The 248,276-nt window shown below is 32.1% G+C and overlaps 5 protein-coding genes and 7 long non-coding RNA genes across 17 annotated transcripts; 5 read left to right on the top strand and 7 right to left on the bottom strand.

The window, feature by feature from the left end:
* The first annotated feature begins 7,319 nt into the window (after nt 1-7,319).
* On the top strand, nt 7,320-9,300 carry LOC136271805 (uncharacterized). Its single transcript, XR_010709799.1, has 3 exons — nt 7,320-8,290; nt 8,485-8,635; nt 9,165-9,300. It is a non-coding gene; the product is annotated as an uncharacterized lncRNA (long non-coding RNA).
* Nucleotides 9,301-12,599: 3,299 nt separating this feature from the next.
* LOC105335919 (uncharacterized) lies at nt 12,600-15,134 on the top strand. Its single transcript, XM_066070518.1, has 6 exons — nt 12,600-12,739; nt 12,820-12,957; nt 13,255-13,356; nt 13,587-13,652; nt 14,669-14,780; nt 14,910-15,134. The coding sequence occupies exons 1-6, from the start codon at nt 12,682-12,684 to the stop codon at nt 15,013-15,015; spliced, it is 582 nt and encodes a 193-aa protein (XP_065926590.1). The 5' UTR covers nt 12,600-12,681; the 3' UTR covers nt 15,016-15,134.
* A 46,393-nt stretch (nt 15,135-61,527) lies between these two features.
* Nucleotides 61,528-64,537, top strand: LOC105324149 (uncharacterized). Its single transcript, XM_034479229.2, has 5 exons — nt 61,528-61,660; nt 61,926-62,027; nt 62,258-62,323; nt 63,337-63,448; nt 63,576-64,537. Exons 1-5 carry the CDS (start codon nt 61,645-61,647, stop codon nt 63,679-63,681), a joined length of 402 nt encoding a protein of 133 aa, XP_034335120.2. The 5' UTR covers nt 61,528-61,644; the 3' UTR covers nt 63,682-64,537.
* A 2,289-nt stretch (nt 64,538-66,826) lies between these two features.
* On the bottom strand, nt 66,827-75,451 carry LOC117692144 (uncharacterized). The gene is made up of 4 exons (XR_010709430.1): nt 75,322-75,451; nt 69,907-70,036; nt 69,448-69,637; nt 66,827-67,519 (listed from the first exon to the last, which is right to left on the bottom strand). It is a non-coding gene; the product is annotated as an uncharacterized lncRNA (long non-coding RNA).
* A 21,250-nt stretch (nt 75,452-96,701) lies between these two features.
* LOC136271528 (uncharacterized) lies at nt 96,702-99,186 on the top strand. 3 transcript variants are annotated; one of them, XM_066071701.1, is made up of 6 exons: nt 96,702-96,866; nt 96,947-97,084; nt 97,271-97,372; nt 97,601-97,681; nt 98,711-98,799; nt 98,953-99,186. In XM_066071701.1, exons 1-6 carry the CDS (start codon nt 96,809-96,811, stop codon nt 98,968-98,970), a joined length of 486 nt encoding a protein of 161 aa, XP_065927773.1. In that variant the 5' UTR covers nt 96,702-96,808; the 3' UTR covers nt 98,971-99,186. The 3 variants fall into 3 exon arrangements, with proteins under 3 accessions (XP_065927773.1, XP_065927772.1, XP_065927770.1); XM_066071700.1 differs by having other exon boundaries at nt 96,953-97,084; nt 98,711-98,822; nt 98,953-99,181; XM_066071698.1 differs by having other exon boundaries at nt 96,705-96,866; nt 98,711-98,822; nt 98,953-99,177.
* A 5,396-nt stretch (nt 99,187-104,582) lies between these two features.
* On the bottom strand, nt 104,583-186,909 carry LOC105335934 (tubby-related protein 4). 3 transcript variants are annotated; one of them, XM_034479219.2, is made up of 16 exons: nt 186,834-186,909; nt 185,770-185,868; nt 184,872-185,192; nt 173,279-173,613; nt 169,046-169,174; nt 167,201-167,365; nt 162,883-163,057; nt 154,980-155,096; nt 151,402-151,547; nt 117,118-117,345; nt 113,815-114,052; nt 113,038-113,231; nt 111,069-111,309; nt 107,460-108,586; nt 107,006-107,197; nt 104,583-105,401 (listed from the first exon to the last, which is right to left on the bottom strand). In XM_034479219.2, the coding sequence occupies exons 4-16, from the start codon at nt 173,534-173,536 to the stop codon at nt 105,285-105,287; spliced, it is 3,327 nt and encodes a 1,108-aa protein (XP_034335110.2). In that variant the 5' UTR covers nt 173,537-173,613; nt 184,872-185,192; nt 185,770-185,868; nt 186,834-186,909; the 3' UTR covers nt 104,583-105,284. The 3 variants fall into 3 exon arrangements, with proteins under 3 accessions (XP_034335110.2, XP_034335114.2, XP_065926560.1); XM_034479223.2 differs by having other exon boundaries at nt 185,770-185,857; nt 186,834-186,893; XM_066070488.1 differs by lacking the exons at nt 184,872-185,192; nt 185,770-185,868; nt 186,834-186,909 and adding an exon at nt 174,093-174,111.
* On the top strand, nt 121,752-124,508 carry LOC136271138 (uncharacterized). The gene is made up of 3 exons (XR_010708985.1): nt 121,752-122,898; nt 123,290-123,389; nt 123,796-124,508. It is a non-coding gene; the product is annotated as an uncharacterized lncRNA (long non-coding RNA).
* Nucleotides 140,860-145,379, bottom strand: LOC136271137 (uncharacterized). The gene is made up of 2 exons (XR_010708984.1): nt 144,104-145,379; nt 140,860-141,161 (listed from the first exon to the last, which is right to left on the bottom strand). It is a non-coding gene; the product is annotated as an uncharacterized lncRNA (long non-coding RNA).
* On the bottom strand, nt 156,249-160,532 carry LOC117686609 (uncharacterized). The gene is made up of 3 exons (XR_004599734.2): nt 159,319-160,532; nt 158,944-159,092; nt 156,249-156,620 (listed from the first exon to the last, which is right to left on the bottom strand). It is a non-coding gene; the product is annotated as an uncharacterized lncRNA (long non-coding RNA).
* A 3,926-nt stretch (nt 186,910-190,835) lies between the features above and the next one.
* On the bottom strand, nt 190,836-201,880 carry LOC105318560 (RNA-binding protein 28). 2 transcript variants are annotated; one of them, XM_066071209.1, is made up of 20 exons: nt 201,710-201,880; nt 201,259-201,304; nt 199,821-200,020; nt 199,394-199,502; nt 199,036-199,166; nt 198,603-198,721; nt 198,254-198,329; nt 198,044-198,136; nt 197,556-197,768; nt 196,983-197,144; nt 196,717-196,768; nt 196,491-196,600; nt 195,638-195,708; nt 194,881-195,013; nt 194,417-194,481; nt 193,281-193,436; nt 192,641-192,790; nt 192,144-192,218; nt 191,732-192,025; nt 190,836-191,283 (listed from the first exon to the last, which is right to left on the bottom strand). In XM_066071209.1, exons 1-20 carry the CDS (start codon nt 201,858-201,860, stop codon nt 191,161-191,163), a joined length of 2,529 nt encoding a protein of 842 aa, XP_065927281.1. In that variant the 5' UTR covers nt 201,861-201,880; the 3' UTR covers nt 190,836-191,160. The 2 variants fall into 2 exon arrangements, with proteins under 2 accessions (XP_065927281.1, XP_065927282.1); XM_066071210.1 differs by having other exon boundaries at nt 196,983-197,141.
* Nucleotides 201,881-206,456: 4,576 nt separating this feature from the next.
* LOC117691787 (uncharacterized) lies at nt 206,457-209,015 on the bottom strand. Its single transcript, XR_010709040.1, has 3 exons — nt 208,882-209,015; nt 207,443-207,504; nt 206,457-206,620 (listed from the first exon to the last, which is right to left on the bottom strand). It is a non-coding gene; the product is annotated as an uncharacterized lncRNA (long non-coding RNA).
* Nucleotides 209,016-209,207: 192 nt separating this feature from the next.
* Nucleotides 209,208-238,617, bottom strand: LOC117691271 (uncharacterized). Its single transcript, XR_010709301.1, has 6 exons — nt 238,486-238,617; nt 222,093-222,172; nt 219,627-219,840; nt 219,285-219,392; nt 210,329-210,593; nt 209,208-209,876 (listed from the first exon to the last, which is right to left on the bottom strand). It is a non-coding gene; the product is annotated as an uncharacterized lncRNA (long non-coding RNA).
* Nucleotides 238,618-248,276: the final 9,659 nt, after the last annotated feature.

The following is a 248,276-nucleotide window of genomic DNA, read 5'->3' as shown; positions in this document are numbered from 1 at the left end:
TTTATATTTTATAGCTATGAAATTAAGAATTTACTTGTATTCTAAGTAGTATGATATAAATATCATTGTAAAACTTATAATATGGTTATCAGACGTTTTAATAAACCAAGATGTAATACATTTTATCTTTTATTTAATTTAATAATAGAGAAATGAATACTTTGAGAAATTACGGTTAATTACAATTGTTTATGCCTTATCAGTTTTGATTTTTTTAAAGAGGCAAGTGTTCATGATATCTAGGAGAGGTCAAGGTCTTGGGTCGAAACTGAAGGTAAAGATTGTTATATTGTTCTTAACTATTGAAAAGTTTGATGGAAATCGGCAATCCCAACGGCAAGACAAACTAATATTTTTATTTCATAATATCAATGCATTACATTGGGGGAACAGTTAAAATCTATATTCATCTTTATCATTAGCATAATTATGAATATCAAATAACAGCGCTAGCATTATTTATTATGACTGATGGAAAGTGTTGATCTTTTTTTATCAAGTTTATTCAGTTAGATCAAACATAAAATATCCGAATCAAAAACTCTTGTGTTCTTTTGTTCCGTTGTCTTCCTCGCATGGATCTACACTCTACTGCAATTTGAAATTCCAAATGCTTGCATTACCATTTCTTTCTTCCAATATGCATGTAGTGTTGTTGCTTTATAGTCATGTTAATCTTTATTTTATTTGTCAATGATCAAGTAATATTAGCATACGAAATCACCGAGTCTAAAGGATTTAAGACATTCTATAGCCCCCTTATTGATATAAAGAAAATACCTTTTAAAAATACCCCATAGTGTTCCCAAGATATTCTTTTACAACTGATCCCGGAACCAAGTATTAGGTCAAGAAGTAGTTATTACATGTAAATATTATCAGTGTGTGTGTCACCTCGTAAAAATGCATACTTGAAAAAAAATTGGAGCATTTTTAAAAAATTTGGTACATCTCTTCTAATAAAGTGATATAAATAAAAACAAATACTTCGAAACAATATCACTAAAAATATGATAATTGGATTTCAAAACCATATATGGTATGCGGGATCATAATAACCCCATACTTACAATGAAAAAAAGACAATAACAAACTGTCAACTATCTCAAAAATCCATAAAACGAAATACAAATTCAAAGCAAAGCAGAGCAAAACGAAGCTCTAAATAGATAGAGGTATGATCAGGTACCATGGAGGAGTAAGCATCCTCTATTGACCGGTCAGACCCGCCGTGTGATCTTTATCGTATTCGGGAACAAACGGAAAAGCGCGTAGACAATTAGGTGATTAATTATGGTTTAACAATTAGTATACAAAACTTCAGTCAGCAGCGACCCATTGGAAGATAGTTTTTGACAAGGTCGTTGTATCGACCATAGAACTTATGAAAAGATGACTTCAAATGAGACTTTTGATAGTCCTGTTTTATCAACTATTTTGTCAGTAGCTTGTCTCGCCTTAGAAACTGTTCATACAAAAGCACACAAGTACATATATATTAAGAAATTAGGTGGTGTAATCTTATTAAAAATTTCTACATTTATTTTTAAAAATTATCACATGTATTTAATTAACATTCGGACATAACAAAATTGATTGAAATTGTATTTACTATTGTTTTTCCGTTATGTTTAAATTCATTAAATAAATATTTTTAAAGCTAACCTTTCGTCAACGGAGAAGTACATTGATCTAAAAAAAAAAAAAAACGCGGGGGTGTTAAGGAAGCATATGGAATCTGAGTTGCATGTAATTCCATGAAATCACAAATCTTAATTATTATGTACATATTCAAATATCTAAGCAACGAAACGTAGATCAAAAACAAATGAAAAATACTGAAGACAATTTTTTTCCAGAAATTAGTTTGTATTACGTAGATTTACACATTGATGACGTCATGACTAAAAGTTGAATGTCGTGTGAATTTGATCGGAAAGCATTGTAAACATATTCAAAATATAACTAATCTAAGAACTCTGATAAAGTATTGTGGTGTGATTTATTGAGAATTGAACATAAGAATACTGGGGGAGATGTTAGTTTTATCAATCATTCTTTAAAAGGTATGTAAATTTGCTTTTCTTTCTCGGCCAGGCTTTCCTCTGTCGTTGTTTACGATATAAAAATCCGACTAGAACAACACTACCCCGTATATATTGAACTTGAAATTTTATACGTATCGTTAGTTTGATCAATGCTTAAATTGAAAAGTGCTGCTAGAATCCCATGTTGTGTGTTGTTTTGATGCAATTTGCCGTTTTTCGTGCAAACTATATAAAAGATGGGAAGGTTTTACAAGAACCGGATGAATAACTTTTTAATAATGAAAAACATAGGATTCTAGCAGCGGTTTTGATTAAACTGAGATGTTTTGCTTTCGCTTGGTATGTTTATTTTATTTTGGAAACTGCGGGGTAGTGTTGTTCTATCTCATTTTATGTTAAGGAATATACGTAAGCTATTTATAGTTGTCACGTGATAATGCACTAATGTGGCAGTAATGTACTACCCGATTTTATTGCACTGACATCTATTTTAAAGGACAATATTAAGTTTTTGACCTTATTCAAAATAATTATTTTATTCCACGATTTTGAATATAACAGTCAAAATAAGACGCTAAATTGCCCATATGCTTCCTTAACACCCCCGCGAAGCTGAAAAACACAAACACATTTTTACAAATAATCTTCGTTTTGTAAACTAAATTACATGATTATGTGTTTGGTGTTCATCATCATATTTATAAGTTAAACATTTTGCTAGATGGTTAATAATTTCATATTTGCACACAACGCAATGTGTTACCATAGTATCGTATATTTGCACACAATGCATATACTACAGAGCATTATTTCAATTATTACAATATTTGTAACGCGTGTATAGATCACTAATATTTTAGGTGGCACCCATTGAAATTCCAAATGCTTGCATTACCATTTCTTTCTTCCAATATGCATGTAGTGTTGTTGCTTTATAGTCATGTTAATCTTTATTTTATTTGTCAATGATCAAGTAATATTAGCATACGAAATCACCGAGTCTAAAGGATTTAAGACATTCTATAGCCCCCTTATTGATTTAAAGAAAATTCCTTTTAAAAATATCCCATAGTGTTCCCAAGATATTCTTTTACAACTGATCCCGGAACCAAGTATTAGGTCAAGAAGTAGTTATTACATGTACATATTATCAGTGTGTGTGTCACCTCGTAAAAATGCATACTTGAAAAAAAATTGGAGCATTTTTAAAAAATTTGGTACATCTCTTCTAATAAAGTGATATAAATAAAAACAAATACTTCGAAACAATATCACTAAAAATATGATAATTGGATTTCAAAACCATATATGGTATGCGGGATCATAATAACCCCATACTTACAATGAAAAAAAGACAATAACAAACTGTCAACTATCTCAAAAATCCATAAAACGAAATACAAATTCAAAGCAAAGCAGAGCAAAACGAAGCCCTAAATAGATAGAGGTATGATCAGGTACCATGGAGGAGTAAGCATCCTCTATTGACCGGTCAGACCCGCCGTGTGATCTTTATCGTATTCGGGAACAAACGGAAAAGCGCGTAGACAATTAGGTGATTAATTATGGTTTAACAATTAGTATACAAAACTTCAGTCAGCAGCGACCCATTGGAAGATAGTTTTTGACAAGGTCGTTGTATCGACCATAGAACTTATGAAAAGATGACTTCAAATGAGACTTTTGATAGTCCTGTTTTATCAACTATTTTGTCAGTAGCTTGTCTCGCCTTAGAAACTGTTCATACAAAAGCACACAAGTACATATATATTAAGAAATTAGGTGGTGTAATCTTATTAAAAATTTCTACATTTATTTTTAAAAATTATCACATGTATTTAATTAACATTCGGACATAACAAAATTGATTGAAATTGTATTTACTATTGTTTTTCCGTTATGTTTAAATTCATTAAAAAAATATTTTTAAAGCTAACCTTTCGTCAACGGAGAAGTACATTGATCTAAAAAAAAAAAAAGCTGAAAAACACAAACACATTTTTACAAATAATCTTCGTTTTGTAAACTAAATTACATGATTATGTGTTTGGTGTTCATCATCATATTTATAAGTTAAACATTTTGCTAGATGGTTAATAATTGCATATTTGCACACAACGCAATGTGTTACCATAGTATCGTATATTTGCACACAATGCATATACTACAGAGCATTATTTCAATTATTACAATATTTGTAACGCGTGTATAGATCACTTATATTTTAGGTGGCACCCATTTGCATTAAAAATTAAAAATTTAAAAAAAATCATTGACCAAAGGAACACACAAAACAAAACAAAACGTAGCTTGAATGGGAAGTTTAACAAGTTCGCCATGTATTTTTAATTTTTTTTTAAAATTTTCTAAGACATTCAAAATGGTATAAGATATTCTCACGGTCTTAATAAGGTAATTTTACACAGCTCTTTTGCACCTGCATGTCTTACTTCTTCTTTAACCTATTTACTAAACTTTTAAGTGTAACTGGAAATACCAACATGGGGAGTTCCAGTGCATCATAGAAGGCTATTTACGTCACACGTTGAGTCATTCATATTGAAAATAAAAGTTTCTAGCTCACGGTCTTTCAAAAAGTTAAGTCTAGAAAATCTGCGTATCTTCAAAATGTCCAATAAATTACCTAAATTCCTCTTTTACAAGCTACAAAATGTATTTTGGGTTTTGACCCTGAATTCCCCCTTCTGATTCAATGCATTTAATAAACATTCAAACGGGCAATTGGTATATGGCGCCATGAATGACTCAATCAACTTGGTTGTTGCTGTAAGGTGATAAATTCAAATTGTCGATGGACATTACTCACCCTTATGACTAATCAGATTAACCATAACAAAGTTACCGTAGATCAGAAAAGAGGCAATATTTATCACAGGGAAGCAACGCGATGTGTCTAAACAAAGATTAAACAATTTAGTTTACAACGCGCACTCAAATAAAAGTAGGGGGAAATCAGGACCCTATTTTATTCCCTTTAAGTGGTAATAAAACAATTTTATATAATTACTTTAACCTTTTCTTCAATATTTTTCACAATATGTATTTTAAAGTCTTTCCATGCATTTGAAGTCTACATACATGTATCACAAGTATTTGTGGGTAAATAAACATAATAGGAGTTCTGATGGACGTGACCGTTTTAGACAATATGAATTACCTTGAGATGACGAGCTTTTATATAGATAAAAAAATGCTTTTTTTTTGTAATTACAGATAAATACATAGCAAGCGTTAGCGGGTTATGTATTTTTTTTTCTGCTTTGATCTTTATCTTCATTACCCGCATGAATCATAAAAGAATGCAATTGATTGTTTAGATTTACATTTTTTGACTAATAGAAAAATTAAGTTTAGTAAAAAGTAAGTATGGTTAAGTAAATTACTTTTTAAAAAAATAAAAATCAGTACTTTAGCTAAAAGAACCAGCCAAATCGCCATGTATAGGAATTTAAGTCTGACATCCTAATGATTATTTCGTGCAGTCCGTGATTTTTTTCCTAAAGTTGCTGTAGGTTTCGAGCAATCGATAAACGGGGCGCGTAGGTTTCAGTACTGTCAGTTTCTACAGAGCTATGAACTACGATCAAGTTCCGTAAGAAATCGAAGGAACCATAATCTGTGAATGTAATTAAAAATGTAGGGAATGCTATAATTCTTATTCGAAAGCTAAAATGAACTGAACATTTCTTTTTTTTATGATAGTTAATCACTAAACAAATAAATTTTTGAAGAAAGGTAGATCTGATTTTAATTTTCTAACAAACAAACAGGTATCTTTCTTTCTTTCCATCACGAGGTGAAAACATGCATATAAAGTTATACCAGTTATATTTAAAAAATTTGTCGGGCAAAACGAAGCAAGTAAAGCCATTGATGATTAATATTGGTCAATGATAGTAAACTTTATGAAAATAAGAAATAAAAGTGACCGACTTGACAACAATAGAAATTCTCGAACGTTAGATCGTTATTCAACGCTGGGCGAGCGAAGCGATGATGTTGTTAGACTCAGTCAATTCAAATGTAACTAAATGTTTACTGCCAATGTGGTTGAAAGGCAAGGTTATGTTCTTCAGTCAGCTTTTCATTACTTTTGGCAAACATATATTTGTAAAGACTGGGTGACAGAGTTTCATCCGAAGCTAGTGACTCAATACCAAGATTTGATAAAGTTTATATACATAATATTAAGTACAGCCACCCCTGCCTTCAAGAGTAACTCAAGAAAACTGGTGGTCTTTCGAGACAAGTTTTCCTTTTGTGTATTTTGGATTTTAATAGAAAGATGTCACAACACATCAATTCTTATTAAATTTATGCAAACAAAAAATATATTTACAGCAAGCTTACTTAAAGTTGCCTCAATTTAGTGTTTTAAATCAGAACTTACTAACGTAGTTGATATCATTTTCCATACAAGTTTAGGATTAGATTGTGATTGTGTATAAGCAGTGGAAGTGTTCACATATTTTTAATGTAGCACTGAATATGATCACCAGTTCGGGTAACCGTCGATCAACATTAGTCTCTAAAAATAAAAGCAGACTAATAGTCGCTTTACATGGGTGCAACAAAAAATAAGGTGAATTATGTGATTCATATCCTGGTCTTTGAATAACTTGTTCTCGTTTTGTGAAACATAATAGGCATATCTTTTTGTAAATAAATTAAACTATCGTAAAAGATTGTTCTTGCTTTATCTATCAAAGTTTAAATCTAAAACATCTGCCACCGTTTGAGATACATAAACTGAAATGGATAGTTAATACTGCATCTTCTGTTGTGAAGTTGACATAAATATACTTAGTCAGTGTTTTTAGCAATGAAATCTTGAGAATTTAGAAATTAGCATCCCAGTGTAAATTTCTTTAGAATATTAATGTAAAAAAAAAAGTAATCAATATTCAATTTAAAAAATACTGTCATTGAATAACAAGGCAAAAGACGTTACAGATGGCTGATATCACCGGTATATTTTATCTTGATTTTAAACATTTTACCAAATAATTAAACACTAAAATATATCCAACGTTTTTTTTTAGCATTTAGAAAGGTTTTTAACATTCAAAAACTGCGGTTGAAAAAAGAATGTACATGTTTTGATCATTCATGGTAATATATGTACTCACTAACCTGTTTTCATTCATTTATATGAAATCTCTCCTTTTTTTGGGGGGGGGGGGGGCTTAAATTACATGTAAAACTCAATTTCAACTGAATTAAATAAGGAATAAGGAATCATTCTTTGAGTATTATGAGGTGATAATTTCGGTCGGGGCGTGGTCAAATCAAATAAAGCCCGAAGGGCTTTATGATAGATTTGACCACGCTCCGACCGAAATTATCACCTCATAATATTCAAAGAATGATTCCTTATTACTTATATTTATATTATTTCTAATGTGCACGATTAAAGATCTAATAATAATAACATTTTTACCGTTGTTTTAATTCGTATAATTATGCAAACCCCACTGGCGCCCCAGGAATACGTCATTTGACACTTGCATCACACGTGTGTTGTACATGAAAACTCACAGACATGTATTGAAGAGTCAAATTTGCAAATTTATTAAGTCGATACAACAAAATATCAAATCAAATATCATTTGATTTTTTAAAAAAATGTGTGTAGTTGCAAAATAGTAAATAACTAGAGTGTTTATTTCGTGATAGCGGAAGGTACTTTCCTCCTGCGCGGTAAGGCGGTCGATCTACACCTCAGTCGAGATTGTACTTGATGGTAATGGAACAGTTCTCAAAGCGGGAGTTATTCAAAACTCCAGATTTAATGCTCGAGTCGGACATGGTGGAACAATTTAGTTCATTTTTGACAGGTAAGTTGGAATTTTCAGAATTATAGGGAACGATTTGAAGATTCTGTGATTGTTGGCCGGAAATTACACATGAATCTTCAGATGGATCATTTATTTTGACACTTGCGGTGGTTATTGTAGATAAAGTTGCACTCGCACTTTTTTTGGGGTAGAAGACAGTTCACGATAATAGCTACGTATGGAAGCTTCGTTGCGATGCCCGGAGAAGTACATGATGTGTCTTGCTTCAAATCCAGCGTCGTTCATGGCCTGAATTGCTGTCGCTCTTAGACAGTGAGCTGTGTAACGTTTGCACCCGGCGGCCTTGCAAATATCCGGAAGGAAATTAACTTATGATCGCTTTTTCATGGGATCGGCTGTGTACCATATGTTGCAATCTTTCGGGTAAGAAATGGCATCTTTAACGCATTTATTGAAAAGATGAGACGCATTTGGGTCCGTTTTAGACAAGAAGAACTTCAACATCTTCACAGGACAAGTTTCGTTTCCAGTTTCATACATTCTTTTGTTGTTCAGTGCTCCAAGTTTGTGAATGCCACCTTGATAGTTTTTTGGTTTTGTTTCATGCTTTAAACAAGCATATATGGAGCCTTCTTCGTCAACTTTGAAATCGAAGGAATCTACCCGAAGCTGATGATGGAATTCAAGACCACGAGACACAAAATGTATCGCGATGATGTACCACATTGCAAGTCGCAGATTGACTGGAGAAGAATATGCACTCTCCAGGTAAGCAGAAATTTTCTGTAAATCTGATTTGTGAATGATCTCCTTATGAGTTGTAGGGCGAGAAGTTTCAGTGACCATTCTATGCTTCATGAGACCGGTCAAACTTTTATTTGCAGTTTTGAATGCTTTATCGTTTACAATGTCTATATTTCGACCGATGTCGGATAAATGCCTGTTTATGGCGGCTCTGATTGCTTTCATGGTATTTTTATGATATTCGAGAGGTATGCTCCTTTTTCGGGTTTTGGGGTTTTGCTTCACAGTAAAAGCGACTGAGTTTTTTCGCCAGATCCTCCTCGCAAATCTCAGCCAGATCTAGAGGGACTCCAAACGTTTCAATATGCCAATCTGTAATAGAAAACGCACAATGATATCCATGTTTTGACAGTTATTTGAGAAAAAACTGTAACTGCATAATATGGGCTGTTTTTGTTTGCGTTTAATTGCTGCTTACTAATATTCACTTTTTTAAAAAAAAGAAGCGTACGTGTAAGAATCTTTAAACCCCATTTGGTGCTTTGTTTTGTAGCCTTTGATTGTGTGAGTTCCTGAAATCCTTTAATTTCGTCGTCGGAAAGCTTGGCAAAACGAGTACTTGTTGGCGTTTCTGGGGCTGGCAACCCGGGATCATCGGATTTTTTCAAATCGGCAAATGCCTGTTGGGTGTTATATCGAAGTCCGAAACGACCATTTCGGATAGAAAATTGTCAAAATCAGAATCAAAACCTTCTAATTTTAATTCTGGCAGGAGGGCTTCATAATTATCCCCACTAAATACTTCAAAATCGCCATATTTTACCGCATCTGATATATCGTCGTTCATGGTGGCTGCATTCGATCGAAATAAAAAATGAAGTGATCAGCAGACGATCATTATAAGAAATCTATTCATCAGCAGACGAGCCGTTTATATAAAATATTTAAATTGCATATTAAGATATTTTTCTATAAATTTTATTGTAATGGTAACCTTTACATGCTCATTTTAATTTTCATTCATTTTGTGTGCGAAAAGAAAACATTTCAAAACCACTACTTTTTTTATTTAGCACATGCAATGTATTACTACGCGCGCCGTGCAGCCAATACCGTTTTTCGGTTTTGCTATAAGACACGCCCATTTTGTGTCACTCATATTTTTTGATGTTATTCGGTTTTAGGGTTTTAGGGTTCAAAATTGATTTGTAATGTTATCACAAAGACAGTTGAAAATGTAAATATAGGCAGATAGATAGTCTGACACTGCTGAGTCATATTTACAAACAATGTATTTAAATCCCAAAATGTGCAAAAAATATGTATTCCTATCGAAGGATGCATTAAAACAGAGAAGCAATGCCTGGTCAGCTGGTTTACAACTATGTAGAAGATATATAAATTTCTATGTGTGAAACGTTTGCCATTATTTCTTATGCATACATATAAATTATATATTTAATTTAATCACAGCTATAGCTAAATTGTAATGTATAAAAACCTGGTTACGTCTGTAGCTACATCAGATATTTGTAGGTCTTAGCTAGATAACAGCTCTTTATGGTATTGTTGATGTTGTTGATAATATTTCTGTGTTTCAATAAAGATAGGAGATGACATGATTGTTATTTTTACCAAGTCTTTGCATGATTTAATTCACCTTTATTTTGCTTCTGACGAACACGTTGATAAAACAGGACTATCAACTGTCTCGCCGCTTGAAGTCATCTTTCCGTAAGTTCTATGGTCGATCGCGCGCGATACAACGACCTTGTCAGTAAATACAATTTTCCACTTGGTCGCATGCTTTCTGACGTTTTTCATACTAATTGTTAGACCATAATTAATCACCTTATTGTCTACGGACTTTTTCGATTTTTCCCCCGATTACGACAAAGAGCACACGACGGGTGTGACCTGTCAGCAGAGGATGTTCACTCCTCCTAGGCACCTAATCCTACCTCTGTCAAATTGGAGGTTCGTGCTGCTCTGCTTTGAATTTTATTTTGTTTACTGGATTTTTGAGATGGTTCACGGTTTATTATCATTTTTTCATTCAAAAGGACACAATTCTCCTTGATAATTCTTTTCTTCTTTACTTGCATTTAAACATGTTCATTCCCAATTACTCAAGGTGTACCGCCCGGCTGTTTTTGAATGAGAATACTTTGAATTTTTCTTTTAACAGCATATATGCAATGGTATACTTATTGATTAAGTAGTAGTATATTTTCTTAAATGAAAATATGGAATACAAAAAGAAAAATATCATAAAACATGAAAATATAATTTTGAAAATACGTAGCGGAAATATTCACATTGTAAAAATAGGAAAAAATCAACAATAATGTCAGATAGGTCGCGTCTGACCTTTTTACACCTGAGTTTAAAATACTGTATGGATGGATGGATTACATATACGTTTAAATGTAACTGAATTCCAAAAGAATAGTTTAAAGAATGAAAATGCAGAAAAATGAGTATAAGATGCAAAAGTATGTTTACTAAATTCCTATCATTCTTCAGACTAAAGCAATTCTAGTGCTTTTATTGTATCAAGGGACACAAAAACAATCATTTTCTCGGTTGTTACCGTACAAGAAGCAAAATAGTGCACCGAAAAAAAGGTATGCATTATGCATCGAACAAAAACACCAAACAGTTGTGGAAAATGATGCAACATAATACATTGTCTACATTGTGAATTACAGACAAGACAGACTACCTTTCCGCTTCCTCTAAGTAGTAAACCTTTGGCTGCTCTTTAGGATAATATATAAGAACACAAAGGAATAAAAACCTTGCTTGTCTATTAACTTGGTCTTTTTACCGTTCCTTTGGACAAGAATTAAACTAGGCACGTTACTGACACCTAATTTTTAAAGCAATATGAGCTGCATTTTTTATGTTGAATTGTTTTTTTACTAACATGTTCTTTTCTACTAAAATGACAAAAAATCATGGTTTTTAAATTTCTGTTAGCCATATTTTTGTGGAAAAGGTCGCTAAGAAGCCTTATTTGGTGCAAAAGTGAATTACTGTCGTCCTGTACAAAAATTGATTTGCAATATATTCCTTAGAAGAGAAGTATTTCCTTTGAAAAAAATTAATGATTTTTTCAAACCTTATTTATCGTGAAAGTTTAAGTTATATGCAGACTTATCATACTAGCAGGTTTTTGCAGCAAAATAAAATTCTAAACAATACAGCTCATATTGCTTTAAATTACCGAAATGTTAAAGAAATACTTCAATTTTACAATCAAATCATTCCATATGAATTCTTTTAAATGTATTTGATTCTATTAATGTTGCTTTTCTATATTTAAAAAAATCATAAATTATTTTGCGATACTAATACATGCAGTAGATTGAAAAGTAAAGACATAACGCATTTTGAAAACAATAAAGTGAAACTTGTTTTAATTAATAGAAAAATCATTCAAAAAAGACTAGAACGCCACGTTTATATTAGAAACAGGTAAATCATTCTTCGCCAAATAAAATAGGTTGAAACGGCGATTTTTTCAATAAAGGAACACCACATCTTTGTGATTTTAATTGTGTCCGTGGCAAACTCGCATACAAATATTGTAACTGTTTTCAAAAGCAGCAATCCTACTTTTGTTAAATCCCAAATATTTGTTGTAAGTGGATATTGTTTTTAATTTTATCGAAATATACGTTGGTTTACGTTTGTTTGTACTTTTAAAGAATATGTGTTTCGACCTCTTTGAAATAATATCTACTCTTCTGTTTGCTGGATTTTTTTTTAAAACAACCACTCTGTCAGGAATCGTAATTATCAGTTTTAACTAAATTTACTTAAAGATTGACAAAAACATAGTTACATATGTTGCATAGAAAGAATAACACAAGGTTAAAGATCTGATGCAATTTGAAACAAAATTAAAAATAAATCTGGGGATTTCACGATGACACCCTAGTGACACTTCAATGAAGCTTGTAGCTTATAAAGGCATGTTGGACTGAAATGAGACCATAGTGAATTTCTAAGGGCCTTGGCACCATTTGCTTGAAGTAATACTTGATAGGTCAACACTCCTCAAGATGGTCATTTTTCATTTGATGATTGTTGCATTTTTTTGCAAAACGGCTGTTGCTAAAGGTGGTTAAAGAATTCGAAGAAGGGATAAAATTTCAAGTAAGAACTACTTGTAAACATACGATAACTTTATAACCTTTTAGTTGTAGATTGCAAGTGTGTATATGAAAAAAATGGTAAAATCACAAACGCAGTGTTTAACCTAGCAACACAGATCTGCTGCCCAAAAGCAGGGGTTCGAGACAGATTTGAGCTAGGCCTGGAAATGGACTGCTGTGGGGGTAAGAAACGAAATGCACGGCTTTTACAATTATTTGCCGTAAACGAAATGAGATGTTTTTAAGCTGAAAAAAATAACGGTAAAATGATTATTGAAAGCATAGCACTTATATATATATATATATATATATATATATATATATATATATATATATATATATATATATATATATATATATATATATATATATATATATATATATATATATATATATATATATATATATATATATATCTAGTTACACAGTGTGTTTTTTTCATTTAAAGCAATGTATATATATCGTTTGTTATCACATTAGAAATTGCCAAAAAGACTATGCGTAACAGAACACATATTTGCTGCAAAAGTTCAGGTGTTCACGAAAGATATCAAGAGAATGAGGAAGTTGACTGTTGTGCAGGTATGTATTGAGTCAGACATATAATTCTTGAATTTAAAAAAAGCCATCTTAACGATAAAAGGAAGGGGAATGCATGGTCGTATTTAGATTTTTCAATTCGTTAAAAGTTACTTATCCCAAGTATTAAGTGTAACTGTATAGTCAAATGAATTAGTCATAAATGTTATCATTAAACATATATGCATCTGCACGATTTCCATAGATTACAATGTTATTTGTTTGTTGTTTAGACGGAGTTTACAAACGGCATACAGGACAATGTACACAAAAGGACGTGAAAACAGCATGTGGAAATAGTAAGTTTTAAAACGTTATATCAATTCATTGTTCATCGCATCCTAGATATAGCAATTCGTTAAATAGTTGCAAACCCGTGTTTATAGCATTAAAAATAACTTTAATTTGTGCAAAACCATTGTCTTTTAGCTTTATGGTCGCTTATATGTTAATTATTATGTAGTATATCCATGGTATACAACTCGTCCTTGTATCAGAACAACAAAACGTTAAATGTAGCAAAGTATACAGATTAAAACTGTTTACTTTAAAGTACACAGTCACGACTTTAGTCAAAAATCATGTTTCCGATTTGCATGTTTCCAATGGTTCAGTAAGGAATTTCTAATATTCCCCCAAAATTTTGAGGGTAATTCGTCGTGTTACAAGCGAGATATAGAGCTCATAATATTTTGTAATGTGAACAAGGTTTTTGTTCACGTTTTGAAATTCGAAGCAAAACTTTTTGTTTTAGATCTAAAGTGAATAGGATTATTTATTTCTGCTTAAAATGAATTAGAGGAGAGAGAGAGAGAGAGAGAGAGAGAGAGAGAGAGAGAGAGAGAGAGAGAGAGAGAGAGAGAGAGAGAGAGAGAGAGACTTGAAAATAACTTTAACGATTTATTGAAACAATGATAACAAAACAAGGGCATGAGTCTTGTTTATATGACAACGAATTTTGGGCTCTTTATTTTGCTTCTAGTTTTACGATACTCAAAGTTTTGTTGATAATTAGAAACACTTTTCTTAAGCATTTTAAACAATAAAAATAGAAAAATAAGGTTTAACCAAAATTGTGATCATGCCCTTTTAGAATAAAAGCACACCGACAACAGAAGTTCTATATTTCATTGTGGTTTTTTAAAACTCTAAGTGTATCGAAACATATGTAGTTTTGTTTATCGCTAGCTGAAAAAACTCTTCAAGTAAAAAATAACGTGAAGAGTAAAAAGTTCCATGCGTAAATGCAATTTTTATTGGAGATATAATATTAGAGGTCTACAACGATATGGTGCTTTGTAACTTTTTAATACAGATTCGGAGATATCCCAACGACGAAAAGACAGTACCAAATCGTCCAGAAGCAGAATCTTTTTGCCATTGAACCCGCAATGCCGTAATGAGGTTGTTACACTTTTTACTGAAAGGTAGATAATATATTTACGTTTAACGGTCTTTTATTCTTTTTAATAGGGGAGGATGTATTTTGCATCTTATAAAGACAGAAACGTTTAATGTCATTGCGCATTTCCAAAATTTCTTTCTAATTCTTGCAGATTCGGCAAAAACGGTAAAAAGATCCAAAAAGCTATCGGTCGCCTTGGGAAAGCATTAGGAGGGAAATCAAACCCCAAAAAGCCATTGATAATTATTTACCTGTAAAAACGAAAACATCTTGCACTCAATGGCTTGATCAATCATCTTTGTTATTTGTGTTTTTTCTTTTTATATAAAAATAAATATTCTGTATGTGGGCAAGTAATAATATCTGTTTTGGTATTTGCCACAAGATATATTTTTTGTTAAATGACGTAGAAGCGATTTAAGCTCTGAGTTTTAAAATATTGTTTTTCCATTTTTAATGTTTAGAATAGTAAATAGTAAAATATAGGTATTTTCGATGCTTTGCCAAAATATAATATTCTCTGTTTGGGAAACATACATTGGATGCGTTTTATAAGTATAAGTTTCAATCAAATGTTGCTTTCTTCGGTTGATAATATTTTTTTTGAACACTTAGAATCAGTTTACCTTGTTTGCCACGAGTCATTTTGTCCAAAAAATGGTAAATCCATATCTAAAGTATTTGTAAACAAATGTAAGACTCCAGGTTTGTTCACATAACAATGAATTATTTCCTCTGTATCTCTCGTACTACTTGACTTCCAACATTCAAATCGTGACCAATTATTCAAAATGCGCAAATGAACCATTTGAAACATTAAAAAAAAATTAATTTAATTGGTTAAAGTCTTTTTAACATCTGAATTAAACCATTTTATCTTTGTCAATAATTCATGTAAGTTTCAACAAAAATGATTTGAAATAAAGAATATGCATATTATATATGGCTTTTAATTACTTAGTATCTGGTAAAATCACCAATAAGGGAGCAATTACACTATGATAATATAATGTAAATCCCCGCATCAATGCTCTACTGAGCTAAATGCTTAAATAATACAAGGTCTCGATTTTGTTGAAGAAATTTTACTTTTCAAAGTAAAAAAGGGCACAAGCCTAAAATGTTTACACTTTAGTCAACAAAGAATTATGACCTATGTATCTCGCTTATAATTCAACAAATGGCGCAAAAAATGTTTTTGAGCATTGAAAATATCTAACTTTAGGTGGAATGCTAACTACTTTATACGAATTTTGAATATTTTTAAGAGAAAGTGAGAATTGTGTTTTGGTTGCAAGTAACACTGCACTGTAGTAAAGTTAAAAATTTGGTGTTTATAAATTCATGATTTTAATATCTTATAAATCGTAACCATTAATGTCAATAAATCGTTTTGATTTTTTTAAGGTTGTATGGGAAATCTGCTGATAATATTGTAATAATATAAATACTTTAGAATTCTTATATTTTACAAAATCTAACCCAAAAAATAACTTTTGAAAATATTTAGAGAGGTAAAATGTAAAAAAAACAAAAAAAACACAAAAAACAAAACCCCTACTTACAGATTGGTAGTAGGGCTAACCCACTGCGCTACTCTATAAGGTGACAATGATTTACTTATATATATTACTTAAAATATAATTACACTTCATTTTTTATTTCGATAAACAATACTTCACAACATGGAGGTGTCCAATACCACTTTAAATAAAAGAAACTATTTACATTAATCAAAAAACACCTTTTTTTATATATTTTTTCAAACCTATGAATAAAATCTTTTTATAAACGTGTTTTACAGAGAGTATCTGTAAGACAATCATTTTACATAAAAAAAACTGAAACTGGCAAAATTTAAGAAACATTGCTAATAAAAAGTAAAAAAAGGATATGATTAATCACATCTTACAAATTGAGCAAAAGCGCTATTAAAGTATTTTTTAAATTTGACTTGAAGTGCGGAAAACAACAATTTCCTTTATATTACTTTAGTAATTGTTCCTGTGTCTGTCCCTAAAACGAACCAGATAGAAGTAGATGTTCTTGAAACTTCGCAAATATAAAAATGTTTTTCTATTGCAGTTTCTTACGCAAAAAAAAAATGAAATCGGTCTCTTTAAACCAATATTTCCTCGTATAATTGTAATAATATCATGGTGAGAAAAAAATAATCCCAATTTAGAATTTCCAGAATTATATTCCCTTCTTCCGTCTTGCTGACGAATTCAATACAATGAAATGTGACGAGAGTGCTCTTTAATAGACCGTTTGGCATATCTGAAACATTATTTAAATATTAACTACCTACTTGGATTGCAGCTATGATTAATCATTTGACAAATTGTTAAAGTTTTCTCGGTTATGTATTATCCAATTTCACGTTTTTATAACCATTCCGAGTTCAAATTGCAGGTCGACGAGTAAAATAAAACATATAAAAATACCTTCAACTTGGTCGATACCCCCCCCCCCCCCACCAAAAAAAAAATTACTTGGCAAGATAAGATATATGATACGCTATATAGAAAATTCAAATTATAAAAAGAGAGTGTGTAAACAATGTCGATATCCCCTGCAAACAAAGACGCTTCAGGGTCCCGTCATTGTGTACGTTTGGTTAACAAGTAATTATATAATATATGACAAGTGATTTAATTTTGTCAGTGTTATGACTTTTTTACTTTGTGATTGTCATGTCTTAAAAATACCTAATCGGAAACTATTGTAAGCACATAAAGAAATGAATAGCATCACAACGGAAACAGTACTAGTAAAGTTTTCCTTATGGCATAGTAATATAATGCCAGCGTGCAATTATCAAATCGAGTTGGCAATTTGGTTCAACAACAGCGAATTTCGACGCAAGCATCGATATCATTATAATGACTTTGCTACTTAATTAAAACTGATGGATGATTAAAACAACATTCTTACAGAATATGTGTATATATAAAGGACTTTCGTTCGATAGTGCTAAAATATTTGAGCCATGCCGACAGGGAAACACTGCCTACTGCAAGGATCGGTATTAACATCCTCTTGTTTTCTGTAAAAAGAGCTTAGAGGTGGCAAATGTTATCGATGGAGCCATCTTAGCCATAAAATGTATCTTTAACAGATCCACGATCGCAACTTTTTAACCAACAGCAGTCGAACAAACGGGGTGCTAGAAGTTTTGATGACACGGAGTGGAATCAATATCATCATATTACATGTATATTATAAGTATAATTCCTCATTATTTTCATGGTACATAAAGTAAAGATGATATTTTTTCAAGAAGACTTGCTCATCATTATAAACGTCAATAAATACGTAAACATGATGGAAGCATTTTGCATTGGTTTCTTTGTTGCTTATTATTATCACGATAAGCAGACACTAAAAAATTACTATGCTCGCTTTATGTGTGAATAACAAAACATAAAAAACTATTGAACTATCATCAATTAATATGTATTCAGTTTTTATTTAACTCATAAATCCATCATCTTTTACAAACGCAATAATATTGATTCAGCATTTTTAAATTCTTATTCATTACACAATATTAGTAGAAATAACTTTTTAATTTTTAATCAAATCTCTTTAGGCATTTGCTTTTTTCATTAATTACTTATATATTATGTATACTTTTTTCACAATAACAACGCACAACTTAAAATTCTCTTCGTTAAAGTCATTCAATTAGAGAATATAGAGACAAGAAAAGCATTAAAATGTACAGGATTAATGAAGTCTTTTCATTGGCTCTTGTATTTCATTCGCAAAAACTATTGATTTCTGCATTGAAAGAAAATATTGCTAGCAATAAAGATTACAGCGTCAGCCTGCTGAGAAAAATGATTTTAAAACTTAACATTTTGTCAAAGTTTATAACCTTCTCTGACAAGACAAAATAGGTGACAATGATTCATCGGTTTTGATAAGTCCCACTTATTAGGTTACGCTTGCACTTGTTATGCCCAACTGTTTTTTTTTAAATCTGGTCTCTTTTAAGTGCATGCGAAAAAAAAAATTTGCACTAAAGTCGTCTGTTCGTCTACCTCGTAGTCGAGCCATACTTTAGTGCATTTTAGGCTATTTCAGGCGCTGAGTCACATTTGCTAGAGCTACAGCAAAAGCCTGCAGGGTAGTAAATGGGTACTGGGAGTCCAATGTGTACGCATTGCTTCCGATTCTACCAAACTGCATCACCTGTGATACAAAATGTCAAACTTATTCCCTCAATGATTATTGGTTTAATCTATTGTCTAAACGAAGATTGTAACTAAACTCAAGCAAATGTTATCCTAATTACAATTAATGTGTCTAATTAATTGCAATTAATAATTACTTTCATTAGTGCAATATAGTGGGAATGCATTGGAAACCACCAAGAGAATCATTGATGTTAAGATACTTTCCTCTTTGGGAAACTAATTCTATAAAATCTCATACATGTGCCTTAAAAAGATATTCAGTCTTTATCAAACTTTTTTGATTCCCTTCCTTCTTGGAAATATACTTTAAAACTAGTTTAAGTTGAAATCTGCACATGTTGTAGAAATGTTTACAGCAGGGATGAAGCTGTACAAGTAATTTGAAAACCTTAGAGAAGATTACAGCTCTAATTAAAATCCAAGTCAATCGTTTTAAATGAGCATTCTGTGTAATATTCACCAAATAAAGCTTTGAATTCGATTTCGGTTTTATTTATGAAAAATAAATCAAATTAGGAGTGCTTTCAATAATTGTTAATATCTCTGATTTGTTTGGTTTTTTTTTTTTTTTTTTAGAAATATATACAGTAGGGTCCAATAAGATCCTGGTGTAAATTCTGTATTTCCTTGGTTGCCAATTTATGTGAAAGCTATTTTAAACGTATAGGTAACCGTGTCTTTTCTAAATTTTGTTAAATTTATACTTAACATACACACTTTTATACATAAAACGTCTGTATTAATTGATAAGAAACCCATACATTTTATTTAAAAAAAAACTTTCATAAATATAAAACTTTTTATTTTACAAAATTTGGTAAAAATTGTATTAAACTGAGTGAAATTGTATTAAACTGAATTGTTTAAAAAAAACCGAACTACGCAGTTTAACAAAATTAGTCAACAAAACTTTCCAAGAGTTACCCCAATTTTTCTTTGTCGAAATCATTTTGTACAGGTGAAGGACAATATAAATGCATTATAAAAATGTCAAGAGCACACCCTGACAGTGTAGAATGTAATCTACATGATTCAGGTAGTTGAAGATAAATGTTTATTTAGGTGAGGTGGGCATTTAAAGCACCGATTAACAATACAGTGCATGTATATGCGTCTTTGTCATGATCTAACGATTTAATCTATTTTCTATTTATCTTTAAGTGTCCTTTTTCCCCAAAGTCTGCGACTTATCGTATTTGTTTCCGGGATCAAATATAAAGTTCAGATACATCTTTTGATAACACAACGACAGAAAAAAGCGACTTTGATCATGCGACATACTTGTAACACCGATTCAAATCGTTAAATTGTGTCAACAAAACATGGCTTGCAAAAAAATAAGTTATCAAGTTCTTTCAGCTACTTCGATAATATTTCGTTAATGATAAATGCATTAGTCATTGAATCAATTCTCATCTTCTACAGATAAACTTTGCTTAGACTGCTTTTCTTTAATTTATAGCAATACAAGTTAAAAAATATCTTTTGAACCACTTTTGATATACTTGTATGTGTCTCATTAATGAAAACAAAACTTTCGTTATTTACCTTGAAAATCTAAATACAATATGTATGCATAAAAATGAAAACGTTTTCTTTAAGGAAAATAACCGTCATGTTTTTTTTCCAGAAAGAATAAAGTAATGGGGGGTTTTTCACATCATAATGGGTCTTGAATCAATGAAATGTATTGTATTGTAACACAATGTAATCTGTTTTTAATTTCAATAAAAACCTTTTAGAACTTTTTTGTAGCATTGTTCTTGATACAAGCAAACAATGACTAATTAGAATACAAAAAAGACATCAAATTACAACATTAAATAAATTTGATTGTAAATGAAACCCCAAATTTCCGTGAGCAATTAGGTATGGACAAACCTGATGACTTTGGAACTCTATTTCGAAGTTTTTTGCAGACTCCTGGCTGACCGTCACCCCAAAGTCTAGCTGATACACCTGGCTGGTCTCGTTCCAGCTCACTTTTGCAGCTTTACATAAAATTTGAAGAAAAAAAATTATCTAAAGATTCCCATTACACCATTTCAGTTAACTATCTGAGTGAAGCTTAAAATATTATCAAATACTTACACATATAAATGTTAGAAGCATATCAAACATATATATAATTAATCAGATGTTGAATACATAGATCACAAAAGAAAGTATTTAACTATGATCCAGATATTACAAATAACGGAAGGTATGAAAGAAAGTTATCTCTCTTTGGTTTGACAGAGATTTACAAAATGCAAAAGATACGTTCTGTTTAAGTTGTGATTTCTGGAAAGTTTCCAGGTTTTTAAAACATAGGTAATACTTTCCATCTTTTATCGTCCGTTCTTCATCCCCGTTATGGTAATTGCTTGGATTAAAATGTCAAGACTTTTTCTTGAATATCGGACTATACAAAATAAATATAAACAAATTAACCATAAGTTCAAGTTAACTTATAAGTCAATTGTTAAAATGCATTTTCATTATATTTTTTAATACAAGTAAATCATTATTTACCATACATATTTTCAGAAAATGATTTTTTAAAGTTTTCCTTAAGGGCAGACAACTCTAAAAAAAGTTTTAAGTGCAAAAATGTTATTTTAAGTGACTTCATACATATTCCAGAATTTGAAATTGGTTTATGTCACCCCCATAATAACTTTAAAATATGAATTTAATGTAGTATAGATCAATGCAAATTGTTAATTTGCCTTAGTTATGGATAGACTACGTTAAAGGCGATATTATGAGCCACGGATTTGGAGGCAGATGAAAGAGATCTGTTTTTCATGCTGGGTGACCAGTGCAGTCGTTCACCATTGAACACATTATTATTACTACTTAAATTACTATTTATGTCACAAAGAACCTTCTCCTCATTTTGATTAGATGACTTTGAAAATTTTTTAATGTCAATGAAGACATGGCTTGTGCATCGATTCACATTCTCACCACTATACGTTTCTGACACTAATATTCCGTCCTCTTGGCCCATGTCTTCCAAGTCAACAGGCAAATCTTCGTCTGAAACAACATTGAATTCATGAAAACATTTCACCTTACAAACAACGTTACTGGATAACTCCTTTTCAATAACCGGCGAATAAACACTTTTTTAAAAAAGGTAGTTTTTATGTTTGGTAAAACTGCATCATTTGCGGTATTACTATAATGTGCTTTCTTTTCCTGAAATCAAGCAAGAAAGTCTGCTGCAAAACAATTATGGTTAACACAAAATAATCCTTGTGGATATCGTGCCAAATACCATTGATAATTTCGTTTGATTTCCTTTTCATATCAAATATTGAGTTTTACCCTAGGGAATTACCAACAAAAAATATATAGCTAAATAATGTTAATAATATCCTTATTTATATATGTCATGAAAACATATTTTTCCTTTGAAAAAAAATGGTTAACGTAAAAAAAAAATTATTTTCGAGATTATCCTGTTTAGGGTGGCTCACTACACCATGAGATAGTTTCTTAAATCAGAAGAACATTACTTGATTATGATTGATTGCATGACGTATAAGATGCATAGAAGTCAAATAGGCAAAAATGTATTTGTAATTTTGAAAACAAAATGATTTTCAAGAGTTTCTCTCAGTAAAGATAAACAAAGCCCAAGGCGGATTCATACCCATGATCTGTGATTAACAAGCCCGATACTTTAACCACTTAGCTATGATTATATTCAACGAAATCAACTCATTGTAAGCCAATAAGACAAGTCAAACGTCTTTTCCAATAGTTTATTTGGTACAGGTCCAGATCGTATGGAGGATCGTATAGTTGCTCCCTCGCAAGAGTGCCGTCGAGTATATTTTACATGATTACATACATAACAGTCATTTACGTACAAAATAAACAAATTAATATTCAAGTAAACAAATTCCATAATCATTTGTACTATTAAGTTCTATAATAGATCATGATAAAATCCTGAAAACTCACAAAATAATTTATAATATAATATAAATTTCTGCTGTCTTTAATTTAACGTCACAGTCTTATTTAAAAATTAATATAATGTTAACATAAATTTTAGTAATGTTCAATTATTGTTCCTTTATCGGCTCCTCTAAATAGATGTACATCCTGGTTTTGTTTACACTGTCCTTAATCCGATTAACAGTTTGTTTACTACTTCGGAAATGTCTCGGAAAAGTCTTGCACTTTCACATCCTGACCAGATTCCAGGTCAATGTACTTTATAGTAAGTACATTGTAAAAGGTCAATATATTATATCGTAAATATATTATAAAAAATAATCAATATGTTTATTATTATTAAATTAAAATAATTGTCTCAAACCCTATAGTTTACATTCGTCCCCATGTAATAAGAAATTTCGAAAAGAAATTTCTGAATGAAAATAAGACAATTATATTATTATAAAATACACTAATAGGAAGCAATTATATTAATCCTTCCTACATAGGAAATCACTAAAACACGGTTCACTGAAATAATCGCATTATGTTCATAACGGTAATCGGTTGTAACTAGCGTTTCTGTGTTTTCCTCTTCTTAGTAGTAAATTTTCAGTGTGCTTACTGATGAGAAGGAATAAAATTCACTTTTGGATTACACAGTTATAATAATACATTCAAATACGGATATACACTGTTTCACTTTCTTCATGTCCCATGGATGTATCGTAGGAAATATTGTCTTATTCCATCATGTAGGTGTTGTTTCCGGGCCAGATATTCACGTAAGATATGTATATCTTTGTAAATTGTTCACATTGAAAGTTATTTCTTCAATTCCTGAAATGAGATTTTGTCGATGACGGAGTATATTTGTCGTCACTCCAAGCGGTAGTATCGCCCTTCAGAGTAGAAGCCATCAATTGATCCTGTGTTCTTGAATTCCGATCCGACCCACAATATTGTCCTAAATTGTTTATAAAGTCCTTTTTCTCTTGGATATACTGTTGTACCAGTTTAACTTCTGGTCCCAGTGTAGACACATCTCTCCAGTCCTTGGCGTAATGTTCTGTATCCTCGTCTATGGAAGCTGACTCAGAAGGTGGTTTAGACACAGAATTCTCTCTACCCTTAAACTTAACTGACCACTTATTTTTAGTTGTTTTGCATCGTTTACTTATTTGTTTTCGAAATTTAATAGTAATACAAATCAAACAGAAAAGCGCCAAACATATTGCTAAATAGAACCAAAGCGATTGTAACCATTCTTCGTGAGGCATAGACTTAATTTTTTGAAGTGACATTTCATTCATCAAATTTTGAATAGGAATTTCCTTAATAGGTTTCAATTTCTCAGGTAATGATACCTTTTGAACTTTTGGAAAATGTTCATTAAAAGAGTTCCACAAATCAATTCTTTTAAAATGAAAGTTTCTTTTACAAATTTATCAAATGAAGGTGAGAGATCAAACGTACTTTCCTTATTATAAAATGGAGGTAATACCAATGAACCATGGAACGCAGTGCATCCCTGTCTTAACGTTAAAATATCAACTGGAGATTTAATGCTATATTGTTTAACTTTTCTATTACACTTAATGACAAACGATATTACTTTTGATGAGATAATTAACAATTTTCCATCACTTAAATAAGTTATTCTTGGACCATTTTGATTAGGTTCAATGAGGATTTTACAGTGTTTGTTAATATCTTGTTTTTTTCCTGAAAATAATTGTATGATACATGCTTTATTAGCGGTAATAGGATAAAATGGACTATTTAATGGTCAGAAATCATCTTCTTGTTTGATACATTGTTCCAATTCATTATTATTTAAAATAGCAAAAGTGGTGCGAATATCATCTACTGCAATTGCGTTACCTCTCGTCTCATATTTGGCCAATAAATTAGTTTAATTATTATTTTGGTTTGGTATGGGAAGAGTATGCATTTTATATTATTGAAAAGTTTTTCCCCAATCTAATAACGGAATTGACAATACAATGACAAGACGATCGTATTCCAACAAGGTTGTACAAGGTAAAACTTTATAAAAAAAAAAACACAACAAAATTTGTTCTACAATTTAAAAAAATGCTTATACTTGTAACATTTTCCCCATCATCTTAATCAATTGTTTAACAGAAAGTTTATCACTTGTATCACCATTACACACTTTATGTTTCTGAGACTTTCTTAATTTTACTTCTGGCTTAAACCTTTGTTTCATGTTTTCCATACATCCCTTATTTAATTTATTAATACTTGTTCTTGGTGTTATAGGTGGTTTTACTTTATTATTAAAGCCTATTTTCAAAATGTGGTTATCATTAACATCCTTTACTTCATCAATTTCCATTTCCTGTTTTATTTCCAATTGTTCTGTTGAATCACTTATTTCAACATTTACATCTAACCTATTTTGCTCGTCTTTGGAGGCAGAAGCAGTCGACTGTCGGTCTTTATCAATAGAAGAGTCAGAATAATATTCCATTTCGGATTGTAAATCTCGATCATTTATTTTAGGTAACGTTAAAGTTTCATTATTATTTAGATTTTCTTGTAAATCTCGATCATTTATTTTAGGTAACGTTAAAGTTTCATTATTATTTAGATTTTCTTGTAAATCTCGATCATTTATTTTAGGTGACGTTAAAGTTTCATTATTATTTAGATTATCTAGTGTATTTTCATTATCCGCATCGTTGTTTAAAGCACGAGCGCGAATTCTTCTAAGTTCTTGCAACAGAATATCGTCTTCATCTGAAGAATTATCACGTTCAACTCTCTTTTGACTTACCAGTCTCTGCAATGCCGTTTCTCCTTCCTCGTCCGAATTTTCTTCTTCGGACACATTTTCCGGTGGAACTACATACTGTGTTTGTCTTAAAACTCGTCCCCCCATATTTTGTGGTATTTCCCATTCGTCTAATTTAGCATGATGAAGGTGCCTAGCATGTGCTTTAGTTGTGGTACCATTAAGTTGGTTTTTAACTATAAAACTTACCGGTCCTGTTTGTTCAATTATGCGGTAATATGGTACCCATCGTTTATCAAGCTTACCTGTTCTGCGATGATTTTTCAAATAGACAGAATCACCAACATGAACAATTTCTTCCTTACTTCCTTTATCAGCTTGTATTTTCTGCTTACGCTTAGCTTCTTTCAGATTTCTATGAACTTGAACAAATGATTTATGTTGTTGTTGTAATGCAACCTGATTCTGATCTTCCCCCATGTACCTTCTCCGTGGTTTTAATATAGTATCTAAAGGTAAAACTACATCTCTATTGTACAACAGGAAAAATGGAGAGTATTTAGTGGACTCATTTACATGAAACCTGATTGCAGCCAAAGTTTGATTTAGATAAAGATCCCAAGTTTGTACGTCTTCTTGTACCTTTTTAGCCATAACATCATGAAGAGTTCTGTGAAACCTTTCTACCTTACCATTACCCTGTGGATTGTAATAAGAGGTAGTAATATGATGAATGTTTAATTCCCGAAGAGTGTCTTTCATTTTTTATTAACATTTTCTGTACCATTATCTGTCAAAAGTTGTAAAGGACATCCATAACGAGGAAATATCTCATCCAAAATTATGTGATCTATATTATCTGCTGATTTGTCGGCTACACAAAATGCTTCCGGCCAACCTGAGTAAATATCTATCAGGGATACAATGTATTTATTTCCGGAGAGAGTAGTTGGGTAAGGCCCTGACAGGTCAAATGCAATCTTAGCAAAATGATAAGGAGGAATTTCCGTTTCTTGTACCGGTGGATGACTTTTTCTGGAACTTCTAGTTTGACAAATTATACATTGTTCAATGTAACGAATTAACTTTTTGTATAAATTCGGAATATAATACTTTTGTCTTATAGCATCATAAGTTTTGTCTTCTGCCATTTGTCCTAAGTTGTCATGATATTGTTTTAAAGTAATTTCCTCTAATTCTTGAGGAACATATAACCGTAGTCTTGGAGATTCGGAATCTCCATATGCCAAATAATATAAGAGTCCTTCAATCTATAAAAACTTTGGTTCTTCAAATCGAGTAGCTTTTCCTTTTTCAATTCTTTCTTTTAATTTAACAATTTGTTCATCTGATTTTTGTAATTCTTGAACATTGATATGTTCTGGTAAATCTTAAAATGGCTTAATCAAATCATCATGTACTTTGAAATCAGAGTTAACAAATAACTTAGATTCAATACGGTTGGAATTTATTGCACTGACTTCAAATGTGTTATCATTAACATCCAGTTCATTTTCATCCTTACCCTCTTTATTATCCTGTGTATTAGATGGAAGTCTCGAAAAAAAGTCTGCACAACAGTTATACCTACCTTCAATATACTCAACCTTACAATTGTATCCAGCAAGACTTAATGCCCAGAGTTGTATTTTCTTGTTTTGCATAGGAGCATCCAATATATATTTCAAGGGTTTGTGGTCAGTTTTAATAATAAAAGTGGCATTATGCAAATAATGATCAAGTTTTTGTAGTGCATAGTGTATTGCATATGCTTCGCGTTCTATTGTGGACCATTTTTCTTGTGTCTTACTAAGTTTGTGAGAAAGATAATAAATGGGGTTTTCCTCTCCCTCATCTGTTTTCTGTGTTTAGCAAGGCCCAATACAATTGTCACTAGCATCAGTATACAATACATACGGTTTGTTGACATCTGGGTATGCGAGTAAAGGTACTACTTTTAAACTTTCTTTAAGAAAATCAAAAGCAAGTTGACATTGCTCTGTCCATTTGAATCGGGAATACTTACGTGTAAGATCTATCAGTGATTCGGCAATCTTAGAAAAGTTTGGTATAAAACGACGATAATAACTACACATACCAATAAAACCTCTAACCTCTCTCACTGTACTTGGTGCTGGTAGTGTTTGAATAGCTTGTACCTTCTTTTGATCTGGTTTAACACCTTCTGAGCTTATTACAAAACCTAAATATTCTGTTTTCTGTTGGAAAAACTTACATTTCTTTAATTTTAACTTGAGACCATGTTCACGAATTTGACGAAATATCTCCTGAATGTGCTTTTGATGTTCTCTGGCGGTTTTTGAAAATATAAGAACATCATCAAGATACGCGGTCGCAAATTTCTCACATCCCTGTAAAACAATGTTCATTAATTCCTGAAATACTGCTGGCGCATTACTTAAACCAAAAGGCATTCTATTAAACTGAAACAAGCCTTTATGACACGCAAAAGCCGTCTTTTCTTTACTTTCTTCATCTAACTGAACTTGCCAATACCCACTCTTTAAATCAAGTGTTGTAAAATATTTAGATTTATCTAATAAACTTAAAATATCATCAATGAGGGGTAACGGATATGACGCAGGTGTAACAATTTTATTTAATGACCGGAAGTCTACACACATTCTCTGAGTTCCATCTTTCTTTCCCACAACTACTAACGGAAATGACCATGGTGACTGCGGTCTGGTGATTATTTTTGCAGCCAACATTTCATCAATAGCTTTATCAATAGTCTGTCTTTTATTCAACGGAGTGCGATACGGTCTATTTTTAATAGGAGGATGATTTCCCGTTTCAATTTTCATTTTAGCAGTTTCAGTATGCCCCAACTCAACGTCATGCTTCGCAAAGAAATCTTTATTGGCTTGAACTATGTCCAAAACGCAAGATTTATATTCTTCCGGCACGTCAATCTCTTTAAAATCTTCCGAATGGCTGGAATTATTGTTGGATAATTCAAAATTATTTATCTCGCTTTTGTTCGCAGATTTTGCTTTTCCTAAAACAAATCCTCGTTTCAACGCGTATGCTTTGTTAGAGCGATTAACAACTAAGATTGAATCTTTACGCGTTTTCCTTACTCTATCTACTGATCTTTTTATAAATAACCCTGGTTCATCATTAATGCATTCATCAATGTTTTGAATCTCGATTATATCACCATATTTTCTTTGAAAACCTGAGCTTAATTTTGCATGACAGACCACTGCTGTTTGTGGTTTAATTACAAGTTTTTTATTTATTCTCACCAAAGATGAAATATGAATATCTTCTTGTAATTTAACATATGTTTTTCCTATTCTTAAACACCCCAAATCAAAGTATATCCTGACTCCATTCATTCTTAACCAATCTCTTCCTAAAATGACACATCTATTAAGCCCTTCCGTTACATAAAAATTGTGAGACAGTGGAAGCCCATTCATTTTAAAGGAAAGATTAACTCTACCTACAACTGAAAGTGATTCACCATTTGCCGCTTGTAAATAAGGTTTTTGATTTTTATTTACTTTATGTGGAAAGCTTAAACTGTTGTACATTTTTCTACTAATTAGTGATACTTCAGCCCCAGTATCAATTAAAGCCCTAAATTTATTTTCCCCAAATTTAACAAGGCAAGAACTTGGATTCCCAGTTAAACTAATTTTATATACAATTTTATTATCACATTTATTTATTCTCTCTTCATCGGCTTCATTATGAAGAGAGACCCTTAGTTTTCCTAATGTTTAGAATGTCGCCAAGAATTGTACGGAGTTTTGCATGAATTTTGATAACTAAAAGGCCTCCTCCTTTGATACATTTCAGGACAATTTCTACGAACATGACCGTATTTTTCACTATGCCAACACTGTAAATGACACCTTCCCCGTTCTAAATCATTTGAAATTTCACTTACATGTACCCTGGATCTTTGTTGATTAGGATTTGATTTGTTTGCTGAAACTTGAAAAGGACAAAATTTTGCTCTGTGCCCAATTTTTCTACACCTGTGACATCGTTGATTTCGAAAATGATCAATTTCCATTGGTTCTTCTCTTCGAAAATTGTTTGATTTAATTTCAGGAATTTTAAATAAAAAATTATTTCCTACTGTACTGGTGGAATTTTGATTAAAGGACATGTCACCCCCGTTATCTTGAGATCTTAAAGCGAAATGTTTGCGCAAATGTTGCTCTCTCATTGCCACTTGTACCGCATTTTCTAATGTTTTAGGATTTCCTCTAAAAACTTTCATTCTCAAAAAATCAAATGATAACCCATCAGTAAAAATGTCAACCAACTGTTTTTTAATAATATTATGTTCTAAATTTTCAGACGTGTATGCATCGTCCGCAACTTGTAAAATTCTTTCAGCAAATATTTGTACATTCTCATTGGAATTTTGTCTCATTTTTCTCATGATTGCCAATGCATGCTGTGAATCTGTTATTTCAGCAAATCTATTTTTTAAAAACTGTTTTAAATCATTCCAGCTAGGTAATTCACCCGAAGCTTCTATTTCTGTCAAATATCTTTTAATAAAATCTCCCACAGACCCTTTACAAGTTACATACGCTATTTTTGGAATATCTTCATTATTCATATCAGACATTTTTGCGTATTTTTATATATCTTTTATCCATTGTTTCAATTGTCCTGGATCCCCCTCAAATATTGTATTAACTTGATTGATAGGAACAGCAATTGCAGCAGTTAGTGATTTAACCTGATTTGAAATAGAATTCATCCATTCTTTAATATCTGTATCCTCATCATCATTCCTTACATTTCCTTTTCCACTTGTAGACGGAAAGCAATTTGAACTCATTCCCCCATTACACTGATCATCCAAAATTTCAGTTTCTGACGTTTGATTAGTTAAATCATCTATTGCTTTTGATAACTCATCCCCAAAAGATGGTACTTTCGCCATTTAAATTTTGACTTTAAAATTCAATTGTAAAAAAGAATTAGAATTTCAATTAAAGTGGTCAGCTAAAATAAACTAGGTAGAACAGAATACAGTATCTCACCGTTTTGCTTCTACAAGGTCTGTCTAAAGGCACTTCGCCAATCCTGGTCAGTCACGGCACCAAATTGACTTAGTAGATGTAAGCCAATAAGACAAGTCAAACGTCTTTTCCAATAGTTTATTTGGTACAGGTCCAGATCGTATGGAGGATCGTATAGTGGCTCTCTCGCAAGAGTGCCGTCGAGTATATTTTATATGATTACATACATAACAGTTATTTACATACAAAATAAACAAATTAATATTCAAGTAAACAAATTCCATAATTATTTGTACTATTAAGTTCTATAATAGATCATGATAAAATCCTGAAAACTCACAAAATAATTTATAATATAATATAAATTTCTGCTGTCTTTAATTTAACGTCACAGTCTTATTTAAAAATTAATATAATGTTAACATAAATTTTAGTAATGTTCAATTATTGTTCCATTATCGGCTCCTCTAAATAGATGTACATCCTGGTTTTGTTTACACTGTCCTTAATCCGATTAATAGTTTGTTTACTATTTCGGAAATGTCTCGAAAAAGTCTTGCACTTTCACATCCTGATTAGATCCCAGGTCAATGTACTTTATAGTAAGTACATTGTTAAAGGTCAATATATTATATCGTAAATATATTATAAAAAATAATCAATATGTTTATTATTATTAAATTAAAACAATTGTCTCAAACCCTATAGGTTTACATCATACTAAATGTTAATTTAAAACAATATATTTAAAGCGCCATCTTGTGATGTAGTGTCTTCAAAAGTATTCCTTGACAGGTATATTCTACAACTCAATATTAAATAATATGAATAATGTGCTCAGAAAACCTTTCGCGTAAATTTTTAATAATAATTAAATTACATGATAAACATATGCATACTTTCACTGAAGGGCAAATGGCTCATATTCTGACCAGTCTCACATATAAACCCCTTCCAAAAGGTTATGTGCCCCCTCTGCATCTTATTTTATTCATAATTTTAGTTTAAATTTCAAATTTAAAACAAATACTGTAATTTAAGTTAGCTCATAAGGTAAACAGAAAAGGACTTCCATTTGCTGAAGTCGCTCTTGGCAGTCATAGGCTTCTTATGCTCTGAAAAAAAAACCATCCAAATGTCATTATAGAACCAAAGTCTGCATATAAAACAGAGGTTAATTGTAAGAAAAAAGTTCAGATTTATCAACTGCCATTGAGCAGAAATCATAAAAATGGGGCTAATTGAGATGATCACATGGATTATATGAAAGTTGCTTAATAGCAGTGTAATGTATTACTTTTCCAGTTCTTTCTAAACCTTACCAAATTGGAAGATTACGCAATGTCCCAATACACCATTAAACTTATCAGATCACTGTTCTGGAAAATGAGTTTATTTCTTATCTCATTTCATTGGATATTATTCTGATATACCTCTCACTCCTTTTGTCAGTTTTAACATTGTCAGTCTCTATAACGATGATAACTATAGTTTATTTATTTACATAAATTTCCCATTGAATTCATGCATTACACTAACATGTCTCACTTTTTTATTTGTCAAAAATATTATCTAATGATCTCAGATCTGTGTAGTGAAATATGAAAGACTTGTATGAACAAAGTGTTATTGTTGTTACTTATATATGGATGAAGATTATATTTAAAGAAAATGTCTGTACTTTGCTCTTACAAAAATAACCTCTCCATCTTTCCCAAAATGACCCACTGGGGTAAAATTAAAAAATCGAAAAGAACTTACTTATCTTCTTCATAATGGTTTGCTTGGGTAAAATATAAAATGTTAAAAGAAATTTTCTGCAAAAGTATCAATACATTCATTCAGTACTTTAATAGTTGCACGTTCTAGACCTATAATATCTCTGTTGCCGGCTGACCGATATACTTCATAACACGTCCAGAATTAATAAACAAAGACACAAAAGTAACGTTTCCACAATTAATGTAGCCAGAATTTCAGAACAAGTTCATAGGTTGATAATCGTCAAAGGAGACACTGGTAGGTAGCTAGGGAAGACACCAAAATTTTACAACTCATTCCTGTACACTATTCACTATTCGGGACCTCAGAAGCTGTGTCTGTATTTAAAGTTAGACGATAATTAAACTACAGTTACTGTAACTTATAAGCTGCAGGAAGATCGTACAGGAAGGTTTTAGCCGGTCCAAAGATAGCCAAAACCTCGGATGGATTTATACAGGTATCTAGGGGTACCGAAAAGGGTAATTGAATCAGAGACCCAGTACAGGATAACTAAAAATAACAGATAAATTAAACCAACATCGTAAATGTAACAATACCTTCCCCTTTACAAGAAGTATACTTTTACTTCCGATCATACATTTACGAACACCTTAAACATGCAGTTCATACGTCCTTCTCGATTGTTGAATACCTGCATTCATCTTTTAGTACCCTGCTGGCATATGCTACCAAAAGTTTCAATCCGCTTTCATTGTCAAACTGCATCAGGACAGCACCAATTCTTCTTTCAAAAGCATCTGTCTAAAGAATAAACTGCTTTGATAAAATATTTAAATAAATTTTGATAAAATATTTAAATATATTTTCTGGAAGTTTGAGAATAGGTAACTGTAAAAGCATGAATTCAAATGATTGAAAAGATTTCTCCTGATGCTGATTCCAAAGGCTTGTTTGGCGACCCTTTCTTTGTTAAATCTGTAAGGGGTAACGCAATGAATGAAAAGTTTGGAATAAACTTCCTGTAAAAACTGAGAAGCCTAAGAAAAGATTTTACATGACGTATTGTGCTAGGTGCCACCGCTTCTTGGATTGCCTTTACCTTGTCTGGGATGTGATCCAGACATTCTATGCATTTGTACCTTATTGTATATTTTCCTGGCTTTGTTGTCAGGTTTGCGTTTCTTAATCGCGTGAAGAGCACACGAAGTACTGTTATATGCTAATCTACGTCTGTTGTAAATTAATGATGTCATCAATGAAATTGCCAATGTTTGTCATTTCATACAACAACATAAGCATCAATCTAGAAAACGTAGCTGGAGCTGTCAACAATCCAAACGGCAGCGACCAGAATTGGAAGAGTCCTATGGAAGTCTGATATGCTGTTTTAGGTTTAGACGATATTGTCATCAGTTGAGCCTGCCAGTATCCCTTGGATAGGTCTATTCTATAGAGAAACTTATAATTCGCAAAGTTTGTGAAAATATTATCTGCATTAGGCATTGGTTCTGCATCAAATTGAGACATAAATTTATGGCTCTAAATTTCACACAGAATCGGTAGGAATCATCTTTTTTCTTCACAAGTACTACTGGCGAGCTATAGGGACTATCTGACGGTTTGATTACATTCAGATCTAGCATTTTCTCAACTTCCCTATCTACTATGTCTCTCATCGAAAAGGGGAGTGCATATGCTTTTACTCTGATAGGTTGATTTGAGTTTGTTTAATATCATGTTCAATCACATGAATATATCACGGATAGTCAGATAACACATCATCAAACTAGTTCAAAAGAGAAGTTAGATTTCTGCCTATCTTTAGGGCTCAGCTCTTAGTTGATATTAACACCTGATAACTCTTCGTTGTCCCCGACACCTGGAAATCGATATTCTTCGACGTCTTCATCTTCAGGGAAGTCATATTGCCCCACCCCCTCCTATATATACACTAGTATTGTAGTATTGACAGTATTGATAAGATTAAATTCATTGTAAAAAAAACTAACTGTATACATATGTAGTCACTAAAACATTGATATTGATATAGATATAAATATTATTCCCCTTTTAATTGAATGCATGTCATTTGTTATTTTGAATGAGTACAGTAGCTCTGTACCGTAGATATACAGTGAATTTACACTAGGGTACAATGATTAAACAGTAGGTGTCCCGACAGACGACAATGTCAGTCGATTTTCGGGAATAGCAGTGGATTTTGAATTCAATAGTGCAGTTAATCTGGTTCTCAAAAGCTTTACTTTGATTTTCGCGATTACGTAAGGACGCCATTTGCAATGCTAGGAATTGCATTGTGGGTCACAATTTACTAACGCAGAAAAATTCTGTTGATGTAAAAGGATTTTTACGAGGCTTTCGAACACTGTCATCATTCACATTGTATTCAACGTAACCCTTTTCCGTATTAACAGCTGCATCCTTTGTATAAGGGGGCCTACATGTACCTGATTCCGCGATGGAAAGGGGACGAAAAACTCTAACTGACCCATCCCCTTTTTTACGAATCTATAAACCTTCCTGCTGCATTTTTGGCATAAAATGCCAACAATGCTTACGTTCAATTTGCAAAGACGAACTGTATCTTCTTTGCAGTACTTCTCCTGTACTTCAATTATAAATTTCCTATAGATGTTCTGGAAAGGCAAGCGCATCAGTTTTTCTCGGCATAATTTTTATGCGTAGACCTGTCTCGGGTAACACTGAGTAAATGACTATTGTCCTCAAACAAAGCGTGTTTAAAATAAGGTATAGCTCCGGTTGATTGCCTTTACATGTAGGTAAATATATACTTTTCCATCGATATATTTTATTCAAAAAACAAATGTGCATTTAAGGAAGAGGATCACAGTTACATAAACCAAATTCCAATTGTGCATTAAAAATAAAGAAAAAGTATGCCCACATATGGAATCGAACAAGGACACAAAAACACTACTACTGAGCTATACAGAACTTAAACACCTTGATGTATATATAGACCATTATGATTTGTATCGTTTTGTATGGGCAAGACGGTCCTAAAAGTTATCTTGGCCAAAAACCATGCAGATATATACATGTACCATTTTACTGAGAAAATGCTGTTTTAGCCAACTTTGAAGATTAATCATCAAAATTGCATGAGCAATATGATAGGTTCAAAATGCAAATTCTGATAAAAATAGAAATGTTCATTCATACAACAGTTGATGAATGTCTGTTGAAATCACAATAAAAGTCATATTGTAGGTTGTTTAATTTCATTTTTTTTATAAAGATGATAAAATAGATATCAAAATTATACGGGATGCACATGCGATTCACGTGCAATGAACAAAATCTTTCGGATAGCATTGCCGTGCAATATATATAATGACTGACCTGGTTTACCCTCATACACTGAGCATTACGTTTTTGAATATCAATGTTTAAGAAATATGACCAAAAAATAAATAAAATAAAAAAAATAATTGTCAAAAATGAAAAAAAAAATACTGAATTAAATTTTAAGGTATGTCAAATAGATGCGAAAAGTGAAACATGTAACTACTGAAAGGCATCTCAAGTGTGTCAACATAATGTAAAAATAGTTTCGTAGATAAAATATTTTTTAGTATATTTCCAACACTAAAGAAGTAAGGTATCATTTTTGGATGTATATCAGGATACATGTATAAATGGTTGGTCACGTAGTCCAATCCCGTAAAGCCCAAAGGGCGTTATGGAAAATTTGATCACGTACCAACTCGTACTTATATCACAATATACATAAAACAAGAGGCCCATGGGGCCACATCGCACATCTGAGCAACAATGACTTTATATGGGCGTTCAGAGGACATTGTACTCTCGGTAGAAGAACAAAAAATAGATATTGTAAAGTATTCGAATTTTACACTTGTTTTTGCATACACTTAATCTTTGACATTGTACCATTTATACCATCGTCCATGTTTCTATCATATAACCTATATTAATTTTTCAACCAGAGTTTACACTGCTCTGTTTTTTGCCAATTTGAAAGACAATATAAACAACATGTTGAATTGAAAAGAGCATTTTATTACAAATGCCAATGTAAATGTAGCGGTATTGTCCGCTATCAAACTGTACGTTACACCTGTCACAATGAAAAATAAAACAACCAAAAAGAGACAGTATCATGAATATAAAAATTGTACATACACAATAAAAAACACATGACTAAGGAATGGCAAAAAAGATGGGACTACTATATCTATATGAAAAACATGACTACATGCCAACCTTGGAAACATATGAGACTAGCTTCATAAAAAATGTTTTGACTAGTTCAAATAAGAATTAAAAAGGACATATAACAAAATTCAAATAAATATTGATTTATAACACAGATTAAGCATTGGTGGAAGAAGGGGCGGAGGAGGGTCAAAATCTCCCTTCTAAAATTGTGGTAAACAAAGATCACGTGATCAAAATAATGGAGTCTGTAATATTAGAATCCAAAACGGTACACATGCCTAATCCGGAAAATTTACAAAAATAACAATTTATGATGGAGATGGTATAAATTACTTTATGCTTCACATAAATACAATTATGTCATACCATTTTGACCAAAAATAAGAAAATCCTATGCAAGATGTGGAATTCATATGATTCTGAATCATCGTATAAAGAGTGGCCCCAGAAAGTAGTCACAGCATATCATTTCTTGTACAAGTATTAAACGTTTAGCGAGACTTGCCTAATGTATGATCAACCAAAATTTCAGCGTCAATCATAGCAATATAAGCGAGATACAGAGCTCACAATTTTGCAACATTTTTAACTTGGTACTTCATATTATGTATCTGAAATGTAAACAAAAGAATGGCTTCATATCTGTGTACAAAGCTCTGTATCTTGCTTATAATTTGAAGCATAACACTCAAATATGGTTAGTAAATAGAAATTATGAACAATTAAACAGAAGAGACATGCACTAAAAGAAAGAGCACAATGTTTTTTTTTCAAAATGAATCATATGTATACCTACTACATATTTCCGTCAGCGACATTAAATTCTGTTTAAATTGAATAAACTCGAGAAAATACTGAGCATCTCAACAAAACACATTACATTAATCAATCAGTACGCAAAAGATCATACCGAATTACAAATAGAACCGTATTTTAGTACTTTGTTAATACATCAGATTTTCCTTAGTTGCGCTGCTAAACAGTCAACTCTCTAATTCGCGGAAGTCTATGTTTGATTTGATACGTAAAAATTACAAAATACAGGCGATAGTTCCCCAGGTAACATTGCATAAATAATATGAAAATGAACGAAAATCAAAACAAGGTAACATAACGCAACCGTCAAACGTGAAAACTGTCAACGCATTGAAATATTTAACCTCAATTTTCTTCACTTCTTACTTAAGAGACGGACAAACAGACAGACGGACGGACGGGTAGACGGACAACAGACAAAATGTGATCAGAATAGCTCACTTGAGCTTCAGCTCAGCTGAGCTAAAAATAGTACAACAATGATGCAAGTATCATGATAAATAAAAATGACACTACTTTTGACAAGACAACACTTTTTTATTTAAATAAAGTGAAACAGAAAAGAAAATTCACTTGTATATTTGAAAAAAGACGATTGAAGCTTGGCAGAAAAGTTCCACTTCTTTTGAGGTCGCAGAGCGGTTGGAAATTTGAAAACAAAGCGATTGAAAGTTGATTTAGAGTCTACTGAGCCATTTTCAGGGGAAATTCTATCGCAGAATCCGATTCAAAGCAATAATGAGGTTCCTCCCACATTTTACAGGTAAGTAATTTTAACTTCTAAGATCTTTTTATCAAACAAAATTATCTATCCCCTACAATTAATATTATATTTAAAAAGAAAATGAATGAATAAAACCTCGTATAACACAATACAGACACGTATATTATTTATGCCTAAATAATGTTTTCATTACGATATCTAATAGGTCTGTTTAAGCACAAGTCGGTTAGTTTGAGCAGCTATAAAAGCAGTGACCTAGATTATTCATGCGCTTCCTTGACCTCTTGACCTATAACCATAATGATGTTATGTAGGAATAACATCTGATTGCGCTAACAGTGTTATATAAGGGAAACATTTGCAAATGTAAATATCATGGTTTAGAAACACTGAATATTCTTTTGAATAAAATAAACTTGGATAAGTCCGTGGAAGTCACCTATCCACAGTGTGGATTTATACAGAGACAAAGATAATGGGTTTGATACATCGTTGTCGGTCAATAGGTACTTCATAAATTTTCCTTTTTGATTTAAAAGATGGATTGCATTGTAAAAGAAGTCACTTACGATGATGTTGCAGTGTGCATCGCACACTACATCAGATAGTAAACATTTCTCTATTGGTTTCTCTCCGCGGTAGACAGATTTCAACTTTCCAGAGAAGGATAGAACTACTAGTTCGCTAGTGTCATCACTTGTTCTGTTTATAACGCATATATCAGCATTGCCATTCTGTTTGACTTTATATGGTTGAATAAACAGCCTGGTCTGACTGTACTCTTGGTATTCGTACTCACGGATTACATCACCAGTCAGTGTCACGTGTCTGACTAGACGTCTGCTATGCGAGTCTGGTAGGTATTTTTCTGTCTCAACATCACATAGCGTTACTAACAATTCACCTTCGTTTGATTGACATATCCCAACTGGTGTGAGAGGATCTGTACTAATTGTTAACGGTGTTGATATAGAGACTGATTCTGACGTAGACACACTGTCAATGCAATTGTTTTCAGGATCAGTTATATACAATTCACCATTGTCAGTTATGCATGCATCATTCACTCTTGTGTGTATAAGGTTTTCTATTTTATTCATTTTGGTAACTAGTTCGATGTTCCCTACATTACATTTTCTAGCAAAACATCTATCCTCATTGACTGCCTCTACTACATCAATTGGTTTATCTCCATACTGAAATGAATATGCCTCTGTATAACAGATATCATCTAAATCAAAAGTTTGACCCATCAAAGACTCCAACAATTCCTCACTGATGTCCCCACTGCCATATCTGATAGAATAATCATTCTTCTTTCGGCCTATATCACTGTCTTCGTCGGGCATGAGTTTTGGGAGGTCTCTGAGGTTGTCCAATAGACTATAGTCTGACATAGTGCTGTGTTTTTCCCCCAGAAACTTCACAAGTTTCATTGCTTGTTCTTTCTTGTTTTCTAAGTCTAATGTTTTCTCACGTACCTCGGCATTTTTTCTTTTGAGATTATCTCTTAATATACTTTCACGATTCTTTTTTATTTCATTTAGTCTCGAAACAATCTCTTTATAATGTTTCTGAAGGTTTGAAATCTCAATATCACAACGTTTCTGGTTGTCTTCAATTTGTTTCGCTGTCATCTCTATCTTCTTGTTTATTTCTTGCAATTCATTTTCCTTCATTTTCTTAAGAGACATCTTCAAATCTCTTCTCCTTATGCTTGCAGCTGTAGATATGGTGTTCCAGTCGTGATCCCTATGGTTTGTTTTGGCACATTGTTTACATATAAACTCATCACAGTCATCACATGTTATGTCTGTTCTTAAATAATGTTTTTTACACATTTGAATGTGCTCTTGAGCTGATTCCGGTGGGTTTGAGTTGGCATTTGAATCCATTTTTCCGTTTCAGTTGATGCCCTAGGAGTAAATACTACTTTCGTTTTAACGCACATTAAGATAATGGATAAGCTGGTCCGCTGTCATTGATTTGAGAGCGTCTCCTTGCGGCTTTATTTTGAATCAAGGGCAGCCAATATATGAAGGATCATTTGCTCAAATACATGTTCAATAAATAAACGTTTTGTGCGGTATTGGGTCTTTTTAAATATGGCGGTAATGCAATGTGTGTTTGGGGTGGCGATGGCACGAATATTCATATATATATATATATATATATATATATATATATATATATATATATATATATATATATATATATATATATATATATATATAAACAAAAACTGCATGTTTATTTTACCAAACATGAGATCAAAGCAAGAATCTTTAAATATAGAGAATCCTTTACCTTTACATCTCGTTTAAGTACATCTAATATGTTTAACAATGCGACCGGTTAGGCAAGCGCAGCTTATGATTAAATATTTATTTAGGTATCACTACAATAAATTAATTAAAAAATAGTTTTGTTTTACAAATGATGCAAAAAAGTAAATAAATTTGAATGTAAATGTAATACAATATAGTATAGCTTCTTTTTATTATTCATTTGTTGTACGCTACAGTATATAAGCAATACTTCAAGTTTTTATTGATTGATGATTTTTGGAGTTATGTAGAACAATTTTAAACCTAAAAATGTCCTTGAATAATTAAAATTTTAATTAACAAATTGTTCAATGCAGAACGGACTATACTTGGTATGGTTACATTTTTGCCCCAATTTTTACATTTTTTTTAAAAAAGTGTCGTATAAAAATCAAATCTCCATAAATCATTGTACTGAGGATGCCTATCACTTTAATCTTGATTTTAGTCATCATTACTCATTTGCTGTTTATCTATGACGTCATCTAAATGACCCAACTCACGCAATTTTGCAAAAAAATCATAACCTTCTACACACTTGTTATCAATATGATTTTAATTATCTGCCACCTTATTTTCAAAGCACTTTGAAAAACTTAAATTTTGGGGGCGAAAAAAGCATACTACCGCACATAGTCCTTTTTCCTTTTAAAAAGTGATTTTAACGTCAGTTCACTTTGGCATTTTAGGTTTATACTGTTGTTGTGTAGACTTGATTTAAAAAAAATCGAGAATCAAGGGACAATTTTCACAAATCAATTTTTTCAATTTCAGAACGTTGTACTGGAAAAATTTTTGTCGATAACTTTTTTGGCTCTTTTTAGACAATACATTAAGATGTTCACTACAACATTTATATTATTTTCATGACTACTTTCTTACTTTGCAAGGGAAATATTTTGACAGGAATTACCCCCCATTTCTGGCATTATGATTTTTTTTTAACAATTTCCATTTTCTGCAAAAATTATTTTATTTGATGGAATGTATTTGCAAATTATATTCATTAACTTTGAGAATGGAAACAAAATTTAAAATTATTTAGAATATTGGCTTTTTTACATAGCAATATAATAATTTTATCAAAATATTGTTTAAATCAGCACTTTTTTCTATAATCAACTTTCCTTACTTATGTAGCAATTTACCTTTATCACCTATATATGGTGTTTTTGTCTCTCCGTTAATTCGATACGCAAGGGCATGCTCTTTGAATGAACAGTTAGCTGGGATCTTTCATGCTTTTCCAAGGAAAACGTTAAGTAATCTTTCAACTTGTACTCGTTAGTATTTGATATTTTACTGTAAAAACGAAGTTTTCCTGAGTTAGAGACTGAGATTTTTTTTCAATTGCTCAAAGCTCATATATTTATATATGTTGGTTCATTGTCATCATAAACATTACGCAAATTAAGAAATACGTATTTGTGCAATGTGATTATATGATTACACACATTGCATGCACTACAATTACACTGTTTTACTATAATTAACATTTGCAACTTGTGTTTTATTAACATTTTAGATTATATTCATGTGCTTTACATATTCAAATAAAGATGATTAACTCGATTTACTAACAAAAATCAACATCCGTGGAAAAAAAATGACATTGCTTTACTTTGAATCATTTTGAAACTTATGTTTCATTGATATTTTAGATTATATTTATATTCTTTACATATATAAAGAAAGATGATAAAAATCATTCGAAATGATAAACTCGTTTTACTAATAAAATAAAAAATCAACATCCATAAGAAAACCATATACAATTATATTCCATATGGTTACCAAAGTTCTTATAATTTTCTAAGACACTAAAAAACATACAGTATATTCTCACGATCAAGATTAGGCAATTTTACACAGCTATGTATGCATCTATTTGTCTCATTGCTTGTTTTAAATTCTTAACTGGTTTTGGTGTAATTTGAAAAACCAAAATTAAAAGGTAATTTAAATGCCTAAAAGATTATTTATTTCACCTGCTTGATAATTCATGTGAAAATAAGAAAAATACACGTTTTTACAAAAAGTTAAGTCTGAAAAATTTGCACCTAAATGTCAAAATAACAAATAAATTACCCAAATGTATGCTTGATGAAATACAAAATGCGAATTAAATTCCATGAATTTCCCACTCCCACTCTGATCCATATTAGTAAATAACAAAAAGGACGATATATGTAATAGAATAAAATCGCTTATTCTGTTCAAGTTCTTTATTTCAATTAAATATTAAATTTATTGGCAATGAGCTATTATACAAACAAAATAACTCATATTACAAATAGACACATACAGAAACACTAAAATATTCATAATACACAATTTGCATTTAATTCAAAATATGACATCAACGAACCTCCAATATATGGCGGCGGTGCCACACACAGTCAATTAGTAGACTAGCGCACTCACTTGCAACAGGTATGACTGTATATAATAAAAAAACACCATATATATTTATGCTTAAATCTAGAAATGCTGCAGACAAAGTTATCTCAAAATCTAAACAGTCTGTATATAAAACAATTTTATTATTCTCATGATAATGTGTACAAATTATGACCAAAAGCAGTATTAGGGTTTTAATGAAAAACAATTTCTAGAACATATAAGTTTACTTTGCAAAGCCTTCCCGAGATAAAGTTTGTCTCAGTCAATTGAAAAGTGACTGAATGATTACAAAGATGTAATTTGACTGGTCGGCATAACTACAAATACACGTGGTATCTTTAGAGTTCATGGGGGCTCAGTATTCGTGGTATTCGTTGGAACCCTTCCCCATGAATTTACATCGTCGCCGAAATTGTAATGACTTGATGATAGAGTTTCAATCTGTGTTTAATTACAGGGATTCGATATAATATATCTGTGTTTTAGTACAGTCAATCATATCTGGTGGTCTTTCAATAATTTTGTTTCAAATACAACTGGTTGTTTTCTTTCAATTAAACAATGAAGTTTTGTCCTAACGCTTGACTTCTTATCCAATTTACGCAAACAAAAGAAATCTTTACAATACCTTCACTTCTTTATATAATTTGTATTATTGTCAATACCAGTTGAGGACTTTATTGTGAGTATTTAGGCAGAAGAAACCGTCGTATTTTTTTAATGTTTAGACGGCGTTAACAAGTGATTAGGGAATAATCAACACGATATAAATTAATGAATAAAATCAATAGATACCATATATATATATATATATATATATATATATATATATATATATATATATATATATATATATATATATATATATATATATATATATATATATATATTATATATATATATTGACGTAAAGAGAGTATTGAAGGGTTTCGGCAGCTTTTATCATAAACTACTACCATTTATAGAGTAGAATAATCAGACATGTACATGTATATAGCTGAAGCGAGAGCATAAAAAATGCCCTCTCTTTGTAAAACGGGGGTTTTTTGTTCACAAAGAAAATATTTAACCTATGGCGATGAAATCGGTTCTTCATTTACATTTGCACTGGAGTTGTATTTTTGTCTTTTGAAATATGACTGGGTTTAAATGCCCGGAAATCTCTAGTGTATACGTATAAAGTGACATAAAAGAGCAAAAGTGTAAATAAATTATAGTATTGAAGTGAATCAAATTCCAAAGGTTAATTAGTTAAATGTTAATTATAAACACAAACAAGAAACCCATACATTGGACAAACTGCTCAACTCAGCGACGACAGCCAAGACAAAATCAGCTTTATGAAGTCATTTACAAAATATATGAACAATATAGTAAAATAGATCTTGTGTAACATGCATATGAATTTCAAAATTTTCCCCATATATGCTTATGCTAAATCCCCTTTTGTACCTGGTTGATTCATTGTCATATAGTATATTGTGCATTGCAGTTCTCAATAAGATCAAGATCAAGAACATTGACTATTCTTATCAGTATGAACAATTTAGAATCAACAAATGTCAAAAGTCGTGCATGTAAGTACAAAACTATATACTATACTATATGAGAATAATGAAATTTATTTCTATTTAAAAATGCAACCCCCTCCCTCGAATCTATTATACCCTAGGAACGGATGACTTGAACAAACTTGAATGTACACTACCTAAAGATCCTTTTACACAAGTAGCAGTTTGTCTAGACGTTTGGTTTTAGGAAGAAGATTTTTAACAGGTTTTTTAAACTATTTTTTCCGATGTAAAAACAAATCGACCCCTCATTGTGCCCCATCCTACCCCCGGGGACCATAATCTAAACAATCTTGAATCTACACTTCCTGAGGATGCCTTTTCACAAATTAAAAGTTTTCTAGTCAATTGGTTTTGAGAGGAATTTCAAAGATTTCTCTATAAATTATGTAGAAACTCGATTCCCATTGTTGCCCCACCCTAACCCCGGGGATCATGATTTGCATTTGAACTTTGAATCTACACTATGCGAGGATGCTTCCACTCAAATTACAGCTTGTCTGGCTATGTCATCAAGTACAGACTCTTTAAATGCGTTAAATATTTTAAAATTGGTTAAAAAATTCTACTTATTTAATAAAAAGAATTATTGTTATTACAAATTTCTTGGAAAAGAGGAAACACATTGTTAAGGTGTGCCAAGACAACACTGTGGTGGCATCATATGATTATTATTTTCTAAAATGTATATTTTTTATTAATCTCTGCAGATGCAACTAGAGACGAATGGAGATTCAGAGTTTTGTTCAAATTGAGATCTTTGTTCAGAAAGTTCAAACACTGTTGATGATAATTTTACTGTAAAAAATCATCAAATGATTAAAAAACTCAAATCCATTTGTTTATTTACTATTACTTAGTTTATAAATTTTATAAATTATAAGACTTAAAATACTATTTAAAGGCAAACCTTGTTTTTTAATACCAAAATAAACTGTGTTCATACACAAACAAAATTAGAGTTATAAAATTATTTTAGTTATTTATACAAAAAAAAATATTTTTCTGTAAGGTATCAACATGTGAAAATGCAGAAAACTCTTTTAAATCCTGCTGTTAATATATACATTTAACGATATTTTGATATCATTGCGTACGTCTATGGCGATTATTTTCTCATACAAGAACACATGTGAAATGAACAACCATGTTGTGTGCATAAAAAAATTGATGTTAAATGATTCATTTTAATCTTCATTGATACATGATATGCATTACACTGTTGTACCAAATACGCGGGTAATGTTTTTATCAGGACGTTTAAATGGTCTGTATATGTACAAAGACGGTATTTAAACACATTCGAGAAGATAATTGAATGTATAAAGCTGACCTGGTTCACACGAACAGATGATATCAATATGAATCACAGTAAACTATTTGGATATTCAACTTAAATAAAATCAGACACTTTGAACGACGACTCAACATTGAAAGAAAAATAAAAAGCACTGAATGTCTCAGCGACAACATGAATTGCGAATTTTAAAAAGAGAAGCAACATAAAAAATACTTTGCATGTATATGATAATTGTGTACATGTTACTTGTAAATGGAGCATGTTTAAATGTATTATTTTGATACTTGCTGGAATTTTCTTTTCGTTAGATACTCTTATACATTATAAGGGCAGTATAAATCACATGGTTATATATAAATAACTTATCAAATATTCCCCCCTTCTTCACAATGACATGAAACAAAATATTGTTTTTAATATTAATATAATACACATATTGTTCAAATTATTATTGATTGTTTAATAATTTATGGTTTTTGTACATGCAATTTTAAATTTTTCCAAAGCTATTGTCTAACTACGTACGGCAACTTATCAAAATAATTATGCACCTTTTTTAGCTACAATGTATGATACAGTGATTACGGACTGACACCAACCGAGATTGAAAATTGATTTGACGTAATGTCAGTGCAAACGGATAGCTTTGGAAAATCCAGCCGCATTTTTCGAAATCCACATACATTTCCTACATATCTTTTGCATTAACAGCCATGTGTCATCAAATCACCATATGGTATTCAAGAAATAAACTCCGAAATGAAATATATTTTTTAATTAACAGCTCTATTTTCATTTTCAAATTTATCAGCAGAATTAATTGATCTTCATCCATCAGAACTGTATTCTCAGATAAACGAAAATTAGCAATCATCTTCATTCATAATTATCTGCAATTACTTGATAAACGATCAAGTTTCTATTTGCTTGTTTGTTTGTTTGGTTGTTTTTTGAGAGGGGTTTGGAATGGGGTATGGTATCCTTTTATTCCGTTTTGACAATTACTGACGGTATAAAACTAAGCAAGATCGCTTACATCTGTAATTTAAAATCATGAATAAAGTGTTAAAAACGTAAAGGTCCATTTTTATTTTATCGCGTATATTTACATCAGACAAAAAATGATGCAGATTTTAATGTTATGTAAAAATGGTTGTGAATTGAGTTTCAATGTTTATTGAAAATGCATCTAAAAATGACGAAAACGAAAATAAACTGAACTTGATGACTTGGGGATGTCCTGACCTACTTTTTTATATTCATGAAACGTTAAACCCTGACGTCAAAATTGTTTGCATATATTAGTTACATTCTTTTTGATAAAGTTATCTCGAACGAATTCGATCCATGGGCTTCAACCAAGACATTTATTTATATCTAAAAGCGGCTTTTTCAATATTAAAGTTTAAATTCATTGTAGAAAAACACATAAAAAATCACAAAATCTTTCGAGCTGATTATCTTATCTTACTGAAAGTTTTGATTTTATGAAAATGTTTTGAAAGGAAACCTCCATGTGTGATGTACCTTTGGTTTGCAATGCTTCAAGGTTCGTAATGCGTATTGGAAAAAATAACTTGTTTTGATTTCACTTTTTATTTAATATTAGAACTTTGATTATATTTAAACGTATCTTAACGTCAACTAATTTTCATTCCATTTAGATTTCAAATTTGATACCCCATTAATTTTTTTTTCTAAAATTGGATCTTTTGATTTCGCATCCACAGTCCCTTGTAGCTAGACACGCGGGTATGATATGGCAACTCTTAGCGATCAAATTTCTCTGATCGATATGACGTCACAATAAGAAGCATGATGTCATATTTTACTTAGAAACTTGTCGATTTTAACTTTATCTCTGGTTTGAATTATAAAAACTGCAGGCATAAAATATCACTAGAAACTCTTCTAACTGAATATATCTTCGATTTCTCTCTATTACGTATAATTATCATTGATGACGTCACAAGCATGTTTTATAGAGAAGATCATGTCGGGAGACAAATCATCGGAATGCAGTGTAAACAATGCCGAAATAAGACTTATTCAATACCGATACCTAAGATTAAGATCAGTGTCAGCTAGGATATAACCAGGATAATACAGACATGGATATTTTGTTTAATCAGCGAGTTTTATAAGGTAAGCAGATCGACATTTATATGGCTTGACCCGCCTTTCCTCTGTCAGTGTGTACAAAGAAAGGCAAAAGTGTAACACTACACCGGATATTATGAAAGATGACTTTGGTAAATATCAACGGTATATGACCTAAACTACTTGAAAAGTGCTGCTAGAATCCTGTGGTTCGTTGTTTTAAATGAAAAATACGAAGTATTTTCAATGAAATTATAGAAATTGAGAGAGTTTCCGATAAATGTTTACAATATTTATTTTATGCGAATAACAATAAGATTCTAGCAGTAATACTAATAAACATGAACTTATTGCCAATCGAATTATTGTAGCAAACAGACAAATGAACTTCGGGGTAGTGTTACACTTTTTGATTTTTTGTTAAGGTAAAAAAAGTGATCTATTTTTAACTGTCACGTGATACCATGGTACGGCAGCTTCAAAGATCGAGTCGATTCCGAAGTAGAAGAATAAAATCTTGGTGAACACATTCACTTGGTATTAATATTCCGCACTGTTTTCATAAAAATAAACAGTTTTTAAATTGATCATAATTTTGACGGTCATTAATTTAGGAGTTGCCTTAACCTACCCGCGCATTAGAGGACTTTTCACATTAAATATGCAAATGCAGTTTTGTATTGGTATACTTAGCGTGCAAGTAACGTTAAAACTGTCCTTTAAATAGAATACTTGTCTCTGAAGCAAGTATAATTCTATATTTTATAGCTATAAAATTAAGAATTTACTTGTATTCTAAGTAGTATGATATAAATATCATTGTAAAAATTATAATATGCTTATCAGACGTTTTAATAAACCAAGATGTAATACATTTTATCTTTTATTTAATTCAATAATAGCGAAATGAATGCTTTGAGAAATTACGGTTAATTACAATTGTTTATGCCTTATCAGTTTTGATTTTCTTAAAGAGGCAAGTGTTCATGATATCTAGGAGAGGTCAAGGTCTTGGGTCGAAACTGAAGGTGAAGATTGTTATATCGTTCTTAACTATTGTTAAGTTTGATGGAAATCGGCAATCCCAACGGCAAGACAAACTAATATGTTTATTTCATAATATCAATGCATTACATTGGGGGAACAGTTAAAATCTATATTCATCTTTATCATTAGCATAATTATGAATATCAAATAACAGCGCTAGCATTATTTATTATGACTGATGGAAAGTGTTGATTTTTTTTATTAAGTTTATTCAGTTAGATCAAACATAAAATATCCGAATCAAAAACTCATCACATGTATTCAATTAACATTAGGAGATAACAAAATTGATTGAAATTGTAATTACTATTGTTATTCCGTTATGTTAAAATTCTTTAAATAAATAATTTTAAAGCTAACCCTTCATTAACGAAAAAGTACATTGATCTAAAAAAAATCTGAAAAAGTATGGGTGGGCAAACACATTTTTTCAAATAATCTTCGTTTTGTAAACTAAATTACATGGTTATGTGTTAAGTTTTCATCATCATATTCATGAGTAAAAAAATATTGCAAAATGGTTGATAATTGCATATTTGCACACAACGCAATGTGTTACCATAATATTGTATATTTGCACACAATTACGAAAGCCGAGAAGGATCATTCGAGATTCGAGATTCGAAATACGAGATTCGAAATACGAGATTCGAGATTCGAAATTCGAGATTCAATATCTAAATTAACCAATCAAATCAAGGATCTGAAAAGATGTATCCTAGCGACATCAAACTGTTCTAAATAAAAATCATACGTACATGCTCTTAAATACAAATAAATGCTATGTTCACTTCTCCCTACCTAACTAAATAATTATTTGTATTTACTTTTACACAGAATATCTAAGTAGACTAGTAATAATGCAGTGTGCTTCGCGGATCTAAGTGATTTTGTTTGCCCTGGTGCATTTCTACCTGATGCGTTTGAACCCTAAGGTATTTCACCACCAGTAATAGTTTAAAACCCGGGTTTATTCACCCCTTTTGTTTAAAAATGCGGTTATGGTAGAGAACTTCATAAGCGTAGCTAATTTTTTTCTGTAGGGGGTCCTAGGCCAATTTTAAAAAATTTTACTATGTAAATTTAATAAGCTCCAATTTTCCCGAGGAGGGGGTCCAGATCCCCTGACCCCCTCCTTTCTAGATCCCCGCATGAAGATTAGAACATGTATTTAAATAATCTAAATATAAATAATCTGTCCTGTTTCACTAATAAATATAAGCATTATTTATCGTCTTTATGTATGCATACAGTGATACACTAGTACTATGATTATAAACAAATCATTGAGATATTATCACATCATACGGAATTATTAATAAATACAATTTTTTTCCTTTTCCTCAGTAAACAACTTATTATGAGTCTTACTTTTGGAATCGTTTTCAATATAGAAGGATACCTACTCTCTACAATTAAAGGTAGGGATGATAGGGTGCCAATTTGTTCACATTGCCGATTTCTTGTGCAGAGAAGAGTAAAACCTTTTATTTGATTGTGCATGAATATTTCAAAATTAACTGTTGTACATATATTTTGTTATAATTCATTCATTGATATATCAACAAGAAAGAATAAAAGCATATGTTTCACAGCCAAGTTAAGTTTCTCTGTAGTTTCCTACCCCCTACCCCCACCGCACCAAAATTGACAATAATTACATATAAGTCACACAAATGTTTACTTTTTTTGTAAGTTAATCTCTAAAGATGTAAATAAGCACTGCAAACAAAGATGTGTGTATTTAATATACTACTACATTACACTTAGCCAGATAAAATGTAATCAGGATGAAGCTACAAGGGGTGAGTGGTGCAAATTTACCAATTTGTCGCCATACACACAGAACACCAAATAAAGAAACTGTGAGTGGTGTGTGGAATGCATAAAAGATGGCGGCAAATTATCTCAAATAATCAGTGCAAAAACCCACAAATAGGCTGTTATTTGTTACATATCCTGCAAAAACATTGATAAAATATGTTATCGTCCCATAACATAGCCGATTAAGTTAATGTGTACATATGGTCAACGTACATGTAATTCTAATATACAAGAAGGCGGACGTATCAGGCGGGGATCCAGAAAATTAAATTTCAAAAATGATCGGTTGAATTACATTAAATGCTTTGAAAATTGTTTTAAACTATCGTACGGGTCAAAATGCGTGATAGAAGCTATGTACAGTGTAATTGGAAACTTTTATTTTATATCAATATGTAGTATTACCTATTATAACAAATGAGAGTATAGCACAACTGCCACAAGCAATACATGTCCTTTACCGGCACCACCTCCCTCCCCTTAAAAAATGAAACAATTGCCGTTTTATTTGCTACAATGTGTGTGGTTCAAGATTTTTCTAAAGGACATACCCGATTAGAATTGAAAAAGAGTCGTACGTTTAAAACTAATTTTGTCAAAATTTTTAGATTCATTTGGTTATATTTTGGTCCATTTGGGTAAATATATGCACCAGCGCAGCTCTAATTTATATATAATCAGGCCATAGATTCAAAATATTTTCAAAAATTAATAGCTTTATATCCAGTGGATGAAAGAAAAGGAAAGCAAGTCGAACTCGATGAGTGCTTATACCTGTGTTGAATGAATGGTACAGTAGGATATGCGCAAAAAAGTCCCGTCTACTCTTTCCTACCCTATAATTATTGGAATATGAAAACCGATTATAAGAGTCAAATTAAAAATCAAGTACGGATATGTACCTGTTTATCAAAAGTAAAACTACTCATAATTTATCTACAGTGCATCGTTATGGAGCTACACAGAAAGTTTTATATTAATTTGCCGAGCCAAATAAAAAAAAAACCTGGAAAACGAAGAGAAAACAAAGTGGGGACAGAATAACTGACAAATTAATTAGGACTATATAGCCCCCCCCCCTCTTGAAATGTATATACTGAAAACAGATTATTGGCGTACAACATCCGCACACAATTTAAAGAAAATTTCATGTTTTTTTTATCATTTTCGCTAGCTAATGTAAGACATCACAAATACCCCAAACCCCCTCACGGAAAAGGAAATGCTAGGTGATGAGAGAGAGAGAGAGAGAGAGAGAGAGAGAGAGAGAGAGAGAGAGAGAGAGAGAGAGAGAGAGAGAGAGAGAGAGAGAGAGAGAGAGTCGATGTAAATCACAGGTGCGCTAACACCGTTAAAATTAAAGCTTGCTAGTTGGTCTGCCCTACCCTAGCTACCTCCTCTCTTTTCTCGTTTTAGAGGCTTAATTATTGTCTATATATGCTTGTAACAAATCAAATCAATTTCAAATTCTAAATCAAACAGAATTTGACACTACAAAACTCTCTCTGTGTCTGTCTGTCTGTCTCTCTTCTCTCTCTCTCTCTCTCTCTCTCTCTCTCTCTCTCTCTCTCTCTCTCTCTCTCTCTCTCTCTCTCATATCGACAATGGCATTGCCATACCCTACAATACACTATTCTTATCTGGATTTTTGTGTTTGAGGTTGTAAATCATTATATCTTCTATGGTTTTAAACTTTATCATAACCTATATTTTGACATGTCGATTATTTCATTGAGTTTCGTTTCATAGCTAAAACATTTAGATTAAACAGATCTTTCTTCGCGAGCCGATTTTTACACAGTTGGGGCGAATACACTTCGGGTTAAAATTGTTCGGGGGGAAATACATACAGGGCAAACAAAACCACTTAGATTCGCAAAGCCAACAGTGTTATTTCTAATTTAATGGTTTATACTGTGTGGGGTTAATTCATCAATGTTAATTTAACCATTTTATAACCACTATATAAGAGCTATTAAGACATTTATTTGTAGGAAAGAGCATGTACGAATGATCTTTATTTAGAACAGTTTGATGTTGCTAGGATACAGGTTTCAGATCAATGATTTGATTGGTTAATTTAGATATTGAATCTCGAATTTCGAATCTCGAATCTCGTATTTCGAATCTCGTATTTCGAATCTCGAATCTCGAATGATCCTTCTCGGCTTTCGTACACAATGCATGGACTACAGAAGCATTATTTCAATTATGACAATATTTGTAACGCGTGTTTTGATCACTTACATATTAGGTTGCATCCATTTGCATTAAAAAAATCATTGAGCAAAGAAACTTTCAGAACAACACAAAACATTGCTTGCTTGGGAAGTTTAACAAGTTCGTCATGTATTTTTTTAAAAAGAATTCTCAATTTTCTAAGACATTCAAAATGGTATAAGCTATTCTCACGGTCTTGATAAGGTATTTTTACACAGCTTTTCTGCACCTGCATGTCTTACTATTTCTTTAACTTCTTTACTGAGCTTTTAGGTGTAACTGGAAATACCAACTAAGGGAGATCCAGTGCATCACATAAGGCTATTTACGTCACGCGTTGAGTCACGCATATTGAAAATAAAAGTTTCTAGATCACAGTCTTTCAAAAAGTGAAGTCTAGAAAATCTGCGTATTTTTACTTCAAAATGTCCAATAAATTACCCCAATTCCTCTTTTACAAACTACAAAATGCATTTTTAGTTTCGACCCTGAATTCCCCCTTCTGACTCAATGCATTTAATAAAAATTCAAACGGGCAATTGGTATATGGAGCCATGAATGACTCAATCAACTTGGTTGTTGCTTAAAGATGATAAATTCAAATTGTCGATGGACATTACTTACATGTACCCTTATGACTAATCATATTAATCATAACAAAGTAACCGTGGATCAGAAAAGAGGCCATATTTTTCACAGGGAAGCAATGCGATGTGTCTAATCAAAGATTAAACAATTTAGTTTACAACGCACACTCAAATAAAAGTAGGGGAATTCAGGAAACTATTTTATTCCCTTATGCTTACTTTAACCTTTTTGTTCAATATGTTTCACAATATGTATTTTAAAGTCTGTTCATGCATTTCAAGACTATAAACATGTATCACAAGTATTTGCGGGAAAATAAACATACTAGGAAGTTATGATGGACGTGACCATATAGACTATATGAATTACCTTGAGATTACGAGCTTTTATAAATAAGGAAATAAAATTTTTATTTTTTGTGATTAATACAGAAAAATACATAGCCTGCGATAGCGGGTTATGATTTTTTTTCTGCTTTGATCTTTATCTTCATTATCCGCATGAATCGTCAAAGAATGCAATTTATTGTTTAGATTTACATTTTTTTGAGTAATATAAAAATTATTGTAAAAAGTAAGTAAGGTTATATAAATAACTTTAAAAAAAATAAAAATCGGTACTTTAGCTAAAAGAACCAGCCAAATCGCCATGTATAGGAATTTAAGTCTGACATCCTAATGATTATTTCGTGCAGTCCGTGATTTTTTTCCCTAAAGTTGCTGTAAGTTTCGAGCAATCGATAAACAGGGTGCGTAGGTTTCAGTCCTGTCAGTTTCTACAGAGCTATGAACTATGATAAAGTTCCGTAAGAAATCGAAGGAAACATAATTTGTGAATGTAATTAAAAATGAAGTGAATATTATAATTCCAATTCGAAAGCTAAAATGCTAAAAAAGAAGCTAAAAAAGCAAAAAAAAAAAAAACTTAACTTTATGATAGTTACTGACTAAACAAATTAAATTTTGAAGAAAGGTAGATCTAAGTTTAATTTCTAACAAACAAACAGGCATCTTTCTCTCTTTCCATCGCGAGGTGAAAACATGCATATAAAGTTATACCAGTTATATTTAAAAATTTTGTCGGGCAAAACAAAGCAAGTAAAGCCATTGATGATTAATATTGGTCAATGATAGTAAACTTTTTGAAAATAAGAAATCAAAGTGACCGACTTGACAAAAATAGAAATTCTCGAACGTTAGATCGTTATTCAACGCTGGGCGAGCGAAGCGATGATGTTGTTAGACTCAGTCAATTCAAATGTAACTAAATGTTTACTGCCAATGTGGTTGAAAGGCAAGGTTATGTTCTTCAGTCAGCTTTTCATTACTTTTGGCAAACATATATTTGTAAAGACTGGGTGACAGAGTTTCATCCTAAGCTAGTGACTCAATACCAAGATTTGATAAAGTCTATATACATAATATTAAGTACAGCCACCCCTGCCTTCAAGAGTAACTCAAGAAAACTGGTGGTCTTTCGAGACAAGTTTTCATTTTGTGTATTTTGAATTTAATAGAAAGATGTCACAACACATCAATTCTTATTAAATTTATGCAAACAAAAAATATATTTACAGCAAGCTTACTTAAAGTTGCCTCAATTTAGTATTTTAAATCAGAACTTACTAACGTAGTTGATATCATTTTCCATACAAGTTTAGGATTAGATTGTGATTGTGTATAAGCAGTGGAAGTGTTCACATATTTTTAATGTAGCACTGAATATGATCACCAGTTCGGGTTACCGTCGATCAACATTAGTCTCTAAAAATAAAAGCAGACTAATAGTCGCTTTACATGGGTGCAACAAAAACTAAGGTGAATTATGTGATTCATATCCTGGTCTTTAAATAACTTGTTCTCGTTTTGTGAAACATAATCGGCATATCTTTTTGTAAATAAATTAAACTATCGTAAAAGGTTGTTCTTGCTTTATCTATCAAAGTTTAAATCTAAAACATCTGCCACCGTTTGAGATACATAAACTGAAATGGATAGTTAATACTGTATTTTCTGTTGTGAAGTTGACATAAATATACTTAGTCAGTGTTTTTAGCAATGAAATCTTGAGAATTTAGAAATTAGCATCCCAGTGTAAATTTCTTTAGAATATTAATGTAAAAAAAAAAAGTAATCAATATTCAATTTAAAAAATACTGTCATTGAATAACAAGGCAAAAGACGTTACAGATGGCTGATATCACCGGTATATTTTATCTTGATTTTAAACATTTTACCAAATGATTAAACACTAAAATATATCCAACGTTTTTTTTAGCATTTAGAAAGGTTTTTAACATTCAAAAACTGCGGTTGAAAAAAGAATGTACATGTTTTGATCATTCATGGTAATGTATGTACTCACTAACCTGTTTTCATTCATTTATATGAAATCTCTCCTTTTTTGGGGGGGGGGGGCTTAAATTACATGTAAAACTCAATTTCAACTGAATTAAATAAGGAATAAGGAATCATTCTTTGAGTATTATGAGGTGATAATTTCGGTCGGGGCGTGGTCAAATCAAATAAAGCCCGAAGGGCTTTATGATAGATTTGACCACGCTCCGACCGAAATTATCACCTCATAATATTCAAAGAATGATTCCTTATTACTTATATTTATATTATTTCTAATGTGCACGATTAAAGATCTAATAATTATAACATTTTTACCGTTGTTTTAATTCGTATAATTATGCAAACCCCACTGGCGCCCCAGGAATACGTCATTTGACACTTGCATCACACGTGTGTTGTACATGAAAACTCACAGACATGTATTGAAGAGTGAAATTTGCAAATTTATTAAGTCGATACAACAAAATATCAAATCAAATATCATTTGATTTTTAAAAAAAATGTGTGTAGTTGCAAAATAGTAAATAACTAGAGTGTTTATTTCGTGATAGCGGAAGGTACTTTCCTCCTGCGCGGTAAGGCGGTCGATCTACACCTCAGTCGAGATTGTACTTGATGGTAATGGAACAGTTCTCAAAGCGGGAGTTATTCAAAACTCCAGATTTAATGCCCGAGTCGGACATGGTGGAACAATTAAGTTCATTTTTGACAGGTAAGTTGGAATTTTCAGAATTATAGGGAACGATTTGAAGATTCTGTGATTGTTGGCCGGAAATTACACATGAATCTTCAGATGGATCATTTATTTTGACACTTGCGGTGGTTATTGTAGATAAAGTTGCACTCGCACTTTTTTTTTGGGTAGAAGACAGTTCACGATTATAGCTACGTATGGAAGCTTCGTTGCGATGCCCGGAGAAGTACATGATGTGTCTTGCTTCAAAACCAGCGTCGTTCATGGCCTGAATTGCTGTCGCTCTTAGACAGTGAGCTGTGTAACGTTTGCACCCGGCGGCCTTGCAAATATCCGGAAGGAAATTAACATATGATCGCTTTTTCATGGGATCGGCTGTGTACCATATGTTGCAATCTTTCGGGTAAGAAATGGCATCTTTAACGCATTTATTGAAAAGATGAGACGCATTTGGGTCCGTTTTAGACAAGAAGAACTTCAACATCTTCACAGGACAAGTTTCGTTTCCAGTTTCATACATTCTTTTGTCGTTCAGTGCTTCAAGTTTGTGAATGCCACCTTGATAGTTTTTTTGTTTTGTTTCATGCTTCAAACAAGCATATATGGAGCCTTCTTCGTCAACTTTGAAATCGAAGGAATCTACCCGAAGCTGATGATGGAATTCAAGACCACGAGACACAAAATGTATCGCGATGATGTACCACATTGCAAGTCGCAGATTGACTGGAGAAGAATATGCACTCTCCAGGTAAGCAGAAATTTTCTGTAAATCTGATTCGTGAATGATCTCCTTATGAGTTGTAGGGCGAGAAGTTTCAGTGACCATTCTATGCTTCATGAGACCGGTCAAACTTTTATTTGCAGTTTTGAATGCTTTATCGTTTACAATGTCTATATTTCGACCGATGTCGGATAAATGCCTGTTTTTGGCGGCTCTGATTGCTTTCATGGTATTTTTATGATATTCGAGAGGTATGCTCCTTTTTCGGGTTTTGGGGTTTTGCTTCACAGTAAAAGCGACTGAGTTTTTTCGCCAGATCCTCCTCGCAAATCTCAGCCAGATCTAGAGGGACTCCAAACGTTTCAATATGCCAATCTGTAATAGAAAACGCACAATGATATCCATGTTTTGACAGTTATTTGAGAAAAAACTGTAACTGCATAATATTGGCTGTTTTTGTTTGCGTTTAATTGCTGCTTACTAATATTCACTTTTTTAAAAAAAAGAAGCGTACCTGTAAGAATCTTTAAACCCCATTTGGTGCTTTGTTTTGTAGCCTTTGATTGTGTGAGTTCCTGAAATCCTTTAATTTCGTCGTCGGAAAGCTTGGCAAAACGAGTACTTGTTGGCGTTTCTGGGGCTGGCAACCCGGGATCATCGGATTTTTTCAAATCGGCAAATGCCTGTTGGGTGTTATATCGAAGTCCGAAACGACCATTTCGGATAGTAAATTGTCAAAATCAGAATCAAAACCTTCTAATTTTAATTCTGGCAGGAGGGCTTCATAATTATCCCCACTAAATACTTCAAAATCGCCATATTTTACCGCATCTGATATATCGTCGTTCATGGTGGCTGCATTCGATCGAAATAAAAAATGAAGTGATCAGCAGACGATCATTATAAGAAATCTATTCATCAGCAGACGAGCCGTTTATATAAAATATTTAAATTGCATATTAAGATATTTTTCTATAAATTTTATTTTAAATGGTAAACTTTACATGCTCATTTTAATTTTCATTCATTTTGTGTGCGAAAAGAAAACATTTCAAAACCACTACTTTTTTTATTTAGCACATGCAATGTATTACTACGCGCGCCGTGCAGCCAATACCGTTTTTCGGTTTTGCTATAAGACACGCCCATTTTGTGTCACTCATATTTTTTGATGTTATTCGGTTTTAGGGTTCAAAATTGATTTGTAATATTATCACAGACAAAGACAGTTGAAAATGTAAATATAGGCAGATAGATTGTCTGACACTGCTGAGTCATATTTACAAACAATGTATTTAAATCTTAAAATGTGCAAAAAAATATGTATTCCTATCGAAGGATGCATTAAAACAGAGAAGCAATGCCTGGTCAACTGGTTTACAACTATGTAGAAGATATATAAATTTCTATGTGTGAAACGTTTGCCATTATTTCTTATGCATACATATAAATTATATTTTTAATTTAATCACAGCTATAGCTAAATTGTAATGTATAAAAACCTGGTTACGTCTGTAGCTACATCAGATATTTGTAGGTCTTAGCTAGATAACAGCTCTTTATGGTATTGTTGATGTTGTTGATAATATTTCTGTGTTTCAATAAAGATAGGAGATGACATGATTGTTATTTTTACCAAGTCTTTGCATGATTTAATTCACCTTTATTTTGCTTCTGACGAACACGTTGATAAAACAGGACTATCAACTGTCTCGCCGCTTGAAGTCATCTTTCCGTAAGTTCTATGGTCGATCGCGCGCGATACAACGACCTTGTCAGTAAATACAATTTTCCACTTGGTCGCATGCTTTCTGACGTTTTTCATACTAATTGTTAGACCATAATTAATCACCTTATTGTCTACGGACTTTTTCGATTTTTCCCCCGATTACGACAAAGAGCACACGACGGGTGTGACCGGTCAGCAGAGGATGCTCACTCCTCCTAGGCACCTAATCCTACCTCTGTCAAATTGGAGGTTCGTGCTGCTCTGCTTTGAATTTTATTTTGTTTACTGGATTTTTGAGATGGTTCACGGTTTGTTATCATTTTTTCATTCAAAAGGACATAATTCTCCTTGATAATTCTTTTCTTCTTTACTTGCATTTAAACATGTTCATTCCCAATTACTCAAGGTGTACCGCCCGGCTGTTTTTGAATGAAAATACTTTGAATTTTTCTTTTAACAGCATATATGCAATGGTATACTTATTGATTAAGTAGCAGTATATTTTCTTAAATGAAAATATGGAATACAAAAAGAAAAATATCATAAAACATGAAAATATAATTTTGAAAATACGTAGCGGAAATATTCACATTGTAAAAATAGGAAAAAATCAACAATAATGCCAGATAGGTCGCGTCTGACCTTTTTACACCTGAGTTTAAAATACTGTATGGATGGATGGATTACATATACGTTTAAATGTAACTGAACTCCAAAAGAATAGTTTAAAGAATGAAAATGCAGAAAAATGAGTATAAGATGCAAAAGTATGTTTACTAAATTCCTATCATTCTTCAGACTAAAGCAATTCTAGTGCTTTTATTGTATCAAGGGACAAAAAAACAATCATTTTCTCGGTTGTTACCGTACAAGAAGCAAAATAGTGCACCGAAAAAAGGAATGCATTATGCATCGAACAAAAACACCAAACAGTTGTGGAAAATGATGCAACATAATACATTGTCTACATTGTGAATTACAGACAAGACAGACTACCTTTCCGCTTCCTCTAAGTAGTAAACCTTTGGCTGCTCTTTAGGATAATATATAAGAACACAAAGGAATAAAAACCTTGCTTGTCTATTAACTTGGTCTTTTTACCGTTCCTTTGGACAAGAATTAAACTAGGCACGTTACTGACACCTAATTTTTAAAGCAATATGAGCTGCATTTTTCATGTTGAATTGTTTTTTTTACTAAAATGTTCTTTTCTACTAAAATGACAAAAAATCATGGTTTTTAAATTTCTGTTAGCCATATTTTTGTGGAAAAGGTCGCTAAGAAGCCTTATTTGGTGCAAAAGTGAATTACTGTCGTCCTGTACAAAAATTGATTTGCAATATATTCCTTAGAAGAGAAGTATTTCCTTTGAAAAAAATTAATGATTTTTTCAAACCTTATTTATCGTGAAAGTTTAAGTTATATGCAGACTTATCATACTAGCAGGTTTTTGCAGCAAAATAAAATTCTAAACAATACAGCTCATATTCCTTTAAATTACCGAAATGTTAAAGAAATACTTCAATTTTACAATCAAATCATTCCATATGAATTCTTTTAAATGTATTTGATTCTATAAATGTTGCTTTTCTACATTTAAAAAAATCATAAATTATTTTGCGATACTAATACATGCAGTAGATTGAAAAGTAAAGACATAACGCATTTTGAAAACAATAAAGTGAAACTTGTTTAATAGAAAAATCATTCAAAAAAGACTAGAACGCCACGTTTATATTAGAAACAGGTAAATCATTCTTCGCCAAATAAAATAGGTTGAAACGGCGATTTTTTCAATAAAGGAACACCACATCTTTGTGATTTTAATTGTGTCCGTGGCAAACTCGCATACAAATATTGTAACTGTTTTTAAAAGCAGCAATCCTACTTTTGTTAAATCCCAAATATTTGTTGTAAGTGGATATTGTTTTTAATTTTATCGAAATATACGTTGGTTTACGTTTGTTTGTACTTTTAAAGAATATGTGTTTCGACCTCTTTGAAATAATATCTACTCTTCTGTTTGCTGGATTTTTTTTAAAACAACCACTCTGTCAGGAATCGTAATTATCAGTTTTAACTAAATTTACTTAAAGATTGACAAAAACATAGTTACATATGTTGCATAGAAAGAATGACACAAGGTTAAAGATCTGATGCAATTTGAAACAAAATTAAAAATAAATCTGGGAATTTCACGATGACACCCTAGTGACACTTCAATGAAGCTTGTAGCTTATAAAGGCATGTTGGACTGAAATGAGACCATAGTGAATTTCTAAGGGCCTTGGCACCATTTGCTTGAAGTAATACTTGATAGGTCAACACTCCTCAAGATGGTCATTTTTCATTTGATGATTGTTGCATTTTTTTGCAAAATGGCTGTTGCTAAAGGTGGTTAAAGAATTCGAAGAAGGGATAAAATTTCAAGTAAGAACTACTTGTAAACATACGATAACTTTATAACCTTTTAGTTGTAGATTGCAAGTGTGTATATGAAAAAAATGGTAAAATCACAAACGCAGTGTTTAACCTAGCAACACAGATCTGCTGCCCAATAGCAGGGGTTCGAGACAGATTTGAGCTAGGCCTGGAAATGGACTGCTGTGGGGGTAAGAAATGAAATGCACGGCTTTTACAATTATTTGCCGTACACGAAATGAGATGTTTTTAAGCTGAAAAAAATAACGGTAAAATGATTATTAAAAGCATAGCACTTATATATATATATATATATATATATATATATATATATATATATATATATATATATATATATATATATATATATATATATATATATATATATATATATAGTTACACAGTCTGTTTTTTTCATTTAAAGCAATGTATATATATCGTTTGTTATCACATTAGAAATTGCCAAAAAGACTATGCGTAACAGAACACATATTTGCTGCAAAAGTTCAGGTGTTCACGAAAGATATCAAGAGAATGAGGAAGTTGACTGTTGTGCAGGTATGTATTGAGTCAGACATATAATTCTTGAATTTAAAAAAAGCCATCTTAACGATAAAAGGAAGGGGAATGCATGGTCGTATTTAGATTTTTCAATTCGTTAAAAGTTACTTATCCCAAGTATTAAGTGTAACTGTATAGTCAAATGAATTAGTCATAAATGTTATCATTAAACATATATGCATCTGCACGATTTCCAAAGATTACAATGTTATTTGTTTGTTGTTTAGACGGAGTTTACAAACGGCATACAGGACAATGTACACAAAAGGACGTGAAAACAGCATGTGGAAATAGTAAGTTTTAAAACGTTATATCAATTCATTGTTCATCGCATCCTAGATATAGCAATTCGTTAAATAGTTGCAAACCCGTGTTTATAGCATTAAAAATAACTTTAATTTGTGCAAAACCATTGTCTTTTAGCTTTATGGTCGCTTATATGTTAATTATTATGTAGTATATCCATGGTATACAACTCGTCGTTATATCAGAACAAAAAAACGTTAAATGTAGCAAAGTATACAGATTAAAACTGTTTACTTTAAAGTACACAGTCTAGACTTTAGTCAAAAATTATGTTTCCGTTTTGCATGTTTCCAATGGTTCAGTAAGGAATTTCTAATATTCCCCCAAAATTTTGAGGGTAATTCGTCGTGTTACAAGCGAGATATAGAGCTCATAATATTTTGTAATGTGAACAAGGTTTTTGTTCACGTTCTGAAATTTGAAGCAAAACTTTTAACTTTTTGTTTTAGATCTAAAATGAATGTGATTAACGACAAGAACTATTTATTTCTGCTTAAAATGAATTAGGAGAGAGAGAGAGAGAGAGAGAGAGAGAGAGAGAGAGAGAGAGAGAGAGAGAAAACTTGAAAATAACTTTAACGATTTATTGAAACAATGTTAACAAAACAAGGGCATGAGTCTTGTTTATAGGACATCGAAATTTGAGCTCTTTATCTTGCTTCTAGTTCTACGATACTCTAATTTTTGTTGATAATTAGAAACACTTTTCTTAAGCATTTTAAACAATAATAATAGAAAAATAAGATTTAACCAAAATTGTGATCATGACCCTTTAGAATAAAAGCACACTAACAACAGAAGTTCTATATTTCATTATGGTTTTTTTTTTAAACTATATGTGTGTCGCAACATATGTAGTTTTGTTTATCACTAGCTGAAAAAACTCCAAAGAAAAAAATAACGTGAACAGTAAAAAGTTGCATGCGTAAATTCATTTTTTATTAGAGATATAATATGAGAGGTCTACAACGATATGGTGCTTTGCAACTTTTTAATACAGATTCGGAGATATCCCAACCACGAAAAGACAGTACCAAATCGTCCAGAAGCAGAATCTTTTTGCCATTGAACCCGCAATGCCGTAATGAGGTTGTTACACTTTTTACTGAAAGGTAGATATATTTACGTTAAACGGTCTTTTATTCTTTTTAATAGGGGGAGGATGTGTTTTACTTCTTATAAAGACAGAAAAGTTTAATATCATTGCGCATTTCCAAAATTTCTTTCCAATTCTTGCAGATTCGGCAAAAACGGTAAAAAGATCAAGAAAGCCATCGGTCGCCTTGGAAAAGCATTAGGAGGGAAATCAAACCAGAAAAAGCCATTGATAATTATTTACCTGTAAAAAAAAATCTTGAACTCAATGGCTTGATTTATCATCTTTGTTATTTGTGTGTTTTCTTATTATATAAAAAATATTCTGTATGTGTGCAAGTAATAATATCTGTTTTGGCATTTGCCACAAGCTATTTTTTTTAAATGACGTAGAACCGATATAAGCTCTGAGTTTTAAAATATTATTTTTCAACTTTTTATGTTTAGAATAGTAAATATAGGTATTTTCGATGCTTTGCCAAAATTTAAAATTCTCTGTTTGGGAAACATATATTGGATGTGTTTTATAAGTAGAAGTTTCAATCAAATGTTGCTTTATTCTGTTGATAATATTATTTTTCTGGACACATAAAATAAGTTTACCTTGTTTGCCACGAGTCATTTTGTCCGAAAAATGGTAAATCCATATCTAAAGTATTTGTAAACAAATGTAAGACTCCAGGTTTGTTCACATAACAATGAATTCTTTTCTCTTTATCTCTCGTACTACTTGACTTCCAACATTCAAATCGTGACCAATTATTCAAAATGCGCAAATGAACCATTTGAAACATAAAAAAAATTAATCTAAAACCGTGTTAAAGTCTTTTTAACATCTAAATTAAATCATTTTATCTTTGTTTGTCAATAATTCATGTAAGTTTGAACAAAAATGATTTTAAATAAAGAATATGCATATTATATATGGCTTTTAATTACCTAGTATCTGGTAAAATCACCAATAAGGGAGCAATCACACTAAGATAATATAATGTGAATCCCCGCATCAATGCTCCACTGAGCTAAATGCTTATAATTTAACAAATGGCGCTAAAAATGTTTTTGAGCATTGAAAATATCTAACTTAAGGTGGAATGCTAACTACTTTATACGAATTTTGAATATTTTTAAGAGAAAGTGAGAAATGTGTTTTGGTTGCAAGTAACACTGCACTGTAGTATAGTTAAAAATTTGGTGTTTATAAATGCATGATTTTAATATCTTATAAATCGTAACCATTACTGTCAAAAATCGTTTTTATTTTTTTAAGGTTGTATGGGAAATCTGTTGCTAATATTGTAATAATTTAAATACTTTAGAATTCTCATATTTTACAATATCTAACCAAAAAAATAACTTTTGAATCTATCTAGAGAGGTAAAATGTAAAAAAAAAAAAAAAACAAACAAACAAAAAAAGCAAAAAACAAAAAACAAAACCCCTACTTACAGATTTGTAGTAAACCCTCTAACCCACTGCGCTACGCTATAAGGTGACAATGATTGGAAAGAAACTACTTAATATATAATTACACTTCATTTTTTATTTCGATAAACAATACTTCACAACATGGAGGTGTCCAATACCACTTTAAATAAAAAAAAAACTATTTACATAAATCAAAAAACACCTTTTTTTATATTTTTTTTCAAACCTATGAATAAAATCGTTTTATAAACGTGTTTTACAGAGAGTTTCTGTAAGACAATCATTTTACATTAAAAAAACCTGAAACTGGCAAAATTTAAGAAACATTGCTAATAAAAGGTAGAAAAATGATATCATTAATCAAATCTTACAAATTGAGCAAAAGCGCTATAAAAGTATTTTTTTTAATTTGACTTGAAGTGCGGAAAACAACAATTTCCTTTATATTCCTTTAGTAATTGTTCCTGTAACTGTCCCTTAAACGAACCAGATAGAAGTAGATATTCTTGAAACTTTGCAAATATAAAAATGTTTTTCTATTGCAGTTTTTTACGCAAAAAAACTGAAATCGGTCTCTTAAAACCAATATTTCCTCGTATAATTGTAATAATATCATGGTGAGAAAAAAATAATCCCGATTTAGAATTTCCAGAATTATATTCCCTTCTTCCGTCTTGCTGACGAATTCAATACAATGAAAGGTGACGAGAGTGCTCTTTAATAGACCGTTTGGCATATCTTAAACATTATTTAGATATTAACTACCTCCTTGGATTGCAGCTATGATTAATCATTTGACAAATTGTTAAAGTTTTCTCGGCTATGTATTATCCAATTTGCCGTTTTTATAACCATTCCGAGTTCAAATTGCAGGTCGACGAGTAAAATAGAACATATAATAATACCTTCAACTTGGTCGATACCCCCCCCCCCCAAAAAAAAAATACTTGGCAAGATAAGATATCTGATACGCTATATAGAAAATTCAAATGATAAAAAGAGAGTGTGTAAACAATGTCGATATCCCCTGCAAACAAAGACACTTCATGGTCCCGTCATTGTGTACGTTTGGTTAACAAGTAATTATATAATATATGACAAGTGATTTAATTTTCTCAGTGTTATGACTTTTTTACTTTGTGATTGTCATGTCTTAAAAATACCTAATCGGAAACTATTGTAAGCACATTAAGAAATGAATAGCATCACAACGGAAACAGTACTAGTAAAGTTTTCCTTATGGCATAGTAATATAATGCCAGCGTGCAATTATCAAATCGAGTTGGCAATTTGGTTCAACAACAGCGAATTTCGACTCAAGCATCGATATCATTATAATGACTTTGCTACTTAATTAAAACTGCTGGATGATTAAAACAACATTTTTACAGAATATGTGTATATATAAAGGACTTTCGTTTGATAGTGCTAAAATATTTGACCCATGCCGACAGGGAAACACTGCCTCCTGCAAGGATCGGTATTAACATCCTCTTGTTTTCTGTAAAAAGAGCTTAGAGGTAGCAAATGTTATTGATGGAGCCATCTTAGCCATAAAATGTATCTTTAACAGACCCACGATCGCAACTTTTTTAACCAACAGCAGTCGAACAAACGGGGTGCTAGTAGTTTTGATGACACGGAGTGGAATCAATATCATCATATTACATGTATATTATAAGTATAATTCCTCATTATTTACATGTTACATAAAGTAAAGATGATATTTTTTCAAGAAGACTTGCTCATCATTATAAACGTCAATAAATACGTAAACATGATGGAAGCATTTTGTATTGGTTTCTTTGTTGCTTAATATTATCACGATAAGCAGAATTAATTAAAAAATTACTATGTTCGCTTTATGTGTGAATAACAAAACATAAAAGCTATTGAACTATCATCAATTAATATGTATTCAGTTTTTATTTAACTCATAAATCCATCATCCTTTACAAAAGCAATAATATTGATTCAGCATTTTTAAATTCTAATTCATTACACAATATTAGTTGAAATAACTTTTTAATTTTTAATCAAATCCCGTGCATTTTGACATATGCTTTTTTCATTAATTACTTATATCCCATGTATATTTTTTTTCACAATAACAACGCACAACTTAAAATTCTCTTCGTTAAAGTCATTTCATTAGAGAAGATAGAGACAAGAAAATCGTTAAAATGCACGGGATTAATGAAGTCTTATCGTTGGCTCTTGTATTTCATTCGCAAAAACTATTGATATCTGAATTGAAAGAAAATATTGCTAGCGATAAAGATTAGAGCGTCAGCCTGCTGAGAAAAAAAAATTAAAACGTAACATTTTGTCAAAGTTCATAACCTTCTCTGACAAGACAAAATAGTTAACAATGATTCATCAGTTTTGATAAGTCCCACTTATTAGGTTACGCTTGCACTTGTTATGCCCAACTGTTTCTTTTGAAATCTGGTCTCTTTTTAGTTCATACGAAAAAAAACTTTTGCACTAAGGTCCTCAGTTCGTCTACCTCGTAGTCAAGCCAGACTTTAGTGCATTGTAGGCTATTTCAGGCGCTGAGTCACATTTGCCAGAGCTACAGCAAAAGCCTGCAGGGTAGTAAATGGGTACTGGAAGTCCAATGTGTAGGCATTGCTTCCGATTCTACCAAACTGCATCACCTGTGATACAAATGTCAAATTTATTCCCTCAATGATTATTGGTTTAATCTATTGTCTAAACGAAGACTATAACTAAACTCAAGAAAATGCTATCCTAATTACAATTAATGTGTCTAATTAATTACAATTAATACATGTAATTACTCTTATTAGTGCAATATAGTGGAAAAACCACCTAGAGATCCTTTCCTATTTATAAAATCTCATACGTGTACCGTAATGTTGATTCCCTCCTCCTTAGAAGTATAATCCTAGTTTAAGTTTAAATCGGCACACGTTGAAGAAAAGTTTACAGCAGGGATGATGCTGTACAAAAAAGTCATTTGAAAAGCTAACAGAAGATTACAGCTCTAAATAAAATCCAAGTCAATCGTTTTAAATGTGCAATCTGTGTAATAGTCACCAAATAAAGACTTTTATTCTATTCCGATTTTATTAGTGACGAATTATTAGAATAAGTAGAGATTTCAATAATTGTTAATATCTCTGATTTGTTGTTTGTTTTTAGAAATATATACAGTAAGGTCCGATAAGATCATGAACTAAATTCTGTATTTCTATGGTTGCCGTTTTATGTGAATGCTATTTAAAACGTATAGGTAACCGTGCCTTTTCTAAAAAAAAATTAAATTTATACTTAATGTACACACTTCAATACATAAAACGTCTGTATTAATTGATAAAAAAAACCATAAGTTAAAAAAAGGCATGTATAAAACTTTATTTTATAAAATTTGGTAAAAATTTTATAAAACTAAATGAAATTGTTTAAACTGAACTGTTTAAGAAAAAAAAAGCCTGAACTACGCAGTTAAACAAAATTAGTCAGCAAAATTTTCCATGAGTTACCTCAATTTTTCTTTGACGAAATCATTTTGTACAGGTGAAGGACAATATTAATGCATTGTAAAAATGTCCAGAGTAAACCCCGACAGTGAAGAATGTACTCTATATGATTCAAGTAGTTGAGGATAAATGATTATTTAGGTGAGATGGATATTTAAAGCACTGATTACCAATTCAGTGCATATATACACGTCTTTGTAATGATCCTCCGATTTAATCTATTTTTTATTTATCTTTAATTGTCCTTTTTCACCCAAGATCTGCGATTAATATTGGATTCCGGGATCAAAAATAAAGTTCAGATACATCACTCGGTAACACAACGACAGAACGTCTATCTTTAAAAAAAAACGACCTTGATCGGTAGACATGATTGTAACATCCGGTGTGAACATTCAAACTGCTAGATGTACGTGAACAAAACTGACTTGCACAAATAAGTTATCAATTTCTTTCAGCTACTTTGGAAACTTTTCATAAATGATAACGCATTAGTCATTGAATCAACTCTCCTCTTCTAAAGATAAAGTCTGCTTAGACTGCCAGTAGTTCAAATACAAGTTTACTCGTTAAAAAATAAATGTATGCTATCGATCGATGGGACATTTAAAACATTGTTATGAATCATTTGGGGCTTTTTTCTTCAATTTATTGCCATAGAAGTTTAAAAATATAATTTTAACCACTTTTCATATGCTCGCATGTGTCTCATAAATGAGAACAAATTTCGTTGTAACCCTTGAAATCAAATAACAATATGTTTGCTTAAAAATTGTTACGTTTTTCTGTAAGGAAAATTACCGAGTCATTTTTTTTCAGAAAGCATAAAGTAAATGGGTTTATTTCTAAAGCATAATGGATCTTGAATCAATTAAAAGTATTGTATTGTAATGTATTACAATACAATTACAATGTAATCAGTCCTATATTTCAAGTAAAACGTTTTAGAACTTTTTGTAAAATTGTTTTTTTATGAAAGTTAAAAAAATGACTAATTAGAAAACAAAAACGATATCACATAACACAATAATTTTAATTGTAAATAAACGATTAATTGCGGTTAGCAGTTTGAACGGACAAACCTGACGACTTCTGAACTCTATTTAGAAGTTTTTGGCCGACTCCTGACTGACCCTCCCCCCAAAGTCTAGCTGATCCACCTGGCTGTTCTCGTTCCAGAGAGAAGCTTTGTTGTGCGTAGCAAACTGGCGATGTCCAAGATATGGGTATCTCGACCTTCCCCCGTTTCGCTATCTTACGCACTTTCTGCAGCTATACAGAAAATTTGAAGAAAAAAAATATCTAAAGATTATCATTACATCATTTTAGTTAGCTATCTAACTGACGCTTAATATATTAACACATACTAACACATATAAATGTTAAAAGCATATCAGATTTATATAATGAAACAAATATTGAATACATAGATAACGGAAAAAGAGTATTTTACAATGAATTTAGATATAACAAATAAAGGAAGGTATGAAAGAAAGTTATCTCTCATTGGTTGCCAGAGTTAAATTAGATGCTAAAGATACCTTCTATTTAAGTTGCGATTGCTGGAAAGACTCCAAGTTTTTAAAACTCTGGGAATACTTTCCATCTTCTATCGTCCTATCTTCGTCCCGGTGATGGAAAGAACTGCGAACGCTAACGCCCGTTTCCCGCCTACATTTTACATCCAAATACTAGTATTTCGGAATTACTGTCAGATATTCAAAAACTAAGTTTTCTACTAAAAAGTATAATCAAATCCTAATCAATTTATATCAAAATAAAATGTGTAATCAATTTTTTTTATTTTTAAACAAAAGTTTTGCTAACGCGGGGTCTAAAATAATTTCATTGAAATCGGTCTCTATGAGTGAGGAAAATTTTATTTAGCGGCCAATATGTGCATTAAAACTTAATTATAACATATTTACGATATATATTAAAGTAAAATTTCATTTTAATTCATATCTGTTAATTAGTTTTCGAAGATTTACAAAGCCAAATTCATTTTTTGGAATGTATTTCTGTCTGTAAACATATGTCCCCCCCCCCCCCCCCCGTGAAACAACAAACCCTTTAATAAAAATATGCTAAATAAAAATAATTAAGCTAGACAATGCTATCGTTTGCAGTCCTTTCTTGGATTAAAATGTCTAGACTTTCCCTGAATATCGGACTATAATGCTTGCAAGTACCCTGTAGAATTTCTTCACTAATATCTCTCATGGGCGAATCTGCAGCCCTATGCAGAAGAGAACTTGGCAAACATGCACCGTGGTATGTGCAGAGGAGTACAGTGGCTCTGTACAGTGGATTACAGTGGGATACAGTAGCTCTGTACAGTGGGTTACAGTGGGAAACAGTAGCTCTGTACAGTAGATGTAAAGAGGATACTGTAGATTCCTAATTAAACGCGAGGAATTAATATCCGCGTAAAATCGTGAGAGGCACCCTTAGCGGATTTTAAAATCTCGCCATTTTTTTGAGAGTTGAGAACAATAAGAAAGAAGGAAAAAAGTTCCGCGTTCACGGTTTCATGTTCTCGCGATTTGATACAAAACCGTGGGATCGCGAAATTAAGTACTTGCGTAATATAAGGAATTTACAGTTTAAAGTAGGGTACAGTGTTTATACAATAGATGTCAGAAAATGTCAGTCAATTTTCGGGAATATCAATGGATTTTGAATTCAGAAGTGCTGTTTTTTTGGTTCTCAAAATCTTTACTTTCAATTGATTCTCGCGATAACGTAAGGACGCCATTTGCAATGCTAGGAATTGCATTGTGCCTCACAATTTACTGACGCAAAACAAATTTTGTTGATGTAGAGGGATTTTTACAAGGCGTTCAAACACTATCATCATATACTGTGTATTTAACTTAAATCTTTTTTCCTTATTAACAGCTGATGCCGGGATCACACGGGGACGGTGGACTCTAACTGACTCAACCCCATTATTTCTAATCTATAAACTTTCCTAGTGCACTTTTGGCATAAAATGCCACCAGTGTACACGCTCATTTTGCAAAGAATTAGCTGCATCTACTTTGCAGTTTTTTATCCCATTTGTACCATTTCCTATAGATGTTCTGGAAGAGCAAACACAATTATGCATAAGAAATTAAAAATGCGTTAATAAATACCGTTAATTTTAAAAAGGAATCAGTATGCCCACTGATGGAATCGATAAAGGGCATAAAAACACTACAGTACTGAGCTATACAAAACTTAATCATCTTAATGTAAATGTAGACCATTATGAGAAAGAGCAGTTTCCAAATTTTTTAACTTTTTTTTTAATTCGACCCAAGGGCCGGGGTGTCCCTAAAAATCTATGCTAATTTATTCTTTTGAACAAAACCAAATCAAAATAACAAAGACTTTTTAGAGGCAGGTCGGTCCTAAAAGATATTTAGGTCCAAAACCATGCACAAATATACAATTTTTCTGAGAAAATGCTGTTTTAACCAACTTTGAAGAGTAATAATAAATTGTAAGAGCAATATAATAGGTTCAAAATGCAAATTCGAAAATATGGAAATATGTACGAAAGAAAATTTTAAAAAAAATTCATTTTTGCTTTGATTTTCCTTTTTCGATAAAGATAAATATGTTCATAAATTCAAATATTGATAAATGACTGTTGAGTTCACAATCAAATGTTTAATTTCATTTTATTTAAAATTTATTCTACTTAAAGTGCAAACATAGATATCAAGATTATACAAGATGCACATGCAATCCACGTGCAATAAGCAAAATCTTTTGAAATAGCATTGCCGTACAATTCATATAATGACTGTTCTGGCATACTCTCATACTCCGAGTATAACGTTTATGGATATCCATGTTTAAGAAATATGACAAAAAACAAACCAAAGAAATAATTGTTAAAGATATAAAGCTTTACTGAATTTAATTAAAAGGAATATTAAATAGATGCGAAAAGCGATAATTACTGTAAGTCATCTCAAGTGTGTCAATGTAACGTAAAAACAGTTTGTAGGTCTATTTTCACTCAGTTTATTTGCAACACACCATCATTTAGTATAACTGAATATTCTTTGGATTAAAAAAAACTTGGATAAGTCCGTGGAAGTCACCTATCCACAGTGTGGATTTGTACAGAGACAAAGATAATGGGTTTGATACATCGTTGTCTGTCAATAGGTACTTCATAAATTCTCCTTTTTTACTTAAAAGATGGATAGCATTGTAAAAGAAGTCACTAACAATGATATTGCAGTGTGCATCGCACACTACATCAGATAGTAAACATTTCTATTTTGGTTTCTGTCCACGGTAGGCAGACTTCAACTTTCCAGAGAAGGATAGAACTACTAGTTCACTAGTATCATCATGTGTTCTGTTTATAACGCATATGTCAGCATTACCATTCTGTTTGACTTTGTATGTTGAATAAACAGCCTGGTTTGACCGTCTTCCTGGTATTCGTACTCACGGATAATATCACCGGTCAGTGTCACGTGTCTGACCAGACGTCTGCTATGCGAGTCTGGTTGATATGTTTCTGTCTCAATATCACTTAGCGTTACTAGCAATTCACCTTCTTTTGATTTACATATTCCCACTGGTGTGAGAGGATCTGTACTAACTGTAAATGATGTAGAGACTGATCCTGAAGTAGACAAAGTGTCAAATTTAATGCATTTGTTTTCAGGATCTGTTATATACAATTCACCATTGTCAGATATGCATGCATATTTTACTCTTGTGCATATACTGCTTTCTTTTTCATTTATTTTGCTGTAACTAGTTCGAGGTTACCTGCATTACATTTTTTAGCAAAACATCTATCCTCATTGACTGCCTCTATAACATGAATTGGTTTATCTTCATACTGAAATGAATCTGCTTCTGTAAAACAGATATCATCTAAATCAAACGTTTGTCCCATTATAGACTACAACAGTTCCTCACTGATGTCCCAACTGCCATATCTTATAGAATAATCATCCTTTTCACGCCCTATATCACAGTCTATGTCAGGCATGAGTTTGGGGAAGTCTCTGAGGTTGTCCAATAAACTATAGTCTGACATAGTGCTGTGTTTTTGTTCCAGGAATGTCACAAGATTTATTCCTTGTTTTTTCTTGTTTTCAAGGTCTGATGTTTTTTGACGTACTTCAGTATTTTTTCTTTGGAGATTATTTCGTAATAAACGTTCACGATTCTTTTTTATTTCATTTAGTCTCGAAACAATCTCTTTATAATGTTTCTGAAGCCTTGAAATCTCAATATCAAAACGTTTCCGGTTGTCTTAAATTTGTTTCCCTGCCATCTTTATCTTGTCTATTTCTCGCAATTCATTTTCCTTCATTTACTTTAAAGTCATCTTCAAATCTCTTCTCCTTATGCTTGCATCTGTAGATATGGTTGTCCAGTCGTGATCCACGTGGTCTGTTTTGGCACATTGTTTACATATAAACTCATCACAGTCATCACAAGTTATGTCTTTTCTTAAAAAGTGCTTTTCACACTTTTGAATGTGCTCTTGAGCTGATTCTGGTGGGTCTGGGTTGGCTAATGATTCCATTTGATCGTCTTAATTGACGCCCAAGTGTAAATACTACTTTCGTTTTAACGCACATAGGTAAAAGAAAACGAATAAGCTGGTCAGCTGTCATTGATTTTGAATGCAAGCGTCTCCTTGCGGCTTCATTTTGAATCAAGGGCAGTAATGTATGAAAGATCGACATGCTCAAATACCAACAGAATGGTTAGACTGGCAATGCCTGTCTGATATGCGCTATATACATTTTATTCGTACGATAGAGACAGAGGACCAGTCTACAGAATGGTTCGCTAAGGATATACCGAGTAACTCCCCTTCACTCTGCTCTTTAGTATAACTGGGTTGTTCTGACCTGTCTCATACTCGGTCTACATTCTGATGCAATAACACTGTATGTATCACTAACATGATTCACGGTCATACTAGCTAGAAAATGTTGATCACGAAGTCTTCTAGATTTCTTGAGCTGCCTTTTGCACTTTTTAGATTTGCCTGATACGGTGTCTTTTGAATATATATAAATATTGAGAATATCATCTTCCTTAACATCTGGACAACTCTCTGTGGTCAGTTCTTTCCATCCATCTTGAAGTGTTGAAGGAAAAGGCAAATTTTCATCATCACCATCTGAACTGTCACTTGTGGCAGAAATATCTGTTTCACCAAAGTTAATTACTCTAATAATCCTGTTCACTAGAATGTCTTTATTTCCAGATTTTTTAATACCTTTGTCTGTCCGCCATTTTTACAGAACTGATTTCTTCCATGTTATCAGTATTTCAGATGCTAAGGCAATGCTACCTTTTTTCCCAGACACTGAATCTATATCACTCATTCTGCAAATAACTTATAAAATTATGTAGTTTCTATTCAAGTTAAGAAGCTTATATTTCATTCGTCTATCATATAAAGTGTAAACATGTTATCTAAAGAATACAAACAAGGCGTTTCCCCCCACCATCATGACCTGAATACAAGTAAATAGTATGTTATTTTATTGTCTCATATAAATCAACAGAATGTTAATTTTGGCATGTTAACTAACCTATATTTTTGATACACTATAAATTGTATTATCACGCATGATTTTATTATAAGCGTTTACCATCGATCCCCTGTTTTCCTGTCAATCTGTATTTCCCTCTTAATTTGCCTAAATTGTACCATTAACGTTGGTTAATATAGTTTTATACATGATCCGATGTTCCCCTGACTCTTGTGATGCCTGAACCATCGTATATCATATTATGAAAGCGTTAAGCGGGGGTGAGACACTGGTCAGAGGAATCTCGGACTACGTACATGTACAAAGAATCCACGGTTTATGGATGATAAAGATGTTGAGGGATTCAGCTCCGTCGTCATCCATAGCTGTATACTATCAATAATAGGTCGAAACAATAAACGATTACAAATTCCTTACCTGTATTACACCAAAACTCTTCTTGCAAAATGTAAAACGCGCATGTTGACGATAGAAGTTGGTGAAGCGGAAATACCCAGCGTAACACCACCTTTCGGATAAGAGCTTCGCAATGGGCGTTTACTCTGTGTATCGGTAACAACTACCAACGAAGTTGTGTATATTCAGTAAATAAACATTTCGTATGGAACAGAGTCTCAGAAACAAATGGTTTCAGAATGTAATAGGTTTCTGTAGGGAAAAATATTTACAACTGGATATAAATTCGTTTCACGTGACAATATAAGCAAAACATGTATTATCCGCTTTACTACCTAAATTCTACAAAACTCGATTGTCAATTTTGTCAGAATTGCCATATGTTCTGATTGTCATATGATAGAAATGAGTCGCCAACATTTGTGTAAAGCCATATTCGAATTCAGTAAAGATTGTAAAATATGAATCAGGAGCTTTGTTATAAATTTTTGCAGTATTACATCCCCAAAAATTCTCTAGACTACTTAAGAATGAAAGCGGTTGGTCATACACAAACGTGTTCATTTTTAAGGTCCAAAAAATCAAAGATAAGAACTGACTTACTTTTATTGTTGTATTTTATATTCAACAGTACATGTATATTGGTCTCATTATTTATGTGTTTGTGTAATGATTCTTGTCTGCTACGCGGACAGAGAGAAAACCTGCATTACTCTAAGAATCACCCAAATATTTTACAATCCTACTCTTGAGTCCCCCCCCCCCGAACAACCCTTGTGTGCCCTAAAACAGATCCATGTCAAATGATTCACTAAACACTTCATTGATATATGACAAGCATTACACCGTAGTACATAACACATGCGTAATCCTCTCAACAAGACACCTCTTTTTAAGGACGGTATTTAAACATACCTTAACAGGTGACTGAATTTATAAAACTGTCCTGGTTTACACAAACAGATAATCAATCTAGTTCACTGTGTACTATTTGGATATTTAATTTTAATGAATGAAGTCAGACGCTTTGAAAGCTAAGACACCTCAACATTTAAAGAAAAGCAATTCAAAAGCACTGAAAACCAAAACGACTACATGTTCTGACAATCGTAGAAAGAAAGCAAATATAAAAAGGATGCGTTTAATAATAGTTTTGAATCATACATGATTGAGAAAGTTAATGATTTTTTATTAAGTATCTGTATGGTTTTTATTTTCTTTAAACTCATATTATACATAATAAGGGTAGCTAATATTGTAAAACATGACTTAAGATAACAAATCAAAAGTATAGTTTCGTTTTATTTACAGGCATTTTCCCATAGTATTTTGTACCTAATGTGTCCATAACAAAAACTGAAGAAAACATTAACTATTATAATAAACAATTTATTTTTTTCAAGGATTCTACAATTCATCTTAAACTGTCTATAGAATATAACATTTAATGAAAATATCATTGAACTTTTGTTGCAATAATTAATGTATTTTTGAATATTGGAAATCGTAGAGCAACTTTTTATAAAAAATATTTATATGAAAGAATGCTAGTGTAAAGTGATTGTTTGGAAAAACTTGTCGCAATTTCTTTTTTTACGTATCTTTTTTAAATGTAATGCGTCATGAAAATAATTTAAGTATTCAAGGACAAAGCTCGGGCATAAATGTACCCAGTGGGCACGCAACGTTGTTTCAACGTTGAGAAATGGTTGAAATCAAGTTGCAACGTTGATCAACCATTATTCAACGTGGAATCAACGTTGAGGTTTAAACGTTGAAACCCAAACCATAACTCAACGTTGATTCCACGTTGAAGACCCAACTTATTTTCAACGTTGAAGACATCAACCACATTTCAACGTTGAAACAACGTTTTAAAATATTAATCTGACAATTTATATTAAGTAGATTTTATTAACATTTTATAGTTATATACCTTTAGTGATTATTCTAAATTTTTAAAGCACTACCTAAATATTCCATCGGATATACATTTACTTGTGTTTAACACAATTCTATTCCGTTTCTTTGAAATTGATATATAAGCAAAAATTAATGCATTTATAAATTTACAAATTCATGTCTGAAAAGTTATAAATTGTAATATTTTGTATGTAAGTAGATAAATAAAGTGACACCAGGGCTATCCAGAATCTACTCCATATCCACAGTGTCCACCTCAGGGTTTCTTTGGGTTTCTTCAGTACCATCAGTGCAAATATCAGGGCCATCAGGGTTTACTCAGTACCCCCAGTGCAAACTTTCAGGGTTTTTTCAGTTCCTCTCAGTGGGTTTTTGAGGACGTTTTTTTATAGTCTCACGATTATTTTCTTACAGTATTAATATTATTGTAATCTTTAAAATGTAGCTATATGTATATACGGACCGGTAGTCCGGTACTCTACTGCTGGCTAATGTATAGGGGACAATCATAACTCTTTAGTATTGATTTCGACTGTATTTATCAGAAATCTTTGATCTTTTTAAATCCGGCTGTATAACAATAAAAAAAAACAAGAGTGAGTAAACATTTTTAGAACACAGATATATGCAGATTACTTAACAAAAGTAAGGCAAACAATTAAAAAATTGTACGGATTTTAACTGCTTTTTAGAAGGGTTGAAAGAAAAATATAAATCATCGTGTTCAAATGATGTGTTTTATTGTTTTAAATTATCATGCAGCAATTAATATGTTTATGTGATAATAGAAAATGCATCCAAACTAAAAATGATTTCTTAGTACGAAAATGAATTAAACTTAATGACTTGCTGATGCACTCAGCAACTTTAGGTTCATGAACTTTTAAACTATGAAGTTAAATTGTTTGCATACATTACTCTACATTCTTTTTCCAAAGTTTCGGAGAATAAGTTCGATAACGTGCTTTTGCCCCTATTTTTAAAAGTAAGGTATAAAAAAATAACTGTTTGAATACACCGTAAATATCTTTACAAATCACAAAAGCGTCCCAGCTGCTTTTTTATGATTACTCTTCTTGCGTGAAGCATTGATAAAATCTATGAAAATATCTTGAGAACATAAGTCCACTATGTCTAATGTTTATCCAGGAAGTATGTTGCTACAACTCCAATGTTTGCAGTGCACTAAGCTACGTAATAGGTACCGGGTAAAATCTATTTTTGATTACATTTTTGTCATTTAACAAAACTGCTCCTAAACACTTTGATGACATCCAAGGGTTTATATACGTCAATCATTTTTATCTCATTGATATTTGAATTTTAAACGACTACGTGTTTTGATAATGCCATAGACACATAATCATTTCCTAAAATAAGATATATTAGATTTTGTTTCCGTCTTTAGAATCATAACATTGGAATCAAAGTTAACTACATACTGTGGAATCATTAGATTTCGTGGTGGCTACATATTCAAATTTCGATAATTGGTCCCTTTTAATAAAATGAAATAGACGCCTTTCGCAATGTACTATAATAGACTTAGTTTAAACAAATCAGAGTATTCAATACCTTCTTTATCGTTACATAATGAGCTGAATAATCCTTTAAAAATTAACTGAACTGTTTAACCTTTATTTAACAACTGATCCCGGAACCGTGTTATAACGTACAAATAAGTGAATAAATAAGAGCGCGTTCCAACTTGCCAAAACGACAAGAAATAAAAAACGCAAAGGCGACCTTAGCGTATTTTTAAAATAATTTTGTTACAACCCATATCTCCCAATTTGATATGATATTATGAAAAAAAGACTGTTCCTAAACTTTTGTTTAAACTCTCATTCACCAAATATGAGGTATGAATAATGAATTTTAAATTGAAATGAATATAGAATGCAGTGTTACAAAATGCCTTAAGATAAAACTAAATATAAGAAGAATGCTGAATTAGAATAGCATTAACACCTACAAGTACATCTACCGATTAAAAAAAATATCTACTTTTTTCATATGAACAACAGTGAAACCAAGTTAATAAAAACATTCGCGTAACATATAGTTGAAACATGTTTCCCACAATAGTTATCATTTTTCATGATAAAAAATCGATTACCATTACAACCAAAATTTCATCACAATAAATAGACTCCTAAATATTTTTTTTTAATTTATAATACATCAACGGGAAACACCAACAATCTATATTCACATATATATAGTTGTTGATCTTGAAGAAATATTTGACGCATTTAAAGTACTTTATTAAAGAGTCTATTATTCAAATATTTCAAAATTATGAAAAATGACTGGGTAGTCCCATTAGATGTTACATGTTTTCTGTTCTGTATATTGAATTTGAATCTTACATTATATAGGTTGGTTCATTGTCATCATTAACATTACGCAAATTAAGAAATACGTATTTGTGCAATGTGTTTACATAATTGCATACTTACACGCAATGAATGGACTACAATCACACTGTTTTACTATAATTCACATTTGTAACTTGTGTTTCATTAACATTTTAGATTATATTCATGTGCTTTACATATTCAAATAAAGATGATTAACTCGATTTGCTAACAAAAATCAACATCCATGGAAAAACAAATACACTGCTTTACTTTAATTTATTTTGTTACTTATGTTTTATTGATATTTTAGATTATATTTATATGCTTTACATATTCAAATAACGATGATTAAATATGATTAAAAATGATAAACTCGTTTTACTAACAAAATCAAAAATCAACATCCATAAAAAAACATACACAATTATATTCCATATGGTTTCCAAAGTTCTTACAATTTATAAAACATTACAAAACATACAGGATATTCTCACGATCAAAATTAGGCAATTTTACACAGCTATGTATGTACTTATTTGTCTCATTACTTTTTTAAAATCTTTACTGGTTTTTGTGTAATTTAAAATAACAAAATATTAAAAGTGAAGGGAATTTAAATGCATAAAAGATTATTTATTTCACCTGTTTGATAATTCATGTGAAAATAAGAAAAATACACATTTTTACGAAAAGTTAAGTACGGAACATTTGCACCTAAATGTCAAAATAACCAATAAATTACCTAAATGTATCCTTGATGAAATACAAAATGCGCATTAAATTTTATGAATCTTTCTCACTCGTTATTTGATCCTTATTAGTTGATAATAAAAAGGACTATATATATATATATAAGGGGGTCAAATTTATCATCTGATAGCAAGGCGCCTGATTTAATTTTTTCATAAACATAATAGTTACTGTAAATACACTTTAAAGTTTCATTGCAATATTTACACAAACAAAATTTAAATGTTTAGAGTGCTCGTTCATTCCCCTCCAAAACGTCACCGGGCAGTTTTTAGGACAAAAGAGAAAATAAGACAGTATCGACAATATATTGATATCAATTTTACGCCATACCAGTTTGCACATGTATTTACACATTTTTCAAAATTGTCTTTCTATAATACAATTGAATTTGAGCATTTAATTGTCGAATGTTTAAAGATGAGTAAAACAACAGTCGATCAATACGTCATACATGTGTACAAATTATGACCCAAAGCAGTATTAGGGTTTTAATGAAAAATAATTTCTCGAACATATGAGTTTACTTTGCAAAGCCTTCCCGAGATAAAGTTTGTCGTTCAGTCAATTGAAAAGTGACTGAATGATTTCTGAGATGTAATTTGACTGGCTGGCATAACTACACGTACAGTGGTTTCTTTAGAATTCATGGTGGCTCAGTTTTCGTGGTATTCGTTGGTACCCCTCACAGGGATTCGATATGGTGTATCTGTGTTTTAGCACAGTCAAGCATAGCTGGTGGTCTTTCAATACATTTAGTTTCAATTACAACTGTTTGTTTTCTTTCAATTAATTAAACAATGAAGTTTTTTCCTAACGCTTGACTTCTTATCCAATTTACGCAAACAAAAGAAATTTTCACACTACATTCACTTGAATTTATTTTTATATATATATTTTTAAACATCATTATATAATTTGTATTATTGTCCATACCAGTTGAGGACTTTATTGTGAGTATTTAGGCAGAAAAAACCGTTGTATTTTTTAATGTTTAGACCGCGTTAACAAGTGATTAATGAATAATGCACACGATAATAATAAATGAATAAGATCAATACAGAGAGAGAGAGAGAGAGAGAGAGAGAGAGAGAGAGAGAGAGAGAGAGAGAGAGAGAGAGAGAGTAAAACAAATGCCCCCTCTTTGTAAAACCGGGTTGGGTTTTTTTTTGTTCACAAAGAAAATATTTAACCTATTGCGATAAAATGGGTTCTTCATTTACATTTGCAATTGAGTTGTATTTTTACGGGCCGCCGGAAGGCGGTCCGTTATTTGATACACATTTAAATATTGTTACTGCGTTTCTGCGGGATAGTTCTTTTTTAATAGAATTAATACTATGCTTATTTTTATGAATTTAAAGTAAATTTGCATGTATAAATATGTTTTATGCCTTTTAGAAAATATCACATATTTTTGGTTTTACTCGTAAATGAATAGTAGGTCATACTTAGTAGATTATGGTATTTGGCGCGTTTTTATCGAGACTATAATCTATTCGGAAAACTTCGGAGTTCTTCATTCTTTTCAAAACAATGCATCAGGATCGGTATACGGGACATACTAAAGACCTGAAATACTAAAGACCTGAATGTCATTTAATTTTATATCAATGATATATTTGAATTTCTATGTGCCGTGTCAAATAAAATGACCTTGCGTGTGTATTTATTATATTTCCATGTAAAATGTGGTAGAAAATATCATGAAATGACATTATATGAATTATTTACGCAAGAATATGACAGAAATTAAAATTTGAATTGACTGAAAAATTTGAACTAATCAATTTTAATTTTATTATGAGGTCCCTTGAAATCATATATTAAACTAATGCATTTGTTTTCATTCAATAAAATGCATCAAAAAAAACCAAAATGGTTTGAAATACATAATTTTCAAGAGAAAAATGATGAGTTGAACTTTGTATTAGAGTAATGTACAAATCAATGTGTTCTCTATTACTTCATACTATGGCAATGATCATACAATTTCTGTTAGAAATGCTTACAGTAACGAAAGATTCTTTATGATAATAGTAAAATGTTAAACTTCAAAACAAGTTGCTGAAAGTATATTAAAATTTACCATAAAAATTAGTACAACCAACTCTAATTTTCTTCTTTGTGGTGTGTTTTTATGTAAACAACCAATGATTCATACAACAATTATATTTTTTGCGGCCCATTTGACGCTTGCGTCAATATGATTTCTTGTTTCTATTGAAATATGACTGGGTTTAAATGCCCGGTAATCTCTAGTGTATACGTATAACGTGACATAAAAGAGCAAAAGTGTAAATAAATTATAGTTTTAAAGTGAATCAAATTCCAAAGGTTAATTAGTTAAATGTTAATTATAAGCACAAACAAGAAACCCATACATGGGCCAAACTGCTCAACTCAGCGACGACAGTTATGACAAAACCAGCTTTATGAAGTCATATACAAAGTATATGAACAATATACAGTCGATTCAAGCATATCTATAGCATAGCATAGCATTGAAATCTCATAGCATAGCATTGAAATCTCATAGCATAGCATTGGAATCTCATAGCATGGCATTAATATCATAGAATCGCATTCGTTATATCATACTATAGCATACCATAGCATAGCATACATGATTCTTTTAACTCGGTTTTAAATGTTTTTATTTGAAAAAAAATAAATGTTTACATAATAGATTTGTGGTCAACTTTGGCTTCTTAGTATTTTACTTCGAAATGTGTGGAACTCTTCTGTATGTGGAGGCGTTTTTGTTCAAATCTCATAGCATACCATAGCAAAGCATAGCATACAATATCATTAAGCCCTTCATTTCTATTTCTCATAGCATTGCATACAAATCTCATAGCATATCATTAAAATCGCATACCACAGCATAGCATAAATTTGTAAAAGATATGCATGAAATGACTGTAGTTAAATAGATCTTGTGTAACAAGAATTTCAAAATTTTTCCCATATATTCTTATGCTAAATATTGATCCCCTTTTGCACCTGGTTGATTCATAGTCATATAGTATATTGTACATTGCAGTTCTCAAGTAGATCAACATCAAGAACATTGACTATTCTTATCAATATGAACAATTTAGAATCAACAAATGTCAAAACTCGTGCATGTAAGTACAAAACTATATACTATACTATATGAGAATAATAATGAAATTTATTTCTATTTAAAAATGCAACCCCCTCCCTCGAATCTATTCTACCCTCGGAAAGGATGATTCGAACAAACTAGAATGTACACTACCTAAAGATCTTTTTACACAAGTTGCAGTTTGTCTAGACGTTTGGTTTTAGGAAGAAGATTTTTAACAGGTTTTTCAACTATTTATTCCGATGTAAAAACAAATCGACCCCTCATTGTGCCCCAACCTACCCCCGGGGACAATAATCTAAACATTCTTGAATTTACAATTCCTGAGGATACCTTTTCACAAATGAAAAGTTTTCTAGTCAATTGGTTTTGAGAGGATTTTTAAAGATTTCTATATAAATTATGTAGAAACTCGATTCCCATTGTTGCCTCAACCTAACCCCAGGGATCATGATTTGTACTTTAACGTTGAATATACACTATGCGAGGATGCTTCCACTCAAATTACATATCTTGTCTGGCTATGTCATTAGGTACAAACTCTTTAAATGGTTAAAAAAAATTCCACTTATTTAATAAAAAGAATATTATTATTACAAACTTCTTGGAAAAGAGGAAACACAATGTATAGGTGTGCCAAGGCAAAACTTTTATGGCATAATATGAATATATTTTTTTCTAAAAGGTATATTTTTTATTAATCTCTGTAGATGCAACTAGAGACGAATGGAGATTCAGAGTTGTTTTTTTTTTCAATTTGAGATCTATTTTCAGAAACACAAAAAATGTTCTTTTTTGTAAGATATCAAAACGTAAAAATGCAGATCACACTTTTAAATCCAGCTGTTATTTTATACATTTAACGATATTTTGATATCATTGAGTACGTGTATTATGTTTTTTGTCTCATACATGAACACTAAGAACATATGTGACATGAACAACCATGTTGTGTCCATAAAAAAATGATGTTAAATGATTCATTTTACACTTCATTGATACACCCCTCCGAATGTGTTCGGAATGTTTTCTTTACCGTTGCTAAGTATGTAATAAATCCAGAGGTGCTCGAATGAAAGTTCACGAGACTTCACCGAGATTTGTTCAGTTCCTGTAAAATTTCGAGCGGAAGTATAAGTGTTCGGATAATATTCTCAAAATACGTAAGTGTTGGTCGTTTTTGTTCATATCATATGCTACTTGATTTATGTTAAACATGAAAATCTTTTAAGATGTATGTCTTCATCATCATCTGGCGGTTATTTATATTAAACGGTGATATTCAGAGTTATCGTTTGTTGTCAACCAAGTGTAGGGTGGTTGAAAATATAAACATTGGGTTGCTTAATAAAATCATAGCCATTTTTTATGCTTGGGGTTTGCAATACCATGATTTTAGAAAAATAATGGATGTCTGTTTTGCATAAAAACCTAGTAAATCGAGCCATTTTCAAGGAACATTCTGCATAAAATTGTATAGTCTGTTTCACTTTTGATGCTATTAGTAGGTCAGGCGCGGATCGGAAATTAATCCTATGGGGGATCTCTATTATTGCATGTTAATTGTTGCAACAGCAGACAAAAACTATTTTTTTTTTGTATTGTCATATTTATTTCTAGAACACATTTTATCCAACAATTAATGAAGATTAAGTTTAAAATCAATAAGACTCTATATGTTATATTTGATTTCAGATACCTATTAGATTCTATGAAATATACTATAAACATGAGGCATGATTTTTACTGCGAAACTGAAAGGGTCAAATAAACCACGTGGTCTAAAATTTAAATGACAATAACATTCGCAGGGGTGTGATACATGATATGCATAACACTGTTGTACCAAATACGCGGGTAATATTTTTATGAAGACGTCTATTGAAAGAAAAATAAAAGGCACTGAATGTCTCAGCGACAACATGAATTGCAAATTTTGAATAGAGAAGCAACATAAAAAATGCATTGCATGTTTGATAATTGTGTACATGTTACTTGCAGTTGGAGCGTGTTTAAATGACTTGCTGGAATTTTATTTCCGTTAGATATCGTTTTGATTTTCCGAATACTCTTATACATTATAAGGGCAGTATAAATTACATGGTTATATTTAAATAACTTATCAAATATTTCCCCCTTCCTTACAATGACATAAAACAAAATATTGTTTTTTATATTAATATAATACACATATTGTTCAAATCATTATTGATTGTATAATAATATATGGTTTTTGTACACGCAATTTTGAATTTTTCCAAAGCTATTGTCTAACTACGTACGGCAACTTATCAAAATAATTATGCACCTTTTTTAGCTACAATGTATGATAGAGTGATTACGGACCGACAACAACCGATATTTAATATTAATATGACATAATATCAGTGTAAACGGATAGCTTGGGAAAATCCAGCCGCATTTTTCCAAATCCACATACATTTCCTACATATCTTTTGCATTAACAGCTATGTGTCATCAAATCACCATATGGTATTCAAGATAAAAACTCCGAAATGAAATATTTTTTTTAATTAACAGCTCTATGAGACTGTTTTCCATTTTCAAATTTATCAGCAGAATTATTTGATCTTCATCCATCAGCACTGTATTCTCAGATAAACGAAAATTAGCAATCATCTTCATTCATAATTATCTGCAATCACTTGATAAACGATCAAGTTTCTATTTGCTTGTTTGTTTGTTTGGTTGTTTTTTGAGAGGGGTTTGGAATGGGATATGGTATCCTTTTATTCCGTTTTGACAATTACTGACGGCATAAAACTTAGCAAGATCGCTTACATCTGTAATTTAAAATCATGAATAACGTGTTAAAAACATAAAGGTCCATTCTTATTTTATCGCGTATATTTACATCAGACAAAAATGATACAGATTTTAATGTTATGTAAAAATGGTTGTGAATTGAGTTTCAATGTTTATTGAAAATGCATCTCAAAAAATGACGAATACGAAAATAAACTGGACTTGATGACTTGGGGATGCCCTGACCTACTTTTTTATATTCATGAAACGTTAAACCCTGACGTCAAAATTGTTTGCATATATTAGTTACATTCTTTTTGATAAAGTTTTCTCGAACAAATTCGATCCATGAGCTTCTACCAAGACATTAATTTATATCTAAAAGCAACTTTTTTCAAGATTTAAGTTTAAATTCATTGTAGAAAAACACTCCAAAAATCACAAAATCTTTCCAGCTGATTATCTTTTCTTACTGAAAGCTTTGAATTTATGAAAATGTTTTAAAAGGAAATGTTTTGATTTCACTTTTTATTTAATATTAGAACTTTGATAATTTTTAACGTATCTTAACGTCAACTAATTTTCATTCCCTTTAGATTTCAAATTTGATACCCCATTAAATTTTTTTCTAAAATTGGATCTTTTGATTTCGCATCCACAGTCCCTTGTAGCTAGACATAAGAGGACTTTTCACATTGAATATGCAAATGCAGGTTTTCTGTTGATTCACTTAGCGTGCAAGTAAACTTCTTTAAATCTGTCCTTTAAACAGAATAATTGTCTCTGAAGCAAGCATAGTTTTATATTCTATAGCTAAACAATAAACATTTTCTTGTATTCTAAGTAGTATGATATTTAAATCATTGTAAAACTGATAATATGGTTATCAGACGTTGTAATAAATCAAGATATTAATAATATATTATATCTTTTTTAATTTAATAAAAGACAAATAAATACTCTGAGAAATTGCGGTTTATTACAATTTGTTATGCCTAATCAATTTTGATTTTTTGGGAGTTGATTTTTAATCAACTCTCCTATGCAGTCACTCGGACAAACCGAAAGTGAAACAGTGTTTGGACCTCAGCACAAATCATTGCTCCTGACAAGACTTAGTTCTTGAAAATAATTGATGAATTCGATGTAATGTATGCTAAAGCATTGTTTTTCAAGGAAACTTATTTACATATACCTTAAAAATAGTCAGATTTTAAATGGTACGAACAATTTAAATATTTTTTGTAGTCGTATGTATTCCTACGCCAGAGTTCAATATAGTCTCGTTCAACTCGACGCTCGGCTGTCTCCGTAAACCATTGTCGGAGATTTATGGTGTCAGCCGAGCGTTTGGTTGAACGAGACTAGAGTTCAATATTGCTTGGATCCATACAATTTTCGAGAAATATTTCTACCACTGATACATAGTATGATTGAATTAATTTTATCTTTAAATATTATTTAACATGATTCATATGGAGGTTTCTCGACATTCTAGTCGAAAAAGTTCAAAAATTCATATTATAAAAATATGCGTAATTCAAATTAGAAACTACGTATACATGTACTTGTCATGCAAAATAACATATCATTGATTTTAAAATAAATAAACATCGACAAAATCAACTCCCGCCAGTTCTTCAGTACTTTGATTAAAGAGGCAAGTGTTTATGATATCAAGGAAAGGTCAAGGTCTTGGGTCGAAACTGTAGGTCAAGATTGCTATATCGTTCTCAACTATTGAAAAGGTTGATGGAAATCGGCCATCCCAACGGCAAGACAAACCAATATGTTTATTTTATAATATCAATGCATTACATTGGGGGAACAGTTAAAATCTATATTCATCTTTATCATTAGCATAATTATGAATATCAAATAACAACGCTAGCAATATTTATTATGACTGATGGAAAGTGTTGATTTTTTTTTATCAAGTTTATTCAGTTAGATCAAACATAAAATATCGGAATCATAAACTCTTGTGTTCTTTTGTTTCGTTGTCTTCCTCGCTTGAATCATAACTATGGAATCTACACTCAACTGCAATCAAAAATTCCAAATGCTTGTATTACCATTTCGGTCTTCCGATATGCATGTAGTGTTGTTGCTATACAGTCATCTTTATTTTTTTTTTATTTTTCAATGATCAAATGATATTAGCATACAAAATCACCGGGTCTAAACGACTCAAGACATTCTATAGCCCCCTTATCGATATAAGAAAATTCCTTTCAAAAATACCCCATAGTGTTACCAAGATATTCTTTTACAACTGATCCCGGAACCAAGTATTAGGTCAAGAAGTAGTTATTACATGTACATATTATCAGTGTGTGTGTCACCTCGTAAAAAATGCATAATTGAAAAAAATGGAGCATTTTCAAAAAATTTGGTACATCTCTCCTAATAAAGTGATATAACTAAAAATAAATACTTCGAAACCATATCACTAAAATATGATAATTGGATTTCAAAACCATATATGGTACGCGGGATCATAATAACCCCATACTTACAATGAAAAAAAAAACAATAACGAACTGTCAACTATCTCAAAAATCCATAAAATGAAATACAAATTCAAAGCAAAGCAGAGCAAAACGAACCTCTAAATAGATAGAGGTTGGATCAGGTACCATGGAGGAGTAAGCATCCTCTATTGACCGGTCACACCCGCCGTGTGATCTTTGTCGTATTCGGGAAAAAACGGAAAAGCCCGTAGACAATTAGGTGATTAATTATGGTTTAACAATTAGCATAAAAAACGTCAGTCAGCAGCGACCCATTGGAAGATTGTATTTGACAAGGTCGTTGTATCGACCATAGAACTTATGAAAAGATGACTTCAAATGAGACTTTTGATTGTCCTGTTTTATCAACTTTTTTGTCAGTAGCTTGTCTCGCCTTAGAAACTGTTCATACAAAAGCACACAAGTACATATATATTAAGAAATAAGGTGGTGTAATCTTATCAAAAATTTCTACATTTATTTAAAAAAATTATCACATGTATTTAATCAAAATTCGGACATAACAAAATTGATTGAAATTGCATTTACTATTATTATTCCGTTATGTTTAAATTCATTAAATAAATATTTTTAAAGCTAACCTTTCATCAACGGAGAAATACATTGATCTAAAAAAAAAACTGAAAAAATATGGTTGGGCAAACACATTTTTACAAATAATCTTCGTTTTGTAAACTAATTTACATGATTTTGTGTTGGGTCTTCATCATCATAGTTATAAGTTAAACATTTTGCTAGATGGTTAATAATTGCATATTTGCACACAACGCAATGTGTTACCATAGTATTGTATATTTGCACACAATGCGTGTACTACAGAAGCATTATTTCAATTATTACAATATTTGTAACGCGTGTTTTGATCACTTACATTTTAGGTGGCACCCATTTGCATTAAAAATTTAAAAAAAAATCATTGACCAAAGAAACACTCAAAACAAAACAAAACGTAGCTTGAATGGGAAGTTTAACAAGTTCGCCATGTATTTAAAAAAAAAATTCTTAATTTTCTAAGACATTCAAAATGGTATAAGATATTCTCACGGTCTTAATAAGGTAATTTTACACAGCTCTTTTGCACCTGCATGTCTTACTTTATCTTTAACGTCTTTACTAAACTTTTAAGTGTAACCGGAAATATCAACATGGGGAGTTCCAGTGCACCATAGAAGGCTATTTACGTCACACGTTGAGTCATTCATTTTGAAAATAAAAGTTTCTAGCTCATTGTCGTTCAAAAAGTTAGGTCTAGAAAATCTGCGTATCTGAAAAATGTTCAATAGATTACCTAAATTCCTCTTTTACAAGCTACAAAATGTATTTTGGGTTTTGACCCTGAATTCCCCCCTTCTGATTCAATGCATTTAATAAAAATTCAAACGGTTAATTGGTATATGGCGCCATGAATGACTCAATCAACTTGGTTGTTGCTGTAAGGTGATAAATTCAAATTGTCGATGGACATTACTCACCCTTATGACTAATCAGATTAATAATAACAAAGTTACCGTGGATCAGAAAAGAGGCCATATTTACCACAGGGAAGCAATGCGATATGTCTAATCAAAGATTAAACAATTTAGTTTACAACGCGCACTCAAATAAAAGTAGGGGGAATTCAGAAAACTATTTTATTCCCTTTGAGTGGTAATAAAAACAATTTTATATACTTACTTTAACCTTTCTGTTCAATATTTCTCACAAAATATATATTTTAAAGTCTTTTCATCCATTTTCAGTCTATATACATGTATAACAACTATTTGCAGGTAAATAAACATACTAGGAGTTCTGAAGGACGTGACCTTTTAGACATGTATTACATTCAGATGACGAGCTTTTATATAAACAATAGAATAACTTTATGATAGTTAATGGCTAAACAAATCAGTTTTTGAAGAAAGGTAGATCTGAGTTTAATTTCCTAACAAACAAACAGGTAAAGGCAAGGTTATGTTCTTCAGTCAGCTTTTCATTACTTTTGGCAAACATATATTTGAAAAGACTGGGTGACAGAGTTTCATCCTAAGCTAGTGACTCGATACCAAGATTTGATAAATTCTAAATAAATAATATTAAGTACAGCCAATCCTGCCTTAAAGAGCAACTCAAGAAATCTGTGGTCTTTCGAGACAAGGTTTCCTTTTGTGTATTTTGAATTTGATAGGTGTCACAACACATAAATTCTTAATAATTAATGCAAACAAAAAGATATAGTTACCGTAGGCTTTTTTAAAGTTGCCTCAATTTAGTATTTTAAATCAGAACCTAGTAACATTGTTGATATTATTTCCCATACAAGTTCAGGATTTGATTGTGATTGTGTAAGCCGCGGAAGTGTTCATATATTTCTAATGTGAAGACTGTGTTTTCAGTCCGGAGAGGACGTACATGATATCATTCTGAAATAATAGCACTGAATATAATCACCAGTACGGGTTACCGTCGTTTAACATTAGTCCTTTAAAATAAAGGTAGACTAATAGTCGCGCCACATGGGTACAACAAAAAATAGGGAGAATTATGTGATTCATATCCTGGTCTTTGAAGAACTTGTTCTCTTTTTGTGTAATATAATCGACATATCTTTTTTTTAAATAAATTAAACTATCGAAAAAAAAATTTCCTGCTTTATCTATCAAAGTTTAAATCTAAAAAATCTGTCATCGTTTGAGATTATATAAACTGAAACGGATTGTCAATACGTCTTCTGTTGTGAAGTTGACATAAGTAAAAATATACTCAGTCATTGTTTTTAGCAATGAAATCTTGAGAGTTCAGAAAAGTGCATCCCAGTGTAAATATCTTTAAAATGTCACTGTAAAAAAGTAATCAGCATCAATATTCGATTTAAAAAAATACTGTCAATGAATTACAAGGCAAAAGACATTAAAGATGAGTGATATCACCGGTATATTTTATCTTGATTTTAAATATTTTACTCAAAAATTAAACACTTAAATATACCCAACGTTATTTCTAGCATTTAGAAAGGTTTTAAACATTAAAAAACTGCGGTTGAAAAAAAGAACGTACATGTTTTGATCATTCATGGAAATGTATATATATACTCACCAACCTGTTTTCATTCATTTATACAGAATTTCATTTGGGGGGGGGGGGGGGGGGGCTTACGTATACATTACATGTAAAACTCAATTCAACCGAATTAAAGGCAGATAGATAGTCTGATACTGCTGAGTCATATTTACAAACAATGTATTTTAATCCCAAAATGTGCAAAAAAAATCATGGTTTTTCTGTCAAAGGATACGTTAAACAGAGAAGCAAAGCCTTGCCACGGGGTTTACAATAATGTAGAAAATATATGAACTTCTATGTGTGAAACGTTACCAGGCTGAAGCTAGCAGCCACTAACAGCAGCCACTAAGCCCGTAGAAGCTAGCAGCCAATAAGGAAATTCATCAAAGTACTGAGAGTACTCGAACAGAAAAAATTATATTTCACTTAATTATCGACATATTTTAATTAATATCAAAATGATTAATGCTCAATAATTTGTACGAGCATTGACGACTTCCAAAGCAGTAAAGCTCGCCTGGATAAGAGTTATAAATGTTTTTATGTTGGATAGAAATGAAATACGTCTATACGGGTCATAAGTTATGAAAATAATGTTATCCTAAGTGTAGTCTTATTGATACAAATAGAAAAACTATATGCATCGTATTGAGTGATATGCAAGCGTATTGTGATATAAAAGAAATGAAATTAAAAGGCATAAAACGATACAAATACAATAGAAACTCAAAGCCATCTCAGTGTGGCAAGATAATTTGTTTACATCAAAGTTGAACATATGCGTGTTTAAAAATTTATCCTCGGGCCTTTTTACTCCCCCGGAAACAACATCAATCGAAAATTAAAAAGAGATGTATTATTACGAATATGAGACAGTAAAACACCCAACATTGTGATTTTATTCTCATAAGATCATAATTATATGTCGCAGTCAAAAACAGCGAAAATCATCAGATGAAATTGGGATTATTTTGTCTCGGCCATGTTTTGACGTGAACCTTCGAATACAACATTGACAGTGAAAAGGGTCGGGTTAGCTCACCCGAACTTTGTCATATTTTAGCATTTCACAATGATAAAGGGGTTAAAAGTGGTCCATTATCTTCCTTATCTTTGAAGTGTGCATCAAACGAATAACAGGGTAGTGTAGGGGGCATATGGGGCTTTTATTTCCCGGTCTCAGATTTGGGCTGTAGGGTACCACCAAGTGGCTCCCAGGGGTTCTGGCTCATTTCAGGGATTGATATCTCATCTGCGATTGGCCACAAGAACTTGCAATCACTTGGATTAAGTAGAGGACCTCAAGAGGTATTCATAATTAACGTTAGAGGGCACCTATGACCTTTACAAGGGTTCGGTTTGCTCACCCGAACTTTGTCATATTTTAGCATTTCACAATGATAAAGGGGTTAAAAGTGGTCCATTATCTTCCTTATCTTTGAAGTGTGCATCAAACGAATAACAGGGTAGTGTAGGGGGCATATGGGGCTATTATTTCCCGGTCTCAGATTTGGGCTGTAGGGGTACCACCAAGTGGCTCCCAGGGATTCAGGCTCATTTCAGGGGATTATATCTCACTTGAGATTGAGCACAAGAACTTGGAAACACTAGGATTAAGTAGAGGACTTAGGGGGTGTTCATAATAAGCGTAATAGGACACCTATGATTCCTACAAGGCTTCAGTTAGCTCACCCGAACTTTGTCATATTTTAGCGGTGGGGGTGAGAGATAAAAAAGAGATAATGGTCCGCCTTTCACCCCTATATCATTGTGAAATGCTAAAATATGACAAAGTTCGGGTGAGCTAACTGAACCCTTGCAGGGGTCATAGGTGCCCTTTAACGCTTATTATGAATACCTCTTGAGGTCCTCTACTTAATCCTAGTGTTTGCAAGTTCTTGTGCTCAATCTCAAGTGAGATATAAACCCCTAAAATGAGCCAGAACCCCTGGGAGTCACTTCGTGGTACCCCTACAGCCCAAATTTGAGACCGGGAAATAATAGCCCCATAGGTCCGCTACACTGCCCTGGTATCCGTTTGATGCTCACTTCAAAGATAAAAGAGATAATGGTCCGCCTTTCACCCCTATATCATTGTGAAATGCTAAAATATGACAAAGTTCGGGTGAGCTAAATCTCAAAACGTTGCTGAGAGAAAATAATCTCAATTTCACCTGAAGATTTTCGCTGTTTTTGACTGCGACATATGATAATTTTTTATGGGAATAAAATCACAATGCTTGGTGTTCTATTGACGCATATTCGTAATAATACGACGTGTTTTTAATTTTCGATTGATGTTGTGTCCGGGGGAGTGAAAAGGCCCGAGGATAAATTTTTAAATACGCACATGTTCAAGTTCGATGTAAACAAATTATCCTGCAACACTGGATTGGCTTGGGGTTTTATTGTATTTGTATCGTTTTATGCGGCCTTTTAATTTACTTTAATTTATCATGGCTTTTATATCATAATACGTTTGCATATTACTTTATACGATGCATATCGTTTTTCTATTTCTATCAATAATACTACACTTAGGATTACATTATTTTCATAACTAAAAACCCGTATACTATGATTTCATTAATTTTCGTGGGTATCAATTTTCGTGGATTTTCTGAAAACCACAGTTTCAAGGATACGTAATTTCGTGGCCAATGATCCTATCAATACAAATGTTAGTTGAAATTGCACTTCAATGAACATTAATTTTCGTGGATCAACTTAACAACGAAATCCACGAAAATTAGTATTCAACGAATATTGATGAAACCACAGTAGACGTAATTCATTTCTATCCAACAAAGACGCATTTATAAATCTTATCCAGGCGAGCTTTACTGCTTCGGAAGTCTTCAATGCTCGTACAAATTATTGAGCATTAATCATTTTTATATTAATTAATTAAAAATATGTCGATAGTTAAGTAAAATATAATTTTCTGTTCGAGTACTCTCAGTACTTTGATGAATTTCCTTATTGGCTGCTAGCTTCTACGGGCTTAGTGGCTGCTAGCTTCAGCCTGGTTGAAACGTTTGCCATTATTTCTTATGCATACATATAAATTATATCTTTAAGTTAATCACAATTATAGGTAAGCTGTAATGTATAAAGTAAAGTATTTGATATCTGGTATCGTTTGTAGCTAGATCACTTATTTGTGGACCTTAGCTAGATAACAGCTCTGTATGTTATTGTTGTTACCGTTGTTGATGATATCTCTATGCTTCAATAAAGTTAGGAGATGATATAATTGTTATTTTAACCAAATCTTTGTATGGTTTAATTCACCTTTTTTGGGTCCTAAAGGACACACGCGACATTCCTTGGTTTTAAATTCTCCTTGATAATTTAGTTCTTCTTAACTTGAATTTAAACATGTTCATGGCCAGTAACTCAAGGTGTACTGCCAAGCTATTTTTTGGAATAAGAATACTTTGAATTTTTCTTTTAACAGCATATGTGCAGTTGTATGGTTTTCAATTGAAAGTATAGTACACAAAGAGAAAAATATAAAAAAAAAACATGAAAATATAATTTTGGAATTACGTAGCGGAAATCTACAATTATGGCAGATAGACCTTAAGCGGATGTTTAACATCTGAGTTTAAAATACTATATGGATAGGTGGATAACATATACGTTTAAACGTAATTGAACTCCAAAATTAAGTTTAAAGAATTAGAAATGCAGAAAAATGAGTATAGGGTGCAAAAGGATGTTTACTAAATTCCTATCATCCCTCAAACTAAAGCAATTCTAGTGCTTTTATTGTATAAAGGGACAAATAAAAAAAAATATTTTCTCGGTTGTTACCGTACAAGAAGCAAAATAGCGCACCGAAAAAAGTATGCATTTTGCATCGAACAAAAACATGAAACAGTTGTGGAAAATGATGCAACATAATACACTGTCTATATTGTGAATTACAGACGAGACATACAACCTTTCTGCTTGCTCTAAGTAGTAAACCTTTAACTGCTCTTTAGCATAATATATAAGAACATAATGAAAAAATGACAATAACATACTGTGAACCATCTCAAAAATCCATAAAACGAAATACAAATTCAAAGCAGAGCAACATGTTCCTCGAAATAGATAGATGAAGGATCAAAGGAATAAAAACTTACTTGTCTATTAACTTGGTATTTTCTTCCCGTGTCTTTGGATAAGAATTAAACTAGGCACGTTACTGAAACCTAATTTAAAAAAAAAACTGGAGAAATATTTATAAAAATACTTCAGTTTTAAAATCAAACCATTCCATATGAATCCTTTTAGATATATTTGATTCTTTAAATGTTGCTTTTCTTAATTTAAAAAAATACTATTTTCAGATATGAATACATGCAGTTAATTGAAAAGTAAAGTGAAAATTATTTATTAGAAAAATCATTCTAAAAGGACTAGAACGTCACGTTTATATTATAAACAGATAAATAATCCTGCGCCAATAAAATAGGTTGAAACGGCGATTTTTTTTCGATAAAGGAAAACCACATCTTTGTGATTTTAATTGTGTCCGTGGCAAACTGGCATACAAATATTCTAACTGTTTTTAAAAGCAGCAATTCTACTTTTGTTAAATCAAAAATATTTGTTGTAAATGGATATTTTTTTAATTTTTATCAAAACATTGGTTGATTTATGTTTGTGCTTTTAAAGAATATGTGTTTCGACCTCTTTGAAATAATATATACTCTACTGCTTGCTGGAGTTAAAAAAAAATGTTCTATCAGTTGTCGTAATTATCAGTTTTCTCTAAATCTACTTAAAGATTAATATAAACAAATATATGTAGCAAAGAAAAAATAACACAATGTTAAAGATTTGATCCATTTTTAGAAAAAATTAAAAATAAATCTTGGGATTCCTCGAAGACCTAGTGTCACGTCAATGAAGCTTGTAGCTTATAAAGGGATTGTTGGACTGAAATGAGACCATAGCGAATTTCCAAGGGCATAGGCACTATTTGCTTGAAGTAACACTTGATAGGTCAAAAACACCTCAAGATGGTCATTTTTCATTTTGTGATTGTTGCATTTCTTTGCAAAACGGCTGTTGCTCAAGGTGGTTACAGAATTCGAAGACGGGATAAAATTTTAAGGCAGAACTACTTGTAAACATACGATAATTTTATAACCTTTTAGTTGTAGATTGTAAGTGTAGGTATGAGGAAAATGATACATTCCAAGAAGCAGATATTGACCCAGCAACACAGATCTGCTGCCCAAAAGCAGGGGTCCGAGAACGATTTGAGCTAGGCCAGGAAATGGACTGCTGTGGGGGTAAGAAACGAAATGCACCGCTTTTACAATTATTTGCCGTAAACGAAATGAGATGTTTTTAAGCTACAAAAATAACGGTTAAATGATTATTAAAGGCATAGCACTTGTGGGTATATTAAATATTTACACAATGTATTTTTTTTTTCATTTAAAGAAATGTATATTTATCGTTTGTTATCACATTAGAAATTGCCAAAAAGACTATGCGCAACAGAACACATATTTGCTGCAAAAGTTCAGGTATTCACGAAAGATATCAAGAGGAAGAGGAAGTTGACTGTTGTGCAGGTATGTTTTGAGTCAGCCATAAAATTATTGAATTTAAAAAAAATCTGAACGAGAAATGGAAGGGGAATGCATGGTCGTGTTTAAATTTTTCTATTCGTTAAAAGGTTACTAATCCCAAGTATTAAGTGTAACTGTATAGTCAAATGTATCAGTAGTAAATGTTATCATTAAACATATGTGCATCTGCGCGAATTCCAAAGATTACAATGTTATTTGTTTGTTGTTTAGACGGAGTTTACAAACGGCAAACAGAACAATGTTTAGAAAAAATTACATTTCAAAAGGACGTGAAAACAACATGTGGAAATAGTAAGTTTTAAAACGTAATATCAATTCATTGTTCATTGCATCCTAGATAGAGCATTTCGTTAAATAGTTGCATACCCGTGTTTATAGCATTAAAAATAACTTTAATTTGTGCAAAACCACTGTCTTTTAGTTTTATGGTCGCTTATATGTTAATTATTATGTAGTATATCCATGGTATACAACTCGTCGTTGTATCAGAACAAAAAAACGTTAAATGTAGCAAAGTATACAGATTAAAACTGTTTACTTTAAAGTACACAGTCACGACTTTAGTCAAAAATCATGTTTCCGTTTTTCCTGTTTGCAATGATTCAGTAATTATATAAGGAATTTCCAATATTCCCCCAAAATTTGAGGGTCTTCGTTGTGTTACAAGCGAGATATAGAGCTCACAATATTCTGTAATGTGAAAAAGGTTTTTGTTCACGTTTTGAAATTTTGAAATTTGAGGCAAAACGTTTTGTTTTAGATCTAAAATGAATGTGATTAACGCCAGGAACTATTTATTTCTGCTTTAAATGAATGTGAGAGAGAGAGAGAGAGAGAGAGAGAGAGAGAGAGAGAGAGAGAGAGAGAGAGAGAGAGAGAGAACTTGAAAATAACTTAAACGATTTATTGAAACAATGTTAACAAAACAAGGGCATGAGTCTTGTTTATATGACAACGAATTTTGAGCTCTTTATATTGCTTCTAGTTCTACGATACTCAAATTTTTGTTGATAATTAGAAACACTTTTCTTAAGCATTTTAAACAATACAAATAGAAAAATAAGATTTAACCAAAATTGTGATTATGCCCCTTTAGAATAAAAGCACATCATCAACAGAAGTTCTATATTTCATTGTGGTTTTTTTAAACTCTATGTATGTCGAAACATATGTAGTTTTGTTTATCACTAGCTGAAAAAAACCTCTGAAAGTAACACATAACGTGAAGAGTAAAAAGTTGCATGCGTAAATTCATTTTTTATTGGATATATAATATGAAAGGTCTACAACGATATGGTGCTTTGTAACTTTTTAATACAGATTCAGAGATATCCCAACCACGAAAAAACAGTACCAAATCGTCCAGAAGCAGAATCTATTTGCCATTGAACCCGCAATGCCGTATTGAGGTTGTTACACTTTTTACTGAAAGGTAGATCATATATTTACGTTAAACGGTCTTTTATTCTTTTTAATAGGGGGAGGATGTGTTTTGCTTCTTATAAAGACAGAAAAGTTTAATATCATTGCGCATTTCCAAAATTTCTTTCCAATTCTTGCAGATTCGGCAAAAACGGTAAAAAGATCAAGAAAGCTATCGGTCGCCTTGGAAAAGCATTAGGAGGGAAATCAAACCCAAAAAAGCCATTGATAATTATTTACCTGTAAAAACGAAAACATTTTGAACTCAATGGTTTGATTTATCATTTTTGTTATTTGTGTTTTTTTCTTATTCTATAAAACAATATTCTGTATGTGTGCAAGTAATATCTGTTTTGGCATTTGCCACAAGTTATTATTTTTTATTTATAAAATTGAACACAATAAACAAAATACAGATAACATATTTGAATTTTTAAAGGAAATTTTTATTTTTAACACGATTTTTACGTTGTGCGGTAGGGGAGCATTGCCATTGCGCTTTTATGACGTTATGATAAAATGAAGCTTTGTAGGAGTACGTTATAAGAAATACCATAAAAGAAAAAGTAAAACTTGTACGCTGTTGAAATTTTATATACAGAATGATGCTATCCTCGAGGATATTTTCCTCATTTTTGGAATGAATCCATTATACCAATCATTATTCGTGATGATCCAAATATATAGCAAAATTTGGTGCATTTTAATATTTTGAGATGGCCCCCACTAAAAACCAGACGGTAGAATTTTGTGTTTTTTACATATAAGGTAGGAAATGATATTACTTATCTCATATAACAATTTGAGAAAAAAAAGCTTTTGTAGTATTTTTAAAACTGCTTTGATGTGCGGAAAATGACAGTTTCCTATATATTCCTATAGTAAATGTACCTCTATTTTGAGATGGTCCCTAAAAAGAACCAGACGGTCGATTTTCATGAACCTTCGCATATAAACTAGAGTTGGTTTAAATTACATATGGTTAAAAAATAAAGAGTTATGCTATTGTAGTTTTTCCGCAAAAAAAACCCAAATCGGCCTCCTTAATTAGAAGCGATTTAAGCTATGAGTTTTAAAATATTGTTTTTCCATTTTAAATGATTAGAAAAGTAAATATAGGTATTTACGATGCTTTGCCAATATTTAAAATTTTCTGTTCCGGAAACATACATTGGATGTGTTTTATAAGTAGAAGTTTCAATCAAATGTTGCTTTCTTCGGTTGATAATATTATTTTTTTAATACTTTGAATCAGTTTACCTTGTTTGCCACGAGTCATTTTGTCCGAAAAATGGTAAATCCATATCTAAAGTATTTGTAAACAAATGTAAGACTCCAGGTTTGTTCACATAACAATGAATTCTTTCCTCTCTATCTCTCGTACTACTTGACTTCCAATATTCAAATCGTGACCAATTATTCAGAATGCGCAAGTAAACCATTTGAAACATAAAAAAAAAAATACTAAAAATTTAATCTAAAACCGTGTTAAAGTCTTTTTAACATCCGAATTAAATCATTTTATCTTTGTTTGTCAATAATTCATGTAAGTTTCAATGATTTAAAATAAAGAATATGCATATTATATATGGCTTTTAATTTTTTAGTATCTGATAAAATCACCAATAAGGGAGCAATCACACCAAGATAATATAATGTAAATCCCCGCATCAACGCTCTACTAAGCTAAATGCTTAAATAATACAAGGTCTCGATTCTGTTGACTAAATTTTACTTTACAAAGTAAAAAAAGGCACAAGCCTAAAAATGTTTACACTTTAGTCAACAAAGAATTATGACCTCTGTATCTCGCTTATAGTTTAACAAATGGCGCTTAAAATGTTTTAGAGCATTGAAAATATCTAACTTTAGGTGAAATGCTAACTACTTTATACGAATGTTGTATTTTTTAATGAGAAAGTGATAAATGTGTTTTGGTTGCAAGTATCACTGCACTGCAGTAAAGTTTAAAATTTGGTGTTTATAAATGCAGGATTTTAATATCTTATAAATCGTAACCATAAATGTCAATAAAACGTTTTAATTTTTTAAAGGTTGTATGGGAAATCTGTCGATAATATTGTGATAATCTAAATACTTTAGAATTCTCAAATTTTACAATATCTAACCAAAACGAGGCCCAGGGGCCACATCGCTCACCTGAGCAACAATTGCCTTGATTCTGATCAAATTAGCATTACAGTATCAAAATATCTTACCAACTGAGTACAGTAGATCTTGCTAAAAAAATTTAAAATCTGCCAATTTTTATCCACCTCTTATTTTTTGGTAAATACCAAGCCCCTTTTGTTGTTGTACCTGTAAGATTTTTCTCTATTCCTATATACCCCCCCCCCATTTCGTGGCCCCACTTTTGTCAAGGGAATCATGGTTTCATCAAACTTAAATCTGCATAACCTGTGCTTTCACATTAAGTACTGAGTTTTGGACCGAAAACTTTCCCAGAATATTTTTAAAGATTTTCTCTTTATATTCATATGTAAAAATTCAAACGCCATCACGGTCCCGCCCTACCACTAGGTACTGTGATTTTGCAAACTTGAATTTACACTACCCGAGGATGCCTCTACACATGTTTAAGCTTATCTGGCCAAATAGTCTTTAAAAAGAAGATTTTTAAAGATTTTCTCTATATATTCCTAAGTAAAAATTCATCCCCCATTGTGGCCTCACCCTACCCCTGGACTATTATTTAAACAAACTTGAATCTATATGATCTGGGGATGCTTCCACTCAAATTTGGGCTCTCCTGGCCTAATAGTTTTGAGAAGAAGACATTTAAAAAATTTCTCTATATATAAAAATTCATCCCCCATTGTGGCCCCGCCCTACCCACAGGGACCCTGATTTGAACAAACTTAAAAATACACTTCCTGAGGATGGTTACACGCCAATTTGAGCTTTCTTGGCCAAATAGTTTTTAAAAGAATTTTTTAAAAAGATTTTCTCTATATATTCCTATATAAAAATTTATCCCACAATTGTGGCCCCACCCTAACCCCGGGGACCATGATTTGAATCTACACTACCTGAGGATGTTTCCATTTTAATTTGAGCTTTTCTGGCCTAATAGTTTTTGAGAAGAAGATTTTTAAAGATTTTCTCTATATATTCCTATGTAAAACATGATCCCCCTATTGTGGCCCCACCCTACCCCTGGGGACCATAATTTTAACAAAATTGAATCTACACTACCTAATGATGCCTCCACACAAGTTTAAGCTTCTCATGCCGAATAGTTTTTGAGAAGAAGATTTTCGGAAAATACCAACAAATTTTCAATAATTCTCAATTATCTCCCCTTTAAAGAGGGCATGGCCATTCATTTGAACAAACTTGAATCCCCTTCACCTAGTGGTGCTTTGTGCCAAATTTGGTTGAAATCTGCCAAGTGGTTCTTCAGAAGAAGATGAAAATGTGAAAAGTTTACAACAACGACGACGACAACGACAACGACAGACAACGGACAAATTGTGATCAGAAAAGCTCACTTGAGCCTTTGGCTAAGGTGAGCTAAAAATAGCTTTTGAAAATATTTAGAGAGGTAAAAAATGAATAAAAAAAACAAACAACAACAACAAAGAAAAAACCAAAACAACTACTTACAGATTCATAGTAAACCCTCTAACCCACTACGCTACGCTATTAGGTGACAATGATTGGAAAGAAACTACTTAATATATAATTACACTTCATTTCATTTTTTTATTTCGATAAATAATACTTCACAACATGGAGGTGTCCCGTACCACTTTAAATTAAAAAAAACACTATTTACGAAAATCAAAAAACACATTTTCCTTACATTTTTTCAAACCTATGAATAAAATCTTTTATAGAGACGTGTTTTAAAGAGGATCTGTAAGACAATCATATTTACAAAAAAATAATTGAAACAAATTGACAAAATTTAAGAAACTTTGCTAATTTACATAAAAGGTAGAAAATGATATTATTAATCACATCTTACATATTGAGCAAATTTGACTCGAAGTGCGGAAAATGACAATTTTTCTTTATATTCCTTTAGTAATTGTTCCTGTATCTGTCCCTAACCAGACGAACCAGATGGTGGATATTCTTGAACCTTCGCAAATATACTCGAGTTATAAAAAAGTTTTTCTATTGCAGTTTTTTTACGCAGAAAAAGAAAGAGAAAAACAATCCCAATTTAGAATTTCCAGAATTAAATCCCCTTCTTCCGTCTTGCTGACGAATTCAATACATTAAAAGGTGACGAGAGTGCTCCTATATTGATCATTTGGTATATCTTAAACATTATTTAGATATTAACTACCTCATTGGATTGCAGCTATGATTCATCATTTGACAAATTGTTAAAGTTTTCTCGGTTATGTATTATCTAAGTCGTCGTTTTTATAACCATTCCGAGTTCAAATTTCAGGTCTACGAGTAAAAAAAAAAAACGAATAAAAATACGTTTAACTTGGTCGATACCCCTCACCCCCTTTCCAAAAAATACTTCGCATGATTAGATATGTGATATACTATAAAGAAAATTCAATTTATAAAAAAAGAGTGTTTAAACAAAGTCGATATCCCCTGCAAACAAAGACATTTCAAGGTCCTGAACAACTAATTATATAACTATTCTGGGATATATATATATATATATATATATATATATATATATATATATATATATATATATATATATATATATATATATATATATAAGCCTTGGAGACTAATATGGAACATATCAACCTGGGGATATGTACTTATCACTATTTGTTTTATTGCACAACTTAGTTTGGTCAAATGTGCGCCATGTTTCAAAAACATTGTAAATTCAGTAAAATTTTTTAATCATGCATAAAGCTACACATAATAGCGATGCTCACAAACAGTTCATTCAGAACACAGAAGTTACATTTTCCAACAAAATTCTTTTTTTTTTGTATTGGACACTACATTAAAAATTCTGCAATTGCGAAGGGAATGAGTAATGATGACAGACGACGGTTCTTTGTCGTGACAAGTGATTTAGTTTTCAAAGTTTTATTACTTTAAATTTTTACTTTGTTATTGTCATGGCTGAAAAGAATACCTAACCGGAAACGATTATAAGCACATTAAGAAATGAATAGCACCACACCGGAAACAGTAAAAATTCCCTCACGAAATACTTATAGAATGCAAGCATTCAATTTTAAATCGAGTTGGCAATTTGGTTCAACGGCAGCCAATTTCGAAGCAAGCGTCGATATCATTTTAATAACTTTGCGTCTTAAAATTAAGACTGATTGATAAATAAATAATATTTTCATTTTTGCAGAATATGTATACACATAGAGGACTTTTTGTTTGATGGTGCTAAAATGTTTACCCAGGCCGACAAGGAAACACTACCTTCTGCAAGGAGCGGCATCAACATCCTCTAGTTTTCTGTAAAAAGAGGGAAATGTTATTGATGTCGCCATCTTAGCCATAAAATGTATCTGTAACAGATCCACGATCGCAACTTTTTTAACCAACTGCAGTCAAACAAACGGGGTGCTAGTAGTTTTGATGACACGGAGCGGAATCAAGATCATCATATTACATGTATATTATAAGTATTAATCCTCATTATTTGCATGGTACATGAAGTTAAGCTGATATTTTTTCAAAAGGACTTGATCATTATAAACGTCAAAAAACATTTTCGTGTACGTAAACATGATGGAAGCATTTTGCATTGGTCTCTTTGTTGCTTAATTATTATCACGATAAGCAGACACTAAAAAATCTTACTATGTTCGCTTTATTTGTGAATAACAAAACATAAAATAACTATAATTGAACCATCATCAATTAATATGTATTCAGTTTTTATTTAACTCATAAATCCATCATCTTTTACAAAAGCAATAATATTGATTCAGCATTTTTAAATTCTAATTCATTACACAGTATAAGTAGAAATATCCTTTATCTTCTCAATCAAATCCCGTGCATTTAGACATATGCTTTTTTTCATTACTAATATCCCATGTATATTTTTTTTTCACAATAACAACGCACAACTTAAAATTCTCTTCGTTAAAGTCATTTCATTAGAGAAGATAGAGACAAGAAAAGCATTAAAATGCACGGGATTAATGAAGTCTTATCATTGGCTCTTGTATTTCATTCGCAAAAACTATCGATTTCTGTATTGAAAGAAAATATTGCTAGCGATAAAGATTACAGCGTCAGCCTGCTGAGAAAAAAGATTTTAAAACTTAATATTTTGTCAAAGTTTATAACCTTCTCTGACAAGACAAAATAGTTGACAATGATTCATCAGTTTTGATAAGTCCCACTTATTTGGATACGCTTGCACTTGTTATGCCCAATTGTTTCTTTTGAAATCTGGTCTCTTTTTAGTGCATGCGAAAAAAACTTTTGCACTAAAGTCCTCTGTTCGTCTACCTGGTAGTCCAGCCAGACTTTAGTGCATTGTAGGCTATTTCAGGCGCTGAGTCACATTTGCCAGAGCTACAGCAAAAGCCTGCAGGGTAGTAAATGGGTACTGGAAGTCCAATGTGTAGGCATTGCTTCCGATTCTACCAAACTGCATCACCTGTGATACAAAAAGTCAAATTTATTCCCTCAATGATTATTGGTTTAATCTATTGTCTAAACGAAGACTGTAACTTTAAATCTGCACATGTTGTAGAAAAGTTTACAGCAGGGATGATGCTGTATAAGAAGTAATTTGAAAACCTTAGAGAAGATTACAGCTCTAATTAAAATCCAAGTCAAACGTTTTAAATGTGCAATCTGTGTAATATTCACCAAATAAAGCTTTGAATTCGATTTCGGTTTTATTTATGAAGAATAAATCAAATAAGGAGAGCTTTCAATAATTGTTATAATCTCTAATTTGTTTAGTTTTTTTTAGAAATATATAGTGTAAGGTCCGATAAGATCCTGGTGTAAACTCTGTATTTCTATGGTTGCCAATTTATGTGAATGCTATTAAAAACGTATAGGTAACCGTGTCTTTTCTAAATTTTGTTAAATTTATACTTAATATACACACTTTTATACATAAAACGTCTGTATTATTTGAACCCCATAAATTTTATTTTAAAAAAAACCTTCATAAATATTAAACTTTTTATTTTACAACACTTGTTAAAAATTGTATTAAACTGAATGAAATTGTATTAACCTGAACTGTTTATAAAAAACCTGAACTACGCAGTTTAACAAAATTAGTCAGCAAAACTTTCCATGAGTTACCCCAATTTGTCTTCGTCGAAATCATTTTGTACAGGTGAAGGACAATAGAAGTGCATTATAAAAATGTCCAGACTAAACCCCGACAGTGTAGAATGTAATCTATATGATTCAGGTAGTTGAAGATAAATGTTTATTTAGGTGAGGTGGGCATTTAAAGCATTGATTGACTATACGGTGCATGTATATGCGTCTTTGTCATGATCTACCGATTTAATCTATTTTCTATTTATCTTTAAGTGTCCTTTTTCCCCAAGGTCTGCGACTTATCGTATTTGTTTCCGGGATCAAATATAAAGTTCAGATACATCGTTTGATAACACAACTAAGGAACGTCTATCATTTCAAAAAAGCGATCATTCGACATACTTGTAACACCGATTCAAATCGTTAAATTGTGTCAACAAAACATGGCTTGCAAAAACATAAGTTATCAAGTTCTTTCAGCTACTTTCAGATAATATTTCGTTAATGATAAATGCATAATTAGTCATTGAATCAATTCTTATCTTCAAAAGATAAACTTTGCTTAATATAATTTGAAGCACTTTTCATATACTCGCATGTGTCTCTTAAATGAAAACAAAACTTTCATTGTAACCCTTGAAATCAAATTACAACATGTATGTTTAAAAATACGGGTTTTTTGTAAGAAAATTACCGAGTCATGTTTTTTTTCAGAAAGAATAAAGAAAGTGGGGTTATTTTTACAGCATAATGGATCTTGAATCAATTAAATGTATTGTATTGTAAAACAATGTAATCTCTTTTATATTTTAAGAAAAACTTTTAAGAACTTTTTTGCTGATTGTTTCTAATTGCTTGAAGAAAAAGTAAAAAAGATGACTAATTAGAATGCAATAAGATATCACACTACCACATTAAATAATTTTGATTGCAAATAAAACCCCAATTTTCCGTTAGCAATTTGTACGGACAAACCTGACGACTTCGGAACTCTATTTGGAAGTTTTTCGCAGACTCCTGGCTGACCCTCCCTCCAAAGTCTAGCTGATACACCTGGCTGTTCTCATTCCAGAGAGGAGCTTTGTTGTGCATAACGAACTGGCGATGTCCAAGATGTGGGTATCTCGACCTTCCCCTGTCTTCGCTCCTCTTACGCACTTTCTGGAGCTATACAGAAAATTTGAAGAAAAAAATGTTCTAAAGATTTTCATTACACCATTTTAGATAACTATCTGAGTGAAGCTTAATATATTATCAAATAATAACACATATAAATGTTAAAAGTATATCAAATATATTAGATAACATTAAACAAATATTGAATACATAGATCACGGAAAAAAGTAGTTTTCTATGAATTCAGATAGAATGAATGAAAGAAAGTTATCTCTCTTTGGTCTAACACAGAAATACAAGATGCAAAAAATACCTTCTGTTTTAGTTGTGATTTCTGGAAAGTCTCCAAGTTTTTAAAACTCTGGGAATACTTTCCATCTTCTATCGTCCGTTCTTCATCCCCGTTATGGTAATTTCTTGGGTTAAAATGTCTAGACTTTCTCTTGAATATCGGACTATAATGCTTGCAAGTACCCTGTAGAATTTCTTCTCTAATATCTCTCATGGGCGAATCTGTAGCCCTATGCAGAGGAGAATTTGGCAAAGATGCGCTGTGGCTGATTTCCATTGTGGAAGTGTTACGAGTGAAAGAAGCTGGATCCACCACTTCATCGTCGTAATGGAATACAGAACAAGAAGCACCTGAGAATACACTGCTACTTCTACATGTGTCTTTATGCACATCATCCAGAGACCCTAACATTGTATCAGCATCGTCCCCGTTTTCCGAGGGGTCTCGACTATGATCACATATCATTGCATCAGAATCAACGTTGGACAACGTTTCCAAATACAACCTTTTCTGGTTATCAGACAAAGTGGGAGTCAATTGACTAGAATCACAGATTATTCCTGCCATATTGTCCGAATTTTCCGAGTTACGATTGTTCAGTCCTTCGTCATCTATGAACTTGATCCCAGGATTGGCGAGATCCGCCCAGCGATTCTCGTCACCATCTTTCATTATACTGGACACTTCATTGTGTAAACTAGTCCTCATGTTGGCACTTGACACCGATGATGAATTATTGTTTGCATGAACCAGCGTCTCTCCGCTAGGTGTCCCCACAGTCACCTCTGTTGAGCTGACCTTGGGGATTGCACCTTGACCAATGAACTTATCCTTCAGAACAGAATTGTCTACACTGTTAAAGGCGTTATTTTGAGCAACGGATTCGGAGGCAGGTGAAAGAGATCTGTTTTTCATGCTGGGTGACCAGTGCAGTCGTTCACCATTGAACACATTATTATTACTACTCAAATTACTACTTATGTCACAAAGAACCTTCTCCTCATTTTGATTGGATGAATTTGAAGACTTTTTAATGTCCATGAAGACATGGCTTGTGCCTCGATTAACATTATCACCACTATACGTTTCTGACACTAATATTCCATCCTCCTGACCCATGTCTTCCAAGTCAACAGGCAAATCTTCGTCTGAAACAACATTGAATTCATGAAAACATTTCGCCTAACAAACAACGTTAAATGGATAACTCCTTTTCAGTCACAGGCAAACCGAAGTTCAAATTAATGCCTTTTCAAAAAAGGTAGTTTTCATGTATGTTAAAAATGCATTGTCAAGATTACGATTTCTAATTGGTGTTATACTATAATGTGCTTTCTTTGCCTGTGTATGGTGCAACACTAACGGAACAGAAGCTCTGTATTCAATAAATTTTAATTTCTTTCAGTTTATGTTTCAAGTGCACCAAGCGAGGTGTTCACCAGCTCAATAAAATGAGAGTCAGCTAACGATTTTGTCATTCAAAATAGGAAGATTGGTTTTGACCTTGTAGGGTAATGTCAGCATCTCTGCAATTAGTTTATGTCAAAAATTGACGAATCAAATACAGGAATGAATATTCATGATAACTATTCCTGACTGGTCACCATCAGATAAGTAATACATTGAAGTATTCTTTTCCCAATTTTTTATTTCATTATCAAAGAACTTAAGCTTCTCCTCATAATCAAATCCCATAGCAACAAGAATTTACATATTTACCGTGATAATATGAAACAAACAAGCAGGTCGGCAGCAAAACAATTATGGTTAACAAAAATATCCTTGTGGATATCGTGACAAATACTATTGATATTAATTTAGATTGTCTGATTTTTTTTTTCATATCAAATGTTGAGTTTTACCTTAGGGAATTACCGAAAAAAATATGTAGCTACATAATGTCAACAATATCATTATTTTTATGTCATGAAAAATTTTTTCCCTTAAAAAAAAAATATTTACCATGAATATTATTTTATTATGATTTAGAAAATTATATTGTTTAGGTGGCTCACTAAACTTTGAAACAGTTTCTTAAAACAGCAGAAAATTACTTGATCATAAAAGATAGCATTATGCATACGAAGTATATAAGTCAAATAGGCAAATAAAATATGCAATTTTGGCTAAAAAATTGATTTTCATGAATTTATTTCAGAAAACATGAGCAAAAGCCTCAGGCAGATTCAAAATCATGATCTGCGGTTTACAATCCCTATACTTGAGCCATGATTACGTTCAACTAACTCACACTAAAAGTTAAACAAAATATTTAAATTGCCATCTTGCCTTGGTGTAGAGAGGTACCGAAACAAGTACATTGTACATTCAAAAACTTAATGTTAAAAATTATGAATAATGTGCTCAGAAAAAGCCTTTCAGGTAAACTTTGAAAAATAATTGAATTACATAAAAACATATGCATTCTTTCACTGAAGGGCAAATGCCTCATATTTTGACCAATCTCACATAAAAAAAAAACCCTTGAAGAGGTTATATGTCCACTTTGCATCTTATTTTATTCATACATTAAGTTTAAAATTTCCTCAAAACAAATACAGTAAATTTTAGTTAGATCATTAGGTCAACAGAAAAGGAGTTCCATTTGCTGAGTGGCTCTTGGCAAGCCTTCTTATGCGCTGCAAAAACCATCTAAATGTCATTAAAGAGGCCAAGTCCCTATCTGCATATAAAACAGGTTAACATGTCAGAAAAAGGATCAGATTAATCAGCTATTATTGAGCAGGAATCCTGAAAAAAAGGCTAATTAAAACCATCATGGGGATTACATGAAAGTTGCTTAGTAGCAGTGTAATGTTTTAGGTTTGTTTTCCTGTTCTTTCTGGAACTTTACCAAATTTGATACACAGTGTCCCAATGCACATATAAACTGATCACCGTTTTGAAAAATATGTTTATCTATTACCTTATTTCATTGAATATTATTTTGATCTACCTGCTTTCACTGCTTATGTCAATTTGAAGAGACAGTGTCAGTCTCTTTAACCATGATAACTATAGTTTTTTTAATATTTACATTTCCGATTGAAGTCAAGCATTACATTTAGTAATGCATGTTTCACTTTTTTTCATTGGTCAAAACTTTATTTTTTTATCTTTAATTTGTTAAGTAAAATATAATAGACTTGTATAAGCAAAGTGTTTTCTTGAAGTTAAGCTAGATGTTACTTATATAATGATGATGATGATATTAAGAAAATTTCTATAATTTGATCTTTACAAGATATAATCTCTCCATCTACATCAAAATTGCACACTCCGGTAAAATCCAAATATCCAAAAGAAAAATTACTAGATCTTCTTCAAAATGGTTTGCTGGGGTAAAAAAATTGCAAAACAAAATTTTCTAGCAACAGTATCAATACAAACATTCATTACTTTAATACTTACGTGTACTAGATTTAACCTCTCAATCTTTATCAAAATGACCCACAGGAGTAAAATTCAAAATTCCAAAAACACTTACTAGATCTAAACTTTCCATCTTTATCAAAATGGCCCACTAGAGTAAAATTTGAAAAATTAAATAACATTTACTAGATTCAACCTCTCCATTCTTCATCAAAATGGCCCACTGGAGTAAAATTCAAAATTCCAAAAAACACTTACTGGATCTAACCTCTCCATCTTCATCAAAATGGCCTGCAGGTGTGAAGTTGGGGTCCCTGGACAGTGGCTGATTGACCGCATTGAGGGCGGTGATGGTGATAGTCATCTGTCGGGGCTGGAGGTGCAGCAGACTGGTCTTGTACAGAACATTACCCAGGTCCTCAGGCAAGAAAGGGGCCAAACCCGTCAGCTTGAACTTTGTCCCCCAAATGTTTGATGTGACTTCTACCAGCTTGTTGCTCTAAGGAAAGTTTGAAAAAGAAGAATTTTGAAGTCTGTTATTATAAAATCAAATAGATCTCTTCAACCTTTTAATTAAATGAAAATGAAAAATTAGTTACATGTATTTTGGTAACTCCTTCCTCTACTAGCAGCAATCACCCTTTTTGGGATATGAAATCAATGTCTTAATATTTACATACAGTGTACTTGATTTTGTTATCAAATATTCTGTTTTACTCTAGTGTATATTCAATAGCATTGATTGGGTTATAATCTTTTTTCAATGAAAATGTCATTGAATAAATTGATAACTACATCAATTAAGTTAAGAGTACTTGGCCAGAAATTTGCTTGACTACAATAATTATTTTATGACCTATTATTTGTTTATGCTTAAAGTTCATGTATTTAGGCCTATTTAATGAAAAGCATAATTTATGATCTGAAACATAACTATTCCATTAGTTTCCAGTAGAAACTAATGTCTTCAGTGGGATGAAACAGTCTGAGAAAGTTCATAATTAAGATATTCATGTTTTCTTGATTACTGTAATTGACACTACTGATACAGTTATGGCCTCTTGCTATTAAATAGACATAAAAACAGACAGTTTCTCATTTTTTAGTAGTTAGATAGGAAATTTCTCATTAATCAATAGAAGGCCTATTGATTCATGTTCCTTCTATTTCAAACACATGAGACAAAAATTTTCTCAAGGTTGTTAGCCTCTGAAGCAACTTATATTATAATTAACTGAAACAAACATTTAGCAAAATGAAATGTGTGAAACAGTTTTTCTTTATATTATATAAGCATTTAGATTAGTTATACAAAGGTACATGTAGTCAAACTGCTTGCTTATATATCCAACTTTAACCCTTGATATGTTTACCAGACAAGTGGTCTAGTACAAAATGGTCATGTATAATTTCAAGGCAAAATGTTTTCCGAACAGGACACAGATTCCATAATATACCACAATATTGGCAAGCATAAATCTCTAATTATATGTGATCATAGTATTACAGACTCCTTTGGGCAATTTTCTCTGCAAAAGGCATTTCAAGTAAACAGGATGTACACTCTTGACGTTTCCTCTAAAATTGGTAGCCCCTGTGGCCGTAATGGTAACTTTGAAACTAATAGTTGCTCATTTTATCATCCCTCTGGAGATTTTAGTAATAATAGAGGCAGTTCTTAAATTTACATAAAATGGCATCCGCCAGTTGAAGAAACTTTTTACTGATGAATAAAACATGGTTGCTGTCCATTTCTTTTCTCTGGCCAGATACAAATATAATATGTATGGAAATTGTGTATGAAATATGTACGTAATGTTGTCAATATGCGTAACAGGCTTTCAGATGGGTAAGGCATCAAGGTAATCTACACTTCATATTTTTTATGATATATCAATTTATAGCTTTCTGTAATGATAACAAACAAGAAAATGAAAAAAACAACCCCATGATTCATATTTGGTAAAATATTAAATACACTTAAAGTCATTAAATCTAACTAATAATAAAATTATCATCTCTAAATTTTTAATTTTAGGCAACACGTAATGCCAATGTGTTAAAATTCAATTTATCATAAATAATAATTAAAAAAAAAGAAATCATTTGTTATGCTGAACAAAAAAATACTTGTATTACGACCTTTTACATTTTGTAAAAAAAAACGTAAATTATAACTATTCTATAAATACATGAATATGCAAATGGACCACCCAACATTTCCTACCTCTGGAAGACTGTCATTATATAAAAGTTCATCTAACGTTCGGAAAGTTATTGATCGATCCACCTTCTTAGGTCTGAATATTTTGGGACGTTTCTTGCGTTGCATTCTGGGAGAGCCACACCCATCTGATGGAATTTCCTCATCAGAATCTGTTAGACTGGCTTCAAAGACACACTCTGGAAGCGAATGTTGATCTGATAATAAAAAGAATTTGATGAAAAATTAAAAATCTTAGAAACTAATTGGTCATAGTGTGTAAGTCACTTTACTGATGATTTTGACAGTTTTTATAGCTGACAACATAGACAATTATGATAAAAAATTTAGAAATGACTTCATTACTGTAGAATTCTAAATAAATGTTTGGAATTAATATCTATGTAAAATTGCAAAAAGCACATCTTGCAGCATTTAAAAATTTGGCATTAACAAATTTATACTGGCCATTTAATGCAAAAAGAATGAATTGCAGAATTAAGAAATCAGAATGTAAAATAAGGAATCTACAAATACAATTTAACACATAAAATACTGTGATTTCATTAATATTCGTCGGTATCAATTTCAAATATAAATTGAAAATCACAGTTTCAAGTATACTTAAATTCATGGCTAATGATCCTATCAATACAACATGTAAGTAAAAATTGTACTTCAATAAACATTTAAATTTGTGGATCAACTTAAAAACGAAATTCATGAAAATTGGTATTATAACGAATATTATTTTGATGAAACCACTGACAGTACTAAATTGTGAAACCACTAAACTCTTACCCTCACTGCATGCTTTGGCCCCAATCTTAGGATCGTAGATAACAAAGTCCGGCCTAAGTTTGCTGGCACGTTTTCCCTTCAGCAGTGGAATAAGGCCCCCTAGGTACTCCAGGTACAGTGTATAGTGTCCCCCCGATGTCTCTTCCCCGTGCCTGATCATGGTACAGAACAGTCTCTCACTGGCTGGGGGAGGGGAACAGATGAATTCCCGCAACTTGAATGGGTCTGGAATGTAGCTCTGTCAAAACATTTTGTTGAAAAATTGAAAATTTGAAATGTGCAATAGTGAGATGTATGGAATAGGTTAATATATACTAGATTTATGCTCTTAACTTAACCAGTCTATTTTTTTTTTAGGCAACATGCCATGGTAACTATATGTTCTGTGATCAGGTACAGGAGTACTAGCATTCCACATTATAGTGCTATATTATGTAGGCAAAAGAAAATTGTTGTCAGGAAATTTCTTTTAAATAATCACTTTCATTTTAAAAACTAAATGTTTTTCTATTCTTATTTCAACTTTTTTTTCATTTTGGCCTTGCAGATCCAGAAGATACTTCGTCAGATAAATGATATATTGCACAGCTTCCTTCACAAGTAATATCATATGAGCATAAATCTCTCTGCAATGACAAATATGGGGCCTTTGAACTTGATGCTAGTAGACATTTATGGCAAACTCTACATTCTACAGAATATCGGCTATGTCGCAGTTAGGGGGAAATCAATAGATGCAATGAGATAGAGTAAAACAAACATTTCAAAAGCAGCAAAACAACAGTTTCCCCAGAAACAGAAATGCAGATCATATCTGCAACACAAATCTTGTTACAGTTTTTTTGTGTCTTATTTCAGGGAAATCGCTAGCATGTCCTACAACACTTATTAAATCAAATGTACAATATTGTCGCAACTTGATTTCAATTGAATCAAAGTAAGGCTCAGTCAGTTACAATGATGTCAAGATCAATTCAATGCCAGCATGAGTAACACAATTCAAAATATAATTATTCAATATTTTCTATAAGAGTACCAGTTACAATGATGTTGAAATCAATTCAATGCCAGCATGAGGGACAAAATTAAGAATATATTAAATTTGTTTTAAAGAGTACAAGTTACAATGATGTCAGGATCAAATCAATGCCAACATAAGGGAAAAAATTCAGAATATAGTCATTTTTTTTTAGAGTACCATGATGATATAACATTTTATCCTCCGCATTAAGAAGATGGTTTGGTAATCCTAAACGCAAGGTTTTGCAAAGATTGTTGTTGAAAGAATATTTACAATGTGCAAGAGAATTATGTAACCAGCGATGGTCTATGGAGGCAATCCATTGCAACCTAATTGGCATCCTGGGAAAAATGTTTTATGAGGAATTGCAGGATGGTCCTTGATTTGTAGAAGATGGTAGAATTTTTTTCTTCTATGAGAAAATGACTGACTGTGTAATAACTCTTCATCCGCAGTGAAGAAAACATCAATTTGTTTCAAAAGCACACATGAAAAAAATCTCTTTTTCCAAAAGGAGAGCTTTTCTCTGCATAGCTGAAAAGTTTATCACCATTATTACAGCAATTCTCACCAAAAGAAAAAAAGAACCACTAGCTCTCAACCCTCAATCCTCTTTTTTTTTTTTACATTTTTAAATCACTTTCTAACAAGAATTGATGGTGCGAGGAAATCAGCTAAGCACCTTATAATAGTGTGTAAACCACAGCCAACCAATAGATCCAATGGAAATAAAAATGCAATATTGACAACTTAGACATTGGTGTGTCATCTGTACATATTTAAAAGGCACATGAAACATGTTAACTTTCTTATGTTTGCCAAATTACATGTACCTGATCATGAAAATGTTGCCCAGAAATAGTAAATAAAGTAAAGTGCTGATAGTAGTTGGTTAATTCTAGGTTTCGGCGCTGTTGTGCGATCCGTTACGGACACTATAATCAAAAAATCGTAACTGATTGTGGAACATCTCTATAATGTCCATTTAGATATCGATCTGATCTGAACATTACGACACAGTCAAAACATTTTCTACGATTGACACATTTGTCATGTCAGACCTCAAGATCTGGTGAGATTTGATGCAATTTCTTAGATTACTTTACGTTAAAAACCGCAATTTCAATCATGCTACGAATCATGATAGTGAGAACAGCAGAGTTTACATCAAAGATGCTAAAGGTGTACATTCATCAACACTGTGTAAAGTAAATGTGTTCTAACAGTTGTTTGATACGGTTAAAACACAATCAAAATTACGAATTAGATTCTAATATAAAAATTTAAAAATCACATATTTGACTGGAAATTAATGAACACGGGATGTTATTTAGGATATCTGCACATATCATCTCTCCTCTTTTCTCAATGCATTACTCAGCATGACTAAACCAAATTAATCTTCACAATCTTGGTTTTGTATTCTTTCACTGCATCGTATTGCATGAATGAGTCAATCTACAACAAGATATCCACCTAAACAATGAGGAAATAATCATCTAAATATGTACACTGTCTCTTGTATCCAATTCAAAGGATACTTTAATATATCATCTCAAGCAAGTTATAAAAATTTATCATTTTACAACCTCAAGAAACTTGAGAATTCAGACATAAATATTGCTCAAAATGATACTGAAGCTAATATTCAACAATCATCTTCAAGTATGATTGTTTGGCGGGGGATAATAAAAACTGACATAAATATCATTTGAGATTTAATTGCTATTTCTCAATCTCTAATTTTTGTCTGAGTAGAACATTCTTGTCAAACCAAGGACATACTTTCTGTGGAAATCAACGACGACTGTGAGACTTTACTTTACACAAAACCTCTTCAGTATATAAAATTTAAAGATCAAATATTTATCACTTGACCACACAAGAGAATGCACTTGGTGAGCTTCTTTTGAAGCACATAGAATTATAAAGAGGGCAAGTAGAAAATACAGAAAGGAGGAAGTGTAAGAAATCAAGTAGAGAGATGAAATTGACATGTTCTATAATTGAATAAAAAAATTATTTCATCTATAGTTAATATTTATATTTTATATCCCTCCTTATGTTCATATAGAGAATGTAACAAATTTCCTATCATATTGAGTGCATAAAGCTTTGAGTGACATCATACAATGTTTAACTAATCAGTTCCAGTGTCATAACTACCTATAATCAATGAACAACATTTCCAGTCTATTTGTAACACAAGCTGGATATAAAAGATACAGTAAATAAGCATTATCAAAATCTGAGCTGTCAGTACTTTCAGTACTTTGATTTACCTTGATGGTAGGTGAGAACATGGTTTGAACGCTGTGATGGAGTCTTGCAGGAAGAGGTAGCTTGCGGATGAGTTTCTCACTCTTGATACAGATCTGGATGATGCGCTGGCACAGGAACTGGAGATGAGGAACCTTTTTCATTACCCATGCCACGTGGAGGTTGAAACCAGCCGCCACAAACAGGCGGCGGTCATTGTGGCCCCAGCACAGAGCTGTCAGTGGTTTGCCCTGAAAAAAAAAAGATAAATAAATTCGAGATTTTTTCCATCACTAAAAATCCCTAAGGTGTACTCAGTCACAAAAAAATAAAGATAGATGTTTTAAATCAAAAGGCTTGGGATTTTATGCTCCAATTTCTATTGTAAAATGGGTAAAATTAATAACTGTAGAGAGGGGTGAACTTTATAAGTTAGTGGTAAAAGTAAAAGAATTAAAATTATGTAAACTGTATTTGGTTATGCTATATATTAACTCCTATGTATATGCATAAATGTAATATGGATGCAGAATAATTAATGAAAAAGAAATGTTCTAATTGAAATTTGCAATATTGCATTACTGTTTAAGACGGAAATTTAAGTTATATACTGCACTGAGTTTCAAAAAAAAAAATTAATTCCTTCCAATTATTATAATAAGTTATATACATGTATCATTAATATGCCATACTACTATATTAGCCAATTACTACATGTAAGATCGAATTACATTTCATTTTAAATTAAAACTTGATAGTAACAGGGATTAATATAATTGTATTTCATGACACACGAAAAAGCATTATACATCTAATTCCAGGATAGTACTGGGAATTACAGTCACTGTGATAAATGCATTGTAGTAACTTAAATTCACTTGGTGCCTTTTTGACTTCATTCGTCTGTCATGATTGCATGTCACTGCATTCAGATCCACATTTTCCCACATAATATGAGATAACAATAACCAGAGTCTTAGTTCTAATTACATTATGGTACAGTATCTATTCAATTTAACCTACAACACAGAACAGGACCTGGGGATGTCTATATATGCCATCTAAGCCTGGTTTAGTAAAACACTAATTGTCAGTTTCAACAACAATTTTCATCACTCATGACTCCAAAAATGAAATCATGTCATTAATCATATGCAAATTTAATAAAACACAGATTTCAATAATTAAAATCATGTTAAATATGATCCATGTATCAGAGGATCATGGAAATTTTTTTAGGCACTTCTTAACTTTCATCTGTTGCAAAATCAGATTTTAATTCAGATCTAGTGCATTATATGTATTCATATGATAATTTTGCATGAAATAAATTTGCAACTGCATTTATTGAGAAAAAAAAAACTTGGAGGTGTTTTATATTGTTCAGGACTCAGGTTTAATTTTTCTCTACAGGTGAAATATCACTGCAAAATTGCAAAACCATATTCAATATTAAAATCCTATTTCAAGTTTTTTTTTATCAAACACAAAGATGAATAAATTTACATAATTAAGTTCTTAAACCTTATTTATATAAACATTTATCCATATTCATAAACATGTACCAAGAAAAAAGATGTGTGTCATTGACTGAAAAAATAAAGCCCCCTTATATCTGTCCTTAAAGCCGTATTAGTTTGTTATTATATCACCATCTCGAAAATAAAACGTGATTCAAATCGTACATGGCATTATACAAAGAGAAATTCATCACAAAAAAAAAAGATTGATTAATATTCAAATCTAGGTCAATTACGACTTCAACTAATTTCCTTTCTTGAGATATTAATGTGTCTGGTGGAAAAAAAAAATCGGAGAAGCTGAATAGGCCTTTCAATGCTCTTAATTCATCAAACGAGTTTCATCGGTTGGTCTGCATTGACTTAGTGACACAATTCAGAAAAACAAATACAAGTCCTAGCTAATTAAAAGACATAAAAGGAAAAACATTCCTGGAGAGGACTAAGTAGACGACCCTATCTGCATTCCTGCTTTGGAACGGAAGCATTTATTACTCATAAGCTGCCAGGGTTATGTAATTGCCTTCTTTTTGTCTGCGTTAGTAGGAATATTTTTCAAGACGTTAATTTGGATAACTATTATGTCTGTCCCATAAAAAAGCTTCCTAAAGCTTTAATTACGAGTTTGCACAAAAACCTTGCTTGTCCACCTACATTTAGCAAATGAGGACAAATGTTCCTTGGCAGACTATAGATAACAATGATTGATTGACGGATTTGTTAACTAATCTTAATTTACATTGCATCACTGCAAGAGAGTTACACTGCACTATTTATTTATTCATGAAACCGAAATTGTGTTTCAAAATTGGCAGAATTCAAATTAATAATGCTAGCTGGATTTCATAAATGATGTAAGTATCATTTCCCTTCTGAATGATGTTGAGTCGGATTCATTCATTTAAAATTTTGATGAATTTAATTATTTTTCTCTTGGCAGATATCTGATCTTTAAGGGATGCTGGGAATTTTTATCATGAACTCGCGTTAATTGTGGAATTAAGACCTGAGAAGCTGCTTAACTTCATGAAAATACACTGCAGACAAATCAGCACTTAATTGTAAACTAGATTAATTTTTAAAGATGTGATGTTCTTTCATATGTTCTATTCTGAAAAAAACCCTCCAAAATAATGTTATGTATTATATAAACAAACTTTTATTTGCATGCGAAAATTTTTGGCACAGTTCACAAGAGCCTTGTTGTCGCAAATACTTCTTGCCGCATCTAACCATTAATTCCTTTTCATGAAGTTGTTGTACCAACAAGGGTCTGGTTCAATATTAGGTTAAGTTGCGAAAACTAGTCATTGCAAACTACCAATAGTTTATCATCTTAAATCACGAAATAAAGTTGACGCAAATAAAAGTTGGTTTACAGCATTATTATAAGAACCTCATTTTCAAATATCCATTGCAATTCAAAAAAGTCTCTATGCCTTATTCAAGGTAAGAATCTGTAGCACTGGATGAAAAATCAAGTTTCAGCAAAACTGAAACTATATGGAAACCTTGCTGAAACTTGAAGTTGAAGTTTCATGTATAGTTTCCGCAATGCGGAAACCATTATATCGATTCAGCAAGTATCCGTTAGGTTTCAGTCAGCAGAAACTGTAGTCTAAGATTCCTGATGGTTTCCGCAATGCGGAAACTAAATTTGAATCGTGTGAATAGTTGTGTAAATTATTATGGAAATATCAATCAGTTTCAGAACATTTCCGCTAGGTTTCAGTATGCTGAAACTTTAAGTTAAGATTCCTGATGGTTTCCGCAATGCGGAAACTAAATTTGAATCATGTGAAAAGTTGTGTAAATTATTATGGAAATATCAGTTTCAGAACATTTCCGCTAGGTTTCAGTATGCTGAAACTTTAAGTTAAGATTCCAAATGGTTTACGCATTGCGGAAACTATTACCAAAATTGATTTGAGTTTAATAGTGATATCATTTATTTTCAACAGGTTTAAGTTTAATTCTAGCCCGTACATACTAAAATGTATAGTAAGGTTTCAGCGTGACTGAAACTATATGTATACATGTAACTATCTTCAAATGTGGCAAATAAGGCGATTAAGAACCTTACTAAGTAATTAATTGAATTTGAAAAGAAAAACTGATGTCTGATCTTGTTTAATGCATATTATGAAATCATTAATCTTAGGTACTCGGGCACGTGTATACATGTGTATACATTCTTTGTCCAGGTGACCTCCTCTGTGATTTTCCTGTATATTCTGTGTGGATTGCAGGGTTTTTTCTGTCAGGAGTGAACAAAAGACTGTTACATAACATATACACAGTACGAAGCGTGAGTTTATAACTGGAGCCCGGCGGGAATTTTTTTTCAATTTGTGTGTACCTGAGTTAGTAAAACTGATAAGTAAATTATAATTATTTAGTAAAATAAATTAATATACCTATTTTGTAAGACTCCTTCTTAAATCCTTTAGTTATCATTTGAATGAACCTTGAGGTACAGTAACTAATTAAGCAAACAAATTAAGGTAAAGTCGTTTGTAAATTTTTACAAATCATACCAAATATTCGTACAACCTGAAGTTTAGAGCTTATTCATTTCTTTTTTAATACCACGCCAACACATGTACACAGGACATTTTTTTTAAAATTCTACAGTTGATAATAACAAGTAAAACCCACTTGGAGTTTGAGTCTAATATAATAATTGTTTAATTATTTACATGCATTTCAGACTTTACTACATGTATGACTGTATCATGATTCACTGGCGTCGGAAGCAAATTGAAAGTGGGGGGGGGGGGGGGGGCTAGACTAATCCTCAGAAATATTGAGGAAAAACCCTAATTCCCAAAATCATGAAAATCCTAATCCATGGGGGGGGGGGGGGGGGTATACCTATACCATATACTTCCGAAAATAAATTTCCCTACCCAATCCCCCCCCCCCCAAAAAATCATGAAATTCCTTATCCGTGTCGGGGGGGGGGGGGGGGTCTAGTATGCCTATCACTCCAAATTCTCAATCTTTCAAAGTAAATTTAGGAACAATTACATATCCGGCGAGAAAAAGTAGGGAGGGGGGCTATATGCCTATTGGTTAAGTCTAACTTTGCACTAAGCCCCCCCCCCTTTCCCCTAAGCCCCCCCCCCCCCCCCCCCCCCGGTTCGACGCCTATGTGATTCGTGCATTTCTATACTTTGTATTTACTTTCTGTACTGTAAACACAGATATTGATACATGTTTATGAAACATGCACATGTTTCTGTTTAAGATATAATAAGCATTATTTATAATTTTACTGAAGTTATACGTTATATGACAAAATCAGTTTAAAATCCAGCACTAGCCATGTGGTGCACGTGATTTTAATCCCATTTTTAAAATTTGATTATACATTCGTATACATTTGATGTAGAAAGTATACCAAATAATTAAAATTATATTTTGTTTATATATCAGTCCAACGTGTACGCCTTACTTCCCGGCTTGTTTAACGCGTTTGTATTTTAATTTCATAAGTATTCTTAACGTACTGTTCATCGCATGACCAATCAGTGCACATTTGTAACTGTAAAATAATTGCCATCAATTCATCGTAGTTGTAAATTCACCGTACGGGTGAACGCTGTTAACCGGACCCCGTTAATTGATCGGCATCTAATTATATTTGTGATTTCTGTGTGTTCATGCAGAACCTGCTCTGTGATGAACATAATATTTCCACACCTCTATATTTTGAATAAGAATATGACCGTGCTTAGAATCGCGGTGAAAATTGGACAAGTCAAGACTAACTTGTCAGTAAACTATATATGGCTCTATCATATGTAGTTTGGCAAAATCATCAGTACATGTAAATAAAATATAGTTAAAGACAAAATCTGATACATATGTCTCATTAAAACTTGTTTAATTTCATTAGACATTTGTAAACAAACGGTCGGCCATTTTTTTTGTTAATCACGTGTTACAAATACAATTGTAACAAACACACGCCAATACTTTGTCGTATTTAACCAGGAAATACTGACTCCGACAGTTCTTATTTAAAATAAATATACATGTAAAAAGTATACTATTCGGTAAAAAAATGATAATTTTGATTAAACATTATTCATTTTAAACTATCCCAAGATGCACTTTTCCAAGATTTAGCGGGTTCTGATTGGTCAGTATTGGCGCACTTTATGATTCCGAGCGAAGGTTAAAATGGACATGAAGGTGCTGTTGTAAAATGGAGAATTGAGAAGCATAAATAGCCTCTACAACAAGGAGATAATGCAGGAACGACGAACTCATGTCAAGGTAACTTAATTCACAATATAGATACTCCCAATAACATTTTCAAGGCTCTAATTTATCTCTCATTTGTAAACGAGATCTCGCGCCATCAAATCAAGATGGCGTCTTTGTTCAAACTTGGTTCAGCGTTTTAATTTTTATTACCGTATCTCTTTTAAATATACGTTTTGACCAAGTTCACCATTAACCAACTTTATATGCATGATAATCAAGATTATCCAGGGTATACACATATACAATTATATAAACGTCCCTAATATATGAATGCTTGATTGGTAAACAAGACGAACAATGAATCTTTCGCACATTATACAATTTACAAACTCTAAATGTATCGAAAAAAATTTATTAATTAAATCCGGAAAATGAAATCTTTCACGTTTTTCTTTTTCAGCATTGACAGCATACAAAGTCAATGTTTCCGGTGATTAGTTGCATCCTTTGTTCGGTGATTCGGGTGAATGTTTTGACCAGCTGGACGACGTGAACGCAAGGTATTGCTTTGAAATTGATTATCTTCACCATTAACTTATACATGTGTTGGATGTTTATAATTTATTGTAGTAATTTTGGGGAAATCTAGGTCTAAGTTCTTGAAAAGGAGGTTGATGTGGGGGGGGGGGGGGGGTGAAACACACTTATTGTTGATAAGTTTTTCCATTGTTCAACAAACAATAATTGAATCAAAATGAAAATAACATAGCTTCAAACATAAAATGAAACATTTTAGACCAGATACTACTGTAGTCATTATATGACATAGTTTAAACAGCAACTGGCAACTGCATAGTGGCTTCTGTATTCAGAATTTTATTCAGAATGCTTTTATTACATGTTAGGCTAAATGACTTATGTTTATTGTTTAAAAATCTAAATGAAACTTTATTATTCATGTTTAAGATAAATAGAACAGACATAAAGTACAGCCCAGTGAAAGGAACAAGTTCATCGCAAGAAGAAGAATTTTAATGCTACCACTGTCCAGAACTACTAAGTCTGCTGTAACCATGATGTGATGATTGTGATCATATGAGTGCTTCACCGGTCTGGACAATGCTCGAAGGTCCCCCAAAAAGGCCTATTTTCATAAACGACGACTCGGGTTACATCAACAACAGCCAAGGACACTCCTTATTGATTCGAATGGACACATCTCTACGACCTGACTAAACCTCTGCAGAACAAGACTTTTTAACTGTAAAGTATTCTCATTTCAAAAAACCTATAGACTATAAAAGTACTTTTTTTATATGATCAAATACCAGTATATTACAATGTCTGTCTGTAAGCTAGAATCTTAGAAAATCACATGGTTTTGACTTATTAAATGATTGATTAGACCTTGCAGATATTAACTTTCATTTTCTTAAATAATTTGTTAAATTTGCAAATATTGCAAAAATTTTAAACTCCATGTAACATATATCCTCACACCTCCAAGTTGATAAGTGTTAACTACTTTTTTTTCCATTTTCTTTGTTTAAACATTTATTGATAACTTAGTTTTTATTTGCAGCAATATATGAAAAATTAAGAAACCAATCTTAAATGTAAAAACACTGCATTAGGAGATGAATGCATGGGTCATAGAAATGATAAAATACACCAAACAATATTCAATTATGTCGTATATGAAAATATATAAAGACAACATATACCCCATGTATTACAATTTTTATATAACAAAATTACTTGGATGGAAAGTTGTTTCCATGTGGGTTTTATTTTAATCTGTGTTATGTAACTAATATATAATTGGAATTAGCTTTTATATCATAAGTAAAATGCTGGTATTGATGAGAATTGTAAGGTGAATGATCTGTGTGATTCTTTGTATTTTATACATTCATGCTACAAAAAGCAAGTACATGTACATGTAGTAATACTTGTCATATATGAACAATGTATATTTTACTTCATGTCTTGGATTTAAAAATAATAATGTAGGTAAAGTAGTGAAATGTAGGAAGGTAAACCGTGTGTAAAGAAGAATATTCATCAGGAATGAAGTGTGTTGCAATCAGCATAATTAATTAAATGTGTACATCATATTTTTGCATATGATTTGACAGACTGCTCCATTGTTAGCTTTTTATTGGCCAACAAGCCTTCATATCTCCCTCTGGGTCATCTATTAAATACTGACAGGCTTATGATATTAAAATCTGATCAGTTGGTACATCATGGGTGGAAATGAAAAGTTCACTTTGAACTTAATGGATTATCAAAAAAATGATATCAAATCCTGTTCTATTGTAAAACATTAGATTATATTACTAACAAAGAAAAGGTTTATCCCAACTTGTAAGTGGGTCACTTTGACCTCATTTTGGAATTTATTGACATATTCAAATCAAATCTGGGTCATACCTCTATAGTCAACTACTATCATGTAGTGTATTTTTTTTTTTTTTAAAGATGGATACTTTAGACTTTTCAAAAATATTTTATGGTGTACATATTTATTGTAGTTCAAAACAAATTGAGACAAGTGTATCATGTTCATGTAACAGTGAAGTTTTCTTTGTTTATTCATGTACGTGCAGTTATTTTGTAAATTGCATTCATATTTTTAAAAAAGTAAGATCTTTGTTGCATTTTTAAAGGGAGATTTGATAGGCATTTAATCGAGATGAAAAAAAATACAAATGTAAAGATTTCTATGGGAGTTTTTTTTCTTGTGCAATTTTATCATTTTTTAAATAAAAGTCCCTAATAGGGGAATTGCCATATGGAAGTTTTTCCATTATTGTATCTTGGCTGTATTTTATTTATTATTGGAAACAATTTCAGATTTTTGAACAAAATAAATTTGGAACTGTTTGAAATTGTTTTGTTTTTACATAAAGTAGAAACCTTGCTCAGCTTTTGTGAATGCAAAAATATAAAAAGTTTCAGTAAGTTTCAGTTGCGGAAACCCTTTGTAAACAATATGTTTCCCAATTGTATATGGAGGTTGAAACTATGCAGAAACTTCAAGTTTCAGTAAGTTTCCGTCGCGGAAACCATTTGTAAACAATATGTATCCCAAACGTATATGGAGATTGAAACTATGCAGAAACTTCAAGTTTCAGTAAGTTTCCGTTGCGGAAACCATTTGGATTCATGGACAGCCTAAGTTTCAGCACTGCGGAAACTTAATGAAACTTGAAGTTTCCGTGCTGAAACCTGTCGGGAACTTTAAGTAACCTTAAGTTTCCGCAGAGTTTCCAAAGGGTTTCCGCAGCGCTGAAACCAGATATTTCATCCAGTGTAGGTCAGTGATGCAATTCTTTATTCTCTGAGATGGAAAGTAAGACAATTCTAAGAAATCAGGGCTGCATTTTACAAAAGAACCTACAGTACCGTCAACGCGGATCCCGTATTTGACCGCGCTCCCCCCGCGGTTATTAAATCCTTTCCGCGTTACACCATCGCGGTTAATTCATCGCGGTCCTCGTTGCAGTCATGTTTAAACCGCGGCGGTGTAACCTACCGTTGAACAAGGTGATCGAAGATTTTTACCTGTATGCTATTAGACATTAAGACGGCCACCTAACACTGAGAGTCATTCTATACTGGCCATGTCTGATGTATTGTTTTTATTTCACATAAAATGATTACGTATTTTTAATGCATGTTTTCAATTATTTTAGAGATATTTTAATTAAAGAATCATCTGCACCCATAATAATTTTCATGTACATTTGTAACTGTTGATATACCTATTATTTCAAAAATATTTATTCATTTTTATAATATAATCTACATGAAGAAGAGGGTAAGAACTATAATATATTAATTTTCGATTTTATAATGATTTATACAGTTCCGACTACAAAAATGCTTTTAATCCATATCAGTTTGTAGCTCGTTTTACGACACTCTCTCGATGCTCAAGACAATTAATCTAGTCCGTGACAGGCACATGCTACACGGAGAAAGTTTACCTATGGTCAACGGCATGATATGACAATTTTACTCAACCCTTAAAATACTAAGTTATATTGATATAATTTTATGCGAGTTCAATATGAAGCTACAACACAAATGTACGTGTAGTATCTGCTGCGAATACCGTTTTTCGTAACCGCCCCCTCCACTTCTTCAACGTTTTAATGACTGTCAAAGTACATGTAAATTGTACTTGACTTCAGTCCCAATTGTTTAACACAAAGGTGTGAAATCATCGCATTGATGGGAAATCACTCCACGCTTGAACGCACAGAATACACCGGTACATGTACATGTATATGAGACAGGTGAATAATCCGTGTAACGAGTGACCATCACACCCCTGCGAATGTGTTCGGAATGTTTTCTTTATCGTTGCTAAGTATGTAATAAATCCAGAGAAGCTCGAATGAAAGTTCACGAGACTTCACCGAGGCTTGTTCAGTTCCTGTGAAATTTCGAGCGGAAGTATAAGTGTTCGGATAATATTCTCAAAATACGTAAGTACTGGTCGTTTTTCATATCGTATCCTACTTTGGTTTTTGTTAAAACATGAAACTCTCTTAATATGTTTGTCTTATTTCACCATTTAGCGGTTTTTATATTAAACGATAATGTTCAGAACAGAGTTATCGTTCGTGTTTAACCACGTGTTGAGTGGTTGAAAATATAAACATTGCGTGGCTTAATAAAATCATATCCATGTTTGATGCTTGTGGTGTGCAATACCATGTTTAAAAAAAAAATAATGGATGTCTGTTTTGCATAAAAACTTAGTATATCGAGTCATTTTCAAGGTACATTCTGCATAAAATAGTATACAATTATTTAATGCTTGAGCAGTCAATAGACCAGAATAGTTTTCCCGAGGTGCAGGGAACAGCTCAGTATGATCTATTGCCCGAGGCCAACGGCCGAGGGCAATAGATCATACTGTGCTGTTCCCTGCACCAAGGGAAAAAATTCTGGTCTATTGACTGTTCAAGCATCAAATAATTGTTTTATTACCTAATTCCTTTTTTAGTTTTCGGGGTTTACAATTTGCAAATTGCAGATAGTTTTCGTGCGATTATGCAATATACTCAGATTTTATTTTCATCTTTTACATGCACAAAACATGTTGCATGCATTACAACATATCAATTTAATATTAGTTTACACAAAGAAGGGGGAGTCTTCAACCCATTAGATTTTAAATAGTCTTTTACCCTATATAAAGCTTTAAAACTTTTGATTATTTGATACTCCATGCATTTTTATAACATTGAATTTAGTTTCACCAAGTACTAAAAACAGCGTCTATGTAAAGGAATATACATTCCCTGAGAACTATCGAAAGGATGTAACATTAACATACCCGCGTTCTGAAATACGTTGCCGGTCCAATAGATCGCAGTCTATTGACCGGCGGTCCAATAGATCGAAGTCTATTGACCGGCGGTCTAATAGATCGCAGTCTATTGACCGGCAGTTCAAAATAGACGCAAATATTTAATTTGTAATAAAACAACAAAATCCCGTTGATTAGGTAATAATATTGTCTGTTTCACTATTGATGCTATAACTAGGTCAGGCGCGGATCGAAAACTAATCCTCAGGGGGATCCCTACTTAGCATGTTAATTGTTGCAACAGCAGACAAAAACTATTTGTTGTATTTTAACATTTATTTCTAGAATACATTTTATCCACCAATTAATGAAGATAAAGTTTCAAATCAATAAACCTCTAGATTTAATAATTGACTACTGTAGTACCTAGATTCTATGAACTAGACTATAAACACGAGGCACAATTTTTAATGCGAAACTGAAAGGGTCAAATAAAACCACGTGGTCTAAAATTTAAATGACAATAACATTCGCAGGGGTGCATCAGGAATTTCATGTTTTTCAAACAATTTTACTAACAGTAATAACAATAAATAGTTATTCATTTTACTGTTATCTGTTTAACTTTTAAACGTGTTTAAGATGCACCCCCCTCCGCAAAAACCTGAAACCTTCAATATAGACTAAACGAGAGAGAGAGAGAGAGAGAGAGAGAGAGAGAGAGTCAATACTCAAGACAATTAACCTAGTCCGTTACAAGCACACGCTACGCGGTGTACGTATACCATACGATCAACGGCAAAATATGAAAATTTTACTTTACCCTTAAAATATAAAAAGATATTGATATCATTTTATGTGTGTTGAATATGAAGCTACTACACATATGTCGTATCAGTTGCGAATTATAACGTTTTTTCTGCCCCCCCCCCTCCCCTTTCCAACGTTTTAATCTCTGTCAAAATGTACTGTATTTGTCCCAATTGTTTTACACAAAGGCGTGAAACCATCGCACAGACAGGAAATTACTCTTCGCTTGAACGCACAGAATACACGGGTATGAGTCAGGTGGATATTCCTTGCAACAAGTGACATCCAGGAATTCTACCCGTATATCAAACAATTTATTTAACAGTAACAATAAATAATTGTTTCATTTTACTGCCTTCTTAAACTGTAAAAGGTGTTTAACTTGTCTCTTCCCCCGAAAGAGAGAGAGAGAGAGAGAGAGAGAGAGCGCGAGAGAATTAGTTTTCTTTTTTTAAAAATAACGTTGTATACGAACTAAACTTCACAAACACAGTGTCAAACATTAAATTAAACATCATAAACAGTGATTAAATACTTTATTGTTACACAAACTTCTTTTTTTCCCGTACCTAAAAACTAATAGAACGAAACTGTTTTCCTTTATCAAGGAAGGAGCACGTGGTGCAGCTCGCGGGCTGATTTGATTGACAGGTGAAGCACTCAGACAGAAACTGCATATTAGATTCAATCACAATGTATACGGTCCCTATTTTTTTATGAATACTAAACTTAGGAATATTTCATATTAGTATATTTGAATTGAATGCAGTGGCGTCGTGGGGGGGGGGGGGGGGGGGCTAAAGAACATTACCTCTCTCTCTCTCTCTCTCTCTCTCATATAAAGATCGTAGATAAAATCAAGATCGGCGACACTAAATCAAGAAGCCTCCTCTGTAAGATAGTTGTACGGTTAGACGAAGCCGTACGCAATTTGGAGATTTTCTTTTGTCTTGAATAGGTGTGAAAACCCCTAGGGCATGCCTTTTTCTACCCTGGGTTTGTTAATCACTATACACAGGAAATGATCGCGACTTATAATTGATATACACAATAAAGGAAATGTGTACAAAATAGTTGGCATTTGAATTTTTTAAAAGTAACTCGAGATGTATGTATTTAATAACATGTACAACTTCCCATGTTGTTTTGTGATGTAACAACCTCATTCCATTTCTTGTAAAGAATAACACCTTAAATAATCTAGTTAAAGACAGTAGTTACAACAATTATTTTAATATTATCAATCGAACTCTGAAGTTAACCTGAAAAATATCCTCGCGACCTTTTATTGCCATAAACCGCTTTGCGAATATTCTTATATAACTAGAGCAGAGCTCGTGGCAAAGCCACGAGTAGGTCTTCCGTTGTTGCTGTGAGTTGAAAATATATGTGATATGGTGTCAAACGATTATAATTACTTAACTTTCAGTTCTGCTTTTGTTATAAAAACGTGTTGTGATTGAAAGCCTGCATATAAAACGTGTTTTGAAAAAGAAAATGTTTTAGGAAAACTATTTGTCGCACACAGTTTATGTAATCGTAACAAACATTATTTAAAAAATGAGATATTTAATGGCGAGTTACATTTTCAGAGAATAGCAAGCATTGTTATAAACAGTATGTACTCATGTGTCATGTCAGGAATTGTGGTTTTTTTTTAAACCGAGCCCGTTTACAAAACACGTAACCTTTACTCTAAGATAACTTCTTTATTTAAATATTTCTAAATTTATGAAGACAATGTGCAATTCAGAATTGTTGCGTGCTGACAAAATTTACAGACCCTGAAACGTACTACTACACCAAAAAAGCGTGCGACTTACGTGCGAGAAACGTTTCGTGTTAACCGTTTAGCGTTTCGTGTGAATCGTGAAGCGTTTCGTGTAAACCGTTTAGCGTTTCGGACAAAGCGTGCAGAGTTTCGGTCAAAGCGTGTAAATCGTTTCGAGCAAAGCGTGCGAGAACCATGTGAAACGTTCATCAGATTTTATTCGGAACTCTCTGACAATTTGTTTCAAAATGGAGCCCGTGTTTTACATTACATGTACTTTAAACTGTTTGTGATTGGCAAAACTCTTTTGTAGGTATTTTCATGAAAAAAAATCTAGAAGAAATGATATACTTATCATTTTACAAAATTTAATTTTTTTTTAACAAACAAAAGAAAGGTATATGTATTAAAAGACGACTAGTTACAGAGTACATGTATATATAACGTTTTTATACGATGTTTCAGTACTGGTACATGTACAGTCGTTTTACCGGTAACGAATATTTGCCAATATCGAATAATTTTTAGAAAAATTATTGGTTGAAGACGAAGTTGGGGTTTTAAAAAATCCTAGCTAGGTAATTATAAAACAGAAATAAATATTCTATCAGTGCGTGAAGTTGTTTGCCATTTGTACGATTATTTACCGAATTGTTTACAAATTAAAAATGTGACCCACATATGAGCTGCCGGAAGTTCAAAGCAGAAATAACGAAAGTGTGAAAACAATTAAGCCTTACTATGAAAATAAGTTTGTTATTGATCCCTATTTAGTGGATAATTAGTAAATATAATTCATTTAAAAAGATAATGCATCATATCAAATTATAATGGAGCTTTGAATGAAATTACGACTTCAAATAGAACCACGTGTAGTTTTCCTATATAGTTTCGGTTCTTTGCGACAGAAGTATTATTTGGCTGCATATATTGATAGATATACGGGAAAAACAAAGGAAAATGGCAACTACTTATCATCAATTACTATTATAATGTGTTTTATGAAAATTCAATATTATAAAGTAACGCAAATGAAAACTGTTCAAGTCCGGTTTCAATTCGACGGGAAAACGGTATGATGAAAATAACGATCATGTTATTTGTTTAAATGACATATTCCCACAATTGTTTTCCTTCTTCATTTATAAGTCCATTAACATGTACCTCTAGTATATTTTGGAAATTAATTCGCCTCAAAATATTCGGCCAGAAGTGATAAAGGGCGCTTAATTCGATACTGGGAAACGAATTCGAAACAAGGAAAATGGAGGGGGTGTTGAAATTACTGTCTCCGTAATTCATCCTTTATATTTTCGGAAGTTTTATACTACAATTTAGAAGGACAACGCGATTTAAACAAAAAATAAAAACATTTGTAATTCCGATAATAATAGTTGCATGCACGACGAAACCGCATGCTGATTCGTTACCGGTAAAATGACTGTACAATATTAAAATTCGCTATATTAAAAAATATTAAATACGGTTAGCAAAACATGATTTCTGTTGGAACAAGCCGTAATCAACTTTAACTTACACGAGCATGGTTTGATAAGCATGTATTTTTTTTTTATTTATTGACATCGATAACTCTAACTGAGACCATTCGGCTTTGCGCAAGCGGCACACATAACCTCGGACATCGGGTGAGACCTGCACCTGGCTGAACCTGTCAATCAAACTCTGTGTATTTGTTTTCATTGGATGGTCAAGCGTCTCTTTTTTTGTCAATAGCCAATGGAAAATTTATGACTTCAAGGTATTCGGAATCAGCATTTGATGAAGCACACAATTTAAATGATAGTAAATTTATTAATTATTTGAACAAAATTAAATGTAAACATAGAATTAACATACTGATCATTTCTATGAATTGCGGGAAGTAAGTTCTTTGGAATCCCGATTATAGATATTTTTACAAGTAATCATTTTAATTATTTAAACCACTGTTGACGGAAAACAAGAGGTCTTAAAAGTAATTAACGCACAGGGATTTGCCTACAATGTACACAGTCATGCAATTAATTATTATGGGAATCTTTACTTAATTCAAATAGATCATGATAATCTATACACTGTACGCCGTTATACATGTAAGGAGCGCCGGTAATATATACGAAGATTGAGTCAAAAATTTAAATCATTTTTATTTCTTGTTCTTTTCAATACAATGTTAAATTACTTTGAAAAAAAATCCGAAATAGTAATTACAACTTTCTTTTTTGTTTAATCATTTGAATTTTTTCTGAGGTACATGAGTATGTAAAGGACATATTTATTTACGCGAATGATACGACATAGAAAAAAAATTATCGGATGTTTGTAAAACATTAATTGTTTCCTAACGAATGTGACTAATTTAATTTTAAATATTTTTCAACATTATGAATGTTAATAATATCAGATTTATTTACTGTTTGTATTTTTACATCGTTACCTCTAAAACCAATAAAAATACTAATGTTAGAAGAAAAATCAAATCCCGCCGAATACTGAAAAACCGATTTCAGTTTGTAATCATACGGATTTTATTTTTGGTATTGACTATTGAGTTACGGTAACATTTTTTATGGATGATTTTTTTTATTTATTATTTTATGTAGTAAAAGCACCATTCCAACTGTTACTCAATTACATAAGAATTGATGACCCGGGGCTATATATGTTCTGAGCTGTAGCGACACAAGATTCTCGGTCGCACGTGGCGATTCAATTTTAAACACAGACTGACCGAATGAACAAACGGGTGGGAAAGTGAAACAAAATGTTACACATAAGAAGAAGCCACTAAAAATGATTTTCGACAGATCTTGATATTGTTTCGCCAATCAAAAAAAAAATAAAAAAAATACCAGCGCGAGCTCCTGTCAGCGGGCCGGGAGGAGGGGGGGGGGGCAGCAATGAGTTCGCTTCCACAATGAAACGTATACATGTAGAAAAACTACAGAAGTGATTAATATGTGACCGATAGAATCTAATCCAAAGTTGTTTAAAACTCATGTGAATATTCTTTTAAATATTCATCGAATGCCTCAACTCTGGACATTCTTTTATCGTGCTAGCACATACCGCAAACATGTAACATGGAACTTTGATTATAATTTGATTTGATTTTTAAACCACCTTGTACGCTCTCGTATACATCAATGCTTAATCAACTGTACAAGTAAAATAAATTTATCTTTTCATCTTAAACCAATATAATAGTTGAAAACATAATAATCCGTGCAAAATATGAAACATGAACGCGTGATAAGGTACATGTAGAAGATCACGAACCGACCGCGGATCACTTGTCCACGCGCGGCGGATCTCCTCAGCCATGTGCGATGGATGATCATCATTTAAATGTTTAATATTTGGGGGGGGGGGGGGGGGTTGTTGTTGTTGATTTAAAACATTATTTGAACAGTTTATAAAATATTTTACATAAACAAACCAACCATTAATTTATGTCTGACGATGTTTCCGATTTGGAGTAATATCGTTCATTAATATTCATTTACACTCAAATTTAATTAAATACAAAATGGACAAACTTTTATAACATGAAATTAAAACAGTTCTTGTATTTACGGCTATATTTACTCAAACACGTTCATATGCATGGAAGTGTGCGTCTCGGTGTGCGAATCTTGTGTATTAAATAACCGCTATGTAGTGCAGCCGTGGCTGAGATCCTCGGCCGTGGGCGAACGATAGATTACGTAAAGGTACAACGCACAGACCCGCACAGCTCATAACCCAGGAAGCTTTGAAAAGATTGCAGTATAATGAACTTACTCTATCAAATAGAAGTTATTTATTTTAAACTTAAAACCCACAATTGATCTATGTCTATTATTGCTTTAGATTGAGAATGCCATTGTTTTTATTAATTAACTGAACGATTTCTTAATTGACACCCAATCGTTTAATCCATAAATATGTGTAATCAAAACGAAAACAATTCTTGAGTTTGCGGATAAATAAACACATATATGAGAGACGCAACTCTCGTGTATTAGATAACCGCTGACCGCTAGGTAGTCCAGCCGCGACCATGGTGACCGATTTTCTCGGCCGCTGGCGAGGGAGAGCTTACGTAATGGTACACACACACAGCTCTGATTCAAGGTAGATTTTAAATGCATGGAGTTTATAACTAAAATGTAATGCATATATAGATGTTTTGAATTCCATATTTTGTGGTTTACTAGAAAAGAAAAAGTTAACAATGATTTGTTTTCCAAATCCCGTTTTTAAGGATTGTGCATTATAAAAACTTAACAACAATGACTTAAACTCCTAAAAAAAAAGCACGTATTCTAAAAAAAAAAATTCTTATGAATTAATGCCGTTTGTATAAACCAGCATACTTTCTGCAGTAACTTTATGCCAGTTGTACGCGCAAAGACTTTCGTTAACTTGTCAAATGAAAACAGGTACATGTTAACATGTAAAGCTTGTTACACTCATACTACACAAATCACTTACAAAATAACATTGTAACGACCTTTATGAGATCCCAACAAACAACTTTTCCAGCGACAGCCATATCAAAATCCTAACCGTTTTTGAGTTATTAAGCAAAAACTTTTAGGGGCCATTGGTCCTTAATTTAAGAGGCCAGCCCTTTTTTATTGGTGTCAAATGAGAGCCCTTGATATTCTGCACAACTTTTATTCTACATGTTTAAACAAATTATTTTTTGTTTAAAAGATACAAAGGAAAATATGAATAAATTTTCGCACTCTTCCGAATCCTGTTTTTTAACCCCCTACCTTTTCCTAAATAAGGAACGTAATCAAAAAACAAAAACCGATGTATACAACTTCAATGTCTTTGTTATTCAAATTCGTTGGATTCCCATTCCCTGCTATCATAGTCTCGGAGCCTTTGTCTGGAAACCAAAGGCCCCAAAAATTTTTAAAAGGGGAATAACTCGTTAACGGAAAGAAATTTCTAACTTTTATGAACTGATGAAGATAGTGTTTTGTAAAGTCCATTAGCCCTGAAAATTTGAGCAAAAACCGTTCAGAAATGAGCACGATATGAAGCCTCAAAGTTCGCGTCTAGGAAGAAAAAAAAAAAAAAGAAAAACTAGAGCAAAGCTCGTTGCAAAGCAACGAGTGGGTCTTCCGTTAATGTCGGAAGTAAAGCTGGAAGTTCCTGTAAGAAGCAGAGCTCTTAAACCAATAACAAGAGTAACTTAAATAAAAAAAAATGAAAAAAATCGAATTATTCCTGGTACGACTTAACAAAATCCGAATGATTTTAAGTACGACTTAACAAAAATCTACCTGATTTCAAGAACGACTTAACAAAAAAAATCCGAATGTGTTCAAGTACGACTTAACAATTATTTTTGGTACGAGTTAATATTACTTTGAACATTAAGCTATTTTTTAAACCAAGGACGCGGAATCAAAATTTCCGGAAAAATCAATTTTTAAACCCCGATATCTCTGTAATGCATCGTCCAATTTTAAAAAGGCTTTCAGTGTTAGATTCAGCTTATTAAGTTCTACAAAACACATATTCAATTTTGATTTGATCATAAAATTTATTTTTTCGAAAAATTTGTTTCACTTCCGGTTTCGACCGGAAGTGACTGATTTTCATTTCGAGCCTTATTACAGAGGTAAATCGACCAAATCATAACCATTGAAAATTTCAAGCCTCTATCTTAAAGCGTTTTTGAGAAAAGTCCGGGACAAAATGACTTTTGAAAATTTTTAAAAATGACGTCACGTCAAAACGGAGGTGACGTTCTCTTTTAAACTTTAAAATTTTTGAAAGACGCCAACTTGCAAAAATCTCTGAAAATTTCATCAAAATCGGTTAAAAACCTTTTGAGTTATGAAGCAAAAAAGGAGTCAGAAGAAAAGAAAAAGAATAATAATAATAATAAAAAGAAACCGAAGAATAACAAGAGGGTCTTCCGTTGAAAACGGAAGACCCTAATAAAAAGAAACCGAAGAATAACAAGAGGGTCTTCCGTTGGAAACGGAAGACCCTAACTAGAGCAAAGCTCGTTGCAAAGCAACGAGTGGGTCTTCCGTTAATGTCGGAAGTAAAGCTGAAAGTTCCTGTAAGAAGCAGAGCTCTTAAACCAGTAACAAGAGAAAGTAAAATAAAAAGATGAAAAAATCGAATAATTCCTGGTACGACTTAACAAAATCCGAATGATTTTAAGTACTAATTAACAAAAACCTTCTTGATTTTAAGAACAACTTAACAAAAAAAATCCGAATGTGTCTAAGTAAGACTTAACAATTATTTTTGGTACGAGTTAATTTTACTATTAACATTACGCTATTTTTTAAACCAAGGACGCGGAAACAAAATTTCCGGAAAAATCAATTTTTAAACCCCGATATCTCTGTAATGCATCGTCCGATTTTCAAACGAATTTCAGTTTCATATTCAGCATGACCAACTCTACAAACCTCGTAAACATTTAAAATTAAAACGAAAAATTCGAAAATTCGAAAATTTTAAAACACTTCCGGTTTAGACCAGAAGTGACGGAAACTAAATTCCAGCCTTATGTCCAAATAAAAACGATCAATGCTTCAACACAGAAAATTCCAAGTCTCTATCTTGAAGCGTTTTTGAAAAACGCCCTGGACAAAATCACTTTTTTTAAATTTAAAAATTGACGTAACGTTGAAACGGAAGTGACGTTGTAGTTGAAAATTTAACATCTTTTAGGGACGATGATGCTACATAATCCCTGAAAGTTTTATGTTAATCCGTTGAAAACTTTTTGAGATATTAAGCTTTAAAAAAGTCAGAAAAATAAAGAAAAAGAATAATAATAATAACTAGAGCAAAGCTCGTTGCAAAGCAACGAGTGGGTTTTCCGCTAATGTCGAAAGTAATGCTAGAAGTACCTCTAAGAAGCAGTGTTGTTAATCTAATGACAAAAGTAACTTAAGTACAAAAAAGATTTAAAAAATCGAATGATTCTTGGTATGACTTAACAAAATCCGAACGGTTTTAAGTACAAATTAACAAAAAAACATAACCATTTCAAGACCGAGTTAACAAAAAAATCCGAATATGTTAAGTACGACTTAACAAATTTTACTTCATTTTAGGTAAAAGTTAACTTTACCTGGAACTAACATCTAATTTCTTAACCCAGAATGCAAAATTAAAATTTCCGTAAAAAATCAATTTTGTTTAAAACATAAATCTGAGCAACATTTCCTCTACACTGCTTTTCAAAGGGTTGACCTTTCGCACTATGTGCTTGTTGCATCATCAATTGTCAGAAATTTATTGATGTATAGTTTACTTAATTTTATTATTCCTCTGTGAATATTTTTATTTAAAATTACTATGAACCAGACAACATTGAAATGGTGAACATTTCAAAGGGCCCCGCTGATGTTATTTTAGAGATTTTGGTTTGACCTTGACCTATAACTTGAAATTTTTCCAGCTGGCATAGAACTTCTAATTCAATTTCATTGCCCCTAACATATAGGCATTTTTGTTCAATCTGACCAAGATTAAGCATATCCGGGAAATAATCTACTGTCTAAAACTAATTTTATTAAGATCTGCTATGACCTTCACATTAGCCAATTAGGGGCTAAAAGGAAAGTATATATATATATGCTCTTAAAATATGGATTTTTGTGTGATCTGATATGACCTTGACACTTGATCTACAAATATCATTCGAGGTCATTGCATATCCTTTGATCAAAGGCATCATGTGGGTGAAGTATGAGCCTGATTGGAGCAAAGGGAGAGAAGATGTACTCCAGACAAGGATTTTTTTAATATGATTCTGCTATGACCTTCACAGTTTACCTTGAAAATAGGTTCAAGGTCACTACACACCCTTTACTCAAAAGCTCTGCTTATGTGAAGTCTGAGCCAAATAGGGGTTAGTAGAAAGTATATATGCTCTGAAAAAAGGATTTTTGCATGATCCGATATGATATTTCACCCTTTACCTAGAAATTTAATGCAAGGTCACTGCACATCGATTAACGATAGAGACAGTCTGTGAGTATTAGCCAGATTGGACTAAAGGGAGAGAAGATATGCCCCAGACAAGGATTTTATGTATGTAATTCTACTATGACCTTAACCTTATACCTAACAACATGGTTCAAGGTCACTGCACATCCTTAACCCAAAGGAACCCTGTGGATGAGGTATGAGCCAGATTGGGCCAAGGGGAGAGAAGCTATGCTCCGGTCAAGCGATCTCGGATGGACAGACGGACAAACTGATCACTAGAAGGCGCCCACACAAACTTGCTTTCTATCTAATTTGAAATAGTATCCATGCTATCTGCCCATGGTGAATAGTCATCAAAACCATTCATCAGCAGAATTTGATTTCCCTCCTTTTTAAACTCGGAACACCTCTGACCTAATCAGATCACCGCATTAAATACAAAGTTTGATAACTCTAATTTGTTTATCATCAAGAAATTCTGCATCGCTGACAAATAAAGTTTTCTTCGGTATAATAATATACCAATTAACTGACTATCTGGACAATAGCAAGTTTATTGTCCCACCCCACAGCAACTATTTCCCTTGGCTTTGCCTCATGAAATAGTTGCTGTCTTGGGGTACAATAAACTTGCTATTGTCCTCATACCCAGTAGATACTAAATAGGCATATAATATCCCATCCACCTCCATTTCATGTTATATAACCTCCCGTTTGTAACTGCTTCTCATGTACTTAAAATTAGGGGCCTTAATATTGCTTAGGCCTAAAAAAAAAAAGTTGTGTGTTTCGGGTAACCCGACCTAACCTACAAAAATGGCCCGATCCTACCATTTTTAGATGCCTGATTTTATCCGACTGTGAATTTTATCTTATTTCCAATAAAAAAATACGTTTTTAAATATGAAACAAACACACATTCTTAGGATTCAGGCAAAAAAAATAGATAAAATTTTTAAAAAATCCCCACTTACCTAACTTAATTTTTTCATCAGTGTTACCCTAAACACACTATTTTTTTTTAGGCCTTACCAATTCCAACAAAAGACATCCCATTAACTATTGATAAACATTAAAATTCATTTCATGAATCTACGCAACACTGTTAAATCTTCAAGTACAGTCACTATCAATTTTACAAAAATATTGACGGTTCTTTATCCGAAACTGTTCCTTGTACCTTTAACTGCAATTAGTACACTAACATTTCATGAAAAGACGGTTTGTCTTAGAATAAGAAAGCTAATGCAATTCTGAGAAAAAGAATACCACATATTGCAAATTCCATTGAGGTTTAATAAAAATATGGCCATTTAAGTGAACCCCCCATTTCCAATTTCCATTAGTAAACACAGATTTACAGGGTTCTCCATTAAGTAAAACATCTTTACCTGACCTTTTAGAGGTCAATTGTTGTTCAACCACCTTTGAAAAGAAACCTTATTCAATACAACATGCATCTACATTATATAATCATGATAAAAGCTTCACATCACTTAGAAATATCCTTACATGTATACCCCCCCCCCCATCTTTTGATTTTCATAGAAAGTCATGGTTAAAAATGTTTTACCTAATTTTATGAAACTTATGGCAATTTCCTTGAGTCATTTCTCACACATATTTGAAAACAATCATCAATGATTCTAAAATTTGATCCTAATTATTTGTTTATTTTATGATTTACACCATTTTAATTAACAAATAGACAGCTGTCCTGCTTGTGATTTCTTGTTTTTATGAAAAAAAGTAAGCTAACAATCATATTTAGTGAATATCTAATCTATTTCTATTTCTAGTCTCCTTCTATCCATGCTAAAACAGTAAGATACAACCTACAAGTTAGACATCTGCCTTAAATTAAAATAAAATTCAAACACCCAGGTAGCTGGAGACAGAGTTGATTTCCATGAAAAATGTTCAAAATTTGATGTTTTTCTCCTTTTTTATGCATATATACCTTAAAAAGGTAGAAATATGTTGTTTCTTGTTCATTTCAAAAGTAATTATCATAGCAGATGTTATTTCAAAGTCAAATGTACATTTACATATCCTACATGTAATCTTAATGCAGACAATTGGATGGGGGGGGGGGGGGGGTTCAATTATGTAAACACATCTAAATACCTTTATAAAATAAAAAATAAAGGAAACATAATTGCATACTTTTATTGAAAAACAAATTTTCACAACAATTATGAATTTCTTTAAACAGCCTTAATTTTGTTTTTCATAATTTCTTATCAAACACAAACCACAACATGGGATGATGCTTTCATAAAATTCCATTATTGTTCATGCATTATCTGATTTAATTTGAATTACCGGGAAAAAGTCTGTAGAACACAAGGAATATTCATGTGGATAGAGGTGACAGTTTAATCTCAAGAGCTGACCCACAAGAATCAACAGGTAAAAGCAATGTGGTGCCATGTCGGAACAAGAGTCCGTTTTGAGCTGAAATAAAAAAAAAATAATTAGCTGTGTTTACATACATGTACTAGTAATAGCTGTGTTTACATTAACATATGCATATTATTTCTGGAAAAAATACACTGACCGTGCAGTGTAATAAGTATTACATATCCCAATACATGACATAACATTTAGGCAGTACAAGATCAAAAATTTGCATATCAAGTCATAATATAACATTAAAAAAATTTCTTAGGTATAGAAACTTATCAGATTGAGAGAGAGTTTGAGAGAGAGAGAGAGAGCTAGAGTTTATTTCTTGTAGTGCAACAGTCAAAAATTTCAATTCGAAAATTACAAAGGAATATTACCCATCTGAACAGCGTCAAAGTACATGTATTTCCTTCTGGTATACCATGTTTTATCAATTCTACCGGGTTTTTTTTTTGCAAATAAATTTGGCAAGGGTTTTGGTTTCTTTTCTTTTAAATTACATGTTTTAAAAACAATACTATGTGTAATAAGCATAAAACATGTATGAGTAAACTTAATGAAGAATTTTTAATAGATTATTTTTCACAGAATGTGTTACATTACATGTATGTCAATCTTTATAAAAGTTGCGTATATTTCGTGCGTCATAAATTGGAAGTTTTAGTAAATATCATTTACTTGCATGGTAGCTATATATGTCTAACCCAAATTTTCTTCATAAAGCTACAGCTGTATGTACCACATAATTATATGTTTTGTCACAAGTATACATTTTTAAAAAATACCCAAATTCCAACAGTTGAAAGTAACTCGATGAATTTTTCATTCTCTGATAAGTTCATTGTGTTTTGTGCGTGCATATATTATAAGTCTGCTGCAACAGCAGCCAATCAGCGGTAAGCTGAATCCACTAATAAGAAAGTTTGTGGTTTAGGAGCGGGTAAAATTGTTTATGCATAATGTAGCTGACACTGACTTGAATGCGATGCTGTCAAGAACACCACACCAAATAATATCAAGAGACATAAATATTCACTTAAATGTATTGTGTTGTAAAGGAAAGGTTTTAATACAATTATTGCATCTTGCAAAACATGTGATGACTCTTATAATCATCTGTAATATATCTGATATATATGTACAAGATCGGAAAAATAATGACAGAACAGACTGGGATTCGAACCTTGGCCTCTGAATCTCTAGTCAAGTGCTCTATCAACTGAGCTACATGTATCTGGCACCGGTATTCAAACCAGTCTGACAGTCACATCTCCCCCCCCCCCCCCTTAAATGATCTTCACCCTCAAAGATCACCCCTGGCTCTTCCCCTGGCAGGAGTTAACCTGTCAGTTCCAGGGGTTGGTTACAACACCAATATTGTATAGGGATGGAACGATCCACCGATGCACTGGTGCATCACGGTATTTATTTTGACGATATTTGGATCGTTACATTTACCATTAATACATTACGATACCTATGCGGACTTTTTTTTATTTTCCAAATATCTGAGCTTCATATATTGGCTATTTTTAGTCTGCGCGCCTAATATGAAAGTACAAAGATGGCGGAAAACCTCGTTAAGTTGTCAAACCTGTTAGGAAGCTAAATCTGGAGTGTGGACAACTTTTGGATTACTTGTTAATGAAAAAGTAGTGTATATGAGACTTAAGTAATTTGTAAATTGTGCAACGCTCATTTTAAATATATCAAAATAACTAATACATCGACAGATTGAATAAATTTTTAACCCTTATTCATGTTTTCATTTAGTTGCAATGTATCGTGATATGTATCGTATCGCATCTCATGTATCGTGATATGTACCGAATCGGCTAAGTACAGAATCGTCCAAGCCTTTGTTTTTGTCTGTAATTAATCAATATTGGCATGCGATCAGTTATCATTGAGTACCATTTTTCATCAGTGCAATGTTACGTCATTTTATCAACACATAAAATTATATATGAAAATATGATGTAACATTGCACCAGCGAGAAATGGTCCTCGACAAGAACTGCTGGCATGCCAGTACTGCCAGTAGTCAGATTAAAAAAAGAGAATATAAATGAAAAATTACATTTAAAACATTAACAAGGTTAATTCAAGTACTGTAACACATCAAAACTGCTAAACAAGAAAAATTATGTGAACTGGTAGAGTGGTACGCATAGTTCTAACTTGTAACCTACATGTACAAGTACATGTACCGGGTACCCGTTGGTCTGCTAAACCTCTCTAATGATACACTGATCGACATCATAAAAATATTAAAGACTTTTTAGTCATGTTTTAACTCTGAAGTCTGAAATATACAATTTTATTTACTTGATGTTACAGGTATGTCTACAGGGTATTCATGTCTACATTTGGGGTCTTCCGCACAAGAATATGATCATATGTTTCTAATTAGACCCTGCTTTGAATTTTGAGTTGAAAATTCACAATCTGATTTTTTTTAAATAGATAAATTCGGTCATCCTTTCCAGTCACCCATGAACCTCGAGCAAGTCTAAACATCCAGTAAACAATGTAAAAATTACACGTTAGTAAACAAACACCTACACCATAACAAAAACATCTAACTCTGTAATTCTTATAAAATTCTTAACCCAGCAGATGTTAAATCATCAAGATATATTTGTAAATTCATACGTGATGCACATAAGAAAATCTATGTACAGTACCAACTACATGTATATTTGTATACTGTATGTATGACTTTCGCCACATGTGGATTTTCTCAATAAATTGAATTGTAATTTACACAAAATTCTGGTAAAAAGGAGAAAAAAACAAGTGAAAGGTACAACAATTGGGATTCAATTCTGTTAAAAGGATTTATATTGTCTGGACTAGAAAAATAACATACATCAGTGACAGTGTGCACGTACTTACATGTACATCTATAGACTAAATGTTAACCAGTTAAAATGCTGACATTTTAACCACTATAGACAAGAAACTTTAAAAGGAATAAAAAGCCTCACCTTCTTCAGTAACATCCACATAGATCACACACTTTAATGTCCATCTTTTCCCCCTTTATTACTCGTAGCTTATCAACGGCTGATCAATGGAAACATAAACATCCGTCGACATGGTCGACAGAAGTGTGGCTGTCAGAATTTCCTCGTAAACGATTCACACGAGAATATATCCCTCCTTATACAAATATGTAGTATTGTCCCCTGTGCATGTTCATATGTTTCACAGTAACTTGAAAATGCATGTGTACACCGAAAAATGCACAACTTATCTTCTGCATTACGCTCTCTCTTTTCTACAATGCCGTTCGTTACTGTTTGCATTCGCGGGTCCGCGACAAACATTGCAAACAATTGTTCTGCGTGGCCGATTAGAACGTGTTAAATAAGTAGTTGAATTCATAAATGATATAGCCTAGATGAAAACAAAAATGAAATTGAATCACAACGATTTATCTAAGACGCAACACAATGTAATGCAGTAAATGCCTGGGCCTTAAAACGGCATTTGTTCGCTTATGTCTATGTAGACAAATTAACTCGTTCATGTACGATTCACACATATTTGTTTTATGAAATTTGAAAAAAATAGGGCACAGAACTTTTTAAATTTGATACCAAATGACATTTTTTAATATATTAACAATAACTGAATTAATTTTTTTTCCTAAAATGATAACGATTTTTGCTATCAGATAAATACGTGTATGAGCTGCTGACCCCTAATTATAGGGGCCAGCCCTTTTTTCTTAATTTTAAATGAAAGGTCTCGTTATTCTAAACAACTTTTGTTCTATATATATTAACAAATTATTTTTAGTTTAAAAGTTATTATACAAAAAGCAACAAAATTTCAGACCCCCCAAAACCTTAAACTTTACCGGCAAATAGCTTAAAAACTAAAAAACATTTTGCCAAAATTTTCATGCCAGCAAAACTATAAAATGTTACCAACAATTCTGCTAAATTTCATGCAACTATCTTTTGTAGTTCCCGAGATCAACTCTGGACAAAAGACCCCCCAATTTTCAATTAAAGGGCAATAACTCATAACCGGAAGTGAATTTTAAAAATTTGAAAAAAACGTCTCTAGATATTAACATTGTCTACATACCCTGAAAGTTTCATAACAATCAGACGACAAATGTACGAGAAATGGCCTACACAAAATTTGCGGATAAAAAAAAATAATAATAACTAGAGCAAAGCTCGTTGCAAAGCAACGAGTGGGTCTTCCGTTAATGTCGGAAGTAAAGCTGGAAGTTCCTGTAAGAAGCAAAGCTCTTTAACCAATAACAAGAGTAACTAAAATAAAAAGATGAAAAAATCGAATTATTCCTGGTACGACTTAACAAAATACGAATGATTTTGAGTACGACTTAACAAACACCTTTCCGATTTCAAGAACGACTTAACAAAAAAAATCCGAATGTGTTACAGTACGACTTAACAATTATTTTTGGTACGAGTTAATTTTACTTTAAACATTACGCTATTTTTTAAACCAAGGACACGGAAACAAAATTTCCGGAAAAATCAATTTTTAAACCCCGATATCTCTTTAATGCATCGTCCGATTTTAAAACAGATTTCAGTGTTAGATTCAGCTTGATAAGCTCTATAAAACACATATTCATTTTTGATTTGATCAGAAAATTCATTTTTTCGAAAAATTTGTTTCACTTCCGGTTTCGACCGGAAGTGACAGATTTTCATTTCGAGCCTTATTACAGAGGTAAATCAACCAAATCATGACCATTGAAAATTTCAAGCCTCTATCTTAAAGCGTTTTTGAGAAAAGTCCGGGACAAAATGACTTTTTAAAATTTTTAAAAATGACGTCACGTCAAAACGAAGGTGACGTTCTTCTTAGAACTTTAACATTTTTTAGGGACGCCAACTTGCAAAAATCTCTGAAAATTTCATTAAAATCGGTTAAAAACTTTTTGAGTTATGAAGCAAAAAAGGAGTCAGAAGAAAAGAAAAAGAATAATAATAATAACTAGAGCAAAGCTCGTTGCAAAGCAACGAGTGGGTCTTCCTTTAATGTCAGAAGTAAAGCTAGAAGATCCTGTAAAAAGCAGAGCTCTTAAACCAATAACAAGAGTAACTAAAATAAAAAGATGAAAAAATCGAATTACTCCTGGTACGACTTAACAATTCCGAATGATTTTAAGTACGAATTAACAAAACCTTTTTTCGATTTTTAGAACGACTTAACAAAAAAAATCCGAATGTGTTTAAGTACGACTTAACACCTATTTTTGGTACGAGTTAACTTTACTATAAACATTACGCTATTTTTTAAACCAAGGAGGCGGAATCAAAATTTCCGGAAAAATCAATTTTTAAACCCCGATATCTCTGTAATGCATCGTCCGATTTTAAAACGGCTTTCAGTGTTAGATTCAGCTTAATAAGTTCTACAAAACGCATATTCATTTTTGATTTGATCAGAAAATTCATTTTTTCGAAAAATTTGTTTCACTTCCGGTTTCGACCGGAAGTGACAGATTTTCATTTCGAGCCTTATTACAGAGGTAAATCGACCAAATCATAAGCATTGAAAATTTCAAGCCTCTATCTTAAAGCGTTTTTGAGAAACGCCGCGGACAAAATGACTTTTTGAAAATTTTAAAAATGACGTAACGTTAAAACGGAAGTGATGTTTTCAAAGAAACTTCATAAACTTTGAGGTATTATAATTGCACATAATCTCTGAAAGTTTCATTGAAATCGGTTGTAAACTTTTTGAGTTATAAAGCCGAAAAGGAGTCAGAAAAAAAAATAAAAAGAATAATAATAATAATAGAAAGAAACCGAAGAATAACAAGAGGGTCTTCCGTTGAAAACGGAAGACCCTAATAAAAAGAAACAATAGAATAACAAGAGGGTCTTCCGTTGGAAACGGAAGACCCTAATAAGAATAATCTTAACCCGCACAATAATAGAAAGGTCTTCCGTTGGAAACGGAAGACCTTAATAAGTAACTGTTTTCCAGATCGTGAATTATATCATTTGTACAGAAAACCTTGCCTATGATGAAGTTGAGTAAGAACATAAAATACACACAAAATACAAATATGATAAATACATTTAAATGTGTACTTATTGTTTTCTATATTACAATTGCAAACTGTTTGAAAGTTTGTTGAAACTCGATCGCACGGACATATATAGATCGGCAAAAGCGTGTCATCAATTTAATTTACCCGGTATGCAGTTTACGTAGATTAAATAGGAAACTTTCATTACTTGTTCACAATTTAACAAGACTGAATAAACAAAAATTATAATCCGACTGCCACGCATACTTATCAATTTTTGAATTTGTTATTTCAATTTGAATGGAATGTAAAAAAACACTGTCAAGTATCTAAATGAAGAAGCATTGATGAATGATTTTAAACACACTCTATAAATTTAACATTTAAAAAATACATATCGTATGTTATTCTAGATCGTTCCATTAATCAAAATGATATATACATGTATACATGTAGGGTCGTGTAGCTGTCAATTATTTTTTAGTCGACGGAGATAACTCGCGTTTCAGTTCGATACTTTTGTTCACCTGTAATTTATCGTCAAGACCGCGGCGGTGTTGATTTGCTGGACAACTCTACCGCGGGGGTACGCGGTTTTACCTGAGACACCTGTTTTAAACCGCGTTGCAATTTGGACCGCGGGGGTGCGCGGAAAATACGGGATCCGCGTTGACGGTACTGTACGACAAAATCGTAAATATTTACAGTCTCGTAAATTGATCTTGAAAGAACAAAATTGTTATAAAACCATTTATTTACAAATATTTCAATACCCATAATTATATTTTTCAGTCATAAGACGAAATCATTGATTAGTTGGTGATTAATTATCATTCAATAATTTGGTCTCAAGTCATAAGTTCTTTTGTAAAATGCAGCCCAGACTTCATTATATAGAGTTTTAATGTTGAGTTCAATGTAAGGATTAAATGTCATAACAAGTGAAATGCTGTCAATGTGACAGCAAACAGGGTTTTCTTTTATATGAACTGTATCCATAATCCATTTGTCAACCTGAATTGATGAACACTACCTATCCAGAGAAATGGTGGTCCCTACTAAGTTCAACATCTGGTATATTTTCATAAATTATCAAAAACCAAAATCCAAGTAATATGCACATCTCTGATATATATTCAATGAATTGATCTTCCAACAAACAACTTCCTATCTTGAAAACTGTAGGAGGAGTTATCCTTACAATAGGGATACCTTAGCTTTTGGAAGCAGCCCATGCACCCAACCGCCCATCCGATAGCCATTTTCACCATTTCAATAACAGGATTTTTCCTTTGGAAAACCCAGTAAAAAGTAAGTCACAGGGCAGAGGGTCACCTTTGATTAATGGCTCAATCTTCTATTTCTAAAACATAATATACTCACACAACTTAACAAACTATTTACAGCTAGAATAGCCTTGTTTTAACTCCTCCATTAACACCTACAATGTCTCATCAACAATTCTATTTTAGCAACATGGTGGGAAAAAATTTATGATTTATTAATCAAAAAATTGTAACGCATGAATTCATGGAACAAAAATAACTGATCAAGCAGGTCTAAACTCCTGTAGCATACAGATGCACTGCATCAATTTTTTTTCTTTTTTTTGAAAACAGACCTAATGAAAGTGTTCGTGACAAACAGATTGGAGACTACATAGCAATTTTGATACACCTCCAATACTAGATCTCTATAGGGCAATCAATCCTTCCATTAAAAGTCACACAATGTTATTCAAAGCATAATGTTTCAATCCAACCTTTACCATTCTCCTAAAAATATATATCCCTTTCATCAAACTTGGGGGAGTGCACTTCTTTAATTTCTGCCTAAATTGTCTGCAATTAAGATATAGATTTTGAAACTTCTATTTTAGTTCACCTCCTTACACTGTACAGTCATTGTTCAATTGCATGTCTGAGACAAATTGCTTTCATTTATTTATTTTTTCCAGCCACCAAAGCATGCCTGCAGATAATGTGGTCTGAAGTCGTCGAAAAAAAAACCAAAAGGCCCATGGGCCACATTTCTCACCTGAGTTACTCTTTGTGCCCCTTTCTATCTTTCCTTGTGCATGAATTAAAAACTCCCACATCCCATTGTGGCCATGTTGTAGTATTATTGTTCTTGAGAACAAAATTTTTCAGAAATTTCCTTAAATGATAAAATGAACTTTGAAGAAACTTGCACCTGTTAATTTTGCATGTGCACATGTCATCTTTCCTCCAAAATTGAATCTACACTATATAGAGAAGCTATAATCTAAAGATTTGCAATTATAATGAATAATTTTTTGAAATGAAGATAAAGACACCTACATTGTTTTTAGTCATAAATTTATTACATTCTCTCTTGAGAGAGTGTAGACCATTTGAACAAAAACAAATTCTTAAGACTCACAATACTTTTGCAATAAGTTTTCATAAAATTGGCTCAATGATTCAAGAATCATGAGATGAGAAAGTGATGAAAAAGAATAAAAAATGTTAGCACCACAGATGGTTACAAATCTACACACAATTTTTTATTATTATTTCATGTTAAACAACATGAATTAATGAAATCATTCAGTACAGATCATAAAGATTATTTCTACCAAAAAAAAGAAGACAAATGGAAGACACCGAGAACTGACAAAACACCATGTCTGGAGATGATTTCCATGTATAGCAATGTCCAACTCCCTCCTAGTTTACAGAATACAAGGAATAATCCTATTTTGCTAACAACAGTTTAATCAATAGATGTATCAATGAGATCATGCAAGTTTAAGACAATCTAATAGAGCTGATATTCTTGCCATTTTCCTTACATACAGCAGAATGATGTACTATCTCAGTTACAGTAGCACTTGCAGCCCAAAACTCTAACACTAGAATATTAAGGCACTTCATAACTTCATTAGCCTGTTTTTTTTAATTAATCTTCCACTATATAAGACAAAACTAATTTCATTATGACTGGGCTTTAAAGGGCAAAATCATGTTTTGGAATCAATCCTTTACTGGTTGCCTATTGATCAGCATGCTAATTTTCTCAATTTCTTGGCAATTTTCTTTCCCTGCTTCCAAGCAATATTATATTTTTCCTAATAAGTAGGCCCACCAAAAAAACCTTCAAGCAGAATTGGATGAAATATTAGAGAGACAAAGCAATGATAAAGCAGGCAATCTTTACTTGGCAAACAGCTTATGAATCATTTCTTTACAGCCTGTGCTCTTTCCATATTAGGTCTATCTTCCAAAGTCCCGTTAATCTGCTGCCAGAAACACAAACCATGGCCTTATGAAACAGACAGAATAAGAGAGAGAGGGGAAGACAGAGGAAAAAAAAACTTGGAACAAATTGAACACAGAGGTATTGACTTTTTGTGATATTCTTTCTGTCACATTTGGTGCTCTGGCTCTGCAAGTGATAAGTATGAATGGTTGGAATGGCAGAGACAAACATAAATCTCTTGATCTTAATTGGGATGGAAATGGCCTGTTGGAATGCTGCAATTCCATCCATCACAAACATTGCCTTGCCTAATGGATGACCACAATCTTTTAATCACATTTCAAAAGGGACACAATACAAATAGCTTCTGAGATAGAACTGCAGCCAGAATGAGTAATCAGGAACATTAAGCCAGTGAACTTCTATTAGATGCATTCGTTGGTAAATCGAAACTTAGAAACAATTCTAAAAGTATTTTTTGCCATTTATCTCTGTTTAAATATAATTTATTCAAAATACAATCAGCACATTGCAAAACTTTTGAGTAAAGAACCTGGATGCCCTCATCAAAAACTTATTAAAAAAAACAACCTTCAAATGTAAAACATTTTCCCCCAAATATTTTGCTTATCTATTTTATAAAGTAAACTTGACAATTTTGACAAGTTTTTGAAGGAAATGAATAAAACAATTTTTAATGAATTATCAAATACTCAGATTTGGTCATCTTATTATCTTTGCTGCATGAAGCCAAGAACTTTTTGTTCCAAGCTGCTCCCTTTAATTGGCTTGAAACGATTGATATTAGAAGGAATAGCTGTATTAGTTTAAAAAAACACCTATAAAATTATCGTCGACATCTGTAGAAACATCCTTTAGATCAAGTTGACAGTATATTACAAAATAACTTGTATATTTTAATCTTTTGTTAGGAAAGACATTCAAACAGAATTCATTTATACTTAAAATCAAAGGAAAATTACACTTCAATGAGTGTCATTTTAAGTTTGAGCTCAAGAGAGGATGTTTTACCTGACAGGGGAGATAAACCCTATGTAAGAGTTGTCCCTCTTTGGTGTAAAAATGAACCTCATTTTGGCATTGAAGATTGGGAAGCCGGGTGAATCCACCAACAGCTAAAACCTCCCCACAATTCGACCAGTCTAATTTAATGGAACCTGAAAAATAAATCAAGAATTTTATCTATAAAGCCTATCATGTTTGACATCTTTTTAAAGCAATATAACATTGTTTTGTCTTTAATAGATATAATGTTTCATGATTAAAGGTTGAACTCATGGACAATTATGTAAAAAGGAGGACATTTTTTTAGCTTCAGGGAATAGTTCAAAAGCACAAATTATCATATATGGGTCCAACATATTACTTTCTGTCACATTTGGTGCTCATTGGCTCTGCAAGTGATCAGTAGGTGATGTGAGGAATGATGGGAAATCAGTGATTTAATCGATGCATAGCTTTTATAAAGCATTTGCAATTTTACAATTAATAAAAAAAAATATTAATTAGATTTTAATGAACTTTGTCACAGTGGACTTGATATAAATTTTTCAGCAAAGAACATTTGGGATTTTCAATTTTTATCAAGTGACATTAATAGATATATATAAAAAATATTGATGTTGATACGCATATGGATTGCTATCAAATTAGGTTCTTAAACCATAAAACCCAGTAGACTTTAACATTAAATATAAATATAAACTCATGTATTCATATGCCAAAACACTGAAAAGCAGACAGAATGTTCAAGTATGCATGGGCAGACCTCTAAAATGACTTTGATAAATACCACTAAAACTTTATATTTAGCATCTGAAGAGACAGTAAACGTTACTATTAGTCTACTCATGTTTAATGGATTAAACACAAATTCTCTTGAGATTAAGTTATTAAAAGCTAAATTGTTTTTGAGCTTATCAAATGAATGTCAATAGACTTCCATTTAAATATTCATTACAATTTGTTGCATGGTCAAAAAATGACAAATTGATGCACACAATTATCTTTAGTTCTAGGACAAAAAGTTGTATTAATCAAGGTATGAATTGTGAATTATCTATATTGTAATATTCCCTGACAAAAACCTTAAATATTTCTGCATTTAGTGTGTAGCAAGCAACAAAACACAATACATATCTAATACATGTACCATGAAAGTATATACAGTCATGTATATTCATTGGGGATAAAATTTGTTTATTTTGTCACACTTTATAAATTATTATGGTTACATGTTTAGGTTGCGGGTAGCTTGTTGGACAGCTTACTTCACATTAAGCTTTGATGTAGAAAACTTACTATTAGAAATAACATACAATTACATATCAAGGAATCTACATTAGCACAGCATAAAATAATTTTTTTTCCAAAGCTTAAAAGCCTTATTATAACAAATATATTAATTATCATTTGTAATAAAATGGCAGATGTGAAAATTTTGACAATTATAGCATACTCTATATTGTCCTGATATTATATTGATTGTGCTGCTTAAGAAACAAGGAGATTTCAGCTTCCTCAACATAATGGCGTACATCAGCTAGATGTATAAATGCACAATACCAACTCCATGCTTTCGATGGAGATACCGATAAAGAAAACTTGTAAGCCAGTTATTATGACAAAGGAAGAACTGATTTGAGTTCTTTTAAATTATTTTGTCAGCCCCCTACTGAGATTTCTTGTCTACGAGGATGTAGAACCTTCGCGACTTCAGAACGTATTAGGAAAATGCTTTGTGTGTCTCATGATCCCCAATTATCTTCCTGTTAAGAACTCCAGCTTTCACTGTAATTTTCTCCCCAACTCCCCTGCTGTCTTTTTGTGAGACTGCGTTCTCTTCCAGGTTATTGCGAGATCTTTCTGATGGAGGAATCCAAAAGGAGAAAAAAAAACCAACTTTTCAGCTCCAAGGACTAGAATTCCATTCTAGCACAGAAAATCCATCCAGTTGTTTTTGTTTGCAACAATGTTTCTAGGGTTTTTTTTTTTTTTCAAATTCATGATCACTCGCGGCAGATAGCATGACACACATAGAACGAAAAAAGGCCGACGTATAATATTTCTACAGCATGCAATTAGTGGCAGGTTTTTTTACTATTTGCCCAACAAGCATTTCCACCACAGGAGCAAAGGTTCCTGGTATTGACTTTGATTAATATGTTTTTAAGCACCACAGGACATGTATTTCTGCCTTATTTAGCAGAATGGATATTCCATGTAATCAGAAGGACATGTTTTGTAGCCCATCAGGCTATCAATGTTGCTGATTCAGAGAGATTTTTTCAAGGACTCGCTCTGGCAATGAAATTTGTTATGTAAATTATCTTACAAAATCTGACTATTTTTTGTTCTCCTGAATGATGGTTGATTCAGCATTGAACTCCAACTTTAATTTAATTTTTACCAAATTCTCTAAGGTCTTTAATCATCAATAATATCCATATTAATGTGATATACTTTCTGTTGTAACGATTTACTCAAATAATAGCAATAGCTACAGGTTCTACTACAGTACTGTAGAATCTGTTAGAGAAGTTCTATGATGAAATCATTTAAAGAAGATGGATATAGGTAATTGTAAGCTTCTTTTTAAACAGGATGAAAAAGGTATCTTTTTGTAATAAAACAGTTGTTTAGTTAAGACCACAACCATTGGCTGCATTGCCCATCATAAAACTTATTCCACACAGAATAACCTGTATTCATCACCAGCTGCTTTCATAGTTTTTCAGTAAGTTTTTTTTGCACGTGAATGGTTGGTAGGTAAATAACATTTTGTCGGCCTAGATCTTAATAAGAAACCATTGTCTTCCTAGTCATAAGAAACCGTTGCCTTCCTAGTCATTCAACTTTTCTCACACCGAAAGCCTGGTGACCAGTAGAAAAGCTCTGAAGTTTTTTTAGCTCAACAGTCTAATAAACATTTTTCAGAGTCTTATCAAATTCTGAAGATGCAGCAAACTTTATATCAGTTACAGCTATAATAATAGTAGGAGGATCAAAGGACAGAGATCAAAAAGTTGACTGCCGTAGGGTCAGTACATATGGTAAGGCTTGGCCTTGACAAGATTCAGTTTCAAATTAAGTCAATTTCAAATTAAGTACTATTATAATAGTAGGAGGATCAAGGACAGAGATCAAAAAGTTGACTGCCATAGGGTCAGTACATATAGTAAGGCTTGGCCTTTAGGCTTGGCCTTGACAAGATTCAATTTCAAATTAAGTCTTAGCCTGATTGTGTGTACACCTTTAATACCTGTTTTTTTCTTTTAAAAACACACAGCCATCAGTAATGTTAGCTTAATTGTTTACTTATACCCCTATACTGCAGCAGCAAAGGACTTGAAATTATCAAATGTCATTAAATGTCATATATTACAAAACAATATCTGAAATATTTTCCTTTGTCATGACCACATGACCATTAAATTTTTTTCTCTTTTGTATTGCATGCTTTTAGATTCTGTTAATACAGGGGTCTGACTGTTCGATTTCAGTCTCAATAGTCAATATATGAAGAGAGAGAGAGCGAGAGCGAGAGAGAGAGAGAGAAGGGGGGCTCAGAGAGTGTATTATATAGGTACCTTTAAGATGTGTGTAGATAATCCTGGGATGTAAATCGTCATAGTTAGACATTAGATATATGGCACCACTCTTGAAGCACACTGCCAGGACTGCATCTACACATTTCGGTGTGGTAACTATCATTAACAAAAAGAAATATATTATTTAACAGAGCACTGTACAAGCTTTAGTGTACACAAAATATTCACATTATCATGCATTTTATGAAAAATTTATTATTAAGCAGAGGTCATAATAATAATATGATACTATGTAGTGGAATTAAATTCCTCCACAATGTTTCCTGTATTTATTGTACATACAATGAGAGTATTCTCTCCTGAATATGCTCTAAAACAAGGCACAATTGGCTGTTTCCCAAGTGCATGAAGATGATCAGATGATCAATTTCATTTGATTTTATTACGATAAACACAATCCAAATCAAAAAGGGAAAATCAAAATTCCTTTTTTTTGACCCTGTTTTTCATATCTGCATCCATATAAACCCCTTTTTGCCAAAAATAAGCCTTTACAAGTCAAAGTTCATGGAATTTTCCTGAATCATTGACATTTAAATGCATTACACAGACATTTAAAATGAGTAACGTTCCTCTTATTCTTATAAAAACTTATGAAGCATCAGAGGAACGTTCCTCTTTACCTAAACTAAAATCTCTACATTTCATCTGAGAAACGTTCCTCTTTTCACTTCAACAGAAATCTTCACAAAGAATCTGAGGAACGTTCCTCTTTTCACTTCAACAGAAATCTTCACAAAGAATCTGAAGAACGTTCCTCTTTTCACTTCAACACTTCAACAGAAATCTTGACAAGTCATCTGAGGAACGTTCCTCTTTTCACTACAACTGAAATCTTTGCAAGGAATCTTGAGGAACGTTCCTCTTTTCTCTTTAACTGAAACCTTTACATGGTACCTGAAGAATGTTCCAATTTCCTACATTTGAAAGTAAAAACAGCAATAAGCAAAATACCGGTAATCTTAAATTAAATAAGCATTTAAACATGTTATACTTTACGTAAATATTAAGGATGTTAACAAGTACTCGAGTACTTGACTATCGCTCAGCCCCGATGATGATCAGCTAAAATTTTCTTAGTTGATTACTCGATATAAAGTAAAAAAGAGTTTGAATTTTTAATATTTTATATCGCAGCATTTTTGGTTTACAATTCAAAATAACAGCTTTTTTAATTGGTGTCAAAAATTGATCTTGTATTGTAGATCAAACTATAACTAATCCTTTTTAATAAAAGTACATAGGCATGTAATTAAGAATACCAATTTAACATTTCTTTTTATATTAAATATCAAGAATAGTTTGTAATTGGATTAGATGTTTATATAATTAAAAATTTAACTATATTAATAATTGTCTCAGTGCATATTATTTTATAATTACTAAAAACATAAAGCTCGCATCCATCAAATTCAGGATGGAGTTCCCAAGTAGAGCTGCATTTTCCAGAAAGCACTTTCACTTAATTCGGTCTTTGATACATGGTTGACATGAGTCAAGGTTTATCTTCTGTTCTGTTTATCTTCTGTTCATACTGTGTGACTGGCTGGATGGCTTTTGAACTTTTCTGTGGCCTCATTGATTTCCTCCCAGGGGGGATGTCCAGATCTTCTATAGAATCTATGTATAATACATATTTGCATTAAAACTCATCATCGCTAAATAACTTCCTGTTATTTCATTTCATAATGAAGATCTGGTTGTAATGCTTATTTTTGTTAATAACACACAAATTCTCAAAACATACATTTAGGTATTGTCATTCTTTAAGAAGAAATGCCCAGTATATTAAAGGTCACATAAGTTTTTCCCTGCTTAACTTGAAAGAGAGAGAGAAATTAGAGAGATGTAGCACAGGGGAGAGAGAGAGAGAGAGAGAGAGAGAGAGAGAGAGAGAGAGAGAGAGAGAGAGAGAGAGAAATAAGAGAGAGAATGATTTGTACAACAAATATATATATATACCTATATACCTAAATACGTTTAAACATTTACAGAATCCAAGCAGGATAATTAAGCATGAATTTGATTTGAATCTACCAAACATCAATATACTCTTGAATTTCTGCTCTAATCTTAAAACACATTGGTATTATTGCATTATTTTTTTTGGATGGCGACAGATCTTAACACTTCACATCAAATCCCAAAGCTATTGTTATCGGGGCCGGTCATTCTTGCGAGTATGAGAATGGTTCACAGCTCTAAGTTATTTGTTTTAAGCAAGACAACTGAGCAGATGGAATTTGCATCACTTAAATAAAGCAGGAATTATTAACCACGTCAAACAAGAAAGCTGTATAATTCAGATTCTGTTCATCCTATCAATTTAATGTTGCAGCAAGGGAATACTAGAATTCTGTAAATTAAGCTTGATGAGCTTGATCAAACTTATTTTTGTTTGAAATTTAGAAGCATAAATTATTCAGAATATTTGCTCATCATAAATTCTGACTTGTTATACTAAGGACTTTATGTTTGTTTCATCAAAATTCTCTTCAATTTTTTACATGCTCCCAAAAAAGGAGGGGGGGGGGGGCTCCATGTTTATTCACTTTTTGATATGTAAATTTAAGAAAAGTGTTTGCTGTGGGAAAAAGTGAAAGGGGGGGGGGGGAGGGTCCCCCCCCCCCTACATCCTGATGCTACGTGCCTGCTTGAAAGGGTTGATTTAAAAAAAGGGTGTTTTTTTTTAAAGAAAACACTGCAAATAAATGCATCTTGGCTAATAGAAGAAGTGAGGATAAAAGGCAAAAATTTCTGAATGAAACAACATTCCCATGGATGATTTAGCATCATTATTCCCAAATCACTTAATTTGCGGTAACTCCTACCCCCTACCCCCCTCCCCCCTCCCCCGACAAAAAAAAAATAAGATGAAGAAAACACATAACATTTCTCCCCTAAAAGAAAAGCTAATATGTGGAGGGATAGGACAAATCATCCAGTCATTCTTTAATTGAGTATTTATGTAGTATTTATTCCTTTTTAAGATATCAGTAATTCTCAGGCATGAATAACCTAATTATCATCAGTGCACTAGCTATAACTATATACCCGCTATCCATCTGCGCGTGCAACCAGATAATAAAAAAAAATTGTAAAAATTAAAAGTCTACACCAAAGAAATTAATTGAAGAAATATATGTATAATTTGATAGTTCTATTGTTTTCAGTTTAGAAGTAAAGTGGATAAATTACAAGGAGAGGACATACATAGGCTATGCCTGTTGTCCAATCCTATTGAATTTATTCAATAAAACATGTTTTAATAAATTAGAAGTAAAGTGAAAAAGTCTTAATGATACCCGTTATCTAGTATTTTTGTTCAACTTAAATGTGCATATAAATCATTTCAATATAATATAAACAGTCACCATGTTAAGTTTGTTCCTAAAACATCAATTTACCTGTCTTAAAGTTAAAATTCATAATATAAGACTGGAATAGTGAAACGGATAAGTAATGAACTTAGGAAAAAGTTCTTTCCTAAGATATAACTTAGTCTTAAGTTTGCTTTGTGAAATGGGCCCCTGTGCACTCATTAGATTAATCCTTTCACATTTGTACACGTTACAATTGTGTGATAATTCATTTCGGCAGATTAATTATATATTTAATATTTAACTTTTTCTTAAATAGAGCATGTTCCTATTCCATATGACCTAATATCTGTTTATGATTTTCCGATTTACAAAGTCTGATTTGAAAGATTTAAAACTCACATCATGTAAATGGAGTTTATAGTGTTACTGAATTCATTTGTCCCAAGAGGGCCATTTTCCTAGCAATGGTGTTGATAAGCATTTGTAGGGGAAATTGATAACCTAGCTGTAAAATGAGAAGTGGCTAGCAGATTACACTGTTTCAAAAGAGCCTTGTGGGAGTATTAGTCCCAGAAGGACAGCTATAGTGTGAGATTAATTTTAAATTAAGAATAACAAACCTTAATCTTCAAGCATCTTTCATCTCGATCAAGCTCTGTCCAAATTAATGCTACCCATCCACCGGCCAGACCAGCAAACAATTCAAATGCAGTGATTTCAAACCAAAATCCACCAGGCGAAATATTTTGTCACTGCCAATCATCATCACCTATAACATTACATTGTATTATGATTTTATTTTAATTTTGCACATCATTTTCAAAATTTGATGATTAAAATAATTTTTTTAAATATCAGATAATCAATAATTTTGTATCAATTTAATCTAAATGCTTTAGATTTGCAATTACCTTGATTGTAGTAAATAAGCAGAAGAGCAAAAGAAACTCAGTTATGTATTTTAAACGTTTGGATATAATAAAAGTATTTATTACCTTGATGCATGCATCCTGCGAAGTTTGCAACTGCAATTTCCAAACAATATTTCTGTTCACCTTCATAAAGTACACATGCAGCGTTGATCTTAAATTAAATTTGCGACCACATTTTGCATCTGTTCCTAAAGCAGTGATCTGCTGTTGAAAGCTCTCAAATTTCACACAGTTACTATTATTAGCACACCCCGAACATCTTATCAGCATCCAGTTAGTGATTGACATCTGATAGAGGACCTTAGCATGTGCATGTAACAGCAAGTTGTTACTCAGCTTGAAATGGCCGGCGGTGACATTAGCAAACCAAATGTAGCAGAGGAATATGGGATTTAGGTCATGACATTTCTATTGACCATGCATGCTGAGAAGTTATTTACAGAATATACTGGAGTATTTTGATATTAGATATTTTCTAGTTGATAAACATGAGGTACTCCAAGAAAGCCAAAATGTGAGTTGTTTTTTTTTTACCTAAAATATCCTACTAATACCAGAGGTACATTTGTAGATTTATCAAAACTACGAGTACACTATTGAATTATAGCTCGTGTATGTTGTGATTTTATTAGGAAGGGGGTGGGGGTAATTGTTAGCTAGTGTGAGATATAATTAACATATATATTATTATAATGATTGCATTTCATATGAGAACTGTAATTCAAATTTTACATCCTAATGTTTGTTACTATCATCCAGCTCAAAGAATTTGACAAATGCAAATTTCTGGTAACCTGATTGTTTTCTCAAAGCTTAGGTCCTGTCACACCAGATTGCATTCCCCCAGAGTTTCACGATACTGTTATATTTCTGGAATTGCTGTGGGTTCGCTGGGAAATTCAAAAACATTGTACAGTTGTATTTTAAATTTTTACAAGGTGAAAATGTGACAGTTGACCAAGGGATTTCTACTCAGCTCCTGCGGCGTGTAACTGCATTCCTACAAACTTTTACTAACAAATGACTGCGCTCCAACTGAGTGCTCATAATGTGCTTAGAGTTGTGACCTCGAGTTTACGGTGTGTGTGTGTGTGTGTGCGTGTGTGTGTATGCACCCTTTTTCATCAGTCCTTATATAACTTAACCAACATCATATTGTTGTTTCAGCGGCTTGACACAAAGTTTTTGATTTTATATTTAAAATCATTAAATTATGGGCTGTAAACCCGCTATCATCAGGAGTAATTTTGCACACTTGTTAAACAAGTTATTTAATAAGTGACATAATTAGCATGTCAGCTCTTCTAAATTTTAATTGTGCTTATTAGCTACATGTGCAATAGGGATGAAAATTATCCCTGCAATAATAATCACCGCAATGTATCATATCAATTTGCATCATGATAGATATTAAAAATAAAATCAGGATTTTCCAGTAAAATGTTGACAATCGCACATCAATTATTTACAATTAATTTAAGCAAAACATTTTTAAGTCCAATTGCACAGAAGACGAACAGACGGATAGTCGGACGGACGGACAAGTTGATTCTTATATACCCCCAAACTTTGTTTGCGGGGGGTATAGAAACAATAAACTTAAGGTCAGTCGCGGGTTTACAATTTTGCGCCCTCTGTACAGGGTATTGCACAATACTTAAAGGAAATAGTTTTAATGTCGTAAAACACAAATGCAGAGTAAAATGTTCTAATAAAGATTTCTGTTGAAGTGAAAAGAGGAACGTTCCTCAGATTCTTTGTGAAGATTTTTGTTGAAGTGAAAAGAGGAACGTTCCTCGGATTCTTTGTGAAGATTTCTGTTGAAGTGAAAAGAGGAACGTTCCTCAGATTCTTTGTGAAGATTTCTGTTGAAGTGAAAAGAGGAACGTTCCTCAGATTCTTTGTGAAGATTTCTGTTGAAGTGAAAAGAGGAACGTTCCTCAGATTCTTTGTGAAGATTTCTGTTGAAGTGAAAAGAGGAACGTTCCTCATATGAAATGTAGAGATTTTAGTTTAGGTAAAGAGGAACGTTCCTCTGATGCTTCATAAGTTTTTATAAGAATAAGAGGAACGTTACTCATTTTAAATGTCTGTGTAATGCATTTAAATGTCAATGATTCAGGAAAATTCCATGAACTTTGACTTGTAAAGGCTTATTTTTGGCAAAAAGGGGTGTAAATGGATGCAGATATGAAAAACAGGGTCAAAAAAAAGGAATTTTGATTTTCCCTTTTTGATTTGGATTGTGTTGATAAAAGCTTAAAGCATTTTAAAAACCTGTTAAAGAGGTAAATAAATTTTTTTCGGTTTTTTTTTTGTGGCAATAGAAGATCAGCTGACTTCCCATTTCTAAAATTTCATCAGGATCATCAATTATTCGAAGGCTATTTTTTTCCTCTCTTATTTTTTTAGATAGAGTTTAACAAAAATCGAGGCACATCAAAGCTTTCTTTGCATAATGTTATTAATGCTGCTAAATGTTGTACATTATTTATGAAAGGAAAGGAGCAACTACCAATTCAGGAACAAGGCGCCATTTAAGCACCAGTTGTAAAGGCCGGACATTGTTTATTTGGATGTTATGAGGTGAAAAACCCCTTGGTCACCTTAAATAGTGAAATCTGAGGAAGAGCAGGCAATAAAGGAATATGCTGAGGGAGTAACTCCATCTTTTAATTGTAGCTGATCATACAACAATCCCTCTGTCTTCACAAGGGTTGAGCGATAACAAGAAGATAAAAGAAGAATAAAATGTAAAGAGCTTCCGTAATTTTTCTTAACATCACAACAAACAATATTTGAGTTCTGCTGAGCATGTTGAGATTCAACATTTGGGAAGTTCATAGGAGTCATGATCAACTCTCACAACAATTTTATATCTGACTATTATTATAAGCATTAGTTTTCAATATTTACTGGCATGCAACCAATTCTCGCCGAGTACCATCGCCAGTACATAGTGACGTCATTTTATCAACACATAAAATTATAGACGAAAAATGACGTCACAATGTACTGGCGAGAAATGGTACTCGGCGAGAACTGGTCGCACGCCAGTAGTCTTCTAATTAAAATCAGTAAACGAACACCAAATGAATATAAATTATTATACTGAAGATTCCTTATTTTATGTGGATTATAAAGTCCGCAAATCTTTTGTTTTGTATCAAATTCTGAGAATATAAAACATCACAAATGCCAAACTTTTATTGTAATTTAATTTCATATTCATTTAGTTACAAGTTGTATGAAGGCTCGATGATTGTGGCATTTTTTTGGACTGTTTTGATCTTCTTTAAAAGAAGATTCTAGTTTAAAAATATTAGAAAATACCCAAATATTAAAGGTTAAATAATTATACAATACCCAAATTTTAAAGGTAAAATAATTATACAGATTTAAAAAAAAATATAAAATAACAGTTTATAGCTCAACAAATCATATCTTAAAATTGTAGGTAGATCTGATGGTTAATATGCTGACCATCCAGCCTCCTTAAAAAACATGAATGCGAGATTTTAAAATCTGTGAGCGATGATCTTTTACGCAGATATTTTACAATTTCTCTTAAAATTTTTAATTCATAAGGAATATACAGTAGAGTCCGTCAAATAACACTGCTCTTACCAGTCGGGGCAGTGAAATTTTCATTCTGCTCCGTGGAAGACTCGTCCATGTTGAATTTTTCACATGACCATGTAAGGGAGATAATCTCGGTTCCTTGCAGCACCACCACTTGTGTTACCATGGTTCCAGTGGAGCTCAGGACAATGATCTGCCCATCCATGGTACCAAATATCACCTAAAAATATAGTTATTGTCAAGCTGACTGTGACCTTTAACCTTTATGCAACCTTTAACCCTAAACATAATATCCAATCAAGAATTGAATCTTTTGAAATGGCACTTGAACATCTGAAAAAATGGTTCCAGTGGAGCTTAGGACAATGATTTGCCCATCCATTGTACCAAATATCGCCTAAAAATATCCACCAACAGGAATATCAATATATAGTTATTGTCAAGCTGAATGAGACCTTTGACCTTTATGCAACCTTTAACCCTAAACTTACGATCCAATCAACAATTGAATCTTTTAAAATGGAATTTGAACATATGAATAAATGCAAAAGGAAAACAAATGAAAATTGAAATATCACAAACAATATTAAAAAATTTGCCATTGTTTATGATTGTTTACGACCCAAATCCTTGACCCAGATATCTTTATTGTCAAGGTCATTAAACTTGAAAATATTTTGGTAGAATAATCAAACACTGCAAACAGATCATATTGAATAGAGATCCATTATTTAGCACCAGAACAAACCATTTGAATAATTGGTGTGGGGGTTTTATCTGACATGTTTAACTGATACTCTATAAAGCTCGGAGGTGAAACAAGTACAGTGACACCAATTTTTGGTCAACATCAAAAAAAGGAAAAAAAACACTTAACCAAGAGATTAAATGATAAAATAAATCAATTCAAAATGATTCCACCTTCATTACAGGATTTCGATGCATATGTGATGAACAACTTTAAAAAGCAATACCTCTACTAACAATTTCCTATAAGACTATATGGATCAAGTGCACTTATGTTCAATCAAATAGCTAAGCCAATGCATTGTACGAATTACACGGCTAAAACTGAGTTAATGCATGCGGTCGTCCATTTGCATTGGTTGATTCCTATGCTTTTCTTTTGATGAACATATCAATAAACTGCCAGATGAAATTATGGGTTTTTTAAGCCTTTAATCTTCATTTAGTAGAAAAACATTTTTTGATGTAACATTCTATATTGATTTTTTTTTTTTTTTTTGAAGAGGCGTTAATTCCTAGATTATGGCTCTTTAATTTCATTGCACTATATGTATACATGACATTGTATTGAACAGTTAGAATTATGATATCAATGTGTTAGTACATTTGTACAAGGTATAATAGGACATTACAGTGGAGTTAATTCTGCACCAACCAATCAAAATTCTGCTGTAATTTATAACAGCTTTGTAGCAAAAGATCAAAAAGCATGTCTGTATGTTTGCTGAATATTATTGAGGGCCATATTTTCTGCAGGGAAATATAAAGTTCCCATGCTTCTTGAGTTTATTGTATCTAATAAATCCTCTAAAATCTTCAAATATGAAGCAAAAAAATTGAAATCAAAGCAATGGATTACATGTTGGAATGTGAATTAAAAGAAAGTAGAAATCTTGTGTCTTTCATTTAATGAATTCTATAGAAGTCAATTTCAAATCCCAGATACCATACCTTAAATGACATGATCAAAAAGGTACCAACATAACGTAATTATGTTACAGCAAATAAATTTAAATTACTAGATACAGTCAAACTTTGTTATCTCAAACTGGATGGGACTACGCATTAAAAACTTTGAGATATCCGAGTATTCGAGATTTCGAGGGTAAAATACTTAAAAAATAAGTGGTTGGGACTTACACCTCACGTCGACATATCCATTGTATTTGAGATAGCAGTGTTCAAGATATCGAAGTTCAACTTTAATTTAAATGGCTGTTAGAATAATCAACATTATATATAATTAAAGCAAAACCTTGAGTGTTGATGGTTCCATTTTGTTATAAACATTTTTAAAGATGTTATATATAGACTAGGTTGGGTTTTTTTTTAAAGTTCATTAATTGAACATATTAAGTTCTGTCAAAAAAACAAGCAAACACATTACACATACCAGTTTAAAACTGTTATTGGTAGATCCTAGCTAGCCAATAAAATATTGCTTAGTACTGTAAAAGATTGGTTTGAAGTAACTTAAAATATAATGAATTTCACTGAAATTCATACAATGTACCGGTACACATAAAGTATCTCAGATACAAATATATTAAGTACGGTTTTACCGTGGATACAAATGTATGTCAAATTGCCAATCCCTGATTCTTCAAGTGTATTTAAGCTCAATTTTTTAATACTTGGATATCTCAATTTTTTTTTTTCGGAGTCTCATTTAGTTCGAGATAATAACATAAAGGTTCATCTGTATCTAATAATAACTTAAAGAACTTTGTTGTTGCTGGGGAAAATCAGGTTGAATTCATGCAGATTTCTGTACATCGATTTGCCTCATAAAAAGTGATTTATTGGTTCTAATAATAAGCTAGATCATCTTAAACAGAATAATCTTACAAAATTGCCTATAACAAAAGGAAAATTTATCACCCATCCCTACTTAATATGAAATATTGATATTAAAAAAATTACGCAGTTACCACCATGAGCCAAGACTCTGAAAAAATCAATCAACAATAATTTCAACTTCAAAATGAAAAGAAAAACTGTCTTGGTTGAGTTTGACTGAATCAGATAATTTCTGTTTGGCAACTTCCATCTGAAAATTTCGATGGACATAAGGGGATATCGGTTTAAAACCATTAAGGAAAAATTTGTTAGAGTAACATGCCTTCCATGTTCTAGATTTTCTATGTCTAAGTGTGATTTAACAGTAATGTGATGGGTTTTTTTGAGTTTATATGGTAGTTGTGACACTGAATCGCTTACCATAAAAGTGGTTTAATTACGCATGGGGGAAATTTACAGTGGTAAATATACCCCTGTGCGTATGGTAAAAAATCACATTCTACATGTGAAAAATAATATATCCACCTACTTCATACCCATGTGTATTGTTTGACTCCATGCAGAAAACGCTTACATTACCACCAGCATAAATAAACACTTTTACAGTATTCATAAACATGCTGTTTCAGATTCCCTTCAGATTCTGAAGTGATATTTTGAAACAATTAAGCTTAGCTTAAATGAGTACAAATTCTTATTTTCCTATCATACAGCTCAGAAAGCAAACATTAAATCCTGTGATTTATAGTCGACATATCAAATTACATCTTCAACACGCAGAATTTTTTATTCTAAAATTTGTATTAATTTTATTGCCTCTTAAGATACCAAAATAACCTTTTTTTAACAATTATTGAAGGTTTACTGGATGCATTGTAAAAACTTCTTACCCTTGGTTACTTTGGTCTATATTCCTGCAGAACCTGATGCATTAATATTGAACAAAGCAGGACTCCAGTGTATGTTTTTTGCTTGCTATTTGTAGAATACTGTAGTCTGATATTTTAACTCTCTTTGGTCATTAGGATCCACAACCCACAAATAATATAATAATATAAATATATACATGTATGTCAATCTGGCAATTCAATATTTTGTATTATCTCTCTCTCCACTTAAGGAAATTATCAAAGGACCAAAACACAAGAATAATGTACCTCTGTCTGTTAAGGTTTTTTTTGTCTTGTATTAAGATGCCTCACTACACCTTGAAATTGTTTCTCAAATCAGCAGAAAATTACTTGACTATAATGATAGATAGCATGATGAATAGGAAGTATTGAGGTCAAATAGGTCAAAAAATTTGCAATTTTGGATACAAAATTATATTTTAGAAAATTTAATTCAGTAAACGTGAACAAAAATCCGAGCACATGATCTGTAGTCCGAAGTCTGACACTTTAAACACTGAGCTATGATGATATTCATCCAAATCAATTGATACAAACATTTTATAACAAAACATTTAAATCACCATCTTGTGACTTAGTATCTTAAAAAGTGTAAGACTAGGTGTAGTTAGGTACTTTAAATGCACCTAATATATAAGTCATCAGGTGATCACATCTCTCTTCCTTTCTTCCCCTCTCCCTGTCTTCTATAATAATTGTAACTTACCAACTGGTCATCAGGGGAACCCAACCAACTCTCTCTCTCTCTCTCTCTCTCTCTCTCTCTCTCTCTCTCTCTCTCTCTCTCTCCTTTAATAGTTAATTGTAACTTACCAACTGGTCATCAGGGGAACCCCAACTGACTCTCTCTCTCTCTTTCTCTCTCTCTCTCTCTCTCTCTCTTGCCTCCTATAACTGTAACTTACCAGTTGGTCATCAGGGGACCACACCCCACAGGTAATGGTTGTCTGGTCCAGGTTGAGCATGGAGGACCAGTACATCTGCCCCGCCACAGAACCCACCAGTACAAAGCCGTCACAGTAACAAATCAGGGCCATTCTACCATCATGGGACCAGGAAAAGTCTGTCACCTAATGAAAAAAAAAAAAACCCACAAAATTCAATCAGCAATTGGATTTATTGTTTGATTAGTTCCAGTAAATGATATCAGTAATACTGATAAAGTGTTATTTATGTGTGTGGGAAATTTACACCATAGATACACATAAGATTAAAACTGCTTAAAATACCCTCAAGCGTACAGTAAAAAACATCAAAATTTTAGAGTGGTGAACTGCAAATCCGCCTATTTAATACCCACGCATATTGTTTGACTATAGAAAACGTGGAATTCACCACCAGCATAATAAACACTTTTACAGCAGCAAGGAATGCGAGTGTAAACATTTTCTGTAATACTTGCTTCCTTGATGATAAGCCCATAAATTTGAAACCCAAAAGAAAGCATTTTACAGTATGTAATTACATCCCTATTTCTGAATACATGTACTTCTTAAATTATCCATAAAAAGCCAGTAAAAGTACTGTGTGATTTATTATAATTAAATTCTCCATCAGCAGCTTAGAGAAAATAACAGCCAATAGACATTCTTCCATATATGTGAAGATTACCATCATGATGGTTTAGTATGTACAGTTACTACCGGTAATAAAGTGTGAGGTCAACTTGTGCAAGTTCGTGAAATTCTTGCTCTCAAGGTAGCTTAAGTTTTGATCAATTATGACGTGTTGCCAACTCGAAACTATAATTCTTGACACCATTGAACATGTTGAACATTAAAAGATAATTCATTACAGGTATTTCAGTATGCGTTGAGATTTAATAAGCAACTGAAAGTAGTTTTTAAAAATTATTAATACAAGGAAGAGTTGTTTTACACTGATTCTAGTAAGATCATGTCGATTTATTTTAATATCTCTAACAAAACTTAGTTAGATTTTTTATGAAATTATAGTGAAAATACTTGGCAAATGAAAACAAAGTTAAAATGTCATGTAGTGTAGAGGAACTAAGCAGTTAACAAGTTATGCTCTCACTGAGGAGCAAGCAGTAAACTGGTTCTGCTCTCAGTGAGGACAAACAATCAACTGATTTTGATTTCACTGAGGTACCAAGCACTTAACTACTTATATGCTCTCACTGACGAGCAGGCAGTTACTGCTAAAATACTCTCAGCAAGGAGCAGGCAGTTAAGTGGTTTTGATCTCACTGAGGAGCAGGCAGTTAAATGGATATTCCCTCACCAAGGAGCAGGCAGTTAAATGGATATTCCCTCACCAAGGAGCAGGCAGTTAAATGGATATTCCCTCACCAAGGAGCAGGCAGTTAAATGGGTATGCCCTCACCAAGGAGCAGGCAGTTAACTGGTTTCATGCTTAGCTGAGGAGCAGGCAGTCAACTTGCTAAATGCGTTCACTAAGGAGCAGGCAGTTAACTGCTAAAATGTTCCCACTAAGAATAGACAGTTACCTTGTATGCTCTTACTGAGGAGCAGGCATTTAGCTGCTTCTGCTCTCACTAAGGAACAAGTATATTTATACTGGTTTCTGCTCTCACTGAGGTCCACACAGTTACCTGGCTGTGCTCTCACCATCAGTCAACTGACTGTTCCTTTCCCTGAATGACCAAATTAGTAACCTTATTGTTCCTCTAGATCTCGTTGGATGAACAAGCAGTTACCTGGTTGTGACCTAATGAGGATCAAAGTTAATTATCCATGTTCTCATCACTGAGGAGAAAGCAGAATTACCTGGCTGTTTCTGTCATTGATGAGTTCGGTGGACCATCTTCCTTCATGTTTTATCCAGACAAATATGGCTCCTTGAACATCACATGTGGCTAGCTTCTGGTAAGGCTCATTCCAACGAACCAAAGTCACCTGCAATTTAAAAAAAAAAGAAAAACGATGTTTTGCATTTAAGCAACATTAATATTACTCTGATCATGCTTATTTTTTTAAAGAAATGAATTTATGATTTTAAAAAAATTAGACTGACCTGTTTAATGACATGCCATTTTTTAAATTAATATTAATAACAAGATGAAAAAAATCTATACATGTACGCAAGTCTTAAAACATATTTTTTCTTATCACTGACAGCATGATTGGCCAAGAGATCTATTTTAATTAAGGAACCTGATCAGCAGTAATCTGATTTGGCTCAAAAATCAACCAATTTCAATATGTGTACATTGTATCATAGATAAACATATATATGCAAGCTTTCTGATCATCAAATTGCTTCGGCTGAAAGTCCTGAAGCTCTATACATGGAACTCAATCCATAAAGCTCCTCTAAAGCACAATGGAGAAGCTGAAAGGGACCACTGGAAGGAAACGCAAATAAATTGGACACCATTCTACAACCGGAAATCTGGTTTGGAAACTCGTAATAGAAAACTCCATGAAATAAATAGGAGGCTTATTTTATTTTTTTTGGACTTGTTATGTACAATAGGCAAATATTTCTCGACAGCTGTCAGAGACCTGGGCATAAAAGGAGTCTGTGCTTAGAGGGAAGAGAGTCTTGATGCTTTGGTAAAATGCTAATTTCTTTCTTGACCAGGAGATCAGTTTTGTCGGATAATAAAATCCAATGGTTTTGGAGCACGGAGGGTCTCTAGTGGCCTCGCACTCTGAAGCACACAGAAGAAAGTAGGGCTTGAAAGCGCCAAGACTAAAATAATTGCTGCCAGAATAGTGGAAAGCCAAATCATATCCCTCTCCAAGGAAATTTTTGAAATATGTATGTATAAAGAATACATGACAAAGACAATGTGGATTTTTTTTTTATCCTTTCAATTTTTTTTTTAATTTGAAATAAAGACAGCTCCATACTTTGATATTCAATTCCAGTAGACTATACATGTATTAAATTAAACACATTTTAACATTAAGCTTCATAAAGTCCTTCTCTTAATACAACTTAATTGTCTTGAATGTTGGGTTTCCATAGTTTCTGTTTATGGATCTTCATGTGCATTTGGTAAACAACACAGCTGTCAATATGATCAAGTTTAAATGATGAGTTTGTCCAAAAGTGCCAGATTATTTCTGAAAAACAGTTCGAGCTTGCACAATCATAAGCAAAAAGTACAGATCATCCATCATGGTTAATTCATTGTCAGACTGAATATTACGTTCTACTTTAAACAAGCAAAATAATAACATCCCAGTACAATTGTATCAGATACAACTGCAAAATTATGAAAGTGCAAAATTTAGCATATTTATAGCTATAGTGGAGAATACATTTAGACATTAGGGGAGGGGGTAATATATAACACATTCTATGATGGATCACCAAAGTGTCAGATTGGACAAGTTCAACTACCATAGATGTATGCAATATAAAGCAAAATCTAAAGCAATATAACATTTGTTTTTGGATTATTTTTGGCCAATCTATTTCATCGGTATAATTTCAAAGTCAAATCAAGTGCTTTTCCACAACCCTCTTGTGAAATAAGTTTACAGATAAGGCTTGAGCCCGCATACATCAAGCTTCCAAAGGGAGCCATCTCCTTGTTTCTACGATCACTGCAGTGCAGTATATATGATTCCGAACGCCTAATGGGTATTATTGATGGAAAGCAATGTATATTAATGATGGCAACTGGGGAAAAAATAGTGACAGCCGAACCATTGAGTGTTCTGGGAGAACAAATATCCTTTCCAGGAGATACAAATTAATCTCTTTGTATATACACATTGGTGTCATTTGTAAAAATAACGCATGACAGAAATCTAAATAACTGTTCACAGTTGGGGGAAAATAACGAGAAAATTGTTTGATCATCTTCTATAAAGTGAAAAATAAAAGTGTTTTTTTTTTTTTTTTGAAGAGCATTAAGTGTGTTAATGTCTTCGAGTTTTGTGTTTCAATGATTTTACAATACTTTATATATGCATGGTAATTAATAACAGCTAGGTTTATCTTGAAATTTTAGTTTATTAATTATAATGAAAATAACTAAAACGTTTCCAATTATGGTAGCAATTAATTTTCAGAAAATCAACATTGAGTTACAAACTTTTATATGTGGTCTTCATTTTTGTGGCCATGCAGAAGAATTTCTAAAATAATTTAAACCATAAATGGAAAGGTGCCTTCTCTTTTTTATTTGAAAGTTAATTTTTTTGAACTGCTAGCTCTAGACTAGTGTCACCCATTTCTTTTCTTTTTTTTCTGGAGAAGTTTATAACATACAGTTCTGGAGTTGATGTATTTCAAGACCAAATTGATCAATGTATAAAAAAAAAAATTCAAAAAAAAAATCTCAGCTTTATTTCTTTTTCATTACTGCACTTGACCTAAGCTGTCGTGTTCAGAAAGATTGACTAACACTCATTAGACTTTTCTGTTCTATTTTCAATGCAATCAAAGAGTGACTTCCCAGACAGTATTAATACTAAAAGTAGACCCGGATCACTTCCCGAAAAGCATGCATCCAAACATCGTCTTCTGTGATACAAGTCTGACACAATTCCGCGAAAAAAAATGCGAACTTCACTGCAGGATACATCATCTTAATGTCGGATTAGTTGAGTAACTGTCTGCCTAGTTCTCACTCACGAAAAAAATCCATAAATTTATTGGCTAATATTGCTCCAGGCTTAGGCAGCATAATATTATTAATTTTTTTTTTTGCAATATACTATATGATTTGTCATTTAAGCTATTGGAAACATTTTCATTCAGATCTTAATCCCTATAACCAGATTTTGTCACTATAAAATTGTGATGTACAACTTTACATCAGTATTCTGTAGACTGTGCAATAAAAAAAAAATTGGAACAACATCCATAAAATTAATCTTATTTCGATCTTCTTTTACTAATCAAATCAAAATCCGTCAACAAAAAGCGCAAAGTGCCTTTTGATCAATGGCAATATATTTCCCTTCAAATTTTGAGGAGTAAAAAAACCTATAAACTGTACAGAAGAAGTAATTTCTACTAAATATGTCAAAAATCCAGCAAAGATCTCTCCGTATTTATGGTTCACATAGCTTTAACATTTAATCAGGTATTACATTCTTTGGTTGTTATTAGATTTTGAAAACTTTATGAGGCTGAGCTGGGGAGTTATAATTGGGGTTGTAGCAATTATTACTAAACAGACGCCAATAACTCATCATTATAATACCGACTCTGGAATTGTTAATCATTTTAAAGCATAAAATACTGAACTTTTCTAAAATAGCTATTACACAATTAGTCACGATGTTCAATAAATTGTGCTTTGTTTCATAAGAGATTTCTTAAAATAATTGAACAGATTTCATAAAGGAGCTAGAGGACAATTCAGGAATTTAATTAAACAATTCAATTACATTAATTTAACATTAAACAATAATTTATTTAAGTTACCAATGGAATGCTGTGTATATAATCAGGGTTGTCTATAAAAATTGAAGTAGAAGGAGGAAATGAAAAAGTAGCAGGGGGTTTGGGGTTCTTCCTTATAGCTACTTTGTGTTTGAAATGCAATAATAGCCGGGTAATTAAGGCATTATAGGCATGGGAATTCCCCACCTCCCGGGTCTTAGAGACAACCCTGAGTATATAAGGACATGTTTGTATTGACTCAATTTCTGCTCCTTTGCTCTCACTGACAGTGGGCGAGTTAAAAAACGAGGCTTATTGAAATCTTACAAGTCTCAGTTGTGCCAGGATGAAATTAAAATGGAACGAAATACTAATATTTAACAATGGTAAAATTGACCCTATAAATATAAAATCCTGTATGTGGTGTTATGCATTTCACTTACTTTAAGCAACAATTACAACTTAATTCTATTCAAAACAGGACCCCCTTATCATCAGAAAAGGAAATGCCACAATGAGATTGGGTCCAAAACGTTACATAGAGACAATTGAATTCAGTCAATTATTTCCTTTTTCTCCTACCACCACCAACTATAACAGAAATCAAAGGTGACAAAAGATGGAACAAATTGAAAAAGAGGCAAACTGACCTCACTCTTGTGACCTCTGAGGTTAAAGTTACTTCTGGGAGGTGGATCGTACTTCTTGCAGTGACTGGTAGTGAACGTGACCCCCACCACCCCTTTGGCATTTCCACTGGCCAGCCACCCTTCCATGTAGTATTGGTTTCGGTTCAGTTTCCATCCCCCATTGTTGTCCGGAACATCCGGGACTTTCCCCATCCATGACAAGGAGTGGATGGTACATTCCGTTCGGGAGGAGTTGTTCTGCTCAAAATGCACGTGCATTTCGCTATCGGGTCTGATGGAATTTTAGTTCACTGTGAAAATCATGGTTGGTGTGTTACTTTTCTTTTTCTTGGCACCTGGAAATTTAAATATAAGCAGGATTTTTAAAATATAACTCACAATTTAAAAATTTGCAATGACATAACTATATAATGCTTACACTTGAACAAATTAAACAATAATTCAATTTTCCAAAAATGTCACATTAAATCATATTTTTTGATTCTTTAAATAACATAGATGAAATTAGTAGCTGCATGCGCAAGTTTTTCATCATGCATTTCTTATACTCAATAATGCTTGTCTCTATTAATTTCCTTAAATTCAATGCATAGAAAAAATCAAAACTTATTCCAGTATTGATTTGAAAAAAATTCACAAATTCTCAACCATTGAAGCTGCATGGCATATCATATATTTGTGCAAATGCTTCTAATAATCTATAAACTAAAAACACGGATATCACCTGCAGTGACCCTATAAATGATTACAAGTACATAAAAGGCGATATAGAGGGAGTAAGATAAACTCGTATTATAGGAGTCAATCTGTTCACCTGCTGAAGGCAAATTGGATCAAATGAACTGGAGGCAGAAGCTAATGGTGGCAACACAACCAATCGGAATCGATACTTTATATCACGGCTCGATGCTATATCATCAATTCCTATAGTATTAGCTCTATCCTACCTAGTACGTACAGAAATAATCGTCACTGAAGCCATTAAACGCACATATTCTGGGAGTGTTACTGTCAATCTTAAATGAAAAAATTAAGGCACTCTGCTTCTTTAATTTCCAAATTATTGAGTCAATTAGGGGCAAACTCTGTTTATATAAAAGAGAAGAGTTTAAAACTTAATTCATAATGATATATTGCATATACCAAACTATGTATATAGACCTCCAAAAATGAAAAAAAAAAAAAAACTGGCATTGAAAATAGGTGATGATAATTATGTTTTATGGCATGCAATGTATTGCATTCTGAATTTGTAATCAATCATTCAATAATTTAGGCCTTTTAAACATGATTCACTTTTACTTATATTCAGAATTTTATAATATATCAAATTTTATACATTTTGAAGGTACATATAACTTAAATTTTAGGCAATGGAATGAAATCTGAGTGTGATTTTTGCTTTTATCACATGTTTATCTCAAGATACGGTGGATATCACTCATGGGATAAATTTTTGATATTCCACTGTGTGTTCTTACGCCACATGACGTCATAATTAAACATTACGTAGTTTCAGGCAGATGATTGATGTAGAATGAAAAAGTAAAAATTAAACATTTCTAATATGATATCTAACCTTTCGAGTTTATTTTAATCAAAGTTTACAACTGTTGTTTGTTTATACCCAAGTTGCTGCACTCACTTTAAATGATTGCGTCTAAAGAGCCCTCCCCCTTCCCCAAAATAAAAACAAATCATTTAATCACAGTTTTTAGAAACATTTCACCGGGTTGATACATATAATAACCAAACAGAAAAAAGAAGAAATCTGAGGGGGATTAACAAAGCAATCAACAATTCCGACACAACAGAACATAGTTTTTCATCCACTTTAGGATATTAAACCCCATTAAAGCTCTAGAAGGGATGTTTTTTACAGCAGCCCTGGCCTTTTATTACCAACAAGATTTATATGCTCTCTGTGATGACATTAAAGTCAACTCGGATACTCCGTGGATACTCCGCCTCCAAACGGATCTTGTAGCGACTATTTTACAACTTGTTCAAACAACCTACCTCATGCATGTACCTGTATTTTTGTGCTCAAGGCAAGAAATTTTTGATAGATCAACTAAGAAAAAAGTTGCTTTTTATCTTTCTATTTACACGATATAACAATTTTTTTTAGGATATTTTCAGCTATTATATGGTAAAAAGTAAAATACAGGTAACAAATATGTGAACAATTTAAATTAAATGAGCCATTTACAACAAAGAAATGTCAATTAAATGTTGTTTAACAAATGGTTTGTTCATTTACTTTTGAAAAATATTACACTGTACATATCATTGTTTGATGTACATGATTTTACGCATCAGCTCATCTACTGGGAACTTACATGCAAGGGTAAAGAGGAGGATGTGAGTTATATTTGATCTTTTACAGATTGAGAAAAATTTTTAGCTTAAATTATCCATTATCCATTGAATAGTTATATACATTTGTTTGTCATTACCGGTACTACAACTTGCATAATAACAGTGTACATGTACATAGTCTCAATAAGTTTTCAACCCAGACCTGACTGCATATTATATAGAAAGTTGAAATAGAATCTGATTGTTTAAAATACAAATTATATAATTTTTTGAGGTATATATCAACTTTTGCGTAAGGTTGCATGCACTCCTCCTATTTAATATGATAAAATCATGAAACAATTTGCATGGTAGCTTAGTGTATGCTATTTCATCGGGAAAGCAAGAAGATATTGGCTCTGGCAGACAAACAGATCTTAGACTGTCTACCGGTATATCAAAGACCATCCAAAATCAAGATTGCAAAATGAACGAACAAACTGTACAGCCGGTACCATTAAAGAAGTAAAAAAAATTGTAACCAAAAATTTACATGCAAATATGATGATTCAACCAGATATATATAGAGAGAGAAACTACAATCACTGCCCAATGCAATAAAACTCGTGATGTTCAGAAACGAGATCCAGCTCACAGATCTTGTTCCATTTGGCCACAAGGATCAATGCGCAATATCTTTAAAATAAAACTATCATTAGACCAGATTATCTGAAATGGATGCCGGTCCCTTTTTGAAAATATCAAGGGGAAATTGATCAAGAAAGCACACAAAGAAAAATTTCAAATAGCAGCATGTTGCCATGAGAAACTATCATTTCTCCAAACAATTTTCCAGCCCAGTCAATAGTGTTCCCTAAACAAGAAGCTGTAATTTTCTTTTCATCTCTTTTTTTCTAATTCAGATTCCGTCACAGAGTGAAGATAGCTAGAGACCAAGTTCAATGCATCATCGATGATGAAATTTTTATCTCGCTTGTCCATCTTGCCTCCGGAGTCCGTATAAAGGTTTCATAAGCTGCGTCCTCTAATATTAAGTTCCCTCCCTATCAATATATTTTAAATGCACACCACACAGTCAAGCTATTACAATTAGTAAATGATCATCTCTGATCAATTAATTGATGAGGCCATGCATATATATGGCCTTACACGTTTTAATCAGCCATTATACTGTTACAATAGCATCCAGTCTCCATGGCAAAGAAGCACTGGAACAGCAATTAAATTCTCATTACTCGCTGGTGGATTAATGCCTACCTGCGATTTCTTTGAAATATTTTCCTGATTGGGTAGTACTAGTATATACACACATCATCAATTTCATTCTATAATGTTTACTGGTCTTCAAATCCAACAATGAAGGGTAATATTGAACATCAAAATTAAAATGATTGGATTTCTGTGGGACATTAAAAATTTATCATGCTTTAAATTAGCCTATATTATGAATATTTGGTTGAGATTTTTAAGTGTCTAGTCTTCAAGTACAGTCTGTAGAAATAGTTACCCACACTTATTTTAATTACTAGATTTTGGATGATGAATGTTTTAGAACAAATTAGGAGCTGTAATAGTTGTGTTGGAGATGCTTTAATTGTAATAAATACAAAGTTCATGTACTATTCAATGACAGATTGAAAAGAGCTCTAGCTGTTATTTTTATATTTCTGTGGAGAAAACTATAATGAAGAGTCTACTACTCTGATTGAAGCTAAATAAAAAATATGATATTTGTCAATGATCAGTACAAAAAAAAGGGCTTGCAATATATTACATGTATTTAAATATGCCATATGGTACAGAAAATACTTATTTAAGAAATTAACAACGTTATTTAGTGAACATGGCGTTATGAATAGCAATTAATGCTCTGTTGGCATATTCCATGATGCGCGCTAGCGCATCATGGAAAATATGCCAGCAGAGCAGTTGCTATTCATAACGCCATGTTCACTAAATAATCGTTGTTTATTACTTATATTTGCATTTTACCACTCGCAAATACCCTATATTAGCCTTAGACCTGACATTTAGCTATTACATCAAAAGTAAACATTCAGACTGTAATGTATCTTTTTAATTCACATAGATTTATTAACAGAATCAATGATATGTTATAACAGTAATTCCTTTAAAATGTTATCAAAAACATGTTTTAATACATGTATTACATGTAAATACGTCAATTTTAATCGAGTTGGAGAAAAACACATGATGTATCGTATAGTGGTTTAAATCTATAACGTCATGGAAAAGTATATATAACGTTACACCTTTATGACGTCATAGTATACTGACAGAGCAATTGCGATTATAGAGAAATAATTGCAGCTCCTCCGCATGGGCTTACAGTGGGAAAGAACAATGGAAATGCAAATATAAAATTCATGGTTCATTGCTGATTCAGATTGCAAGTTTAGTCTTACTATTCTGTTCTTTCTATACCAGACTCTTACCAGAGATTAACAAATTAAAGTAAAAGGATGCCTGAAAATTATACGAAGTACTAATCATTTGTTGTAAACAACAGGCAAATACTTACCGGTAATTTGGACTCTATTTCAATTAACCCTTATAAAACTGTTTTATCTAAAGTTCATATCTCTATGAATTAAGGTAAGGTTTGCGGTTACAGGGAGATAACTCACACATTTTTATTGTGACGTAACACCAACTACCCTTTATTTCAGTTATGACGTCAAAATTTATATGACGTCATAATTGATTTCAGGTTTTTTTATTTCGCGGGTTTTTTTTAGTTTCAATGAAAAAATAAGAGGACACAAGCATTTTATCAATTTCCACGAAAACGAAATCCGCATCATATGGTTTTGAATAGTGTTTTAGAAACATCAGATTACACATATTCTAAGATACGTTTTTCCTGAAATCGGTGGACTTGGAAAGGTTTTAAATAAGATGTTTTCGTTTACATAATAGTAGTCCAAAATTAAGACTTTTGTTGCATTTTATTCTATTTTTAGTTAGTTCATCAGAATTCAATAAAAGTGAATCATGATGTTAATAGTGATATTATTTTCGAACATTTTAAGCATAAATAACCCCCATAATAGTCACATATAAAATGTACATATTTTCACGAAATTGTTTACATTTCATCAAAATGAAAATTGGAAATCATGAACTTTGACCTTTTGTAGTTATAAAACGGGACAGGAAAAATTCATTTGAATTTCATGAGAAAAAAGACTTTAGTATAGTGAACAAAATGGTATGTAACTTTGGTACAACCTCTAAAAAATGCAAGCCGCAAACCTTACCTTAATTGCAAGTTTAGTATACCATTCAGCAAATAAAGGCAATAATCTTATTCATCAAAATTATCAATGTGTTAAGTAATTGAGAGAGTGAATTCATCTTTGTTCTAAATCTGAAATGTTTATTCAATATTTATAAGGCAGAAACAATAACTTAAATTGCTACCATACTTGATTCTCTTTGACCTGCTTTCGGAATCTGAAATAGTATCACTGTATAGCTATTCTCAATGGATCAGTGCTACCATCAAAGGCCTGAAAAGCAGAATGGCTGCTCATGAAACAATTTTGTTACAGGGATAGGGAATTTAACGGCTAGTGTTCACAATTGCCAATCACCTGAACTTCATTGTTTCAAATACATTATAATCTAATTATGACATTAATATCATTGCATATTGAAATATGTATCATTATTAAATTTTTAATATCTTCGTCTTCAGTACGTCAAGGACATCAATAGTTTACAAAGAATCGTGGCCATTTATCACTCAAATATAAACAGAAGGAATAATTTATTTATGCATGCCAAATAGAAGGAGAGAAAAAAAAACATCATTATGTAGTGTAAAAAAAATCCATTTCTCGCACTTGAACCATGTAATCAATTTTTCTTCTGTCATCAAAACAAAACTGACAGCCATGAAATAAAATGACAGGAAGAAAAAAATAATGTCAATAGCTGTTTATACTCGGTGTAGCGTAAATGTATGAACGAAACAAATTAATACAATAAATTCTGATTTGCTTTGTTGGTTGACGCCATATATAGCTTTCGGGTCTTTTAAATCATGAAAATCTTAGAAACTATTTAATTAGCTTTATACTCTAGATAGCTCACAGCCACTGTAATGAGAGTGCATGTATCTTTTTCAAAATGTTGGTACATGTACCTACACCAGATTCCACTAGAATCAGGGCAAGACTTAAAAAACAATCTTAACGTCTTTCCAAATTGTCCACTTAAGGCTTGGTAGAAAAACCATGAAAGACCATATCAAGAGCTCCTGCTACTATTAGCTCACCCCCTTAAGAGCTATAGATCCCCCACTCAAAAGACTTTCTATATCCCTCTGATTACTGATCTATAGAGCTAGTTCACTTTTGTCATCCACTAACTAACTTAAGACACTATAAGTATCTCTTTTATGCTGGAAGCTGTGAGTAGCGGTTAATTTTATTATTTTGAAAGAAAGTATATCACATCATGGAGGTGTCATAGGATACCTCCTTAGTGGAGTAGAATTTTCTTCTGTGTACGTATTAAAAGATTTGGAACTGACAGAAAAACTGATGAAAACACTTCATTTTGATAGCACATTCAACCGTACAATCTTCACTGGATGCAATTTTCTACAGGTATTAATGTTATTCATAAAGATTCCATTTATACTTCCAGGACTACATCAGTTTTGAGATGATTTGGGGTTGGGGGGGGGGGGGTTTAGATACATTTATCTCAATCCCTCCTCATTTTTTTTATACACACAAAAATTAAAGGCTGGCTGACGTGTCAATATTCATCAGAACTTTCATACTTTTCTCCTCAGAGTCATTGTTGCATGTCTAATCCATAATCTGCGAGAATAAATTCCCCATTATATATCTTTTTCTGCGAAGACGCTACTTCAATAACTCATGAAATATTGATGAAATATGGCAGTTTTAGTGGTAAGTATGATTTCTAAGAAGAATACCAAATGGATCGTGAATTTTTGTTTTCCCTTTACAGAGATTCATAATGATTTCAGAGAGGTCGTCACCAATTCTTTGCTAATGAACCAATTATTTCAGTTATACTGAGGTTTTTATGGAAGGAAATCACAAATAAAGTTTCTGAAGTATAGTAATACAAAAAGAGTTGAATTCCAAAGCTGTGTCAGACATGAACAATTACCCTTCACTGAGATAATTCAAAACTTTTTATACATGCTTTTAAATTATATGGGAAGGTATGCCCAATAGATTTCCATCAGAAAGAAGAACCAGGTTCTTGCTACCACATATTATTTGTAGCAACCAGTATTTGTATAGAACAAATTATCAATGGTAAAGATGTTCCATCACTTTGAGGCCAATGGGGTGAGGAGGCAATTACAATATAACATTGACATACATGTAGGTCTATGGGATAAGATTACGGGAGCAGTTTTGAGATTTGTGACTCTCAGACCTAATATGGGATAAGGAGCCTGCAAGCTTAGAAGGAGACTGCAATGTGGTTACTTGATGAGAAAAAATTCTCCAAGATTTTCAAACACAGGCCTTTTGAATGACAGACATCTTTTCCAGTTTTATTTTTCCAGCCCAGCTTATGTGATGAGGAGTCTACGAGCTTATAGAGATAGTGTGGACTTTAATGGGATGTTTGCATTTATGGAAATTTTTGTGAATTTGCAATGAGTCATGTTTTCCGAAAATTCATCACAATGTAAATCATTTTGAAAAGAAGTATACATGTACCACTGTCAGTGACAATACTTTGGAACAAGGATATATATGACTAATGAGCTTGCAAATGCCTACATACATGTAAGAAAACAAGCCCATATATGTTGAGTCATGGGGGGGGGGAGGGTCAAAATTTCATCAAGGGGGTGGGAAGAAATAAGATATTTCATAATTGATTGTGGGAATGGTAAAAAAATTCACAAAAATTTATGTGACATAATTATGTATTAATGACTACGACATGGGGAAATATGCTTATAAACTACGTACAAGACTATGATGACTGCAACCTGTTTGATGAAGAACCAAGCAAACAGACACAACAAGCGCCAAGTAACCATCACCCTTCACATGTTGTCAAAGAGTCTCCAACTCTGCAATACAGAGTTTACCGACCTGAAAGTCTCATAAAGGCCAATTAATTGCTCAGTAAAGAGAACTGGAGTGGGCTTAAAGAGGGAAAAATCAATTAGTAAACAAAGAAAGCTGATGACCGAAAGAAAAACACTGTGTGCCGTTGCAGACTTCTAAAACACAATGCTAGGTAGTTAGCAGATGCTGCTTCTCTGACATGAAGCATTATGCTTCTCTGACATGGAGCATTATCAGTGACTATTTAGAGGGCTGGGTGGCCTTTTTTTAACCATATACTGTGGAATCATTAGATTTCGTGGTGGCTCAATTTTCGTGGAATTCGTGGGTACCTCTCATCAACGAATTAACATCCTCCATGAATTAATAAATTAGGGTAATAAAGTCATATTTCTTCTGTAGGTTTGAGAGAATACACGAAATTACGTCCCAACAAAGCTGTAAAATTTAAGCAATCCACGAAAATTGGCCTCCACGAAAATTAATGATTCCACAGTATTTATCTCCTTTAGATGAGGAAGGTCGGCTCTGTATGAAAAAAAAAATATTCAAACTTGAAATCTTTTAAAAATATTTGGATTTTTTTTTTTTAATTATCATGATTATTAAATAATTAATTATGGTCATAGCCCCCTATCTTATTTTTTAAAAAAATTTGGAGCTATTAAATCTGGTGAGTAGTTTGTTCACCATCATCTGGAATGGCAGATAAAATGTACCGGTAGGCTGATTGATGCAAAATCGAAGAAAAAATAAAAATATCATTGATAAATTCTTGATCATTGTTGAATCAATAAGGAAAAAACGTTATTTTTAAAATCAAATTAAATTTAAAGTAAGAGAGACACAAAAGTGCATTAATAAGTTCATGATTGCTGATGAATTAAACTGAAAAAACCCCTGAAAACTGAATTTTAGATAAAAATGGCAGTTTCATATCACTTCTTGACTGTTAAGTCCTATTGTCTTGAAGTAGAAGATTTATTTGGAAAACATTTATGTCAGTGTGGTGAGTATTATCAATGATGACTTATGAGGAAATAAATTCCAGGCTTCAATAATGGTAACAGTGGTAGCTAGATTACGTAATTTTTAGCATAACACAGTAATGGAGACAATATCAATAAAATAATAATTCAATCTCGGGCTCCATAAGCACCTTTTATTATGGGAACAGAAGCATATCTGACATTCATTAAAAAGTTAAAATGGCATTGACGGTAGAATTTATGCCACCAAAAAGTCAGTTTGATCCTACTGAGGAAATCTTGACCCTAAACTGAAAAGCAATAAATGCCATGAATTACAAAGCATCCAATGCACCAGGAACAGAATCAATGATCGAACAATGTGAATCTCGATTTTCAATGGAATACGCGACGCATGGAATTTGATATAGCCCTGTATTTCCACAGGCCCACATTTTTATTAGACATGACAGCATTGGTTTATTAAATCTGTCCATTCTGTGAATTTGAGAAACACTCTGCACCATAAAAATATTTAGAGTGTAGAATATAATGAATAATTATATTCCCCACAATGTTTGTATATCCACAAATGATTGATTTGTGCATATAAAGGTTTGATTCACGGGATTCAACAAGTTGTCAGTGATAAGTTACCCTGCAGAATAGCTTGCACTTATCATCATGCTAGACAAATCTAATATACTAGATGAAGAATTGTATGAATTATTAAACAAAATTGAAGTACCAAATATATTTCTTCAAAGAGTCTGCAGTTTTAAGCAGTTTATTTTTTTTTTTATATATATTACAAATTGAATAAAATCTGTGGTTTATATATCAAATGGAATTTAATAGCAGTTTTAATTTTTAATGTGAGCATGCATGCAAAATAGATAATGCAATTGTACCATGGTGATTTTTTATTATGAATATATACCGTAAATAAACATTCTTTGCTTTCATTTAAATGTTGTATTTTGCATAGGCAGATCAATGTTTTGTTTTTTTTATTCCAAGATGAACAAAACCCATTCAAGGATTAAAGAAAATTAAATTTTATGTGACTGAAAATTCAATTAAATGTTACTAGGTAATTGCTATTATCATACAATTAAGATTTTGATGTTGGTAATTTTTCGTACATATACTGTACTAATTAAGACTTTTCAATACCTGTAATTTTTTGTTTGCATTGTATGGAAAATAATATATTTGATTAACAAGAAGATACTCTAATAGAATAGAATAAAATAAAAAAAAAATTAAAGAAAAAATAAAGATTGCTCAAATTGATATGAATAACTTTGTGAGATTATCTCACAATCAAATTCAAAATTATATTCAATTTCTTCTCTCTGTTTAATTTACTCTATACATGCTATAAGAATAATTTTAGCAAACGTAAATTTTATATACATTACTTTTGTATACATGCATAATCTATTCCATACTGAATCAACAAGTAAATGACTCGAGCTTATATAATTATGTGACCACTGGTGACTGAGCTGATTCCGATATCATACTACTATATGATTGTTTACATATTAAAGAACTATATATGATATTAGTCAAATTTGGCCCCCATAATTCGCTATTTTTAAAATGATTCAGGTACATTAATTTGTTGTGTTATCTTATAAAAGAGTTGACATGAAATATGTTTTTCACCTATTAATTTGAATTATATGCATTCACTGGCAGTATATGACGTCAGAAGTGACGCTATTTTAATTATTCAATCAAAATCAATCAAAATTTGACACTTTCCTTACCTTTTTTCGGATGGGAAATATAGAGCGACTCTTTGAACAAGAACGAACTTTTTGTCACTTATAAGTATTGGAAAAATACATCTTTGGTGAAAATATTTTGTTTGTTCAAGCAGTCGCTCAATGTTTCCTTAAAGAAAAACTGCTTCAAAACAAGCCGTTTTATACTAAAAATGAGAAAATGGCGGGAAAAGGTAAACTTTGTAATGTCATATTTTTAAATTGTGGGCACTAAAATCAAAATGAAAATTATGAAAAAACTTCAAATGTATTTTTGTACAAATAAAACAAAGAATTACAGTAAAATGTCAATGTTCATTTTAGGGGGCCATTTTAGGCTCAAACCATATATAGTCCTTTATAGAATTTAAATTACAATATCATTTATCTACAAAAAGCACAGTACTAAAAAAGAGAAAAGCCTTACAGATCATGTATGAAAATCCTGCAGTCCTCGGTCCAATAAAAAAAATCCAGATTTTTACTCCATGTCTGGGATGCAATTCAATTAAAGGTCCCTTGCTCGCATTATGAGTCAGATCTCTGTGAGTTTGCACTAGCACGTGGTTGGTGGATCTCGAGTCAGACTATACCGTTATCGTCAATGTGTAGTACGTTTAAGGTCCATGTGCTTCTGTAGCAAGCGAAGTCTATGAATCTCTCGGCAGCGATTCTCAAAGTCATCAACCAGCAAAAATCAATAGTTTCCTCTGACTCAACATGGCCAGTGTTGCTTAAACAAGTAGAGCTGAAATGACATTGTTACCAATCATTGGTTGGGGGGCAAAAAGGAAAAAAAACACATCACTACTCCAAATCTTTATTATAAACATGAGTTTGATGCAATATGGTCCAGTAGAGGCAGTGTATTCAGATATATGCTTGGAGTAAGGTTTTGGATGTGTAAATCAAGCAATTAATTTCCTGACCAGTATGATATTATCTTTTCAGATATCAGGGAACTCAATCTGATGGAAAAAAGACAAGGAAAACATCTTGTCACTTGATTTTAAGCCATTTCACTAGCTTTTCCTTGGTATTAAGTTTACCTTCTCTCCAATTCATCATCTTGAGAGATTTGTTGAATAAAAAATATTTCATTTATATCAATTTTTCATCTTTTCGCTTAATCTATTTTAGAGTTATTAAAAATGCAACAGTTTTAAAGTATGTAGATTATTAATTCATATAATGATCAACTGAGAGAGAGAGAGAGAGAGAGAGAGTCTTTGAAAGGATATGGATTTTTTCCCAACCTCTTTCATTTAGAATATGCAATGGCAAGCAATCCAACTGATTGATATTCTAACTTGGGATGTACATACCAATCGGGTTGAAATCCATGAAGTTAATTTTCTTTTTTCCTCTCAAATTTGTCTTGATTTTTTTTTCTTTCACCATTGGAAATTGAACCTGAAAATGAACTTTAAAAAAGTGAAATGCATTATTGAGTAATAATCTATTACAAGTAAAAAACAAAAAAACCCAATAATTAAAATCTTGCTGTAAACAAATAGAGGAAATCTTAAATCTTTCTCATGTTTATTATCACTAATTAACGTAAAAAGTCACTAATTAAACTAAAAAGTCATGCATCAAAGCCTGAGTCATTTTCTTTGATAATATCAAACAGTGTATTATAGCCATCTTTCTAACATTTGATGTGACAATGTGCACTTTATGGTTAAAAGTGCATCAATTAGAATATATTTTGTCAGAAGGAAATGATTCTTACTACTTGACACAATACTGAGTTCGCTACCCTAGCTACCTACTCTCGTGCAGAGAGAGAGAGAGAGAGAGAGAGAGAGAGAGATAAAGCTTCTGACCAGAACAAAAGTCAAGATTAGGCTAGAGGAAAAGGAGACAGTTATATTTATACAATTTACAAAATGACAAAACTATCATTAGAGTAGCTTCAACATGTTCAAAGTATATGTAAATATTGAACCAATCCCAATACAAGGAGTAAAATCTTACAGTGTTAATGGCATTATACAGATGACCTATGAAAACAAAAGTGATTATTAGCATATAAAAATCAATTTGTACCCTGCTGAGCAAACATGTTGAATAAACTCATAAGCCTAGGCAATTCAAAATATAGCATAAAAGTACATGAACCAGCTTTTAATAGTTCATTTAGTTGAGAAAATAGCGACTATAAACTGATCAACTAGATCAGCCACAGTAAATAGTCTCATGTTTAGACCTTAATTGACCCTAGTGTTCTGAAACTCTTAGAAGAAAAAAAAATCAATATTCATCACTTCTCATCAATATGATCCATCACTATAAGAGTGCCGTTATGGGAGTCCCTAAAGATACGGATCATGAAATACCGCTATTATTTCAGACCGATTTGTTCTACATGAACTACGAGATATACCTCAAGCTTCATCTTGGTGTCCGAGTGCAGAGAGATTATTCCTGAAATTATCTGGCTTCCAGGACAGGAAGAGGAGTCTGTAAAATATGAATGCTTTGCAGAATTTGTCTCATTCAGAGGGCATAAATGTAAAATCAGGGACATAAATTATATATTATCTTACAAATGTTCTGCAGCGATAGGTTTATTTTGGGACATTGTTTTACTTGTTGCGTCAAATCCTGTGAATAATTTGCATTAGGGGAATGATATACTACTTTTACTACGAATTACAATAAACAGTTTAAACCTACAATGATATTAAATGTAAGAATGAAATACAATATCATTATGTAATTTACCAATCCAGTACTGCATACATTTTAAGAATTAAAAGTTGCACTTTGAAAAGGAAAGGATGATGATGATGATGATGATGATGATGATGATGATGATGATGATGATGATAACAATATTCAAGCAAGAGCAACAACCTTATACTTGTTAACGGATAAAGAAATTAATTAACACATTAATTTGTTCTCTTTCAAAGATGTTCTTTGTTATGAATTTAAGGTCTGAATGTTAAAATAATAACATTATTGAAAGGAATATAGATGTAAAGAATGCCCGACTGACATAGAGTAGTGCAAGTAGTCATTAAAACACAACAGCACTAATAATACACATATAGTGAATTCTATTATTTTATGAATGACCCGGCCCTCTTATAAAAAGTAAACTCTAGTACACAATCATGAGGCCCCATGCCGTTTTTCTTAAAGTTAACGTTAACGTTAGTCATCAGCTGTTACTACCAATTTTTAATTCTTCAGGTTCATTAAAGCCAATTAAACATTGTTACATAGGGTTAAATTACAGCATTCAGCAATTTGTCTGTCTCAAGTATTGCAAACGAACTGTATACAGTACAGGCCTATGTTTTCATTGTACCTTCTGTATACAACTTCACTTACTTCTTCCATTTTTCCGATGCAACTGCTGCTGTACAGTGAAGAGTGTATTCAAAGGAAGATAACTCCTGCACCCTCCTCCTTTTTTTTGGGGGGGGGGGGGGTAATAAATTTGCTCTGTTTATAGTGTAACATTTTAGTGCTACATTTTATGCAAATTGTACATCGCTAAAATTCGCTTTTTAGAGATTGTACATGAATCTCTCTGTATAAAACAGTGTACTTGCAAATATCTCATACAAAAGCAATTGGTTTTTTTACGCTTACGTGTATGGTCTTATTGAAATTGATTAAAAGTTAAAATCTAAATTGAAGTTAGCATAATTGGGCCCTCAATATCTACCTCTTTGTTACCCGTCAACTAAGTATTAGTATAAGATCATATGAAGAGAAATATATTCGTTACGAAGACTATGGAAATAATATATATATACTGTTATCGGTAAAGGGTTCAGTTACCGAATTTTCTTCAAGTTGAATTGAGAAAATTAATTAATAGAAAAAATAGTGACATACTTTTGGTATGTCCCTGTATGTCTAGATCAGACCCATTTACAGCCATTGTATTTGATTTAAAGAAAAAGAAAATTGGCGGATAAAGAAAATTACAAGTTGTATGGATTAAATTGCTATTTATTTACATAATTTGAATATGAACATGAGACAGAAATAAACTTTGTCATTTCAATTTATACATTTTCTCTCCGTTTATACGACCTAAACTAACTATTTTTGCATGAAAATCAGTTCTTCTTTCTATATACATAGAGCGATTCATTCGTAAATAAAAAATGCACACTGCCTGTATACTTGTCCAAGTTCAAGCGCTGATCCAGATGGGAAGATGGGGGTCCGACCCCCCTGGAAAATTCAAAGTATTTAAATTCACAATATTTGTAATTTTTCAGAAAATAAGCCTTGGACACTCACCCCACCCCTCCAAATTAAACTGCGTACTTAAATATGATCAAAAGGGCATGGTCGCGATTTTGGTAAAATTTTATTTTTCTGTTTTATATTTTGCAATGCTTTAGGAATGCATTTCTAATAATCAAATGAAGTTTTGGTGCCACTCACTGTCGTTGAATTTAAAGCAATATACAGGGCTCACAATTCTTCGTCATGTAAACAAGGCTCGTGCCCTGTTTTGTTTACATATGTCGAATATACCGGTGAAAAATCTTGTTGGTTTGTCTATCTTATAATTCATTTTAAGCATAAATAAACAGTTCCTAACGATTAATACATTCATTTTAGGTCTTTTTGATTTTTCACTTCAACATTCAAAATGTAAACAATTAAACACTTTGTTTACATAGGGAAGAATTGCAAGCTCTGTAACTCGTTTATAACTCATCAAATGACACTAAAATTGTGGTTGCCTATTAAAATGCCTCACTGAAGCATTGTAAACATTAAAATCGAAAAACAAATCTTTGACCAAAATCGTGACCATGCCCCTTTAAAGGGGCATGGTCACGATTTTGGTCAAAATTTTTTTTTCCGATTTTAATGTTTACAATGCTTCAGAAACTTAAAGGCATTTTTAATAGCCAACCAAAATTTGAGTGTAATTCGTTGAGTTATATAAACGAGTTACAGAGCTTGCAATTCTTTGCTGTGTAAAGGTTTTGTTTTAATTTTGAATGTTGAAGTAAAAATCCCAGTTTTAGACCTAGTGTGCTTTACAAAATTTAGATTATAAATCAATAATCTAAATTTTGAAAAGGACACTAGTTGTCTTTGGACGTACGCAAATCTGTCAGTTTTACTTTTTAGTGAATTTTGAAAAGTCAGTCTCTTTTCCAAGGAAAAAAAGAGTAAATGTTTTATGAATTTCCGAGCACTCCTCGTAATGAACTCTGTAGGACAAGACATTGTACGTACATGCATAATTATATCCGATCGATGGTTTTCATTATAATGTAGAAACTGACGACATGACTGAAATCTACACATCCCGTTTATCGATTGGTCGAACCCTTCAGCAAACCAGGTACGTGGCACCGTTTTTGAAAGCGTGTGTGGGGGGGGGGGGGGGGGAGACTCATCCAAAAAATCTTGACAAGCAAAAAAAAAAATCCTAATCCGGGGGGAAGGGGGGGGGGTGTGAACTTCTATTTCACTGATTACTTCCATATTTTCAATTCAATTTTTTACATGGTCCCATAAAAGTGGGGGGGGGGGGGCAACTATATGTTAATTCAATTTTTTGCATATATCTAAGAAAAGTCTTTGCTGCGCAAAAAAAGGGGGCAGCCCCCCCCCCCCCCCCCCCACCTGCCGACTAAGAAATATCATGGACTGCACGAAATAATCATGATGGTGTCAGACTCAAATCGAATACGAGTCTGACATCAGCATCAATGTATTATTTATTTAGCTACGTGAATTCAGCTAAAGGCATTTTAATTGTCCATTTCGCGTTGTTAGGCATTTTTTAAATTATATTTCAATAACATCGATGATACTTGGTTGATTAGATTTCGTAAAGTCTTCTTATATTGATGTTGAAAAATATGATTTTCCTGGTTGTTAGATTTCATCCTAAAAGATCCAACACTAAGATGACATTTATGATTACGGAGAGTCTTGGCAACAAGAATGACTCCAATGAACCCTATTATATTGGTCTCTGTCATTTTATAGGACTCCTGAAATATGCCGATATATACATGTATATATATACAGGGTATGATTCCTGAAACCTTGTTCAGTATTTTACTGGTCCATTTGTGCCCAATTCACGTGAAAGAAAATAACATGAAACTTACACTTGAGCATCATGTGAAAAATTGCACGAGAAATTTGTTAGTGCTCTTTTGACATGAATTTCGTATGCAAAACTGCCTGTGTAAGACATATTGCATTTACAAGAATGGGATTAACTGTCTGATAGACGGAGAAATACATGTAGATAAAAATAGTACTCTCCATACCTCATTAAAAGCGGCATAAAAATATAACGTTATGATGTATTAAGTCATTCTAGGGTTAAAGATGTCAAATCATCCGCCTCCTTATTTCAACGAAGAATGACAAAAAAGAGTATTTGCTTGTCACATTTTAATACCACTTTTTCATGATCATGTATGATCTTTTCCCAACCTGTTCAATTTAAAGTTTATAATAATTATCAATTTTACATAAATACATGTTCAACACAATGAATAAACTATGAACATACATGTATTAATGTAATCAACATTGCACAGACATTGTCTCAGTTTTAAATTTTTCATTTTGCATGACCATTGGAACATACATGGGATTAATCACAAAAAACCCTCCATTAAAATCAAGAGTAAATGTCCTTTTAGAACCCCCTTCCATGAAATAGAATGCAAACTTCCCCATAAATCCTCCACTGCACATCACCGGTCGAACCATTTGGATTTGTCTGACTTGGTCAACATATTCTGTTTATACTTGTTGACCAGTCTATCAAAGTCATCCACACTATCTGTTTTCCTTTTCTTGGGTTTCGTTGTTTTCACCTAAATGAAGGGTAATAAAATAAATACATGTAATTTTTTTAAATATATGCAGTAGTTTTTTCTCAGTTAAATTATTTTAAAAATCTCAAAAAAGTTGTACCATTGTAACATGAGCCATTGTTTGATTGCACATTTCAGAAGAGAAATAAAACTTTTAAATGGGTTTCATTTGTTTAAAAATTGCTTGACTCAATAAAATTTTCCCTTGGAGTTCCTACATTAAATCCAGTCTCAGTAATAGTCCTAATATTTTAACTCTCAATATGAGAGCCCTGTTCAGAAAAAAAGGTTTACATATGTGAAAATCTGTCTACAAAGATGTAAGCAGTTCTGGCAAGCAGTTGGAGCTTCTTCTCTGTGTTATTGCTTTACTCTCCTAGTATACACATTTTGAGGAAAATTATCCTTTTTTTGCATGTCTACCACCATTTTGACCCCTATACCTCACCTGTTGTCCAGATGCATTCTTTGGCTCCTCCCATTTCCGTTTGGCCGGCTGATTCTTGGACTTTTTGTTGGTCGTAGTCACGGCTGGTCGAGGTTTGTGTCGGACTTTGGGCCCCCAGTGGGAGGGAAGACCCTTAGGTAGTTTCTTAACATCCTCCTTGACAGGGAGAGATCCTATAAACTTGTCCACGATCTTTGAACCTTGGGATTTCTGCTTCTTCTTCGACTTCGATTCCTCTGTTGATTCTGTGGGAGACTTCTTTTCTTTTGCTTTTTTCAAAGACTCCAAACGTGCCTGCAATGATATTTTTTTAAACAACATATCATACTTTAAACCATATTTTGTTCATATTAAAGATTTTTTATAATAAAAATCTTTCCATGATATAGTCATAGAGCTAATAAAGACATACCTTATGTCTTTCCAAGCGCTTTTCTTTCGCTTCTAATGCTGCTTTGTTTTCCAGGGAAAATTCAACTATCAATCTCTACAAAATGAAGCATGTGGATTAGAGAAGTTAAGAATAAAAATGAAATGTCTAGAATAGATGAGAATCATCAGATTCAAGTGCAGGAAACAGTTGCTTGGAAAAAATGGTAAAACTGTCTTTGCACATGCATGTACATGTAATATCTTTCCTAAAATAATTTTTGAAAATCGATCAACATGATGACTATCAAAGATGAAAAAGTTAGTAAACCTGATATGGAGAAATTTTACCCAAATCCTTAAAAATCTCAATGTTTGTTTTTAGCCTTTTCCTTCAGCAATCAAGCATGCCCAAATAGTTTGTGTTAAAAAATTTCTCATCTATCTCTATCTGGTATGACAAATTGAGCAAGATAATTCAGTATCTGAATTTCTATAAATCCATTAATCTACAAAATTCTTATATGTAGGACACTCTACCTTATTCTCTCCAAACAAGTCTGCATTGCTGTTGGTGTTTTTCAAAGCATTCAGGGCATGCTGATGACAAGAGAAATTAACAAAGGCGAAACCTCGAGACTTTCCCAGCTTCTTTTTATTGTTTCCGTCTGAATCCCGCATAATACGACACTGTAAGCAAGAAATTTATACATTTGGTTTGCTCAAGTCTTCAGTTAATAATATCATATAGTTACATGTATATACTGTACCCATATACAAAGGAGAATGTCAAATGAAATATTAACAATGTCCGTTAATCATGCTTTACTACATGTATGAACTGTCAATCAATGCATACAGCTGGATCATAATTGACTTGCATGATTATAAACACTGCCATCATGGCTTATCATGTTATAACTGTTTGTAAATTTTGTAAAGGGTCAATTCTAAAGGATTGCTATTTTATTCAAAGTTCATAGAAATGGAACTGCAAGGTTAAAGTTTGCTTTTATGCATAATAAATAAATAAAGATGTAAAATCGTGGTTCAGAGGTACAAAGTTATATGTATAATGAAGTCCACACAAAGTAAGCCACTTTGAACCCTTATAATTCTACAACTATACAAGAGCCACTGATTTATTCATAAAAGGTAACTTAAACTATTTTCTACATACCTCTGTGATTACTGCTGCTTTGCTGTCGGCGGCCTTTAGGAACATCGTCTTAAGCTGGTTGTCCGTCACCTGTGTAGGAATGTTGTGTACACTAAGACGGGTGGTCGATACAAAGATGTTGGGGTTCTTCAACTTGGCCCGCTTTGCATTCTCCAGCTGAAATAAAAAAATTCCTGTCATTGTCAAACTTCCAGTAAATACTTTTAAATCAACATGAATTATCATAGTAAATATGCAATTTGCTAACTAGTTCTAAAATCATTATAATATTTATCTTATTTGCTCTTTAATACATGTACAAATAAATCCGAACACAGAAAGAACTGCGAACACTAACGCCCGTTTCCCGCCTACATTTTACATCCAAATATTTCGGAATTTATGTCAGATATTCAAAAACTAAGTTTCCGACTAAAAAGTATAATCAAATCCTAATCAATTTATATCAAAATAAAATTTGTAATCAAATTATCTATTTTTAAACAAAAGTTTTGTTAACGCGGGGTCTTAAAAAAATTTCATTGAAATCGGTCTCTATGAGTGAGGAAAATATTATTTAGCGGCCAATATGTGCATAAAAACTTAATAATAACATATTTACGATATATATTAAAGTAAAATTTCATTTTAATTCATATCTGTTAATTATTTTTCGAAAATTTACAAAGCAAAATTCTTTTCTTGGAATGTATTTCGGTCTATAGACATATGTTCCCCCCATGAAACAACAAACCCTTTGGTAAAAATATGCTAAATAACAATAATTAAAACCCCTCAAAAGGAATTTCTGTTTCACGGGGGGAGATGTTTTAAAAAGCATTTCTGTTTTCCGTAATTTTCTATAATGAAATGAGCTATTTTAACCCAAAATACAAAGTTATCTCTCTTTGTTTGACCAAATCATTTATATTTAATGAAAATATACATAAATGTTTACATTATTATAAAAAAATAACTTTTATTAGACAACTTTCAAAAAATGACTTTTAGTTAGGCGGCTAGACAATGCTATCGTTCGCAGTCCTTAAACACATAACTGCTTTGAAAACAAGTTCCATGTATCCCCTGCATTGTAATAATATAATTTCTGCAAGTCACCATCAAAGAGTATTCTATATTCATGTTCTGATAACCACCTTTGTCCTCTTGAGCAGGTCTTCCTTGGAGAGTCCTACAGCTGACTGCGTTCCTGGACGAATCACTACAACACAAAAATGTCACAATATTAAAACTCAAGAATTGACTTGATGTGGTTGACTTTTTCACTGCCCTCTTCTTATTTGATTGTACCATTGGTTACAAACAAGATCATGTACTTAATCATATTGGCCAAATACATACGCATGATAGGGACTGGAATTACAACTATGCATTGTAGAGTTTATGTTGAATTGTTTTATGACAGCCGTTTGAAAATCCCCAGTATATTAAAAGTTATCATACTAATTAAAGAAGTAAAGTATCTTTACTACTTTCAATACGCTAACCAGTTCAATGCAAATATGTTTAAATGTGTATAACATTAAATCAAAAGGAATAGTCACAAACAAATAGGAAGCCTTCAGAATTTTTCCTCATTACAATGTTTGCTACCACTTACTCCCTTCTCGCACAAGGTGAAGGTTTCTCTTGTCCTCTTTGACCTTTTCTTTTTGACCTGACAGTGCTTGTGCCTTTTGTCTGTCTAATGCCTCCATGACAACCAGTCTTCTTCCATCAATTACTATTCCTTCCTGTTTGATTGACAATTTATAATTTGTCTATATCATCAAATCAAACCACATCATTCAATTTTTTAAAACTAATACAGTACTATCTTCACTAGCCAAGTATCTGATTCATTCATGATGATACAGTACTGTCTGTGCTTAAATCTACTAAAATTCAGTTAAATCTAAACTTCTGCATGTCAATATACCGTTAAATATTGTTTCTTTAGTGAACACAACTTTCCTTGTGCCATAACAATACTGTGTAACAAAAGGTGAGACTTTCCTTCTAATATCATCTACCGAGATCTCAAAGTTGGAGTTACCGTAATTTATAAATTCATGTAACCTACACCATAAAATACATGTATAATAAATGACATTGCATTATTCATTTATTCTGTAAGAAAATTTATTGAAATGTAAATGCTTGTGTATACACTAAAAAATGTGTTTCTATCCTTTATTTACATAATTAATAATTTGAGAATATATCTATTCTTACACAGCATGAAACAGAATAAAGTAAACATTGACAAAAGTTAATCAGTAAAGAAATATAGATTTTTCCCTACTCAGATCATGTATTTTTTCCGCATTCAAAAAACTACGATGACAAAAAAATAATACTACAGATTTAACACCTACATCATTGTCCTCTGCCGCTGATCGGAATTTTTCTGCCTCTTTCTGAGTCTTGAATTGTACAAAAGCTGTACCTGAAATCAAAAGATCAATCTTTAAAGCAACACAAAATTAGGGTCATTTAAATTAAATTCATTCCATGCCTACTAAAACATGTAGTAATAGAGGTTTACCTGACATCTATTATGTCTACCAATATGGTACAGCTCAACTCATGTGCAAATTAAATGGTGACAAAATTGGGGCGATATGATATGCGACGTTAGCCCCTGAGGGATGAAATATAGCCCACAACTACTAAATGTGGAGGGCAATATTTTTATCCAAAGAAGGATGACATTATAATTGTTGTCTATAAACAAAGTCTAAATTTGTTCTGTTCTGAACCTGCAAAATCAAGGAAAGATTTTTTTTGTTTAAAATCCATTAAGTCTCCTAGAATTTAACAGACCACATCTGCATTCGTTCCATTTTTGAAATCTCCATGTGGTCTTTTGTAATTTTCCAACAACCACAGAATTTTAAAACGCATAAACAAATATCAAAGCTGTTTTCTATTCTCCAATGAATCCTAAATCTATATTCATGGGTTAGGGAGCAAACGTTCTTTAGAGGGCCTGAAAAATGCAGTGAGACTGTGTTTATAAATATAGTCAAAGTTTGTTATCTTGAACTAGATGGGACTGTTAAAAAACTTCGAGATATCCGAGTATTCGAGATAGCAAGGGTAAAATACTTAAAATATAAGGGGTTGGTACATTGTACTTATAAATCACTTCGACATATCCATTGTATTCGAGATATCAGTGTTTGAGATATCGAATTTCAACTGTATACAATAAATTTCTCACTTTACCTTTCGGTTGTCCTGTTTTAGGATTGACAACTATCTTCACATAGTTAATTTTTCCATACTCTGAAAATTCATCTTCTAAACTCTCTTCATCGATGTCAAATGGCACATTTCTGCAAAATCAATTCAAACTCAAGAATATTTTGGGGAGTCCTGGAAGCATGCATGACATACATGTAATAAAAAAAAAATGATTCATTCAGACTTGTTGAAAATCTAAAATATCTACCGTATAAACAATGTTCTGCCCTCCCCAACATCGTTTTTGTGGTGAACATTTCCTGAGATGGATAAAAAAAATCATTTTAAAGGACACAATTACAGGCAACAAGTTCTTGGATGTGTAAAGAATGTGTAATCAAAGGTAGCTGGAGTCAATCAAATATCCTATTTGCCATATTCATGTACAATGAGCCATCAAAGTTTGCATTAATCTTAATTATTCCATCTTAAGTAGAAACCTAATCGGTTTTGACAAATATGATCAAGTCCTACTTTTGCCCTTCTTTGCAGGTGTGTCATCCTCACTCTCTGAACTTTCATCGTCATCATCATCATCATCATCTGAGTCTTCATTTTCAGACTCTTCTTCAGACTCAGAGTTTTCTCCCTTTACTTCTTCCATTTCAGAATCCTCTTCACTTTCACTCTCTTCTTCTTGAAAAAAATATCCAAATTAAATAGTTGAATATTTTAATACAGGTAGTTAAAGTTATTCCTCTTTGAAGGAGTGCACATTAATTATTCTCTGCATGCAGGCTGGAATTTTACTGAAATTTCTTCCTCTTCAATGTCAATAAAATTAATCAAAATGCCAGACAGTGGTATTGTTAAAGAAAATCCAGTAATTCATTGATCTTTTGCTAAGTATTTTACTTCCAACTTGGAATTTTTGTCTTCAAAAATTTCATGAAAAATTTGTGTGTTCATTCAAATTTAAATTTTAGTTGCCTTATAACATGTGCATGTATGAACTGTTTAATTGCATTATCTCTGATTCTAAGGCCTAAATTAAATATGTTCATCATTATTTCCCTTTCTCTTAAAATTCTTTAATATACCACACACCCAAATCTGATTCCCCACTGCTTTCTTCTCTCTTTATCTTTTTCTTCTGGTTCGAGACACTATTTTCCGGTTTAGATGTTTTCTTGTTTGGTTTTCCTTCTCCATTCACTTCCTTTTCATCTGTCTCTTGGAGATCATTGTCACGCTTTGTTTTAAACATTTTTGCTTCATACTTGTCCTTAGGAATGGTCCAATCCACTGCTACTGGGCGATCTATATATAAAAATATATGTACTCTCTGAATTCATTAAGTGTAATTATGCACGAGGAAAGAATACTTTTCAAAAACATACACATTTAATGAAAATACATATGTACATGTAGATGTTGCAAGTAATAATTATTGTGAATATTGAACATGAAGTACTTTTCAAGGCTTACACAAACATGCTTAATAGTATTCATATACTTGTATATATAAATTTGTACCAAAGACAACATACAGCTGAGGGACTATTGAGCTACTTGTATGCGAAGATAAAACATACTTAAAATTGGTTTTGCATTCATCTCTGCCATCGCCTTAGATGCATCGTCTACCTCCTTAAACTGAACAATTCCAAACCCTTGCACTTTTCCATCTAGAAAAATATTTTCAAACAACATGAAAATGGAGCAGTAATTGATAAATAAATGTATCCAAGCAATAAATCAGGTTACAATGAAACTTTATCAAGGGAAACAAATAATGTACTTACTTTTCAATTTTGGAATTTGCACTTCTGTAACTTCCCCAAACTTTTCAAAGGTTTCCTTCAACTTCTCTTCAGAACACTGAAATTAAATGAAGACCAACTGACATTTTCAAATTTCAATAGACAAAATGTATTTCTTAAATACATTTAAAAAGAATTTTAGAAATCTGACTGCATTCTAAAGCCACTCATTATACTATTCAACATATACATGCCCTCTCAGATCAGTACATGTATTATCATCTGCAGTTTCTCAACAAATGAAAGCTTTTGAAGTCTTTCAAGCAGTAAAGCTTCTATTTTAAGAATGAATTGGAAAAAATCAAGAAAAACAAAAGGCTTTGATTCTAACCTTAAATGAGAGATTTCTGATTATAAGCCTGGCCTTCCTGGCTGTGTTCTTGGGTTTACTGGATGGTGTAACAGGAACAGCAGATTCCTTACTGAGCTGACAAGCCTTCAGTGTACATCCTTTAACAAGAAAAAAAAAACATAATCAGAATATCAGAAATACATGTGCATGTATTCTAAAGATATTTGGTAAAATTCTAAATTAAACACAATTTTCTATATGGTATCCAATGCCATCAACATATATTTACAGTATCAGAGCTGCAATATCATAAATCTTACATGTATACAAACCATTTTTTCATGCATTTGAAAGTCAAACCACAATGCACAATGTTTGTAATTATCTGCATACAACTGCTAATTGATTCATTTACAACTTCCTAAAAATACAACATATTTTCATACGTTATCTATTTCCAAAGCACACCAACCTTTGACTTCCTTTCCATCTATCTTTCGGAGTGCCCTGTTCGTGTCTCTGATGGATTTGAACCGTACCAATGCACAGGGGGGCTGTCGGTCGGGGGCCGGAAACTTGATCTTGGCAATGTTCTTCACATTCCTAAGTCAAGTAATATCAGTACAGTCATAAAGGAAACATTGAAATCATCAAAGACAAAAATTCTACCAACAAAATTACAAATAGCTTCTAGAAATTCTCTTTAGTTGATTTTTCCTCCAATATTGCTGTATATCTTGTACTAAAAATTGTAACATGTTCTTGAATTACTTAGAAATCATTCATGTTTAATGTGTTTTATTGGAATAGCAAGTGTAATTGATTCTTACAGTTTTGCCATGACATCCTCCACGTCTGTCTGGGAGTGATCAGAGGACCAGCCTTGGATAACCAGAGTCTTAGCTCTAAGATACTTCAACTCCTGCTGACTGTGGGTCCCTGAAAAACAATGCCAAAAGTTCCAATTAATTCCAATGTTATGTAGGCTAAAACCATACCTATGATTAACATTATGCACATACAGCAGGTGTGACTGCATACCCTTTTTTCAATTTCTCTTATCAAAATTTACATAAACAGTTAAGACTCCCATTCAGGATTTTTTTTTTAAACACGATTAATTCTTCACACAGAATCATGATTGAACAACAAATTTATTGCATGTTGTGTTTTAATTTGTTCAGACAACAACTGACTTCCAACAATCATAACTTATCATATGCTCGAAACATGATATAAAATATCTACAACAATTACTTTGTGCCTCAACTTCAGCAATACGAGGATACTGTGGTGGTTTCTCCTCATCACTGTCCTCATCCGATTCCTCCTCTGTGTTTTCTTCGACCTTTATTTTTGGCTTCCTCTTCTCTTTTTTCTTTTTATTTGCAAATTGCACAAAGAGTCTCCTTCCATCAAGTGACATGATTTTTGATACCGCTGCTTCGGCATCTTCACTGTAAATAAAGTCAGGTTTGCATACCTGTCAACATTCCAAATATTTTTGGGGGGAGAAAACGCGCGACGACCTTTTTTGATAGTAAAAAGTCATCGCGCGTTCTTTTAGTTCATACTGAAAACTAAAAAATAACAAATGATACACTTTAATGTTCTTTATTGTAATTGTTAGCTGCTGATTTAGTCAGTTTTAGAGTGTCCTTAGAAGGTTTCACTTGATGGCATTCCTCTTTACAGTTTATTTTAGCACATAAAAGACTACATAGTGTCTGATTGTCCATGGAAGCTCTTTGTTCTGTCTGTATTTTTCTCACAAGGGAGAAGTTACACCCTCTCACAATCCGCTTTGCTGTTTGGGATACAGCACATAGACTGAGCAATTTTACTAAGATGTATCTTTTCTTTTTTGGCTTTAGTGGTGTATTTTCCATGCTTAAAAACTTCGTACGTGATTATAATAAGGAATGCCATATTTCCAAAACTTATTTCCCTTTATAAGCCGTTTATTAGTATATTAATTGTCATATTTTGCTGCAGAGTGTCTATTCGACACTAGCTGGTATCCTGTTGTCATTTTTCTAATGTGTATTTCTAAAATTTCCACATCTGGCATGCCTGTCTCTGTTAATAAACTCTGCTAATGAGAATCGGAAGCAATTACAATCCCAGTAATCACTGGTAGCACAGTTGACACCTTGTTGATTACCTGGTATCAGCAACAATAAACATGTATCTACCAATAAACAATGAACTGCCATCTTCTCTTTCACAGGAAATATGGTATTATTCAAAGCGAAATCGGTAAAAATTCCGGATTTCTTAAAAATCGGTAGAAATTGGGGGTAAAAAATTTATCGGTAGACAAGAGGTAGAATGGGTTCAAAATCGGTAGACTCCCAAAAAAATCAGGAGAGTTGACAGGTATGGGTTTGTTTTGTTTTGTAAGGATGTCAAAATATATGAATGCAAAACAAATGCTGTTTTTCTAAACAGCTTTAAGTCCTACTGTATTAACTGTTTGTGTTTGGTACATTAATATGCAGAGTTCCAAAAGTTTACATAACTTTTAAGTTCAATTATAGAGTACAATTTTCCAGTCAAACCTCCTTAATATTTATAATGTAGTGAAAATCATAAGAGTAAAGAGGTCTGCATGCCTCAATAAAAAATACCCTTACTTTTCACATTCCAAGCAAAAAATATTATACTGTAATTCTGTAAACAATAAAATACTTACAACATGGAATATGTAACATAGCCAAATCCTTTACTCTTCTGAGAATCTGGAATATATACATTACATCAGTTTGTAAACTGCACAGCCAAATGACTATCACGTGTAATTTTGCATTAGCTTTGTCAGCTTATCACTGTAATAATAACCAACATTACATGTTTTACTAATACTGATAAATTTCTTTCACAATAAAAATAATGCAATGAAACAAGAGTGCGTTGCAATATCATTCACACTGCAATAAGCAGCTGGTGACTGAAAATGACTCGTCTACTCCAACAGGTGGTTTGAGTCTTCGTCTTCGGTTCCAAAATTTACAAGTTTTTCCAGAATCAAAATATGAGGGCTTGCGAAGAGAAGTGGATGTAGGCTTTGCTTGTCTATTTCTCAAAAGAGAATAAGGCGAAACAATCTTCTTCTTTTTTTTAAATATTATATTACACGATCTAACCTTTATCTTTCACAACAAAACACGTTCTGACTGGCCCCACTTCACTGAATAATGCTTCGAATTTTTCATCTGTGACCGAAAACGGCAAATTTCGTACAAAAAGTGTTTTTGATTTCCTCTCCACATGTTCACCAGTTTTATTGGCAGCCATTTTGAAATTTGAATCCCGAGTCCGACTTTATTAAATTTTGACAGCATAGGCCCATGTCGATTTTCTGTAGTATGCTCATCAAAACCGAAATAAAGATTAAAGATTGTCATATGATATATATATATATATATATATATATATATATATATATATATATATATATATATATATATATATATATATATATATATATATATATATATATATATATATATATAAACAAAATACGAACAAAATGTTTTAAAAAGATACAAAGGTCGTTTTTCCTCTTGTACTGCATGCCGCTAATCGTGTCTGTAATAAAATAAAAGTGCCTCTGTATTATATTCTTGAACAAGCAGAGAGTTTTCAAGATATTGAGTACAACTTGAAAAGTTTATCAACAAATACACATCCATAGAATGTGAAAAAATGCATAAAATATTAAATTACATGTAGTTTAATTTTATTTAAGTCAATAAGTGTTACAGCAACTTAATTCATAATTCGGTGTTAAATTTTCATTACATACACCCTTTTCTTTGTAACATACACTATAAAACAACACTACACTATGGCTAAAATATTGTGATCACCTGCTTTTGGGAAGAATTACTTCAACGACTCATGCATTAAAATATAATTTGAGGGGTGCATTCCATTTTAAAGGGGCATGGTCACGATTTTGGTCAAAAATTATTTTTCCGATTTTGATATTTACAATGCCTCAGAAAGGCATTTTTAATAGGCAACCGAAATTTTATTGTCATTTGTTGAGTTATAAGCGAGTTACAGAGCTTGAAATTCTTCGCTATATAAACAAAGCGTTTATTTACATTTTAAAATTTTCAGTTTTAAACCTAAAACGAATGTCTTAAAAGTTAGGAACTGTTTATTTATGCTTAAAATAAAAATAAATAAAAATAAAAAGATAGACAAATTTGCTGGAAAAAGATTTTTACTGGTAAATTGAACCTAATAGATGTAAACAAAAACAGGGTACCGTGCCGGGAGCCTCGTTTACATCACAAAGAATTGTGAGCCCTGTATCTTGCTTATAACTCTACGAATGACTCTCAAATTTTATTTGATCATTAGAATGCATTTCTAAAGCATTGTAAATAATAAAAACATGAAAATAGAATTTGACCAAAATCGTGACCATGTCCCTTTAAACAATGCGGCGACTACATGTATAAATCGGTCATTTAAAGGGGTAGGGTCACGATTTTGGTCAAAACTGAATTATTTTTTCGATTTTAATGTTTACAATGCTTAAGTAAGGCATTTTTAATAATAACTGTCGCAAACAAAGTTTGAGTGTCATTTGTTGAGTTATAAGCGAGTTACAGAGCTCACAATTCTTTACTTTGTAAACAATGCTTTTGTTTACATTTTGAATGTGAATAAAGTGAAAAGTCCAATTTTAGACCTTAAATGAAGTGTAGAACGTTATGAACTGTTTATTTATGTTTCAGATGAATAAGAAATTAGACAAATCAGCCTGAGAAAGATTTTTTTACTGGTATATTGAACCTATGTAAACAAAAAAACAGGACACGAGCCTTGTTCACATAACAAAGAATTGTGAGCTCTAAACTAATGACTGACTCTCAAATTACATTGGATCATTAGAAATGTATATCTAAAGCACTGTAAATAACAAAAACAGAAAAATAGAATTTGACCATAATCGTGACCATGACCCTTTAACATTTAAAGATCTTAATGTTTACACCATAGCCGACTCTTGCACTAAAAATATGATGCTACAATGAAATCAACAGATTATTGAAGGCAATATTTTAATTTGTGAACATGCGATTGGGCTAATATGAATTGCAATAAAAGTATATATAACTACGGAATTCTAAACTTACAACATGCTGTGTACAGATTATGAAAGTTCAGACGATGATGCCAATGTAATAAGAAAAATAATTCACAATTTATATAATCATATTTTTCAGAACAAAAATTTAACACATTGATGGCTTGTATATAAACCCATGGCAATATTCATCATGAGAGATAATAGTTGTTTATACTAGTATCTCGAAGTTTTACTCACCTGAAAATAAAAGTACAATATATGCAGGAATTCTATTTTGAACTACACTATATATAATAGTTCAACTTCTATACTGTTAAATAAATTGATAATGTAGAGAAGAGTCCGCTGATAATGTTTTAATTAATTGTAAATTTTAAAAAAAAACTCACCACCAACCCCACCTACCCCATGCAAAAAAGCTTTCCCCAAAAAACAATGCAATGACAGTCAATGTTATATGGAATAAACAAAGTTATTGGGATTAAGATAAAGACGAATTGAACATGTCAAACAAATCATAAAATTATGATTTCTCCTATAATTCGATTAAAACTTACAAAGCATGAAGGAATCGTGTTATTACATAAGAATTATAGTACATGTGTGAACCATACATATTTTTAATTCTAAATGTTAAAATATATGTGCAAATATTGTATATTTGCATCAGTATCTCGTACTTTCTACACTAGTATATTAAATGATCAACGATGTTTGATTCCATCATTTACGAGTATTCTTATATAAATAGAAAACAAAGCATCTTCTTCCTCTTCTGGGTAAATCATGAAAAAAGCCGTCAAAATGTAAGACAAAAAAAATTTGAAACAGGGAAACAAAAAATACATAGGGGTTGGAGGGGGTGCTGTTCTTAAATTTTTGTCAAAGAAATTGGTATCGTGGTCGCCTTGAGGCCCACAGTTCATGAAGGACCAAGGCAAAGCCCTGATGGGGCCATACTCCTGAAAGCAGAGTCGGTTTTAGCTACAAGTCTGTAGCCCCCGGTCTTAAAAAAATCGGATGGACCCATGTCGTCCATCCGATTTTTTTCAGACCTTGATCTACAGACCTGTTTTACCACTGTAAATTGTGTACATCTTCGCTAGCCTGGAGGAACTAGCAGAAGAGATCACACCAGCTTTGACCTTCTTTTTTCAGATGTCATTATCTTGCAGAAAATTGCTGATCTATATTTTTGAAAAAAAATGGTTATTTTTATTTATTTATTCTGATTATCATCTTATAGGCAAAATAAATGCTACTTTTTGAATTTGTTTTCAACAAACTATTCTCAGGTAATTGATTACAAATACATAACATGTGAAAACAGACTATAGCCTCCTGATTACTCAGGTGTGAAAATCAAAGTGTTGGCCAGGTGGGAATTGAAAATTTCAGAATGCTGGCTAAGTGGGAATAAACCTTTTATTTGCGATCGATGAGAATGAAAAAAATAATCCATGAAAAATAAGTTGCCATGAAAATTTGCTAATAACAATAAAATCAACTTTTTTGTTGAATAATTGCACAACATGGTGTTTTGACATCATGTATGAAATATATTTTTAACCGATTTACATAGAAATCCATGTTTGGAAACTACTTATGTAAATTCATACGCAGTGCTTAGCTGTTGCATTTAGATAAGGAATAAGGAATCATTCTTTGAGTATTATGAGATGATAATTTCGGTCGGAAGTGATCAAATCAAATAAAGCCGAAGGGCTTTATGATAGATTTGATCACACCCCGACCGAAATTATCATCTCATAATATTCAAAGAATGATTCCTTATTACATATATTTATATAATTTTAATCCATCGTACGATAAAATATTTAAATATAAATAAGCAAACTCCGCTGGCGCCTCGATTTGGCGTCATTTGTATTATAGGTTATATAGTACAAAATCGATACGTAGTTTTATCACAGGCAAAGACACTGGAAAATGTAAATATAGGCATTTAAAGATCACAGAATTTAATGGGAAAACACAGTAGAATGTAAATATCAAAATATACAACGGCAGGCAAAAATGCAAAACATGCACATCTATTACAAGTATATATCCTTATATCAGACAATGTATCACTTTTGAAAGCAGTCACTCGACATGTACTGAGTATATTCCAACCTTTATCTCCGTCCACGACAACCGTATAGGAAATCCATCTGCGACAACTGTATTAATAAATCCGTCCGCTACAACCGTATTAGAGAATCCGTCCGCGACAACCGTATTAGAGAATCCGTCCGTCCGCGACAATCGTATTAGAGAATCCGTCCGTCCGCGACAATCGTATTAGAGAATCCGTCCGCGACAACCGTATTAGAGAATCCGTCCGCGACAACCGTATTAGTAAATATTGTTAAGTGGATTTACAACCAAAAATATTATGTGAATTAAACATTAGTTCTGTTATTAGCGGTAACAATATTTTAAGCTTTGACTGGTGTCAACAGACTGTCCGACACTACTATAATCCAGTTTATGGCCAATTAATACCGAAAAGGCAGTCAGGGTCAATGTCAAATACTGATTGTTTCCCCCCTCCCTTTAAAGATGCTAATTTAACTGTAAAACAATAATCACGACAGATGAAAGTTATGCGAATTAATGTAGTTTCTTTTTTTTCAAACACAAACATACTCTCTCTCTCTCTCTCTCTCTCTCTCTCATTTGTTTATGTGTTTGTTTGTTTTCAATCAGAATAATGAAAATGACGATGATGATTATTATCATTATTATTATTTTAATTATAATTGTTATGATACAAAACGTTATGGAAGAAATGTTTCACCAATAGTTACATCACCCATGTTGCATCCAGAGGAAAAATTGCAAAATTTCTTCTGACACGAACATTCTCCTTGGCAATTTACCCCATACGTAGGGTAAAAACACCTTTGTGAACAATTCACATCGAAGTATCCCGGTTTACAGCCTATGAAATATAAGAAACAAAAAGTCACTCTTGTTTTTAGAATATCATTTTTGGTTTTCGGGCAAAATCATTAATAAAAAAAACCCAATAATAGTAAGTACTTTGTAAAGACACGGTGACTCCTTATCTCGCTTGTTAAGTTAAACATAGAAACATGCCCACTTGAAAAACTATAAGCTGAAAAAAGTGTTTTTGTGTACAAATCAGGATGTTTTCTGTTTTTAACCAAGAAGTTAAGGCTCCTGGGGGTTTGAAGTCATGAATTACAAAATTAAAGTTCCCTTCCGCCTATACAGGCGTTTCACACCAAATTTGGTTATAAGATAACCTTCGTAGTTTCAAAGAAGAAACCGAGAAGGGTTATATAGGTTAACATATGTATTTAATATCTGCAATGATCGCTGCCTTCACACCTGCATAAAACACCAAAAATGCACTTTTTGGTTAAATAGCCCCTATATAAAGACATGATAGAACCATTTTAACAAAAGCTTGGGCTTTGGGTAGTTGTGTCAAACAGCAATGTGACGTAGGCATGTCTATATCAGTGTCGGCCACTCAGACATGGCTCTTTGAAATCAACAAGATTTGTATGACTATTGAGCTTTTGATTTTATGACTACGCATATTTCGCTTGAAAACGCGTCACTTTTTACTTGTTTTGACGCAAGAAATAGATAGCTACGTTCTACTGAAATTCCAAGGTCTTGTTACAATGGTTCTAATATCGTGTCTTTAAATTTCAAACTATCTTCATACGAAAGATGCATTGTAAAGGAGATATATTTTAATTTCTGTACTATTCATACGACTACAACTTACTTATACACTTTCCTGTGCTTTGGTCTCTGAAATATCCGTCACAACACACAAGTCCACTTTTGCTGCCAAATAATGTTAAAGCATAATTGAGCCATTAATTATATAACTTTGTTTAAGCTGATTCAATTGTTCTTGATTTTATATCGAATCTTAAAAACATACGTGGATGATAGTATAATTCCATATGAATTCTGAAGTATGGTTCTTATTGACCAAAAATGCTTTAAACCGAGAACATCTTGGGATTTTACAGGTACATGGAATTGTATTTGAATATTGGTCATTTTGAGGTTGGTCTGAATAAAAGTATATGGGAAGTAATTTTCTAAATATCATAATATACAATATAAACTATAAATATAGAATTTTTGAAAACCCCTTTTGGTAAAAAAAAAAAACCCACTAAAGGAACCCCAATATAGAAATTACCCCAATATAGAAATCACCTTATTGAAAAGGATACAAGCAATCATGTTCACATTCTAAATACTGCATCAACTGTTAGGAGAGTCAAAAGAAACAGGTTTGGAAGGAGTGCGTAATATTATCTTTATTCATTTATTGATCTAATCATTTCGAAACCTAAATGTTTACACGTAACTATCATGACCAAATATTGGGTAAGAAATCGGTCATATTTTGCACAAGTCGAACTTTATGCTTTATATGAAGTTCACCAGTGTCCTGTTTTGTACGTTTGAACCCCATTTGGACTTGTTTTAATGCTCAATATACTGTATAGAGATCGCTATTTATGGATCCTTTGAGTTTTCTTGCTGTTAAGATGTAGCCCAATCTTTGGAATTTCAATTTCTTTGAAGATTTGTATTGGATTTCCTATTTTTGAAGTCTTTCCTTTAATTGATTTGTTTTTTCGGTTAGACACGTATAAGGGACACAAATGTTCGCTATAATATTATGTACATATATGTCACACTTCATACTAGACAATTGTATTTACATCAGTAGTACACAATTCTTTTTCATGATTGTATAACAGGATGTACTGTACGTTATTGGGCTAATGACCTCAGCTGTTTTCAGAACCATATTACTCTTATCATATATAGTGACATGGCTTTCATGTGGCGTGTATGTTTTGTTTGAAACAATTTTTTATTAATCGTTCAAGGTTAAAACAACCACTGAAACACGGGTCAGCCCATCACAAAAAACTACATAAAACACAGCAATCAGTTCACCCAACTTCTAACAGTGGATTCTAAAGTATCATAAATTTTATCCATCATGAGAGAAAATGGTGTCACAAAAAATAAATAGTTTGTCTCGAGAGCCGACTATATTATAGAACCAAATACATGTATAAGAATACAAAGCTAAATGCCGCAGTCTGATGCACTATACATTATCACTTGCATAATTAGAAAAAATACAGTGTTTAAGAAAAATGCAGAATGATTTAATTAAGACAGTCATACCTCTCGCACAGTTTCGGAGCACTTGTACGAAATAAAGATCCCAGGAATATAAACAATAATGCAAGTGATAGATTCCTTGGCATTTTTGCCTTAAAAATGTGATGCATTTGACAATCAATTGACATTATCGCATGTAAAATCTAATAAAGTATTATGATTTCTTCTTACAGGAAATCCGCTTTTGATTCGTAGCCGAATTAAAAAAAAAACAAATTTGTTAAAATTTCCTTTATTTCCTTTTGATACTTGAATATGATGTTACAAATGTCATTTGTCTCACAACATATCAAAAATTAAAGAACATAATTACATACACTTCATCTGGATAGACTGAACATTTGATTTATCAAAATATCTCTAATTTATTTGTATAATTGACATTCAGTACTAATTATTCTCCTTCGCATATACAGAAGTACTAGTTCACTTTTCCGATTTTAATTCAAAGTTGAATCCATCACGACTCTATACGTCACTATTAACAAAGCAATGCTAACTAACATTGTAAACTACATATATATGTAAAAATGAAAGACAGTGGTTGATTGATAACAAATGTTGAATATCAATACTTTTACATGTATCGCAACAAATTATAACTCGTTATAAAACACGACAGTAAAATGCCAAAACTAATCAGTTGTTAAATATATCTCGAGGTAGCAATTGTTTTGTTGTGAATCTTCCAACATTTTACAAGTAATTGTAAAGGAAATTCAGATTGCACATAGTGTGATTATGAGCATATGAATACTTTTACATTTATGATAAGAATTACTCCCACCTTCTACAAGTAAATCTATATAATTTTAACCTAATATGTACATGTAGAAACTAGCAGTATAACTCGAAAGATTTAAAAAGTTAAAATTCTTAACTACAAAGAAATTATTTGTACCCGACGAGGATTTCTTGTTTTCCATTGAAGTAAACTGACAAATATTACCATGGCGGCAACAGAAACAATAATGGCAATAATAGTTCCAAATCCGACACTAAAATGTAGAAAAAAAAATTTGTAGAAATGAAATTAAGTTTATGAGAAAAAAAACCCAAACAATATATGAACAATACTTAGAGTAAATAGTCTTAATTCTAACTAAACATTTTTGTATTATTTTATTTTTTTGCATTTTCTATATTTATGACATTTCCTTAAATGATGAGACATACAGGAAAATATCCAAATTTAAAAGGTAAAGTATAAGGATTTGTGTTATATATATATATATATATATATATATATATATATATATATATATATATATATATATATATATATATATATATATATATATATAAATCCAAGAAAAATAAAAGTAATACATTATCCCAGGGAATATTCTGTATGAAATCCGGAAGTCCGGAAATTTTCCTATTAAACCATTTTTCTTATTATTTGTACAGTGCCTTTTCCCTAAAAAAATCCATAAAGATATATACGTACTATGTAATAATGACGAACCAATCCTGATTTGAAACACTCTGTGGATATGTCGTAGAGTATGTGTTTGCGCTTGTTGAATCAGTACGTCCATTTTCATTGCCGTTGTTAATACTATACTGTGAGTATGAAGTGGTATCAGTCGTGCTTCTGATATGCAACGATTCATCTAAGTTAGTCATCTTAGTGCTGTCACTTCTTTGTAATGGAGTGGCTGACATATAGGGCGTGGTATTCATTTTTGTTTTGATTTTGAAGCACTCAGAATCTAAAAGGAAAAAAATAATATACAAATCACAGCTAATCTTAGCAACAAAATGATATGGTTTAAAAAAAAAATAATAATAAAATACATTGTTTAAACATATTTTATGATTTATCGTTATTTTTATGAGTAATCATGTCGTCAAGTCTCCTGATAACTGCGAAATAAACCTCTTTTAAATTTACATATTTATAAAGCCTGCTTTTTTGTTTTCTAGGAAGCTTTGACATAGAACAACAATTTAAAGAAGTTTTTGTACAAGTAGTTATTATAGCATTGAATGATTTATTTTTGACGTCGTCGTGTCAATAACTGCCGTCAGGTGAGCAGACAAATTGAATAACGCGCGTTAGCGCGTTATGATAATTTTCCGCTCACCTGACGGCAGTTATTGACACGACGACGTCAAAAGTATATCATGTAATGCTTATATTTACATTCCCTTACTGAAAAATTTAATTATTCACTTAAATAAATCGATATAAAGTGCAGATCACGGAGGGAGTGAATCAGTAACAGCAAGAACAGCTGTTACTTAAAACCGGTTGAAACTGGTTTTCACATAGACTGTTGAGATGAGATCGACGAGCATGAAAATATAATCCATGAAAAATAGCTCTTGAAATGTTGCTTTTAACAATAAAGTCAACTTTTTTGTTGAATGATTATAAAACATTGCGTTTTGGCAACATTCATGAAATACATTTTTTTAACCGATAACATAGAAATCACTGTTTGAGAACTATTTATGTAAATTACTCGTAAATTCCTACGCAGTGAATAGGTGTTGCATTTAGAGGCATTTAAACATCACTGAATTTAATGGAAAAACCAATTAGATTGTAAATATATTGTTTTGTCTGAAATATTCTATTTCTTAGATGAATTTGCAATATGACAACTTGTACAAACACTTGATATAACCGAATGACTACTGTGTACATAATTTTACTATTAATGTCATTTTGATTTATCTTTTTATTAATGAGATACATCTAACTATTATTTTTTTAAATCATTAGATTAATTGAAATTGAATGATTTGCTTAGACAGCTTGCTTTCCCGCAAGAAAGGGTGTTTTTATCCATGTCATCTTTGTTAGATAAGAAGAAGGAGATGCAAAATGGTTTTACAAATGTTCAAGTTAATACGTTGCTAATATGTGGAGATGGAATTTATTTGTTTAAGTTCCTTCTAGCTGTTAGATTGCATGTGTACATTTCAGGTGTTGATATGGTATTAGTCGTTCTTTAGGTTTCCTAATATTTATAGTTAATTTTTTTGGTCAAATTAAGTGTCATCTATTTGAGATTTTGTTAAGTATTATTCTTATAGCACCAGGAACTTTTTCCTTTTCCCATGAAAGCATAACGTTTGAACATTTTATTTCCGTTCAAAAATAAGACTTTTAATTATATTAAATAATATTTTTTGATCATTTTGCATTGAAAGTCAACACTAAAAGCAACAAATTAGAACTATGCAGAGGAAATTCGGTTGCAGTTTGTAAAATACTGAGGAGGCGTTGACAAAATTTTTTGTAAAAAATCATTCTTCTGTTAATGTGTTATGAATAGCATATAAGAAAAATGAAATCAAATAATTGAAAACTTTGTAGCATTGCTTCATTTCTGTTGCAAAGGATGTATTTCAATGAGCTGGAGCATTTCCAACAAGGGTATGTTTGGGTACCGTTACCATGGGAACAAACATATTAACCTATCAATTTTTTTAAAATTCTGTTAGAGGAAATACAGTGCTATCCGTTGAACCAAGTTTTATAATTTTTCAATTACTTTGGCGTGAGTCCCATACTCCCTTAATCAAATCACGGCAGTTGATAAATAGATAACTTGATTTTCAATTAAATAAAATTATCTTAACCGGGGATCTTCGTTTGGATAGCGTCCCCTCCGTGGGCCACTCTGATCGGAGAAGCCAATAAAGCAACAAGTAAAATTCTTATTTAGGCGTTCCTTAGTTTAAAATTCAACAGTTATGATTTTTGTTTTATTAATCAAATTTTATTCTTACTATTTTTAGCTGTTCTAAAACGTTTATATGTTTATAGACTTTGAGTTTCATGGTTTATAAGTTAATTAATGCAGTCTTATACAAAAATTAAGGGTAAAAATATTATAAAAATTCTCTACATTTCGAAATAAAAAAACCGTTGTACGTATGAGATACTAAGTACGGAAGCGTATCGGGGCCTTTACTGTGTTATAACTTATACATGGTCGTCTATCAGCATACATGCATAAACTATTATGTCGTTATATCTATGCAAATATTTTGCATTGTATTGGGGTGAGTTTACTTAATTTGAATCACCTTGTTGTAATAGATCAGTTTTTTTGCTATCTGCTATATCGACCTAGCAAAATATGGAGTTAAAATGATAATTAAAAAATGGGTTCGGGTCATATAGAGAAATATATTGTGTCATAGAACAATGAAATTGTATATATTATAGGTATATCGACATAAATATGTTTAAATTTCTTTGGACCATGTTGCAGAAATAATGTTATCGAATAAATGTTGTGGGGACGAGAGTTTTGGTGGTTCGCCACCTCAGTCTAAATCTAGCTCCAGGAAACACATGTAGACTGACATTTGTGGAATCTAATGGATTTCGTTGATCTTACCAACGATGGTTTTAAATCCACAACGAATTATGAGTAACAGTATTGAACAGTCCTACCCTAATATTGTGATCATAATTCAATAATCAAGTTGTTACAACAGTCTCTCATTTACAATGCTTGTTTCAGTTATCTGTATTCAAATCGATATTACCCGACCTTGAAGCAATATTATTGGATGATCACCCACCCTTCCAGCTACAATGTCATCTAATTACGATATCAAATGCTATTATGCATAAACTAACTGCATAAGCGTTGCATTTTTTTATAATCATGATTTTATGTGATTTTTTTTATTAGCGTGGTGAAATGACTCGCGTCAAATCAGGAAAAAGAGAAAATGCAAGGATCATATCATATATATATAATTCAAAAGCAAATACATTTTTTTTAAAAAAAATCGACGCATTGGAAGTAATATAAATTGCAGTCTACATGTTCCGTCTTAAGCTAGATTCTGAGTGAGGTTATGTAAACATACCATTAAAACTCCTGCGACCACGAAGTTTATTCCGTACAAATATTTTTGCAATATGTTCCTCAGAAATAAAAGCATATTGATATTGAAATGACTATAAAACCCTTTTTCTTTTTTTTTGTCTAGATTTCTTTATCAATATAAAATTGAATTCTTAAATCAACATTTTAAACTTCATATTTTGTGAAGTCGAGAATACAGACAACAATAAAACTCGTAAAATTCATGTTTGGTGGGTTTTTTTTTTATTATAAACATTGTGCCAGATAATTATGCCAGAGCCAAGGTTGCAGTTTTGTATCCGTCTAAGCTGCATATATCAAATAATACAAGAATGCCATATAATAAAGGTTACAAATACCTTTGTTATCATTGTATCTCGGCTGTCAGGTGAGATATTTACCTTTCAAAACTGTATTCCTACAGGAAAATAATTTTTCCCCATATAGGAAAAGCGATATTCCTATAGAAATTTTGAAATTTCCTCTCGGAATACAAGAACTTCCTATTGTAATTTCAATTCAAATAGGATTTGATAAAATCTTATGAGCAATTTTAATTTCCTACGATAAAAACTACCTGTCTGAATCAATTTTCTACAGGAAATAGCTTTCTCCCGTAGGGAAATATAATTCCTAAAGGATTCTTAGAAAATCCTTTAGGATTGTCCTTATTTCCTGTAGGAGAATCGTTTCTCCTATAAGAATTGTTATTTTTTTGGGATATTAATTTTTAAAGGTAAATATCTCACCTGTCTGGTGAAACCCACTAAAAACAAAAGTGGTTATATACTCTCTATATAGTGATCAATCATTTGATATATATGGATGTTTTCGACACTTCATCTAAAGATGGTGCAAAAATGGCAATGGCATGATTATCCGGCACAGTGTTAATATAGAAATCACAAGAAATCACATTTAATGTGTTTGAATTTAAAAAGAGGTCATATTACTTTAAATGTTGACAATTCAATACAAGAGGCCAATAGGCCTTAACGGTCCCCTGAGTAGCATATAACCCATACTGGTACTGTACCAGTTATCGGCTAAGACCAGTTATCGGCTAAACTGAGAGTTCGGGTTTATAGCACGCGACAATCCAAGACTTTTTTAATTCAGTCGTCTTTTTCGAATCAAGAAAAGTAAGTTTGCTTGAAAACTTTCTTGAATATGTTTTTTACATGAGCTTAAACGATCATTGTTTACCGCTGATTTTACATCTTTGCACTTTCAGCAGTGGGGGAAGTGACGTAATTAGTTAAAAATAGAATATTACCACTTTGTGATACGTTATTATATCCCTTCTTTGATTTGATATAAAATCAATACATTAACATCTATAAACAAAAGGAATTCACGAATTTCCGAGAAATTCGCAGCGCAATTGAAAGCCTGATTGCACAATTATGTATTGAATAGTATACGATTTGGTGTATTACCGTATGATAATAAATGAATTATTTTATGAGTTTTGTTTATAATGTATCATGACTCCGAATACTTTAGTCTGACCTAGCAAAGGGGTATAATTCAAACTACATTTAGCAGAGTATAAAAGCAACATGAACACGGATTTTTACTATGTTATTATCACGAAGCCGATAACTGGTACAGTAAATCGTAAAATCTCGGCAAATTCGGGGCATGCTTAAAAGCACAAAACAAGATGTTTTTGGTTCTAAATAATGATATAAACTAACAGATTGATAAATAAGGAGTTCACTTTTTAAATTATGTCAAGTTTTATCCTAAAATATCAAGAAATAAGGAATTACGAAAAGAAAACGTTAAATTTTAGCCGATAACTGGTACAGTGCCAGTACACAAACTTGTCGAGGAGTCTCATATATTAGAGAGGTTGAGATTTAAAACGTGTACGGGTACGCGTACGTGTGTTAAAACTACACGTACACGTTCACGTTTTTGTAATTTATCAGTTGAGATTTCTTAACTTGTAGGATATAAATGTGTATGTAAATCGACGCAGTTTTGTGACATGAATTAAAATTTAGTTAATTCCGGATCAAATAAATGGTAAATTTCTTATCAATTTTCATGCAAATGAAGTTTAAAAATCTATATAATGTATCAAAAGAATACATTCACTCATCAACAAGATTTTATTTGTTGTAAAAAGCTACACGTTTGTACTTATGTGTAGACGACACTTTACAAGTTTAGAGAACGTGTAGAAACCATGTCGTCACAAGAACTGATGACGTAATACGCGAAGAATTTAGGTGATTCCCCTAGTTTACGTACACGTACACGCACACGTTTGAAATCTCAACTTCTCTATTCATTTAATTGGGTTTCATTCTGGAGTAGAAAAATTATAAATTTGTAATGACGACCACCTCCCTGCCTGAAATCTTTCGAAAGAACTATGAAACCTATAATTTTGGCGAAAAACTTAACGATCTGGTCTACAAAATCATGAATTCAGTTTTCCTTTCAGGTGTGTGGGAGTAAAGAAGATAATTTTTAAACATTAAATGCATTAACACCTATACATCCATTTTGGCCCTGCCCTAGAGCCAAAACCCATACTCCAGGGGACACGAAATTTAAAATTTTAGTAGAGGACTTCCTGGTTTAACATAATTATGAAGTCAGTTTTTCATACAGATGTGTGATAATAGAGAAGAAGATTTTAAAACATTATATGCATTAACACAATATAGTCATATTGCGTCTCCTCCCCATGTCCTGAACCCCTGACCCAGGAGCCATGAATTTCACAATTTAGGTAGAGGAGTTAGTGGACATAATAACCATGCATTTAGTTTTTTGCCACATGTTTGGGAGTAAAGAAGTAGATTTTTTAAGAATTAATACATTTTTACTATATGGCCATATTGGCCCCACTCTAGACCTGAACTCCTGACACAGGGGTAATTAATTTCACAATTTTGGTAGAGGGCTTCATGGACATCGTCATCATGCATTTAGTTTTTAACAAATATATATATGAGAGTAGAGAGAAAAATTTTCTAAGATTCAATTCATTTTTACTATATGGCTATAATGGCCCACCCTAGAGCCAGAACCCCTGACCCAGGGGCCATGAATTTCACAATTTTGGCAGAGGGCTTCATGGACATCATTACCATGCAACCAGTTTTTTTTCTCACATGTGTGGGAGTAGAGAAGAAGATTTTTGAAAATTTGGCTTTTTAATTTTTGCATATTTGGCCCTACTTGTGGTGCCCCGGAGGTGGCAGAGCCATGAATTTCACAATTTAGATTCCTCTTACCATAGAGATGCCTCACACCAAAAAATGGTAACAATTAGTCTTGTAGTTTTTAAGAGGAAATTAAAATGTAAAATTGTTAACGCACGACGGACGACGCACGTCGCACGACGAAGGACGAAAACGAATAGCAATAGGTCACTTGAGTTTACTCAGGTGCCCTTAAAATAGAAGGAGCGCTTCCGTAGTTAACATGTCGTTCATGCGAGATACCAAGTCGCTATTACGATAATATATGTCGTACGTACGAGATATTAAGTTGTTTTGACGATATACTAAGTCGTTAAAACGGTATAATAAGTCGTTATATCGTGGCAATTTATAGTAATAATAGATATTAATACGACTTATTATCTAGTACAATGCACGCATGGCATATTATTACGTTAAAACGTCTAACTATCTCGTTATTATGATATTTAATCTCGTACGTACTACATAATCATTATTTCGTATATACTATCCTGTTATTATGACCTATTTTCTAGTTATAACGACTTAGTATTTCGTACATACGACATTTAATACGTATGACATATATAGTATCTTGCTAAAACGACTTATTATCTCGTACGTGTGACATATACATTATCTCGTTAAAACGTACGTAAGACTAAGTTTATGTCGTTAAAGTACGACTTAAAATGTAGTTTATGTAATAATAATAATAATCACTTACTATCTCCTACGTACGACTTGTTATGTCGTACATACAACATATCATCTCTTTATAACGACTTACATGTAGTATTCCGTACGTACGACTTTAATTTTTAATTTATTTTCACTGGCAGCAATGCGTCTCCGTACTTCGGTGTACGAGTGCTTGAGAATTTAATGCTTGTGAAAAGATACAGGTAAGATAATTTTACATTGTAGCGCGCATTGATCAACAATATGAGTCAGAGAGCAAAATTATGAAGTAAATTGAGTATTTTTTTTCGAACATCAAATGTTTGCAGTAATATATATTATGATATTTGGAGATGAATTCCAGTTTCCTCGATTAATAAAGTCGTTTATTGGTAACGCATACATGTACATGTATTTGCCAGCGTCGAAAAAAAATATAGAAATTGTTGGAGAAAAACGAAGTTTAAGTTATAAAAATTCCTATCTAAATAAATGAGTTAATATTCTATCCATATTTGGAGTTGTCTAACATTTCTATGATTATTTACCACATTATTAACAAATTAAAAATGTGTGACCCAGATTTGAGATGCCGGAAGTGCAGGGCAAAGAATACAAAAGTTGTACACAAGATTGAAGTCTATCTAAAATATAAGCGTGTTATTGAGCCATATTTAGTAGATAGTTAGGATCCATTATACTATTTTAAAAATTATTTAACGATAAATTGAGCTTTGGATGAAAATACAAACTACGTGTTGTTTGCCTAGTTTCGGTTCAGTTCGTTATTGACAGGTCAATAATTGGCAGATATACAGGCAAAACGAATGCAATACGAATCACAATTACATGTACTTATCTCAAAGTTCACATAAAAACAATTTTCATACAGGTGTAATATTATGAGGTGATGCTAAGTTAATTTTTTCAGATTCATTCTTGACCTTTGGAGATAAAAATAATCATTTTTCAAACAATATGTTTCCAAAATACTTTTTTTTTCGTCTACAAATTTGTTGAGATGTGCTTCTGGTATAAAAGTATTACCAAATTAAACTCGTCCTGCTCTTATATATTCGATCAGAAATTACAGAAGGCTGGAAAATGAATTTAAACTTGGAAAATGAAGGGTGTGTTGAAAATCTCTGTAATTCATCTTTCATATTTCCGGAAGTTTGATAACACAACTTTGACGAACAGGGAGACACGTTTTAAACAAAATAATAAAACACTTGTAATTCGGCCGCATATCCGTTACCAGCAAAACGACTATTTTTGTGCTCTATAATCATTTTTTTGTGTATATCAAAAATATAGTTTGTTAAAAGATATATAGTAAGTGTTTTATATTTGTTTGACCACTCTAAGAGTCACCAGGTAAAGGAAGATAAGGTTAATTTAGTGTTTGTGAATGCCTTGAAACATCAAAATTTTATATAATATAATATTTTAATGGAACGTTTGACGATTGCTGTGACACTCTGATCAGAGACAAAAACAAAAGTAACACGTATAATTTTTAATTACGCCCCCTTTTTAAATCCCAACCCCTTTAGACTGAATATTGGGTGTTAAGCCCCCCCCCCCCCCCCCCCACACACACACACTTTAAGCGAGTTCCCTAACTATACATTTCCCCCTAAAACCCGACACGACAATATCATTATTAACTTACATTGATACACATCGGTGGAATTATACATTTTCGGGCATGACCTGCATTTCGCATTTATATTGCGCTGTATAACGTTTCCAAATTCGTTGTATTCGACACATAGTGAACCTGTAAATAGTAGCAAAAATTAATATAGTTCGCATTATTTCATATCTAAGTAGTTTCTACAGTTTGAATTAATATTAGAATCAATGTTTTGTTTATACACTCTATAAAGTTAGAGAATCAAATTATCTTACATAACAAAACATGTTCTGTTTCTCTATAAACTGAACTTTAAATATTTTTTTTTATAAAACATGAACTTTTAGATAGAAAAAAAACCAAGAACACCATAAATACCCAGTACTAATTTTTTCGGGGCACAAACTTCAATCAATGTAGTTCTATAATGATCCATGACGCAATGGTACACAAAATTAGTACAGTTAGTTGAGATGCTCTGACAGTTTAGTCGATTAGCCGCTTCTGTCCACTTATCGGCTGATTGAGGACATGAATTCACATAATTTAGAGTTGTGGTGGACTCTGGACATTGATATGTAATTCCAAATCTCTATGGAAAAGATGAAATTGTACAACAGTTTTAATTTTTTTCGGAGATGGGGGTTATTATTAGGAATATCAATATCCTGATATGCATAAGAGACTATTATATGATGTATATTTTTTCTATTAGAGGATATGTAAAACACTGTATGCAATTAAATCGCTTAACTAACATAGAACATTAAAACGTGTTATTTTTGTAACTGATAAAAATATAAAAATTGGTATAACCCTTTTTTTTAAATTTCACCAGCTTAACTACCTAAATGATAAAAATAATAATGTTTATTTTTCATAGACGTGATGTAAATTATTGGAAGGTTAATTCGTTGGTTTATTTCCAATGCCTTACAAAATTCTATTTTTTATGAAAACTAACAGATCATTTTTAAAAGTTAACTTCTAGAAAAATCGTTTACGTTCACTTTTTTTAAGAATCCTTTACAAGGGCAAAGTCACAATTTTAGTCAAAATTCATAATTTTCTTTTAAATTTTTACAATCAGTTTGGCATTTTCAATAGACAACCACTATTTGAGTGTCAGCCGTCAAATTATAAGGGAGATACAGAGCTTACTATTTATTGTTATTGAACAAAACTCAGGACATGTCTTTGAATACAAAGAAAATTCCAAGTTAAAACCAAAAATGAATGTGATAAACGCTAAGAAAAATACAATGTATTTATGTTTAAAAATAATTAGCAGACGGAATAAATCAGCTGGAAAAGATCTTTTACCGGTATGTTAAACGAACATATACTAAAACATGGCACAAGTGTTTGCATAATAAAGAGTTGTGAGTTCTGTATCTTGCATATAACTCTACGACTGACGCTCAAATTTAAGTTGATTATTAGAGATACATTACTAAAACACTATAAACAGTAAATATTCAAACAGTTTGACCTAAATCGTGACCATACCCTTTAACTGGTAGAAAGAATTAATCAATTTTCAATTCAATTCATTTATTCTCTCAAAACAATGTAAATAGTACAAGAAGTACATTACGCATGTAAATATTAAACTATCTCATAAATTTTTGTAATGAAAATACGCATTCTTTTTAAAATAAAGAACTGGTATTCGTTAGTTAATTACTTTACTTTATAATATTTGTTTGGGCCTAGTATTTTCGTGCTAAATTTTTTTTTCAAATTGAAGCTATAGCATTCTTACAGATAATGAAGTTCGTCCTCAGTTTGGTTATTTTTAAACAGATTGCAGATTCTTTTATGGCGTAGTAAATTATTCAAGCGACCAACCTCTATCGGAAGTCGATGGTCACTTGTTCAAATTTTACAAGACTATTTCTAAATTTTCTAGATAGCGTATTATGGTGGACTGGTATATTTACTATATACAAATGCTTATTAACAATTCTATACAATTTGTTATCATTTCCATACATCAATCTCCCAAAAAATGATATCATATATTCTTATAAAAATACTGATGTAAAGATGAAAACGTCCAGTTTCTCCATACACCATAAAATTTGAAGCACTATATCTAAGGTTTAAAATATATTTCAAAAACGTAAATGTAATCGTTCAATTATATCCAACATTTTCAAAACCCCAAATTTAAAATAGATCAAGTTGACAGTCAAGGGGTAAAATATATAGTCGTATTTTTCTATTAATGACAATTTCTATAACTTCGTCGTTAAATTTAAATGTATCTTTAGGAGCTGGTCCTTTCGAAAATATGACAATTTTAACTTTTTTAACATTAGCATGAAGTTTCCATTTTTCACAATATACATGTACAAAAGGTTCGCTAAGAACATTTTAAAGATCATTTGGGGTTTCAGATAAAATTATATATATAGTATCGTCTTCTGCATAGAAAAGTATAAACAGTTTCATATAATACTTAAGTCATCCTCAATATCTTTAGAAAAATTCTCTAAACCACTAATTCCTTTTTCAATAAGAAATTTCTCTAAGTCATTCATATGAAGTAAAAATTAGAAGGCATATATTATCATTTTAATTTTCTCGCATTATTACCCGTGTGATATTGTTTTGCACAGTGTGAAACAGCAGTGATACATTTTCTGTCTCACACTGTGTATTAATCCGCCGCTGTAACCAAACATCGTATCACCCCTTTAAAAATTTTTTTAGTATTAAGCATAAATGCTCTCTCTCTCTCTCTCTCTCTCTCTCTCTCTCTCTCTCTCTCTCTCTCTCTCTTGCTTTATATATGCAACTCGTCGGCTTAGTATCTTATATACTGTATTAAAATCTCACCATAAGAAGAAACAAACCACATCTCTTGAAGAAGAAAATCCGAAATTGTAATAGAGCATCCATATTTTCAGAAGATTGTCCTGAAATTAAAGATAAAATTAATAATACAAAATTATGATAGGTCAACGCTAAATAGTGAATCATTCTTCTGCAAATTGTAATAAACTAACATAATAACATTACTTAAAATGTATATACCATGTTTTCATCACCTTTGACGAAGTTTTTTTTCTTGTGGACTGTGCGACAGTGCCATGGATATAATTCAGATACCCAAAAATAAGAATTTTGAATGTTTAGTTATAGGACTCATGCTTACAATTAAATGGATCATATTTCATTGACCAATGCAGACATGTCAAAATGAGGCACAAATTCTAAAAACATAGATTGTCCTCTCCCTAATACACACATTACATATTTCACATACTGCCATACACATAAACATTCATAACAATTATAGTAAAAATGCACATCAATTATATTAAAAACATAATAAACCATATACAAATGATTGCTTATTAATGAATATCTTTTACTCACACAAAAATAACCCCCAACAAAATCATGGGCACCTTCCACATTTTCACATGGACACATTGGGTTTGCTATTATATTTCATCGATGAAGATCGGAATAAGAATACAATTGGGCTGATTTAGTCTGAATATTATTTATAAATCTTTCATCAAATGGAAAGTACTTTGGAGACTTAGTAAAGTTGTTCTGTAATTTCTTCTTTAAAAAAGTATATGAGGTTGCTTCCCTTGCATTAATGCGTAGGTGATTTAACTTTGGATACAGGAAAACATGACTTGTGAATCTTCATATAGGCAAATAATAGTTTGAAAATTTTCTAGTGTTGTAATGGGAAGTGGCTGATAGAATGCCAGAAGTCATGTCTTTAAGACATGATGGAACAAGATTGTTATGCATTTTGAACATTGTTGAAGTATCTTTTCAAATATAAAGATTTATTGAAGCCATAAATGAAAAACTTGTAACTATTTTTGCTGCATATAACTGAACCTTTTCTAGATAATTAATATTAGACTAATAACACCCAGGCCAAATTTTAACAGCATACTCTAAATGTAATTTTTCAAAACGATTTAAAACATCAGTCCTAAAACATATCTGGAAACAATTCAAGTTTATTGAAATGTAACCGGTAGAAAATTAGACAATTCGAAGGATGTTTTAGTACATTTTAAGCAGGCCGAAAATGCACGACAAACACACGACAAACAAAACAAGCTTAGCCTAAAACAAGTAGCTTTCGCCTTCTAAAAAATATAATGTTCTTTCCCACCTATTGACAAAATTAACTCTATATATCGCTATATTAACTTACTTCATAGGAAAATAAGAAGAGAAGTTGGATCTGTCCTAATTTCTGTCTAACAGAATACGATAAATACTTTTAAAAATCTCCGTTGACAAATGTCGCACAGAATAACCCTCAAAATTTTGACATGTAAGTGATCTTACGCACATTTTATTATATTTTGTTCTCAATGACAACCAATGTTTTTACTTCTCATTTAAAAAATGAGTTCCATAGACTGGGCCTTAAATGATGATATCATTGTCTTTCAAAATAATCTGACAAGTATCTTACAAGTATCTTTGATGCGTCAAAATAACAGAAATCCAATGATAGTGTTTCATTGTGCCATTTGTCTTTAAAAACGTATGAATACAGTCGTCATTTATTGAACATTTAAATTGTTAACAAATTAATTAAAAAGGCTTTATCATAAAAAACATCAGCCTATCAACATTGAATAATCAAGTTGCCCAAATATCCAAATCTTACAACAGGTTATCAATATTAACAATCAGATTCTGATACATTTGTATATATTTTTGTATGTCAAGTACGAAAAGTTTTTTTAGACAACGTTTACAACGTTTACATTAATATATATCTCGTGCTTCTTGTCCATATTGGATGGTCACCAAAATTCTTCAAAGACATTTAATTTCCCTTGCATTTGCTCTTTGAACTCTTATGGCTTTATTTGAGTAAAGTTGACAATAAACTTGTTACTCAAAGAATAGCAAATGAACAGATAAGTAGAATCTAACAGGCAAATTAACTCTCTATACCTGTTTATGAACTTCGTTGAAAAATATTAAATAAAGTTGCCTTTGTCCTATTCCCTGTCTCAATAAAATGCAATATTTTGCTTTCAATACATGTATATCCTTGCTTTAAAAAAATTCAAACGCCACATCAAATTTTATATTTATTAAAAATAATTACTTTTCCCTTGAAAAAAGTAACATACTCAACACAGTAAGCGTTTGGGGAGAATGGGGCTGACCCGAGAGTGTTTGATTCTTTTGGAAAACAACAGTTTTCTTAAACTAATCATAGAAAAATAAATTTTTAACAAACTCCGAGAACGTTTAAAACAGTGTTAAGATTACAGGTTTTTTTTAAATTTTAGATCTGGTAATCAACCAATGCGGGCTTCAAGCAGAGCAAAACGGCTTTACTTAACGCTCTTTTCACTAATTATCGACACATAATCTTTGTAACTTCTTCTAACAATGATACCCAAAAAGATTAATATCTAATATTAGATTTGTGAATAGATAAGTACTTGATATCGAGGATTGACCGCACGTTGCGATGACAATATATTCGATTTGTCTTTTTCATAACATAATAACTATGATGTCAATAAATGATCTCTTAACTCACAATAAATTTTTATTAAATACTAAGATTTACTGATCTCTAAGTAGATTTCTCTGACTTTATTCGAAACTATTTACACTTTGACTTTAAAAAAAGTAAGGCACAAATATTATTAAATCACATCACAACAAATAAATAAAGAGACATCAAAAATCCATAATTTAATAAAACCGACCAAATGAAATTGTCTGTTAAATATTTACTGTGAAATATGTTGTTATCAGAGAAGAAATTGCTGCCAAAACATGAAACTGTACCTATCATTTTGTCTTCCTCTGACTATACTCTAACCCTTTTACCATCAAGCACCCCGTGGGCCTTAGATATAGAACATTGCAAACGATTGACGAAAGGACATTGTCACGGATGACCCCTTGGTTATATAATCCCGACCCTCATAAATAGAGATAATGTATGATAGGGAACACTTCATATACACCTGCACCTTTAACATTTATTCTTTTAAGAAGAATTTATGAAGATAAGATTTATCAATTCAAACGAACATAATAGCTATCAAAATAAATGTCTATGAAATCAAATATAGATTAAATATACTGTTTTATCAGAGAAGAAAATAAATCTGCAAACGTTTTGCATATATTTACAACAATGACGATATATATTTTTACACACTAACTTGAGATTGTCTCTTGCTAACACATCTTCTCTCATCATATTTAGGCAAATTATTATCCGGAAATTGAAAACAAATTAAAATCCTGCTAATTGGTGCAACTTTTTAATCTCGATGAGTATTATTGACCTTAAGTTTATTAGGTTTCTCCGCCTAAAATCAAAAAGCGTCTTACGTACACCTTGACTTAACAAAAACAAAATAACAAATCTCATTTATTGCATTAGAACGTGTAAACAAGGAAACATCGAAAAGGCAGATTTGAATGAAACCCACAAAAAGGGACACCCTTTTAAAAGCTGCTTGACAGCATGACATTTTCACACTTTCAACGACCGAATTTTCCTACGAAAAAACAAATTAAAATACGGTAATATGTGTTTATATACAACATGTGCATTAAGTTTCAAGTGTTACTGTTTTATCACACTCTACTTAACTTCCCTTGATCCCTAACATATAGAAACAGGGGTTACATGAGAAAATCTGATTCAAAATAAGAAATAAAAAGTCAATGTTTACATGATTGAAAACAAAAAAAGAAGAAATACATATAATTTAGTTTTATCTGCTGCTACAATGCTTTTTTCAAAAGATCTTTGCAGGCACCTGGTAGAGGAAAATCCTTTAAGCACAAGTTGCATTCGTTCTGTTTTGGACCACCAGTTGATTCATTTTAAGGTGAAAACCTGGTCTGAGGCGTATTTAACATGATGAATTGAGTGTTACCGCTATTGCAAACCATTTGTCAATTGTCTCTTATTTCATTTTTATTCATTCTGTAATGGTTTGATGCGTATTTATCATGACTTGACTTTGCCCGTGTATGAGCGGGTTGACATTCCATCTGATATCGGATATTTACAAAATAGATACCACCGTATTGTTGACATTTACATAACCAAGCTTTAAGCCTACAATAATGCTATTAATTTCACTACACTCTGTTTAGTTAGAATAAACTAACTGTGTCTTGGGACGGGCCCTCACAATGCCTCCGAAACGATTTTGGAGAAAATTAATGAAGCTGCATTGAAAAATAACAATCAAAGTATTCATAACAAAGTATTCATAACAATCCATTTTGAGGCTGTGAATACCTTTTTTTCTAAAAATTTAATTCATATTAATGAAGAATTCCACATTTTTTAGTAACGTTTTTTACTTGCTTCAAATAACACACCATATTGACATTCGGAACTCTCGGGATTTTTTTAATATTAAATGCAGTGAGTTAGCGTTATCTCCCGTATTTCTTTGATGAACAGAATATATAGCAAATTTTCAATGAAAATTTACACGTTTTTTATTATCGTTTTTTAGTTTATCGAGGCATATGTAATATTGTGGAAACATATCCTTAAGAGACTCGCGTGATTTAGCGTGATTGTAATGCGCATGCGCAAGATTGTAAAATCCTAAAAATCAAGATGATTTCCGGAGTTTTAAAAGGAATTTTCGTTGATTATTAATCAGCGAAGCTTGACTGAGAAAAAATAAAAGCAAATTGGTATTCTTCAAGTACCAATGATGTTTAAAGTATATAAAACAAAAGACAGTACTCTTCTGATTTCTCGGTATTAAAGCCCAAACTTTCGAGTCTATTATTTTAATATAGTAGTATAGATATTAAGATTTAGTTTCGGCACTCAAAATATACTCCTCTAATCTGCACCGCAGGTCTGAAGGACGAGTTCAGTTTTAAAAGCCGAGACACGCATTTGTACTCAATTAAAGCAACTCCACGGATCAGGAATTCATTCTTTTCTACTAAAATCGTTTACATAGTTGCCAATAAAAAGATAAAATAAAACAAAATAAAATTGACAGACACAGCAGTTAAATACACTTTTTTACAGACGCTTATTTATGGTCAGGAAATGTGTGTTAAAATTTCAAAACTTTACCTTTTATACATATCGAATAGTCTGAATTCCGACGAAGAGGATTCAAAATACCTCACCCGAGATATAACTAAAGAGCTCATTAACGCAAATGGGTGAAACTTAAAAAGATGTTGTGCTCCATCTTATTAATAATAATCTTGCGTCAATCTTTTCCCGTTTTAGGAATTTAAATTTTTGCTCTCTACGATACTCAGACCGTACAACCGCTTTGCTTATCACAACATGGAAGTGTCACATAACAACTTAATCCATTGTTGTGCCACTGACCTGTTTACAAAGAACCTTTCATGAAAATTTAAAAACCAGCTTTTCAATTCTTTCCAGTAGCCATACCAGATAACTTTCTAAATTCATCTTGCGAGGTCAGGTTTCATAAAGATTTTATCAAAGAACGTTTATTAACAGGTAATTAAAGGAATAAATAATTATTGAATATTCTTTCATTACTTTTTTTACAACATATAATGTTGCTGTCTATTTACTTTTTAAACATTTCCTACATGTATTCCAATTAAAATGTATCATTTGAGGCGATGAAACACTGTCATTTTGGCTGATTTTATCTAAACAAACACAGCATATGAGTGTATCATTATTAGCATAAAAACATATTTTGAATGTATCATCCAACAGACATTGAACGCATCATTTTTCGTCAATGGTGTGTTGCTAAAATTAAAATAGCAGCTACAAGAATGAATTATATAAACTTTTGCGAATATCAATTTAAAGCTAAGGTAATAGGCTACTTTTCTGATATTGTATTATTTCGATAGCACACGCCAGTGTCCAAACCTCAAAGTTTGCATTTTTGCCCCAAAATTGCATTAGAAAATGGCTCAACATTCTTCATGTTGCAATGATTTAAAAAAAACAAGACTGGTCATAAAAGAGCAACTATTTAACTAACTCTACTTTTAACCAAATATTATGAGATTAATATTTGATTAAGATTGATAATAAAGAACATTTCTTTCCTCAGTGAACGTCTGCTGTCCAGGTAAACAGTATTACTAGAATGAAATGATTCAAAGCGGTTGTACGGTGTGATAATGATGTTTTGTTGGCACATTTAATAGAGGCCGGTTGCGTATTTCGGGTTTAAAACCCCGGTCAATGAATCCGAGTTTAAATCCAGTTAAAACATTATTGTTAAGAACAGAAACAATCCAATAAGTTACCTGTAGCCGTCCAATAAGTTGGAAAACAGTCCATTATTTAAATAGTGGACAGTTATTCAATACTTATTGGACAGCTACAGGTAAAACTTGAAATAACAACAAGACCAATACAAAAGAAATATTTGTTATTTACGAATGATTAAGGCACAGAATCCCAAATTCAAAATTTAAATTTGAAATAAACACTTCCTGAATTGATTTCAATTTCACTTGCACTACTTGTATGTTTTACAAATTCCATAAAATGTAGACTCAATGACTGAATTCTTTACCGTTTTCCGTTTGGGGTATTTTGAATCACGTGTGTACACTATGTGTACATATAGATCAATAGCCATATAATTTTAAAAGATATTGTTTACATGCAACGCAATGCAAAGCTAGGGCTATTAAATTCGAACAATGTATACAGTGAGGGTCGGACTGATACTGGTTCTGCTTGTTCTTCAGATAGCGAATGTAAGACGAAGTATTGGGGTGTTATTTTTTTTTTATACAAATAAGTATTGTTTTCTTAAAAGCTTGCATTACTAAACAAAGTATTTCATCGGAAGCATTATTAGTTACCTTTGCTGCATATATGTAGCTCTCTTGGGGACATGCATTCACATAATGTACAGTTGTGATGGACTCTTGACATTGAATAATTCCAAATTTCTGTGGAAAAGATGCGAGTGTACCTAAGTGTTTTTTTCTTTTCTGCAAGGTATTTTTAAGATTATAACTATCCAGCAGGCACGTTGCATCGTTTTTGAAAGTGGGGGGGGGGGGGGGGGGCAGACTCATCCAAAAAAATCTTGATAAGCAGAAAAAAGGGGAAAATCCTGAAAATCCTTATCCGTTTTAAATACATTTCGTTTAAGTATTATCTCTTTTCTTTTCACATGAATTATTATACTCTCTCTCTCTCTCTCTCTCTCTCTCTCTCTCTCTCTCTCTCTCTCTCTCTCTCTCTCTCTCTCTCTCTCTCTGTATCTATGATATAAGAATCGCACCATTATAAATAAAACTATAACATATCTGTAGAAGAAGAAAATCCGATATTGTAAATGAACACCCATATTTCCAGAAGAACGGCCTGGAATTAAAGATAAAATCAATATTACAAGAACTATTTGACAAGTCAACATTAAAAAGTAGAGTCAGTTCTTCTACAGATAGTAACAAGAAAACATATGGACGCAAGCGTCATATGGGACGCAAAAATATGATTTTTGTATGAATCATCATTGGTTGTTTACATAAAAAAAACACACCACAAAGAAGAAAATAACGTGTTGTTTGTACTAATTTTGATGGTAAATTCTAATATACATGTATTTTCAGCAACACGTTTTGAAGTTTAATAGTTTTCTATTATTATTAAGAATTAAGTTCGTTTCTGTAAACATTATATATTTCTAACGGTAATCGTATGACCATTGCCATAATAATAATAAGAAGTAATGGAGAACACATTGATTTGTACATTATTCAAATACAAAGTTCAACTCATCATTATTCTCTTGGAAATTATGTATTTCAAACCATTTTTATTTTTCGTTGCATTGTATTAAATCAAAACTTAAAGCATTAGTTTATATGATTTCTAGAGACCACATAATAGAATAGAAATTGATTATTTTAAAGGTACATGTAAGATCATGCTCATCCGGTAGAAACTGCAAAACTTCAAAGATAAAAAATAAGCCGAATTTATTTTTTGCTAAATGGAATTATAATCTTATCTACACTTCAGTTTATGACGATAATAATGGTTATTTAATTGCACGAAGTTCTCAAAAGATTTTTTTTCAAATCAGGTTAGTTCAAATCAGATCATTTCAAATTTTCAGGTCTTTCATATTTTTGCGTTAATAAGTGATATGAATTTCATTTCATAATATTTTTCTACCACATTTCATATAGAAATATAATAAATACACACACAAAGTCAGTTTATTTGACGCAGAACCTAGAAATTCAATCATTTATATAAAATTTCATGTCATGAAGGTTTTTAGTGTTTCAGGTCTTTATGTGTCCCGTATACCGATCCTGATACATTGTTGTGAAAAGAATGAAAAACTCCGAAATTTTCCGAATAAATTATAGTCTCGATATAAACGCGCCTTACACGACAGTCTATTGCTACATTTACAAGTATGACAAAATATAGGTAATGTTTTTTAAAGGCATAAAAATATTTCTACATGCAAATTTACTTTTAATTCATAAAAACGCATGATATTTATTCTATAAAAACATTTATCTCGCAGAAACTCAGTTACAATATCTGAATGTGTATCAAAAAACGGACCGCTTTCTGGAGGCCTGTAATAACGACTATCATAATTACATTACGAAAGATGTATATAAGATGTTTTCTTTGACAATGTTTTCTTCCTGTGAATACGTGTGTGGGACTGAGCCGTGGAAATATTTTAGATACCCATAGAAATAGTTATTGCACTCATGTTAACATTTGAAATGACGATATTTTATTGACCAATGCAAATATGTTAAAAATTGAGACACAAGTTCTAAATACATATGATGTCCTCTGTCCTTAATACATATACATGTATCATATATCTCACATACTGCCAAACACGTAAACATTCATAACAGTTATAGTACAAGTGACAAAAAATATGATATGTTTATTTTTAATGTCTGTAATAATTGTTTGTTTAATAAGACTAAATTATTAATTGACTAAATATTTAAAGTGTTTTGTGTTTATTAATTAGATCCTTTACAAGATGTACATGTATCTGCCACACTCCTGCATGAAAGTGTGAACTACTAAAATATTTTTACATATCCATCATCAAAGAATTATCACACCAATTAGCAGATTAGTTATATAAAAAGTGTGCAATATTATAATCAAAGGATTGCTTTACAAATGGATATTTTTCACATCAAAAAGTACAAGTGATGTTCATTTTCCATGTATTAACATGGACATATTGGGTTTGCTATTGCCTCGATGATAAAAAAAAAATGCAGTTGTGCTTTGTTTGAATAATATTATTTGAAATCCGTTCACAAAAAAATACTTTGGTGGCTTTGTTAACTGCATCTTCACAACGTGGAGTTCCGTAATCATAAAACCTTGACCTTGTGAAGATGTGTAAACTGCTATATTGTTATATTTTCTTGAAAAAAAGTAAATGAGGTTGCCTCCCTTGTACCAATCCTCTGATCATCGTAATTAAGAATATTTAAAAGTACGACTTGTTAAAAGCTTCTAATCTGCATCCGAACAAATATTAGTTTTAACATTTTCTAGTGTTGTAAAGGGAAAGGTACGAAAGCCGAGAAGGATCATTCGAGATTCGAGATTCGAAATACGAGATTCGAAATACGAGATTCGAGATTCGAAATTCGAGATTCAATATCTAAATTAACCAATCAAATCATGGATCTGAAACCTGTATCCTAGCAACATCAAACTGTTCTAAATAAAGATCATTCGTAAATGCTCTTTCCTACAAATAAATGCTATGTTCACAAATAATTATTTGTATTTACTTTTACACAGAATATCTAAGTAGACTAGTATTAATGCAGTGTGCTTCGCGGATCTAAGTGATTTTGTTTGCCCTGGTGCATTTCCACCTGATGCGTTTGAACCCTTGGGTATTTCACCACCAGTAATTGTTTAAAACCCGGGTTTATTCACCCCTTTTGTGTAAAAATGCGGTTATGGTAGAGAACTTCATAAGCGTAGCTAATTTTTTCTGTAGGGGGTCCTAGACCAATTTAAAAAAAATTTACTATGTTAATTTAATAAGCTCCAATTTTCCCGAGGAGGGGGTCCAGATCCCCTGGCCCCCTCCTTTCTAGATCCCCGCATGAAGATTAACTACAACTACACTTACATGTATCTAAATAATCTAAATATAAATAATCTGTCCTGTTTTACTAATAAATATAAGCATTACTTATCGTTTTTATGTATGCATACAGTGATACACTAGTACTATGATTATAAACAAATCATTGAGATATTATCACATCATACGGAATTATTAATAAATACAATTTTTTTTCCTTTTCCTCAGTAAACAACTTATTATGAGTCTTACTTTTGGAATTGTTTTCAATATAGAAGAATACCTACTCTCTACAATTAAAGGTAGGGATGATAGGGTGCCAATTTGTTCACATTGCCGATTTCTTGTGCAGAAAACAGTAAAACTTTTTAAAAATTTGATTGTGCATGAATATTTCAAAATTAATTGTTGTACATGTATTTTGTTATAATTCATTTATTGATATATATATCAACAAGAAAGAATAAAAGCATATGTTTCACAGCCAAGTTAAGTTTCTCTGTAGTTTCCTACCCCCCCCCTCCCCCCCCCGCACCAAAATTGACAATAATTACATATAAGTCATACAAAGGTTTACTTTTTTTGTAAGTAAATCTCTAAAGATGTAAATATTCACTGCAAAAATGTGTGTACTTAATATACTACTACATTACACTTAGCCAGATAAAATGTAATCAGGATGAAGCTACAAGGGGTGAGTGGTGCAAATTTACCAATTTGTCGCCATACACACAGAAGACCAAATAAAGAAACTGTGAGTGGTGTGTGGAATGCATAAAAGATGGCGGCAAATTATCTCAAATAATCAGTGCAAAAACCCACAAATAGGCTGTTATTTGTTACCTATCCTGCAAAAACATTGATAAAAAATGTTATTGTCCCATAACATAGCCGATTAAGTTAATGTGTACATATGGTCAACGTACATGTAATTCTAATATAGAAGATCTAGAAGGCGGACGTATCAGGCGGGGATCCAGAAAATTAAATTTCAAAAATGATCGGTTGAATTACATTAAATGCTTTGAAAATTGTTTTAAACTATCGCACGGGTCAAAATGCATGATAGAAGCTATGTACAGTGTAATTGGAAACTTTCATTTTATATCAGTATGTAGTATTACCTATTATAACAAATGAGAGTATAGCACAACTGCCACAAGCAATACATGTCCTTTACCGGCACCACCTCCCTCCCCATAAAAAAATGAAACAATTGTCGTTTTATTTGCTAAAATGCGTGTGGTTCAAGATTTTTCTAAAGGACATACCCGATTAGAATTGAAAAAGAGTCGTACGTTTAAAACTAATTATGTCAAAATTTTTAGATTCATTTGGTTATATTTTGGTCCATTTGGGTAAATAGATGCACCAGCGCAGCTCTAATTCATATATAATCAGGCCATAAATTCAAAATATTTTCAAAAATAAATAGCTTTAAATCCAGTGGATGAAAAAAAGGAAAGCAAGTCGAACTCGATGAGTGCTAATACCTGTGTTGAATGAATGGTACAGTAGGATATGCGCAAAAAAGTCCCGTCTACTCTTCCTATCCTATATTTATTGGAATATTAAATCCGATTATAAGAGTCAAATTAAAAATCAAGTACGGATATGTACCTGTTTATCAAAATAAAACTACTCATAATTTATCTACAGTGCATCGTTATGGAGCTACACAGAAAGTTTTACATTAATTTGCCTAGCCAAATAAAAAAAACCTGGAAAACGAAGAGAAAACAAAGTGGGGACAGAATAACTGGCAAACTAATTAGGACTATAAAGCCCCCCCCCCCCCCCCTCTTGAAATGTATATACTGAAAACAGATTATTGGAGTACAACATCCGCACACAATTTAAAGAACATTTCATGGTTTTTTTATCATTTTCGCTAGCTAATGTAAGACATCACAACTACCCCAAACCCCCTCACGGAAAAGGAAATGCTAGGTGATGAGAGAGAGAGAGAGAGAGAGAGAGAGAGAGAGAGAGAGAGAGAGAGAGAGAGAGAGAGAGAGAGAGAGAGGGAGAAGAGAGAGAGATGAGAGAGAGAGAGAGAGAGAGAGGAGAGAGAGAGAGAGAGAGAGAGAGAGAGTCGATGTAAAATTAAAGCTTGCTAGTTGGTCTGCCCTACCCTAGCTACCTCCTCTCTTTTCTCCTTTAAGTGTCTATATATGCTTGTAACAAATCAAATGAATTTCAAATTCTAAATCAAAACTGAATTTGACACTACAAAACTCTCTGTCTGTCTGTCTGTCTGTGTCTCTCTCTCTCTCTCTCTCTCTCTCTCTCTCTCTCTCTCTCTCTCTCTCTCTCTCTCTCTCTCTCTCTCTCTCTCTCTCTCTCATCACCTAGCATTTCCTTTTCCGTGAGGGGGTTTGGGGTATTTGTGATGTCTTACATTAGCTAGCGAAAATGATAAAAAAAAACATGAAATATTCATATTCCTATCTGGATTGTTGTCGTTGAGGTTGTAAATCATTATATCTTCTATGGTTTAAAACTTTATGATAACCTATATTTCGACATGTCGATTATTTCATTGAATTTCGTTTCATAGCTAAAACCACAGTCAGTTTTTATTATTTAGATTAAACAGATCTTTCTTCGCGAGCCGATTTTTACACAGTTGCGGCGAATACACAACGGGTTAAAATGGTTCGGGGGGAAAATACATACAGGACAAACAAAATCACATAGATTTGCAAAGCCCACAGTGTATCACTAATTTAATTGTTTATCCTGTGTGGGGTCAATTTATCAATGTTAATTTAACCATTTTATAACCATAATATAAGAGCTATTAAGACATTTATTTGTAGGAAAGAGCATGTACGAATTATCTTTATTTAGAACAGTTTGATGTTGCTAGGATACAGGTTTCAGATCCATGATTTGATTGGTTAATTTAGATATTGAATCTCGAATTTCGAATCTCGAATCTCGTATTTCGAATCTCGTATTTCGAATCTCGAATCTCGAATGATCCTTCTCGGCTTTCGTAGAAAGGACTATATTTGGTAAGATCAATATTTGCTCCCAAATTTAATCAATTTTTAAATAGTATCGTATAAAAATCATATCTTCACAAATCATTGTACAGAGGATGCCTCTCACTTTAATCTTGATTGTCGTCTGCACTGCTCATTCGCTATTTATCTATGACGTCGCCTAAATGACCAAATTCCCCCAATTTTGCAAACAAATGAAAATATTTTCATTTTTTCTTTATATTTTGCATTCGGAAGTACATGGGGCGCAAGTCTGCTCAAATACGATTTTAACATATGTTTTTCTTCATATAATTTTACACATTATACTAAAATATGGTACTTCAGCAAGCCTGCGCTCGATGTTTCCAAATCGAAAAACCATGGGAAAACACCCATATTTTGCTACAAAACATCAATTTATCAAAATAAGACAATCTTCATGACGTCATTTCTACATTATGACGTCACTGTGTTGATAACCTTTTACAAACTTCTTTTCAATATGACTTTATATTGTCATATTATCTTTCCAACTTATTTTCAGAGATTTTTATAGAACTTTAATTTGGGGGGCAAAAAAGCATAATACCGCACAAAGTCATTTAAATGACGTTGAGAATGCTAAAGGTTTGTCTATAGATCTAAGATAGACTGAAACAAGGTTACTATGAATTTTTTAACATTGTCGAGGGTTTAGAACGGTTTCTTCTAATTTTTATGGTCCCCATTCAGTTTTCAAATATAAATAGTTTATTAGACCTATGACTAAAAGACCTGTAACCATTCTTGCTGCATATGACTGAACCCTTTTTAGCTTTTTAATATTAGACTGAGTACCACAGGTCATATTTTAACAGCACACACTACATATATGTATCAAAACATTGCTAAAATATCTCTTGGATACAGTAAAAAAAAATTTTTTGGTAGAGCAGTTATTGTTTTATTTTACATTTTTTAGCTCACTTAAGTCGACTGCTCAAGTGAAATTTTCTAATTGTTTGTCGTTGTCTTTGGCGTCGTCGTAAACTTTTCACATTTTTATCTTCGTCTCATAAACCATAGGGCCGATATCAACCAAACTCGGCATTAGGCATCAATGGGTAAAGGGAATAAAAGTTTGTGCAAATCTTTATAAAACTCTTCTGGAAAGGCATTCAGCCTAAAAAGCTGAAACATGTGTGAAAGCACAGGTTGTGCAGATTAAAATTTGACCAAACAATGTTTTTTAGGAAAAAGGTAGGGCTACACAGGGGGGTTTAAATTTAGAAATTAAAAAAAAACCCACTCCCTTAATAAACAATCATGTAGGGATAGAGAATAATCTTAATACTAAAATTACGAATGCTGAAATGAAAAAGGGGCTTGGTATTTATAATAAAAATATGTGTATTAAAATCGGAAGATTTATAAAAAAAAATCTGCAAGATCAACTGTACTTGCATATATGTAGTTGTCAAGATATTCTGATTTTGATACTGTAATGCTGATTTAATCAGAGTTATAGCTATTGTTGCTTAGATGAGAGATGTTGCCCCGGGCCTTTTGTTATATGTTGTTATAATGAAACTAAAAGAAACCAAAAGAAAGTTATACAATTTGAAGGACACTTTTAGTACATTTTGAGGGGGCCTAAAAATGATACCACAAAAGCACTGCAAACAAAACATTCATATACTAAAAACCTCGTAGATTTTTTCAACACGTGACTCTTCAACCTATTGATAAAGGCCTCAGGTTGAGCAAAATAATTATCAAAACACTTTAATTAAGTGTTTTTACGCATATTACTTAACGTTTCGTTCACAACTATAATCAATGATTTCATTAAGCAATCTTCAGACTGGAATGTTATTGAGGAATTCCTTGCGTGTTAAAATGGTCATCAATGTATTATCGATGTAACTTCAATATCAGTATTACAGAAATCCGACAATTGTTTTGTCTTAAATTACAAAAATCATATACTCTGGAAATCAATTGACTGTGTTTTATTATGCGCCATGTGTCTTGACAAACTGTTCATACAGTTAAATAGAAAGCGGGTTAATAATTCAAGAAGCTCAATCACGCAAACCATCACTGCTCATTAACACTGAATTATCAAGTTACTCAAAAATATTTTATTAAAGGTTATCAAAATTATCAGATTTTGATGCATAGGTGTTTTATCTATCAATTTCGTTTATCTAGAGAACGTTTGCATTGATATAGGTTTCGTGCTAGTTGCGCTTATTGGATAATCACCAAAAGTCTTCATAGACAATATTTAGTTTCTCTTGCGTTTGCTCTTTGAACTCTTAATGCGTTATTTGAGTCAAGCGGACAATATATTAGCTACATTACGAATCGCAAATAATTAATTACTCCTGTCATAATTCCTGCATTAACAGAATACGTTATTTTACTTTAAAAATCACCTTTTATTTCTTCAACAAAATCAAATTTCACATCAGTATATAAACTAATTCAAAATTTGAAAGTCTTTTCCTTGGAAAAAAGTAACGGCATATTAAACACAGTCGGGGATCTAAAGGGACTTGACCTCTCTTCTTTTTTCTTTTGGAAAATGACAATTTACTTGAAATACACTTAAAAAATGAATTTTTAACAAAGTCTTCAACGTTATAGGATACATGTAAAATTACAATGAATATGTGTTTTTCTTCCTTTACAAGATTTTTGGTAGATCTGGTCGTTTGCCTATGATGACTTTAGGTATAACATTACGTTCTTTAATGCTCTTTTGACTGAATATTGACACATTATGATACACAAGATAACAACCACAACAAGAAGATTCACATTAACATGTAATGGATACCTAGTACCAGATAGAGAGGAACGATCGCCAGTTGCAATGAAAATATCTTCGATGCGTCTTTTCATCACAAAATAATTATGATCACAATTATTTATCTTTCACCTCACAATTGATTTTATGAAATACACGAGTTGAATTACCTACCTTTAATGGAGGAATATATTGGATACGCTCAAATATTTCTCCACGCCCCAAATTTTAGGAATTTTTAAATGGTATTAAAAGGTATTCACAAAACAATTAAAATCAGGTTAAAAACGTTTACAATGTTGACAAAAATTAAAATTAAATACAAAACACCGTCAATTTAGTCTTACCTGTCGATTCAGTGTTTTGTTTTCGAGATCTATGCAATCGCCTAGTCCTGTAATTAAAATTCAACGCACAACGTGTTCCGTTTACTAAAACTATGGAACGATGACACTGAGCTTGTCGACCTATGATGTTATTTGGCAGATTGATTACCCGGGTGAGAAACGACGATTAGTCGCATTAGTTCGCGAGATCTGAAACACTCAATAGGGTTTATTTTGTAAATAAAGCAATTTATGTTAATCCTTGATTTGTTAATTGTTATATCTTATTGTTTTTAATTACATACCATGTTATTTATACTTGTGTAACATTTTTGAGGACTTGCGTAGATTTTTGTTGTACATCACCGTTTTTATCCGGTCTTAAAGATTTTCTATTACCGTATGCAAATTCTATGACCGATCAGCCAATCAGAAAGCCGCACACTCTGGGGCTATTTTTACATTCTTTGTTTATGCTAGGGGAAGCTGCACCGATATTTTTGATCGTTCAAGACACCTCCAACCTCCCCATCTAGCCACCATTTTTTTATGCACCATTTATATGTTCTATAATTTTGCGTCATTTTTAAATAAATGACTGGCCTTTTTTATGCACCACTTTTGTTTCCATTGTATTTCATTAATGGTAGTTTTTTAGCATGTGAACTAGTTTTAGCAATTTTGCGGCTGGGAGTCCCCTATTGTTTTTTACTCTCCAATTTGTTTTCTAGTCAAATGTTCGGGGATCTTCCAGCCGCTTTTGTTTATGTTTATATGTTCTATAATTTTGCGTCATTTTTTAATAAATGACAAAATTTTAACAATCAAGAGGTGTTACTGTTTTTATTCAAATGGAAACAAACAAGCGTCAATGTTGCCTTCAAAAAGTAAAGAAGGGGTTTAACATAAAATTATTAATAGTAACACCACTCGGTTGTCTGTGGAGTTATGTTCCTACCTCTTTACACAAATAAAGCTGACTTAACGTGGCAATAAATATTAAATAAACCTCAGCCTACCAGCATGTATTGACTTTGCGAAAATTTTCAATCAATTCCCTTTAATGCAAGCGTTTAGTCTGAATATTTTATGAAAATGATGCAAATAAAACAAATATTTTTTTTTCATGATATATTGATAAAGAGATCACTCATGTTATGCTACCTGTTGGTTTGATATTTTATCATTCGTATTAGCAGAAATAGAAAGCTGTCAAAAATTATTTACGCCTTTAATATTTAATGTACTTAAATGTATAACAATAAGTAATATGTAAACGGTGGGACCGTTGGACCGAGCGCAGATTTAATACAGTGCAGTTTGATTTTTGTAGAATAAAATTTATTTGAAACGCACACAGTAGGATCCGCCTGGTTGCCTATTCAAACTATTAGCCAAAATTTAACTAAACGTCGCGTGCTCAGTCTACATTATGACGTCATATTTTAGACGTAAAACGTTCAAGTTTTGTCTTCGGAAATAGCCGAAGAGAGTTACGTTATTCCGAACTTTTTTTTATTTCTTCCTCCATTGTTCATCAATTTAATTCATATGAATGCCGCTGTAATAAAATTAAATACTTTATTCGGTATCTAAAAGATCAGTTCATTGACCTTAATGTTTTTATTTTTCATCTGATAATTTGATAAGACATACATAGAACAAGTCGTGTTTCTTGATTAAAGCAGTATTGAAAATTATCTGGTTTCCTTTTTTAATTTCTTTTAATTCAAATTACCTTCAAATGAAACATTGAAACTCATCTAATCGAGTTCAGGGGCAATAAACATCGATAAGTACCAGTCAATCAATGATCGAACTAACTTTTTAAAAACAAAATGGCTGCCAATATGGCGGCGCCCAGGGCTGGAAGAAATTTTTTTTGGCCTTAGTACCCCTGATTCAACTTTCATTTTTCACTGATTTTCATATATATACGTGTTACCATTAATCCTCGCTTCGCGAGGCGGGCTTCGCCCGCCTCTCGCTGCGCTCGGTATAAGTTTAAGTCAATCAACCAACACCAAAAATAAGAAGTTAAAATGTCATAAAACTTCAAATTGCTACCCAAATTAATTAACAATAAAAGCCTCTTTAGCCTGAATGGTAAAATTTTTAAAGCATATTCGGGTTTCACAAATCTAGAATTTTGCTTTTTATCATACTTGAAAACCGTCAATTTTCTTTTAGGACCTTTAAAAAGTATCATAGAGAACACTTATTATCAAAAGAAGAGACTTTAGAGAAACGATTTTTATAATGGGATTGGTGTATACAATCATCTTTTACATGTATCGTATGTAAGATAAACGTTAAGTATCTGTTTGATTTTCAAACCTTTAAGTCAGTAGTACAGCGTCTTTCAAAGCTATATTCAGTTAGATAAAACGGTAAAAAGATTGTAGAAATTTGCAAAAGATGATTTACGATTTCGGAGAGAAAATGAAACGGTAAGTCAAACCAAAAAAAAAAAAAACAATGAAAAGAAAGACCTAGCCCTTAGGGTCAAAATATCGAAAGAAACTTCATAATTGTTTGACAAACAACCTTTGATACAAGAAAATTTAACTGCAATTGGCACCTCGTTTTCAACTCCGAAAATGTAATGCGCTATAAACATGTATTGAAAAAGTTAAAGGGACATGGTCACAATTTTGGTAAAAAAAATTATTCTTCCGATTTTAATGATTACAATGCCTCAAAAAAGCATTTCTAGTTGGCAACTAAAATTTGCTGAGTTATAAGGAAGTTAAGGAACTTGAAATTTTGTGCTAATTAAACACAGGTTTTGTTTACATTTTGAATGTTGAAGTGAACACTTTTAGTGTTAGACCTTAAATAAATGTGTTAAACGTTAGGAACTGTTTATTTATGCTTAAAAGGACATGGTCACGATTTTGGTCAAATTCTATTTTATTGATTTCATAATTAATAATGCTTTAGGAATGAATTTCAAATGATCAAATAAAATTTGAGATTGAGTCAGTCGTAGAGTTCAAAACAAGATACAGTGCTCACAATTCTTTAACATGTAAACAAGACTCATGCCCTGTTTTTTATTACATAGATTCAATATACATGTACCATGCAGTAAAAAAATCTTTTTAAGCCGATTTGTCTATCTTCTTCTTTTTTTTAAACATAAACACAGTTCCTAGCTTTAAATATTTAATTTAGGTATAAAGCTGAAATTTTCACTTCAACATTCAAAATGTAAGCAAAAGCTTTGTTTACATAAAAAAGAATTATAAGCTTTGTAACTCACTTATATCTCAACGAATGACTCTCAAATTTTGGTTGCCTATTAAAACTGCCTCTTTAAAGCACTGTAAACATTACAATCGTCAAAATAATTTTTGACCAAAATTGTGACCACTCCCCATTAAGACCAAATAGTACATATAAAAATCAGCTTGGAATTTTAATTTTTTACTGGTATATTTAACCTATGTAAACAAAAACGGGACACGAGCCTTGTTTACATGACAAAGAAATTTGACCACACCATGATTTTTTTTTAGAAAGGTAGGGCTACACAGGGGGGGGGGGGGTTCTTTAAGAAAATAAAAAAACAATTCTTTAATAAACAATCATGTAGGAATAGAGAATAATCCTAATACTACAATTACAAATACTGAAATGAAAAAGGGGCTTGGTATTTATAACAAAATTATGTGTATTAAAATCGGAAGATTTGTAAAAAACATTTTGCAAGGTCAACTGTACTTGCATATATGTAGTTGTCATGATATTCTGATTTTGATACTTTATGCTGTTTTAATCAGAGTTATAGCTATTGTTGCTTAGATGAGAGATGTTGCCTCCGGGCCTTTTTTAATATGTAAGCAATCTAAGTAACTATGAGGAGATTGTAATAATGAAACCAAAAGAAACCAAAAGAAAGTTATACAATTAAGGAAGTATCGGGTAATACATTCCCGAGTGTCGTCCATGAACAATTTTACTTTTTTAACTTCAACTTAAAGGCCACAAGGCAAAATGTCTATGGGACATATTAGATAAAATAAGTGTTATACTTCAGGTAATCTATCGACTTTGATTTTTTGTGCATTGTATACTTGTAAAAATAGACTGTATGCATGTAGCGTGTATTATAAATGAAACTGAATATTATAAGAGACTGACCAATTAAGGCCTCCATGTCTTTTTTACCAAAAAGTTTGCAATATTTGGCATTTGGAGCTAGATAACTCGAGATTCCTCCGACTCTTGCCCCCCCCCCCCCCCCCTTGTATGCATGAGTGTTTCTCATACATCAAAGAATTGAAGGCGGGGGTCACAATAGTAAATTATTAGGGTTGAGACTAAAAAATTAATGTCTTAAATGCAAAAATGACACTCTCTGACAGGTCAGTCTAAGGGCTATGGTACTAAGATGACTACTTAGACCTGTATTTCTCTTGTTAAAAGAGCGCTCTCTGGTTTTAAGCGTAAACCACCCCAAGTTATGTTATATCGCAAGTTATGTTATATCGTATATAACATTAATAGAATTTAAATTCATTCTGTAAATGATACAGATAGCAGAGTTGTTAAGTTTCAATATTCATTCGTAATTTTACATTAGATTCCAGCCTGCAAAAGCTGAGCGTCCACTATTCTTGCTAATTATAAAGCCATTATTTGAATTTGAACCAGTTCTGACCAGTACATCATCTCCCTGATTGACATGCACGACAACAGTGCCAGTGACACTACCAGACATTACATTGCCTGGGTACATATAAATCGCATTGACAATATTGTTGTCAACTAAAAGTTCAGTTATGTGATGATTTGTTCCATCTTGTCGAATCGTCCAGGTAAACACATACAGACCAGACCTTGGTGCAATGAATGTTCCAGAGTGAGGGTGATAGGCGTTTCCGACGTTTGTTACTGCCTTGTCAAAGACAATAATGTGGTGAGAAGCCGAGGACGCTGCGTCGTGATTAGACAGATAAGCAAAATTATCTCGTTATTACGAGAAAAGATCTCGTTATTACGAGATAATTTTCTCGTTATTACGAGAAAAGATCTCGTTATTACGAGAAAAGATCTAGAAAAGATCTCGTTATTACGAGAAAAGATCTCGTTATTACGAGAAAAGATCTCGTTATTACGAGAAAAGATCTCGTTATTACGAGAAAAGATCTCGTTATTACGAGATAATTTTCTCGTTATAACGAGAAAAGATCTCGTTATTACGAGAAAAGATCTACATAAAATGGTGCGTTTCTGAAAAGAATTCGACTGGATCACCCTTTCAGTCTTTTTCATTCAAGAAACGTTTATTCAATATTGATTAATATTGAAAAATAACACGATCATTTTTCATTAATTTCTACATATCAATAATTGGATTTGACATTTTATCTTATATGAATAAAAGAAAAGAACTTCATGTAATTTTACTATATAACTTATATATATTATAATCCCACTACGAAGTAAATATCAGGTAGTCTTATAGTCGTAAAAGTTACAGATAACTTTAATGACTTTATAGTTTCAGTCATGGATGTGGATATACACGATTTACCCGAATGTGTGTTTTATATGTTTATACACAACCTACATGTATATTGAAAATAAGTGATTTTGTATACTAACATTTTGGAGTCTGAAAACAAATTACACGTATCCTTCTTAATTATTGATAAACAGTTCGATGAATTTATTAATCAATCTGCTTTGCTACTTCTTCTGAAATTTCTTTAAAACTGCTTGATCCGATTTTATATCAAATTATGCGTACGCTTTTAAACGATGATTATGCTAAGTATGTATATATCAATAGACATTGCAGTAGTTCATACACTTTACATAAAAAGAATAGAATAATGAAACGCGACATTTAGAAATAAATAGATTTTTTTAGAAGGACGCTTTTAGTACATTTTGAGGGGGCCTAAAAATGATACTACAAAAGCGCTGCAAACAAAACATTCATAGACTTAAAACCATGTAGATTTTGTCAACACATGACACATGTGCGTCGAACGTGTCATACGTGGATTCGCGTTTCTACCTCTCACTCTCTCTCTCTCTCTCTCTCTCTCTCTCTCTCTCTCTCTCGTTCTCTCGCTCTATCTCACTCTCTCTCTGTGGAAATGCCAGGTGGGTGTAAGAAAGGGAGAGTGAGAAAGAGAGAGAGAGAGAGAGAGAGAGAGAGAGAGAGAGAGAGAGAGAAGACAGTATAATGTATATCTGTATTTTGTTTATTGTGTTTAATTTTATAAATGATATCGAAAAAAAATCATAAGAAGTGATAATCAACTGTATTATATAAGAATGCGCAAAAACATGCGCAATGCAAACTAAAGTCGGCCTCCTTAAGTGTTTTTACGCACATTATTAAACGTTTCGTTCCCAACTATAATCAATGATTTCATTAAGCAATCTTCAGACTGGGATGTTATTGAGGAATTCCTTGCCTGTTAAAATAGTCATAACTGTATTATGGGTGTAATTTCAATGTCAATATTACAGAAATCCGATACTTGTTTTTTTTTTAAATTACAAAAATCCGACACTCTGGAAATCAATTGACCGTGTTTTATTATGCGCCATGTGTCTTTACAAACTGTTCATACATTTAAATAGAAAGCGTGTTAATAATTCAAGAAGCTTAATCATGCAAACAATCACTGCTTATTAACACTGAATTATCAAGTTACTAAAAAAATGTAATATTTTATTAAAGGTTATCAAAATTATCAGTTTTTTATCTATCAAATTCGTTTATCAAGAGAATGTTTACATTGATAAAGGTTTTGGCTAGTTGCCCATATTGGATGTCACCAAACGTCTTAATAGACAATATTTAATTTCCCTTGCGTTTTCTCTTTGAACTTTTAAAGCGTTATTTGAGCCAATGGACAATACATTAGCTACATCACGAATTGCAGATGAGAATCTAAATCAATTATATACCTGTATATTAACTTTGAAAGAAAATAATGAATTGAATTACACCTGTCATAGTTACTGAATTAACAGAATACGTAATTTTACTTGTAAAAAGCATCTTTTATTTCTTAAAAAAAAAAATTAACATCAGTATATAAATGAATTCAAAATTTGAAAGACTTTTCCTTGGAAAAAAGTAACGGCATAATCAACACAGTCGGGGATCTAAAGAGACCTGATACATTTAAAATTACGATAAATATATATTTTCCTTGCTCGACAAGATGTTTGGTAGATCTTGCCGTTTGCCTATGATGCCTTTAGGTATAGCATTACGTTCTTTAATGCTCTTTTGACTGAATATTGACGCATTATGATCAACAAGATTACAACCACACACAAAAAGATTCACATTTACATGTAATCAGATACCTAGTATCGAATAGAGAGGAACGATCGCCAGTTGCAATGAAAATATCTTCGATGCGTCTTTTCATCACAAAATAATTATGATCACAATTATTTATCTTTCACCTCACAATTGATTTTATGAAATACACGAGTTGAATTAGCTACCTTTAATGGAGGAATATATTGGATACGCTCAAATATTTCTCCACGCCCCAAATTTTAGGAATTTTTAAATGGTATTAAAAGGTATTCACAAAACAATTAAAATCAGGTTAAAAACGTTTACAAGGTTGACAAAAATTAAAATTAAATACAAAACACCGTCAATTTAGTCTTACCTGTCGATTCAGTCTTTTGTTTTCGAGATGCAATCGCCTAGTCCTGTAATTAAAATTCAACGCACAACGTGTTCCTTTTACTAAAACTATGAAACGGTGACACTGAGCTTGTCGACCTATGATGTTACTTGTATATTTGGCGGATTGATTACCCGGGTGAGAAACGATGATAAGTCGCATAAGTTCGCGAGCTCCGAAACACTCAAATCTTAATAGTAACATCACTCGGTGGTCTGTGGAGTTATTGTCAACAAATTGATTCAATCAATATATTTATGAACATATGATTCGTAATTTAAATGCTTCTAACAATTCACTACAAACAGATATTGGCGCATTGTCACTGAGATACAAAAGAACCAGGCAATCGTAAACTTGTTATCTCGACAGGTACTAGTATTATTAACCTTTGTTATTAACCTATGTAACCTTAACAAGTGAACTGCAATTGAGTTTCTTCGAATTGAAGACAATACCGTTAACACTCTGACTTTACAATTACTAACAAGAGGCCCATGGGCCACATCGCTCACCTGAGGAACAATAGGTATGATAAAATCAGCTTAATGGAGTCATAATACAAACTATCTGGACAATATACAATAATACATGTTGATCCTGTATAAATAAAATCCAATTTTCCCCTGGATATTCTTATGTTTATAATCATTAGTCTCTTCTCTAACAGGATGATTTTATAGTCATATCATATGTTGAGAATTGCAGTTCTCAAAAAGATCATTAACAATTGTTTATATATGGGATATAAACGTACATAAACTCTGAACCTTCTTGTGAGGCCGAAGAATTGTCCTGGGGCCAAAGTCTTAACAATTATAAAGAATCATCTGGCTGATTAGTTTCTGAGAAGAAGATTTTTAAAGATTTACCATATATATTCCTTTGTTAAACTTTGACCCTCCCCCCATTGTGGCCCCACCCTACCCCTGGGGATCATGATTTTCACAACTATGAATCTACACTACCTGATGATGTTTCCACACAAGTTTAAGCTTTACTGGCTGATTAGTTTCTGAAAAGATTTTTAAAGATTTACTCTATATATTCCTATGTAAAACTTCGACACCCCATTGTGGCCCCACCCTACCCCCGGGGATCATGATTTTCACAACTTTGAATCTACACTACCTGAGGATGCTTTCACACAAGTTTCAGCTTTACTGGCTGATTAGTTTCTGAGAAGAAGATTTTTAAAGATTTACTCTATATATTCCAATGTTAAATTTCGACCCCCCCATTGTGGCCCCACTTTACCCCCGGGGTTCATGATTTTCACAAATTAGAATCTACACTACCTGAGAATGCTTCCACACAAGTTTCAGCTTTCCTGGTCTTATGGTTCATGAGAAGAAGATTTTTAAAGTTTTACTCTGTATATTCCTATGTAAAACTTCGACCCCCCATTGTGGCCCCATCCTACTACTGGGGGTCATGATTTTCACAAATTAGAATCTACACTACCTGAAAATGCTTCCACACAAGTTTCACTATTTCTGGTCTTATGGTTCATGAAAAGAAGATTTTTAAAGATTTACTCTATATATTCCTATGTTAAATTTCGACCCCCCATTGTGGCCCCACCCTACCCCGGGGGTCATGATTTTCACAAATTAGAATTTACACTACCTGAGAATGCTTCCACACAAGTTTCAGCTTTCCTGGTCTTATGGTTCATGAGAAGAAGATTTTTAAAGTTTTACTCTGTATATTCCTATGTAAAACTTCGACCCCCCATTGTGGCCCCATCCTACTACTGAGGGTCATGATTTTCACAAATTAGAATCTACACTACCTGAGAATGCTTCCACACAAGTTTCACTATTTCTGGTCTTATGGTTCATGAAAAGAAGATTTTTAAAGATTTACTCTATATATTCCTATGTAAAACTTCGACCCCCCATTGTGGCCTTACCCTACCCTCGGGGGTCATGATTTTCACAAATTAGAATCTACACTACCTGAGGATGCTTCCACACACCTTTCAGCTTGCCTGGTCTTATGGTTCATGAGAAGAAGATTTTTAAAGATTTACTCTATATATTCCAATGTTAAATTTCGACCCCCCATTGTGGCCCCACTTTACCCCCGGGGGTCATGATTTTCACAAATTAGAATCTACACTACCTGAGA

Source organism: Magallana gigas, chromosome 9 (genome assembly GCF_963853765.1).
Source record: "Magallana gigas chromosome 9, xbMagGiga1.1, whole genome shotgun sequence".
NCBI classification, from domain to species: domain Eukaryota; kingdom Metazoa; phylum Mollusca; class Bivalvia; order Ostreida; family Ostreidae; genus Magallana; species Magallana gigas.
Note: the sequence above shows the minus strand (reverse complement) of the source record. Positions and strands in the feature narration are given on the sequence as shown.

Bases quoted from the DNA above. Each gene is read 5' to 3' on its own strand.
- LOC105335934 (XM_034479219.2), bottom strand. From the start codon at position 173,536: ATGCACGTGCATTTTGAGCAGAACAACTCCTCCCGAACGGAATGTACC. The intron at 169,175-173,278 runs GTCAGTTTGCCT...TTTAAATTGCAG, and splicing joins TCAGAGGTCACAAGAGTGAG to GTGACTTTGGTTCGTTGGAA. The intron at 111,310-113,037 runs GTAGGAAATGTT...AACTTTCCTTAG, and splicing joins ATAATGACAGTCTTCCAGAG to AGCAACAAGCTGGTAGAAGT.
- LOC136271528 (XM_066071698.1), top strand. From the start codon at position 96,809: ATGGTCATTTTTCATTTTGTGATTGTTGCATTTCTTTGCAAAACGGCT. The intron at 97,373-97,600 runs GTATGTTTTGAG...TTTGTTGTTTAG, and splicing joins GGAAGTTGACTGTTGTGCAG to ACGGAGTTTACAAACGGCAA. The intron at 98,823-98,952 runs GTAGATCATATA...CAATTCTTGCAG, and splicing joins GTTACACTTTTTACTGAAAG to ATTCGGCAAAAACGGTAAAA.
- LOC105335919 (XM_066070518.1), top strand. From the start codon at position 12,682: ATGGTCATTTTTCATTTGATGATTGTTGCATTTTTTTGCAAAACGGCT. The intron at 12,740-12,819 runs GTGGTTAAAGAA...ATAACCTTTTAG, and splicing joins CAAAACGGCTGTTGCTAAAG to TTGTAGATTGCAAGTGTGTA. The intron at 14,781-14,909 runs GTAGATAATATA...TAATTCTTGCAG, and splicing joins GTTACACTTTTTACTGAAAG to ATTCGGCAAAAACGGTAAAA.
- LOC105324149 (XM_034479229.2), top strand. The intron at 62,324-63,336 runs GTAAGTTTTAAA...TTTTTAATACAG, and splicing joins GAAAACAGCATGTGGAAATA to ATTCGGAGATATCCCAACCA. The intron at 63,449-63,575 runs GTAGATATATTT...CAATTCTTGCAG, and splicing joins GTTACACTTTTTACTGAAAG to ATTCGGCAAAAACGGTAAAA.
- LOC105318560 (XM_066071209.1), bottom strand. From the start codon at position 201,860: ATGGCTGCCAATAAAACTGGTGAACATGTGGAGAGGAAATCAAAAACA. The intron at 197,145-197,555 runs GTGTGTGGTATA...ATTTTTTTCAAG, and splicing joins CAGTGGGGAATCAGATTTGG to AAGAAGAGAGTGAAAGTGAA. The intron at 195,014-195,637 runs GTAGGTGTTAAA...TCAATCAAACAG, and splicing joins CAGCGGCAGAGGACAATGAT to GAAGGAATAGTAATTGATGG.